The sequence below is a fragment of the Colias croceus genome, chromosome 19 (genome assembly GCF_905220415.1).
Source record: "Colias croceus chromosome 19, ilColCroc2.1".
NCBI lineage: Eukaryota > Metazoa > Arthropoda > Insecta > Lepidoptera > Pieridae > Colias > Colias croceus.
This window is the reverse complement of record NC_059555.1, coordinates 633,181-883,094: the sequence shown is the minus strand read 5'-3', so window position 1 is coordinate 883,094 and position 249,914 is coordinate 633,181. Positions and strand designations below refer to the sequence as shown.

The 249,914-nt window shown below is 34.2% G+C and overlaps 15 protein-coding genes and 2 long non-coding RNA genes across 21 annotated transcripts; 6 read left to right on the top strand and 11 right to left on the bottom strand.

The window, feature by feature from the left end:
• The first annotated feature begins 1,473 nt into the window (after nt 1–1,473).
• On the top strand, nt 1,474–18,394 carry LOC123700208. Its single transcript, XM_045647359.1, has 13 exons — nt 1,474–2,096; nt 2,399–2,533; nt 2,685–2,751; nt 3,121–3,293; nt 4,135–4,299; nt 7,301–7,443; nt 7,771–7,898; nt 8,211–8,571; nt 8,935–9,103; nt 9,699–9,834; nt 11,557–11,712; nt 14,002–14,147; nt 18,218–18,394. The coding sequence occupies exons 1-13, from the start codon at nt 1,979–1,981 to the stop codon at nt 18,355–18,357; spliced, it is 2,037 nt and encodes a 678-aa protein (XP_045503315.1). The 5' UTR covers nt 1,474–1,978; the 3' UTR covers nt 18,358–18,394.
• A 308-nt stretch (nt 18,395–18,702) lies between these two features.
• On the bottom strand, nt 18,703–25,416 carry LOC123700216. The gene is made up of 3 exons (XM_045647365.1): nt 25,311–25,416; nt 20,046–22,797; nt 18,703–19,409 (listed from the first exon to the last, which is right to left on the bottom strand). Exons 2-3 carry the CDS (start codon nt 22,234–22,236, stop codon nt 19,006–19,008), a joined length of 2,595 nt encoding a protein of 864 aa, XP_045503321.1. The 5' UTR covers nt 22,237–22,797; nt 25,311–25,416; the 3' UTR covers nt 18,703–19,005.
• A 2,898-nt stretch (nt 25,417–28,314) lies between these two features.
• LOC123700364 (coiled-coil domain-containing protein 63-like) lies at nt 28,315–39,673 on the bottom strand. Its single transcript, XM_045647559.1, has 10 exons — nt 39,597–39,673; nt 38,444–38,566; nt 35,267–35,455; nt 34,575–34,711; nt 32,339–32,513; nt 31,676–31,855; nt 30,472–30,622; nt 29,983–30,154; nt 29,427–29,565; nt 28,315–28,567 (listed from the first exon to the last, which is right to left on the bottom strand). Exons 1-10 carry the CDS (start codon nt 39,666–39,668, stop codon nt 28,439–28,441), a joined length of 1,467 nt encoding a protein of 488 aa, XP_045503515.1. The 5' UTR covers nt 39,669–39,673; the 3' UTR covers nt 28,315–28,438.
• Nucleotides 39,674–45,233: 5,560 nt separating this feature from the next.
• LOC123700363 (bicaudal D-related protein homolog) lies at nt 45,234–146,297 on the top strand. The gene is made up of 9 exons (XM_045647558.1): nt 45,234–45,885; nt 119,639–119,779; nt 128,912–129,067; nt 129,497–129,670; nt 130,374–130,605; nt 137,900–138,120; nt 141,647–141,799; nt 142,847–142,951; nt 144,389–146,297. The coding sequence occupies exons 1-9, from the start codon at nt 45,526–45,528 to the stop codon at nt 144,515–144,517; spliced, it is 1,671 nt and encodes a 556-aa protein (XP_045503514.1). The 5' UTR covers nt 45,234–45,525; the 3' UTR covers nt 144,518–146,297.
• LOC123700365 (putative nuclease HARBI1) lies at nt 53,334–55,477 on the bottom strand. The gene is made up of 5 exons (XM_045647560.1): nt 54,938–55,477; nt 54,567–54,835; nt 54,335–54,490; nt 54,064–54,220; nt 53,334–53,884 (listed from the first exon to the last, which is right to left on the bottom strand). The coding sequence occupies exons 1-5, from the start codon at nt 55,192–55,194 to the stop codon at nt 53,644–53,646; spliced, it is 1,080 nt and encodes a 359-aa protein (XP_045503516.1). The 5' UTR covers nt 55,195–55,477; the 3' UTR covers nt 53,334–53,643.
• On the bottom strand, nt 58,759–60,280 carry LOC123700367. Its single transcript, XR_006752612.1, has 3 exons — nt 60,218–60,280; nt 59,515–59,634; nt 58,759–58,940 (listed from the first exon to the last, which is right to left on the bottom strand). It is a non-coding gene; the product is annotated as an uncharacterized LOC123700367 (long non-coding RNA).
• On the bottom strand, nt 81,577–83,195 carry LOC123700366. The gene is made up of 2 exons (XM_045647561.1): nt 82,559–83,195; nt 81,577–82,134 (listed from the first exon to the last, which is right to left on the bottom strand). Exons 1-2 carry the CDS (start codon nt 83,010–83,012, stop codon nt 82,079–82,081), a joined length of 510 nt encoding a protein of 169 aa, XP_045503517.1. The 5' UTR covers nt 83,013–83,195; the 3' UTR covers nt 81,577–82,078.
• A 2,550-nt stretch (nt 146,298–148,847) lies between the features above and the next one.
• LOC123700599 (outer dynein arm-docking complex subunit 1-like) lies at nt 148,848–158,990 on the top strand. The gene is made up of 12 exons (XM_045647862.1): nt 148,848–149,036; nt 150,833–150,958; nt 151,506–151,700; nt 152,109–152,248; nt 152,870–153,044; nt 153,935–154,114; nt 154,753–154,903; nt 155,193–155,364; nt 155,803–155,944; nt 156,259–156,389; nt 158,489–158,623; nt 158,881–158,990. Exons 1-12 carry the CDS (start codon nt 148,971–148,973, stop codon nt 158,915–158,917), a joined length of 1,650 nt encoding a protein of 549 aa, XP_045503818.1. The 5' UTR covers nt 148,848–148,970; the 3' UTR covers nt 158,918–158,990.
• A 1,084-nt stretch (nt 158,991–160,074) lies between these two features.
• Nucleotides 160,075–160,876, bottom strand: LOC123700603. Of its 2 annotated transcripts, none has more exons than XR_006752629.1 (2): nt 160,491–160,876; nt 160,075–160,174 (listed from the first exon to the last, which is right to left on the bottom strand). It is a non-coding gene; the product is annotated as an uncharacterized LOC123700603 (long non-coding RNA). The 2 variants fall into 2 exon arrangements; XR_006752628.1 differs by having other exon boundaries at nt 160,560–160,876.
• Nucleotides 160,877–161,883: 1,007 nt separating this feature from the next.
• Nucleotides 161,884–182,903, top strand: LOC123700602 (serine/threonine-protein phosphatase alpha-2 isoform). The gene is made up of 8 exons (XM_045647865.1): nt 161,884–162,110; nt 162,253–162,384; nt 164,955–165,171; nt 170,116–170,204; nt 177,980–178,176; nt 179,765–179,912; nt 181,303–181,441; nt 182,784–182,903. The coding sequence occupies exons 1-8, from the start codon at nt 162,050–162,052 to the stop codon at nt 182,785–182,787; spliced, it is 987 nt and encodes a 328-aa protein (XP_045503821.1). The 5' UTR covers nt 161,884–162,049; the 3' UTR covers nt 182,788–182,903.
• Nucleotides 182,904–186,116: 3,213 nt separating this feature from the next.
• Nucleotides 186,117–193,168, bottom strand: LOC123700601 (putative odorant receptor 85e). The gene is made up of 8 exons (XM_045647864.1): nt 192,697–193,168; nt 191,598–191,723; nt 189,185–189,393; nt 188,879–188,912; nt 188,092–188,270; nt 187,662–187,751; nt 187,086–187,241; nt 186,117–186,221 (listed from the first exon to the last, which is right to left on the bottom strand). The coding sequence occupies exons 1-8, from the start codon at nt 193,166–193,168 to the stop codon at nt 186,165–186,167; spliced, it is 1,323 nt and encodes a 440-aa protein (XP_045503820.1). The 3' UTR covers nt 186,117–186,164.
• Nucleotides 193,169–197,190: 4,022 nt separating this feature from the next.
• Nucleotides 197,191–199,112, bottom strand: LOC123700600 (cytochrome P450 6B2-like). The gene is made up of 2 exons (XM_045647863.1): nt 197,725–199,112; nt 197,191–197,432 (listed from the first exon to the last, which is right to left on the bottom strand). Exons 1-2 carry the CDS (start codon nt 199,082–199,084, stop codon nt 197,260–197,262), a joined length of 1,533 nt encoding a protein of 510 aa, XP_045503819.1. The 5' UTR covers nt 199,085–199,112; the 3' UTR covers nt 197,191–197,259.
• Nucleotides 199,113–203,853: 4,741 nt separating this feature from the next.
• On the bottom strand, nt 203,854–205,849 carry LOC123700385 (cytochrome P450 6B6-like). Its single transcript, XM_045647586.1, has 2 exons — nt 204,489–205,849; nt 203,854–204,035 (listed from the first exon to the last, which is right to left on the bottom strand). Exons 1-2 carry the CDS (start codon nt 205,840–205,842, stop codon nt 203,854–203,856), a joined length of 1,536 nt encoding a protein of 511 aa, XP_045503542.1. The 5' UTR covers nt 205,843–205,849.
• Nucleotides 205,850–214,212: 8,363 nt separating this feature from the next.
• On the bottom strand, nt 214,213–221,389 carry LOC123700348 (coiled-coil domain-containing protein 42 homolog). Of its 2 annotated transcripts, XM_045647537.1 has the most exons (7): nt 221,211–221,389; nt 220,513–220,714; nt 219,884–220,057; nt 218,960–219,038; nt 217,912–218,051; nt 214,937–215,199; nt 214,213–214,256 (listed from the first exon to the last, which is right to left on the bottom strand). In XM_045647537.1, exons 1-7 carry the CDS (start codon nt 221,318–221,320, stop codon nt 214,229–214,231), a joined length of 996 nt encoding a protein of 331 aa, XP_045503493.1. In that variant the 5' UTR covers nt 221,321–221,389; the 3' UTR covers nt 214,213–214,228. The 2 variants fall into 2 exon arrangements, with proteins under 2 accessions (XP_045503493.1, XP_045503494.1); XM_045647538.1 differs by lacking the exon at nt 219,884–220,057.
• Nucleotides 221,390–224,263: 2,874 nt separating this feature from the next.
• Nucleotides 224,264–233,345, top strand: LOC123700122 (histone deacetylase 3). Its single transcript, XM_045647254.1, has 7 exons — nt 224,264–224,760; nt 225,278–225,466; nt 225,874–226,148; nt 226,799–226,986; nt 231,462–231,602; nt 231,865–231,977; nt 232,068–233,345. Exons 1-7 carry the CDS (start codon nt 224,520–224,522, stop codon nt 232,226–232,228), a joined length of 1,308 nt encoding a protein of 435 aa, XP_045503210.1. The 5' UTR covers nt 224,264–224,519; the 3' UTR covers nt 232,229–233,345.
• A 6,274-nt stretch (nt 233,346–239,619) lies between these two features.
• On the bottom strand, nt 239,620–242,325 carry LOC123700127. The gene is made up of 2 exons (XM_045647257.1): nt 241,951–242,325; nt 239,620–240,963 (listed from the first exon to the last, which is right to left on the bottom strand). The coding sequence occupies exons 1-2, from the start codon at nt 242,124–242,126 to the stop codon at nt 239,694–239,696; spliced, it is 1,446 nt and encodes a 481-aa protein (XP_045503213.1). The 5' UTR covers nt 242,127–242,325; the 3' UTR covers nt 239,620–239,693.
• A 376-nt stretch (nt 242,326–242,701) lies between these two features.
• LOC123700128 (protein D2-like) lies at nt 242,702–249,570 on the top strand. 3 transcript variants are annotated; one of them, XM_045647261.1, is made up of 5 exons: nt 242,702–242,775; nt 244,400–244,496; nt 247,740–247,863; nt 248,204–248,417; nt 249,341–249,570. In XM_045647261.1, exons 2-5 carry the CDS (start codon nt 244,416–244,418, stop codon nt 249,477–249,479), a joined length of 558 nt encoding a protein of 185 aa, XP_045503217.1. In that variant the 5' UTR covers nt 242,702–242,775; nt 244,400–244,415; the 3' UTR covers nt 249,480–249,570. The 3 variants fall into 3 exon arrangements, with proteins under 3 accessions (XP_045503217.1, XP_045503216.1, XP_045503215.1); XM_045647260.1 differs by having other exon boundaries at nt 242,708–242,775; nt 244,375–244,496; XM_045647259.1 differs by lacking the exon at nt 242,702–242,775 and having other exon boundaries at nt 244,288–244,496.
• Nucleotides 249,571–249,914: the final 344 nt, after the last annotated feature.

Genomic DNA, 249,914 nt, shown 5'->3' with positions numbered 1-249,914 from the left:
CAAAAAAAAGGAGGAGGTTATCAATTCGGCCGGTATTTTTTTTTTTTTTATGTAGGTATGTACACCGATTACTCCGAGGTTTCTAAACCGATTTACGTGATTCTTTTTTTGTTCGATGCGGGATGGTGTCGAATTGGTCCCATAAAAATTTTATTCGGATAGGCCGAGTAGTTTTTATTTTATGAGCATTTTTGTCTGTAGGTATTTGTAAATTTTGCAAGTGCAAGTTTGAAGTCTGTTGTTTTTAACGCAGTTATCACTTGTTTTGTTATAAAGGGATCCTTTGTTTTTAAAGTGAAGGTAAACAATTACGAAGTACCTAGGTACTTATTACCTACGTAATTCTTATTTGTATGCAGTATGCACTATGCAGTATGCGAACCAAAGGCTATTTGAGTTATTCTGTCGTTTATCTATTGATTTTGTTTATGGATCTTTCATCAACTTCTTTCAATAGTAAGAAAGCAGAATTTTAGTGATCATTTGTCCCAATCTACTCCTTTATAATAATCGTGATAGTGGTGCAACTTTGAATGTAGCTGTACTATGATAATATCTGTATTTACTAGTTAAAAGAAGTCTATTGTTATTTATAAGTTACTTTTATTTATGGTGGGGATGGTAAAATAAATTCCTTTTCCTTTTAAATAAAAGTATAAAGCATGATCCATATTTCCGTATCAGAACTATGAGATAATTTAAAGGCTTATTTGTACTGGAGCATGCTACACCCACAGATGCATTGAATTCCTAATGAAGTAGGTAATGGACAACCATTTGCATAGCATACACACACAAACAAGAACTACACACACTAGTCAGTACCTACCTAATTACCTATGGTACCTACAATCTCGCCTACAATCTGTGCCTACAATAGTGTATGTTGTTTGTTTTTTTTTTTATAAAGTTGCTATAACTAATAAAGTAATGTTTCCTATAAAATAAGGAATGGAAATAAATACCTAATAGTTGAGTCGATTTCATAGTACCTAATTAATCATTAAAGTATGACATTCATATCTAAAAATATTCAAATATTGAGATGACACACATAACTGCATATTTTAAACATATTTAAATTTGTTTGTAAACATTTGTTGACCTTGCTTTCTCCTATAATATGTAAAACCATATTCTAGTGCCTAGTTAAGTACCTAAGTATTAGAATAATTCACATATTGTTCTATCTATTGAAAGCTATGTGAAAGTTTTCTATAGTTATTAATGTGCCCTCTAATGCACGCGTCTTGCATAATAATACAAGTCACCTATTTAAATATAATTAACATAGGTATTTCTTTGTCATTAGCGGACGCTTTGATTGTAATATAATAAGCAAGAGGATTTTAATGAAGAACATAGAAGAAAATTGTTTCAAAATAATGTAAAGTAGGGAAGAAGAAGCTACGCATAAAAAATTTAAACTTCACTGAAGTTTAACAGATTTTGCTTATTTTAATTTAAAACTATTACATCTTAATGGGTTAATTGTCGGTAAATGATTAAATTCATTGATAATATTATATTTATTTAACTAGATTTTTTTTAAATATTGTAAGCTCTTTACAATTTACATCATTCACGTGTTCACAATGTTATTCACAAAAGAATAAATGATATTCATGATTCAAAGGGGATACAAATTAGATAAATGCTACATAAACTTAATATCAGTGATACTTTATTATAATCGTTGCTCGTTGCGAAAATACCTAAGGAAAATACCCAAATAGTGAAAACTATACGATATCTATGCTTTTGTTTCTACACGAAATCAAATACTTCCACATGCGGTTTCTGAACATTAAGTAAATATGTCAATTTTTTTGTGACACATGACACTTGCTCTAAGTTTAAAATTTAACGGAAAATAGTTTTAGTTCAGAAGTGGTTCAGAAAATACTTGCTCTGTGGTTCAGAACTTATCCCGTATTCCGTAAACAAAACAATTAAAGTGGATTAAAAGTGCATAAAAATGGAAGACTTCGATGTATTTACAAATGAAATAAACTTTACTCAACCAGTTTTCAAGAACGTCTTACACAAATATGCAAAAGATATCCCATCTACTCCGAGTAGTGCAAATTATCAAAGTAAGTGTTTATTTATTTATTATTGTTTTATACAATGAAATTCATGCAAGTGAGCACTTCCAACATTGCGTCTGATAGACAAACAAACACATTTAATATCTTGTATATTCTTTGTATTTTTTCTATTGAAATAACACTCTTGTGTTTTAAAACGTGAAATAAACATTGCTTCTATAAAAATATTTTTCTTTGATATATTTGCTATTTATATTCATCTTTACAGTCTATTCTATTCAAAAATAACATTCTAATATCTTATAATCAATAAATAATTATCTTACTATTATTTTTAAACATTACAGGTGCCCAAAAACTTTTAGCAGAGGAATGTTTTTTTGAGAACAAAGAAAAAGAATGTGCGTTCCACTTTAGTGAAGCTGTATCAGCGTCAGTGCGAACATTGGCCATTTATAGAGAGGAACAGGATTTAATATCAGGTAAAAATAAGTGGTTATAATTTTATTTATTATTACGAAAGTCCTATTTCTGTTGTCTAGTAAAAGTTAGTTAATTCTAAATATAATAAATATCAATTATAATTATACAGAACAATTCACCGAATATTCATACTATTTCTTTTTATTTCAGGGGATAAACTGCAAAAACTGACCAAGTATATTAAGCCAGTAAAAAATCTTATAGATTCTAAACCACTGTGAGTACTATTTCAAGTCAGTTCTTTTTTCCTCTGGGAATTGAAGCCTGGGAATTAACCACTCTAACAAAAAGATGAATACTACTACTACTTCAAATAATCAACTAGCTATTCTGTGCGGTTTCACCTGCGAGCATAATCAAGTCTTCTATAGTTCATGTGTTATTCTGTTGTATACTGAAAAGTTTCATCCAAATCCGTTCAGTACAATTAGGAAAATCACAAATTTTTTTTTTACCGAGACTTTTTTTTGTCTTAACCGGGAATCAAACCCAGGACCTCTAATTTCTATGTTCACATATCAACCACTGAACCAAGAAAGTGGTTGAGATAAGGATAATGAAATAAATTAAATCCTGTCATTTTCAGGTCTAAAGAAGAAGCAGAACTTGTCAGTTTTATAACAGATTTTGAAAATACAACAAAAGTGTTGGATGATATACAGTTACATGAAAATGAACCTTTTTATAAGCAATATCTTAAATTTGGACCACACAATAATGTTGATAATATGCTGAAGATATTATCTGAATTGCCTCAAGGTACTATTTTAACTTTTATGCTGTGTAGAATAATTTCAAGTGTTGTCTTGTCTTAATGTATGTTTCTGGATTATTTTGTGTATTATTGTTATTTTTTTGTTAGTCCAATGTTAGTCCAAAGGCTTTTGTTTAGTATGCAAATGGGAAAATAGCAAAATTTCATACTTTTCACTGTATCTCTCTGTCTTTCAACCTGTGTTTGTCCACTGTTGGATGTAGGTCTCACCCATGACATGCCACTTAGCCCTATTGTTGGTTTCTTGCTAGCAGTTTTTGCCTGCTATCTTACGTAAGTCATCGCTCCAACGTGTCATGGGGCGTCCTACACTATGTTTGCCGAGACGCGGTCTCCACTCTACAACACGGGTGCCCCAGCGGTTGTTTGTTTTGCGGAAAATGTGACCAGCTCGCTGCCACTTCAGCTTACTAATCCAGTGAGCTATGTCGATAACCTTAGTTCTCTGTCAAATGATTTCGTTCCGAATTTTAACACTTCCACTGCATATGCAGCACTGCATATGCACTGCATATGCCCATATGGGCATAATATTTTGTTCAATTGGCAATTTCTTTCAAAGTTTTAAGTTACCTTACGTTTTGTTGTGTTGAAAAGAGTTCAAAAGTGTAGTCTCATAAGCTTTTAAGTAATAAAGTTACATGCTTAGTGCTAAAAAGAACATTTAAACTAACCTTTGTCACTCTATCTAATTAAAAAAAAACGCATCAAAATCAATTTATTTTATGTATACATACATACATACAGACAGATGCGTGTATAATATACATTATGTAAGTTATTATGAAGTATAAAATAAAGAATATTTATTAACTTAATTTTCAGAATGGACAATAGTACAGTTAACAGCGCCATACAACCCAAACGAGAATATAAAACCGCACACAGAATACAGATGTGACATCAATTCTGTCTACTTGACTGTGTATAGCAATGATTATTTGAACGACGGACCGTTAACTGTGACCGTACCAGCTAATATCACTAAAGGTATGAAAAATGAAAATGAAAAATTTCTTTATTAATTACAAGAAATGTTACATAATATACTTTACATGTTCTGCATTGAACCCCACACTAGGATCCCCTGTGTTGTGGGGCTCAATCTCTTTCGCCGTATTAGGTACATAAAAATATTTCAAAGTTTAATTGCCATTTAAATATTAAGTGTGCATATGTGCGTGTGTGTATGCGTGCGTGTATATGAGTGTGTGTGTATGTGTATGTGTAGATGTTGTATGAGTGATTATTTTAATAGTCGGTAAATGTTTGAATTTATATTTTAATCAAGATATTATTGTAACGAGATTTTCAGTTTCTAAGTAGTCTAGATTTAATAGCCAATTTGTAACATATTTTTTACAGCGGAACTTGGTCATAGGAAAGATATTTAGTTTTTTGTTAATTATGGAGTATAAGTGAGGTCCCATGAATATAAACGCCTTGCTACCGAAAGACATATTACAGCTATGTTTCCTCCATGCAGGATTTCTTCGAGTGCGTTCGTTCGTTATAATTGTGTTTGGAGCTATTTTATGGAATTTTAGAATTACTGCTAGTATGTATAGCTGACGCACCGTTAGTATACCAGCCTCTTGATACAATTCTTTGGTTGGATATCTTAAATTCTTTTTAAATATGGTTTTAAGAATTGCTCTTTGCGCGCGCTCAACTTTTATAAGATGACATTTTTTTGCGGAACCCCAAGAGACGAGACAGTAGTTTAAAATAGATTGACAAAGTGCAAAATAAGTCATTTTGATCATTTTGATATCTGCAATTAGTCTTAGTTTTCTAAAAATGTAGGTTAATTTTCTCACACGTGTCTTTACTAAATCAGTTTGTAAATTCCAGGTAAGGTGTTTGTCAATAATCACACCTAGATACTTTATATAGGTGACATTTTCCAGAGCAGTACATTTGCAGTTGGAAGTGTCATTTTGACATTTATGTATTGTTAGGGATAATTCTTTCGGGGCATTGGTCCTATTGCTTATATTAAAATTCATAAGTTTGGTTTTACCTATATTGAGGCTAAGCAAGTTGTGGTGGAGCCAGTTGGCGACAGTTTGCATTCCGGTTTCTGCAGCGCTATACGCTTCCCTCCAAGATCTGCCGTGGAAAATCACAGCGGTATCGTCTGCGTAAGCAAAAATCTTAGCCTGGTTGAGTTTGAGTGAACAGAGTCCATTTACGTAGAGAAGAAAGAGCGTAGGACTTAAGACACTGCCCTGGGGAACTCCATATCTTATTGCAGCGGGAGAACTTAGGTATTCACCCAGGCAAACGCTTTGTTCTCGGTTGGATAGGTATGACGTGAACCAGTCGAGTGCAGTACCCCTAATGCCAAACAACTCCAACTTTCGCAGCAGGATGGGTCTGGACACCGTGTCAAAAGCTTTGGCAAGATCAAGGAAGACGCCCACACATTTCTCCCCGCCGTCGAGTCTCATAGTTATGAAATCCACCAGATTTGTGACGGCGTCCTCCGTTGACTTGCCATTACGAAATCCGTACTGATTTACTGAAAGCATTTTATTTTGTTCCAGGTATTTAAGCAATCTTTTGTTTATTAGCTTTTCCATTATTTTTGAAACTATTGTTAAAAGTGATATAGGTCGGAAATTCGCTAAACTAGAAGTATCTCCACCTTTGTGTATTGGGCAAACATTTGCTAATTTCATATGAGAGGGGACTATACCAGTGGAAATGCTAAGATTGCATATGTGTGTGATTGGTGCAGAAAGATCGGATTTAGCAAGTTTGATAACACGGCAATTAATTCCGTCCCATCCGGGAGCGGAGTCATTCTTCAAATTTGAAATTATGTCACTCACTTCTAACTCATTAGTAGGGTTTATAAAAAATGACTTATCAGGATTTGTGTGTGATTCATCTAAATTTGCAGCTAATTGAACTAATTCAGTCTCCGTTTTATTGATTTGCTTCATCGTTTCTTTAGCTAGTTGTTCACCAATATTTGCGAAATAATCATTAACTTTGTTCAGGGTCCGAGTAGAATTCTGGTCAGAGCTGAAAATGTCAAAATAAGACGATGTTTTATTGTTTAACTTACAGATATATTTAATTGCATCCCAAGTCTTTTTAATGCTACCTTCAGATTTTTCCAAAAGTCCCTTCTCATATGCGTTCTTTAGGTTTTGTATAGTATTATTGCAATAGTTTCGGTAGTCTTTATAGCGTTTTTGAATAATAGGATTTTCTCTGTTTTCTTTTTTCCTAGCTTCTATGTGCAGTCTATCTCTTTTGCGAATGCATTTTAAGAGGTTAGAGGACATCCAGGGTTTTTTAATGCTTTTAGAATTTTTAATAGGTACTTTAAGGGAGTGGTTTTGAATGATTTTACTTACTTTTCCTGTAAATTCTTCCAAGGCTTTTGAGGGGTCATTGCAATTAAAGAGTCTGGTCCAATCTATAGTTTTTACATCACTTGTTACACTGCTATAGTCTATTTTTAATTTGTATTTGGTTCCTTTGGCTTTTACCGCTGACTCGTTGGGAAATTTTTTACTAATACCAACTAAAACTGTATCGAAATTCGTATTATTCTATATTTTTTAAATGTGTACTTATTAATTATTATATACTAGCTTTCCGACCGTGGCTTCGCCCTGTTGTCGAAGGAAAACCCGTATAAATCCTGTGGGATTTCTGTGATAAAACCTATCAAAGAAAATTTTTACTAAATTTCGTATAAATCGGCCCAGTGGTTTAGGCGTGAAGAAGAGACAGGCAGACAGACAGAGTTACTACGTAAGGATTATTATAATTTTACTAACAGAACAGTTTTCACATTTTTAAATAAACAGACACAGGTTTTGGAATGTAATTTGTAATTGTTACATTTGTTTTTGTTAGCGACACTGACATGACACTATATGTCCTTTCTTAGCGAAATATGTTAGCATACCTATGTTATATGCTTCTTTGTTTAAAAATTAATAGTAATAAAAAAAAAATACTATTGCAGAAGGAGAAAAGCCCCTTTTCACAGAGTTATTCTCATTACTAGATGATAACTACAAAACAATTGACAATGCACAGTATTTAAACAACAAAAGGTTAATACGTAACTACTGGAGCCGCAGAGAAGATGTTGACTTAAGGATGAAGGTAATTTTATTTAGTTGTGGCTGCGGTTTTACATGTATCATTGAAATGAAATAAATTAATTTTTTTTTTGTAAATTGTCCGAACTTTGAACTCTGCCTATTCGTGTATTGGGCAGAGTTTTCTTGTGAGGCAAACATAAAACTTTGAACTTAACTGTCATGGAATAAGGATCTTTTTCAATTAATTTCTTTTTAGTTTTATACATTGCCAAGGCAAGTGTGAAATCGCGCTTAAAAATGAACGGAAATTTATTTCTGTAAGCATTTTATTTATTTCTGTAAGCAAAATGTAGATCCGTTATTTATGTGTATGTAAATTTATTTTCAGAGTGTAATAAACGTAATGGATAAAGATTGGCTCGGTGGTTGGTCCAGCTTGCTGACCGGGAAGATCGCAGATCCGAAGCTGCAGGATAAAATTGTTAATATGGTCGATTGTGCTATTGCTGATTGGGGGTAAGAGTTAAATATTATTTAACTAACTGTTTCTCCGCGACTTTGTCCGCGTTTTTCGAAACTTGGCAAATTTTATACTAAAATTTTTTGTAACAATTAAATCTATTAAATCAAAATCTGTTGCGTAGTTTTAAGATCTAAGATCACCCGCGGACGAACCAGCAGGATAAATGAAGTATTTCTATAGCTCATATGTTGTTCTATATATTAAGTTTCAACCAAATCGGTCCAGTAGTTTTTTCGTAAAAGAGTAACATACAAACATCCTCGCAAACTTTCGCATTTATAATATTTGTAGGAATATTCTTTCAGATTTTTAAAACTGAACACAAAGCAAAAGATACTCCTATACAACCTAATGGATTCCTGCCCATCGCTACAAATGCAGCAAATAAAATCGTGCATCAGGAAAATCCTAACGGAATATGGCAACATGGACGAGATAAAATCGATTCAAAATTCGAACGAATGCGAAAATTGTTCGAAAGAATTTCGATTTTCGAACGAATTGTGTTTGAAATGTTTATCGAAATGTTTCGAAGAGATGCACAAGTTTAGTTTAGTGGATGGAATAAGGGCGTTTTCACATGTTGCGACGCAAATTAAGGAAAATGACGAATGGGCGGTTTTGAGGAAGGCGAAACGGCATCCTGTTATATTGATTGTGGACGAAGTATGTATTATTTATATTGTTAGGTATTAACTATGTATTTGAAACGTTTTTTTTATGTTTCAATGTGAAATAAATACGTATTTTCATGAAATGATTAAGTTAGAGGCCACTTTTTGTATGTTATTCGAAAATTATTTTAAATTAATGTTTTTAATATTCATTGTTTCCCAGATTTAGAGAGATATTATGTTTTTCAACGTTTTTGACTGAACAAACCTAAATTCAAATCATACAGTAATCCCAAAATCCAATTCGAATAAAATACATTTTTTTTCCTTATGTATTCTAAATAAAAAAATTTTTATACACTATCTTTAATACATTATTACTTATATATAAATTATAAAATTAAACATATTTCAGATGCTAGACACATTTCCCTGGGAGAGTCTACCAGTATTGAACCTGCAGCCTGTCACAAGAATGGAAAATATTCACTTTTTGTACATGTTGTACAAAATACATCAAAACAGAATTGTGGAAGGGTATTTTGAGGCAAAATCAGAAGTTGGTCGATATATTATTAATCCAGGTTGGTTTTGAATGAGAATATTAAGGTCACAGATATACTGATAATCATTTTATTTTAATATGTACTGTTACTTACTTTTATTTTCCTTATATTTATTTAGTTTATCTTGTAGTTATTTTATGCAAGTGAATAATTATTATTAATTTTATAAGGACTGGTACAAGTTTATAATTATATTCAGGGACAAAGATAGGTAAAAAAAGGCAAAACTTTAACTGCGTCTCATTTAGACTCAGTTTAATCCATTTTTAACAGACAGCAATTCAAACGGACAAAACAATAATTTAATGAGTTGATAAGATCAACAGTAAAGTACGATTTTTAGATTTTTAATTATAATAAACTAGGTTTCCGCCCGCGGCTTCGCCCGCGCAGTCAAAAAAAACCCCGCATAATTCCCGTTCCCGTGGGATTTCCGGGATTGCGTCATTTTCCCGGAATAAAAAGTAGCCTATGTCCTTTCTCGGGTATCAAAATATCTCCATACCAAATTTCATGAAAATTGGTTCAGTAGTTTAGACGTGATTGAGTAACAGACAGACAGACAGACAGAGTTACTTTCGCATTTATAATATTAGTAGGGATTTGTCCTCAGACAAGGACCTGGCCCGCATGGAGCTGCGCATGAAGTCGTTCCTGTCGTACTGGTGCGCGGGCTGGCGCGGCCGCACGGGCGAGCCGCCAGCCTCGCACGAGCTGCTGCACTACTTGGCTGAGGCCGATGTGTTCCTGTATGTGTATTTGTCATTTATACAGGGTTACTTGTAAAACACCAGCAACCTCGCAGGACAAGATAGCTAACATCATAAGTAACAACATTTGTGCTACGACTTTTATTTATTTATTTATTTATTTATCAATTTAATATACCACACCAAGTAATATTTACAATTATACAAAGGTACATCAAAAGGTAGGTACATAAGGCCTTATCGCTTACTAGCGATCTCTTCCAGACTGCCCAAGGTAAGAGATAAAGAAGAAGAAAGAAAGATCGTTTATTTGACTCCACAAACACAATTAACACAGAATACAAATTACAATAAATAAAATTAAAATTAAAACTTTTGATAATTTGTTAGATTTTATTTTCATACAAAAATAAATATTCATTTAATTTTCCGTTTGAATATTATAAACTCTACGCGCATCCCAAAAATTACGTAAACAAGAAGCGAACGAGAGGGGGAAGGGGGCGTCGCGTCGTCCATCCGATAATGAATAGAACATAGACTTACAAATGTTAGGAGAATACAATAATAGCTTAAAAAATTATTTAAAAACTAGCTTCCGCCCGCGACTCCGTCCGCGCGGAAAAATTAAGAAAAATTACGATTTATTTTTTTTCTACGTACCTATTTTCCGGGATAAAAAGTATCCTATTTTATGCCCAGGATAATAAGGTATAATTATACCAAGTTTCATCGAAATCGAACCGTTAGTTTTCACGTGATGCCTGAACATACAGACAGACAGACAAAAATTTTTTTAATCACATATTTGGGCTTGGTATCGATCCAGTAACACCCCCTGGTATTTATTTTTTCAATATTTTCAATGTACAGAATTGACCCTTCTACAGATTTATTATATGTATAGATAATTTATTGCGTTATGCGAATAGTCGTAGAACAAATGTTGTTACTTAGTATGTTAGCTATCTTGTCCTGCGAAGTTGCTGGTGATTTACAAGTAGCCCTGTATAGTTTTAGAAATTACACGAGAGGCCGGGTTAACCATTTATACAATATTATTTCATAATAAAAAATATCTACGTATATAATTCCTTCACAGGTATTGCGAGAATGACGATCATAATTTATTATGTTTTAGTACTTTTGATTATATTATTTACTGTATTCAAGTATTATTTCTTCACGGCGAGCATTATTTATTTTTAGTGTTTTTAATAATTCTTACTTTATTCAGGTTCTTGGTTAATAACATATTATTCCAATAATGCATGTATGGGGCTGTCCATTAATCACGTGAGGCTCGAAAGGGGGGGGGGGGAGGGGTCCATCAAAACATCACGAAATATCACAAGGGGGAGGGGGGGTAAAGTAATATATCACGTGTATTTCTTTTTCGGCAAGCGCGCGATACTCAACCGCGTTACATGTATTTATTTTTAGTCAAACGCGTACAACTTTTTCGCATTTCTTTCATTATTTTTATGTCATTCAAAAACAAACTGCAATCTTTGTGTCTAACTCTGAACGTTTATTATAGTAGTCTTTAATTTACTATAATAAAATTAGATGATACTTATACCAGTATTTTTTTATAAATAAAAAATTGATTCTTTGCAGGTACGAAAAAATACACGTGATATAGGGGGGAGGGGGGAGTGGTAGTCTTAAACCTCACTACGTATCACCAAGGGGGAGGGGGGGGTCAAAAAATACCAAAAAAAAAATCACGTGATTAATGGATGGCCCCTATGTCGGCAGGTACTGCGGGCACGGCGACGGGCTGTCCCGCAGCTCGGGCGGGGCGGGCTCGGGCGCGGTGTGCGTGCTGGCGGGCTGCGGGTCGGCGCGGCTGGCGGGCGGGGCCGGCCGCGCGCCGCCCGCCGCCGCGCACCACGCGCTGCACGCGCAGGGCTGGTACGTGTAGCCAGTTCATTAACCGCCTGGGGCACGTCAGGCGGATGGTTGAATGGATGCTTGATTGAGTGCCTGGATGATAGATAAGCGTTTACACTATTAATATGGTAAGATGGATACGCGGAGCCCATAAATAATTATAATAAAGTTATACCTGCTCATTATTTAAATCTATCGTAAAAAACTCCAATACTAATATTAATAAAATAAGTACCTTTACACGTTACAAACAAAATACATCATTACATACACTCTTGTTCATTTCATAAGTAACGCGCGAAACGGAGCTTACGGAGCGCTCTCGATTGCGCTCCTATGAAACAAGATTCAGTACATTGCCTACATACGAAATCCAATAAGAGTGAAAAAGAAATTTTGCCACAGTCCTGCGCGTGAAACAAAAGATTTACTATGGAAAAATAACAATTTTTGGAGTGCCGCTCACACGCGACGTTGCACATCGCATGACAGCAGCAATTGCACGCGACGTTGCCACTCCTATATTATAAAATATAAACAAACACTGAATACACTCACGAATGCAAATGCGGGGATTTTCTATTTATTAATTGGCCGTAGATAACCAAAAAGGATCCAACCCACAAAATGTTACTTTTGAGTTATTGAAGTTTGAAGTTTAACCTGTGTTTGTTCATATAAAGACTTGCTTGTGTTAATTGCTTCTTAAGGAAAAGTGTGTGTGTCAATGTATATTTTATTCTTACAAACAAATTTTATTGAATTTAGTTTTATTTCTTGAAATATTCAGCTAAATGTGTGTTAGGATCCTTTTTGATAAAACCTATTTTCAATTATGATAAGTGAATTTTCATTTCGCAAAAACGATTCAAAGTAGCTAATTGCTACTAAGATCCTTATTTTTTTTTAATTTCATAAATAAAACAACTAACTTTCAATTTTTTTTTCATTATTTATATAAAACATATTAATTCTATCCGATTTACTATTCTTCTTCGTGTGCGAAGTCCGGTTCATCGCCATATCTACATCGTCATGAAGTCTTGGATTGCCCCCTTGGATTGATTTATAGAAATCCAGGCAGTATTTAGATAAATAGTCAAAGATTGACTCCAAATCGTCTAATTGGGCTTTTCTTTAACATTTGGCCATAGTCATTGAAAATCATTATCAGATACCTCCGAAGATTTACCTTTCGAGCCCGCCCATACATACAACTTTTGCATCGACTAAACTGATCAGTCGAGCTGTATTCTCCTCTTCAATTCAACATGACTAAACTGTTTAGTCGATGGAGGTGCGCATACAATCGATTTCAGTCTTAATAATTTATATCCCCAACAAACCTTACAGTCTTCTATAGGCAATTCTTGAATGAAGGTAATAAAGATCACATGAGCGCGTGATCGATAGTTGTGCGAGTAATTTTTTTTTGTTACTTCGACATATTCGTCAGCTTCGTAAATTTTTTCAGGTATTTTCAAAGTGCTTCTATTTTAGAAAAATCGGTATAAAAAAGGCAAAGATGTGTGACCCGATCAAGATACTTGGAGTGTGAACTTAATGCATGCCTAACGCCTCAAGCTTTAAATACATAATATTCAGTCTATCCAAATGTTCTGAATCGTTTTTGTTATTAAACCAGTATACATTTCTACAAAATTCAGTTTAACAAAAGAGATCCATGCTTTTTGAATCTTTTTAGTGATTTATCTATTGCATCATAATATCATAAAAATTAAATATCTAAAAGGATCCACATGCTTTGGATTTTTTTAAACATTTTAGTTTTGTGTTAGTTTCTTAGACTGAGCGTTTTACAATATGATCCAAGAAGAATGGATCGTTTTTACGAAACTAAAATATGGCTTCTCCATACATGTGGGTTGGTACCCAGTGTCAATTTAACGTCAAAATATTCATATTTTACTTGGATTGTTTTTGCTAATCGAAAATATAGACCTAGACGAGCAGTTTGGTATATTTAACTCATTTTCGGTCATGTTGTGGGTTGGATCCTTTTTGCTTATCTACGGCCAATTGCTAAATAATAATTGAATTCGTTTTGAAATACTCTACAATTTTTAGTGTTTAAATAGACATTTATTATCTGGTGCTCATTTTTATTGTAATAAATTATCCCGCTAACGCTATTGTATTTTCGTTGTTTTATTTCTAGTGAACACCCATACAATTTTGTCACGAGTCGCCTCTGTATTCAAGTTACCTATTTGACTAGATAATTTCGACCTTTAACTTTCTTAAAATATTTATCATGTATTTTTATCGATTAAAATGTTATATTTCCAGTCCGATGGTGGTGGGCATGCTGTGGGAAGTCACGGACCTGGAGGTGGACAAGCTGGTGACGAGCCTGCTGGCGCTGGCGCTGCCCAGCGACGCGAGGGCTGACTGGCGCACTGTGGGCAAGGCGGCCTGGAACCAGGGGCAGCTCGGTGAGCCAGCACTGACTGACTGACTGACTGACTGACTGACTGACTGACTGACTGACTGACTGACTGACTCTAACTCAAACATTTATTGAAGTTATACTTCTTTTGGCGCGATGGAGAAAAATGAAGAGAGTGAATTTTTACGATGCGCGCGCACACCGACACCTAAATTTAAGGACGCTATAACGTATTTTTACAAAAACACGCTGTTTTTCGGTACCATTTTAACTTAAAGCAATTACACGTGAGAACATAGTAATATCTTAATTTAAAGGTAATATATTCAGCTCTACGTTCATCTTATAAAAATTGTACGACGTCATACAAAATTGTCGCTGAAATACGTTTTTTCCATCACAATAAACGCATAAAATGCAAAAAAATGGGGTCTAAACCGGTACCATTTTAGGAAAATTAAGAGCCTAATCTATCTTCTTAACTATATCTTATTGAGGGATATATAGTCCTTTATATATGGTGTAATTTTTATGAATCTAAATCAAAATTTTATTTCAATAATGAGCTAAATTAAAAATACTTGGCGATTTCTTCATACATTTTGTTCTCGCGGTTCGTCAGACCGCGCTCAGAAGCGCTCTTGGAAGGACGGGTGTATCGCTCCTCGTGCCAAAAATAAAAACGAAATAAAAAAGATTATTGTGCGTGCACTGTCTTTTTCGTGATTTGAAATATTTGATACTTTTTATGAGTAAACTGTATAAGTTTCATATTCCAATTATTTGTAATTTAAAATTATGTTTTTAAAATTACCTTGCCTGAGATACTCTTTTTTATGGGTTGTTGAATAGATTGGTGGGGTAAAACAATTCAAGATGGCGTCGATGAAAATTTGGCTTTTTTTCGTGATGGGTGTCATTTTCATAGTTTTTGGGGTAGCTATTACCGAATATGAGGTCAAAACTGAAATCCAAGAAGGCGCCGACGAAAATTTTACATCTTTTCGTCATGGGTGTCATTTTCATGGTTTTTGGGGTAGCTATTAACGAATATGAGGTCAAAACTATAATCCAAGATGGCGCCGACAAAAATTTTACAACTTTTCGTCATGGGTGTCATTTTCATGGTTTTTGGGGTAGCTATTAACCAATATGAGGTCAAAACTGAAATCCAAGATGGCGCCGACGAAAATTTTACATCTTTTCGTCATGGGTGTCATTTTCATGGTTTTTGGGGTAGCTATTAACGAATATGAGGTCAAAACTATAATCCAAGATGGCGCCGACAAAAATTTTACATCTTTTCGTCATGGGTGTCATTTTCATGGTTTTTGGGGTAGCTATTAACCAATATGAGGTCAAAACTGAAATCCAAGATGGCGCCGACGAAAATTTTACATCTTTTCGTCATGGGTGTCATTTTCATGGTTTTTGGGGTAGCTATTATCGAATATGAGGTCAAAACTATAATCCAAGATGGCGCCGACGAAAAATTTGACATCTTTTCATCATGGGTGTCATTTTCATGGTTTTTGGGATAGCTATTAACGAATATGAGGTCAAAACTAAAATCCAAGATGGTCGTCGAATTTCAAGATCGCGTCATGGTAATACTGTCGCGTTATGGAGCAAGGCGGCGATTTTGGTATCTATGAATCTCGCCAAAGAAGTTTCACTCCTGACACGTTTTCTCGGCACACACGTTCTTTTTTATTTTATTCTCTTCGTTTAAATGTTTTAGATAAACTTTATTTTAAATAAAGTTTAGCGAATATATTTAAAGAATATATTTAAAGTTACTAACTAATATCTGTCAGAATATTATATTATATTAGAATATTATATTATACAGTTTTATATTAAATTTCTAAATATGCATTTCAATGTTCTTTAAAATTGTTTTTTTTAAGACTTTCTACAAAACTGTGGTTGTTAACGTTTTTGTTATTTTATTTAAGTTTACTTTAAAGGAGTAAGAAAAATATACCTAATTATCGACGGTTACATTGGGGATTTGGTAATAGCTGTCTCAAAAACCTTGAAAATGACACCCATGCCGAAAAGATGTAAAGTTTCGTCGACACCATCTTGGATTTTAGTTTTGACCTCATATTGGTTAATAGATACCCCAAAAACCATGAAAATGACACCCATGACGAAAATATGTAAAATTTTCGTCGGCGCCATCTTGGATTTTAGTTTTGACCTCATATTCGTTAATAGCTACCCCAATAACCATGAAAATGACACCCGTGACGAAATGATGTAAAATTTTCGTCGGCGCCATCTTCGATTATAGTTTTGACCTCATATTGGTTAATAGCTACCCCAAAAACCATGAAAATGACACCCATGTCGAAAAGATGTAAAATTTTCGTCGGCGCCATCTTGGATTTTAGTTTTGACCTCATATTCGTTAATAGCTACCCCAATAACCATGAAAATGACACCCATGAAGAAAATATATAAAATTTTTGTCGGCGCCATCTTGGATTTTAGTTTTGACCTCATATTGGTTAATAGCTACCCCAAAAACCATGAAAATGACACCCGTGACGAAATGATGTCAAATTGTCGTCGGTGCCATTTTGGATTTTAGATTTGACCTCATATTGATTAATACTTATTTAATAGCTACTCCAACTCCTTGAAAATGACACCCATGACGAAAAGATTTCAAATTTTCGTCGGTGCCATCTTGGATTTTAGTTTTGACCTCATATTGGTTAATAGCTACCCCAAAAACCACCCACATTTGCAAATGTGTTTGCTACTTAGGAAAAGTTCATATTTAAAGATATAGGTAATGTGAATGTGTGGTAACGAATTTAATTTATTTATTCCGACTGTTTCTCGGAATAACATACATTTACTAAGAATTGCTTACAATGCCGGGTTTAATATATTGCCGGTAACATATAATATTATGTATGATAATAATTCTTAAAAAAGTATTTTATACATTTCTTAAAAAGCTTCGATATTGTATACAATAATACAATTCATATTCAAATTGTTGTAAAATAGTCACACTTTTTTAAGTTGGTTGAATACACTAAAATACTTATAAGGATCGTACCTACTAATAATAGTAACAAAATGAATTTTTAAAGTTCCCAGTAATCTTCTGGAATCAATTTCAATAAAAATAATATCAAGTATGAAGATGGTCTATAAAATGGAATGCGCTATGTTTACGTGAGCGCGATGTTCCCGCGAACCACGTGGTGACGTTAGATACCTAAATTTGAGTAACGCAGATTTGTGACAGCGTCCTTAACAGCATGAAGTTAGTTCTAGGTGGTATGAAAATTGATAACTATATGTTCAAGTTGTATATTCGAGTATTTTTTTCCATACGCCAAAGAAGTATAACTTCTAACGCGTGTACATAAGTACACACACTCTTTTTTTTATTCAATTTAACTTCTAGGAGCACTTTTGAATCGCCATAACATATTTTTAACATTTACCACCGATTCGGAAGCTGCGACTAGATAATATACCTCATTAGATTTAACCTTTATATTGTAGTAACTAGAATTTATTATATTACTAGCATACCGCCCGCGGCTTCGCCCGCTTTCTCTTAAATGATTTGAGATTTAAACTATCCTATTTCTCAAGTTGGATCAAATTGCACATGGTATGCGAATTTTATTATAATCGGTTTAGTGGTTTAGGAGTCCATTGAGGACAAACATTGTGACATGAGATTTATATATATTAGATTTTTTAATTCTGAAGTTGACGATAAAAATGTGTGCTGAGCATTCGTATCAGAAGTGAAACTTCTTTGGCATGATTCAAAGATACCAAAATCGTCGCCTTACTCCATGACGTGACGGAATTGCCTTGACGCGACCTTGAAATTTTATTCCCAAAAATATTTTTCTTTGTAATTTTTTACAAGCAGCATACTTATTTTTTTTTAAATCACTAAATAAATAACAATTATATATAATATGCTGAAATTTCATGTAAAGTTCTAGAGTGGGATTCGCAGTAGTTGTGAAGCATCTTTGAATATTGCCAACACGTGTCAGGGGTGAAACTTCTTTGGCACACACACTCATTTTTATTTATACTCATATTAAAATAAAACATTTTTTCCAGACACGAACGTGGAACAGAAGACGCCAATAGCTTCAGAGAGAGACCTACTCAGAGCTATCTCTAAATCTAGGAATGCTACTAATTTCCTAATGATATCCACGAGTATTGTAGCCAGAGGTTTGCCAGTACGTATCAGTTGAGAGTTTTATCGAAATAAATACAGCTGTTATGAAGTTATATGGAATTTTTATTTGCTAAATTTTACCCCAGAAAACCATAGCTTTCCACCCGCGGCATCGCCCGCGCAGTCAAAGAAAAACCCGCATAGTTCCCGATCCCGTGGGATTTCCGGGATAAAACCTATCCTATATCCTTTCTCGGGTATCAAAATATCTCTAAACCAAATTTCATGCAAATTGGTTCAGTAGTTAAGGCGTGATTGAGTAACGGACAGACAGAGTTACACACAGACAGACAGAGTTACTATCGCATTTATGCAAATTATTTATCCTGAAATTTTTAAACCGCCAAATAAAAGAAAAGAATATGCAAAAGTAAAAATTTTATTAAGCTTTTGTTATACAATGCTTACTTAAATTTATGGTTATAGATTACGCTTATTTCTATGTTATGAAAATATATTATTTACTTACTTACACAAAAGTACATAATATAAAATATTAAAAATGATAACAAAATAAAGATTATGTAAGAAAAACACAGTAAAAGATAACAAAAAACTCACCACTGTGTAGTAAGTTTTTTATAGAATTCACAAAAAAATAAGACAAACTTTTCACCGTTTCGAGCGAAAAAAAAGATTACAATATGATGACATCACGTAATGTCTACCTCCAACCCTGTGCAAAGGAGCAAAGCAATACGCGGCCATCTTTCTCAAGAACGAAGCAAGTTCCAGAGTCGTCGGTAAATGTAATAAGTCTGGTATCACCCTCTTGTCCTAGCGTTATCTTATAACTACTAGAAGGAGACCTAATGGTATTATTAGCTTGATCTATATACGCAGATGGTGGATCCGTGGCGTGTTTAAAAATATGGTAAGCTGCAGATACTTTTCCACCGAATTTTATCCTATTGGAACGTATAGCTTCTATCAATCTGTCATTCGGTAGGTCTTTCTCAAGCGCAGTCACACCAACCATGTCGTTATTCTCGACGATCGAAATCAATTCGTTGAATTTTTGTTTCAGGGCTGTTGGATCACGGAATACTTCCTCCCGCGCTAGTTCTCCTGTGGAAAAATAGTAATAAAATTATAGTTTCAATGTTGTAATAGAAATAACTTATTGTATCTAATAACGAATAACATACCTAAGTACCTAGTTCACAGGGTTACTTGTAAAACACCGGCAACCTCGCAGGACAAGATAGCTAACATCATAAGCAACAACATTAATTGTTCTACGACTTTTGATAATTTGTTAGATTTTATTTTCATACAAAAATAAATATTCATTTAATTTTCCGTTTGAATATTATAAAATCTACGCCTCCCAGAAATTACGTAAACAAGAAGCGAACGAGAGGGGGAAGGGGGCGTCGCGTCGTCCATCCGATAATGAATAGAACACAGACTTACAAATGTTAGGAGAGTACAATAAAAGTTTAAAAATCATTTAAAAATAATTTATCGCGATACGCCAAAAGTCGTAGAACAAATGTTGTTACTTATGATGTTAGCTATCTTGTCCTGCGAGGTTGCTGGTGTTTTACAAGTAACCCTGTATAGGTAGATTTGATAATTACCTACAGAAGACAGTACTTACAAAAAAATAATTTAATTTTAGTTGAAGAATTTTGGACTTAATTACTCTTTACTAATATAGGCAATTTAAATCGGTTGATGATTTTGTACAATAATACGTACTTTTCCAGACACTTTTCTTTGCATTTCGAGGGAGCTGCTTCGCGCCACTTCGCAGATCACTCTCAATATTAGCCATAGCTTCATCGACGTATGTCATGACGAATTCACAGTACGCGACCAATTCACTAACATTCACGGGCTTCATGTCTGCAACAAATTTCACCATATCTCCCATGTATATATCCGCTTGGTTCGTCTTAACAGCCGTTTTGAATGTATACAATCTATCTTTTTCGTGTGGTAGAAGCTTTGACTTTGCTATATTAGTCAGCTCGTTGTACCCTTTTACAATTTCTGTCACCCATTCAATACTTTCCTTTCGGTGAATTTCAAAGCGCAGTCTGTGTTGCGCAACGCACAGTTTGACTACATCAGGAGGTAACTTGGAAGCCGATGTGCATTGATCAGGTTTTAGATTACCAACAAGTTTCATCATTGATTCGCAAACAGCAGCCGGATAAGTCAATAACGTCTTTATGCTGACCTGCAATTGACCATTTAAAGTGACGATGGAGTGGCCACCTTTGTAGACTCCAGTTACAGTACATAGAGTGAACAACCCGCGGCTCTGGAGCGTCAGTAACTCGGCCACCGACCACTGGCGCGTCGTGCTAGTTTCTATTTTACTTAAATGTTCCCCGAAGAATCTTATCAAAGAAGCTGATAACTCTGGCATTTGGGTTATTCTGATCGGTGGTGCACTTCCTAACACTAAGTTGCCACCGGCTAACTTGATATCACTGGTTCCTGAAAAGTTTAACTCTGTGTTCGATTGCCACATCCTTAGCACTAGTTCTAGAGTGTCTTGCCTGTTTAAGTTTGTCGCTGTTGACACTCTTCTGAGTCCGGAGAGGAGTCTTAAATCGTCTTTAATGAAATTGCGTAAACTCGCAAAAGCCTCAATTTGTTCTGGGCTCATATTGGCCAAAGTATCGTAATATTGCAAACCATCAATCAAAAATTGGGAATACTCTTGTATGGGTATATTCTTTTGCGACGCTGATATAAATTGCCGTAAAAGATTTCCATCATTCTGAACTCTATTTCTTACCTCTTGCAGTTCATTTCTTTGTTCGGGAGATAACTCTTTGCTTATCTGGTCAAAAGCTTGGTTGTGTGCGTCAGCAATTATTGTGCTGGCTGTCTTATATGAGTAGACACCTTTTGTCCAGAACGCAATTGAAGCTACATGAAAGAGAACGTCTGCTGGTGACAATTTGTCATAATTAACGGCCAAGTATATCGTATTGTTTATAATGGCTACTGTGCTGATAGTGAGATTTGTACCATTAGCTACGTTTGTTAATATTTTCAATGCACTTGATATTTCTCGGCCACGTGCCGCTAATGAAGTTAATCTCATGGTCGCACCCATGGCACCGAAGCTTGCGATGTTAGCAGCAACACCCAGCCACAGCATTCTAGATTCTGAGTCCGTAAATGGGTTAATAGATTCACCGTGCGTGGCTTTATCTATTAATTGATTTGAGGCTCGACCTGTGCCCCAGAGTGCGCTCGCAACTCCCACTACCACTAAGGGTGTCGCGAGACCTCCGCTCGCAAATAGCAAACCCACTCCTGATGATATTCCTGCAACAGCACTAACAGTATCAACGTGCCTTGCTGCCTTTGATCCCAGCCTTGCCGATGGTGTATCTCTAACAAAGCAATGGGAATATTTATAATTAGGTCTATACTCTAGACGAAGTTGATTGGGGTACAGCATTTTGCACGGTGGTAATTTACTGTTATCGTACCAGTCATTAAAACTCTTGTAATACCTCCCAGCATTATCTACGTAGTATTTTTGGGAATCCCTGTATCTATGCACTCTGAATATCGGTAGTTCGTACAGCTTTTTTTCGTAATACAATTCGATGGGTATTACAGTTACATGATTTTTATTATCTCCATCACAACAGTTGACAATTGTGTCAGCTATTGCGTTTATAGCTTTCAATGATTGTCCCTCGAAGAAAACTAATTCGCCGCGGAGAGCTTGCTCCATTTCCCGTTCGGACCAGGTGGTCGGGTCACGGATCGGCAACCCCATAGCCATCCCAATGGTATTCAACAACTCAGTTCCTCCAATGAATTGTGGTTCATCGCCCTTTCCTTCGCCACCTCTGTGTAAATATTTATCCACGTTGTCAATAGCTACACCAATCCATTTATCTTCGTCGACATCCATATTTACTATTCAATCAGTGATCTCTCTTTCAACACAAATTATCTAAAACCACCACCAGTGGTCTTGAGACAAACCTGAAGGTTTTTCTTTAAAATCAGGACGATGTCCCGTTTCAATCCACAGCTTCAGGCGCTGATCAAATTCGTCAACTTCACCCAACTCTTCAAGATCTTTTAGTACTTTGTCAAAATCACTGTTTATGTTGCAAAAGCCTTTCATCAAAACCTCGATTCCGGATCGTACTTTACAAATGTCGTCAGCGGAACCGACTAAATCTAAATTGATGCGAGAATTTGGATAGAGTGTAATAAAACTTTCCAACCAGCCCTTATTGTTTTTGATTTTCGCAATTACTTCGGTAGTCTTGTTATTGGTTCTAACTCCTGCGTATTTCCAGGCCTCGCTATGACCGAGGTTGAAGAGTTCTTCAAATATATCCTCTCCTCTTCGGAACCAGTTGGTGATACGGATTCCTTTTATCTCTTTGGGTTCACGTTCAAATTTAGCAAGAAGCTCAGTTAATTTTACCAGGTGTTTTGTACACATATCCGACCCCATAACCTGCAAATGACAAGATCTTTTTAAATTTAGGCAGGTAATATGTAAACTTATACGATTCCAAAACAATTAATCTAAATTATAATATGAGCTGAAGAGTTTGTTTGTTTTGTTGAACACACTAATCTCAGGAACTATCGGTTCAAATTGAAAGAATATTTTTGTGTTGGAGAAGAAGATTATTCACACGGCCCGGACCCAACACGGTGTAGCGTAAATGGTGTATAAATCATCTTTGTGAGTTGTGGTACCTAACAATAGGTTTTCTTCTCCAGAATAGTGCGTATGAAACCACGGATGGAGATTTCAGAAGCTGTGAAACCGGCAATTAAAATTATTTTCACTGCCAAGAATAAACTAAACTAGCATATAGCTAGCATATAGCAATAGCAAACAGCATTTACAGCCGTTGACTTAAGCTACAAGTGTAAATAAAGATAATGGTAACATCAAACGGATTACTAAATCCTAAAGGCCTTGAGTTGAAGAGGTAAATTAATATACATCTATGTTTATACGCAAATGCAACATTTAAACAGACTGACGATAAAAATAGATAAGACAATCTTGAGTGCCGGTTCGCTTGCAAATTGCAATTTGCGGCTTATCGATAAGTATTATTTAATAATAAGTAATAGATATTTCTATTGACGCATTGATTTGTGACCCTTATGAGGAAATGTGTTCTAAGAAGGCTTGAATAAGGTATTTGAAGAAAGTATGGCCGTCGCTCGCGCTTCGCGCATGATATATTAATAAAAACAGCTACCGCCTGAAATGTATATTTTGATTGTGCCTGGATTTCACCTATTTCCTCCTATTTGAAAAGTTTAGAAGATATTTTATGTTTCAGTGTAAGATAGCCCATTTATTGAGGCAGGCTATAGGTCTATATCATTAGATATGCTAAGACCAATAGCGGACGGAGCAATGCGCGTAAAACCGCGGGTCACCAATAAAATTATATACGTATATGGAACGGGTCTGTACAATAAATATTTTGTCCGTTACCTGATGAAAATTTGTCTAGATAGGTACTTATATTATAAAGCTGAAGAGTTTGTTTGTTTGAACGCGCTAATCTCAGAAACTACTGATCCGATTTGAAAAATTCTTTCGGTATTAGATAACCCATTTATTGAGGAAGGCTATATACTAATGCCTATAAGGATATCATCATGCTAAGAACAACAGGAGCGGAGCTACACGGGTGAAAACGGCAAAACGCTAAGCGCAGCTAGTAAGTAATATACCAATTTATAATGTTCTATTCGAACAAAACCGAGGCGATACACTAGTAAGGTAGTAGTCACGTAATAAAATAGGTGTTAGCCATAGGTTAGCGTTGCAGCTGTCTATATTAAATTTACTCATAACTGCATATACTTAGATAGATTAGGTACACCTGCTTTGCTAAATTCGGATGTTTATACACAAATCACGTGCGCAAGCTGTAAGGTGCTCTTGAGTTGCACTTGAAATATGTAGACGTATATATAACTAGTGTGGCGAATGGCTCCACAAATTTTGGTCTTGCGTGATGATATATAGCCTATAGCCTTCCTCGATAAATGGGCTATCTAACACCCAAAGATTTTTTTTAAATCAGACCAGTAGCTTGTGAGATTAGCGCGTGCAAACAAACAAACAAACTCTTCAGCTTTATAATATTAGTATAGATATAATAGAAGCAAGTAAAATTTTTTATTTATTACAGGTTTAAAATATATCACACTTTCTCGATATATCAATCAGGAAATATTATAAAAAGTACTCTCAAAATATTTTGCTATAGTTAACTATTCCAAAAAAATATTAATAACAATAATAATCACTAGAAAGTAGGTATACTACAACTAGCTTACCACCCGCGGCTTCGCCCGCTTTGTCTAAAACCTAATAAATTACATACTAAAACCTTCCCCTTGAATCACTCTATCTATTAAAAAAACCGCATCAAAATTCGTTGCGTAGTTTTAAAGATTTAAGTATACAAAGGGACATAGGGACAGAGAAAGCGACTTTGTTTTATACTACTTATGTAGTGAAGTCGCTTTCCGCCGCCTGTGTATCTAGGTATACTATGCTTAGATCTTTAAAATTACGCAACAGATTTTGATGGAGTTTGTTCAAGAGGAAGGTTTGATGTTTACAGTAAGGATAAAATTAGGTGTTAGACAAAGCGGGCGAAAAGCCAGATAGTAAGTAATTAAACCTGAAATAATTATTCTACATAAATTAAGTAAGTGTTTTGTTCTCAGGAAATATCTTCGTATGATAAATGCATGATAATTATTGTTAAGTCCCAAATGCACATGGTAACACTCATTTAATAGAAACGTAAAGTGTAAACATAAACAACAGTACCTAGGTATGAAAATTATCACCAAGTACCGGCCGCCGGGTATCAAAGTAAGCAAATAATCACTATTGTGCAAAAGCTTCAAAATTGAAATACTTTTTTAAAAATATATAATATTATTACTAAAATTATAAAATTAAGGTCTTCAACTTACCAAAACAAGACAAATCAATGCCTTATTTCACTTCAATAAGCATAATAATTGTATTAATTCTTATCAAGAGCTGTGTACTGAGTACACTGATACTGGGACCAATGGCGTCTGGCTTTAAATAATAGGTAAGCGACGCATGCGCATCGAATGTTTAAATTGCCAGTTTTTGCGCAAATTCAAACTTTGGGGAGTTTTAGTTATGAATCGAATAAGTACTTAATAATTTAGATGAATGTATGAGGAATGTTTGTGACTAAAATGTTGTGACTAATAAGTTTTAGTAATAATTCTATACCTAATAATTTTTCCTTGTTATTGTAATCACCAAGCAAATCCTACAGCTCTAACATTTGACATGTTGATAAACTTTTTATCAATAATTCAAATAAATAATAAATAAATATTATAGGACATTATTACACAAATCGACCTAGTCCCACAGTAAGCTCAATTAAGGCTTGTGTTGTGGGTACTAGGCAACGATAAATATAATATTTAATAAATACATATATACCTAGATAATAACACCCAGACCCAAGAACAAATAATTGAGTTCATCACACAAATATTTGCCCTGACCGGGGATCGAAACCGGGACCGTCGGCTCAGTAGGCAGTTACTTTACCACTGCGCCAACCGCGTCGTCATTTATTTATCTACAAGATAATTAGTTTGCAATTTAAAATACTCAGTAACGTGTAGGTACATTAATATAACAGTGATTAACGCGTAGAAGCAAGAGGTCCTTGGTTCGATTCCCGGTACTTTAAAAAAATTAAAAAATATACTCAGATTACTGTTTAATAAACATCCACTAGTTCATAAAATAATCGATCAGTAAATAGATACATCTATCCGATACCCCACGAAGAATAGATGAACATTCTCTACTGAATCAGTTTGGACGCGATTTATTTTTAATATTGTTTATAGGTATTGCGGAAAACATAAATACCTACCAAGCATCACGGTAAGTGAAGAAAAACCACAGCTGTATTTTTAATTTTTTTATGTAAGTATACTGAAAATTGCAGTAAATAAAAAAAAGGTCAAATCTTGAGTTTGTTATTGATTTTTCTACACTATAAAATGGTGGTTGACTTAATTTCATAAAAATGAAGAACGAAAATCAATTCATTTTTTTAATATTGCAAATTACAAATTTCGTATATTGGCAACACTCTATAGCAGTCTCGTCATAGGAAATATTATGCCTACTGAATTATGATCATACAATAGTTAAAGGAGGTTAAAGGTATAATAAAATCGTTGGAAAATCAAAACTATACATTGAATATTAAAAAAAATTGGTTGTCTGTAAAGTCGGTTTACTGACGATAGTTGAACGTGACAACGTCCGATTGTGCTTCTTTGTCGCTCGTTCCGCGCTCTCGCTCGCACTTCAAGCCTTACATGGAACGCCTCAGATGAGTCAGAGCGAGGTAACGCCGCATGAGTCATGTTTTTTCGTGCGTGCAGCCGGTGCCGCTTTATCGAATTATAAGACGTTGTCACGTCAAAAAAAAATACTTGGGGCGTGATCTCCTATTGATATCGAAGCCAAAAATAAGTTTTTAGAATTTTTGTTTGTTTGTCTGTATGTATGCCCCGTCAAAATCGGTCCAGCCTTTCCTGAGATTAGCCGGAATAAAACGACAGACTGACAGACAAAAATTGCATTTTGTAAAACACTCCAATTTTATTATTGTTATAGAGTACAGACGATTGATATCGCAAGGGGAATTCCCTATAAAAAGAAACCAACGAAGGGAACTTCGTTGGTTGGTTGGGTGCAAAGAATTATAGTTAATCGTATCATATTACTTATGCATAAATAGAAGAATCATTTAAAAAAATAATTTAATATACCTACTTATGTATATTTTAATTAATTTAAATACAACCTATAAGAAGGTTAAAATAATGAAAATTTGAAGATTCATTCTATTTCCACTGGATGGCGCTGTATTGGCGTAATCAGAAACGCACATTAGGCATTAGCTACTAAGAATTGGAACCTATGAGCGATGATATTATAATTGAACGTCTATACTCTTTAATAATTCAAAATCGTTATGGGAGAAACAGACACTATGAGACATAATATTTTTTAGGAATAATAATATTATTATTTATAACTGATGTAACGATACCTAACAATTTATTTCCTTCATAAAAATATACCTGCTTCTAATTCTGGAAGTGAACCGAGACTTTTTGAACACTAAAAGCATATTTTTATTCGTATTTTTAAACATCAATAATTGTGTGTGTGTGATTTTGAAATATTATTACGTCATAAATGAATGAAATATTAATATGAGTATTGATTATTATTCCTCAATGGGGCCGGTTAGTTTTTTTGTTAGTATTTACGTGGTAGGCGGGCTGTTTTACTAGTTTAGCTAGTAAATTAAATAAAGGAAAATAAAGGATAAATAACACAACAATATTGATTGAATAATTTATTTCAGTGCAACAACAAATTGCCCCACACAATACTGGTACAAAAAAATCAAATATGTATAATACAATTTATTTCTATATTTATTTTCACAATAATTAATAGTCGGAATACACTTAAGTTGAACACGTACCTAGGTGATGTGACTTGTGTTGGAGTTTGCGAAGGTGTAGTATAGGTTTGTGTGTAGTGTGCGATATGTTTTACAAAGGTGTAAAATTATTTTGTCTGTAGTGTGCGGGGTGTTTTGGAAAAATGTAATATAATATTGTATGTAGTGGGATGGGGTGTTTTACGAAGGTGTAAAATGACTTTTATGTAGGTGTAACATGACTACGCGACTGTAAGACGTGTTTATGTGGTCTGTGCGCGTAGAGGTGGGTGCGGTGTGCAAGTCAAGTTTATCAACACTAATATTAAAAAGAGGAAAACTTTGTTTGTTTGTTTGATTGTAATGAATAGGCTCATAAATTACAAGACCTATTTTAAAAATTCTTTCACCATTCGAAAGCCACATTATCCACGAGTAATATAGGATAGGTTCTATCCCGGAAATTCCACGAGAACGGGAACTATGCGAGTTTTTCTTTGAAACCGCGGGCGGAGCCGCCGGCGGAAAGCTAGTGTATAATATGTTAAGTGATTTTTTGAAGGTGTAACGTGACTACGTTGTAAGACGTGTTTGTGTGGGATGAGCACGTCGAGGTGTGTGTGCAGTGTGTAGCGGCCGCGGTGTGCGGGGCCCGCGGGACCGCTTGCCGGCTGGGGCCCGAGCACTGTTCTCAAGGAATTTCTGGAAATAATATAAATGTTTATTGACTTTTAGCAATGTATTAAAAGTAAAATAAAAAAATGTGTGCGTATACTAGTGTACACACGTAAGAAGTGAAACTTCTTCATGACCTTATTTAAAAAAAAAATAATTTACTATATGCAACTTTACAGAAATACGTCGAATCGCTCGTGGTAGGGATAAGAAAAAGATGGCGCGTAACGAAAAAATGTTGCACTAAATTTTTTTCCAACCCCGATAAAGAAGTTTCACTTCAAAAATAAGATTATGGATTAAATTTCTAATAGACAATTATATAAAAAAAATCGACAGAACTGATGCGATTTACTGATTTTATGTCTACACGTGATAATTTTATTACGAAAAGGGTTTTTTTTCGACAAATAATGTGCGAGAATGTGTAGCGAAGAATGTGTTTGTATAGAACCAATCATATCGCTTCATTTAGTTTGAAGTTTGAAGTGCTTAGCGTTTGAAACGATACTATTGGTTAATTACAAACACATCCTTGCACATTATTGGTGGAAACGCACCCTAACTCTAATTTTGACTGGGGTCCGTATTTTGTGTAAAAATAAATAAAAATAAAAAACATTTTAGTGCACACACAAAAAAAAAACAAAATCAAACAGAAATAATACACAAACAATGGAGCGGTACAAATAGGCGGCCTTATCGCTAAGAAGCGATATCTTCCAGGCAACCTTACTGTAATGTAATTTAGTTCAAATAATGGTTTAAACTTTTTTAGGTTAACGGCAAAAAAGCTTATCAATATTTAAAAAATTTTGCAAATAATTCGATCATGATTATTTAGATGATTTTTAAAATGTTTTTTTTTTTTCATATGCTTCGTTACCTCTTCAAACTTGATGACCTCGACGATTTCCGTGATCTTCTTCTCCAAGCTCTTAATGAACAGTCTCGCGTTGGTGACGTTGATGTTCAAGTTCTGGCCGAGGAGCTTGAGCAGCGGGAGTGATTCACATTCTGATGAACTGGGAACAAAGAAATAAATAAATAAGAGCGTGTCAGAAGTGAAACGTCTTTGGCAAGATTCAAAGATAACAAAATCGAACAGAATATTGCCATGACGCGACATTGAAATTTTACTCTAAACACATCTTATGAAGTTTCACTTCAAATACACCATCCATCATCTAAGCTGTATAGAAAAGAGTTAACTATCTAAAGAATTTACTCGATAAAAAAATCATTAAAAATTTTTTTTTATGATTTTTTTATCGAGAATTTAACAATTAAACTTTCAAATCAAGCTTTTTAATACTAACATAGTTCTGATGTCTTTTAGTTATCTTCTTCTCAGCGAGTGTGTTATTTATATTTTATTTGACTAAGTGTCTACAGGTAACTTGACTAAGTGTTACGTGTCTATTTGTTAGTGTAACACTAACCTGGCTAGTGAATGAACTTGCTGCAACAACGTATCGAGAACGGAACGAGTCTTTTCACACGAGTCCCGCATTTCCTGTCGAGTCTTTTGTTTCTCAGCGAGTGTGTTCCGAAGGGAATCGATACTGACTTGCTGTTTGTGCAATTTGGCTTGGTGTTTCGTGTGTTCCTCCTCTATTGAATAAGTGTGTTGTATTTATTAGATTTAACATACCTTTAGTAACATGAAAGTTGATATTTCGCGATTTGAATTCCAATAATGATCATTTTAGGAACTGAAAGCGTGCTTTATCAGTTTGAATGCCTGTTCCTCTAATTAACGAAATACTTTTATGTATAAAAAAACTATATGCGCCGGATATTTGAAATAAATTGCCTTATATTTATAATTGGGATCTACATTATAAAAAAAAACCTCATTATCAATGGTTCTAAGGTAAGAAATTCGTACCACATATGAATTTTTCAAGGTAAGTAAGTTTTAATCATACCAATATTCGCTCTAAGAGACTTGACATTGTCGCTCAAGTTCTTAAGTTCAGTGTTAACTTCGTTTATGTAGTTGAACAACGCGTAATTCTCCTCCTCGCGTCGCGTGAACTCTAATATCAGTTTGTCGACGTCATCTTCTTGCATGTACTCCTGAAATTTATTTTTTATATAAAGTATAAATTAAACAAGTTTAAAAGTGGAAAAAATGTCGACTGGTCAGAGGGAACGTGATAAAGTTCCAATTCCAAAGTGTGTTAGTGTGCGTGCGTAAGTGTGTGCATGAGTGCATGTATTAGTGTGCATACGTGATTATATTATGCGTGCGTAATTAGTTTTCATGCGTGTTTGTGAGCGTGTGTACTAACGCACACTAGTACGTGCATGAGTGCGTGTACGTATTTGAGTGGATATGTGAATGAGTGAGTGTGTGCGTGTATTTATTTGCATGCGTGTGTGCATATACTCCTGAAATACGTAAGTATGTGGGAGCGTGTGTTTATATGTGTATGTATACGTTCAAACCGTCCAGTATGCTGCAGTACCCTATCTCGGACATGCATAAGGCCGCGTGCCGCCATAATGTGCCCTTGTGTGATCTTATATGTGTTTTTTGTATGCTTGCATGAGTCTGTTTGCGTGTATGTGTGTATGTATACCTTCAGCCCGTCCAGTATGCTGCAGTACCCGCAGTACGCAGCCTTCCGCAGGTCCCTATCCCTGGCCCGCTTGGCAGCCGCTCGTCTGTAGCCCGCGGGACGACGAAATGCGCCCTTGTACTTGTATCTAAGTACATGTTTGTGCTTGTTTGTATGTGTCTGTGTTGTGTGTGTGTGTATATATACCTTCAAACCGTCCAGTATGCTACAGTACCCGCAGTAGGCAGCCCTCCTTAGGTCCCTATCCCTCGCCCGCTTGGCAGCTGCTCGTCTGTCGCCCGCGGGAAGACGAAATGCGCCCTTGTACTTGTAAGTACATGTTTGTGCTTGTTTGTATGTGTCTGTGTTGTGTGTGTGTGTGTGTGTATATATATATTATATACCTTCAGCCCGTCCAGTATGCTGCAGTACCCACAGTACGCAGCTCTCCGCAGGTCCCTATCCCTCGCGCGCTTGGCAGCCGCGCTCGTGTGTTCTTGTATCTAATATCTATGTCCATGTTTGTGTTTGTGTGTGTGTGTTTGTGTTTGCGTGTGTGTATGTATACCTTCAGCCCGTCCAGTATGCTACAGTACCCGCAGTAGGCAGCCCTCCTTAGGTCCCTATCCCTCGCCCGCTTGGCAGCTGCTCGTCTGTCGCCCGCGGGCCGACGCAAAGCACCCTTGCTGCGGAGGAATTGCTCTAGTTTCGCGCTGTATTCGAGCTGACGGTGGAGTTCACGGACTTCCTGGTAACCACAGATAATATACTAGTAAATTAAACTCAAAAATTATATCACTCGTTACACAGTACATATTAGACAGACTTTTTCATCGGACAATATGAGCGAGATGATCTAGTGGTTTATTTTTTTTAAGCTATACAATAGCGGGGCTTTATGCGCGGGGACCGAATCGAGAAATTCCGTAACGAAAAAACCTCACGCTCCCCACTCCGACGGGCGGAGGTGTGGCTTGAAAGCATAGCATGCAATAGCTTTACCGCGGCAGTCCCCGAGTGACACACGTTGGTTTTTTTTCTACAAAATGTATCTTGTCTGCGGAAGTTCCGGAAGAACATTATAGTGTCATGATTTAATGTTAGAGAAGAAACTGACATGCGAGACAGAGTTATTACAGTTCGGAAGTCAGAGCCGCTTTTGTCTAACTCAAAAATTTAAACTTTAAAAGAATACATTTTTATGTAATTTATCATGAAGTTTATTCTATACCAAACAGTGCCTCCGATAGTCCACAGCTGCCTTTTCCTTCAACGCTTCCAGTTTAGCACACCACTCTTCACGCTGCTCATATGTGGATATGGTGCCCTCCACCAGCTCGAGCACTAGGGCTTTGCCCTCTACAAGGCGACGGACTTGGCCCTTCCAGACTGTGTTGAAGAACTGCCTGGAATTTACTTTATATTTATTTATAATGGAATAGTTACATTTGAAATGTTCAAATTATGGCCATAGACAACAATTTTGCCAACTACGTCTTAGCATCGATTTTCAGTCTGTTTTCACCAATAGATGGCGAAGTTAAAGAAAACAAAAATAAGTTTTAGAGGTGGGCGCAGTAGTGAGCGAAAAGCTAGTATGTAACAACAAATAATTACATTTATTTCAAAACATAAACATAATAATGAATGAACGAAAGACCGAACGTATAAATGAACGAAACCAAGATTTTTGTTCTTTTTTACATAGGATAATACAGTAAAACCCGTTAAGAAGATTTTCCAGGGACCCAACCAAAAACGCGTCTTAAGCGGGAAAGCGTAATATGCGGGAAATAAAAAACGGACTTGCTACATACATATTATGTATTAATATTTATTGTGGTTTTTCGGATGTATGTATATAATTGTACATTTAAACATCATGTACGTTATACAAAATGTCGTGTATTACTATCACGTTATTATAATATACAGTGTGGAAATATTCGATGGGCCCTGGAGGGAAAGTACTTGAAATAAGGTAGAAGAGGTAATTAACGCCCGCCTAACAAAAATCTAATTTTTTATTTATTAAAACTACTTTAAAGCACATAAACAGACGACGAGAAGGTTTGATATTTCTTTCTAAACCGAAAAATACCAATTAAAACGTGAAACTATTTATGTTTCATGACATAAAGACATCTTTTTAAAAACCTTTTCTTGGGCGTTTATAGAAATACTGTGTTAAATAGCGCCCGTTTATGAAAGAAAATTGTGTATGCCTAAAATACGTTCTTATAGAATTTCTGCTAAGTAAAATATAAAAAGCACGTTATAAAATTTCTTTATTAAAAATAAAAGAAGTTCAAGAAAGAAAATTTAGTATTAAAACTATAAAATTCGTAACTCACATAAAGTGACTTGTTTCTTCAAGTTGTAACGATTTTATACTTTTTTATTTTAGTTTAACTAATCAACGTTAATATTAGTAATCTTCTACCATACTTTAAACAAAAAAAAAACTAATTTAACGCCCCAAGGTCCGTTTACTGGGCGTTATTACGCAACTGGGCGTTATTGACATTTTTTTTAAATTTTGAAGTAATTAAGTAAATCATTTTGAAAATATTTACAGAATATGAAGTGTGGTTATGTATATTACTGCCAAAGTATAAAATAATCCAAGAAATAAATCAAAAACAACTGAAAACTTATAGTTTCGTTAGAAGAAATTTTTATAACAGCCAGTGCACGTCTAACGCTCTTGAAACGAAAGCTGCTACTGGCAAAGATGGCGACTCCAGACTTACGCAACCGCGCTAGGCGCGTTCCTATTGGTGCAATTCATTTGTGCGTGAGGTACGATGCGGGTCTATTGAATATAAGTGGGTTTTTTGAAGTTCGGGCGTTATTTAACAGAGGGCGTTAATTGACACACCTACCTTACTAATGATAGCAAATTTTGCTGAAAGGAAACATTCCTTTATTTTTAAAAATAATTATAACTGCTTTCAAAGATTTTGAAAAATCATTTGCATCGACCGGGAATCGAACTAACCGAAACTAATTTTTGTCGTCGTCCCTTTGTTTTTAAAGAAAGGTTACACCGCGTCTTAAATCATTAACTGCTGATAATGCCTGGGCGTGTGCATTACCACTTTGAGCCTCTTCTTGTGTGTTATTCACACTCTCAATAAGATCTTCAATAGATTGAATTTCTTATGATGGTACATTATCATCAATGAATATCCAGGAAAGCACTGCAGTCATCGCGTCAGTTCAGTCAGTCGGGTTTGAGTCGGCCGCTGTCGCAGGAGTAATATGTGTTGGCCGTTAGAGCGTATTAAACGGGATGACGATCGTATTAAGCGTTAAATAATGTATGAAAACATGTCTCAAGTTGCAGGGACTGATGCAAAATGGCGTATTATACGAGAAATCGTATTAAGCGTGATCGTATTAAACGGGTTCTACTGTATATGTAACTAGGTAATATAAAAGGCAATTCAAAAGTCAAAACTCACCGATCGCACAATAACCGGTCAATGTGCAGGCGCATACTATAGTTTTCGCTGTTAACAGAATTGAACTTCGTCATGGCTGTATTGAGACGGTTTTCTAGTTGGCTCACTATGGTCTCATTGTTTACTGTGTCATATGCCTGAAGTATACAAAGATAAAGATTATGGCTAAAAAATCACCCCCTGTACTACGGAAAGAGAGGGGATTGCAACTCTCGATTTTTTCCCCTTGTCGCTTGATTTTTGTACGGCGTTGCAGAATAATGGATTAAAAGCAGTATTGAAATAGTATGACACAGATGCCGTACAAAATGAAATGACCAAAATTACCCCGGTAATTGTCAGAAAATAAAAAAAAAATCCGACTTTGTGGCGCACCATTTTTGTACGGCACTGTGCGTTTTCTTATTATTTTTAATGGATCTATCGGTGGTAAGAATGCCGTACAAAAATATGTGACCAAAATGTACTCTAGCTGTACTTTCGAATTCTCATCTGAACTCAGTTTACAAGTGACGGCATAGTGCTGAGTCTTATTATTTTATGCTCTTAAATCGTTCTAGATAGGTCACCTGGTGGTTCAAATCACCCATAACTTTTTCAACATGGGCCTGTAGTCTATGAACGAACCATTGTTCGTTATAAAGGCAAAAAAATAAATGGTTTTGCATACGTCTAATTTAGGAAAATATTACCTTCTCCGATCCTTTCGACCTCAACTTCTTAATTTCCTTCTGCACTTGCTTCAAAAGGAAGTCCAATTCATTGATATTGGCGCGATATTCCTTAACCTCCGAAAAGTGTATCTCGTGATCCTTCAAAAGTGACAGCAGCTTTTCCCGCGTTTTTGCATTCTCCAGAACGTTCGATGTGCTTTTCGTCAACTGTCATGAAGTTTTTTTTTTTCAATAAAGTGTATAATGAGTACTTAAATATAGTTTTATTTAAACTCTCTTATGAAATTTAAATTATTCATCTAACCTAGGTTATGTTATAAAATATAAATAGAAGTTTTGTATGAAAATATCGTAGATGTAGGTAGACTATTAAAGATAGGTATCGTAGATGTAGGTAGATAAATAAAAACTATTTTTTTTTCAATTCGGTCTAGAAAATTCAAAAAAATTTTAAGTAAGTACATAAACTGCTCAAGTAATATTTTTTGTAAGTTTCATACCTACCTATATACTTTTCAACAAAACTAAAAATCATTACAATCTTTTCAATCGTTTTTGAGGTATGAATGGTGTAACTAATTTGAATATCATATTAATATTATATTCAATTGATTACTCTAAGTTGGAATATACTACAATTACATAAAAATAAGATATTCTCTTACGCAAAGACAAACCTTATAGATTTTTTTATATAATAAATTAAAAATTAATGTGGGTAGGTTTATAAATAAGAAAGCCAATAGTAAATAAATAATTTATTATAAAATATAAAAAAAAATTAAATTCATATAAATGCAACAATTTCTCACCACTTACACTTTTCTTTGATTGACAATCTTTTAAAGATAATATTATAAGATTGTATCATATAATTTTTCAGGACATTAACCTACTCTGTGTACAAGTTTCCTCTGAAGAACTGAAAGATAAATAATGATTAGTCATTGTATAAAACTAACAGAATAGAACGGAATTAAAAAATTTAATATGTAGAATAATCCTTTAATTTAATATTCTCTTATATTTTAAAATATTGATTCATTAGTTCTACATCTAAGTCTTGTTGGTCTTAGTGTGATGATATGTATATATGCCTATAGCCTTCCTTGATAAATGGGCTATCTAACATTGAAAGAATTTTTGAAATCGGACAAGTAGTTCCTGAGATTAGCGCATTCAAACAAACAAACTCTTCAGCTTTATAATATTAGTATAGATTAGTTTTTATTATAAATTTTAAAAACATTGATGCAAGATAAAATATGCAAATGTATGACTTAATAATTAATTGAATAAATACATTATAGTTTACAAAAAAAATTTCCTTACCTGTGCAATTCTTTTACGATCGCGTTTCAAATTATACCGTGCCATTTCATGATCCTTCGGCAGAGCTTGAGAGAAATCTATTAACCAGCATTTATTATCCCACCATAATATATTATTTTCATTTAAATCTCCGTGCACCAAGTCCCCTTCAAAATACAACTTATCTATAGCTTCAAGCACACATGAATATATGTACTGCCATTTTTCTGTAGGTACTACTAACTCGGCTAGAGACGGGGCTCGTTTTTCATCGCCAATAAAGGACATGAATACACAATGTGATTTGTGACATATTGGTGATGGAGCGTTTATTCCTATCTCTTGCATTTTAACTAACATATCATATTCAGTCTTCGCCCATTTTCTAACAATTTGCCGAGTATTTTTATTAACAAAGATCTCCTCTAATTTACAATCTGGTTTCACATATGGTTCAGATGATATTGTATCTTGAAGCTTGGTTTTAAATACTTTTATTGCACAATGATTTAGTCCTTTGGTAGGAGAATTAAAATTTGCATGTAGAATTAAGGACTCGCTTCCATGATAAATTACTTGGTCTATATTTTTTAACATTCCACTGTTGATACATTTTCTTAATAACAGTCTTGTGTATTGCTCTTCAATTATTAGTTTTGCAATATGTCTTTCTTTATTACAATGAAACCACCAAAACGGTTTATCTTTGAATTTATCAGAATTTAGTACTTTTATATACGCACACTTGATTGTATCCAGATTTTCTGGAAATTGCACAATTTTGTTATCATTTTTGAAGTCTGTTTTTGTTGTATTTTTGCTTAGTTTAGGGCAAGCAAATTCTTTCAATTGTCCATCTATCACATCCCAGTGTTTGTCTGTTTGAATATCTTCATCATATGACAATAAGTTTTCTATATCTTGGCTCTCCTCAATATTAATTGTGCCTGTTTGTAAGTCAACTCTGTCGAATCCTTGATTAACTTCGTGATTCACATTAAGACGGTCCAACAAAGTATCTTGTGTGGCTTGCAATGATTTACCCTTTGTCATAACAATGTTAATGTTCTCGCGGTAAAATCGTAACACTAGAATTATTACTTCTGAATTACAACCGGCGATATCCACACTATTTATTATTGTCAACTTTATTACGAGAGTATATAAATAATTTGCAACTTTGAAGTGGTTTGTGCTAACTACTTACTAATACTGCGCGCTATCATTTGTATTACACATATTTATACGGGCGTCTATATTGCGTAATTGAAACGAAATTTTGGTGTATCGGCAGAATTATTGCACAATATTGCTGATTACGTAGGGTGAAAATTTATTAAAAAAATTAAGTTCGCCGCTTCTGGAAACTGAGTTTGAACCACAGTTTGAACCATTTTAGAATATCTTGGTATATTACTTCAATTTCATCGGTTGCACAATTAAGATATAATGATTAATCAATATAATAAAATCATTATTATTTTGTAGGTAAACAAATAGGTACATAATATTTTGAAAATAGACAAAGACACTGACGTATAGGATATAGACAGTGACGTTAACACAGATATCACAAGAATTTTGAATCATGGCGGGAATCTAAGTTCCCGAAGTGTATTCCTGTGTGATTCCTGTGGTATTCACATTTCGGGAACTTCGATTCCTGCCATAATTTTTTAGTTTTAATTTTTCAAAAATTCAAACAAAAAAATAGCAAAATATTAAATAAAATATAATACGTTCAAAAAAGTCGTGTTACACAACTTTTAACTCAAAAACGACTATGTAGTCAGGATTTTTAATGATTTTCGGTTTAATGCATTTGCAATACCGAATTATAAATGCGGTAGCCAGAGAGAACAGCTAGTTTAGACTGCAATATACCTTTAGCTGCATCATGATTTTATCTAGATCGGCGGTCAGCGACTGTATAATGTTCCTTTGCACTCTAAGGGTAGGCTTCACACTGCTCATTACATTAGCACGGTCGACCTCCATAACCCTAAACTAGAAATAAGTACATAAATAAATGTATATTGTAGGAAAAATAAAAAATACATACTTACTTACGAGAAAACAATGTATAGCAAAGTTCCCGATAAAGAATAAAGATAATTTAGCTATGTTCGAGATTCGAGAGTCCGTAGTTTTATCGTCAAATCGCAGCAAACGAACAAAAATCCATCAAATTATTACTTTTTAATTGATATTAGCTTAGAAAATGCTCTGGCAAAAGAACGATGAAATCATTTAAAAGTTTTCAACTTCATTTGTCATCACAATGTTATGAAAACATGCATATTAGTCCTTCAACACGCAGAAATTAGCATTATTGTTTTTTTAAGAAAACTAGTAACCGAGTTTTATGTGTAATTATCACGCATTCATGTAAGCACTCATGACATGATTTATTATTTTTTGATTTAGTGGTTTTAAATCTTTGTACTTAATCCTATTTGAACGTTGCATATTATAGTGTTTAGCAGCTTTACATAAAACTTCCCGCGTGGAATACAGGGCGCAAGATCTGAACCGTCGAGAAATAAAGCCATGCCGCTGGGCCTGGACCTTATCTTTTAAAGTATTTGTGAAGAATATAAAAAAATTGCAAAATATTATTCTATCTACTTAATGTTATTTGATAGCCTCTACTGCGCCGATCCGTGTTTAGTTGTATAGTGAAACAGAAATATTAAAATGTTTATTATAATTTATAATGCACGATGTAGGACTAAATAATGTATTACCGTGTACATACAATTTTTATACTTTATTTTATTTTTATTTTTAAGTTTTAGAATTTACAGAAAAAAAGAACAAGTTCTTTTGAGGAAGGTAATTACAATTAGGTACACGTACCTACAAATAATTAACAACGAACATTTAAAAATATCGAGAAGTTAGTTTAGCCCTCAGAGCAATAAACCTATTGCTCTTAGGTTTAGCCCCATTGCTTATCCAAGAACATAAATTTTTTCTAAGTTCTAACAGTCCCTAAAAATGCTAGAACATATTATTATTATTGTTAATTAAATACCTGTCTTTGTAGTTTAGATAATTCGTCTTCCGCCATTTTCTCCATCTCCATATCATCGCTTGGTCCGGACATTTTGATGTTCTATTCCAAATTTAAAATATTTCCTTATTTTTTTATTCTGAATTTAACTAAACCGGTTATTCTGCGAGGCATTAGTGAAGTTAGATCAATGATGCTAAGCAACAAACTTTGTTTGTTTATCCACACAGATAGATAGAACTAAGGCTTGATGATCGGAATGAATTTAATTACCTATTTCTTTATTAATCATAAAAAAACATATTTGATTTGAATAAATTGACTACTAGCCCGTCCCCGTAATGAATTATTTAAAAGTTTAATTATTATAAGATGATCTCCAGACGAGTTACGAGGCTTATATACAACTGTTAAACTAATATAGATATATAAATTATTAAATGTCTGCCATTGAGATATACATATGGAGACGACACCGCCTACATCACTTATGTTCCGCTCAACATACGCCATATGGCGTAACTGCACGCTCATTTTTTATTTGTTTTAAAGTGAAACGCATCAAATATGCCTTCGTGTGTGTTACGATATTGCACAAATAATACAAATATTTGGGGGGTATCGTTACTCGCGTCCGTAGGCTTTAACTCTAGAGACCCTACACGTGCTCCCCGGGTAGTGCCAAATGAGTAACCGAATTATACTGGTGGAAGACAATTTGTCCCGGCTAGTCACCACCCATCTGTCAAAGCCATGCCGCCAAACGCTCGCCGTGTTCCGGGATGATGGCAGATGAAGCCCATGTAATTGAGTAAAATAAGTATGAACAGTTGCTTTGCATTGGAGAACCGAATCTGCCGCCTTCGTGTTGCTGTCCTGAATATCCTAGTCTTGGAGACTAGCGGGATCCGAAGAAACGGTTCACCGCTGGCCGACCGCAGGTTGTAGGGGGCCCAAGTAACGAATTAGCCAGTCGTGAAAGGCTGCCCCGCCGCCTGTGCATAATCCTGGATTGGCTCCAACGTGCCGATTGGCGATCGGAAGAGAGGACCCGTTGGCGAAATTCAGGGGGTTTCGGGCGTCCCCGCAGTCTCCAGGCTAGGTTTATTTTTTGGGTATTAACATGTTGGTGATAGGTGGTTCCATATGCATAGCCTCGTTCAACTTCTATTTTTGCTCCCTGTCTAATCACTCTAAACTAATAAATAAGATGAAAAAGTTGCATAAAGGAAATCGGTATTCACAGCGGCTGCACTTCCTCTCTCTTAAGGTGCACCTCTCCAATATTCGAGGCTTGCACTCTAATCTCACACCGGTCCACCATCATCTTGAGACTGAAAAGCCGCACCTTTTATTCCTAACAGAGACGCAAATCCGATGTCCTGATGACACGTCATATCTCGGGTACCCTGGTTACTTGCTTGAACATAACTTTCATCCGAAAGCTGGTACCTGTGTATATGTTCGTGATGACATCTGCACTCTGCGACTCCGCGACCTTGAAGAGCCAAGTTTCTCTATGTTGTGGATCATGGCTGATACGGGTATGGACTTAATAGTTTATGCTTGTGTATACCGTTCGCACAAAGGTGATCAGGAGACTACGAGACTTTTTAATTATCTCAGTGAAGTAGCAGATGTGGTACAAACTAGATATCCGAGCGCTGAACTTGTCTTTCTGGGGGATTTTAATGCCTGCCATTCTGAATGGTTATTCCCGTTCCAAAAGACAGACCATGCTGGGAAAGAGGCTTTTAATTTTGCAACTTCTTTAAACCTTTCTCAACTGGTTGATGATGCAACTCGTGTTCCAGACATTGACGGCCATACTGCCAACTGTCTCGACCTTTTGCTAACCACTGAGCCAGACCGCCACGTGATCTCTATCTCCGCTCCACTGGGGACATCTGATCATTGTCTGGTGAAGTCTCTGTCATCATTCACTCCTCCAGATCCATCGTTGAAAGGAACCAGGAGAGTATGGCGCTATAAATCAGCGGACTGGGATGAGATGCGGCATTTTTTTGCATCTTATCCTTGGCTACAAGTGTGCTTTTCTACCGCAGACCCATCGAGCTGTGCGGATAATGTTGTTGATGTGATCCAACAGGCTATGGAATATTTTATACCTTTTACTGATATTCGCATCAACGACAAAGCTAGACCTTGGTTCAATGCCCAATGCAAAGCCGCATTGGCTAATAAGCAAGCTGCTTTCCAAGCCTGGGTCGACGCTCGAATTCGTAAAGCTCATGATATTTGCGATAAAAAGAAAGCCTTTAACAAAGCCTCTAAAGCCTGCAAGAAGATGCAAAAGAGAGCCCGTTTCGCTCATGTGCGGCATATTGGAAGCAAGCTTGCTTCTTATCCTGCAGGAAGCAAAGCTTTTTGGTCCTTAGCCAAAGCGGTTGAGTCGAACTTTTGTCGTCCCACTCTACCTCCGTTGCTGAGACCCGATGGTTCATTGGCCCACAATGCAAAAGACAAGGCGGATGTATTTGCTCAACTGTTTGCCAACAATTCTCGTCTTGATCCACCTAATAATATCGACCCACCGACTCTTCAACATTGTGGCGTTCATATGCCTGACATCCGCATCACAAACAAGGAAGTCCTTAAAACGTTGCTTAACCTTGACGAGAATAAAGCCAATGGACCCGATGGGATACCAGCCGTTGTCTTAAAAACTTGCGCCCCTGAACTTTCTCCTATTCTAACACGTTTGTTTCGCCTCTCGTTGAAGACTGGAATTGTTCCTAAGAGTTGGAAGCTTGCTAACGTTCAACCCGTTCCTAAGAAGGGCAGTCGGTCAGATCCTACTAACTATCGTCCGATTTCAATAACCTCCATACTCTGCAAGACTATGGAGCGTATATTGAACAATCGGCTCCTCATGCACCTTGAAACCAACGATCTGCTAGATGACCGCCAATACGGCTTTCGACGTAATAGATCAACTGGCGATCTTTTGGTGCATGTGACTCATCTTTTAGGAGAAGCCGTTGAGGAATTCGGGGAGGCCCTTGCGGTCTCTTTGGATATCTCAAAGGCTTTCGATAGGGTTTGGCACGATAGCCTCTTAAACAAGCTCCCCTCTTATGGAATTCCAAGAGTCCTTTGCACTTGGATCGCTGACTTTCTGCGAGACCGGTCTATACGAGTTGTTGTTGATGGATGCTCCTCCGAGCCAATGTCGATCAATGCCGGCGTTCCGCAGGGGTCCGTTCTCTCGGCAACACTGTTTCTTCTGCACATTAACGACATGATTGCTCCCAACATGTTTAGTTATGCAGATGACAGCACTATTGTCGAGAGATACAAATCCAGTGCCCGTGCTTCAAAGGTTGAAATTGAATGTCTTCGGGAGGAAATGATCGATCGCTTAAACCTTACACTTCAGGCTGTGTCCGATTGGGGCGATGCCAATCTTGTAGGGTTTAATGCAGCGAAAACTCAAGCGTGTTTGTTTTCCGCAAAACGGAGTTCTATATCAACTACTCCGACCTTCCGAAATGTGCCACTAGTAATAGCCGACTGTCTAGAGTTGCTAGGTGTCTCCCTTTCGTCTACACTCAACTTTGGGCAGTTTATTGAATCCAAGGCCCATCTGGCCGCAAAAAAGCTCGGAATTCTGAACAAGGTCAAGCAGTACTTCACACCGGGACAGCTTCTTAACCTTTACCATGCTCAAGTCCGTTCGTGTGTGGAGTACTGCAGTCACTTGTGGGCTGGCGCCGCTAAATGCCACCTAGGGGCTTTGGATTCAATTGAAAGACGTGCCAAACGTATCATCAACAACCCTTCCTTAGTCGAAGCTCGGCTCTTGAGTCTTGAGCATCGTCGTGAGGTGGCATGTCTTTCGGTGTTCTACAGATTACATTTCGGAGAATGTGCGTATGGATTACACAATTTAATTCCTCCATCCCCATTTCTTAATCGTACCTCGAGGCGCTCTGAAGGATATCATCCTTTTATTGTGGATATCCCCAATATTCGAACTCGCCGCTTCGAGTCTTCCTTCATCCTAAAAACAGCTAAGCAATGGAATTCACTCCCTGACACCATTTTTCCTAAACAATACAACTTGGACCTCTTCAAAGCTAGGGTGAATAGGCTCCTTCTAGGCAGACGTGCAACCAAGTAGGCCACATCGCCGCTTCCCATCAGGTGGGATTGTGGCCAAACCTCTGCCTATTGTTAATAAAAAAAAAAAAAAAAAAAAATAATAATACGGAAAAGTGCAAAGGAATAACTTTTCATCGGTATGTACCTAGATAACTAGATAATAATTTTTCAAACTTAGTTAGAGCAAAAAAATGGCGCACAGATTTTGTTCGTGGTGTCTCCTCCATACGTAGTAATATTATCTCAATGATGTCTGCATATATTTCATACAATACAATTTTAGATTTATTTAAAGTACATTCAGACCCTAGAAAAACAATCTTCATTAAACCATACAATATACCTATTAGGAATCTAGGAATGACATAGGGAATGACGGATGACCATCAGTGTTGAACCGAGTTTTTACAGTGACTAGCTGTTGTACTCGAGGTACTTTTACTTAGGGTTTTTCTAAAATATTACAACTAAGTATTTAAAACTGTTTTATATAATAAATGTACCCATTAGTGTCGTTAGTTTACGTATAATAGATAGTATGAGCAGTATGAGTAAGCTTAAAAGCTACAAAGGTCCTTTCAACCATGCAATACTGAGTTCTGACTTCGGACTCTATTATGCATACCTAGCTGACTTTATAAAAAACTAACGATAAAACTTGTTAGCAAATGATACATAATATCTCGTTTTTTCAGATATCTATACTCGCGAATGTGAGATATGATCTCAAATTCTCAATCATCACTTCCTACTCCAAAGAAATAATTTTGTTAGGTACGCCAATTCTTTCAAGTTTCAACTGCCCCGTGCCCGTAGTCTGCTGCCTGCTGGCCGCTCACTCTGAGTTCACCTTGATTGTATTGTATAGCTATCCTTATTACTCTTATTGCAGACGTACCGGTGCGATATCGCCTTCTCGTTTTCGCACACGTGTTCTTTTGTCAAAGATAAGATTACGCATATGTACCTGGGAATGGTAATAGGTTAATGCCTACGGGGTTGTTGCATTTAAGAGGTTTTAGATTTTGTCGAATATATAATATATATTTTTTTGTATAATTAATATTGAGTTGACTAGTGCGTAGTAGCACAGACTAATAATAATATACTACGTATACAAGGAGTAGTGCATTTTAATACACTAATAAATACTACTTTTCTATGAAAATATTATTGTAATTATTTTTTTTACAATGGTTTGTAATATTACAACTGTGAATTAATTACCTACACTACCGGTTATGTTACAGTATTAATAATATTATCTACCTACTAAATAATCATTAAGAGCATTGGTAGTAACGAATACCTATTCATTAATTCGTCATTCAAAATATTAGGAGTGCATTAGTATGAGTTTCTATTTCAAACAATATCAATTCATTAAAATGTTATTAACTAGTCATTAATAGATTTTGAAGGCAATGATTTGTCTTCATAGTAGTTTACAGTTTACACATTTTGAAAGGTCTACGCCACTTAATCTATGCCGTTCAGGCTTGTAACGCTTCGAAGGTTTTGCTTCGCTTTGTTGTGTCGCAGTCGTCGTCGCGGTAACTGCGTCGCCGACGCGTATAACGTTACTCGTTTCGTGATCATATCAAGTGCAGTGCTACACGGAAATGATACGCTAGTGAACGTAAAAACACATTATAATGGCATTAAAAAAGGATTTCGACATCCCTGTAAGTGTGTTCAAGCAAATAAAGTTACCAAAATCAGTGAAAATACAAAAGGCGTTCGAGAAACTGTTCAAAAAGAATAACTATACCAAAATAGTGCAGAGTTAAATCGCTATTTGTATCTATTTAGTGTAGTTAAATAAATGGCCGGTGAAGTTAGTGAATTTCGTAGAAGTAGTACACCGAAATTTATCGATACGGAGACAGAGTTTGTTGGTAGAGGGATAGTTAAACCGAGAAGTAGAAGCAAGAGTGGTAATAGATTGGTTAATACGTTGAGTGTGTCGGATGATAGTTTTTACAAGGATTTAGAGGACTACGTGCAAGAGATGTCCAGTTCAAGGGATACTACAATGGAAGGGGACGACGTCTGGACGCAGTTACAGCAAAAGGAGTCCGACCTGCTCCTAGCAGCGGAGTTGGGTAAAGCGCTCCTGGAAAAGAATGAAGAACTTAAAAAGGAACAAGAGAAAGCCGCCGAGGAGTTCTCCAAAAAACTTGAGGTATATTTTGCGTTCTTATTTGAATCGTATTGTACGATTTTATGATATCATACCTACGAACGTTGCAATTTGGACCATTTTCGTAACTCGTTTTTTACAAATGTGTGATTTATACGTTTGGCGAATTCGTTTTTCGTAAACTTGTTTTTTGTTACTCTTAATCGCGCAAACACAACTAGCCAATTGAGATTAAGTTTGCTAAAATAGGTACACTTTGTTTAACTATGTTTTTAACATTACCTACCTAGGTAGAGGTAGCCAGGTAGGTACCTTGTATTTGAAAACAATAACAATTAAACATCAATTATCAATTTGTAATTTAACTTTTAATACCGATTAAGATGTTTAAGCTGATTCAAGTTAGAATATAAAGGGGTGTTAAGCAAATATGGTAAAAATGGAAGTCCCACTTAAGAGTGGTCATCTCTCTGCCGCCGTCATCTGGGTTGAATCTGCTATTTGATAGAATGACTAGCGCCTTCATTGAATGACTTCGTCGATTAATAAGGCTATCTAACACTGAATTAACTTTCCAAGTGGGACCTGAAGTTCCTTCGATTAGCAAGTTCTCCCAAACAAACTGAACTTTATAGGTACCTACTACCTTGTACCTACCTACCTAATATTAGTATGGATTACTTGGTAGGTAGGTATATATACGTACCATTATTATTTTGTAGCATAAACTCAAATATAGGTACATACAATACATAATACCTGTTATATCGCATGTTTACGATAGCGATACCTTATCACGGAATCAATAAATGTGCAATACTTCATACCTACCTAGGTACTACAATTACAACGCAGTGTGCTTTCGTGTTTGTTTCATTCGTACTTGTAGGCTAGTATTATAATAGCTTACAAATAATATACCTAGTAGGTAGTTTACGAATAATAATACTTTTCCAACATAATATAGGGAGCCGACGTTCCTAGGGAGGACCACCTCTAAAATGGGCAAATGACAACATTTTCGTATCTTAGAAAAAAATAATCGATTGAATCTCGTCAATAAGTTAAAATTAGAGAAGTTGTAAAAAAATCTAAATGAGAATCTCCCTTTTTGAAACGTCGGTTAAAAAGCTGTGTGATTATCTAGACTTGTAGACCATAAATTATGTATTCACGAGGAATTCATGTTGTTTATTTTTATCACAGACTAGCGGTCCGCCCCGGCTTCGCCCGTGGTACATATTTACCTTTTCTCTACATAAGAACCATACTCGTACCTACTTCAAGGAATATAATAAAAAAAGAATTATCGACATCGGTCCACCCGTTCTCGAGTTATGCGCTTACCAACACATTTTGCGATTCATTTTTATATATAAGAAGATTAGGTACTAAATAGTTTTTTTTACTCCCACGCAAAAACTGCTAATTAGGTCTGCATATAATTCTTCATAAACAGAGATTATCGTCCGGATTAGAACCTACTGCCTACACAGGTTTTAAAACTAAACCGATTGTGTTGCTGTATTTACTTCGCTTGCATTAATAAAGGTTCTAAAAGGTTAAAAAAAACGTAAAAAACCCATGAAATTATTTTATTGTGAACGATCCTTGATAGTTACGTGTTAATTTGAATTAATTCTGTCTGTTTAAAGTGGGCCAAAATCGAGTCTAGATGACATACAAACATACAGGTGATGCTAATAAAAGAATGTATAAATGAAATAGGATGTAACTTCAAGTTGATATCCAATAAGACTGGACCGAAACTGGTGAAACGAGTGTGCCGTTATGATGATTCAGATACCAATCCGGCTTCCGCGCCTCATTGTCTCGTGGGTCTGGGTTACTGTCCTCGTATCGATTTTGGAATAAGAAATAAAGAGCATGAAAAAGAATTAAACATAAGTTTATGTACATAGAAACAAATTAGAACAAACATGTTTTTGAAAAAAACATACCTACTCGCTCTATTTTTGCAAAATAGCTTTTTAAAAGCTTTCGTTAGGAATATATTAACTAGGTATTTTCTCTTTATTATAAAGTAGAAAAGTAGAGATAAAACATCTATCTGTGAAGTTTGTTTTGGAATCTAAAAGATTACATGTAAAGAAAACGTATGATAAGTTGGAATGGGTTTACAAAACCCCTCAAGATAAGTTAGGTACATCGGTATCTTTGAAGCTGTTTCGTTTCGATATATTTCACATTATTGACGGTTAAAAATAAAATACTTTGCCATAATGCCACGGTAATACCACGCGTTCGGAGAAAAAAGACCTAGTTATTACAGACAAAAAGAAAAAAAAAGATCATCAATTCTGGAAAGTTCCAACAACTTCTCATTAAGAACTAATCTACACTAATATTATAAAGAGGAAAACTTTGTTTGTTTGTTTGATTGTAACGAATAGGCTCATAAACTACTGGACCGATTTTAAAAATTCTTTCACCATTCGAAAGCTACATTATCCACGAGTAACATAGGCTAGGTTTTATCCCGGAAATCCCACGGGAACGGGAGAACTATGCGGGTTTTTCTTTGAAAACGCGGGGGAAGCCGCAGGCGGAAAGCTAGTAAGATATAAATTAAGAAGACCAAGTATTTGTTTTTCACATAAATATATATTGAAGTATGTAAGAGCATGGAGCATGCGGCAGTGACCTAAAAATCTAGATTATGTATCCCGCGGCTAGACGACCTCCATCTTGTTTTTTGTACATAACGTATTGAAATTTTTTGATTATAGGTATTTTTTTTGTGTAACTAATGTGTAAAAACTATGGGCGGTGTAAATCTAGATTTATGAAAAAATCTTCTGTTGTCGTAATTCGTAAATAATCTGATTAGAGATTTATTCCACCCATTTACAAACAAAAAAAATTCTCTCCATAATATTATGTACAGTAAAATTAAAAAACTGCTGAATTTTAGTTAGTTGAACGAGAATACTCAGGAACTAGTGATCGAATTGAAAATGTATTTTATGTTGTATTCCCTTTATCGAGGAAGGCCATAAACTAAAGTCATCACGCTACGTCCAATAAGATCGGAGTAGCAATGAAAAACGTTCAAAAATATTGTTGAGATCGGACATAGTTAGTTAGCTAGTTTTCCACGTTTTATGAGATTTCTGATCATATTAAATTAGGTATCTAAGGCCTAAGCTATCATAGCTAGTCCAGCTAAATTAGTAGTCTCCTTGTATGCACTATAACTACACTTTCCTTACCTCCAATGGGATTCGAACCCACTTATTAAGCCAGCGTTGCGCCAGTGGCTGGAATATAAAATAGAAATGAATCACTCTTAAGTAAGCCGGTCACGCTTACGACACTTAGGCTGTTTGGGTACGAGCGGTTTGCAAGCGTTTTATCTATGAGATGGAGTGCTAAAACTATGACCTAAAATAACTAACTGACCTGTGCCCATTTTGTTGAACGTAATTTTACAAATATAAAATGAGTAGGTACGTTCGATAATATGACTTTTTTCAAAACTCTTTCAGATAAAAATCTTTACTATATCATATTATGGAAAAGACAACTTACTTATATACCTTTTCCTAACAAAATCATAGCAACAAGTGATGGGTATGAAATGTGTCTGTATGAAGAGCGGTACATAGAATAGAGATATGCTGTGAATTTATTTGTATATGAAATAATAATATAGCTTCGTTAGTAAAAAGCCTTACTGAGTCATACCGCTTAAGGTCTTTCCACCGTCTTGAATATTAGAAAATTTATTTATCCAATTTTAAAAACTTTACTGGTTTGCTCTAGTTTGGAAAATAAATTGTACATTCATATCGCTATTTATTCAATCATATTATATTTTTACGTGTCTTTAAAAATAAAAATATATCGATTAACAGTAAATAATAGTGATGCATAGTCTTAATTCATAAAAAAATCAAAGAAAAATAACACATTTTGTCAAAAATGGGTATAAATATTAAATACCAGCAAAAAACAAGTTTTACATATTAATAGTTAAGTTCTTGCTTAATTTTAAATAAACACTCGAATAAAAGCATTTATTCGCGTAATGATATTTTTAAAAGCACTATAGAAGCAAATTCGTGAGAGCGGCCCGAGGTCACGACCTCGTTTCGGTTTTAGCCAGTGTCGTGGTTCTTTTATTTTTGTTTTGTAAAACTTTGCTTAATTAAATAAATACCATCTGATAGTGAAGTTTACATTAATGTTATAAATCCATACTAATATTATAAATGCGAAAGTAACTCTGTCTGTCTGTCTGTTACTCAATCACGCCTTAACAACTGAACCAATTTGCATGAAATTTGGTATAAGTAGAGATATTTTGATACCCGAGAAAGGACATAGGCTACTTTTTACCCCGGGAAATAGGATAGGTTTTATCTTGGAAATCCCACGGGAACGGGGACTATGCGGGTTTTTCTTTGACTGCGCGGGCGGAGCTGCGGGTGGAAAGCTAGTGGTTAATAAAATAAAAACTATATGATATTAATACTTTTACAATATGTAAACACCTTATACCACGTAATATGCACAACAAAGTGGTTTTCTCTGTCCATAGCTATGTAGGTATGCTTAAATTTTAAAACTTTTTGCACGCAACGGATTTTGATGCGGTTTTTTTAATAGATAAAGTTCTCGGGGAAGGTTTTAGCATAGGTTTTAGTGTATAATTTTGAGTTTATACAAAGCGGGCGAAGCTGCGGGCGTACTAAGACGTAAATATAGTTCTTATTGGCTTTATTGGGGCCTATTAAATGACCCTAGAGGTAAATTATTGTACATTATTTAGGTACCTACATCAGAATTAAAAGATTTATTATTTATCGATTATCGATTTTATTTCAGTACATACCTATGCTATTAATTACGTGTTCTGTTAATTATATTTCATTTTATCGTGTTAATCTAAAAATAATACTGATTGTGGTGTTTGTAATGTTATGAATCATAGTGTAAATTATTTGTAGGTAGGTAGGTATGTAAATGGGACTAGTGCATGAAATAAATAATTATATATTGAAAGGTGTTTGCCTTTAAGGTTTAACTTGTTGTTATTTATTAATTGCATAGGCTTGGGCCGTAAAAATTAAACTGTAGGTGCTTAATTCTAAGATACGTGTAGTATTTTTGTGTTAAAAAACCGGATTGACCGAATGTTATGAGGCATTTGGATCATCAGTCGAGTTTCTTGCCGGCTCTCTGCAGAAACTTTCCGAATCGGTATAAATATTAAATTATGTATTTTATTTGTTAAATGGGAGCTCTTATTGTTGAGAACAAGACTCTCTTTGGGTCATTGCGCTACTCTAGTATAAGTAATTGTATGTATGCATATTGACCATTCTAAAACGCTTCTGAACTATCTTTGAATGGGTAAATGCAGTTCGATAGTATAAGGCGTCTAAAGTACAAGCGAACGAGCAGGCGAGGATTATATATATACACAAGTGATAACTGCGTTAAAAACAACCGACTTCAAACTTGCACTTGCAAAATTTACAAATACCTACAGACAAAAATGCTCATAAAATAAAAACTACTGGGCCTATCCGAATAAAATTTTTATGGGACCAATTCGACACCATCCCGCATCGAACAAAAAAAGAATCACGTAAATCGGTTCAGAAACCTCGGAGTAATCGGTGTACATACATAAAAAAAAAAAAAAAAAAATATACCGGCCGAATTGATAACCTCCTCCTTTTTTTTGAAGTCGGTTAAAAATACAATGAAATATTTAGAGTATTATTAAAGTATCGCACCTGTCATGATAACCTTGTGTGTGATAACGGTTATCAGATCAAGTGGCCATATCGGAGCATGAAGCTGGCACGCAACTATGCATTCCTTGTCAATTTTTTTGGGAATGATTGTTGTTAAAGAGGAAATGAAAATGTTTCTAGAGATATGGTGTTAAGGGAAAAGTTTCAGGAATATTCTATTTATTAACAAATATGTATGTCAATTAAACCTATTTTTCTTTAGATGTTTATTGAAACTCGGCATTATTTTATCATATTATCAATTAGGTAGACTTAGATAATACAAAATAAAAGGAAGGTAGGTATTCTTCAGATATTGATTGAGAAGACTGCATTTAGATATTAGGTAATTTCTTATCTTGTTTGTTTGATGCTCTAGCAGTCAGCTAATATATATGTATACAAAATATATAAAAATAGATACAAAATTGAAAATATATAGGTAGCTGTTATTGCTGCAATATTGTTATGTATCTATATTCTATAATAACATAAATCTTATTAAAAATCATAATACCACAGACTAATAATAATATACTACGTATACAATCCGACAATTTAGACAAAATACAAGATGCAAGTGAGTATCCAAATTTTAAATCATAATTCAGCAGGGCAATCCACCCTGCGCACGCGCAGGCCGGACATGTATAATTACATACCTATATTGCGTGCACGGGAAGTATTTGATACACGGATGGACGGACGATGTTTTGTTAGTATAGTAGGTTTAGTTGTAGTGGTTATAAATAATCTATTATAATTGTTGATAGAACAAAAACAGTAAAATTAGGATTAAAAATTCTTATCGGAATCGGTTAAATATTGATAGCCATCTCAGTGGATTATGATGACGCATGTGCTAAATTGTATCACATAATATATGGCTTAGTTTTTTATACATAACTAGCGGTCCGCCCCGGCTTCGCCCGTGGTACATATTCACGTTTTCTTTACATAAGAACCATCCTCGTACTTCAAGGAATATAATAAAAAAAGAATTAAAGAAATCGGTTCAGCTGTTCTTAAGTTATGCGCTTACCAACACATTTTGGGATTCATTTTTATATTACAGACTAGCGGTCCGCCCCGGCTTCGCCCGTGGTACATATTCACGTTTTCTCTACATAAGAACCATCCTCGTACTTCAAGGAATATAATAAAAAAAGAATTATCGAAATCGGTTCAGCCGTTCTCGAGTTATGCGCTTACCAACACATTTTGGGATTCATTTTTTTATTATAGATTGATACTTGATAAGTAACAAGTAATAACATACACTGTCTTCTCACGATTAAACCAACTCCACTTTTTTACACCCTGATAAGGGCAAAGTAACGTTTGCTTAAATTTCTATTTAGATAGATTCAAGATTTTTGTTTTACATGTGTTTTATTAAAGATACATTAATAGTATGTACTTCATAATACATTGATAATTAATCAATGGAAATACAGGAAATGTTTCCTCTTCATAATCTTTTTTCTGTCTTTGTATTTTTGCAGTAATATAACTATTATTTGTTGTATAATTTATTTAAAATTCTACATAAAGCTAGATACAATATCCTTACTTTGTTTTTCTTTATTGAGTCACCCTTTTGTGTGCCTGTACCTCTTCACAGTATATTTATAATAATATAGACTAAGACAAAATATTCATCTTTATATTTTAACAAAGATGATGCATAAATGATTAGAAATTACAAAGTCAGTTTTTACATTGTAATAAAGGTAAAGGTACATTGATATTGTGATTGAACCGGTGGTCAGTCTTGACATGTCATAAAAGCAACAGTTTGGCCTGTTTGAAATAAATAATTCTGAATTTGAATCAATTAGTTTTAGACATTGTTTACTGTTACATTAGGGGTAATTAAGGAGTAGCTAATAATTTTGATGAGATGGTTTTAATCTCCTCCTTCATCAACTAGTCAAAATAAATTAATTATAATTTAACTATAGTTAGGTATAACTTTTTAGGGCAGATTTGTCCTACCTGATAGTTTTAAAATAAGCTTACTAAAAATCTACTAAAAATAATTACTAATAAGGACTGCTCTTTGTTGGACATCTGTGACTTCACTATTTAGATCTATAAAATTAGTATCTTCTGGTGGTAAATCTACTTCAGAAGAAAGTTCTTGCAAATTATTGTTCCTGCAAATGTTGTGTAACACAGCAGTGGCAATAATTACTGCTTGCGCTTTTGGTAAGGATAAGCGCAATGTAAGCGCCACTACAGGAAATCGTCGCTTCCAAACACCGAATGTTCTGAAATAAAGAAATAATATATTATGGTGAACTGCTTCACTACACACAAAATTTTGTGTAGCTCCTAACCTTACTAGCCTAGGTAGGTCCTATTATACTAAGATTGTGTTGGAGTCCATCAAATTAAACTATTGAATTAACTTTAGAATCCTAGGGATTAAAGTTGTTTATGAAATTACCTCTCTATGGTATTTCTAGTTCTTATGTGTGCTTCATTGTATCGCTGTTCTGCTTCATTAACAGGATTTAAAACAGGTGTTAATAAATAAGATCTATTTGGATAAGCACTGTCACCAAGCATCCAGCGGTTACCAAACAGACCTGCATCACATTGAGCTGTAAACAAGTAGACAATATTATATGTTTATAGATATTTACTAAGGTTTCTTACAACTTTTAAAAAGATAAATGAGTATAGTAAAAGTTAATGCATAACTGCACATTACACACCTCTAAGAACAGAGTTGTTGAAAATTGTGGCGTCATGTGTTGAACCTGGCCATCGAGCAACTACATTCATGAATCTTAGATCAGCATCACAGATTGCTTGCACATTTAAGGAAAAGTAACCCTTGCGATTTCTAAATTCTTCTCCTATTATTTGACCTGCATGTAACCATAATTTAGGTCAGTAATTAAATAATAACAAACTCAAATGTGTAATAAGCTATCAAAAACTTACATGGTGACTGAATACGTATATGAGTGCAATCAATTGCAGCAAGAACACGAGGAAACCGAGCAATTCTGTAAAATTTTTCTGCACTTTGTTGGTGAACAGCAATGTATTCATCATACAAGCTGGCGATTGCTGATGATATATCGCGTACAATTCGGCCTGCTGTTGATGTAGAGACTCCAACAAAGTCAGCTACAGAAATTAACATTGTGCCCAATGCGTAAAACCTCAATGTTAATAACAGTTGATGTAGTGGTGAAACCCCGTGATTCCTATAAAATAAAAACATTAAAGATGGATAATTAAGATCTATGAAAAATGATAACTTAATTTTTCTGAAGATTACATAGGTTGTGGTTGTGTGGTGTACCTACCTGGTGGAAGTTACACGGACTAAAGGCATCAATTGTGTTAACAGAGTATTCACTACAGTTTTAGATAATCTGAACCTGAAGGTGAACTCAGCATCATCCAGACTCTGCATATAGTTGACCCTTTTGATCCTGCGAGCACTAGCGCGTTGTCTCTCCTCATCAGCTTCGCTATCGGTTTCGGTATCCGAGTCCGATAACAGAGCAAGTAGCTCCATATCGCTATCATCACTATCGTCGCTAAATAATATATTTGCCATTTTTTTATGTTTCTGTACAATATACTTCAACAAGCTTGCGACAAACCGTACAATTTTAAGGATTGGTATCTGCGATTATTAACACCGATCGAAGTAAATGTCAAAATGGACGGATTGGTTATTGGCAAGCACAAACTGTCACTTTCGAACAGAGGCCAACCTTTAATCTGTGATCCGCCCTCCCAAAGATTGACTGATTTTTGAGATAGCAAACTCAATCCGGGGATCGCTTATTGGCATGATTTATGCGAAAAATGGATTGATATATCAATCAGAGATGGGCAAAACGGGATCAAGATTGATTATTAATTTCGGGCGTTAGTCAACTAGTAAACAAATATCTATAGTTTACACTATACGTCAATATACACTTGAAGAACAGTCATTTTTCAAACGCAGTCGGTTAAAAAACTTAACGGTTTCAGAGCGAAAGACGCGCGTTATTCCTCATAACGTTTGCCTTTTTCCTATTTTTATTTCTTTTGCAACTGAGAGCTTATAGTATATTATTTTTTGTCTTATTTTTATTAATTTATGTTAGACGTGTTTAAAAAGCGTTTCCTCAATTAAAATAACTATTAGCAAAGTACCAGGGCACCATAAGCCACCGACAGATGTCCCGTTGCTGCCAGCTGTTTCCTGAGCGTTTTTGTCCTGCACTAGTGGTTTGGGGTAAACTTCGTTGAGTTTTGGGTTCGATTATTACAAAATATGTTTGTATGCAAATTTTTAATACATTACATTACATTACTGGATGATTCACTGAAAGATTAGATTGATCTTTCCTTAGTCTTATTTGTTTTTAGTGGTAAAAATGATTTTCTGTTTTTAATAAATTGATAATTCCTCTTCGAAAGACGTTAGATTATGTATTGAAGGTACTGTTTTCTACAATTAAGGTAATTCTCATTCATTTGTTTGGTATAAATTTCGCATAAGGTATAATATGCGTTCTTATTAGGCACAACTTTCACTTAATTTAAATAATAACTGTGGTTACCTTTTCAGTTTTATATACATTTCTATATAGATAAACTAGCTTTCCGCCAGCGGCTTCGCCCGCGTTTTCAAAGAAAAACCCGTTCCTGGTTTAGGATTTCCGGGATAAAACCTATTCTATATCCTTTCTCGGGTACCAAAATATCTCCATACCAAATTTCATGCAAATTGGTTCAGTAGTTAAGGCGTGATTGATTAACAGACAGACAGACAGAGTTACTTTCGCATTTATAATATTAGTATGGATATTGTATAAACAAGAGCATAAAAGTGTATCTAATCAGATTTGGTAAGTATTTCGGTATATAAATATAAAGTATGGATTAATGAACTATACAACGCTAAAATAATTAACCATTAGTTCGAATCTGCAGTTTAACTTAACCTTGTTCAAACAAATAAACTATTCAATTTTATAAGAATGCACGAAAATGTGATATCCTACAAAATTGTAAATGTAATAGAATTAACAAAATTGTTATAGCGAAATTGCATGCATGAAAAAAACGTATTATTGTGGTAATTTCTTATTTTGGCCGCTTTTTCTCTTTTCCGTCTTTTCAACAATCACTTGTTTTAGATACTTATCAAGACTTTGGTTTAAACGTTGGGTTAAATGCTCGTTAGTGATATACTGGGTTGTTGTACTAATCACACAACCGTTAACAGTTAATTAAGTCTTACTCATGTTTTAAGAAACGTGAGGTGATGTAATGTTTTGTAAACTTAAGTAACTTGAATATTGTTGTAAATGAATGCACTAATTTGAGTATCAAAATTGCTTGTTAGTCGATTTTTATAAACAAGATTTAAGTTTCTTTTTGTAATATCAAGCCAATATTTTATGAATAAATTTTTTTTTATATTGACTATCATTTGAAATTTGAAGTTTTTGTTAGTGTTTTGTTGTCTTTATCAAAATATACATACAAAAAACTATAAACTGTCATTTAAATATTACCAATTATGACGTATAAAATAGATATACAGATACGTGGATACCCCAACAATATTGTATTTTAAAATGCAACAGCCATTTATATGACCCGCTCTTTCTCTCTTGCATAAAACAGTATGTTACCTCTCGCTCGCATACACGAGTCGGGCAATTGACTTGCCATTCTGGAGCGTGTACACTGTACACAGTACAACGTAAATCTCAGATCACCACACAACAGTATTTACATTGAACTCACTTCAGCAAATACCCACATTACAAGCACTTCTGTAATCTAGTTTTTTTCGTCTACAGAAATAATACTAGGGCAACATAGGTTTCCTAGAGCATTGTGTGGTACAGGCAGTATCTACCCGCATTACAAGACAAATTCCCATTCTTTTGTTCTCATCTAGTTTTTTCATCTCCATCTGAACAAGACTAGGGCACCATAGGTTACCTAGAGCATTGTGTTGGCTAACTGTACCGTGTCCGTACTTCACACAATTATCGATAACGGTGTTGATTGTGTTTTTATGACGCGTCACCTGAGTGTGACGTCATGAATAACTGTATATGACGTTAGTTTCATTGTTAACTTAACTAGCTGATTATCCCGGTTCTCAAAGGGTTAAACCGGGATATAGAACTAAAAAAATACATTCTTCATTTATCTGTCTGTCCCTAGGTATAGGGATCTTTAAACTAAAGGTATTTTTATACATATTTTTTTAAAAGATAATGATCCAACAGAAAGGTTTATAGTATGTATAATGCACATCAAAATTAATACATAAATAGTACCTTAAGACGAAATACAATCGTGTTTGTGCACCTTTTGGGCTACGCCCCCTGGGTGGAGCATAAGAGCGCGCGGGACGCTTCACGAAAATCCCCTCGCCATGCCACACAACTGAATAGATGACGGAAACATACGGAACTAACGGAGGTTCAATGAACTTTACTTAAATTCTTATATTCGCGCGGTTAAAGCCGAGTAAAGCGATCCGGCAACGTCTTTTCGTTGCCGGACCCATCGGACTAGAAAAACGACCTTTGTTCCTTTGCACGAAGGTCGATTTTTAATTGGTACAAGTCTGGTTACAAAAAGTGAGCTTGCGACTAATTTATTTTATGATGAAATGATTTGTTATTGTTAGAATTGTCGCTACCTATATAAGTTATTTGAACATCTTTGTAAACAAAATATTTTATAGTTTTTCGTCATGGGGACTTTACGTACAATATGATAATAAAAATACATAATAGACTTATGCTATTTACGTTTGGTTTTTTTTTTACATAATATATATCATATTTATTGAAAAAATCAATAACAAAAAAATATTATTTACAATTTTGATTTTTTTTTTAATAAATATATCCGACATTTTGATATATTTAATATCAGATATATGATATACTAGCTGTTCCCCGCGGTTTCACCCGCATTGCTCCGTTCCTGTTGGTCTTAGCGTGATGATATATAGCCTATAGCCTTCCTCGATAAATGGGCTATCTAACACCGAAAGAATTTTTCAAATCGGACCAGTAGTTCCCGAGATTAGCGCGTTCAAACAAACAAACAAACTCTTTAGATTTATAATATTAGTATAGATAAAGATAGAATTTTGACATTTGATATATAATATAACATAACATAACAGATATTTTCGAATGCTGGTTTTGGTACTATTTTATTGTTCCAATGTTTATCTTCTTGATACGACTTTCATTTTTTCTTCTTCACCTTGTTCCGAAAATAAATATGTTTCTTGCTCGTCATTTTGAGCTGTCCTTGTACATTGTGCTGCTGAAACAACCACAATAAGTTATAATAGGAGAGAATGAATGAAACGAAAATTCTGTATAACAAAAAAAGATTTATAGAAAAATTCATTGATAAACCAATTATAATACCACGATTATTATAAAGATACTTTCATCACAAAACTAGAAAAAAATTGCGCAGCTGTGTACGTTCCTTTGTCGCTTTATTATCCTAGCCCGTAATAAACTCGATTGTCGGCGTCATACACAGCAAACTTTCTGAGAAAATCGTTCTTTTGTTTGCAAAATTTTACGGTTGACCGCAATTAGTATAACAAGTGCTTTTATAAAAATTAGTAAAATTTCGCAGCTGTGTCCGTTCATTTATCGCTCTATTGTCCGAGCTCGTAAAAAAAGTCGACTGTCGGCATCGTCATACAAATTTTTCAAATATTTTTTTATATAAAATTTACAAGTAATTATGCTTATGCATAATATGCATAAAAACAAATTTTGGTAAGTGGTAACCAGTCAGTGATAACTTACACTAGTCTGAAATATTTTACTATCTTCAATCTTATGACTTATAAATAAATAACATAAGATAAACTTACACAAAAAAGTACTATATGAAACTGTCTGAAGATCCACATCAGTTTCTGGTAATCATGGTTTGTCTTTTATTGCGTCCTGGCTTGCAGGCTGCTCATCGGATTTTTCGTGGTCGCGCTTCGCTGTTAGAAATAAACATACATACACAAATCAGTAGTATATTTATTGGAAGATGAAATCTCAAAAAAAAACTAAAACATTACTTATCTATTCTATACCAATAATAAAATCCATACTTCCATACTAATATTATAAATGCGAAAGTAACTCTGTCTGTCTGTCTGTCTGTTACTCAATCACGCCTAAACTACTGAACCAATTTGCATGAAATTTGGTATGGAGATATTTTGATACCCGAGAAAGGACATAGGCTACCTTTTATTGCGAAATATGTACCACGGGCGAAGCCGGGGCGGACCTCTAGTTATAAATAAAAATAAAGACGGAGTGCATAAAATTATAAAATCTTGATTTGTGCGTTGCTCAATTCAGACTTAGTAAACATATAATACTCCAAAAAATTAAAATAATATTTATTACTAATTATTACAAGTAAAAATAACTTTCAAATTTTGATTTATGCGTTTCTCAAATTAGACTTGTAAATATACCTAGTAATCAATATATTGGAAGTTGAAATCTTTAGACTTGTAGCGGCCGAAAGACATAATAAATATAAATAAGCATGATAAACATCAAACTTACCTATTTGGGTTCAATAACTGTAGTTTTTTTATCTGCTTTCGCAACATTTTCTTCCTAATGTTCTAATGTTTGCGCCCATGCGGAGTCGGGGCGCTAGTATAGCTATGTAAAAGACTTTCGTGTTTGTTATACCTACCACTACCACTTATAACTAAAAAAAATTGTATAAATTTATATAAAAAAATGTGTTCTTGTAGTTGATTTTACACGTATTTATTGTACGTATAAGATCTCTTAAATTTATGTGATAAATTACTTTTATATAAGTGCACATTTATGTTTATATAAATAAGTAACGTTATAAGGAATTAATTATAGAATGGGGTTATATCGTTAAGTGTAAATATCATAAGTCAGTTAATATGTATTTACCCTACTTTGTAAGTATTATGGTGCGTCTACACTGATCTTAAGTTGTTTCTTATAAAGTAAGTAGGTAAATATTGTTTTAAAGTATGGATAGACGTAAAAAAAATAAAAAAAAAAGAATATAATGACTATTATATTTTTTAATTTAGGTATGAGCTGGTTCATGCTTCTTTGTGAAATCTTCAAATATTTTTGTTGAATAGGATTTTTTTGTAACTAGGCCTATTGTTTTGCTTGCGTGAACTTTAAATGGAGGTATCTAATGCAACTGCCTAATTAATACATTTATAATTTAAACGAATAAAACAATAAATTCTTGAAAGTAGGTAGGTATATTCCAGATCAATATGACCTACCTACATCTGTTATCTCGAGAGCTTGTCAGATGCGAATATTTTGATAACAATCGTGACGTTAGGAATTTCTGAGATATCTTGATTTCAATTACGTGCAGAAAGAAATGAACATCTAATATATAAAAATATATAAAAATCAATGCCACTTTTCGTTGTAATTCCATAACTCGAGAACGGCTGAACCGATTTCGATAATTCTTTTTTTATTATATTCCTTGAAGTACGAGGATGGTTCTTATGTAGAGAAAACGTTAATATGTACCACGGGCGAAGCCGGGGCGGACCGCTAGTTGTTCTATAAAGCCGACTACTCACGTACCTACCTGCCGTAGGGGCAATCTTTATACTTTTTGTAATCAAACCGAATTTTTGTTTTGCTTTAAAAAAAGTTAAGACACATAGTTCCTCTAGTTTAAGAGTCAGCGTACATATTTTTGTAAAGTTAATGTTTTTGACAAAATAAAGAATGTTCCAAAATTATAAAATAATATTTTTTTATAATTTTGTTTGTAATGTGTGTTTGTTTGTTTTTCACGTTCGAACAGAGCGAGTTTATGATATGATTTGTACTGGAGATTCCTCCCATGGAGAAAAAGTCCCATGAGATTTTTTTTACTGATGTCGCTGTCGAAAAGCTAAACAATTTTGTGTTTTATTTTGTTATAATAAACGGCTCGACGTATTTTGATGTCTTTTGTTACACTTATCCTTACATGCAGACGCGGACAAGTTATCATTAATTAAACCAAGTTAATTGTTTTCACAATACATAAATTTATTATTTCATACGTAACTAAGGTACCCTACTTTCCAATTATGATATAATCCGAAATTATATGGCACTTTCTTTGTAAAACGGATCTTTATGATTTTGACATAGATTTGTATTCATGAACGATTTCTTTGTTTTTAACTTTTTAAGTATGAGTTTTAAAAAGTTTATTTCAATATAAAGAACGAACAACATATTCTAGTTTTCATAAATTGTTTCTCTTTTCCCCTAAGTGATAAGAGTAAGGCAGAACAACGTTATATATTAACTAGTATAGTATAGTAGATTTTTAAATACGGAGTTACTAGCTCTGATCTTCCTGATATGCACACAAATTTTTGTGAGAATCAGTGAAGCCTTCTCTAAGAAGTTTAACTTCCAACACCGCGACATAAGAATTTTATATTTTAGCTTTATTCTTTTTTGTATGTTTGTATTGCCAAACATAAATAATGACTATTAAGTCAACACGTGTATCCACTCGCTGTGCGTAACGATAAACATAGAATAAATCGTGGTTTTAATCCGTTATCTAATCGTAAATCCTATATTATGTGAAATTAAAACGTGCCTAATGATATAAAATCTGTATATATAGGTATGTATTTTCATATTACGTATACTTATGTGAAGAATTCACAAACTTTCAAAATTACCTTCGCAATTTACACAATGCACTAGGTATACATTATTTGTACAAACACACACACACACAAAAAGCTTAAATTAACAGAGGTAAGTATATTAATTCAAATTATATAGAAGTATATCAGACCAACATAATAGACTCTGCTGGTCTGATAATATAGGTACTTACGTCAAATAGGTGTAGGCACGTACTTAAAAAAATTCATCAATATATGTACGTCAAACTGTTTCAGCGGAGTGTAGTTACTAACACTGTGGCATGAGAAATTTTAAGCTAATGGGCGTTTTTCCATTACCCGGCCCTTCTCCGGCACGGCAACGGCATGGTCGGGGACCGGTACCGGCACCGGGACTTCGTTTTTCCATTGCGCCGGTGTCGATGCCGGTTTACGCCCGGTGAGTGGTACAGTAGTGATATGACAATTCATATAAATATGCAATACTTAAGCAATTTTACCGGCCGGCACAAGTGGGAAGCTTGCTACCCCGGCGACGGCGACGGCGCCGGCAGGACTCAATGCCGTGCCGGCGCCGGCGCCGGTAAGTGAAAAAGCGAGCCATACATCTTTCATACATTTTTGCTTCCCCGGCAATGGCACGGGGCCGGCGCCGGCGTCGGTGCCGGTGCCGGGCCGGGTAATGGAAAAACGCCCATTGCATAGCTTCTATCGCGGGCCTTGAGCGCGGGGACCGAATCGAGAAATTCCGTAACGAAAAAACCTCACGCTGCGACGGGCGGAGCTTGAAGGCATAGCATGCAATAGCTTTACCGCGGCAGTCCCCGAGTGCCACACGTCGTTTTTAGGGTTCCGTAGCCAAAATGGCAAAAACGGAACCCTTATAGTTTCGTCATGTCCGTCTGTCCGTCTGTCCGTCTGTCCGTCTGTCACAGCCGATTTACTCGGAAACTATAAGTACTACAGTGATGAAATTTGATGGGAATATGTGTTGTATGAACCGCTACAAAAATATGACACTAAATAGTAAAAAAAAGAATTGGGGGTGGGGCCCCCCATACATGTAACTGAGGGATGAAATTTTTTTTTTTCGATTCTTTCGATTTTAGAGATTTTAGAGATTTGAGATTTCGATTATTTTTTTTTTTGTGGGGTATCAATGGAAAGGTCTTTTAAAATGATATAAAGTTTTCTAAAAAACATTTTTCTTAAAGTGAACGGTTTTTGAGATATCAGCTCTCAAAGTCGTAAAAAGTATGTCCCCCCCCCTCTATTTTTATAACTACGGGGTATAAAATTCTAAAAAAAATAGAGGTGATGCATGCTAATTAACTCTTTCAACGATTTTTGGTTTGATCAAAGTATCTCTTATAGTTTTTCAGCTATAGCTAGCTAGCTAGCTATAGCTTCAGTTATCACAAGCCGATTTGGGCACGCCTATAGCACGGAATATTTATAAATACATATATAAAATTAATATTCATACATAAAAGTACAAGGCAAAATATCGGGAGAGTTTAGGCTCCATTCACCAGGTGTATAAATTGACATAATAAGTTTATTATATTTGCTGCTACGGAACCCTTTGTGCGCGAGCCCGACTCGCACTTGGCCGGTTTTTTTTTTTACATAGATTGATTCTCAGGTGTTAATTTCCAAGGTAAATAGTTATCACTATAATATTTTATTCACGCTAAAACACCTTCCATTATATTTACTTTATACGCGTAAAAATAAGTTATAACATAGCGGAAACCCCACAAGTGCGATAGATGCTAAGCCGGTATTGATCAAATTACATCTTTATATATTTTTTAGAGAAAAACATTATTATCACTTGCGTTCAACAATGTTTTTTTTAAAAGATATTTTTTGACTTAATTGTAGGTGTGTAATTTCATTACAATCTATTATATAAAACTCAAAGGTGACTGATATAGTGATCTATCAACGCACAGCCCAAACCACTGGACGTATCGGGCTGAAATTTGGCATGCAGGTAGATGTTAGGACGTAGGCATCCGCCAAGAAAGGATTTTCCGAAATTCTTGCGGGAACGGGGAAAAACGGGGATGCACGTACAAAGTCGTGGGCGGAAGCTAGTATTTAATAAAGGACTAAAATAATCCATACTAATATTATAAATGCGAAAGTAACTCTGTCTGTCTGTCTGTTACTCAATCACGCCTTAACTACTGAACCAATTTGCATGAAATTTGGTATAGAGATATTTTGATACCCAAGAAAGGACATAGGATAAGTTTTATCCCGGAAATCCCACGGGAACGGGAACTATGTGGGTTTTTCTTTGACTGCGCGGGCGATGCCGCGGGTGGCAAGCTAGTCTATACATCTATACAAATATTATAAAGAGGAAAGGTTTGATTTTTTGTTTGTTTGTTTGTTTGTATGAATTGAATAGGCTCCGAAACTACTTGGCAGATTTGAAAAATTCTTTCACCATTCGAAAGCTACATTATCCACGAGTAACATAGGCTAGGTTTTATCCCTGAAATCCCACGGGAACGGGAACTATGCGGGTTTTTCTTTGAAAACGCGGGCGAAGCCGCGGGCGGAAAGCTAGTTTTTAATAATTTTGCTTCATTTCGATATAAAATCACTATGTTATGTGAAAAAACAACATAACTAGGTAACTAATATTAGAAATGAATATTTAAATTCTTTCTTCCTATCATAACAATTGATTATTAAGGGCTGATTTTTCAATACTTGGTTAAAACTTAAAACTTATTCATCGAATAACGTACCTATTAAACTACCATTTCAAAAATGTATTCTAATTGTTTACAGGTGACATTTTAAAATGTTCGTGTAATACTTTATTGGACGGATAAATTTTAACCATAGGATTGAAAAATCTGCCCTTAATGAAAAATTCAATAAATTTTTCGTCTAAACACGAATAAAGTAACGTACAGGTAGGTACATATTATATTTTAACAAAAAAAATAAATAAATAGGTTTTTAAAATTTGCAGTTCGTTAAATTTGATACTTCCCCACTTGAAGATTAATCTTGAATTATACATATAATTAAACTTATAAAGTATAAGTCGCGTCAAGTAAAAAGAACGCTGACGGTTAAGCTGCGCATTGGCGATTTATCGGTCTATTTGGTGTTATGAGGTGGTATAAGAATAACAAATAGGTAGTTGAGAAGCCACGATTCGCGAGCCTAGTTCAAAAATAAAATAACCGGCACATAGCTTACGTGCAAAACTCGATCCATGCGCAAACACACCCCATCACTTTCATCCAGCGTTCTTTTTACGTGACGCGTACTGTACCTACTTCGTAATACCTATCGATATAATTTATTTTAAAACATGTCTCCAATGCAAACGGACACCACAAAATGTATTATAATAATACTCAATGACATTTTTTATTTGCTTTTCAAATGTATTGGGGCGTGTCGAATTTTGTTATTATATGAACTAACTGTATTTGAGAGGCTTCATGCGTAAACTTTATATACTAACTAGCTTTTTTCCCGCGGCTTCGCTTAGTTTTATGCAGTTCTTTGTGATCTCAGTGGATTTCATGTAAATTCTGAATCATTCAGAATTAAAAAAAGATAGGCTTATTGAAATTATAAATGTTATAGTATTTCTGTATGTTTACTGTTACAGACTTAACTAATACAGCTAAAGAATAAAGTTCTTTATGGCTAAACCACAGCACCGATTTAGATGTGATTTAGTGTGCAAATAGTTGGAGAGTAGAAAATGTTGAAGACGACAATAGTTGATTCAATTTGATTCGCTCGCGTATGAAACCGCAAGGCACAACTAGTCTATACTAAATGTTTGGCTCCAAATATCTCGGAAACTACTAGACTGATTACAATTATTATTTCGTTTCAAATTATCTAAGTTCAATCATGCAGTTTTGAAATACATTAGTTAGACAAACTAGGTTCATAATTATGTAACCTTTGATGTAAGTATGAAATATTATATATCATGTCATTGGTTAACCAGGATGTGGTTAATAAATAGAACTTATATAGTATTATGCGAATTGAGACGTTAAGTAACGTAAGTAGTGTCTTTTTAAATAAAAGGCAAGTAACAAGTAATACGTAATTTGTTTAGTGTCTTAATTTAGAATATGACAATATACACAAATAACACTATAATAGACGTTTTTTAGTATACTATATATTTTTGATAATTTTTCGGTTGGCTCTGTTTCAAATTACTCTGTGACTGGTGTTTGTAAACAGTAGACTACATAACTAGGCGAAATTCTAATCTTCAAAAATTTTATCTTCGACAGTAAAGAAGCCGGGGTGGAGTATAAAGCTAGTTTATAATATAAAATATTGAATTTTAATCTATACATATATGTATACATATACTATAATCTATACTATCCATATTAATATTATAAATGCGAAAGTAACTCTGTCTGTCTGTCTGTCTGTTACTCAATCACGCCTAAACTACTGAACCAATTTGCATGAAATTTGGTATGGAGATATTTTGATACCCGAGAAAGGACATAGGCTACCTTTTATTGCGAAATATGTACCACGGGCGAAGCCGGGGCGGACCGCTAGTAATCTATATATACATATATAATATTATGAAGCTGAAGAGTTTGTTTGAACTTGCTAATCTCAGGAACTACTGGGCCGATTTGAAAAAATCTTTCGGTGTTAGATAGGCATATAGCCCATTTATCGAGTAAGGCTATATCATCATGCTTCACGTAGCTTATAATGGTATTCGTGGGAACTTACTGAGATGGTTCTCTTCTTATGTTACCAACAGGTCACAAAGAGTTGTTGTCAATGGATACTTTTCGGACTATATTACCATTACATCGGGAGTACCGCAAGGCTCAATTCTTGGACCCCTTCTATTTATTTTATATATTAACGACATTAACACCTGTTTTCTCAATTCAAAATTCTTGCTCTATGCCGATGATCTAAAGGTATATAAAGCTATAAAAACTACAAATGACTGCATACAATTACAAGACGATTTAGACCGACTTAATACCTACTGTTCTAATAACAAATTAAATCTAAGTATTCCCAAATGTCACACTATTACTTTTACAAAGAATAAGAATCGTATTCTATTTGACTACAATCTTTGTAATGTAACATTAGATAAGGTTACGTATTTGCGAGATCTTGGAATCACTCTCGACGAAAATCTTCACATGAATTTACATATCGCTAACATCACCAGTAAAGCTTATAGAATGTACGGTTTTATAATGCGCGCATCGTTGGAATTCAAAAAGCCTTCTACGTTTATACACTTATTTACGTCGTTGGTCCGTCCACAATTAGAGTATGGCTCGTTCGTGTGGGACCCATTTTACAACAAGTACGCTGATATTATTGAAAAAGTTCAAAAAAGGTTTTTCAATACCATGAACTACAGATGTCATAAAAAATATATCCCATATTCAGACGTTTTGCATAAATACAAATTTTTGACTCTTAAAAATAGGCGTTTGCTCCTTCAGACCATGTTCTTGTACGGACTTTGTAATAACAAATTTGACTGTCAGTATCTTGTGAGTAAATTATTTTACACCGTGCCACGAACTGCATACCGGCGAAAGCTACGCACTTATCATCTATTCGCTACTGAGGCATGTCGTTCGAATGCTGGCTTGCGCTCCCCTTTACGTCATGTTGTTGACAATTTTAATAAAAATTTCTCTGACCTTGACATCTTTTCGAATTCAAAATTTAAGTTTCGAAGAAGTTTAGTTGATCTGCTCCTAAACATGCAATAACCTAGGTATCTTATTTTGCGTCCCTCTACCTTTATCTCTAATTTTTGATTTATTTTATTTTTATTGCCATGGCTAAGTGCACATTTATATTTATTTTTTTCTTATTCGCATTTGTTGCACGTATAAAAATGTATGTATCCAAACTGTGGATAATGTTGTTGGTTGGACAGTTATACCTGTATTTAGACTAAGTTTTATTGTACAATTAACCACTGTTCTGCTGTTTATTATCCCTAATAAAGAAAAATAAAAATAAAAATAAAATGCTAAGACCAACAGGAGCGGTGCCAACCAACAGGTGCTCCGCGGGTGAAACCGCAGAGCGCAGCTAGTATTTTATATTGTTCGTCGCTGGGTAACAAAGCCTAGCTTAAACCGTATCTAGATAGATCTACAGCCAAGGTTTAGATGTATCATGTAACAATTAGTATTCCTAAAACGCAACTATTTGCATACAATTCGTGACCTCGTCGTAGTTTATGTGCCATAAATTGGCCGCGATATATTGCCTCATAAATGATTAATTAATGACATTAATTTATGGCTGTTTTGTTAACGATTGTTTTCGGCTTTGCAATAGCAAATAGCAATACGAACAAGTTGTACGAAGCCTAATTAGTAGTAATTTACATAATATGTTCAATTATCATATTGTTCGATCATATGCCGATTGTATCGCTTAGTTTTTTTTATGTTAATAGTTGTTTTAACTAAACACTTGTATTATAAATAAAATTACGATAATATTTTTTTCATTATGTATATTAATAAGGTGTAAAATACCATACAATTATTTATTAATGTATATTTTTATTTACAGGTAAATGACTGTCCCTAGCCCATAATATATTATGTTTTGGGTGAGTAATTTACTAAGAATTGATAGACCTACCATACCTACTTATTTTATTACCTACAAAAAATGCATAACTACCGTTAAAAATAAAAATATAATACAGATAACTTGTTAATTGTTATGCTCTGTGTATTATTCTATTAACGATATTATCATTAAATATTTATAATTTACTTAATCCATATTGCATGTATGCATATAAATATTTCTGAATCAATCCATACTAATATTATAAATGCGAAAGTAACTTTGTCTGTCTGTCTGTTACTCAATCACGCCTTAACTACTGAAGCAATTTGCATGAAATTTGGTATAGAGATATTTTGATACCCGAGAAAGGACATAGGATAGGTTTTATCCCGGAAATCCCACGGGAACGTGAACTACGCGGGTTTTTCTTTGACTGCGCGGGCGATGCCGCGGGTGGAAAGCTAGTTCTATATATTTCATTGCAATAAAATACATAATTTCAATAATGCACATTCATTAACATTTAACTGTTGTTAAGTGTAAGTTAGGGTTGCCACCGTTTATAAATATCCTATAATATTGCTAAAGAATAAAATACTAATAATTAATTAATAAACGGCCTTACTAATAAAAAGTTAAACAATGGATACATTTCTAACATTTTCTACCATAGCTGTGTCCTGCTCTTGCTCACATGAAACGTCAATCATAAAAACAAGACAGGTTATTGCAATAACTAATCCATTGCATAGCGAATGGGTAACATTTTATTAGTAAGACCATAACTACATTGTCTTGAAACAAATTATTATACGTATACGTCTACAAAAACCTCTATGTTACTTCATGATAAAGCACTGAAGGCAACCCTCAAAAATATTAACTCTTTACCGAATAAAAACAACTACAAAAAATCTACTCAACACCCTCACAAAATAGAAATAACTACGAATTATTTGTTACAAATATGTACCAGATGTTAATATAATAATGCTAATAGTGTAAAAAGTGGCAGATGTAACAAAATGCCAAGTGTGCACCTTGACATGTGCAGTTATTCGGCGTCACCTGAGCTATTGTTAATAAACACCAATTCTACACGTCTTACTGCTAAGCTGCTATACCTATAGTATAGTCACTACATCCATACTAATATTATAAATGCGAAAGTAACTCTGTCTGTCTGTCTGTCTGTTACTCAATCACGCCTAAACTACTGAACCAATTTGCATGAAATTTGGTATGGAGATATTTTGATACCCGAGAAAGGACATAGGCTACTTTTTATTGCGAAATATGTACCACGGGCGAAGCCGGGGCGGATCGCTAGTATAGTATAAAACAAAGTCGCTTTCTCTGTCCCTATGTATGCTTAAATCTTTAAAACTACGCAACGGAATCTGATGCGGTTTTTTTAATAGATAGAGTGATTCAAGAGGAAGGTATATAATTTATTATGTTTTAGACAAAGCGGGCGAAGCCGCGGGCGGAAAGCTAGTCCATATCTACTATAAAAATGAATCGCAAAATGTGTTGGTAAGCGCATAACTCGAGAACGGTTGTTCTCGAACGGTAAATCCTTTTTTATTATATTCCATGAAGTACGAGGATGGTTCTTATGGAGAGAAAACGTCAACATGTACCACGGGCGAAGCCGGGGCGGACCACTAGTGACTTATAAAAATATAGCATTTAACAATTATCCAAAGAGTTTAGTAACTATTTACATAACTTACATAATATCATAACATCATTTTAAGGGACATACATGATACAGAACTTTATTAGTGTTGATTGTTACCTGCAATTGATACATTTGTAGCAACTATGGAGTTTCTTGCCGGTTGTTCTGCATAGATACTGCTTTCCGATTCGGTGGTAAATGTTAAAAATGTGTAATGACGTTTCAAAAGTGCTTCTAGAAGAAGTCTAATAAATGTTTGAGTTTGTTTGGGTTAGAAATGAGTATCTTTAAACATATTAAATACTAGCGGTCCGCCCCGGCTTCGCCCGTGGTACATATTAACGTTTTCTCTACTTCAAGGAATATAATAAAAAAAGAATTATCGAAATCGGTTCAGCCGTTCTCGAGTTATGGAATTACAACGAAAAGTGGCATTGATTTTTATATATTAGACTAGCGGTCCGCCCCGGCTTCGCCCGTGGTACATATTAACGTTTTCTCTACATAAGAACCATCCTCGTACTTCAAGGAATATAATAAAAAAAGAATTATCGAAATCGGTTCAGCCGTTCTCGAGTTATGGAATTACAACGAAAAGTGGCATTGATTTTTATATATTAGAAGAAGAAAGATTATTGCGATTCATTGATTGTATTATTTTCTCGATATTACACTTTACAGCGAGTATGGTCACGAGCAGTGTGGCGATTTGAATCCAATAAATAGTATTTAATTACTACACTTACTTACTTTAAAACTACATACCTACTAATTAACAGTTTGTTCATAAAAGAAGTAATTAGTAGTATCTTTATTTCAACTCAGATGAAACTAATTAAAAAATATTCCAATTCGTATTTAAAGGGACAAAAAATTCTTAAAAAATATGAGAGTTACCCTCTTATATTTAATTCCTCTAAAACAGGAAGTAGCTTCCATCGGAAGTCGTTAAGTATTTTTATGTGCTTTTAAATTCGCTTCTTTAACAAATTGCTAAGTTTGAATATTGACAAGGTGATTTTTTTCGTTTGCACTAGATAACGCAGATTTTACTTATCAAAATCAAACTCGAACCACAGACTAATAATAATATACTACGTATACAACTCAAACATTTATTTATTCAATTAGACTTCTTCTAGAAGCACTTTTGAATCATCATTACATATTTTTAACATTTATCAAATGAATAATGTAGGTATGAACTATTGATTAAAGTATAAAGTTCGATATTTTCGGGAATTATGTCCTACTAGCTTTCCGCCCGCGGCTTCACCCGCGTTTTCAAAGAAAAACCCGCATAGTTCCCGTTCCCGTGGCATTTCCAGGATAAAACCTATCCTATGTGTTAATCCAAGTCACCCTCTATATGTGTGCTAAATTTCATTGTAATCGGTTCAGTAGTATTTGCGTGAAAGACAAACACACACATCCTCACAAACTTTTGCATTTATAATATTAGTGAGAAAGATTCGGTTAATATAAACATATTTTGCTAGACTTTTGGCTTAAACATTGCTTTGCGACAGATTAAAAACGATTCGAGACAGTACAAGCATACATTAGATAACACTATCATTTACTATCTAGCCAGTATTGTGGTGTCAAATACATACTTGTCATATCGCAACGTCCAATTTGTACGTAACGAGAGATAAGTCTGCCAATCATGTGGTATAAGACAAAAGCGATAGCGATTATTTAGTAGAAAATCTTCGATCATTAAAAACAACTAAATACAGAATCCTATCCAAAGCAAAATTAAAACTTTCCTCAAATGGGTTAATGAAAATAATTTAAATTTATTCACATAATAGGTATGTAAAATCGCTATTGCTCTTATCAGCGCAGAGAAACGTTGTGATAAAACATAAAAATTGGCAAAATTTTAAAGCGGCTTTTTTGGAAATTGGCGGTTTTACCAGCGTGGCTCCGCTCCTGTTGGTCTTAGCGTAATGATATATGATGGCCTTTCTCGATAAATGCGCTATCTAACACCGAAAGAATTTTTCAAATCGGACCAGTATTTACTAAGATTAGCGCGTTCAAACAAACAAACTCTTCAGCTTTATAATATGTATTATAGTATAGATTTATTGCTATAAACATGCGCCTGCGTTAGATTTTACACCTTGTTTGTATTTGATGATGTAAGTACATTGCGTTGTTGCCCGCATAATGTAATTATCGACATTTGAATAATGTTGAACTAGTGGTGTGCTCTGACTTTGCTTGTAAAAATATGTCTTTCATATTCAATATCGATGTTTTAATTTATTACTATAAAATTAGTACTAACTATTGTAGGTACGATATTTATTGAAAGAGTTGTTTCACATTTAAAATAAACTGTAAAAGGAGTTGTTTTTTTAGAGTTAACTAAGATATAGTTATATTCTAAAAAAACTTTGTTTTCAATAAATATAGTCAAGAAAATAGCTGGTTATGTTTATTGGCTTTTTATTATTTCCCGGCATTCAAGACAATTAATAGAAACCGCATTCAAACCGGTCTTTCCGCTGGTGAGGTATAAACATGTGTCTAAACATTATAACATCAACAGGCTACATTTATAATAACCCTTCCTTCCTTTAGGGTGAGAAAGGTCACGGATAATACATAACAATATACATATATAAAATTATATTTTGTACATAAATATGCCCCGGGATAATCCATAGGGCAAACACTTTCTTCGCTAGTTATTAAAATATCAATTATTATCAAGTTTAATTTATATATTTTTATTTAATTTATTATACATGAAAAAATCAATCATCCGGTTTACGAAATAGTCCACTCTTACAAAAATAAATTAAAAAACATAATCAGACAAAATCCTAAAAAAAAAACGTTTATATATAATAATGATTATTTTTTTAATCCAATTGTTGTTTTTTCAAATAATTAACAATTGGATTTAAAAAATGGTCCTTTTTAATAAATCACACATACGCTACGAAAGGAAAACCTCCTTCAATTTGACAACTACGAACAAAAAATATTTTAAACCCATCCATTTTAAAATCTTAATCAAGAACACCCGACGAACAGCTTCCGTTATATCACTATGCTTGAGGACTTCCTTACAAACAAAACTTCATTGTTGGGTCACGTGCTGTGCGCAGATGTTGTTTATCTAACTTCCTTGCACCTTACTATCCTGTTCTGACAAACGAAATTTTATTGAATAAAATCAGCTGATCTAGTTACAACATGTACACTTGATCTACCATTTTATTGTATTTTTTGGTATTTTTATGAAAATAAATGATGGCGTACGGTGCATCTCGAATGAGATATGTGATTATACGCCAGTAGGTACCAATTGTAAAAAAAGAAATAAAAATACACAAGATATTAAAAAAAAGTTAGAGAGTCGATAACAAAAATGACGTCTTTTGAATATTATTATAAGTTTATATAAGTTATTATTATTTATTATCTACACTGGATGCAGTCATGCATAGCAATATGTCACTCTCCTATGCCGCTTACCGTATGATTCCTAGGACCACGCACGTGAAGTCACGGGTCACGTCTATTGTTAAGTTAAAAATATAAATACCTAATTAACAAATAATCAAACACTTTCATTAACAAGGGTGCAATGAAAGTGCTCCCAAGTGGTCGAGACTAGCGTTGCGTCACGGATCGACTTACTAACTTAAGTTTCAACTTAGGAAGTATTCGGTTACTGTGGTCGCTCACTTTTACTTAACCAAGGCTTTGTGTCTTAAGTTATTGAGATTAATTTGATATTGTTGAAGTATCCAATTAAGTTAGCTGATTACGTACATCGTTGTTTTAATATTATTTCGTTCGTAAGTCAAATACGAGTCGTCTAATGTAAGTGATGATAATTTTAAAGGGTTTAATTTCTCACAGCTGCTCCGCGCGGTTTCACCCCCGTGCTCCACTCCTGTTGGTCGTACCGTGATGATATATACCCTATAGCCTTCCTCGATAAATGAGCTATCTAACACAGAAATAATTTTTCAAATCGGACCGGTAGTTCCCGAGATTAGCGCGTTCAAACAAACAAACTCTTCAGCTTTATAATATTAGTAAAGATTTATTTATAGAGGGTTAATTAATATACATCAAAGTTTAATTAATGTTGAAGAGAGGAACAATACAAAAACTGTTTACTACATAGAATAAATAAAATAAAAAATATAAAAAATAAATATAGTTTGTACATTAATAATAATTGTAGAACATCAAATCATTGGAAAAATATATTCAGTAGTTTTAAACAAACAAAAAATAAAATCTTATCTAGTTATAATATTTGTTTATGTATTCAGATAACATAGGCTGTTGTTCTTTAATTATATTATTGCGTTCTTATTTTAGTTCTGGGAAAGGTTTTTATGTTACGGGTACGTATTGACGTAACATGTTGTAAATAGTTAAACAACAATAGTTAAATGAGATATTATGCTACTTTTTGGAGACCCACGGTATGGGTAAGATATTAAAAATCTTAATTATTTCTATACGATTATTGAATAATTAAAATTAGTTATATATTATGTAGAGCGTAGAGTACCTTTTGCGAAAAGAAATGTGAGATATTAATAATTATAATTTTGGTTTATAAATCCATACTAATATGTATTATAAATGCGAAAGTAACTCTGTCTGTCTGTTACTCAATCACGCCTTAACTACTGAACAAATTTGCATGAAATTTGGTATAGAGATATTTTGATACCCGAGAAAGGACATAGGATAGGTTTTATCCCGGAAATCCCACGGGAACGGGAACTATGCGGGTCTTTCTTTGACTGCGCGGGCGATGCCGCGGGTGGAAAGCTAGTCTGTTTATACACAAAACAGTGCTGAAAACGCCAAAAAATATAAAAAGTAGGTTTTTTACCTTTAAACGATTTATTACAGTATGAACTATATTTAGTAAAACTCTGCCACATAATTAGTTCGCTAATAATAGTTAATTATGGTAATAAATGACTAAATACATTGTGGATATACGAAGAATGTCCGTCCGGTTGTTGGCTCCATATTGGGGCTTCGGATTCCTAACATAGCGCTGCAAATTTAGGGTTGTCACTTGGCACTTTTTATTTTTTTATCGAGTTAAAATTAGTTATCTTTTTCGGTTCTATAGTGGCCGTCTATGAAATATTTCTCTTTAATTAAACACATGTTTTTAGGTCTTATTTTAACTTTAATATTGTTAATGCACGAAAAATAAAACTGGCTTTAAATTTAAGTAATACATATTAGTATGTAATTACCTTATTTAACTTCTATTTTATGGTGTCCTAAAATAAATTTTATACCTATTATATCTGAAGTTTACAATATAAATAATAGAAATACGCAAAATCCATTTCATCTCGCAAACATTTTCATTAAAAAAAACAATTGATGTTGAAAAAAACCTTGTTTTTTATTGCTGAAAAAATATTATACGTAGCAGCCCTAATCATATGATCTATCAGGCGACCTAAATCCGATCAAGGCTAGTACAGTGTTAAAATACTTTCAAACTGTAGGCTGAGAAATTAGTGACATCCATGTATATTATGTATGTATGTTATAATAAACATCCGCTACGAAAACATACAATATAACAAGTTATGTGTAAATGACGCATAAGTAAGTAATTCTTACATAAATGTTAATCCCTCTGTTGTAATTGTGTGATAAATTAAAATAGTACTGAGTTCTTGGTCATGAATGAGCAACATGTTTTGTAATCTAGATTCTAGACCATAACTTATATTTTAAAGCTGAAGAGTTTGTTTGCATGCTTGAATGCGCTAATCTCAGGAACCAAAGGCTCGATTTGAAATTGTTCACTGTGTGATAGTCCATTTGTCGAGGAAAGCTTTAGTCTGTAGCGCTATAGGTAAGACCAGGAGGAGCGGAGCAATGCGGGTAAAACCGCGGGGTGCAGCTAGTACTAGATAGATATTTTGCTACATATTCATCAATTGCCTTTTATTTTAACAGAAAAATAATAATAATATCAAGAATCTGAAAAACCTACCTACCTACCGTATCTAAACTTTATATAACTAAACACAAAACTCCAATCAAAACCTGCTCAGTATTTTGCGATATCTCGAATTATTGAGAAGCGTAATAAACTAGCAATTAGATCTAGATTTTGAAAAAACTAATCTGTAGACACTTTCGTTTGACCTGGATCAATCACGCACACACCTACAAGATAATTTCGTCTCTATTCCCTAGCAATAAGAGCTATTTTGTTCATTAAGATTAGTTTTAAGTAAGACAAGGACAGAGATACTCGCGATATCCCTTTTGCTTGAGAAATTTCAAATCCGAATTAATGTAATTGTAATAATAGTGAATTAAGTTTGTTTTTTGTGGTTTTTTTTTGTTTGATTACGAGAGTTTATATTAAGTAAGAAAATAAATCAAGGTAAAAAGCGTCAGGAAATGCTAAATGTATTCGCCAAAAGAGAAGATCAAGGCTTTTTAACAGGTTTAAATTTTAAATCTTGATTTTATCAGTATGCGCATTGCCCGTCGATTAAAATTTTTTTGCTCATAATATAGTCAGATGGATTACTGACTGACTTATAGACTAGTTCAAAGAAATTCTTAATTACATATGTCTACATAAGAAAGATCGTGGTTATTGCATATAATTTCTCAATTATTTGTCACAATGAAACAGCTGATCGGATTTTGGTGAATAGAAGTTTTGCGCATAGAAAAATTATAAGGATTAGCACATAGGTATCTGATTACCGAGCTCAAGCTGATATTTAAAGTTCTTTAATATTATTAACTACTAACTAGATATTAATAACAAGCGAAGCAAGATTCAGTAAATAGTATGCTATTATCACGCGATGCTTTCGACCAGTTTTAAATTATTGTAAGGACAGACAGGTAATTGTCTTCCATTTTGTCATTATAATAAATGTTGTTTTCTTGTAAATGTTTATACATGCGACAAATGTCAGGGCAATAAGTGGCATGTATTGGATAATGAACGAAGTTTAAAATGAGGGAACTAATGATTTAATTGCGGTAGAAGAATAGTTACGAAAAAATATTTTTTTTTTGCGGGTAGAAACAAAAATAAACAAAGAATGTTATTTATTTCAATTTTAAGTTTATAAACCCACCTATTATTTGCACAGAAAATAGATTCTATTTGTATTCCATTCACTATATAATTTGTATATAAACTGTATTTACTCAAAAAAACCCATTCAATACAATGAATGGTCTGTAATGTAACCTTCAAAATGACCTTTTATTACAAGAGCAATGAGTAATGCTCGCAAATTTTAGGAAAAGCTGCTGTATTATCTAGGTCATACGGTTTATTTTCTAACCTCAGCGGTTTCACACGTACCTGTGTAAAGAAATGTATACTAGTGATCTGATCTGGCTTTCTTTGGTTTGAACAATTGATAGAGAAGCAGTATTAATAACCAATAACCATACTTAACATTACATCATAAATGAAAAAGTTTAGAGAAGAAGATCGGTCCGACTCGCGTTTAATAAATGTTTGTCTGTTAGGCTTTTGTAGCTAAACGATAGTGGCCGATGTGGATGCAATTTTGAAAGAAAATGGTTAATAATCCATGGCTACTTTTTAACAAAAACCAACGCCTAAAAGAGTCGAAGTAGGCTTTCTTTTCTTGTTTAATTTACATTAACAGATTGCTTTAATGTTTCCTCTACAAATAACATCGTATAATTAACAACAAAAAATCTCAATGGATTATTAAACAATAATCCAGTGCACAATATGCACAATATGCAAATGGTGTTCAATGAATTGATAATGCAGTTTTCACCAGGCGCATTCCTGCTGTCTGCTTGTTGTTTGCTGCTTTGTTCATTAGTATGACTTTAATGTATTTAAGATACTATAGTATGTTTGTCCATCTGTTCATACGTCGCCAATTTTTGTGTAAACTTGTTAGTATATAACTACTAGCTTACCGCCCGCGGCTTCGCCCGCTTTGTCTAAAACTTAATAAATTATATACTAAAACCTTCCTCTTGAATCACTATCTATTAAAAAAAACGCATCAAAATCCGTTGCGTAGTTTTAAAGATTTAAGTATACAAAGGCAAAAGGGACAGAGAAAGCGATTTGTTGATTTGTTTTATATACTATGTAGTGATGATGAGTGCATTCTACGTATATGAATTTACATTTAAAACATTTTCTCCCCGGGCTTTTCATGAAATAACCATTTTTTATTTATAACAATACAATAAGTTGTAAATCGGGTTTGAATATTATCGTTATTTTTATAGAAACTATACGCCATCATACGTTTTTTACAAAATAAATTTAAATATGTTCCTATTGAAAATAAATAAAAATTTATTGACGTAGAAACGAAAGTAAATTTTAATCTAACTTTCTGACTCAAATTAAAAATGTGAAATTGTATATTTTGAACTTTCCTTTTATCTGTCTATTAAAATTCGTTTAGTAATTCAGATAACCAAATTATAAACGACATAACTAAATCCATACTAATATTATAAATGCGAAAGTAACTCTGTCTGTCTGTTATTCAATCACGCCTAAACTACTGAACCAATTTGTATGAAATTTGGTATGGAGATATTTCGATACCCGAGAAAGGACATAGGCTACCTTTTATTGCGAAATATGTAGGACAGGCGAAGCCGGGGGGGGACCACTAGTAAATAATAAACGCGAAAGTATGTATGTTTATCCTTCTTTCAAGTCGTAACGGAGCGGTTTTATATTATTTTTGAATTTGGATATAGTTAGGATGCTAGAGAGAAAAATAAGGAAGTCAATTTTGTTTGTCCAAGCGAACCCGCGGGCACAAACTAATCTATACTAATATATAAAGCATTCTTTGAAAGCGCTAATCTCAGAAACTACTGGTCTGATTTGAAAAATTCTTTTGGTGTTAGATAGGCTATATATCATCACGCTAAGACCAACAGGAGTGTGTGGAGCACTGCGGTTAAAACCGCAGGGCCATCTTATAGTCACTACATAGTATAAAACAAAGACGCTTTCTCTGTCCCTATGTCCCTTTGTATGCTTAAATCTTTAAAACTACGCAACGGATTTTGATGCGGATTATTTGGTTTTAGACAAAGCGGGCGAAGCCGCGGGCGGTAAGCTAGTATAATATATGAGTATTGATATAATGAAATAAGCACAACACTTTGAAAGTCCGGTTATGAGTCAGAAGTGAGATCAGAGACTTTACAATATCATATCCTTGTGGCATTGACATTACCTTATTCTATTTGCAATAAGGTTGAAATTATATAATCAATTCTGTAAGCGTGGGAGGCTTTGACTGACCGGTAGACATGTTAGGTGTTCCCGTCCGATTAGGGCCCTTCTGGCCTCCTCCACTCAAGCGACAGCTCAAGCCGAGGTTCGTGGTCCCCGTCAAGGGGGGACGCCCTTGTGCATGTCGCTACCAGGGTGAACCTTCAGTTCACCCCCGCGTCCGCGTTAAAATGTAGTAGCCCTTCTGGCTAACATTGAGAAACACCATACAAAAAAAAAAAAAAATGTTAGGTGTTACCTACATGAACATTATTTATTTTTATTTATTTACTAGCGGTCCGCCCCGGCTTCGCCCTTGGTACATATTTACGTTTTCTCTACATAAGAACCATCCTCGTACTTCAAGGAATATAATAAAAAAAGAATTAACGAAATCGGTTAAGCCGTTCTTAAGTTATGCGCTTACCAACACATTTTGGGATTCATGTTTATATTTGCAATAAGGTTGAAATTATATAAACAATTCTATTAGCGTGGGAGGCTTTGGTTGACCGGTAGACATGTTAGGTGTTACCTACATGAACATTATTTAATTTTATTATTTTTATTTATTTATTTATTTTTCGTCAAAACTTACTTATTGACTTAGATTCTAGAGAAATATTCACCTTAGAGAAATATCGTAAAAGTTATCATATTTGATCGATAAACTGTGTAATGCCGTAAGAGATGAATATCACAATGTGTTAACAATGTTAATTTATCCTTATTATAATGTACTAGCTTTCCGCCTGCGGCTTCGCCCGCGTTTTCAAAGAAAAACCCGCATAGTTCCCGTTCCCGTGGGAATTCCGGGATAAAACCTAGCCTATGTTACTCGTGGATAATGTAGCTTTCGAAAAGTGAAAGAATTTTTAAAATCGGTCCAGTAGTTTATGAGCCTATTGATTACAATCAAACAAACAAACAAACAAAGTTTTCCTCTTCATAATATTAGTGTAGATAGGCAAAGGTATTAATTATTAAAGTATCAAAACTTTGGAAACAACGTTTAATTCATGTAACGATATATAATATGAGGTACTAAAGGGGCATTGAATACATAGCGTATAATATATGTGGGGATGGTGTAAATGAAAAGCCAAATTCGCCCAATCGATTTATTTCCCAGACACCGGTTACATATCAAAAATACATTTCAACAACCTCCATTACATCGTACCCCAAAAACACACAGTCAAGTCATAGACAACATAGATCGTTTTACAGTCTACAGATAACATATCCACAGATTAAATAATAGAAAAGCACAGACTAAAAATAAAAGTAGTTATGAAATACAATCTTAATTATTTATCCTATTCCCACACGGTCATCCTGCAGAATCATCTGTCCCAGATGAGTCAACAGTCGTAGATGATCAATATGGTAAGGAGACAATGGTAAATCACCTTTATCTATTACATGTAGAAATCCTTCCTTCTTTCCTCTTTTATTTGAATTAAGTATACATTCCACGCAATTATCAATGTTTGTTTTAATCTTTTCTTTTAAATTCTCCATATAATAATTTCTATTTATTAATTCCTCAGTCTTAACACAACCAAAATGTCCGTTTTCATGATGTTTTCTTATAATTTCATTTTGCATTTTCTTAGGTACAACCATTAATTTATTTCCATCCTTAATCTTCCATAACATTCCATTCTTCTTTTTTGCAAGCACAATTGGACTAGCATAATCAGACTTACTTGTTTTTATTATTCCTTCATCAAGCCATTCTTTAATCTGTTTGTCAACAATGTTAAGCTCCAAAGGTGACAATCGTCGTGGATTCTGATAAACTGGTACATCATCGGTTAATAATATTTTAAGTTTTACATTTGATGCTTTAGTACATCTTTTGGGGTTATATTCTTTTATAATATTCTGTATTTTATTCTTATATTCTTTGTTTTCAATATTTGTGATATCTTCATTTTCATTCTCTAGCATTGTAAGGTGTAATATTCTTGTTGCAGTGATAGTTCCAGATTTAAAATTGATTTCTACTTCTTTCAGTACAGGATTTCCTAATATAATGTTGACAGGGATAGCGCCATCATCAACAACATAAAATAAAGTTTCAAAATAACAATCATCAATTTCAATTTTTGCTGTGAAAGATCCTTTTGTATAAATTTCCTTTTCAGCTATTCCAGTTAAAGTTTCTGTTGTTCCTGAACTATAAGATAACAATTTTTCACCTTGAATCTTCCTAAAATAAGACATAATTATTAAATTAGCATCGCTTCCGGTATCAATCAGGGCTTCTACATCAATATTATTTATTTTCAGCTTCTTGAAAGGTCTCACATCAATATTATTTTTAGTTGACATAATTTCCAAACTCTTTTTTATACTTTTAGAACATTCAGTTGATTTATGGCCAAACAAGTTGCATTTAAAACATTTAATGCCTTTAGTACAATTAGGCGACTCATGATCTAAATCTCCACAATTGAAACATCTCTTTACTCGTAGTGTTTTTTGAATTTTCATGCCAATGGACTTTGATACTGAATTACTTTGAATCTTATTAGGTGAATATGATTTTTTCTTAATTTCTGAATAAATGTCTAATTTCTTTCTGAATTCTTTAATGTTACAAGCGCCATATAAAATATTTTTGTTGGACTCACTGTCTTTAATACCGTCGATGACATATTCCATCAGGGCTTCATCTTCAACATTCCCAAGTACTGCAAGTTCCTTCATATGTAAAAAATATTGCTGATGAGTCTCATTCATCTTCATCCGGCGAGTTGAAAGTCTCTTGTGAACAGTTGCACTGTTCAACTTCTTACCAAATTCCTCACGGAGCTCAGACTTAAGTGTATCCCACGTGGTGGTCCCACTTAGTGAACGTAAAAATAGCTTGGCGGTTCCCGCGAGAAGCCGCTTCGAAAATATGAGTTTTTCTATTTCGCCCCATTGCATTAAAGAGGAAATATCTTCAAAATCTTTTACGAATGTTTCGATGCCATAGGCATCATCACCCGAAAATGGCGTCATTGATTTCTCTAAGTCATTGAAGGAAATACGCGGCGATGGTTCACCACAATCATCATCATCTTTTACTCGTTTCGGCGGCATGTTGAATAATGTAAATAAAAAGTTTTATAGTCTTCAAGTCGTAATCGTATAATCATAAGCTTCTTTAAATCTTAGTCTTCGTTCGTAATTCGTAAATTCTTAATCAGGTTAAATCACCGGCATCATAGTCTTCGTCTGTTTTTTCTTTATTCCACCATCCCTTATCCCGGACGAGCCCCCAAATTATGTGGGGATGGTGTAAATGAAAAGCCAAATTCGCCCAATCGATTTATTTCCCAGACACCGGTTACATATCAAAAATACATTTCAACAACCTCCATTACATCGTACCCCAAAAACACACAGTCAAGTCATAGACAACATAGATCGTTTTACAGTCTACAGATAACATATCCACAGATTAAATAATAGAAAAGCACAGACTAAAAATAAAAGTAGTTATGAAATACAATCTTAATTATTTATCCTATTCCCACATATATTTAATATTTATAACCAAAAAGTGACTAACCACTGCAGAAATGACGTAAGTGAGCACAAAAAAGGATTTAAAATTCATCGCATGATGTGTTGATATTTGTATCCGTGCAAAATCGTGCTAAATTATTATTTACAACCGGTATTTGTTTGTAGCATAAACTCAAAACTACCTATTTTATATAATTATAATACTCTCAATGTGGAGATAATTTAAGACCCTATAGATTTTCGCTTTAAGCGCGTTGATATCTCTTCTAAAGATCTCAGATTGAAATTCTTACGACCCAAATATTATTTGTCTCATAGCTCTCTTTTCAACACATCTATACAAATATTATAAAGCTGAAGAGTTTGTTTGCTTGTTTGAACGCGCTAATCTCAGGTCTGATTTGAAAATTTCTTTCGGTGTTAGATAGCCCATTTATCGAGGAAGGCTTAGAAAAAGGCTAGGCATAGGCTATAAATCATGAGCGGAGCAATGCGGGTGAAAACGCAGGGAACAGCTAGTTAGGTATATAGTATATTATACAACTTTAGAATATTATACGTGCATAACCTTATTTTTAATATAAAAACGGCATTTCTCGTTAATTACGGCTCATTAAATATAATGCAACGTACACGACGATTAACCTTATTCCCAGCAGTAATTGAGTTCATTATTCAAGTACATGACATGTACATACTCGTATAATTATTGTGTGACATTTCTTCATAATAAAGTACCTAGATAATATTACTGACCGATTACAATGAAATTGTAACTTGGATTAACACATAGGATAGGTTTTATCCCGGAAATCCTACGGGAACGGGAACTATTTGTGCTTTTCTTTGAAAACGCGGGCGAAGCCGCGGGCGGAAATCTAGTATAATTATAAATCGGACTAACCTGAATTACAAAAATGTAAGGCCAATCGTTTGACCTTAGCAATAGTTTTTATGCACAATCACAAGGCGAATCATCTTTGCTGCTGACATTTATTAATTCCTGACATAATAACAAATTTCATCTAAATAAATATATTAATTAATATATCGATGTAAAATATTAATGTAGTTACAAAGATAGTGTATGTATGGTTTTATTTGTATTTCGTGTTTAATATAGGACTGTGTACTGTGTAGGTAGGGACTAGGGACCCAGGTTTACAGACATATGCATTTCAAATGTCTATATAGGAAATGGTTGTTATTAAAATAATATGAAAGGAAATGAGATACTCAGCATAAGTGTGCAATTATTAAAAAAAAATATTAGATATACCTACATATATGTTTTCAATTTGTTGCTTAGTCTTTCTGGTTACTCTAAATGGCTCGACCAATTTTAGTTGCACTTACGATGTCATGTAACTTTGGAATAAGATAACTTATATCGGCTAGTTTATTACAAAATATATGGACTTTTGTCGTCACTGTTTATTTTTCTCTTATAATTCAGGTACCTTTAATAGAAACAATATATCAAATTAATTAAAAAGCCATATCCATTTCATAAATAACAAATTCGCATTAATTTGTAGTGATACTTAACGTGAATATATTACTTAGCTAAGTGAAACAGCACAACTTAGATTAGCATAGCTTAAGTCGTTGGCATTCGCGAGATCAAGTTCATTTTCCAGTTAATTTCAAGAAATCCAAGCGACGGATGTGGGCGTTTTGAGCTTTGCCGTTTTCTACATAATTGCTATTACGTTTTTTACTGGATTTTCATTTGGTGGTAGATATCGCACGCTGAGAACGAAAGTGACCTAATTCAAAATTTTGCAAAAATGAGTTATACTCATAAAATGACTCAAAATAAGGTATTCTATCATTTAATAAATCAAAAACTATCCTATGTCACCTAGAAAGAGAAAAACACGTATGTTGCGTCTCTTTATAATTTGCGTATTTTATACGTCCCTCCGCTAAAATAGTGACCGTTTTAGTATTATGTCGGCACAGTGATTACATTTCTTAGTTTTAAAGTGATTCAATCCTGATTGCGGCGTTTTTTTACCGAAAGGTAAGTAAATATTTTGTCAATGTTCTAATCTTAAAAAGACCGTTTTTCGTATTAGGTCACTTTCTTACTAAAATGCAGTTTTTGAATTGTGACATAAATCATATTATGTCATTTTTGTATTATCAACTATTCTAAAGGTAACGACTTATTTCACGTTATGCCTGTACTTTATTAAATGCTTTCTTTGTGTAAGTGTATTATGTATAATTAGGCCGTTTTAATAATATTTTGATAAGTTAATTTTATGGCGTATTAAAGTTTATGTCGTTGTTTCAATAATAATTTGTTTAAATATTTATGTTTAGGTCATTATATGAAGAGATTAAAGATGATTTTATAATATTACAAATGGTTCAAGAAAATGAAAAAGAAAACGCAAAATTCATACCCAAAAAGTTATCATGAAATACAAGAGTTTCCTCGCTGAGTGATCATCATCATCTGAGGCTCTACAGCTGCTAGTGGGCCTTGGCCTGGTCCAGTATTTTCTTCCAGATCTCTCGGTCCTTTGTCTGAGTTCTCCAGCTTTTCACACCAATCGTTCGATTCCATCCAACCATCGGAGTTTTGGCCCATCTGGTTTTCCATAGAGAAGACGCAGAGGTGCCTTGTTGTCGTCCATAGTTCCATACGTGCCTCGTGTCCGGCCCAGCGTAAACGGCTTAGTTTTATGGTCTTTATGACATTCGGCTCCTCGTACATTTCATAAAGCTCATGGTAATACCGCGTTCTCCAATGTCTATTTTCCAGCACAGCACCGAAAATCCGTCTAAGGATTTTTCGCTCGAACACCAGCAGGCAATCCTCATTTTTTTGCTCAGGACCCAACTTTCGGACCCGTATGTTCTTAGTAGGGTCTTTTATAGCAGTACCTTTATGTTTCGGGATAGCAGTTTCGAACGAAAATATCTTAGAAGGCCGAAGCAGCCATAATTCGTTTACATATTTCTGCAGATATTTCGTTCTGGTTTGTTATTAATGCCAGGTACACAAAGTCACGTACAGCCACGAATGCCTTGTCGCCGATGACAATATCCTACCAAGTTTCGTAAGTAGCTTTCAGGTATTCTGTTTTGGCAGTGTTGACTTGTAGACCGGGCTTTTGGGCAGTTCGTTCTATAGCAAGATATGCGTTAACAGCAGTAGAGGATCACTGCTGGTAGCATCCTCGCGATCCAGGTCTATGTCATCCGCGTATCCCAGTATTTGTATCTATTCGAAAAATAGTGCCCGATGTCTCAATTTCTGGAATCTCGGATGCATTTTTCTAAGGCTATGTTAATCAGAAGGCTGGAGAGCGCATCACCCTGCCTAAGGCCTTCCATTGCCCTAAAAGGTTCCAAGATACTGAATGGATCCGAACGACGCTTTGTTATTTTTTTTTAACATCATTGCTGTAAGTAACACCAATTGTGGTGGAATGCCGATCTCAGTCAACGCTTGGTACAGGAAATTTCGGTGAACATTGTTGTATGCAGCCTTGAAATCCACGAAAATAATATGACATTGAACACAAGTGTTTTTTTCAAGAATCTGTCGCAAGGCGAAAATCTGATCAGTAGTCGACCGGTTAGGGCCCCAAGCGCACTGGTAGTCGCCTAGTTTGTCTTCTGTGTATGGAGATATTCTATTGAAAAGGACATAAGCGAAGATTTTATATGCCGTGTTTAAAAGAGATAAACCGTGATAATTCTGCAATCAAATATGTCACCTTTCTTGTGCAGTACACGCTGCTGTATATACCCTATATTACAGCGGTGTTCCTCTCATCGGGCGTATTAGATTATATTAGAAAAATTTAACTTTAATTTTTCTTATGTCACTGTGGCAACCCTGTACTTAGTCTGTGATTCTTGTACCTATGCAATGTGTAAAGCAATGTCCTTTTAGAAAGAATAAAGAAAATTGTGCTAAATAATCGTTGTTATCATTAAAACCCATAACTTAACAGGGCGTCGTTTCAGACTTCCACACCTGGACTATCAGCTAGTAAAATTTCTCCTTAAAGCAAGTTTCAGCATATTTTAGCAATTCCACAGAGATGTTATCAGTTCCTGGTGGCTTATGATTTTTGAGTTTCCTAATGGCCAATTTAACTTGGTCTATTTGTAGGCAGAGAGATATCTGGGATGTTAGTATAATTTTGTATGGAAGATGATGTTTCAGCAGTTTCTGTGCTATTTAGCAGTTCTTGGAAGTACTAATTCCATCTTTTAATAATATCGTTCTTACTACATATTTAGTAGCTCGCCATCTTTACTTTTACAAGCTGAGGTTCTAGGTTTGAAATCTTTCCTACCTCTATTAGTTTGGATAGAGCTAAGTTTCTCGAGTCCTTCCTTGAGTAAGTTTTTGCAATCTCTTCAAGCTGGTTGACATCAAAACATTTCTTCTTCTTTCTCTTATGTAGTTATTTTTTTTCCTTCGTCGCGCTTTATGCTCTCTCTCGTCTGCAAGTGTAGGTCTGCTGTAACGATAGGTATGCTTCATTCTTTTCGTTAGTAATCTTTTGGCATTCGTCGTAAAACCACTTGTTGCTGCATCGTATCTCATTACCTAGATCTTCACTCGCAGCTGTTAGAAGAATTTGACTTAGTACTTCAATTAAATTAAACAAAAAAACAAAAAAACTAAACTAATAATACCAATATTAGAGTTTTTTGCCCCATACGTATTAAGTAAATAGTAAAAATAAGTCTTGAAACAAACAATAAATATAATTTCTTAGTTAACATTTGGTTTCATTAGACTACTTCTCATTAATATTTTAATACTAAGTTGACATAATTCAGGTTACGTCCAAATGCATGCATAGTAAAAAAATACTAAAGTGACTCATTCCCAAACTAGTCAAAGACGATTTACAAGTTTTCAGTACTAAAGTGACGCAATATCTAATGGTAATTTTTAAAAAAAGATAAAAAATATTTAAATTTAATTTTATTTATTTTTTATGGGTTGTATGTTTGGACAATATCCTCTAAAATGATATCAGACTTTAATATCCTATATGACTTAGCATGCGAACAAATTATGATATGATTTGTAAATAGTTCTGTAAATTACGAACACTTTATTGATGATTCCCAAAAAACAAGAATTTCGTTTTAGGTCACTTTCATTCTCAGCGTGCGATATCATGATTCATTCATTGCTTTGGATTAGGTATACATAGTTTTTAACCGACTTCAAAAAAAGGAGGAGGTTATCAATTCGGCCGGTATGTTTTTTTTTATGTATGTACACCGATTACTCCGAGGTTTCTGAACCGATTTACGTGATTCTTTTTTTGTTCGATGTGGGATGGTTTCGAATTGGTCCCATAAAAATTTTATTCGGATTTCGGATAGGCCCAGTAGTTTTTATTTTATGAGCATTTTTGTCTGTATTTGTAAATGTAGCAAGTGCAAGTTTGAAGTCGGTTGTTTTTAACGCAGTTATTGACCAAATGATTAACAATGTACTTGTTTACTAGTTTTGACGAAATATACCTACGTCATGTTCTACAAAAGCATAACTAATACAGTAGATTCAAAGTGGTTTTTATGTTTCATTTCTTGATTAATTTCTTATAAATAAATTTCAATATTAATTTAATCAACACATTAAATAGAAAGTAGGTAAGTAAATATGTACATATTTATTCCAAAATGCAAAATCATTTTAGAAAATAATTTTTTAAACCTTACAGAGACACGTATCATTGATCACTATTATTATGTGATATTATTTATAAAAAACTTAACTCAAAGCTCATCGGATATTCGTGGTCACGTATAAAATCGTATCGTGTAGGTAATCGTGTCGTCACGTCGTGAGATACTTTGTGACGTCATCGCACCGGAAACGGCTTTTTGTGAAATAGCCTTTTATCTACCATAAAACATGATGGACCTTTTATGACTTATTGTACTCTGTTACTCGGCTAAATTCTCAATAAACTATGTGTTCTATGTCTATACTATATAATTTATCTACGCTAGCTGTGTCCCACGGTTTTACCCCCATTGCTCGATCGAGTGATGTATCTAAGAATAATAAAAAATTCTCAATCGGAACAGCAGCTCTTGAGATTACCGCGCTCCAGCAAGCAAACAAACAAACAGATCCTTCAGTGTCATATATATTAGTATAGATGATATCTATATTATTATCTATAGATATTACTCGCTGCTCTTTGTATTCAGCTATGTTGAGTGTAACTAACACTCTATTTTTTTTTAAATATAAAGACATAATATCTAAAAAGCCATAACCATTAAATCAGTTGACGCGTATGTTTAGTTTTAAAATCTAGGAAGCTAAGTAAACATTAATAACAACACTTTTCTCACGAATAACCTAACTTTTAAGTCGGTTAAGTATTCGGTTTGGGAAACATTTCCTGTTTAAAACAATGACTCGAACAAAGACGATATTATCATAACATCAGTATGGTTATCTGATTATAGATATTTCCTGTTTCCAGTCAATTCTTTTGAGATGAATGTAATTGAAAGTTTACTCTGAATCTACGGGATATTAAAGTTTTTTTCGGTATACATACATAATATCTATACTTAAATTATAAAGCTGAAGAGTTTGTTTGATCGCGCTAATCTCAGAAACTACTGGTCCGATTTGAAAAATTCTTTCGGTGCTAGATAGATAGCCCATTTATCGAGGAAGGATATAGGTAGGAGGAAGGTATATTATCATCACTCTAAGATCAATATGAACGGATTACGGAGCACCGCGGGGCACAGCTAGTACATAACTGTAAATATGAGAAAAAGGCATTGCATGATTGCAAAGCGACGAAGTGATTCATTAAAATTTAAAGTAAAATAATAATAGTGTTTCATAAGACATAAGTAAATATAGCATTAAAACAGATTCCAATTTATTGTCGTGGAAAAACAGTTTATTCTTTCCCATGTCCAGCAATATTGCATATTTTTCCACTATCAATAATCACAACCAATTTTATTTACCCGGTTAAGAACAACTCATAATGTTTAATGCAATTAACGTCGATAAATCTTGTCCAATAAATAGGAAATTATGCAAATATTGTAGATTTATGTTAATTTGATTTCTAACGTTGGCATTTTGATTGCAGGGGCCTTAGACAAACGTACGTAACGCCATGGAATAGAAACTGCTAACGCTAATTATTGACATAAGCTCATGACATTTTGGTAATGGTTCGATCACACTACCAACGACGCAGACGACCACGACCAAAGTTCCAATCTTGCCGAAATTTGTTCAAAATCAATATTAAAATCTCCCGTCATTCTGGTACTCAGGAATAAAAAAATTCGAGGTCAATTAATAAAAAGAAATAGGGTTTTTTTGCGATTTTCGCCGAGACGGTAAGTTTATCATACAATCACCTGAACCAAAATTGTATATAATCTAATTATCTATAAAAAAGGTTAAATACATTTTTTTCTAGGAACCACCGTTTCTATGAAAAACCTGTTTGTTTATCATTTTTTTTTCCAAATTTTTTTTTCCAAACACCAATACGACAGGAAATTCTTAAATTTCATTTTTAATTGTGTTTTGCACAATTTTATTTAATTGCGACTGGATGAAAATTTTGTTGGTGGTCGTCGTTGTCGTTGGTAGGGTGACCGAATCCTTATGCAAAACATCATACGCTTATGTCAATTTCTATCGATAGCGTATTCTATTCCTTGGCGTTTTGCCGTTTGGCTAAGGCCCCAGGGGCCTTAGACAAACGTACGTAACGCCATGGAATAGAAACTGCTAACGCTAATTATTGACATAAGCTCATGACATTTTGGTAATGGTTCGATCACACTACCAACGACGCAGACGACCACGACCAAAGTTCCAATCTTGCCGAAATTTGTTCAAAATCAATATTAAAATCTCCCGTCATTCTGGTACTCGGAAATAAAAAATTTCGAGGTCAATTAATAAAAAAAATAGGGTTTTTTGCGATTTTCGCCGAGATGGTAAGTTTATCATACAATCACCTGAACCAAAATTGTAGATCATCTAATTATCTATAAAAAAGGTTAAATACATTTTTTTCTAGGAGCCACCGTTTCTATGAAAAACCTGTTTGTTTATCCATTGATCTCAAAAATTTTTTTTCCAAACACCAATACGATAGGAAATTCTTAAATTTCATTTTTAATTGTGATTTGCACAATTTTATTTAATTGCGACTGGATGAAAATTTTGTTCGTGGTCGTCGTTGTCGTTGGTAGGGTGACCGAATCCTTATGCAAAACATCATACGCTTATGTCAATTTCTATCGATAGCGTATTCTATTCCTTGGCGTTTTGCCGTTTGGCTAAGGCCCCTGGTAATGACCGTAATGCAAGAAGAGACTGGTGACGGTAGAGTATAGAGTTCTCTTCACAAATTTTGTAAATGGCGGCTACACGGAGATAATATAGTAAGAGAAAAATAATAGTTGCGTGCGTGTGCCGCGACATTAACGAGTGACGCAATCCGTCATTTTATGAATAGCCGTTTCGTAGTGAAAAGTATAACAGATAATAAATTTAGATCAAGTTTATTATTTGGTAATCTTTTGATGTCTTGCAAAATTAAATCTATATTTACCAGGAAACCTTAATATTAAGGTTATGTCTGACCACGAAATACTGGCCCCTGCCTCTATACATTGGATCTCATCAATCCTTATATATATTGGCATTCTCGGTATGCAGGCACTCTAAAGAAAGAGAGAAAGAAATAAAAATATAAATGTTTCTTTATGTGTCAGTCGATCTTTTAATTAAATCGAATTTGCAATGAAGTTTTCAATCTATATATTCCCCTATTTTTAATACAGCTTTTCCCAAACGTACATACTTAGAAGGTGACCGCCTCCTCGATAGAGTGGTTGACGCATGAGCGTAACACCGAGGGAACTTGGGTTCGATTCCCGGTGAAGACGAAGAAAAAAAAGTCTTGGTCTGGTAGGACACAGAAGGCTGATCACCTACTTGTCCCTAAAGAAAATCGATCAGTGAAACAGATGTATAATGCATCTGCCCCTTACCCCACTAGGGGCCATGGTACTTCACTTAGAAGGTACTTCCAAATTCATAAACTATAACATATAACCATGGGACCCCATTGCCCCACACACGCCTTTATATAAAACACGTAACAATACATATTGCATGTAAATGTAACTTCCTTGTGTAACTGTTACAGTGGCCTTATTTATCTTGCGTGTGCGAAAAGGGTTTGCTGGCTAATGAGACATTAGAATAGCCAACTTTTGTCGGATAGGATTATATTGAGTGTTGTACTTTTTGTTACATTTGCAAGGTACTATATGTACCTACAACGTTTTATATTGTGTCTCTGTTTTTATTTTGTTACATACATATTTTATTTAAAATTATAATATTTATGTATGTTTATCAGCCATCTGGTTTCCATAACACAAGCGAAAGCTTAGTATGGGATCAGATCGTGCCGTGTGTGTGTAAATTGTCCTGAAATATTTATTATTTTGGTATGTTTGATATTAAATTTTAGGTACATACCTACCTATACCTAGGTAGGACTAAAATTATTATTGAAGGTGATTCTTTTATTTGTTTAGACTTTTGTGCAATGTAATACCTTATTAAAAACTACTTTAACCATTTGTACAATTCTTTCAACTATAGAAAACTATTCTCTTGAATGATGACGAAGTTTCTATTTCAAGCAAACCTGGGTGAAGCTGGAGTGGGCGGCTAGTATATAGGTATATAAATTGCGTCATGTTACAACCATGGGTTTGGCATTCCCAGGGGTAACAAAGCCCTTTAAAAGTCAATTAGTGTTGTATTGTTATAAGCTTAGAATAATGTTAGTTTTAGATACTTATATAAAATGAAATCCTAAAAATAGAAATGAAAATAAATATCTTTAAATATAGACCATAATTAGGGCCATTAATTGCTGCTAATTAGACCATCAAACACAATAAATATAAATAATAAATGGTCCATTACCAGCCTTTACTATGCATTTAAAACTATTTAGGTATAATTTAATTTCATAATTAATATGAAACACATAATATGGCGTTAAAATAACTGCAGAAATTCATATTATAATTAATGTAACCAATAATTTTGTTGATTGTTAGAAGAAGAAGAAAGAAAGAAAGAAAAGACAGAAAAGTTAGAAAAGTTAATAAAATTAATAAATGAAAAATTTACCAAAATTTCATCATTTATACCTCACAAAATATCTGCGGGTATAAAATTAAATATTAATTACTTCTTAGGTAACAGAATACGCTTCCAACTGCGTTAAACCACCCAATTGCATTAACCCAGCATGTTACGTTAAAACCAGTGAATTAGACAAAAAACATATGGAGCCAATTACGTATAGGAAATTTCATAACACATCAATGAATTCCCACGAATAATAATTGAAGTTATATCGGGAAAATTGAGGAAATGCAATAAGCCATTGTCTTTTTGTGCAGCGTGAAACCCGGCTGTATCTGAACTTTCATCTGTAGAAACTCGTAACAGTTTCATTAATTAATGCTTTTAATATATAAACACTAGCTTTTGCAAGTGACTTCGTCCGCGTGGATATTCCCATTTCCCATCAATGACCTATTATACTAGTAGACGCGGCATACGCCAACATCATTGCACTAAAAAACAGCGTAATTAATACATACCTACTTACTAACGCATTATCACCAATACAGTTGTTCTCTCTTTCACTCTCACGCACGAGACATAATACATGTCTCACTCATGTACTTCGTAATAACAACTGCCGATTAAAATACAAAAAGAACGTCCAGCCACGACGCTGAATGGTGCGTGACTAAGTGAAACTCGGGCACTTACCTGAGTTTTTTCTTGCCAAAATAGAGAGCGGGTAACGTATCTAGCTCTTTTATATATCATAGTTTCCCATGGGATGTTTCACCGCAGTTACTAATTGGTAGACTATAATATCTCTATAGCATCCTAACTATATCAAGATGTAAAAATTATATCTTTATAATATAAAGAATTTACTAAAAATCCAGATGAAAAAATTGGTTGTCTGTAAAGTCGGTTTACTGACGATAGTTGAACGTGACAACGTCCGATTGTGCTTCTTTGTCGTTCGTTCCGCGCTCTCGCTCGCACTTCAAGCCTTACATGGAACGCCTCAGAGCGAGGTAACGCCGCATGAGTCATGTTTTTTCGTGCGTGCAGGCGGCTCTATCGAATTATAAGACGTTGTCACGTCAAAAATGATATGATATAGAAAGAAAGGTGAACTTAAATTAAAGATAGCGAACTGTCTTTTTATTCGTAAAAAACGCGAGTGAAGCCGCAAGGTGAAGCTAGTCGCATTCATATGCTATATAGAGCTTTGCAAATAAAGAAAAACTTTAAGAATCCCTAGGACTATTGTGTCTTCTTGACTCTTGAATTATTCAACAAAAGAAAGAGTGTGACAAATTAATAAAGAGGTACCCCGGCCCCCGATTTTCTCCGGTGTCGTCATCAATTATATTTCAATCGATTTACACTAAATGTATAATTTATATACTAAATCTGTAATGTAAATTATTATACCTATTCGTGAAAACTGTCTGAAAATCAGTTCAGTAGTGCCTTCAAACAAACATTTTTGTTCGGACTTTCTTTCCTGCCCCGTAGTCAGTCAGAAATAATTGCGTATTCTACAGATGAAAGAATTTAGAAACGATAAACTATTTTTATGCTTATTCATTCGTATACAAATAAAAAACAATTAAATTAATATAAAAAACGACGTGTGGCACTCGGGGACTGCCGCGGTAAAGCTATTGCATGCTATGCCTTCAAGCCACACCTCCGCCCGTTGGAGTGGGGAGCGTGAGGTTTTTTCGTTACAGAATTTCTCGATTCGGTCCCCGCGCTCAAGGCAAAATAATTTCTTTATAATATGTAGATACATATTATAAAGAATTATATCATATTATATATCAGATCGTGCCGTGTGTGAAAATTGTCCCGAAATATTTATTTATTTATATAACCTTAGATAGAACATATAGATGTGGAAATTAAATACATAGTAATATTTAATCCTTTTACGGTCTCATCCTTTTAACTTCGTCCTGGGTTCATGTCTCCTTTGACCAGGATTGAACCCAACGTCATTATAGACCTTAGCAAGGATTATTGAACAGGGTGTAAGTTAATAAGTTAAATACATGTAAGTGACTTATGAGTGTAAGTTACATGAGTTTATTTAGTTGAACACGCTAATCTCAGGAACTGCGGGTCCGATTGAAACAATCTTTCAGTGTAAGATAGCCCATTTATCGAGGAAGGCTGGTTATATAATATCATCACAAGATAAATAGGAGTAACTAGCTTACCGCCCACGGCTTCGCCCGCGTTGTCAAAAACCTAATATTAATTATATATACTAAAACCTTCCTCTTGAATCACTCTATCTATTAAAAAAACCGCATCAAAATCCGTTGCGTAGTTTTAAAGATTTAAGCATACAAAGGGACATAGGGACAGAGAAAGCGACTTTATTTTATACTAGGTATGTAGGAGTAATGCAGCCGAAGTCGCGGGCGGAAACTAGTACATAATATTTCCTATTTACCACAAAACATAATCGAATCAGTGAAACGTATGGGAACAGCTCCCACTGAACATATCGGATTGTGAAACGAGACAATGGACAGTTTTTACGGAAACGATTGCCCAATGACTGTGCGACCTTAGTTGAGTGTGGGATAAGGCACACGTGGTTAACTATGTTTAGATTTATTGAAATTAAATTAATTTTCGGATTAAAGTACCTACTAGATTCCCCAGCAGACATTGATTTGCCACCTTTTTTCTGTTTTATGTAATATTAATTATAATGTAAGTACTTTGATATACTTGATACAAATGTAATGTTACTTGATCATTATTATAAAGAGTTAAAACAACACTCTCCATAAGAATCTTCATTATGCCTTAGCATAAACGTTAAAATAAGTTAGCCGTATTGGTCAAGCCGTTCTCGAGTTTTGCGCTTCGCATCACATTTGGGGGTTTATAAACTAGCATAGGGTACACGGCTTTTTCGTAAATTAACATAGCCATGATATATCCATCCCGGTAAATAATCGATTCGTCGCGTACGTGACTGTCGCATTTATAATATTGGTAAGGATAGAAGTAAGAGAATATAATCGCGTACGGTGAAACTGTGGAACGATTTGCCACCTGCGGTGTTCCCGAACAACTACGACATTGGGGCCTTCAAGAAAAGAGCGTATTTGTCCATTAAAGGCCGGCAAAGCACCTGTAATGCCTCCTCCACATTACTCGCGAAGTTGAACGAGGTTAGACGAATAGAATAATGTAGAGAGGCACTTCGGCTTACTTCGTCCAACTTTACCTCGCCACGGCCGACTTCCGTTTGTTGTCGGTTTTTGCGCCCGAGTCAAAGGGCACGAAGTAACCTGAAGTTCGTTCTGAATATGAACGTATGGGCTCCTCGCGAAGTTGAACGAGTGTGTAGTGTAGCACCGCGGACTTCAGTCAACTTCGGCCGAGTACTTCGCCGAGGAACTTCGCGAGTAGTGTGGAGGAGGCATACCACTCCTTGTCTTACAAGTGTTTATGGGCGGTGGTGACCACTTAACATCAGGTGGCCCACCTGCTCCTTTGCTTGCTCTGACATAAAAAAAAATGATAATATGAGGTGGGTTTGGTTTCTTAAAGGATAGGTGAAATATTATAAAAAACTGTTACTATACAGGGTGTAATCGTTAAGTGTGCACAAGCGATTATTCCGTAACTATTGCAGATACTAAAAAACTTTAAACTGATATCGAAAGTACTTAACCTAATGAGTAAAATGGCCATAATAAATTTTTAAAAATAAAACGAGAAATATCCAAAAATGTTACATTAAACGCTCCCATACATTTTATTTCCCATACATTTTGTATTCATAGCAGATTTTCAAAGTGATGTCCTCATTGTGCAATACAATGAGGAGCTCTATTTACAGATTCTAAATGAACTTCCCTTCAAATTTGCGAAGTAATTAAAGCAGAAAACCGAAAAAAGAAAGAAAAAGCTAAAATCTTTCATATAAAATGTACTAGGTTGATCCAAAAGTAATGATAATTGGGTATTTCCTGTGCACATAAAAATATAAAATAAATGTTTTTTGCTTGCTCATGTATTCACTAAGTAATCACAAAAAAATCATAACAACAGGCCACGTTTCCAATTATTTACATTAATTTGAATGTGAACCGTGCGTGCCAGAATGTTTCCCGACGAAAAGAAGAAACACAAACATTCGACATGTAGAGGGTAAATTTCTAAATTTTTAATGATATCAGGATAATTTTTTGTCACGTTTTGTGATCATGGACGTTACCCGAGTTCACCATGTTTATGCTGAAACCAAAAAACAATTTGTTCTGGATGCGAGCTTACAAAGTGACGATGAAGAAATTCAAAGTGAAAATCAGTAGGTTAGATTAAAGCGGTAGTTTTTTGAGACGCTGAAGGAATAATTATGGTGGAATATTTTAAAAAAGAAAGAAAGAAAAGAAGAAAGAAAAAACATTTATTTCAAGGACATCAATAAAGAACATCAATACAAAAAAAATAAACATAACTAAACTAAACAAAAAAAAAATAAAGTTACATAAAATTTACACACGAGAAAAAGTAAAAAGGAACATGAGAAAAAATTTAAAATATAAATGAAAAAAAAAAAAAAAGTTTGTAAAACAGTGTCCTTGAAAAAGGGAAGCCAACTCAGCATAATCTATGCTGCAACATTATGCACACACAGAGCTGGTTTTCAGTGGCCCCTAGACATTGTTACGATTAGAGAAACAATATGTGAGTAATATTAAAATACGAAATAAAAATAGAATAATTACAAAATATAATCACGATACATATATAGAAGAGATGGTAGTTATATTAAAAAAAAAATAAAAAAATATATATATATATAAATAAAAAAAAAAAATAAAAATAAAATAATATTAATAATAAATAAATAATAATAAATAAAAATATTAGATATATTTACATACATACTATATTTAAGTGTACATATTGCCACTAAGGTTGGATTTGTTGCATTAGTAATACAATTTTGTATTTTTTCTTAAAATTCTCAACTGTTCTAAGGCTGGGAAGTGGTGGTGGTAAGTTGTTCCAACACTTAGTGGCACTGTATTTGAAACTTCCTCGAAAACTAGCAGAGTGGTGCTTGGGAATAGTGAGTTTAGTTGCAGCTTGTCTAGTTTTATATACTGGATTTTGGTCACCCATCCAGACAAGCTTTTCAAAGAGGTACTGAGGAGTTTCGGACTTAATAATTTGAAAAAGGAACGAGGCAAAGTGGAGCCGTCTACGGTTCTCCATATTCAAACAACAAGCTTTATTGATAAATGGTGTTATATGCTCCCGTGGAGGAATGTTCCAACAGAAACGGGCACATGCATTTTGTACCCGTTGTATTAGCTGCTTCGTACGAGCAAGTATCCGCCTCCCGTATACCACGTCCATGTAGTTAAATTTTGATAATACGAGACTGTCGCACAGCCTAACACGTAGTTCCGGATTTAGGTACTTTCTAATACGGTACAGGATTTTAATGCGATAGAAGCAGTTAGCTGCAGTAACACCGATATATTTTTCAAATCTGAGGTGTTCATCAAAGATTATTCCCAAATTTCGAGCTTCACTAACACGGTCCAGAACTTTACTACCTATACAAACTGGAATAAGATGACATTGAATTGAGTTTACTACTTTCGGTGTGCCTAGAACCATATACTTGGACTTAGTTGGATTAAGAACTAGTGAGTTACGGTTTGACCATTCGAGTATGGAAGCTAAATCTGAGTTTAACTTATTTATCGCAGAATGTGCTTCATTCGGGTGAAATGATATAAATAACTGAACATCGTCAGCATATATATGATATCGGCACGATTTTATTTCTTTTACAATATCAGCAGTATATAATATAAATAAAAGAGGCCCTAAAATAGAGCCTTGAGGAACTCCTTGTGTAACAGGTTTACGCTCTGACATCTTATTACTACCGTCTTCCATTGCTACTGACACCTTCTGTGTACGATTACTCAAATAACTGTTGAACCATTTTATAGTAGAATGACTGAGACCATAGTATGCGAGTTTAGATAATAGTAGTGATGTATTTAAGGTATCAAAAGCTCTCGAATAATCCAAAAGCACAAGGATTGTCCCTTTTCCTTCATCTTGCGCACAAAGAATGTCATCTAGCACATCGGCCACAGCTGTTGTTGTACTTTTGCGTTTTCTGAAGCCAGACTGACGATCCGGTAGGATGTTATTATTTTCAATAAAATTCATCAACTGCTTGTGCGCCAACTTCTCTATTACCTTTGAAAGACACGGTAGTATGCTAATCGGTCTAAGATCTTTGAAATTTTGTGGATTATTAACTTTGGGTATGGGACGCACAAGCGCGTTTCGCCACAAGCTGGGAAATGTATCAGTTGCAAATGATAGATTAATGATATACGTCAGAGTTGATAGCGTCGATGGGATTGTAAGCTTGAACATTTCCAACGAAATATCATCAATTCCAACTGCTTGCGACTTAAGTTCCTGGATAGCATGTAGTACATTGGACTCATTTACAGATGTAAAAGAAAATGTGGCATCTCCGTGTCGATGAAACTCATAATAGGTCAATGCGGACAATGGCAAACTATTCGCTGGAACATCAAGGAAATGATTATTTAAGGAATCAGGATCGCTAAGATGTCCGGGCAACGTAGGCTGTTTCTTACAGTTAATTGTAATGTGTTCCTTCAAATGCTTCCACATATCTTGAGGCTTATTTAGGTTTTTATTTATATATAAATCAAAGTATGATTGTTTTTCGCGTTCTAATGCCAAACTTACATATTTTTTTAATTCAATATAGTATTCTTTATGAGAATCTATTTTGGTTAATCGTGCTCTATTTCGCGCTTCATCACGTAGTTTAAACATCTTCTTGATATTGTAAGTTATCCATGGCGGCTGTTTATCCCTCACACGTATTCGCTTACAGGGAGCATGGAAATCAAACAGTGATGTAATATACGAGGTAAAGGTAATAACTAACTCATCTACATTATAGAGTGCAAGCAATGAAGACCAATTTATTGTTCCCAGAGATTTGATGAACTCATCTTTGTCAATATCTTTTATCGGTCTATATGAGATATATTTAACCAAAGCTTTTTCTTTCGATACGTTAAGCCCACAGGAAAGAAAGGCATGTTGACTAAGTTCCTTGATATGATCAATAACAACATTTTGAACAGACGCATTAGTACAAATTATATCCAGCAAAGTTTCACTAGAATCTGTAAAATGCGTGGGTTGAGTAATGTGTTGAGTTAAATTAAATGTGTGTAGGAAACTCGTTACTTTTTTGCTATTTACATGAGAGCTATTCAGTAGGTTTACGTTAAAATCCCCCATTATCACGATACTATCATACCACGAAAAAGAACTTATGGAATCTATTAAGGCATCTAGGAACTTATTAATGTCTAACCAGGGAGGACGATATGCTGTACCAACAATAGTCACCTGACCATTTAGGGATAATTTCAGCCACATCTGTTCTATACTCTCAGCGACGGGATGAGGCATAATACGCGCGGACATGCCATTCTTAATATAAAATCCAACGCCGCCGCCTCGCGTACGAATACTGGTCGGTCGCGGTATGTGACGCAGTCTGTACCCAGGTACAGCTGGCGCACGCCCATCTTCACCCTCTCGTAGCCAGGTTTCGTTAATGGCCATAATATCTACGTTATGTCGATCCATTGCTATAAGGAACTCATCGTGTTTTGTAGTAAGTGATCCGGGATTTAAAAATCCAACACGTAATTTATTTTTATTATGCATCACTATAATTAAGTTACTTTAAGATAGTTACGAAGTAAAAAATAAAATAATTAAATAGAATAAACATACATATAATAACTTACTATAAAATACGTATAAATAAGACGTTATACATTCAATATAGTAGAACAGGAAATATTTCATAGATACAATTATAAAATAATAAAAATACGATACTTTTAAAAATAAAATAATTATCATTAACATATACAACAACATTAACAAACTTGTCAAGTTAGCATAGGCGTGAACCAGTATACAATGAGACACAATAATTACGGTAAAAAAACAAAGAATGATAGCAAAGTAATAACTTACAACATTTATGCAAACATTAACAGTATTATAAATACTAAAGAAAACGTTAAATCCACTTCTTATTATGTAAGACCAAAACACAATTATAAAAAATAAGCGAATAAAAAACGAACATAATATTACTATGATAATGTATCGCACGCTATGTAGATTAGTTCGCTTATATAAGCTATGCAAATATTTCAAACAGATTTTCAAATTAAACACAATAGCAGAAATAGTAAGATAATAATCAATATAATATATATAAAATCCTGTTTCACAAAAATAGACAATTCCACAAAAAAGTGCACAAAAAAACAAAGAAACCTTAATTTTTGATAGAATTTTATGTAGATGGGTACATATTTTATAAACACTATAAAAAATGTTAAACCAAAATAATAAGTACAACGCAATAAAATAAAAAATACCAAAAACGTTCAGTGTAAAATATGAAATTGAGTGCCAATTAATTGAAAAATCTGATATATATAGACTAGTTTTTTTAATTAACATTTTTACACAAAGAACATTTATAATCACAATATTAAAATAGCATTTATTTTTCATGAACATACTGGAAAATACATCACAACACATTAATTTTAAATTAATTGAATAATACTGTGCCTTAAAATTAAAACATAATATATTTAGACAGAAAACGTTAATCCTTTTGAAAAATTTTAAACACGAACGAGATATCAGCCAAAAATTTTATGTATATCTTCTTCTGAAGAAATAACGAAATACTTAGAGTGTTGATCGCGTCTGACGTAAGTACGGCCACCGCGAGTCCACACATAGCTCCAATGTTTGGCGCGCTGTTGCTCGCGCGCCAGGTGGAACAGCCAGCGATTGGCACGCGTCAGGTGCTCGTTAACGTAGAAACGGCGAGGCTCGCCGGCGACCAGGCCGGCGGTGTCCGCCCCGCGCCGCACGCGCGCCGCGCGTAGCAACTCGTTTCGTAAGTGATGGCGGGCCAGCCGCACGACGATCGCCCGCGGACGCGCGGCCGCTATGCGATTATTGCCATTATTGTGTTCCTCTTGATTTTTACGAACACCTGCACGATAAGCAGTGACGATATCTCGATCCTCCAGTGGTAAACCAATTTTTTGGGCCAATGTTACGGTAAGGTGAAGGAGGTTTTCCCCTTTTATTTCGGGGACGCCCGTAATCTCTACGTCATTTAACAAATTGTATTGCTCGGAATCATTAAGACGTAATTTTAGCGAATCAATTTTTTTAGTTAGATCGCTAGACTCCTGTGTTTGTGACTGCGATTCGGACAGGGTACATTCCATACGGTCTAGCCGCTCCTCAAAACTGTCGAGCCTTTTATCGTACTCCGCCATAACAGTACTTATTCTAGACATCTCTTGCCGAAAACTGGACAGTTCAGAACGAAGTAGCCTGATCTCCTGCGCCAGGCATGACATATTATTGTCTGAGTGCTCCGGAGCATCCTCAAAACTATCGGCACTACCATCTTCCTGCGAGGGCAAGTTTTCAGCCGATTTTTGATTTTTATTTTTGCATATTTTGCACACCCATTTCCCATTTAGAAGGGACTTGGGGCTGATGTTATTACATTGTTTATGAAATAGGTTGCTACATTTGGTACACTTGGCGCCATCTGTTGTCGTCGAGTAGAATTTACCACAGTTTGTGCATTTATTGGCCATAATTACTGGATCTATAAATGTCTCTTAATGAGTTCGGGTAAAGTTCACAAGAGGGCGGTAATATTAATAATAGTTCGCAGTAGAATGTAATAATTTCGTACTTTTGAATTGGGATTTTAAGATAGTAATAATATTAACAGTTTTAACAGTTATTATATTATAATTACGGAAATGTTTATCAAATTAGAAATAAGTAACAAAAGACACCAAACCGCTAAATAGTTTTAAGCACAGATTTGTCGGTATTTGAAAAAACAGCTGATTCACAGCTGATGACTGTTTACACTGATAACACACAAAGTATATTCCCGATCGGTAGGATAACACTACACGTTATAAGTCACTTAAAAGTCTTTTTGAAAAACACACAATGAAGCATATCACTTATTGTTTACTATTTTTAAAACTTTTTTTTACTAAGACTAGAACTGTCACTCTAACCGTCACAACGCCACATCCCGTAGCCACTTTAAAAAAGTAGCCACAGTTTACAAAAGGTAGCCACTTTATTGGGCTCTTACTAAACAGACCAAATTAAAAGATTGCAATAGGTTAGTAAGGAAAAGAGACATGGCAAACTGCGGACCTGAACGCTGTTTCACCAAGACAACGTACCAGATCACAAAGCGTCAGTTGCGATGGCTGCCATTCAAAAATCGGCATTCGAAATGCTTGAACACCTACCCTATTTTTTAGATCTAGCTCCTATTTACTTTTATCTCTTTCCTCGGCACAAAAACACTTTCTTAGCAATAAATTATTTTAAGACGACAGCGAAGTGATGGCCGCGTGGAAGGGTTTTTGTGGATGAAGTCAAAGTTTTTTTTTTAAGTTTAGAAAAAAAAAATTGAAGTATATTTTCTAGTTAGAAGACTATCTAGAGAACTACATAATTATTATAACTCTAATGACCTTGTTTAATATTGATTATCATTACTTTTGGATCAACCCATGTACATGGGATATTCGTATCTCATACTAAATGTATGGGAGGGTTTCAAATTAATTTTTTAGATATTTCTCGTTTTATTTTTAAAAAATTATTATGGCCATTTTACTCATTAGGTTAAATACTTTCGATATCAGTTTAAAGTTTTTTGATATCTGTAATAGTTACGGAATAATCGCCTGTGCACACTTAACGATTACACCCTGTATATAAATGATTAAAACACAGAAATGCTCTGTTAACTTAATTTATTTTCTTAGTGATGAGAGACTTTCTCGGCTTATAGTTATAAATAAGTGTTCTATAATATTATATTATGAGTAGGTACTACCGTGCTAGATTGATATTAATTATAACATAACCTAATGATTATTAAAATTAGATTCAATTCGTTATGACATGCTTTTCATCAGATAGACCAACCGTCACTTCGATTATATGGGATCCTAACACTTTTTAATAACGTTTCCACATATTATCATTAATTTGAAGAAAACAAATTTTAACAAATAGTAATAAGTGTCAAAACGCTACAACTCAACACTTGACACCAACAAAACATAATTCCATTGTCCATACTGATTACAATCGAAGCTAACCTTAATTTTTAGACTTACTTCGCGAATCTAGGACGCGAATTGTTAATGAAAGTGTTTATAAGTTAATATTTTTGTTAATTACCCACTGTGCGGAATAAATTTGAAAAATGAGGTTAGAAATTTGACTATGTTCTTTGTGGTGTGTATTTTATGTGAATAATAAAAATTGTCTGTTTAAAAAACATGCATGTACATAGATGACCTATTGTTTGTCTTTTTTTTATGTACATAGGGAAGCGCTTGACCACAATCTGTATAAGATGTGGTCTAAGATGATACGCGCTTTCCTAGTAGGTACACGTTCACTCTATACTACGAGATTTAATTTTTAGTTTTAATTCGTACCTAGGGATCGATAGTTATATAATATGTACTTACCTACATAGTTTTTTATTCGGTCCTAGTCACTTCTTACACGTTCACTCTACACTACGAGATTTAAATTTTAGTTTTAATTCGTACCTAGGGATCGATATATGTACTTACCTACATAGTTTTTTATTCTGTCTAATAAACTACCTATCTTTTAACTAAATCACACAGGTATCATCTTTTGTACATAACATTCTAACAAATAGATTTTGTGACGATTTTCTTTACTGTTATATCCGCTGTTAACAAATCCTAAAATAAGTGAAATCTTTACAATATTACTTAATTAAGTAATAACGTATTTATTATTGTATAATGATTGCGTGTTATTATAAAGTTATAAGTAAATATTAAACTGTCGATACATCAATTTTCGATTAATAACATATTAGAGACATGATAGGAAGTGATTCCCGCACCCCCGTTTGTGGCGATATAACCTGAATAGCGATATTGGAATCCTACTAATATTATAAATGCGAAAGTTTGTGAGGATGTGTATATGTGTGTGTTTGTTACTCTTTCACGAAAATACTACTGAACCGATTACAATGAAATTTAGCGCACATAACTATAGAGGGTAACTTGGATTAACATATAGGATAGATTTTATCCCGGAAATCCCACGGGAACGGGAACTATGCGGGTTTTTCTTTGAAAACGCGGGCGAAGCCGCGGGTGGAAAGCTAGTATGTTGATAAATGTATAACATATAATTTGGTCGAAACCTCTTTTTATTATAAAATAAAACTGGTCAAGAGGAGACGTACTGACGGAACAAAGAGACAGTCTACAACATGCCTACGACGCGACGGTGAAAAGTGTTTTGAAAAACAACAAACGGTTACAAGTAAAATATTGTCTGAACTAAATAATGCGAACCAGAAAATGATTTTTATCATCTGAAATTACAAACGAAACTTCAGCATTATATCTGTAGACTGAAGATAGTGTACGCGGGTTCGAATCCCACCTCGTGATCGAATTTTTATTTTTTTCTGTTCTTTATAAAATTACTTAAAGTGTAGATTAGATTAACTATCCTTATTTCAATGTCCAAGTGCAAGTTGTCTATCGATTGTAATCTTAATATATATAAATCTCGTGTCACAATGTTTGTCCTCAATGGACTCCTAAACCACTTAACCGATTATAATAAAATTCGCACACCATGTGCAGTTCGATCCAACTTGAGAGATAGGATAGTTTAAACAAGTAGGTACCACGGGCGAAGCCGGGGCGGACCGCTAGTAACACTATAATTTATTAACATCGCCCTTGACATTTCTGAGTCAGACGTTTACAGAGAGATCGATAATCAACTTGTATCAAGTTTTTATCGATTCCAACGCTAATGGGCTTCGCTTGTTTATAAAAACTTGTTTTTAGATATAATTGCATTGTTATTTGTTACACCTGGGATTAGCAAGGTTTAGCGTTTAGCTAATTATGGCTAAGGGGTTAGTTATTCTCGTTTTATTTTTTGCTATGTTGTGTCAAATATTTGTTACACCTGGGATTAGCAAGGTTTAGTGTTTAGCTGTTATGGCTAAGGGGTTAGTTATTCTCGTCTTATTTTTTGCTATGTTGTGTCAAATATTTGTTACACCTGGGATTAGCAAGGTTTAGCGTTTAGCTAATTATGGCTAAGGGGTTAGTTATTCTCTTGTTATTTTTTGCAATGTTTGTCAAATATAATTAGCTGATCGTCCCGCCTTCGATCGTTGGAAAATGTAAAAACTGTTATGACGATTCAAAAGTGCTTCTAGAAGAAGTCTTAAATGTTTGAGTTTTAATAATTCCTGTATACTGGGTAAACATGTAGCTTTATAATTATGGTGGACTATATTTTATATGTATAAATCGATTATATTTTGCGTTAAATCATACAATCCTACAATTTATTGATAACAGTTGTCTTACTTACTAAATCTGAATCAATATTATTCATTTCAACTATGTAGTTACATAAAATACCTACAATTGCGTATTAGTATGTTGGAAAATGTATACTATCTCATAAAGATAATGTGACGTATCATTTATAATAAAGGTAATTATCGTTACATAAAATATTAATGCCCGGTTCCTATATTTGAAAAACGATCCGTTTTAGTTACGAATAGTAGTATAATTAACCAAGCGTAAGCGAAAATCGTTCCTATAAAAAACGTCTCGTCAAGCAACTTACCGACGGCTTCCTACTGACGGATGGGAGGGTTACTATTAACGAACGGTAAGCATATTGTATGGAGAAGACAGTTTATCGCGTTCCTATAAATATTTTTAACGTCATTATGCTGTCAAAGTTACTATTCGTATAGCATTTTGTTTACCCGTCGATTTCGGGCGGTTAAATTCTTACTATTTCATTGTTTCCGCTTCAATATCGAAATGTGGAGTTCAGATAGTGATAGAGAAGTGTTTAATATTATATCGAATTTCGGAAGAAGATAGTGGGCGTGAAAGAGTATATATTATAGAGAAGGAGTGGATTTTTTTGCGACCCTGGATTCTCACGAATTTCAATTGAGATTTCGACTTGATAAAGATAAAGAACCTGTTGAACAATTACTTCTTCAAATTTATCCAGACGTACGAATAAAAGGAGCCAGGTTAGTTTAATGGAGGCATTAATATTATACCAAACACGTCTAACCTTATTACATACCTAATTTATGTTGTCATTTCAGGAATCATGGGGTATCTCCATAACATCAATTACTGTTGACGCTGAGGTTCTATGCTTTAGGCACAAAATCGATATCAGTGGCAGACCTATTTCCCTTGGTCACGGCATCACGCGTGAACGGGTGGACCGATTTCGATCATTATTTTTTTATAATATTCCTTGAAGTACGAGGATGGTTATTATGGAAAGAAAACATAAACATGTACCAAGGGCGAAGCCGGGGCGGACCACTAAGGTAAAGGCTCCTAATACGGCGGTAGTCAAAATCGCTTCCTAATACGGTGGTATTTCTTTTTTCGAGTTTTATTCCTGTTTTATAAATTTTAAGTACACCAAAACGTAAGCTATTTATTCCAAATTTATTACTCCATGACTTAACTAACGTTTGCAAGTATAGCACATAGACAACACAACAAGATCAATCAATCTGTGTAACGGCATCGACATGAGAGGTGTTTCCATACAAACGCGAAACAACAAAAGTAAGTACACTAATATTTATAAACTAAGTTTTTCGTATTAAAAAGCCGTTCAAGTTTGTATATGTATTGTTTATTGCATTTTCCTACTATTACACTCACTATTTAAATAGCTTGTTTCATATTTGTAAGTCATTTTCTACCCAAAAAATAAGAAATAAAATACCGCCGTAATACGATACAAATTTTATAGATTAATCCTAATACGGTGGCATAACTCCGAAATAGGAAAAATACTGGGCATGTTTAATTGTTTATAACTTTAATTTTATTTACTTATTGAATTAATTCCAAGATTAGTTGGAATAATTATTAATCTGATAAATTAGAAACCATATTCTGCGGTATGTTTTCTTAATTAGAAATCCAGTTAACTATGAAAATGGTTGAGTACAAAATGTTTGTTTCTTAGAAGGGGTAAAAATAGGAAGGTGTATTTTAATGTATCACAAATCATTTATTTTGTATAACTGTTGATTTGAGTTTTACACATCTGAGCCAAAAAACTGTTATCATTTGATTAAGCATTTACATTCTCTTGTTTATCGAATTTTTGATGGGTCAGAATTAGGATTATTAAAAACACGAGTAGTTTTCCTATTACGGTGGTAGATATTTCCAGGTAACTCTGTATTAGGTTATATATGATCTCCTATTACGGCCCTATTTCATAGAACTTAAAATTACCAGATTTAGGGTTGCGTAAATAAATAAGAAGTTTTGTGTCTTTTTTTGTGGATTCTTATTTGATATGCGTGTTTTTTTTCCGATAAAACTAAAAGCATAAATGAAACACATTAAAAGTGAATCAACGTAATCAAACCAATGGTTAATGAATAAAAAACTTACAATTTACTTTACTAACACATTCCTATTATTTAACAAATATTATTTGTACGGAACTTCAATGTATATAATATCTGACCCTCCGTATTAGGAGCCGCCTACCGCAGTATTAGGCTCTGACCAAAATCATACCTCCGTATTAGGGAAAATCGACATGACTATTTAAATATTTTTTTAAAATAAGAAATATTATGAAAATAAACATAGACTCAACAGCAATACAAAATTTAAGTTCCACTTTTAACGATAAAGTGGTTTGGCACCTTTAGAAATACTTACAAATGCTTATTTTTGATACTTACTTTCAAATGTTGCGAAATACCTCCGTATTAGGTGCTTTTACCTTAGTATATATATATTATATGTCTATGTTTGCAATGTAGAAATCAATTTTTTAAACATTGTATTGTAAATAATAAAAAATAAATAAAAGTACATAATAAAATGGAATAAAAGTTTTATTTCTTTATTACAGTTTAATTTTACATAATAATATGTAACTACATAATATATGCCAAAGAACTGTCCTGTGATTCTTACGCGACAACCCTCCATCGATTATCATCTTCTATATTATATTCCTTAACGCTGTAATAGGCTCTCTGAATTAAATACATTTTTTACATAAGATTTACATTTAGCACTAACAAATTCTTTTTCTACCGTATGTCTAGATATATTGCTTAATAATATACAAAAATTAATTAGTTATTGTGTGTTCAGTATTTCAATTATTTCTTCATAATATTTGTCCATCATCCTTATTATGTTTGAATTTTTTGGCTGAAAATAAAAAGTTTTCCTGGTATTTGACCACTTTTTGCATTAAATGTGTTGGTCAACGAAGACCAACATTCATCCTTTAATTTATTCGTAGAAGCATTAGTCTCCTTACTGGTTATAATTGAGCAACCTCGTCTTTACTCATAGCCTTCTTCGATTTCTGTAACAGAAATAGCAATGTTTGACTTAAGAGTGTCCGAAGCAAAAAATAAGCGGCAGACGATTTTAAAGAAGAAATATAAAGGCGTACTTACCGGCGTAATATCCATTTTTAATAAATATATAAACAGTCGTCGTTGTATTGTTATTCTTTAATTATAAAACTTGACAATGAATCAACAATGAATGACAATAATTTGACAACTGACAAGCAATGCACGCGTGCGCGAGAAAAACGTTCCGTTTTTGCTTTCTGTGTAACGCATTAGGTTGTTTAGAAGGAAAATTATCACGCAGATGTCTACAAATATATAGTTCTTTAGTATTAGTTCTTTATTAATAAGAAACTTTATTCTTAAAGTTTATAATTCGGCTGTATATTTAACTTATTTTGTCCTGAATTTTGTGTAATTTTAATTTCAATTTGGCTTATAACGAAACGCACATCTGTGAGTGAAGAGGGCTCGGTATTTTTATTACCAACGGATGTCCGTCGACAGCACGTCAAGAAATAAAATTGTGGAACGGTAATAACGACTCGTAGTTAGTTCTAGAAAAACGGATAGTAGCTTTGATACTATGACGATCCGTTGAATATAGGAACCGGGCATAATAGGTGTTAGTTGTTACATAGTGTTCCATAAAATCATATTGATTTATGTATTTACCGCATAATCAATTTACTATTACGACGTTTGACACCATTAAACTCTGAATCTAAGTAGTTTTCCGATTTTGTTGAAAGTTTATAGAGAAATATTATTTGATGTGATTTTTGTTTAAAGAAGCTCAGCGTAATAAAGTGACAAATATGTACCGGGTAAATATTTTAAAAGGTAATTTTTTTTTAAAGATTTAAAAAAATTACCTTAATAAAAAATAACCTTAAATTTTTATTTAGGGAGTTTTGTCCTAAAGGACGATGACAATCCCATCGTACCTATACCTTATACAAATATTTAACACTTATCAAACTATATTTTTAACCGACTTCAAAAAAAAGGAGGAGGTTATCAATTCGGCCGGTATATTTTTTTTTTATGTATGTACACCGATTACTCCGAGGTTTCTGAACCGATTTACGTGATTCTTTTTTTGTTCGATGCGGGATGGTGTCGAATTGGTCCCATAAAAAATTTATTCGGATAGGCCCAGTAGTTTTTATTTTATGAGCATTTTTGTCTGTAGGTATTTGTAAATTTTGCAAGTGCAAGTTTGAAGTCGGTTGTTTTTAACGCAGTTATCACTTGTATATTTAAAGTTGAATAGCATTCTAGGCTCTAGCTGCATCAGAGTGAGGTGCAGCTAGAATGCTATGATATGCACCGACAATTTTAACAGGTATCTACCCACATAATCTATTTCAACATAAACTTCAATCTTTTCTTATTGAGAACATTTATCTATATTAGTGTATCTTGTTTTTTATTTTCAAAACACTAGGAAATATCTGTGAATCCTAAAACATGACAGACATATTAAATACCGATAAAGTTACATAAAATATCAATTTACAGAAACAAATATAATGGTGATGTCACCGTTGAATCATATTGTATTGCATTATTTATATATCGCTTACGTGTTTTACAAATATATAAAATTGTAGTGTCAGTGTCTGTCGATAAAAACAACAAATTAAAAAAATGTCGGTCTTTTTGTTCCAAAAAGGTGTGTCGTTTTATCATCTTAAGCTTAGTAATTTTCAACAATTTAAGTTATCAAGTTGTTTGGTTGACACTACAGTCTACACGTCGTTTTTAATTTTTAGTAAGTTCGATTCCCGGTCGAAGCAAGTGAATTTTCGAAAATCTTTGAATGCAGTTCTAATTCTGTTTAAAAATAAAGGAATGTTTCCTTTCAGCAATATTTGCTATCTAAAGTATTTCAAGTACATTCCCTCCAGGGCCCATCGAAAATTTCCACACTGTATACAACTTTCCGACATCATCCATCGGGGTCTTACCGGCCGGCCGAGAAGGCTGGTCGAGGATCCTCCCTTTTTCGAAGGAGGAATTCCACCTTCCTTCCTCCACAATACTAATATTATATTAATAAGTAATAACATTGCCATAAAACTCTGTCCTATCGTGTTAAAGTTTGAAATTGATTGAACATTTTTCGCAAACAAAAAATGTTTAATTGGGCATTTCTACTGATTTATTATTATAGGTTTAATGTTTTCGAATATTAAGTGACATAAATACTTACAAATTATGCATATCATTAATTCCATACACATGCAAATGATTGAATTATTTGCCTTTTAATTCGACTCGTTTTGCAACTTCCTACCGTATGTTTGTTTAATTACAATATTCGTATGGAGTTTTGGTGTCTAGGTCGTTACCCGACTGCAGGAAGAGAGGGTTAGGTTTTTTGTTTTCAGGCACGTTTTTGTGTCGATGGCTTCATAGATTTAGTTAGAGAGGAATTAGATTCGTTTAAATTGTAAATTACACTGGATAAACATCAAATTTATAATGCTAAGTTGTAAGTTTTATATATCGTATATTTTTTTATTATTCACGTACTTATAAGGGAATAACATAAATTATATTATATAGGAATAACATGAATAAAATAAATTATAATAAAAATCACATTAAAATGAGATTAAAACACGCCTAATGGTTATTCACATATGTAAATATAAATATACTAGCTTTTCGCCTGCGGCTTCGCCCGCGTTTTCAAAGAAAAACCCGCATAGTTTCCGTTCCCGTGGGATTTCCGGGATAAAACCTAGCCTATGTTACTCGTGGATAATGTAGCTTTCGAATGGTGAAAGAATTTTTAAAATCGGTCCAGTAGTTTATGAGCCTATTCATTACAATCAAACAAACAAACAAAGTTTTCCTCTTTATAATATTAGTGTAGATAAATTCAGGTGTACATCCACATTATTGTTTATCAAAAAGATCTCAAAACATAATTTAAAAAAATTGTCCTTTTAATTACGTAACAATAAAATTAAACTGCACGTTACGTTTATTAGAGACGGTGAAAGTGTATCGGCTTGTGTGCTCCGAATTAATTTCATTTGATATGCGTTTGGTATTCTAGCTGTTTAACAGTAGCAGATTTTGAATATTGGTATACTATGTACATTCGATTGTAATGTAGTAGCTCCCCACGTTTTAAACCGCGGATGGAATAAACGAAAATTTTCTGATCACAAATAAAAATGGATGCAAATTTTAAAGACTACTCAAATCTCGATCACGATTGTAACCGCGTCTTTTGCCGTACTGTGGCAAGGACTAAATAGGTTTTTAAAAATAACCTTGGATCTTCAACTTTTAAATGTTGATTTCAATTATTTAAATCATATACTTTGCTAAACTACCACAGCAGTTTGTGTATAAAAAAAAAACATAGTATGTTATCTACAATATGTAATCTATACTAATATTATAAAGCTGAAGAGTGTGTTTGTTTGTTTGGACGCGCTAATCTCAGAATCTACTGGTCCTATTTGAAAAATTGTTGTGAAAAATTCTTTCGGTGTTAGATAGGCTATGTATCATCACGCTAAGACCAACAGGAGCGGAGCAATGCGGGTGAAGCCGCGGGGAACAGCTAGTAGGATATAAAAGGCATAAATTACCATTAATTTTATTATCAATGAAAAAATATAAAACTCTACTCTCACATAACTGGGACTACCTGTCTCCCAATTGCAGTTGTTGTCATCATTTTCACAATCGACCAGTAGTTGATGTAATCAACTCTTGCGCATGTCTGCGCATCTGAATATAAAATAGATACGACGATATGTTTGATGGATGTTATTTTGTATAATTTATGGTTTCTTATGCCCCGTAAGGTAGGATAGGTACTTGTCTGTGTGATTTTTAAATTCTATTTTATATTATGGTTTACCTAGTGTTAATACCCACGGTCTGCGGCTTCGTCCGCGTTGTCTAACTTAACAAATTAATAAAAACTTACAATTTACAAACCTCAATCAAAAACCACGACATCGATTGGTTAAAACAGAATAAGAATTGGTCGAGTAGTTTTTGAGTTTATCATTAACCGACTTAGTCTAGTTCCGCGAGGCAGTTTAAGGGTTTTTCGACTGTTTCATATACCTACTGTAGAGTAGTTTTTGTTATAAAATATATAAATGTTTAATGTATACTAATATTATAAAGCTGTAGAGTTTGTTTGTTTGTTTGAACGCGCTAATCTCAAGAACTACTGGTCCGATTTGAAAAATTATTTCGGTGTTGGATAGCCCATTTATCAAGGAAGGCTATATTATGTCATCACGCTAAGACCAACAGAAGCGAAGCCACGCGGGTGAAACCGCGGAGCGCAGCTAGTTTTGGGACAAATTTACACTTCTAGGCTTTTGGTATAAAGCTGGTATTTAAGAATGTTTGTTCTTTGTACTTCGATTTGTTTCGATAAACTCAAAACTACATACCTAATTGACATTGAAAAATGTTCCTCTGGAAAGCTGCATTATTTTAAAGACAAAGGCTATGAGAATGGGAAATTCCGTAGATTATAAAGAAGAATACTTAATAGTTAATGTTTATTTTGTAGTGACTCATAGATGGGCATGGAAGCGTGCAAGTTTTTCTTGTTTTGAATGAACATGGTAAGTGTACAAGAAAGGTTACCTACATATTCAATGAATAATAATGTACTTTAGAAAAGTAAGAAACACTCTTAATTGTATTGTTACCGATCCTTGATAGGTGGACAAAGTTTGAATTGTATCTGTCCGTTTAAAGTAAGTCGATTCTAAAGAAGCTAATTTCATATGAATGTGAAACTGAAAAAGCTGCTATTTCAACATTTAAAATTAAAATACACACAATATTATTAAAAAAACTTCAATAACTGAACTATTTCACAACCTAGTAAATACCATTAACTATAATGACTAACTTTACAACAAAGACACATTTTGTAAGAGTCAAATATAGTCACAGAGCATTACCGTCGTTATGTCATTAGTCACATCACATTAGTTCGCACTTACCGCCGCCCGCTCCCCGCCTGTCCTTTAGTCACGGGTTGACCAATTTTGTATGGAGCACGACTTTATTTTAACCATCTTCAAAAAAGGAAGTACCTATTTTTCATTGTATATAATATAATGTGGTAAATGAAAAATTGCCTTTTTTGTATGTTTTTCTTTCACGTCGTACCTATTGGATCGATTTTAGGGTATGATTTTTGTGTTTGAACACAAATCGAGATAGTAAGGAGGCAGGGAGTGACATAGGCTACTTTTTACCTCGTTAAAACATCTCTTTTCTTGGGAATTTTCTTTGACTACGCGGATGAATCCACTGCATAACGTATATTTTGTTATTTTTTTTTAAATTACATAAAAATGCATGATCATGCTAACTTATTGGTCTTTCAAAACTTTCTGCGCGTTTACGTAATTTTATTAATAACCTTTCTAACAATATCTGTTATGTTTCTAATAGTCTTTTCTTTAATAATTTTATTATAAATTATAATACATAGGTACTATTTTAGTATGTCGTTTCTCATCCTCATTTTTTCAAAGATGCTCTAATTTATCTTAATTTGTCGAGCCGTTGCTACGACAAAACGATATGCATTCATTCATGTATATAATAAGTAATATGTACTACTAAATACAAATACTATTACAATTAAACAACAATATAGTATTATAGTATGTACTTACTATAATTGTAGGCTAAGGTAACTTAGGTTTAATTATATGTTATCACGATGTGTAGTACTCTAATTTGTTAATTGAAATAAATAAAAAGTGTATTTGTATTATAACTTATTAGCTGCTCAGCGCGGTTTCACCCCCGTGGCTCCGCTCCTGTTGGTCGTAGCGTGATGATATATAGCCTATACAGCCTCCCTCGATAAATGAGCTATCTAACACCGAAAGAATTTTTCAAATCGGACCAGTATTTCCAGAGATTACCGCGTTCAAACAAACAAACAAACTCTTCAGCTTTATAATAGTAGTATAGATAAGGTAATGATTACGAATTAATAGCTCTTTAAGAAATTTAGAAAATTATCAGTTACTTTGACGACTAATCGTGCGTTAGGAATTATTGAAGATGTGTTAATGTTGTGTTTTTTTTTTTATGTCAGAGCAAGCAAAGGAGCAGGTAGGCCACCTGATGTTAAGTGGTCACCACCGCCCATAAACACTTGTAACACTAGAAGTGTTACAGGTTCTTTGCCGGCCTTTTATGGACAAATTAGCTCTTTTCTTGAAGGCCCCTCATGTCGTAGTTGTTCGGGAACACCGCAGGTGGCAAATCGTTCCACAGTTTCACCTTACACGGAAGGAAGTAACCTTTTAACAATAACATGAGTAAATCCATAAAATACAAACACACACTCATCATCTAACCACATAAACATACGCAAATTCGTCGAAAACAACAAGCAGGCTCAGAAAAGCGTGTAATGCAGAACAGTATTATGATCTTATGGGAACGCCTGAACAACTGGGCCGGTTTCACAAATGTTCTAGAAGCTTTTGCGCGGGCAATTACGCTGACAGCGCGCGTGACATATATTTTTTTTTAATGGGCATAGAGCCATAGACTATGGTCTATTATTTGTTTAATTAACTTTTTTTATCGTGCGAAGGTTTAATGGAATTAAAGTTAAGGAACTGATAAATTAGTGTCAAATGTGCAATAATTCGGATATAATTATGTAAAAAAAAAATATGTATAACATTAAGCGGAATTTGAAGTATTTTCTTCGTACCAATATTGTATTTCATAGAATTTAGCAAAGCTTCACAGCCAATCACAGGCATATAGATATTTTATGTTTATATTTATTCAACCGTAGTTAGGTACCTACCTACATCAACCGAGACTTATAAATAAAAAAAAGACATGTGGCACTCGGGGACTGCCGCGGTAAAGCTATTGCATGCTATGCCTTCAAGTCACACCTCCATGCCCGTCGGAGTGGGGAGCGTGAGGTTTTTTCGTTACGGAATTTCTCGATTCGGTCCCCGCGCTCAAGGCCCGCGATAGAAGCTATGCAATAGCTTAATTAAACTGATTTTCGTATTATCTATGCAATTATTGTCTCTTTTATTTTCTTAGTATGATCTGTCTAGAGATTCAATGAAAACCAGCTATTATTTCCGCTTATAAATCTCATACAATCGTAACAATATCTAATCTATTACAATGACATGAAGGACAGACAGCCATTGTTTAAGCATAATCTTATTGTTATAAAACCCGAGTTTCTAATTCGATGTAATTATGAGTTTCGAAAGTTAGTAAGCAATGTATGGAAATTGTACTAGTTTGTACTTGTGATGTGTGAAATAATAATAAAACATTGTTAGTTACGTTTATGTTATTCTTCGTGTATCTTACAAGTTTCAGTCAACAGTTCTGAAGATATTTTACAACCGACCGAAAAAGAAGGTTATTCAAGTGTGTATTTCATTTTTGACTTTGGTAGGTACAACAGAAATTGGTGAACAGATTTTGATGATTCTCTTTTTTGACAGCTGGTGCCTGAAGTATGTAGGCTCTAGGTATAGTTTTTTGTAACAAACAATTATATTACCTATGTTCAATTCAATATTTTTAATTTAGTTAAATTTATCAAAACTAAATAAAATTAATAAGAACAAAGATATCATATTTACACAATTGCATCGTATTACAATGACGCAAAATTTTATTGTTTCTAAGTTATTTGCGCAGTCTGCTTTTATTAATTTACATTCAGCAAGTAATGAATAGAGCAGTGGTGGCTCAGTGGTGAGACCTCGGACTTCGAATCGATAAGTCCGTGGTTCGAGACCAGGCGAGCGCGCAGGAAATAAATTGATTTTTCAATTTATCTGCGCATGTTGTAACATCACCACTGCTCGAACGGTGAAGGAAAACATCGTGAGGAAACCGACATGTCGAAGAATTAAAAAGTTCGACAACATGTGTCATCCGCCAACCCGCACTTGGCCAGCGTGGTGGATTATGGCCTGTACCCTCATAGGAGGCCCGTGTCCCAGCAGTGGGAACGTATATGGGCTGATGATGATGATGATGATGATGAAGTAATGAATGTAAAAAAATATTTGTAAATGAATGCGTATATTTTTTAAGTAGGTATATACTTATACATAATTTTACAAATGTATATTACAAGCCTTTTATTGTAATTTACAATCTATGTATTTAACTATTTACTTAGTTACATGCATCGGACTATTGGTATATAATGAATCATTTTTAAATAAATATAGATGATTGTGATGTTCAAAAAGATAAGTAAAGGTAAACTTAAGTTTTCTGTTACATTGATCCAGCTTTAAAGTTTCAATGTCTCTATTGAAGCCTAACCTACAAGCACTAGGTAGTACCTACTAGGTACTTTGTAATTAAGTTTGTAAAGCATTCAATAAGTATAATTATGTATATATGTATTTGTAATTTCATAGATTTGATTTTCGATCATACATCATATTACTTTTTGCATGAATCGTAACCATTTTTTCTACACCCCTCAAATTGCTACTGTCAATACCTCGACCCGCAAACAATAAATTATTTCTATCAAGACGGTTCTGCTCGTTTGGCTTCTGACACGAAAACAACGCTATTGATGTTCACATTAATTAATTAATCAGTATGGCAATATTGTAATTAAAGTATAATTAGTTGATAAATCACGCAATCGACGCAAGACACGTACAGCATACCGGCTTCAGGTACATTGTATCGAGTTTCTTTTGCGAAATAATGTAGACTGGATGAAGATGAATAAATATTAATAGTTTGACTGAGGAGAAAATGAAACAATTTGATACATAAAATTCTCGTGTCGCGGTGTTCGAAGTTCCAATTTGTTTATAGTTTTTACTTTCATTACAAACTAATAGAATTACATATTAAAAGAGTATAAAACTGCATCAAACTGTATACAATATTATCAATTTTTTCCTATAACATTTTCAATGTTAGTTACCATACTCCTTCGAAACGACTTGAGTGATTCTCATGAAATTTTGTATGCATATCGGGTAGATCTAAGAATTTTTGATACCCCAAATTCATACGAGAAGGGCAGAACGACGTTTGCCGGGACAGTTAGTCTTTAAAACTGACGAAAAATCTACACTGCTATTTACATTTTGCACATACGTTTTTTTTATCATTGAATTTTGCGAAAGAAGTTTCACTTCTGACATGTGTGCTCATGCACAGAACCTATTTTATTTATTTTGTGTGGGCGGAGATGTAGCTTGAAGGCATAGCATGCAATAGCTTTACCGCGGCAGTCCCCGAGTGCCACACGTCGTTTTTTTAATTCTTCTCTTCTAGAAGTAGGACCTTACAGAATATTCATGTTCTCTTCTCTTCCAGGAGTTGGAGCAAGAGAAGCACCTGCTGCGTCGGCGGCTGGACACCAACCAGGGGGAGTACGAGGCCAGGATCCTGGAGCTGCAGAATGATATCAAGGAGCTCAGCGCCAAGATTGATAGCAGGGATAATTCTGTTAAACAGGTAAATGTTAACCTGATAATGTTGATTGTTGTTGTTGATAATGTTGATTAGGTACCTAGTAGGTAGTATAGATTGTTTAATTATATGCCTAGTCATTTAAATCATTAAGGAAATATAGGTATGATCTTGTTCCTCCACCATAAGTACGATTTTAGTGAAAATTCGAACAAATTCAATTAGGTACTAGGTTAGTTGAATGGTTTTCAACTTTGAAAAGTGTAACAGTATAAAGGTATGTGCTGCCGCGAATTAAAGTGAAATGCTAGTGACGGAAGCCGAAGTTAAAAAAAATCGAAATATCATCCAGTAGGTTTTACCGTTTACGTACCCCATCATCACTACATAGTACATATATAAAACAAAGTCGCTTTCTCTGTCCCTATGTCTGTATGTCCCTTGTATGCTTCTTTAAAACTAGGCAACGGATTTTGATGCGGTTTTTTTTAATAGATAGAGTGGTAGGAAGGTTTTGGTATATAATTTATTAGGTTATAGAAAAAGCGGGCGAAGCCGCGGGCGGTAAGCTAGTATTATCATAAACAAACAAAACACATTTTTACCTCTATTAGAAGATTAATCATTCGGGAATTAAATACAAAGTATACAGTAATGGCAGTTAATGTACTTATATGATTCATGTTTATTATATCAATGTTATCAAAGATAACATACAGTTACAGAGAAATTAGGCCGTTATCTCGATTTCATATAACAGAGTTAATGTTTTAATTGTTAACAACTTTGATAAATGTTTGTGTTTGGTTTTTGATAAGAAATGAATTGAAAACGAAATTTCTTTATAGTTGTTACTTTCAGTACAAACTAATCGATTATTAAAGGTGTATAAAATGCATCAAACAGTACCTACTAAGTAACAATTTTAGGGAATAACGTACCACTGTCCTTTTGAAAAGTAAAAGTGAAGTCCCATATCCCCTAGTGGGGTAAGGGGCAGATGCATTATGCATACGTCTGTTTCACTGATCGATTTTCTTTAGAGACAAGTAGATGCCTTCTGTGTCTTGCCAGACCGAGACATTTCTGTTTTCTTTTTTCTTCGTCTCCGGGTATCGAACCCAGGACCCCTCCGTTCTACGCTCTCGCGTCAACCAATGTACCAAAGAGGCGATCATGTACCAAAGAGGCGACCACTGTCCTTTTGAGATTAACTCTAATAATATCTATTATCTACAATGAATAAGTGTAATTTTAAATCCGTTTAAAAATCTTCAATTTCTCTAGTTTATGGTTTAAAATTTAAATAAACTAAGCTTTAGTATAACTTAACCGTCAAAAACATAACTTAAGTTCTCACTTATTCTACCGGTCACTTAACTCAATAGAATATCCGATAATAATCCACTCTTGTGACTAATACTATAATCGCTTATAAAGAAAAAAACTTTGAAAGCCAATCGCGTGTCTTGAGTTCCGTACAATATTCAAATTTATTGTAGTTTTTAGTATTAAAATATGTAAGTATTTAATACAAAAATACGGCATGTGTATTATTTTATATACATTAAACAGTTATGAATAAGCATATTTTTATGTATTTCATTTCATTGTGGTCTTTTAAATTAACAACATTTTTACAAAAAAAATGTATTAAAGTATCTTTATTCTTTGAATTAATTAAATTTTATTATCTATTATAAAAGTTTAACATGAATGTATCGCTTGATACACTGGAATTTTTGCCTTTTTGTGTTTAAACATAATAATAATAGCTATATTTTTTGTATTTATATTTAGTATTTTCTAGTGTTGGATTTTACGCGAGTATTATACATTTAGAAATTAAAGACTTTTCACGGATTTTAAACGCGATTTATTCGTTATATTATTTTCCCGACGTTTCGAACACTTTACAGCGAGCGTGGTCACGTGGTCACCATGACCACGCTCACTGTAAAGTGTACGAAACATGATATTTCTACTTATTCGTTAATTCACCCACACCATAAAAAACGTACATTTAACCTCATCACTTATTGGAAGTCGGTTAAGCATAAAATTACCAACACGGAACCCTATTAAAATAACACGCGTAGGTAAGGTAAGTCATAGCCAAAAATACGTTCATCCAATTATTTAATTGACCTTCAGCGGAGGCACTACCATCACGTTCAGTGCTGGGCGCTGGTCATTTGAACCAAGGTTAAGGAAAGACGTTATTTGTCTATTATATGGATTTATTGCGATTCTGAAATAACACTAAAAATGGCATGTTCAAAGATATGAGTAATTATTTGCATTGATTTTTGGTGGGTTTTACATAGCCTCAATTGTAGCGATATATAGGTATTATAGGAGATCATAAATATGTATTTTAACACGTTTAAAGTGCTCTTGGCCATGGCGACCAAACAAAGCCAGTTTTCGCTACCTAAATGCCATTTAAATTTGAAAAAAGTATCTTAATTTCTCCTACCATTAATAACTAGATCGAGACAAATTTCAAGTCTTCAAAATCTATTTGAATGTAGTAATATTGATTATACGTACGATTTATTATACTTTTTAGTAAATTACATTTAATACTCAACAACAGCTTAAGTAATGCAAGTAACAGCCGCTGGAGGCAGGCCCGAGGTCGTAATGTAAATATTCGATGTTGGCAATCGTCCAGCAATAGCCCTTAGAAACAACGAACATCTTAACTTAACTTTGAACAATTTATGACCTTTAAATCCATATCATACTAGAGCCTAGACTCTAGACCAGCAAGTTTTTGTTCAGACCATTCTATTAATAGTAATATAATCCAACGGAAGCGTGACCACAAAAATAATGCGCAACGAATCGTATTGAAAACGTGATCCCATCAAACGTGACACCTTCCGGATTTAGAGAAACCCTACACTTTAGATCATCTAGATTCTAGACGGTGTCTGGATACTATGCTAGTTCAGACCGGCGTTTTCCAGTAAGTGGACACATACCAAACGCAGTAAGATGTTTCTAAGTTACGTCAAATTTGGAGCAATGAAACCTATGACAAAAGCGCATTATATTAGGTATACGAGAAAATACATCTTTGTTTTTATCAAAGCCAGCTCTCAATCATAGAAAAATATGGAATTCGTCATGCATCATAAAGCATGACTTTATTTCCAATAAACCCTTGTAAGTCCCTTTTAATCGTAATACTGCAAAGACTCTTCCAGCTCTACAGTTCCACAAATAAGCACTACTGTAAAAAATCCTACTAATATTATAAATGCGAAAGTTTGTGAGGATGTGTGTGTGTGTTTGTTGCTCTTTCACGCAAATACTACAGAACCGATTACAATGAAATTTAGCACACATATACAGTAAAGGTATACAGGTAACTTGGATTAATGTATTAATATAAATATATATGTATATAGGATAGGTTTCATCCCGGAGATCCCGCGGGAACGGGAACCATGCGGGTTTTTCTTTAAAAACGCGGGCGAAGCCGCGGGCGGAAAGCTAGTCATAAATTAATAAGTCATAAAGTCAATAGATGGATCATTCAAAAATTTCCATGGAGATATGAAATCTAAATAAGGCTGAAGAGTTTGTTTGAACCCGCTAATCTCAGAAAGTATTGGTCAGAATTAAAAAAAGTATTTTTGTGTTGTTCATTAATTGAAGGTGAAACGGGGAACAGCTACACTATACTACCATAATAAAGCTGTATGTATATTCTAAATTTCCACGCCCTTGGAGTCACAAAATACCAAGACATGAGAAGCCAGCTAAATTACCTAATTCAACGTATTAAAGTAATTAATCCAAAGCCTCTTAAACGTCTTGGGTCTTACAAATACGTGATTAGTGTATTGGGAAATCCGTTTAAATACAAGTAATCACTTTATGCTATACTAGCTTACCGCCCGCGGCCTCGCCCGCTTTGTCTAAAACCTAATAAATTATATACTTAAACCTTCCTCTTGAATCACTCTATCTATTAAAATAAACCGCATCAAAATCGTAGTTTTAAAGATTTAAGCATACAAAGGAACATAGGGACAGAGACAGCGACTTTGTTTTATACTATGTAGTGACTAGCTATGCCCCGCGGTTTCCCGCATTGTTTTGCTCTTATTGGTTTTAGCGTGATGATATATCCTACAGCCTTCCTCGATAAATGAGCTGTCTAACACTGTAATAATTTTTCAAATTGATCCTGTAATTCCGGAGATTAGCTCCGTTTGATCGTATATTACTGTGTAAAAAAGGCTTTTTAATATAAAAATTGCATTCTAAATCGGTCGAGCTTTTATAGCGGTACATTTGTCGTAACCAAAAAAAAAAAAAAAAAACAAATTCTGACTGTTTAAGGGGATTCATAATTGCTGTAAAACAGGTAATATTATGAAGGTTGAATATAAAATACTTACTATAATTAATTTATTAGAATTCACTTTCATCACAGAATATGGGAACCTTATGCCTCCTCCACATTACTCGCGAAGTTGAACGAGGTTAGACGAATAGAATAATGTAGAGAGGCACTTCGGGTTACTTCGTCCAACTTTACCTCGCCTCGGCCGACTTCCGTTTGTTGTCGGTTTTTGCACCCGAGTCAAAGGGCACGAAGTTACCTGAAGTTCGTTCTGAATATGAACGTATGCGCTCCTCGCGAAGTTGAACGAGTGTGTAGTGTAGCACCGCGGACTTCAGTCAACTTCGGCAGAGTACTTCGCCGAGGAACTTCGCGAGTAGTGTGGAGGAGGCATTACGCTAGTCATGGCCATTAACCAATACGCCTACCGGCAATTGCTAATTGCATACATCTAAAGCATGCAATTATACAGTAAATAAATATTATTTGTGGTTTTATTACATAAACACATATCCTTGATTGCAGTATCGATATACAGTATTGAATATTGATTACTAATATCAGTAAATATGGTAGTACTTACCTTGATGTCATCATGGGCGTAGCTAGCCATGGGCTCAAGGTGGGGCAACAATAAAAAATAATATTATGTAACTAGCAACTGTATGTACCAAGTATGTACCCAAAGTTATATCCAGGTCTTCAAATGTCGGCGGCCGTACCGCCGGCATTTGCGAAGGCATTTGTGAAGGCACTCGCGAAGGCATTTGCGAAGGCATTTGCGAAGGCATTCGCGAAGGCATTCGCGAAGGCATTTGCGAAGGCATTCGCGAAGGCATTTGCGAAGGCATTGGCGAAGTCATTCGCGAAGGCATTCGCGAAGGCATTTGCGAAGGCATTCGCGAAGGCATTCGCGAAGGCATTTGCGATGGCATTCGCGAAGGCATTTGCGAAGGCATTGGCGAAGGCATTCGCGAAGGCATTTGCGAAGGCATTAGCGAAGGCATTTGCGAAGGCATTCGCGATGGCATTCGCGAAGGCATTTGCGAAGGCATTGGCGAAGTCATTCGCGAAGGCATTCGCGAAGGCATTTGCGAAGGCATTCGCGATGGCATTCGCGAAGGCATTTGCGAAGGCATTCGCGATCTCATTCGCTAAGGCATTTGCGAAGGCATTTGCGAAGGCATTCGCGAAGGCATTTGCGAAGGCATTCGCGATGGCATTCGCGAAGGCATTTGCGAAGGCATTCGCGATGGCATTCGCGAAGGCATTTGCGAAGGCATTTGCGAAGGCATTCGCGAAGGCATTCGCGATGGCATTCGCTAAGGCATTTGCGAAGGCATTTGCGAAGTCATTCGCGAAGGCATTTGCGAAGGCATTCACGATGGCATTCGCGAAGGCATTTGCGAAGGCATTCGCGATGGCATTCGCGAAGGCATTTGCGAAGGCATTTGCGAAGGCATTCGCGATGGCATTCGCGAAGGCATTTGCGAAGGCATTCGCGAAGGCATTTGCAAAGGCATTCGCGAATGCATTTTTTCTAGTGTAGGCACTAGAAAAAAAAAGTGTAAAGTAAAAAGTATCAGTGAGTTGTAGAACGTGTAACACAACAAAAGTGAAATTGGATAAGTTAGTGGGGTAACTAATTGGGGTACTATACTCATTTTTCTTACAGTTCATGTAACATAGAAGCCTCAGCTATTTTCTTTTTTCGTGTGTAATTCGTTATTCGAATTATTCTTATTCAAAACACCTACCACACCATGAAATAGATCCAAAAATCTTCAGCCGTTTGGTCGCTGGGCGTATGACACTTGTTAGTTGTTAGTCAGTCATTTTAGAGGTAAATAATACTAATTATAAAGGTCGCATTTTCTATGTCGCCTGTCGACTTTCGAGAATCGAGTGTGGAATTTCTTACGGATATTAAGCTTAGTAGTTACCTAGTAGGTACTTCAATTTTTATAATGGTTAGGTATCTACCTACCTTTCAGGTCAAAGCTAGAGTGGGGCAAGCGCCCCACCCTGCCCCACCGTGGCTACGCCCATGGATGTCATAACTTTAAACATTACACATGCAAGTTTGTCATGCCTGCATGACCAACCAAAATATTATATTGCAAAGGTTTTGGGACTACATTAGTCCCAAAACTAAGCAAAATTTTTTATTATGAATTATTATCCTGAAGGCCAAAGAATGATAAAGAAGGTATTTATTGCTAAAAAATTAATCATTCATCTACGCTATAATGAGATAAACTTGAAATTATTGTATTATTGTCACTCATTCTTGATAAGTGTACAAAGTTACATTTTAATTTTTTTTTTCAAAATCATTTATTTACAATTAAACATGGTAATAACTTACATTACATAATTACCATATGTGATACATTTTTTAATATTATGTACGTGGATTAAAATCGAGTAAGGAGTCGATTACAGACAAACATATAAACAAACAAGTGTAGCTAATAAATGCGTGTACTTAATCATAAGAAATTACCTCACTTTAAAATTCTTCCTAACCTATATTTTTGAAACATGAAAGATAGTTTCATGCTTTAGTCAAGCCTATAGTAAGTTTTTATGAAGGTTTTGCGTGACACCTATACAAGGTCGATTCAATTTGTGGGAAATTAATTCAATTTAGCCCGAGGAAAACCTTTTCAATGACGTCAAATCCCAAATACCGTGTACTCACACTTTGAATTAAATATGAAATCAATAAGTTTCGACGCACGTTCAAAATACAAAAAAAAAACGACGTGTGGCACTCGGGGACTGCCGCGGTAAAGCTATTGCATGCTACGCCTTCAAGCCACACCTCCGCTCTTCGGAGTGGGGAGCGTGAGGTTTTTTCGTTACGGAATTTCTCGATTCGGTCCCCGCGCTCAAGGCCCGCGATAGAAGCTATGCAATAGCTTAAAATATTAATTCAAGATTGATTGATAGATAACAAACGTCCCAGTCAAATGATTTTAAATACATTCATGCTGCTATTCACATATCGATTCAATGTAAAAACTATTACAAAATAACATCTAACACACCAATATATTCCACGCTAAGAACCTTCGACTGTACGCCCTTCACAGCATCCTCTTACCAAACATCCACATGTTGATATCCTGTCATTATTCTGTAGCCCTGGAGATTGCAATTACCTGTATTTTGTGACAAATTTATAGGTATGTCTGTGAGTTTGTGTGTGTAGCTTGTAATTAGATAGAAGTCAAATGTACTTTAAGGTATTATGTCTTCTGTGTGTGCAATTTTTAGATTTTCTTAATGTACCTTGGTTTTTGTTTTGTTTGCTTTTCTGGTACTTTGGTAAAAAAAAAATAGATCAGTAAAATTATCTAAATGTCTGTCTGTAATTAAATAAACACCTGTACACAAACAACTGTCTCTATCCTGTGCTCTATCTCAGATTAATTATTATTTTTGAATCCGCCAAATTTGATTTAATAATTGAATATTTATATCCCTTGATTACTTTTTTATCTGACCTGAAAAGGTACAAAACCACTTTTTTTTTAACTTTTTGCTCGTATATTTTGTTGACTCCATCGGTACACTAACAAGTACGAAATCTTTGATTTCTTTCTTAATTAAGTATTTTAAACATTTTTCGTATCTTCTGCTGTAAAACGTCAATCATTTGATAGACAAAGAGTATTTGCGCCATTCACTATTGCATCAATTTTTGTCACTTGTCCTTCTGATACTCTGAAATCTATCCCAATTTTAAACCTTTAACCCTCGTAATAGAGTTCAAATTGCATTTTTAATTGAAAAGTAATGGATTAAGACGATTAATCACGCTAAGGTTCAGTGAACAGCGTTTTGTTTTAAATGAGTAAACGTGACATTGGTTTGGCTGATTTTTTTGTAAAAAGTACCAATTTTGGTGCCCAGGAAAGGAAATAGGAACTTTTGTTTCTTTACTTATCGCACTGAAATTATGATGGAATGCTGTTATCACGAAGTATTGACAGTTTAACCTAATGGCAAATACATTTTTAACTTTAAATAAACAATGCTCAATCTATTCTTTTATTAAAAAGACGATTGTTAACAGATCTATCTGTCTGTTTAGAACAATGTTGATTAAATTAGAATTAATTATGATATCAATATAATTAATGAAACATTGAAGAAGACCTTTCTTTGTAGGGAAAGGCATTTATTTAAAAAAATATCTATGAGATGGCTTCTATTATATTCAATATCATCTATAGAGAAGTATAATTACACTGACCTTAGCATGTATCGATGCTAATGAAATATCACTAAAGTGTTATTTCGTCATTATAAAATGGAACCATTGTAGAACAGTAACTGTTAATTATCCCACTAGGTCAGACTAGACTCAAGTATTTTATGAAGTAGAATCCTAAGGGAAATATCTCACCTGACCTATATTTTCTCGTATATATGGTTGTTTAAATCGTACTAGTAAATTACCTTTTACATAAAGCACTACTAGCTTATCGCCCGCGGCTTCGCCCGCTTTCTCTAAAACCATTTGAGATTTAAACTATCCTATCTCTCAAGTTGGATCGAACTGCACATGGTGTGCGAATTTTATTATAATCGGTTAAGTGGTTTAGGAGTCCATTGAGGACAAACATTGTGACACGAGATTTATATATATTAAGATGTATCAAGCTATAATATGTAATTTTGTGGAACGGACAAACTTCAACTATTCCTACCAAACTATATCCTATAGTACAAACAGTTTTTATAAGAATGTTTTAGCTATTTTTTTGTCACCACAAATTTCTAAATCTATCCTTTCCTTACAGCGAGATGAGGAAAAAGCCAACCTGATAGCAGAGCTCACAGCGCAGAATTCGCGGCTCACAACGCAGCTCAAAGAGTCGTCAGCCACCGAGGCACAGCTGCTGGCCCAGCTCGACGGCTTGAAGGACCAGTGCTCCATACGGATGACCAGCTTGAAGGTGAGTTTATCAATAGATATTATAAAACGACGGCTTCCGCTGCGTCTGTTTGTGATAAATTGAAATACTACTGCACCTATCTTCATACTTTTTTCACCATTGGACAACGTGATTCGCGATGCTGCGGGCGAAAGCTAAAGCGAAAGGAAAATTGGCATTTATTAAGAATTTTATATATTTAATTTTTAATTTATAGGTTTACCTGCGAATCACAATGAATCTTGAAATTGATTTAAATTTTAAATTTACCTAAGTATAAGATTCATATTGCATTATAGAAGGAACTTTAAAAATATATAATAGTAGCAATGAAAGTTAGAAAAGAAAACAAAAATTGAATTTCCTATTGAATAAACGAAATATATCAGATTTAAATGGCAAAACATGTATCATTAAACCACCAATCTAGTATTACTTTATTATCAATAGGACCACGTCCAAAGTCTAGACTCCCTAAAGTCTGAGCTAGCGCTGGTAACCGATAAGAAGGTAGACCTGGAGAGACGCCTGACCAGCTCGCTCCGGGACAAGGACAACCTTGCGCAGCAGTTGGAGGAGGCCAATGATAGGATCGCAGCTTTGGAGAGGCAGTTGAAGGAACAGGTAAGATGGCTTATAATAATGTACTAAAAATGGAACGTTCGAAGTTTCTTGATATTTTTAAATACGTTTAATATATTCTTAGTAAATACCTAATTCCCAATCAAATAAATAACTCTATAATGAAGCAGTTGCATTAGGAAAAGAAATATGAATTATAGTTACGCAGAAAAACGATTAAATTCTAATTGAATATTACAGAACATCGTAAGCAAGGTTGGATGAAATGAAAACACATGCGTTGAGAGCAATGTGTATATTTATTTCAAGATACCATTAAAACTATTTCTAGATACGCCTATTTAATATATCTATTAGTAGGTACTCTTGTGGTTTGTAGATCAAATTATGAAATTTTTATTAGTTTGTATTTATGATTGGAGCATTACTATATGCTGCTAACAATAAAAATTAAACATGGTTAAATCATGTGTTAAAAAAAGAGAATTTCATTCCATAACTACCGATTCTCTTAAATTTAAGTTCCAAGAGATTTTTTTTTGTACTTCTAGAATAGCTATATAATCGAAACGAGCACTACTATAATCATTTCTCGAACCATTTCGTTTTTACTGATCATAACTCTGATTAGGTTACCAGATGATGTTCAATTTATTTTTACTATTCTTTACTATCCTTTATTTTACTTATTTACTATTCCTTTTATACTTTACCATTATTTATTTATTATTTTTATAATTAACAGGAACACCTCTACCAAAACACAATTAAAGAGCTGCACCGTCTCCAAAGATCACACGATACCCTCGCGGAACGTATTGGAGCTCCCGAACCGACCAAAACTGTACGCTCCTTACACTCGGAGATGGAAACAGAGCCAGAGGAAGAGGGCTGGTTGAGGAGTGAAGCGGTCCAGGTGTTCAAGCAGTTGAGAAGCCTCGCGTTACAGCTGAACACGGGACATGATGATGATTCTGGTAAGTTAATACATATAAATTTATAATGAATATATCTTTAAAAAAGAGAGCCTACATCCACCTTCGACAACCGGTAACAGTCTTACAAAGGTAACTTTGTGGGCGGTGGTAACCAAATAAAAAAAATCCGATCACGAGACGGGATTCGATCCCGCGTCTTTCACGCCAATCCGGAGAGGACGCCTGACCAATTCGGCCTCCCGTGATCCCGCCAATTTTATTTTTATTTATTATAAATTAATATATTTATAAAACATTTGAATGCCATATAACTAAAAATATCAAATTCAATACCTAACAATAAAACCATATGTACTCAGATATCAGGAACGAACGTTGTCTGGTCACTGATGTCAAAATTAAGGTGGACGGTAGTCCTGTTTGTATACTTCTGCTGTAACTAGATGATGATACATTTTGAGGAAAACGTAATTTGATTTCTAAATACCTAACTAAGTATATTAATAATGGTAAATTAAGAATTTTGCGATTGGGTAACCATTTTTAGGGTTAAGACCATTAAGAGTTCCAATTTCTCAAAAAGAAATAGCATTCATTTTTTTAACAATTACTTTCTGTGGGTTTTATTTTGATAGATCTCTGTTATGTTAAAATTGACGCTTCTTTTTGTAGTGAATATTTTGAAATAGTTTTCTGGTATTTTCCATCCATAATTATTACAACGGAATTTCAACAATTCTTCAACAATTTCTGTTGTTTGCTGCGATGCGATTTTGCCCAACATGTAATGCGCAGACTCAGCGAACCTCAACTAATTAAACACGATATGATAATTACAAATCTTATGTAATGTGCTCTGAATGAAATTTGTTATATAAAGTTTATATTATCACATAGCAGTAATGTAAAACAACTTTGCCATGCAGCAAGAGGTCATATACATAGTTCAAAAAACCAAGCAATGGACAAGCGGGTTTTGATTCCTGCATCTAGATCGAATATTTCCTATTCCTTATTTTTTCTTTTAAAATATTTAAAATGTATTTGAATCAACGATCGGCCTAGTCATTCAATTGAATGTTCAATGAACGCGCTAGTCGTTCCTTGTTGCTCTTGTTTTTAACCGACGCTCCTAAAAACGAGGAAGATTCTCAATTCTTATCGTTTTTTTGTTTGTTCTGTGTATTTTACGATACTGTAGAAAAACATTATTATTGTCTTATAAATTGAATCAAGTATATTATTCAAAGGTTAGCTGTATTACTGCATTTCTTCCTTATGAATTCAATGCCGTGACTGTCCGTGCCATCCGCAACATTGTGACGTCATCATATTTGATACGATGGATTTATATGCTATGTCTATATTATTGGAATATTTGTTAACATCTTATTCATTTGTATGTTAGATTTGTTCTTCACGAGGTAAAGTTGCTTGTATGCTTATCTAGACTTGTCTATTACTATTATTTTTTTCAAATTATGTACGAAGTTGATCAGCTTTTGATTTTTGGTGAGTCCTTCCATTGAACAAACTTTCACGAGTGTACAATTAGTAGGATAGAGTATTAACTACTATTATAAATTCGACAGTGTGTTTTTTTGTTTGTCTCTATGTTACGTCGCACTGAAGTAATTTTGTTATAATATGATTTTGTACCTAGAGATAGGTTATACATCATATGTCTTATAGGCTATTTATTACGGTGAAACCTCTCATTCCCAAAATTTATTAAATAAACGTAACATAAAATTATTTACAGCAGTAACTTAAAATGCAAACTCCGTTAAGCACCTGATACTTAAACAATACCCGTCAAGTAACTAAGTTAATCAAGTTGAGACGTTGTAACTCCACTTTTTTAGCCTGCACTTGATGTTTCAGTTAGGGTTGCTGATTCATATAATTAGTATTCATTTAAAGAAAATAATATTAATGACAATGCACAGGTACTTAATATAATATTCGGCATAATTTAGATCCTGCAAAATTTTTATTGCGAAGTATCTACATTAGGCATGCATTACATGCAATGTTACCTAATAATATAATGGAAAACATTGAAAACACGTCATGTCTTAGAAGTAATTTTGTTTTAGTACGTTGCGTTGCTTCAATATATTGAACACATTTTAAATTGTATTATAATACTGTAAATATGTCATTTTTCAATAACAAGCACTTAAAATTCTATTAAATCATTGGTAATTTTTCATCCATTTTTTTTCTCATTTCGCTAAAAACCATGAAGGTTGACAACCCTACTTACATGGGGTTATAAATAATCCAGTCGGTCTGTTATAAAACCGGGTCTATTACATTTAGCTGTACATCTGTCTGTACGTAATTTTATTGGCATTATCCAGCACTTAGATAAAGATATATTTCAACAAGAAACATTATCTAGATATATTATTGTTGCCATTTTTCTTACAGATTAGATAATAAATATCGTGAATATAATATAAAAAATGTTTTGCAAGAAGTAATGATAAATGATTCTAGAATCAGATAATAATAGAAATACATATGTTTCACATATTTATGTAACATCACAACCCCATCATAAACTAAACACTATACAGGGTGTAATCGTTAAGTGTGCACGGGCGATTATTTCGTAACTATTGCAGATATCAAAAAAACTTGAAACTTATATCGAAAGCTCTTTACCTAACGAGTAAAATGACAATATTTTTTTTTTAAGGGCCCTTAGTAGGTGAACACGGCAAAATGGACTGTTTTCTATGAGCTATAATTGAAAATATTGAAGTTTTTTCGCACTGGAATTTCTAATATGTATTACAGAACGTATGTGTGATGGGATGACTGTTTCCAAAACACGATTGGAAAAATTTTGCTCGATAAAAAAAATTCCTGAAGTTATCTCTAAAATATCATATAAATGCTCATTACAACCGTATTTTACGATAATAATTCGTATAAAATCACAAATATATAGGTATTTACCTTGTCGATTTCGTGACTGTTTTAGATTTTGAAAATACTAAATATTTTCATTCACTTTTTGATAAAAATGTGAATGGCGCTTACGATTTTTAGTTTCGAGCACGTTGATTCCATACTAAACGCGGACCCCCTCACCGCTTACCTCAGGCCCGAATAGCTGAATTTTCGCTGACCGCCTAACCCCCCTTAATAAAACGAGACATATCCAAAAATGTTACATTAAACACTCCTGATAATATATAGCCTATACTCAATATCCTTCCTCGATTAAAGCTATCAAAGGAAATGTTACATAAGGCGCTGTATGTGAAAAATGATTTTCCCGATTTTCCCGCGTTTCTGTTAAAAAGTTTTTTGAATTTTCTTTGCTACAAACCTTACGGAGCCAGAGACTTTTCCAACGAATGCAAAACCGTGGAAATCGGTTCGTGCGTTCTGGAGTTATAGCGTCAGGAAGGAAAACCCGACTTATTTCTATATAGAAAAAAGAAGATGACAAATGCAATCGTTACAAAACAAATCATTGCACACATTTCTATATAACGAGTACATTGCACACATATGCAAATAGCTATGTACTTGCTTAACCTTACATGTCACTAATTTAGATCGTGAAAGTTACGTATGTATGAAATATTACAAATCTAGCTAATTCGCTAAGTTTTGTCATAAACTAAATTAATTCAGCTTGCTCATTTACAAATAAAAGTGCGTAATCATAAAAATGTATGCGTTTTATAAGCGCAAGAGGTCTTGTCAAAATTATGTAACTAAAGAATCATGGTCTTACCACAAAACAATTTAAACACAGTTTAACTTTAAACGGGGGATCTGTCACTTTAATAGTCACACTTGTCTATGTGAAATATGACAAAATCAGATTAAAGAGAACCCGCGCTTAAAGTTAAACCCTGTCTAAATTTTTTTGTGGTAAGACAGTCGAAGTTTAAAATTTTAGTGACATGATTCTATCGCATGCTTTAAAATCCTATCTACTGATATTATAAATGTAAAATGTATAAATAAATAGTTCAGGACAATTTTCACACATGGCACGATCTGATCCCATACTAAGCTTTCGCTTGTGTTATGGAAACCAGATGGCTAAACATACACATATAATTTTAAATAAACACTTATATAGATAATTAACACCCAGACACAGAGCAAACATCTATGTTCATCACACAAATATTTGCCCCGGGTGGGAATAGAACGCACGACCTCTGGCTTGGAAGGCAGGGCCAACCAACCAAGCCAACCGGTCATGTATGTCATTTTTGTTGAAATATCACGCAATTATAGCTGATCAGATCTGTATGGAATTTGGTGTAGTAATAGATAATTGCCTGGATAAAAATATAGGCGGTCCGCGACATTGAAATGTAGATGTTATAAAATATTAAGCTTCCGTCCGATTTTCGGTCCTGAATTTAATCATCACTACATTGTATGAAACAAAGTCGCTTTCTCTGTCCCTATGTCTCTTTGTATGCTTAAATCTTTAAAACTACGCAACGGACTTTAATGTGGTTTTTTTAATAGATATAGTGATTCAAGAGGAATTGTTTAGTATATAATTTATTAGGTTTTATTCAAAGCGGGCGAAGCCGCGGGTGGAATAGATACTAGTATAGGATACGAGAACGATTTCAGTACTATATACATTTTATTTCAAATTTCGCAACAGCATTCATTTTCTTTACTGAATCTAACATAAATCAAGATAAAACAACATAAAATTCATCACTGTTCTATTTTAGAGTGTTGACAAACATCGTGACACGAGATATTTTTTATATACATGTTACATAATACTTATATTGTTCCAGTCTAGATTGCCTGAGCATGGCTTTCACAACTTTCAACGTGATTAAGCTGATATTGTCACTATACATTATGGAGACAATGATCGCGGGTTCCATTCCTGGTTCGGACAAAATGTAAAATAGATAGATTTTTTTATTATTCGTCTTATTAGAAATTGGTCAGTATAAGTTGAAACATGTGTTCATTACAAATCTTATCAGAATTATCTGATAAAGTGTAAAAATAATAAGAATTATGATACGAAGCAAATAAACATATTTGCACAACATCGACTTGCTACACAACTAAGTAAATAAGGTACACAAACGGATATCACCATCGAAATGATCCATACCCAAAAGGTTCATTACTTTTGACCATTTGGTACAGTCCACAGATTAGCGCCAGGTTCAACACCCGGGTTGTCAACCTCCAACAATAGGACTGACCTTTCGTCACGAATGCTAACTGCACTACACGTATCGCTTGTTTTATCTAGATTATTTTGTGCTGACAAAGCATTAGTAATAATTATACGAGATTAATGTTAGGATATTTTCATATATGTCCTAACTCCTAACTGTCCTTTGAGTCATTTTTCTTGGGCATTTTATTAAGGACATCATTAATGTGTCTGCTCTTCGGTTCTTAGATAATACTAGATTATTTTGGTGTAAACCGAAGATCCTTGGCTCTTAAGAGCACGAAAAAGCATAATTTTAATGTAAATTTAAGTTAGAAGATTTCGGGAAATAGGCTGGTCTTATTTGTTTTACTATTCTTGACGAGAAACTTAAAATTTATTAGACTAACAACTAGTTAATTCGGTTTTGGCACTCTAAAGTTCGAAACAATAGACTAATTGTCTTCTAACCTACATCTGTCATTAATAGAAACTGCTTCATATTATATTAAAAGTTAAAACAGGACTATCGAACAAATAAATTTCTTTGTTTCCACCCGGTTGCCTAGCAACGGATATCATTGATTTAACCTTAAATGAGGTTGTTAAACGCTGAAATTTATTACTTCTAAATTTGGAGCAAATTGGAACTTTCTACCTAACTGTAATAGGGTAGGAGCTATGACATGGATTGACCAAAAAATACCATAAGCCTATTGTGAATGTTTCAGGTTGTTCCAATTTTTCATTCTATACCATATTATTTCCTTCTGGGAGGGTATTGAAAGTTGATGCCTTAAGATGATCGAATGTGGAAAGGATGCAGTTAGGAATAGGCATTGGAATTTCCTTTGCTTGTACACAATACTTTAAATTAAATTAATATTAAAAGGTCCTGATTTACGTAGCTCCAAAATTATCAAGCCTAAAGTGGTTTCCGTTTCCGTTTAATTTTAAATTCAATAGGAAATTGTAAATCTAAGCTTATCGATCCATCGTTATATCCAAAGTCTACAGAATGCGGATTACTGTCAACTTAGCGATTTTACACGCTTCTCACTTATATTATGTGGAGAGAGTTGTGATGGTCCAATAAATGATAATGCAAGCGACACTCATCTTAATTGAATTTCCTGTCTTTTTCCTTCTACCCTAAAGAGATAAAAAAATCCATACTAATATTATAAATGCGAAAGTAACTCTGCCTGTCTGTCTGTTACTCAATCACGCCTAAACTACTGAACCAATTTGCATGAAATTTGGTATGGAGATATTTTGATTCCCGAGAAAGGACATGGGCTACCTGTTATTGCGAAATATGTACGTAAGTCGGGGCGGACCTCTAGTAGAAAATATTTACACTTCTTAAGTCATTTTATAGTTTTTGTACGACGGTGTCAATCAGCTTAAATTTGGTACAAATCTGATAGGTCCAATTTATTATAAGATCCCTTGCAAAAGACATGTTTTTAATTGGCAAATCCAACTTCTAAATACGTTTTACATCAAAACAGCTATACGTGGTTGCTAAATGCGGAATCTGAGATGACTCAGTGTCACGATCTCTTAAGAAATCGTTGACATCGTGTTGACATAGTATTTTATATTTAACTATGTGTGCCCCGCGGTTTTACCCACCGGTTCATTGCGAACCGTTACGCATGCATTGTTTTGCTTCTTTCTGGTTTTTTCAAGCGTCTTCAAAGAGGTATTGTCAATTATTTTTCAGGTTAGATAGAGTTTGAGAGATAATTTTTAATTACTGATCCGTTCCTATTGATCATAGCGTGATGTTACATAGCCTACCTCGATGTATGAACTTAGTAGATCCTGAACTTAGCGTACCTATATCACCAAATAAACAAATTGTTCAGCTTTATATATCAACTTTTCTAAATACATAAAATACTAAGTTACAATAAGTTGCCTACCTCAGAAATGGATTGACCGATCATTATGAAATACACACATCAACAAAATCTATGTGTAAATAAACATTCATGAACACTGCATGACACGTAACATAAGAAATGTGTCCTGGCTGAACTGAGTGAACTTGTTATAACGATTCTAAAGTTCTTCTTCTAAAGAAGGCTAACTGAATGTTTGTGTTTGTATATCAGCTATAAATATTCCTATCCTTCATTGCAGGTCTCCACTCAGACCTATCAATATCCTCGCTCGACGGAGACGAAGGTGAGACCCTCCGTCGTGGAGCCCTGCTAGCCGCGTGCGCGGACGCAGTCGCCGCATACGCGACGCTTGAAGGCTCACGAGTGCGGGACTCGATCGCCGCGCACGCACGACGGGCGATGGAGCGAGAGAGACAGATCGATGAAAAGAATGAGATGATTGCTGAACTGTCATCTAAGGTATGTTTTTTGTAGAAAAAAAAATTTTTTTTTTTCAATTTTTTTGTGGATTTTTTGTGTTTATGTTTAAGTTTAGGGGTATTGTAGTGTTGGCATTGTGGACAGTGGAGATGAATAAATAAAACAGAGTTGGGACAATACTATTTAGGCAATTAATTAATATGGTTATTGGTTATGAGTTATGACTATGTTAGAATTTAGGTCGTGGACAAACTGTTCTTTAAATTGGTTAAAAGTTTATTGTTGTTTTATTCTATAAAAATTATGTCTGTGCAGTTTAAATTATACCATATCAAACATCGAGACAAAATAATATGCTCTTTATAACTATTATTCTACATCAACCTTGTGCAATTTCTCCAACACAAACACTATAACTAGAAAAAGAATATGCCAACTGTTACCTCCTCGAATTTTCTTTCCACACACACGCAAAGTAATGTAATACACGCACACCAATACCAAAATTTGACCCGTTACTGATTTTAAGAGCTTATATCCAAATCTGTTAATAATACCATAGTATACCATTCTATCTTGTCTCATCAGTCTAATCAAAAAGAGTATAAGAAGATACATTGCACAAATACGATTGTGTGAATTTGTTTCAAATGTTTACGTAAGCCAAAATTACGGCTGATAATCTGAGTTACACTTACAACATGATTGCAGTCCGATCGAATCATCGAGTTTTATGTATTTGCGATAAGTAATCGATGTTTGGTTTATTTCCATTAAAATTTGCATCATTTTGGCAATGGTTTAATTCCAATTTGCAACATTTTTAAATTAAGTTTTGTAAAAAATGTTTGGGTTTTTATTATGTGTTGAATAAGAATATGGAAGAAAAGATCAGAAATGATAAGATTTTGTATTTTATGAGATTGGAATGGATGATCTGGATTAATGATTCACAAATTACAAAAAATACACTGCTTATTGCATTTATAATAAAAAATATTATGTAATAATATGTTGAAAATAATAAAAATATCTAATAAATAGAAATAATAAAATCGGTTTCCTCCTAAAAAATATCCTACAAAATACATTTTGATATAGCAGTTCCGAGGATAAACGTATTAAAACTTCTATATAACATTCTAACAAGTAACAATACAACAAAAAAACTGTTCAAAAAATGTTCCATAAATGGTCAATTACACCTACATGCTCGTGAAATCGCGAATCAATTTATTTCAATCGACACACCGTTGTTCACAGTTAGTTGTTAGGTGCCAATGACTGCTTTTTACGAGAATATGCTCGAAATATTTAAGGAACAGAAAAAAAACGATTTTACGCGAGATTCGAACAATTTTATTTGGTATATTATATTGATTCAGATGGTTGTTAATTATCTAAATAGATGGCCCCTTAGATATATAAAAAAGAGCGTGTTTGCCGAGCATACGTGTCAGAAGTGAAATTTCTTTGGCAAGGTTCAAAGATACCAAAAATCGTCGCTTTACTCCATGACTTGACGGTATTGTTATGATGCGAACTTGAAATTTTACTCTCAACACGTCTAAAGAAGTTTCACTTCAAAAAAGTAAGTTGAAAAAATTCGGTTGGTGAGGCGGGCGACTAAATATTTGTTTAAATTTTAAACAATGTTAAAAAACTAATAATAAAAATATTATAGGATATTCATTCATTCTAATTCTCCTAGCTACGTTTTTATTGTATTAGGACAGAAATATATTCTCCTTTTTTGTTAAAAACAAAAATAAAAGTCAACCATTGTGTCTCAGAATACCAATACATATTTGAACTATGTTTAGTTAAATCTTTGAATTAATTTATTTCGCATACATAATTATTGAATAAAAAACACAGGTCTGACCATAAAATCAATTTCTTATGTATATTTTAAAGTAATTTATACATAAATTCTCGCTAAATTGATAAAATAAAAGGAAAACACACATTTAAATAATAAATATTTAAAAATTTCGCCGGTTTTATATCGCATTAACTTAAATTCACTTTCACTTACATTTTCTAACTTTCCGGGTCACTTATTGTTTCCTTGAAAAAACTTTTGGACTATCAGTAAGAAGCATTCTCGGTTACGGTTTAGCCGTTCTCAATAGATACGTGGTAAAGAATTTATAATCGCTTTAAACGTATCACCAAACTTACATAAAATCATGCAATGCAAACCCCATTAAAATCTGTCTATCTATTTTCTAGATAAGTTCGTCTAAAACAATTTTTTTTAACTTTACATTTTGCTGTTAACTGTTAACTAATTTTTGTTTGAAAATTTGTATTTTCAGGCTTTCTATAAAAAAAAAGTAAACGAGTAAATACGCTGGCATACATTAGTCATATACATCCTTAATATGATATCATTTAATTTATAGAAAATATATCGCCTACGCATCTGCCCACGTTTTTCTTTTAAGGATACTTGACCATTTTGGCTATGGTCATTTCCATTTTTGTCGATGTGGTCAAAATCTACATTTGGTCTTAGATCATAAAATCTGCCATTTATATACTAGAATTAATAAGTTCTAAATAAAAGCAGTGTTAAAACGTGTTTTAAGGTTAAATTTTATATCCTGATGAAATATAGAATTCTAGGTGGTGAAAATGTGCGTTTATTTTTTATAGCTTTTAACTATTTACACGTAAAACAGCTGAACCGATCTAGATAAAATTTGATTTCTATTGTTTGGTACAAAGATAGATTAGAATAAATAAATTAGAGTAGTTAAAAATATGGTCCCAAAACTTTTGACAAATAAAAATCTGTTTTATATATAAAAATACAGCATGACCTAATGCTATTCACAAGGAAATAAAAAATAAAAAACATTTACATATTTACTTATATGGTCTTTAAATAAATACCATTTATTTTGAACGTCGGTTTGTGAATGTCAAAGAAATAAATGCAGTGAAAGTGTACAGCCTTCATTTTAATATTTTTCCAAGGCCGTAGTGTAGTGCTTATTTAGTTAAAAGTAAATACGGGTGTGAGATAATAGCTCGTAATTAGGTAATGGAGTCTAGAACCTAATTGAAAGTTGTATATATGTAAGTATGTATACGTTGGTGTGTTGGTATGAGTCATGGTGATCTATTTACAAATGTTATAGTTGAAATGTACAGATGGAGGTTTTTAATATCGATACAATTTTTTGCAATAACAAAATGGAATGAAAGCATACCTTGATAGATTTTTTTTTCTACTACATATTCATTCGCTGAATATACCATTTTAAAAGATGCTCTTTTAATTATTGTGTGTGGAGGTATTGTTTAGCCTTTTATGGAAATAGGATCAGATGTCTTAGAACTACATCCAATATGTAGTCCTTTTTTTTAATTTTTCACTTTTAAGCAATCGATGCTTTCCAATCTTATTCAATTTTCCATATCATTCTCTCCACCTATTTTTAGTCATATAATTTTTTTACGTCATTACTATCAACATATCCTTTGTGTAGAGGTACGTACATACTTGTTTTATTCAATAATTAAGAGTTTAAAAAAATAAAAATGTCCATTTCAGCTGTCAGTAGCCGAAGTAGAACTCCGCGCAGCAGCAGAAGAACGGGATAAACTCATGAACGACGTGAACGACACGAGCCTGCAAAACGATGAGGCGGTGTCCCGCGCGAGGCAGGAGAGAGACGAAGCTATCGAGAGGAAGAAGGCCGCTGAGGTGATCCTATCCTACTAATATTATAAATGCGAAAGTTTTTGAGGATGTGTGTGTGTGTGTGTGTTTGTTACTCTTTCACGCAAATACTACGGAACTGATTACAATGAAATTTAGCACACATATAGAGGGTAACTTGGATTAACACATAGGATAGGGATTATCCCGGAAATCTCACGGGAACGGGAACTATGCGTGTTTTTCTTTGAAAACGCGAGCGAAGCCGCGGGTGGAAAGCTAGTTATATATAAAATAAAGTCGTGTTAGTTCCGACCGGATTTGCCTAAAAAATTGGCGGGGAGCTTACCAGGAAAAGGACATAGGATACTTTTCATTCGTAAAAATTTGAAAAAAGTACTTCTATAGCTTATGTGTGTTATTTTTATACATAATCTACATCATTGTTAAGCATTTTTGGTAAGCAAATATTGTAAATAGTCATATTTAATCTTCAGCAAAGAGTTTATGAGCCCACGAAGGTTTCTGAGTTGGTACAACCAATCATCGACAGCTAGCCGACGCCAGGGTTAGAATTAGAAATTCCATTTCAACAATAAACTTACAACCTTTCAAATACAATAAGAAATAAAGTTATAAATTTATAAAGAATAGAAAAAATTCGATCACGAGGCGGGACTCGAACCCGCATTCTTCGCGCCATTCCGGGGCGGATGCCTAACCAACTCAGCCACTCGTGACCCGCCTGAGCAAAATCGAATTTATTCTATTCTTTCTGTTTTATGTGTCTTAAGGGACACACTGCGCGCCATCTATTGAGATGATTTTTTCTATTCTTCATCGTGATCGATTTTTTTCTATTCTTTATAAATTTATATTTATAAATCATTTGAATGCCATAAAAACCAAAAAAATATAAATTCAAAAAATAAAGTTATTCAAGAAATATTAGTATAAATTATCTTCGTATTATTACAATAACCATTATGAATATTAAATCTTGATTTTGAACTTATTGTATGTAAAATTATTTTATGTAACATATTCTCCATGTAAAGCGACTAACACTAAAATTCACTTGTCCTAATGCAGGTGTCTCTGGCGAAGACCCGAGTGGAGCTGATGCAGGCGAACAGCCAGCTGTACGAGGCGGTGCGACAGAAGATCGACCTCGGGCAGCAGCTCGAGCAGTGGCAGGTATGTGGTCATCATCATCATCATCATCATCATTATAATTGCCATAATCATGTTTATATCAAAATCGCTATTATCGTCAATATGAGCTATTATATCATTGTTATCTATATTTTTAACCGACTTCAAAAAAAAGGAGGAGGTTATCAATTCGGCCGGTATATTTTTTTTTTATGTATGTACACCGATTACTCCGAGGTTTCTGAACCGATTTACGTGATTCTTTTTTTGTTCGATGCGGGATGGTGTCGAATTGGTTCCATAAAAATTTTATTCGGATAGGCCCTGTAGTTTTTATTTTATGAGCATTTTTGTCTGTAGGTATTTGTAAATTTTGCAAGTGCAAGTTTGAAGTCGGTTGTTTTTAACGCAGTTATCACTTGTTTTCATAATTATCATACACAATATCATCTGCACGTAAATCTACATACAAACAACAACCATAAGTAGGTAACACTATCATCATCATCATAATTTTGTTCATCATCTTCTATATTATAATCATAATTATCATCATCATCTACACTATAAAAATTATTATTCAACATATTATATTAACAAGCGTCATTATCAATTTCATTCCTTATTATTGTTTATACATTATCATTATCATCTATTCTATTATTATCACCACCATTGTTATTATCAACAGTATCATCATTAATATTATCATCGTCACCGATATTATCATTGTCATCTACATCATCCCCAGCATCATTATAATCATAAACACTATCACGGTCTTCATCATTATTATTATCAATCTACTTCTTGTTTCTTTTAAATAGCAAAAATGTAAAATACATTGCAATAGGGAATATGCATAAAATTTTAAATGGCCTAAAATATTTTTTTCTCGAATACTTATTATCGTAATATTATAATGAAAAGGATTTTTTTTTATTTACTTATTATTTACACCCCTAAAATAATATTCAAAAAGTGCAAAATAAGGGAGCGAAATTCAAACTTCCAAAACGCGCCACCACAGCTCGAACGAAATGTGACGTCATCTGATACGACATTGTATTCATCACTCCATAGTAAACACTAAGGTAAACACCCACTGGACGTGTCATGTGACGTCACGCAAAGCGCGCGCACAATGGCGGCGTTTGAACTGCTTAAATTTTTTAAAAGTTTTGAATTTCATTTTTAAAAATATCTAGAGTATTCTGAAACCCATTTATATTTTTTTCTACGTTATAAAATAGTAAACTATTAATTTAAGACAAAAAAGAAAAACATGAATATTCCCCATTGACCAAATTAGACGTACTTTTTTCTCTTTTTCTAAAACTTTGAATATCTCGTAAACCAAGAGTAACAAAATATATTTTTCTGAATCGCAGTCAACCTATATCTGTTGTTATCACTATCCATTTATTCCTATACATCCTGTTTAAGAACACTATACTGATAATGAATCAATTCTTCCAGATGGACATGCAAGAGCTGATAGAAGAGCAGATGAAACACAAGCTAACATCGGAGAAACGTCGCAAGTTACCTGCGCCTGCGCCTACACCTAGCCGTGCTAGTAGACTGTTGGGATTGTTCCATCGGTGATGAGAACACCCTGTATATCAGATTCATAAATGTATATTGATATGAAATCTAATTTTCGATCATTGTCATTATAAATATACAGTGGTGGACGTTTAATTAGGAACACGTAACACGATGAAGTAGGCATCATATTTATTGAAGTGAATCTTCTTTATCGGGATTGGAAAAAATATAGTGTAACATTTTTTCGTTACGCGTGACATTTTTTATCATTTAACATGTTTTGTGTAACAAAGTATTGAAGATAAATCATTATTTCATATTATATATGATCATATATGTAGTAGATAAACATATGAAATAATGCTTAGTCTCTAATACTTTGTTACACAAATGTTAAATAAATATGATGCCTACTTCATCGTGTTACGTGTTTCTAATTAAATGTCCACCACTGTATAGAACTATCAAGTTAAATTTTCAATTGTCATCGGTTTTCCTTGAGACAAAACCCTGTCTGTGTATGTGCATACGATATATGTATTTTTAATTATATGTGTGCCTTATAATAATTTGAACATGCTGTATATTTTGTGCTCTTTCATTGGTGATCAAAAGAACACCCTGTGTATTGCATACTTGATAAATATCTATTCATATATTTCTGTTAAAAAACAAGACTTATATATGATTATACAGCATGTTCTAATTGTTAATTAATATTGAAGGTATATTATTATCCATCTGCATATCCCTTACAATTTACATGATTACAATTATTTTTAAGAACCTGTATATGTTATGTATTGAAAAAATAAGACATAGAAAAATAGACCAACATTTTAAAAACAGCATTGTAAGTTGTTAGAAAAGGAATAACTTTAAATGCCTATTTAAGTAAATAAACATTTTCAAAGTTTCCCCAACTTATCGAACTTCATTTTAAGTCATCACAAAAAGTCAAAACTTTTGACAGCTGTCAATGCTGCTTTTTTAAATTCCCGCCATAATAGTCAAATGTTTTATTTTTTATTTTCTACAATTTAACTTCATCGAAGTATGCGCATTCACAGTGATACTCGTATAAAAATATTATTATGTATAATTAATTTTTATCCTTTTATGCACGTAGGTAGTTAATTTTGTGCAATAGCACTTAATAATATCTTTTAATTTATAAAATATTTTATAGTTGACGGTACAACATATTCCGAATTCGAATGTACATACATAACGAACGATTTTTATACAATTTTAACCGACTTCAAAAAGGAGGTTCTATATTCAATTTTTTTTATGTCGGCCATTTTGTTAACAGTCTCTTACCGTCCATTTTATGTAAATAACACATAGGTATAAAATAATCATATATTGCAATGCACTTAGAATTTATAGAATAGATTAGATATTACAGGCATAGGGCGTGGTTTTTATTTAGTATTTATCTTTAATCTATTTTAAACATCAAATCGAAAGAGAATCGCAAAAATCGCAGTTTGGTCTGTGAGATTTCTTATTCGATTGCTTATTTTTTTATCTAAATTATATTTGCACGTTAAAAAATTACCGTTAAATATAATTTACCAGTCAAGCGAAATTCTTGTACAAATTTTTCAGTATTCACACAAAGACGAAATACTAAATAAAAACCAATGCCCAAAAAAGGCCATCACATTATAATCATTTAATAGCCATATTATGAATAGAAACGATCTGCTACAATACTAATAAAATACTTTATGAATTTTTAACATAAGTAAAAAAATTACAAGACGTGCCTTAACCGAGAGAAAATTGTTTAAAAAAAAAATCACGCCTTTCTGTGCCTTAAATTTTATTTTAACAACTAGCAGCTCCGCGCGGTTTCACCCGCGTGGCTCCACTCGTGTTGGTCGTAGCGTGATGATATATTATAGCCTTTCTCGATAAATGAGCTATCTAACACCAAAAGAATTTTTCAAATCGGACCAGTAGTTCCCGAGATTTGCGCGTTCAAACAAACAAACAAGCTCTTCAGCTTTATATTATTAGTATAGATTTGGCCTTATTGTAGCGTATAAGGAGCACTAATTTAAATTTGTCGTAGAGATTATTTTATCAAATGTACTTATTTCGTAGTTCAATTTTACAAAGGTACTATTTACAATAAGATGTTTTATTGTAACGCAACTGTGTGTTTTTGTTAATTAACTTTATTTAATTGCACTTATCCTTTTTTGAATTGAAACTTTAAATTGAGGATGGCAAACTTGTTCAATATTATGTCAAAAATATCTCAATATTTTTCTAGAAATATGTCGTAAGTATATTGGATAAACTCTTAAGAAATTGAGATCGATTCGATTGTGGAAATCAGATGTTTTCTGGTCCAGATTCTAAATATTTAACATACATACATACAGGTAAAGGTTAAGTGCCTCAAGATATTAATTACAAGTAAAATATACGTCATAATGTAAAATGAGATATAGTGCAACTAAATGAAGTTGATCATAGCACCAACATTGTGGTTTAAAGAAGACAAGTGTTTTAACTTTTAATATAAGCAACATTTAATGTGCCCTCTCTTGTCTATTGCTACTTAATAGTGATAGAGATAAAAAAAAAAAACATTTTTTTTTTCAAAATTTACAATACTCTTAATCTGTGTACGCTTTATATTTTTTTTTAATTTCCTCAGAGATTAATATCGTTTTTAATTGACATTTTTGTCATAGTGAATTTTAATCTTGATTTTAATAATAAACAATATTATACTTTATTTTAATCGTAACAGTATTTGTATATTTCTCTTTAATTTACAACATTTGAATATCGCTCTATTTTTGAAAGTACAAAAATGCATGTTGGCGATATTATAATTGTGCATTAATAATAATTACAATGAAAATAGTTGTAATATTTTATAAGGAAAGATAAATATTAAATATGCCTTTAAATCTTTTCCATTTGACAGCTACGATGTATATTTTATCTATATTATTTTCATCACAGATTATAATATTTCTAATTCCATTTTACATTCCACACTACTTAATATTTTATGTACTTAATTTTAATTCTTATTATTATAATGCTTATTATTTTTATAATTTATTTTTAAGACTGAATTGTAAACAGGTTCATAATATGTGAAATGCAATATAATTTATTATGTATATTAGTTTTATGTATAATTCTTTATTTTTGCACAAATGTGTGTTCTGTATTTAATAGTCATTTCTTTTAAGATTTTTTTTGCTGTCTACTAATAAATGTTCTTTTCTAACTATTTTAGTGCATCTGTTTTCTTAACTTCTTTCATTAAACTGGTTCTATATATTTTATAATCTGTATGTTTCATAAAATTGTTAAAAAAACCACGTATGTTAAAAAATAACGATTACATATTAAGATTTTTCACTTTCGCAAAATAAAAACGAAATGACTGAAATGAATTTTCTTGGTTGTTTTCATCTTAAATTTGTGAGAATGCTTTCAATATTCCATAGTACACATAAAATTTTAGTAAAATATTTTGTATTTGAAGTTAACAGGAAAATCGCGGGGAAGCATTAGTTTCTGACAAGAACAATTACTAATGTAATCATTATTTTTTACGTAGGTCAAGGGCATTCTTTACACTAATTCTTAATAATTTCTCAATTAATTTTCTAACAATCGTAACAACTTTTCTTGAATTGTTCTGTTTCTAAATTAAAATTTTTTATTTCTTTTTTTGCCGCGTTTTTGTAACATTTCTTTTTACGTATCTTGCAATATATTATAGAAAATTAGTTAATAAATCATGAAATTTTAATTTCTAACAGCGTACTTATAGATACTAAGTACTTAATATAGATCTTCTGTGACTAGTTTTATTACATCTATGTATTATGTGAAATGAATAATTAATGAATTGAAATCATGGTGTTTTATTTATATCGTCTTTTTTAATGGAATACAAAGAAATGTATAGAGCTATAGTGACTCATACCTAAATATTGTATCTATACATATTATACATTTTAATATTTTTAAAGCAATTAAATTTCCTCTAGCAAATTGCAATGATTACTACATATCAGTCATTATGTACCACATTTATGTACAGTATTATGAATATACATGTATTATGAAATAGATTAAACCTTTACACTTTAAAAAAATCTTGATATAAGTATATTACTTCTTACGATATAAAGAAATGAGTAAGCTCAATACTTTTTCTTAAATCTTTATTTTTTAAAGACAGGTTTTAAAAACCCATATACTTCCCATATACTATTGAACAAAATAGATACAGCAATTTAACAGTAACAAAAATTAAGTTCTATTAGTCCCAAAAATTTAACAGTTGAACCTGTGAGTTGAACAGTAAACAAAATGAGGTCAAAACTAGTTTTACCTTATTTAGATGTGTTTTGAATATATTGCATAGACAGCAAAAAATAAGAAGAATTAATACTGTCAACGTCTATGTTTTGCTACTTCTACTTTTTACTTGAGAATAAAATCGTAAAAATAATTAAAAATGCCCGCCCAAGTGGAACAGAAAACTTTGGACCCTGAGGCCGAATTGAGCAATGTTCAACGAACGGTAAACAATCAGTAAATTAAGTAGATATTTAAATCAACTGAAACTCGAAAAGTGTTTCAAAGAAGTAAGGAGAGTAACGGTGCATTTAGATCGAACGAGCAATTATACTCAATCTTACCCAACTATGTCAAATTCTTTTAGTGTAAACTGTAAACAGGCCTAGAACATTATTTCGTTGTTCATACAGAGTTCGAAAAGATTCTAGGCAATGTTCTAAAACTAAATACAAGTATTCGTTAACACTAAAGGATCACGAAAGAATGCTCTTGCTCTAGCTCTATGTTCTTTAGATGTAAATTGTAAATGCACCGTATGCTTCTTACTGACTGGTTTTAAATTGTCAACCGAAAACCGTCTAAATTGTTCCTAGAGTTATGTATTGTTCAACAGAAAAGAGATTAATAATTTTAAATAACATTCTAATATTTATATTATGTTTAACACGTTCACTGCGGCATGTCCAGTATCGGGCCATCAGCGACTACACCACAGTGCGGCGCCCAAAATCGCAGTTTTCACCGTGGTGCGGCGAGGTTTTTTATATGTTAATCAATGACTAGAAAAGAGACAAATATATTATGATCACAGTTTGAAGTAGGACTCAATTTCGTTTAAAAATCGTATGGCAAAATATTGGACACACGCATAGAAAAGAAACCGTTTCTTTTGTGTGCGGCATGTCAAATATTTTGCCATGGACAAGCACCTCATGCCGCACTGTACTGCGAGCGCGCCGCGTGTCAGTCTCGCATAGTGATGCACCAGGACCGCACGCGTCGTTATCAAATTTTTAAATGACAATGATACCTTAGAGGCTTTAGTTTTTTTTTACTTTTTTTTATTTCGTAGCATAAATGAAAAAATGTGATGACAGTTGTGAAAATAATAAAACAAAAGTTAAACATTAAAACAAAAGTTACTGAACAAATTAAAACAAAAGTTACTGAACAATTTCCTGATAGTACTCTATCAAGTACCTTGTTTTATATGTGTTTTTTTTTGTATCGACGATCTCGTTATCTGTTAACAAACAGACTGAAATATACAAAATTTATTTATATCGATATCGATGTTTTATTTTACAGTGTTTCCCATCGCTATTACTGTAAACATACCGTATCAACGCAGTGCGGGACGGCAAATAATTTTTCACAAAATCAGGGGTTTACATTTTCCCTCATATCTTTTAAACTATTGGGTCAAACTAAAAGCTATTTATGTTGTATATACAAGACTATATATACTATTATCTGAAAAAATTTTTTTTGAAATATCTTGAAATTTCATGAAATTATTAACCTTCAAAGTCAGAAGGTGCGATGTGATAAAAATGGCTCATGACGCACAGTGGTGAACTTGCCGATGTGAAGTATGGAAGACATGCCGCAACAACGGTAAGTTTGGCATTTTAGGTGCCGCAGTGAACGTGTTAAGAAAAAAACTTATCTAATTTAATAATTTTAGACTGTGAAAGGCCATTCCACACAACGCCATCTAGTGTAAACTTAGCAGAGCTTTCACTTTACATTATATTCTAGTATGAAAGTACCTCCTTATAAGTAAAAGAAAGTAGCCTAAATTCAGTGCCATAAACTGATAAACACCCGAAAGCACTCGGAGATATTATATTAGATACTCTGAATCTAACCCTACATTCACTATTAACAAAATATGAAACAAAGTTCTCATATAGAAAACCTTAATCATACATATTATTATGAAACCCTCCCCATCATTATTCATACCAACAAATAAACCTAACTCAAAATAGTTCTAAAGTACAACTACAATTTTAGTTCCAAAAATTGGCGCCAACATGTAGCGTTGAGAAGCGCGCTGGCGGCGTGCCGCAGCTAGCGCCGCAGGAGAAGCAGATCGGCATCCTTGCTAACGAGCTGAAAGAGACCTTGCTGTGTATTAACGTAAGGTTTATAATATTACGTAAGCTATTACTTATTAGGATAATATGTATAGATACAATACAAATGCAGCTCTACAAATTTTATATTTATTGGACGATTTTATTGCCATTTATTCATATTTATTGTTACTCAGCTTATCGGTAATTTATTAAGTGACTATGTATAAAGTAAGGATAAGATACTTAGTAAAAAATATATTTTTCATAAGATAATTATTAGAATTAATTAGGAACTTAATTTAGAATTAATTTTTGAAATCGATCTAAGTAGTAGTCCCTGAGATTAACGCGATCAAACAAACAAACTCTTCAGCATTATATTATTATCAGTATGAAGACTGAAAGTTCATACATGTTGTTATTCAAACAGTACATCGTTTTGCCTCGATTTTATACAGATAAATTTGGATATCGATGTTTTAATTAATCTAAGTAACTAATCACTTCTTTCTTAAAAAACTCATTACTATTTGGTGAACAAGACAGAGCACTATTTATAATATTGTTTTTAAAGTAGGTATTGTCTATCTAATACATAAATCATACAGCTAGCTAAAAAAGGCCAGCATGCACTTCGAGACAACCTAGTCAAAAGCGGCACAAAGAAATCCATCGTGGAATATGAGCATCTCGAAGGTGTGCTGAGAGACGAGCGCGCACAGCAGGCAGAGCTGGACTGCTTGAACTACCTCGCGCAGAAGCAGCTTGTGGAACTGCTGAAGAAGGTCCCTACTGAAGCTGATGTAAGTATGGAGTAGGTGTAGCGATCTTCACGTACCTACCTACATTATTATAAGGTACTTACGTGTTTATTTTTTGAACCTCCGACGGTTCGTTATTTTCTAGTTACTATGTATCTTGTACTTTTTTTGTTCTTATTGTGAACCAATTTTGATGATTCTTGTTATATCTGTGAGCTTTACATGTGATGTATTTGTTCAGATCTTTTTTTTTTTGTATTTGCGTACTTTGGTAATTTTCTGCATTTCTATTTAAATTAGTTTTAATAAATACCTAAAAATTAAAACTAATTTAAATACAAATGCAGAAATTCATAAAATGTTATATTATATTTAAATGTTTATTGTATAGTTACATTAATGTTATTTGTTTTAGTTACATTATTGTTTCGTTTTCCTGTAAATTCTCAGGAGCTTGCTATGATAGAAAACGCGAACAACCGTCTCCGGCGTATGGAAAATCGGCTGGATCTAGCAACTAAGCGCTTTTGTCTCGTCAACACGGACAACAAGAGAGTCCGGGAAGAAATTGATAGGCTGCTGGTCGAAAGGTTTTCATTATAGCCATAGTATAAAATCATTCGCTTATCGCTGTCTGTGTGTGATTCATAAAGTGTCAGAAGTGAAACTTCTCTGGCAAGATTTTATGATACCAAATTCGTCGCCTTACTCTATGACGTGACGGTATTGCCATGACGCGATCTTGAAATTTTACTCTCAACGCGCCTAAAGAAGATTCACTTCAAAAGACGCAACAGATTTTGCTCATATTTTGATGCATTTTTTTTAACATACCTATTAGATAAGTACCTAATAAAATCTTCCTCGAAACCACACTATCCATTTGTGAAAACATAATGAAAATTGGTGTAGCAGATTTTAAATACGCTACTTGATTTGCTCCTTACTCCCAGCACCGAACTTTCCGATTAAAACTTTTATATTTATTCGATTAACAACTTAATCGAATATGCACGCATTGTAGAATTTAAATAAAACTGCCCATTCAATATATTTAATTTTTATTTTTAGGATATCATTTGTTTTGATAACTGCTTCATAATAACATAGTAAAATAACTCCTCTATATGCCTAAATGAAAAAAAAAAAAAAAACGGACACAGTATTTATGTATTTTATTTATAACACAAAAAAATCAAATATTCCCTCAGAAACGACTTCAACATCCAATGGAACCGCACGATCGGCAAGCTGGTGAAAGGCAAGGAGTACCTGATGGACATCCTGGAGATAGCCACCAACGCGTTTGGGGATAGAGACGAGTGCTGCAGGAAGGTGGAGGCGTTGAAGTGGAAGGGCCTGTTCCAGCTTAATAGGGATATATCGGTATAATAAGAAAACAATATGAAATTGTGATGAAATTTATTTAAACACTAAATAAATTGTTTGAACAATGATTTACAGGTTTACATCCCGTTAGTGCGCCTGGGCGTGCAGCAAGTGCTGAAAAAAAAAAAAACCATAAGATGTGATACATAATAGAGGGTGTAATCGTTAAGTGTGCACAGGCGATTTTTCCGTAACTATTACAGATAACAAAAAACTTTAAACTGTTATCGAAAGTACTTAACCTAATGAGTAAAATGGCCGTAATAAATTTTTAAAAATAAAACGGGAAATATCAAAAAAATTATCTTAAAACCCTCCCATACATTTAGTATGAGATATGAATATCCCATGAACATTTAATATGAAAGATTATAGCTTTCTCTTTCTTTTTTTGGTTTTCTGCTCTAATTACTTCGCAAATTTGAAGGGAAGTTAATTTAGAAACTTTAAATAGAGCTCCTCATGGTATTGTACAATGAGGACGTCATTTCGAAAATCTGCTATGAATACAAAATGTATGGGAGCGTTTAATGTAACATTTTTGGATATATTTCTCGTTTTATTTTTAAAATTTTATTATGGTCATTTTACTCATTAGGTAAGGTACTTTCGATATCAGTTTAAAGTTTTTTTATATCTGCAATAGTTACGGAATAATCGCTTGTGCACACTTAACGATTACACCCTGTATACTACCTTTGTCTTTTTTGTTCTTTCTCTATCAAGTCTTTTTCTAATTAATCTGTGTTCCTACTTTATTTAATTGACTACCTAGATGATTTATCTTATCTTACCTTTTTCAAAGCTTATTTAAAAAAAATAGTAGATTTAGCCGACATTTTTTGTTTTATTTATTTTTTTCTATATTGTTTACAACCAATCCACAGGAGATGCAATCATACGAGGGCGAGCTGAACCACCTCGCCAAACTTGAAGAATTTTTACGCGTAAAGGGCTCTCGACGAGTCTGTGAAGCGGACGAAATTGAAGAACTGCAGCGGCAGGAGGAGGTGGCGCGGTGCGAGCGGGAGATCTCGGAGCATGATGCACTGCTTGATGAGATATTTGTTAGTGAATAGTGGCTAGTGGCTTATGGCTTGTGGCAAGTGGTTAAGTTACGTGTGTGAAGAAGATAAAATTAAGGAGTTGCAGCGGCAGGAGGAGATGCCGCGGTGCGAGTGGGAGATCGCGGAGCATGTGGCGCTGCTTGATGAGATATTTGTTAGTGGCTTGTGGTTGTTGGATAGTGTCTTGTGGCTAGTGGCGAGTGGTTTTTGGCTTATGGCTAGTGGTAAGTGGCTTGTGGCTAGTGGCTAGTGGCGAGTGGCTAGTGGCTTGTGGCTTGTGGCTTGTGGCTAGTGGCTTATGGCTATAAGGTGTGTTCGAGAAGCAGATGTAATTGAGGAGCCGCAGCGACAGGAGGAGGTGGCACGGTGTGAACGAGAGATCGCGGAACGGGACGCGCTGCTCGATGAGATATTTGTTAGTGGCTTGTGGCTAATGAGATGAATGTTAATGGTTAGTGTTAGTTGTTTGTTAGAGGATCGTGACTTACCTTGATTCGGGTCAATGAGATGTTTCAACAACGAGTGTTTCTCACAACGAGCTACAAACAGCTCGTTGTGTAGTACAAATTAGAAAATATTTAGTACTTAATTCAGGATTTTTCTAGTCTTGTAGTTAATATGCATACGTTATTTTCCAGCAATACGCCGGCTCGGATAGAATAACTACCGTTATTAATCACTTCCGAGCGAATGAAATTCAAAATTTCTCTATCTTTGTACTGCTCTGCGAAGTGTTGCAAGAATCCATTTTCATTAGAAAGGAGTTGGAGATAATGAGACAAACTATAAGTTAGTTTACGATATTCTAGCTGTTATCCGTTGTTTTGCTCAAGTGCAGTGAACTTCCCAAAATTGCATTAGATTTTCCAAAAATTGCATGAGTGCAGGTACAGATATAGGAAAACACTACATCTGTTGAAACAGCTTATTTTAATAAGACATACATGACAAAACATCTATATTGTTTACTACAAGCAGCCAACTGCACATAGCTAGCTCACATTTTTTTAAAGATAGAATACTGACTTCCGTTTTTGGGTTAAAATATCCACCCAACTACACAAACATATTGTTACAGTGGACCAACGCGACATTAACGAAGCAAGAGAGGAGAAACAAGACAAGCGATTAACCGAAATACGACTAGAATTGGAGAACAAAAAGGAACAAGTGCGCGGCATATTGGAAGCTAATAATAATGCTGAAGCCACCATCTTGAAAGTGTTGAGAGGAATCGATGATCTTGTTAGGTCTGTGCCATTTGTAATTACTGGAAGAGAGCATTTTTTAAAAAGTTTATATCACCTGTCGGCCGTAGGGTATAAATTTGTTCAGCATGCTCTGTAACTCAATCAGTTTTTGAATAAAATACAAAAAACTTGTGATTACTGCAAAGCAAAATTCATGGTAAACATTTGTTTCACAACAAAATTTAACTGAATTTTCCATCAACCCTACAAAACGCAGTGTTGCCACAACTGTGCAACATGTTCATTTAAATTTAGCTGAAATTTTGTTTCTCAACAAAAGTTTACCATTAACATATAAATGAGCCGATGTATGTTAAAGTGGTGATAATGATGATGATAGTGATGACTAATTTGCTGTTTGTTGAGATGATAAATAAGTCGATGACGATGATATTGTTTGTGACAATAATATGGGTGATGGTGATGATGATGCTCCAGGTTGGCGAGGTGTGACGTGACGCCGCTGCTGTCGTTGCTAGGCAACCACAAGGAGGTGACGAAGTGGAACGTGCGCAAGTTCCTCAGGATTCTGGAGTCGGAGGTGAAAAGCCTCATCGAAGTGGTGTATGGCGCTGTGAAGGTAATAGATATATTTTTTTGTTAATTTCATTTTAACGTATTGTTCAATTTTTGGCATGATGAAATTATAGAAAATAATTCATACCTACAAATAATTAAATCGAGATAAAAAATATTCATATGTCAAGTATTACGCACCTATCCCAATAAAATATATTCATATTCTATTTATAATTTATAATATCTTTGTTTCTGACAAAAAAAATTAATGTTCCGTCTTACCAACTTTTTTTGTAAATATGTACTTACATACCTACATAACTCTGTGTAACATGTTATCGGTACAATGTTCTTTACATGTTTGCGATCCTTTAGCCCCCGGCACCCACTCCCAAAGCGCGCAAAGGCCCCGCGCCCCCCACAACCAAGCTGGTAGCTGATCCATATGTGGAGACACTCCGACCTAACAAGATTGAGAAGCTAGTGCCGTACCAGCCTTGCGCTTAGTATGAACTGCTTAGCTTTTTCTTATTTATAAGCAATATGTGCCGAGCACACCATTATTTTTTTTTTAAATAAATAGCCAGAAATAAAATCCTTTTCAATAATTTATAAAAATTAAACCAAGTATAAGTCCTGACCTGACCTGACCTGTTAAAGGTGTAATAGTTTTAAAGAAGTGACAGTATAGCTCATTTGGAGTAAAACAAAGAAAACATTACAGTAATCCAAAATTAATAATGCGCATGGAGATCTTCGCTATCATATTTCCAGAAACACCCGAATCACCCCGAATCATTGAATCGTAAGTGCCCTAAACAATGCACTTGCATCTTGCACCTTGTTCGAAAGAAATAGACTACAAGCCCGCATAGGAAAAAAATATGGGTCAAATGAACCACCAGGGGACATATCTAGAACGATAGAAGAGCATAAAATAATAAGATTCATCACTATGCCGTCACTTGTAAGTAGGGCATGCAGAACCGAGTCCGGTTCCAAGTTTCTGAAACCCGGTTCCAAATCGAGCTCAGAACCGGGTAGAACCGAAGCCGTACTTAGTCAAATGACCCCCTGGAGTAGGGAAAGAGAGGGGATTACAACTCTCGATTTTTTCCCCTTGTCCCCATGATTTTTGTACGGCGTTGCGGAGTAATGGATTAAAAGCAGTATAGGCATAGTATGACACAGATGCCGTACATGGTCAAATGACCAAATTTACCCCCGGTAACTCTCGGAAATTAAATAAAAATTCCGACTTTGTGGACCACCATTTTTGTACGGCACTGAGCGGTTTCTTATTATTTTTAATGGATCTATCGATGGTTAAGAATGCCGTACAAAAATATATGACCAAAATTTACCGAGTCTACCTGTACTTTTCAATTCTCATCTGCACTCAGTTGGACAGCTTACAAGTGACGGCATAGTGATGAATCTTATTATTTTATGCTCTTCTATCGTTCTAGATATGTCCCCTGGTGGTTCATTTGACCCATATTTTTTCCTATGCGGGCTTGTAGTCTAAAATAGGATTCAATTCAGAGTCATACACAATCGAAAACAATTCGAGCGGTAGGTGACGGTAGCCTGTCAGTCAAAAAATTCAAAAATCCGTCAGTCGTCTTTATATATTGGTGGTGACCGCACGTATTATCTCTGTATGGAATTATATAGAGTTGCTGTTACAACATACCCTTCTTAGTTTAGTTTCAAAGTTGAATTTTCCGATAAAATGATTATTTACACAAGTAGCAGATAGCAGTGGGGAAAGTGAAAATTAATAAGAGCATAATGAAAGTTCTGATCATTCTACGATATCAGAAATGGAGATGATCCCTGATTTTGTAAATCCTTTGGACTGAGATTTTGAAATGATTAGATTTCTTCAATTTAAATGTAAACCAGTGTTAGAAAGTATTTTTTTTTAAATATAAACTTTGTTTTATTTTAACCTTCCATACATCCATCAGTATGCCGGCTTCAGTAAGACACTTTAATAGTTCTAAGTATAGAATTTTCCAAGTAAATCAATACAACAAATATGTATTCGCAAGCGTGTAACTTATCCTCGCTTTTAACTTACATTAAATTATCGAAACAAATTTCGTAACTTTTCTCTTTTACCATAAAATCGCAATAAAACTCAAATTCTAATAAACTATGCATGAAGAAAATAGGTTTAACCACTCTATATAACATATCGTCTTCGGAGGCTCGGGGAATATGACAGTTGCCGACCAGTGACGAATTTTTCTATGCGCATTATTAGTTTGGGAGTAGTGCACCTTGTTGAAACTTATTAGTTTCAGGAATATTTGTTTGATATTTTAACTATTTTTTATATTTTCATAATTCTTAGGGTAAACTATGAAAAGTACTTAAGTAATAAAAATGTTTTAAAAGCATTTTTTGTTAGTTTTTTTACTTCAAATGAGCCATACTTTCACCCATTTAAAATTATTACTCCTATAAAAAGTCACGCTGTATAAGTTACTTAATTCATTTTTATATTATTTTATTGTTAAAATTATTTAGAAAATCTTTACCTGTTTTACTGTAAAAGCCTTAACAAACTTTAATATTATTTAATTCTATATCACAGCTGTGTAGAGGACTACATAATGAACCTTGTATTTGAGACACCAGCAGTACCGGCTGATAAAGAATATATTCAAGGGATATTCAAGTTGGAAGATGTTAACACTAAGTTTGGAATTTATACACTCACTATTCCTGCGTTAGTATAATTATTACTTATCTGTTCATACTGCAGGGACTGCACATAGTTGATGCGGGTTACTTGGTACTTTATGAGGATTTCAAACGTTTTTTAAAGGGATGGAATATATAAATTGATTACTTTTATTGTTGTTAAAATATAACGAGGTTTGAATGTACATAATTAACTGCTAAATAATTGTATTACCTACATGAAAAACAGACTATTTACATAATTTCTATACCTACCTACTGGCTACTTTTATTTTTTTACAGAAAGCGTCATCCTTATCGTGGACCAAAGAAGGATTAATTACGATATCAAGTTTTTATGTACCTTTTTAAACTATTTGTTGTTTTTACGAAATATATAATAGTAAAACGATCCAAAGGTTTTTATTTCCCTATTACCCTCAAAAAATATAATATAAGTATAGGTATAATAATTTTAGTTAATTAGATTATGATAGGAACTTACTTAATTTATTATACCTATACAAGGAACGAAATATTGTTACATTGTAAATGAACTAATTAATATAACTTACTTTTATTCAATTCGAGTTTTCATGATGTAGTCATATCCAATTTTTGTACTTGTAAATTGGCATCAAACGATAATAATAATTACATTTATCTACTCATGTGGTTAGCGTGTGACATGTTTATATAAATCCAAAACACCTTACAACTGGCTCTGGGATTTACTGTTTAATAATACATTGTAATACATAATAATTACACTCAAATCTGCTAAGTGGCAAAGTGAGACCGCGTGTCCCGTGAGAAGTGAGAGTGACAATTAATGACAATTCAAAATTTCCCGCCATGTTTATCGCACAAGCACGCCACAGAGCAAGTAATATGAAGCATGCCGTCACCACGAAAAAAGTCCCGTAGACGCAGCGCTGACGGCGCCTAAAATAATGTTGCCAAAATTATAAAATTTACATGCCCCCAGAGTTGGGGAAATCAGTGTGAAAAAGTGTCAGAAAAAAAATTAAAAGTATAAAAACGATCGAACAAATGTAATAGAAAAAAATCTATTAAAATAAAAACATTTTCTATGATATTAAACTTATACAGTGCGATACAAAAGAGATGAAAAAAAATGAGGGCGCCACCGTCGCTCATATAGCAACACTGATACTGCGACGCAAGCGATCTTGATACTATAGAATAAAAATCAAAATATTAAAAGTAATAAATACCGCGATTTAAAGTTGTTTCATTGATCATCGTGTAAATTTAAGACAAAAATACATTAGTATTTTAAATAACCTACCTAGGTCAAATTTTACTTAAATGTATTTGGAATTAGTTTATAGAAATCGGTCAAGCCATTTAGACTGCAGAGGCGCACATAGAATCAAACATACGAACAAACAAACATACATACATACAGCTCAAACCTTAGGCTCAAACACATTACCCTCCTTCTGGGTCCGTCAGGTAAAAAAAAAAACAAGGTGATTTGAAAACTACATATTTTTATTTATTTTTTGTAGATATTCTCACTCATTTTTACTCCATTGCTCCACTATCCTGCGTACTGTGCTTTCAGAAACCCCTATAACAAACGAATTAAGATGAATAAAATCAAATACATAGTGCATTGAACATATTTATTTAGTAGCTTAAAAATATTTTTTTTATGTCGGAGGCCAAGAGTCACTTTGGGTCCCTGCGCCACTCTAGAGTAGTAAGTAAGGATTCATAGGTAGTTGTATGAAAATAGTTATCACTATACTATTTAAGGCTGGTTGGATTGGATATAACTTCTTGACTCAAATTGTGCTGGTCGCACTATAAAAACTAGTTTTTGTTTACATACAAATAACCTCAAATTAAATTTCAAAAACGTAATAATCGCCCTAGATACGTACATTAAACACTCGTCACTAATAGAATATTCTATTTTACGTAGTACTGAGCAAAAACAAATGGAATCTCACCGGTATAATCTGCTGTACGTTTTAAAACGTTTTCCAAATATTTTTCTCGTTTTTCAGCTTGAAATTATGAGAAACACCGAATTAAAACTTTATACATGGCATCACGGACACCGCTACGTTTAACCTTTTTCATGATTTCTCCTTTTTTGAGTAAATTTCTTGTTCAAAATTACAATTTTATCTTAAGAATTCTCAACTTCACCAAAAAAACAACAAATTTTTATTCAACTTGACAGCTGCATTGAAAATTTAGGGTTGCCAGATAATGAAAAAAAAAATTAGTTCCAAATTAATTAATTTCATCTCTTTTATGTCGCACTGTAACTATGATATTAAACTTCTTAACTTATTATTGTAATTTGTTAAACCTTGATTAGTGATTTTAGCACTTATTTATTAGAACCAGTCTTGAATATGCTAGATTAATTAATATTAAGCGCAATACACATTGAGCCCGCCGGGCCGCCGACAAAGCCCGGCGACACAACCCGGCGGCCTGTATGAAAAGAATCATGTCGGCAACATGCGCCCGCGCGTGTTACCCGCCGACATGTTGGCGGCTTGGGTACGCCTGCGCTCAGTTGCCCGGCGATTTTCCGACTTGTAATAAGTGAAGCCGCCAACTAGACCGCCGACAAAAAGTTGCCGACATATGTCGGCGGCCCGGCGGGCTCAATGTGTATTGCGCTTTATGCTGAAAAGTATGCGTAAAAAAAGAGCGCGTGTGCTAAGCACACGTGTCAACTGAAAATTGTTTTGAAGTAAAATTTCAAGGTCGCAATGCCACGTCACGCCATGGAGTAGGGCAACGATGTTTGGTATTTTTGAATCTTGCCAAAAAAGTTTCACTTCTGACACGTGATACATGACACGCTCTTTTTTATTTTTTTATTAATTAGCTAGACCCGCTGTGCAAGGATTGCACAGAAATACTAGCGTACTAGCTTAAAGAACTGAGTAAAGAACCATAAGCCAGTAGAACCCGTATTTTTTTCTCTGGTTCAAATCATAGATATAGGCGACTTTTTTTCTTCATTAAGGCCGCTAGATGGCCGCCTTGTAAAATTTAGTTCATATTTTCACCGCGAGACTTCTTTCAAGGCGATTTCTTTAAAGTTGCCATCATAAACATATTATACAGCAGAAAATATTTGTAAAAATACCTACTTATTTACATATATCTATCAAACGTTTTTGTACGGAACTCAGAAATCTTTTTTTTATTTTCGTTTAAAACTACTCATAATGTTAATTTTGATTAAATTACTAGCCTTAAAATATATAATTTGGAATTTTCTTGGTTTCATGCAGCAACTGGGCACACTGATGATGTGTTTCTGTTGTGTATGTGAGTGATGTCTCCGCCATTGAATTTCATTTTAACCGAGAATTGAAATAGGTTGTGCCTTTTAAATCGGAAAATATCCTAACGATCCTACTTCTTTAATTAAATATACTTAGACATATTCCGTGCACAAACATTATATCCGATGGCAGACAGAGACACAGATGAGTTAAACATTGATAACGTAATAAAAAAATTACTAAAAGGTAAATTATTGTAATGTAAACTAAAAAAATTTCGCGCTCGTTTATTATGTATTTTGTTTATTTGGTCGAAAAGTCGTTTGTTTTTAGTGAGTGAAGTGATTTTTATGGGTCATTGTGTTATGTTTATTTGTGTTGTTTTCAGTCCGGGGCGAAAAGCCTGGCATGAATGTACAGTTAACGGAAGTGGAGATAAAAGGGCTATGCTTGAAATCTCGGGAAATATTCCTCTCACAACCTATATTACTTGAACTAGAAGCACCATTGAAAATATGCGGTAAGTAGAAAAACTTGCGACAAATTTCTTTGTTCCCTTTACATCCGTGGTTTAACTTTCGAGACTGTTGCGAAATCAATTTCGTATTCCTTTGCGAGTAATGTAACTTGATTTTGCAACAATGCTCTTTCAACCTTTAGATGTTCATTGTATATTGACTACAATTAACGAGAGAAACAAAGTACAAAGGGTACGTTAATTTAAAAAACAAATACGAGCGTCCAAACATGAGTCACTCTGGGGCTTAAATTAATCAATTGCTTTGATAAACAAATAGTGACAGGTTTATGCTCATAATATTTATCATCGAGTCACAAATTTCGTGTAAATTACGATCATATTTTTAACTCAATGTCACTCCAGAAAGAGCCTGATTACATCATACATGATCACGGCCTAAGTATCCCTAATTAATAACTGTTAATTCAAGGGTGTGGCCATACAAAAGAGAATAATATTATTTAATTCACTTTTCATCATTCTCTATATCCATCATCTTTTTACTTTTTAAAGTCCCTCGTAAGAGTCGTAACTGTATCAATGAATTCTATTTTTGTTGATAAAAATCTTTGGCATCAACATCTTACAGAGGTGTTGAATTATTTTGGTTTTACAATAACAATGTTGCATTCAATCTCATTTATTAGATGGTTGAGCCTATGAATCTATTGTAATACTCTTCAAATTTGTCTGTATCCAATCACTTTCTAAGTCATAGGTCACACTTCTGGAAAATATAATTTTCATTAGTTAAAAGTTAAAACATCATCAATGCAGTTTTGAAAGAACTAGTCAGCATGTGCTAAAACTTCATGAGCAGTTAGCACTCGTTATTATTACCTAGATTTAATAAATACATACACATGAACACTGAACAGGTTAGAATAATATTAGTATTATATACTGTTTATTAAAAGTAAACTATAAAATCTCTTGGGACTTTTTGTATTGTACTCTAGAAGTGAAGGTCTGCTTCCCCTCATAAGATTTGGGGCAGATGTGTTTTACCTCTGCTCTTTATTAACTTCCTGTACAAGAAAATGAGATGTTTTTATTCTATAAGACGACCAGCTGGATTCTGAATTGAGAATTTGACATAAAGAATGTAATTCAAATATGTTTATTTGCTTGTATATGGTTCTAGTAAGGTGTTTATAATATTTCTTATCATAGGTACCTATAGGTATGTGTGTGGCATAAGCTTTCTCAAACTTTAATAAAATCAATTCTCAATTCAGAAAATTTACTTTTTTGATAAATGCTGGGTACTTGCCCTGCTTTGCTGATTGTTTTTTGATAAAAATTATAACCACTGTATTCACCAAGGGCATATTTTCATCTGCTCTCTCTGGGGTTTAAATCCAGGACAATTTGGTTGTACATTGTAAAAATTGTATCAAAATATATGTATTGGCCTTACTTATTCTCAACATGAATGTGGAACTTGAATTTAAATTAAAATTTGTTTACAAATAAATTAGCATATCCTTGTTCTGTATTTAATAATAAATATTTTAAGTAAACAAAGATAATACAACGCAAGGTTTATTTTGATTCAGTTCTACTTTTTATTTAATTTAGATGTACATACAAGTTCAAATTTAATATGTAATATTGTTAATGTAATGGTAAATAACATGTTTTTTTGACGTAATTGTCAACAGTTTATATTACTCATTCAGGATAAAACAACAGACAAATAAGTGTTAACGAAAATTGTTTTTATTCATTAAAGTTTTTTCAAATGTGTAGTATATTATATTAGGTTGATAAGATATGTATTACAAATAAGGATAAATACATTATTTACTTGCAATAAACATAATTTGGAGCCACATGTTATTGATTACAGATGTTGTGGTAGGTTTGATTAAACACAATGACTGTAAACACTTACAATTTTAGAACTATAGCACTATATAGTATAAAACAAAGTCACTTTCTCTGTCCCTATGTCCCTTTGTATGCTTAAATCTTTAAAACTATGCGACAGATTTTGATGCAGTTTTTTTTAATAGATAGAGTGATTCAAGAGGAAGGTTTTAGTATATAATTTATTAGGTTTTAGACAACGCGGGCGAGGCCACGGGCAGTAAACTAGTTTTTTTTATAATTTCATCACCATTGCATTTAATTCATCCAGAAGTATAAAAGTACAAAGAAATTTAAAACATTGTTGGACATTTATTTGACCAGCAAACTTGGATTCTCATACTTATATTAGTTAAACTTGTTACATATGCTATTTTGCCTTGAGCCTTTCCCGTTGTTCCTCCCCGAATAGTAAAGGAATTTCAAATGACAGAGATGTTTCACTGCCGTAAAAGTAGTTGATGTCCAATCTCTCACCTTCTTACTATCTACAAATTCAAAATTATGTTTTTGATGATGAGATTCACGCTCTTTTGTGATACATTTTTTAACTACACATACATATATGTAAGTCAGTAATCCCTGTCCCTGAGGTGATACAGATATAATATTATAACGTCTTCACATATTTTTATACCTTGTTTTTTATTCTATTCTATAAATATTGTGACACATATAAATCCATCCCTCTCTTACAGGTGACATCCACGGCCAGTACTACGACCTGCTGCGGCTGTTTGAATATGGTGGTTTCCCACCAGAGTCCAATTATCTCTTCCTCGGTGACTATGTGGACCGTGGCAAGCAGTCACTCGAGACGATATGCCTTTTGCTCGCTTATAAGATTAAGTATCCCGAGAACTTCTTTCTGCTGAGAGGGAACCATGAGTGTGCGAGCATTAATAGGATTTATGGGTGAGTTCAGTTCTTTAACATGTTATAATATGTCGTTACATATTACTTACTAGCTGTGCTCCGTGGTTTTACCCGCAATGCACTGCTCCTCTTGGTCTCAACGAGATGATATATAGCCTTCCTCGATAAATGGGCTATCTAATACCGAAAGAATTTTTCAAATCAGAACAGTAGTTCCCGAGATTAGCGTTCAAACAAACAAACTCTGCAGCTTTATCATATTAGTATAGATGGGTTTCTTGCCGGTTCTTCTCCGTAGATACTGCTTTCCGAATCGGTGGTAAATGTTAAAAATATGTAATGACGATTCAAAAGTGCTTCTAGAAGAAGTCTAATTGAATAAATAAAATGTTTGAGTTCGAGTATCTTTTTGTATTTTTAGTTGTATAATGGCTTTTAAACAATGTAGTTTTTATAAATTTTAGACGATAAAGACAGATTTTTCAATGTTGGTTTAAAACTGATGTTACACACGTCTGTGGATTTTCTTGATTTTTATTTGCATTGCATATCTTTAAAGTTTATACAAATTGTTTATTTTCTGACCAAATTATAATATTTTGCATTGGTGCCACGACCATGACCAAGACCATGCCTTTTTTATAAAATTGTAATTGTATAGTAAGGCCCGTCATTCTTTTTATAATATTAAAAAAAAATCTTGCTTATAATAGTGATAATTAAAAAATTTAAACCAAAGTTGACTCATACCATAAAAATGTCTTTCATTAAAAAGAAAGTACGAAAATGTTGCATATGCATTACTATTATATTCTCAACAAATGTAGGTTTTGCGTTAGGTCGAATGTCAATGTACCCAGTAATAAGCACTAACCTCGGTGTAACTACAGGAAAGGTATAATAACATTTTATAGGCCCATTTCCGAAGAAAACTACGATATTTTCATAACATTTTCATGTTCCTCCATTATGATTATTATGAAACATTGTAGTTCGTATATTTTTATGGAATTGCTGTAGTTGTTCGGTATTTTGAATGTCTAGAGCTAAATTAATAAATACAAAAGGAAAAATCGTGTTTAGGTTAAATACAGTGTACAATAATCAGTTTTATTTTATAGGAATCCCACTAACAAAAAAACAACATAATACGATGATAATTATTGCTCTTATTTCAGTAGATATAACAAAAATGTATTCACAGATTCTATCAATAACAAGCTATCAAAATATTGGCACGATAAATCTAATAGTTCAGGATACATCGCCCATTTTTGAAAGTGACTACTATCAAGCTAATTTTCCGTTTGTAGCTTTATTTTGATTTAATCTCAAATATTTATTACTAACTGAATTTTTTTTTTGTTCAATCTCAAGATAATTACCTAAATTATTCGAAAAAATATATGTCCTACAAAATCAATGGTTGGTTCAAAGAGTCCCCCTTTCCAAAGTGTATCGATAACGAGGTCCTCATAAATGATTACTAACAAGCTGATTTTTTTGTTTTCACTTAATTAATGTTTATATAATTCAACAGACATATTGCGTAATAAATATTTGAGAACCATCAAATCAAAAATTTTTATCCTTGTTATCTCTGTTAGCTACCACAATCGAGAGTTTCGTACACGAAATTATTCGGTGTCTCATCAAAATAAAGCTACAAACGGAAAATCAGCTTGATAGTAGTCACTTGCAAAAATGGGCGATGTATCCTGAACTATAAACATTTGATTTTAGTTCACTAATGATACAATTAATTTATTTTAACCATCGGCCTTCGAATAATCAGAATTCAGAGCAATGACTCATAATTTAAATATTAGAATATGATATTTATTGATGCTGGCTTCAAGCAACATTTTATTTTCGGACCCTTTAATGTTTGTAAACAAAATCCGATTTATCGATATTAGGGTACGTTCACACAGACCGCCTCGGAGAGCACCGGCGCGCATTTGTCTTTTCACACAGACCGGCTGGAAGCGGTCTGAAAGCGGATCGAACGCGATCAGAGCCTTCTCTTAATATTTCACACCAAGCGCGTTCAAACATTCTCAATGACAAAAACATGCAATATACCTTACTACAAATACTAAAAACTGTGTTTTCAACGTGATAAGAATCTGCTCTCCTCTCCGAGCCAGTCTATGTGAACGGATCCTTACGCTAACTTCCGCCCGCGTGTCCGCCCGCGAGCAATTGACGTCATCGCGTAGCAGCCATACGCAATACAAATATCAACACTGTGCAGATATGACGAAACGATTGTAGCGATATTGATGTTTTTTTATAATGTATATTTTGAGATACTTGTGAATGTACGAGGGAAAAAGTTTTCCATTGTTTTGAAACTTGAAGAGTGGAAATATGTTAAGTGCTCGTCAAGTAGTAGCCTATCAACTATTTCCAGGCCAAGTTTCATCAAAATTAGCTCGACAGTTTAGCCTGGTAAACTTTACAGATTATATACACAAATACAATTTTCAAGTTTTTCATAAAAATCAGCTAAACGGTCAATAATCGTAATCTCTATAGACACAAATACACATTTTAAACAGCACCATAAATAGGTGTGAACGATAGGGTATTTTTTCAATAATGAATTTTATATCTGACAAGCTTTTCCTCGCGGTTTCACCCGCATTGCTCCGCTCCTGTTGGATTTAGCGTGAAGATATATAGGAAGCTTGCCTTCCTCGATAAATGGGCTATCTAACACTGAAAGAATTATTCAAATTGGACCAGCAGTTCCCGAGATTAGCGCGTCAAACAAACAAACAAACACAATCAAACAAACAAACAAACTCTTCAGCTTTATAATATTATAGTATAGATTAGGATTAACGATACGTAGGACATTGCTAAATTTTTTATAATATAAAGGGGTTATTGTAAATTTGCCACAAAGTTAATTCGTCACGTTTTTAAAACTCCATACATTGAAAGTAAATTCGTCACATGCCTTAAAAAGTATGTGTAAGTTCGTCACAGGTATATTCGGGTTATTGTAAATTTGCCACAAGTAGTAAAGTACCGCCAGCAAGCAAGGCAAGTGAATTATACCTTTCAGCCTGCGATGAAACCAGCAATATAATGATTTACATTTTAATATTACAGTCATCATTCACATAAGGTAAATTCATCAATAACATAAGGTAAATTCATTATGGAGTCAAATTGATTTGCGCTTTTTAAAAGTTTGAAATGATTTTATATGTATTAGAATTTTTATTTTTATGGAAAACGAAAGTTGAATTATAAAAATAATTAATGTGATTTTAACTGTGATTTATTAAGTGTCATGATCATGAAACGCGCTAGTCTGTTTGAGTTTTTTGTTAAAAAAAAATTTCAACCTCCCATACAAAATTAGCATCTCACTCGAAAATTTTGTATGGGAAGCCGAATTTTTTTTTTCATTTCCGCAATATGGTTTCTTTGGGAAAGTTGCTCAGAATGATTCCATGGTTAAAGTTTTCGGGAGGCTGTCCCTTACACCCTGTATACAAAATAGGTGAAAAATATTTTATCCTTATTTTTATACGATTGTGATAAATATTATAGAGCCGCTCTCATTTAATTACATTTTAAAAATATTTATAGAGAGAACTGTGATTTTAACCATTACCTATGTAGAATAATGTAGATGTTAAGTAATACTCTTTATAACTGCTGTGAATTTTTAGAACATATACAAAATAGATGTTCCTTGGTTTTTAGCAAAATTTATCTTTGTTATGCTTTTCCTTATGTTTTTACAAAGTCCATCGTCATCCAATTTGACTGTGATTTTTTTACATGTAAGGTTGAAAATCTAAAACTGATTAAGAAATAAACATTTTAAATTAATTTATTGTTTAATTTTTTTGCTATCTGTACTTAAATTATCGATGTGACGAATTTACAATACTTGATATTAAATCGTGACGAATTAACTTTAAAAAAATAAAAGTGTGGCAAATTTACACATACTTTTTTAGGTGACGAATTAACTTTGTGGCAAATTTACAATAACCCATATAAAGTATGTGTTTACAATTAGTAGCGTGATGTCATGTTTACACATTGATAAAATAAATTCCTTCGCTATATTTTTTCGCTCAACGAACCGTTATCTTGACATTGATCGTGAACTATTCGTTTGAGATTATATTGTACTATGATAATGCTTTGCCCGTGACTTTGCGTGGGCGTGTATGAGTAACTGTTTTTTCCGTATAAATCTTAGATAGCTAAATTGTTTGTTTCATTAAATACATTGTACATAAATAAATAGATATTTCATTATTGTTTTTACAATTTTCACACACGGCACAATCTGATCCCATACTAAGCTTTCGCTTGTGTTATGGAAAACAGATGGCTGATAAACATACATATTATAATATGTATTATATATATCATTTTAAATAAATACTAATAGTATAGATAATTAACACTCATCTATGTGATAAATAATGTACCTATATGGTACAAAAATTTTTACCAACCCATATGGAAAAAAATGTTTATATTTTGCCTGAATGATTATGCGAATATCTTATCCAAAGATAAGCCAATATTGATAACGTGAACAAATGTTTATCTATCGAACAATTTCCGCGTGAATTACGTATTAGAGTTCGTGAAAAATAATATACATTGTGTAATTTGTAATGCTGATCTACCTGATGTATAAAATTTTATCCAAATTAGTATATGGATTTGATTGACAGAGTTATTTTTCCATTTATGCGTAAGGGTTTATTTCTTAAACAAAACTAATTGGAATAACTACAAGACCCGAATTCGAGTCTTGAATAAGGATAAAAACATCACAAATAATAAAATTATCTTTAAAATGATTTCAGTAGTTTTAGACTTTTGAGGAGAAATTAAAACATAACAAATGAAATGCGATTCTGAAGTCTTTAAAACAAATGTGTCAAAGAAAAGAGAAATAATTATAATAAATGTATGTTTTTCTTTTGTTGTAAGGTTCTACGATGAGTGCAAGAGGAGGTACAACATTAAGTTATGGAAGACATTCACAGACTGCTTTAACTGCTTACCCGTTGCGGCGATCGGTGAGTACATACAAAAAAAAAGAGCGTGTGTTCCGAGCACACGTGTCAGAAGTGAAACTTCTTTGGTAAGATTCAAAGATACCAAAATCGTCGCCTTACTCCATGACGTGAGGGTATTGCCATGATGCGACCTTGAAATTTTACCCTCAAGGCGCATAAAGAAGTTTCACTTCATAATACAGTATAGAATATGTATATCTATACTACAGTCAAGGCTCCATATTCGCGCTTGTATATCATATGTATTATGTAAATAAATATAATGGGATGTTATGCTGATTTGAGTGAAAAAACTATATTGAGACAGTTTAAATACGTTTAAAAAATCTAGTGGTTATCTTCATAATAATAAAAATAATATCAACTTATAATGATAACTAGCCACTTGGCTAAATGCGATTTATGTGTTTTGCGTTATTTATCTAAAAACGATATATTTTGTCTATCCATACCTACATAGTTATACAATTTGATGTTGGCCAATCCTACTAATATTATAAATGCGAAAGTTTGTATGGATGTATGGATGTTTGTTACTCTTTCACGTAAAAACTACTGAACCGATTACAATGAAATTTAGCACACATATAGAGGGTAACTTGGATTAACACATAGGATAGTTTTTATCCCGGAAATCCCACGGGAACGGGAACTATGCGGGTTTTCCTTTGCAAACGCGGGCGAAGCCGCGGGCGGAAATCTAGTAATCAAGTAATTTTCATTAAAGATGCGAACGTAACTATTTCCTAAATAAACTAAACATTAGCATTTTAAAAATCAATAAAACAAATAAGATAAAATACAATATCTCTGAGGCATTTATCCCCATAGCCTCTAATCGCTCGCTTAGGCGTGAAGTGTGTTCATTCGATTATACACTATACCATGTGAGAGGTTTACAAATAAAATTATAGGATCTATGAAAATTGGATTAGCCAGCAATTAGGTTAAATGTTGGTTGAGTTTTCGCGGCGTCTAATCGAGTTTGCGTTTTCCAAAAATTTTCATAATAGCTATATACCGATGGTTTTGGGTAGCGTTATTTCAAAAGATTTACAATATGTTGTAGATATATCTATACTAATATTATAAAGCTGAAGAGTTTGTTTGTTTGAACACACTAATCTCGGGAACTACTGGTCCGATTTGAAAAATTCTTTCGGTGTTAGATAGCCCATTTATCTCGGAAGGTTATAGGCTATATTTCATCACGCTACGGGCAACAGGAGTGGAGCCACGGGGGTGAAACCGCGCGGAGCAGCTAGTGTATTATATTATGTAGTGATGGTGAAGTTATCGTATATGTAATTTATTTACACTAATGTCTGTTTATACAGTTGTTTATATCTGTATACTGATGTTGATGTTAACAAATAGGAAAATCCATCGTAATACAACAAGATTGTGAGAGATCATCATCGAGAATGATCCACAACATTTACAGTTTAAACTATAAATCATGCCAAAAAACATACTTATGTACATTTTTATACTTATAAAAATAACCCTTTTTCTACCGCATTGGATAAAAACCATAAAATACGTATATACTTATCAATACCTACTTTAGATAACTAACCATGATATATTGATCGCGTGTAACACTAATGGAAAATGTTGGGAAAACCTTTTGTGAGTCAAAACCTTACTTGTATGGCGTTTCATTGCTAGATGTTAGAAGTTTGACGTTTCAAGGTACCCTCATTGGTGCAATTTAAAGTTTGCGGGTAGTTTGATGTATAGGCTAGATTTATAAATGAATGTGTGTTGAGATATTGACTTGAGAGTTTCTTGCTAGCTCATCTTTATAGAAAGTAGAAACTACTTCCTTAACCGGTGGTAAATAAGTGTTTTTAAATGAAGTAACGTTGGATAGGAAAAAAAATGATTGAGTTTTTCAGTTATGTGGTGTTTAAATACAGTTGAATCAATAAATGGTTGAGTTTAATTTCATGTCCTTAAACTGATCATTTATTTTATTGTTACAAGCGGTTTCCTTAATTTTCCTTAGTTCTTTTTTTGTATGATAAAGTGATCAAGAGATTTTTTGAAAAGCTAACCTTATATATATTTTTTTTATGTCAGAGCAAGCAAAGGAGCAGGTGGGCCACCTGATGTAAATCATTATATCATTTTACATAATATAATATATCTACATGACAGGACATTATTTCATGTATTTGTTAATGCGTAGAATAATAAAAATACTATACATTCGACCCACGTATCCGCCCAACCTAGGCGACACTAGATCCATACTAATATTATAAATGCGAAAGTAACTCTGTCTGTCTGTCTGTCTGTTACTCAATCACGCCTAAACTACTGAACCAATTTGCATGAAATTTGGTATGGAGATATTTTGATACCCGAGAAAGGACATAGGCTACCTTTTATCGCGAAATATGTACCACGGGCGAAGCCGGGGCGGACCACTAGTTAACTATAAACTAACCTCGGAAATTGGCAAAGTTATATATTACTTTAACGATTAATTCTTAAGTGTCACAGTCACGCTATAAAGGAAGTGTATGTGCTTCCTTCCTTGCGTCTGTGTGAACTGTGAATACATCTCGATGTAGATTTTAATTGATTTGATTTGAAAAAATTGACTTTTTTGTACTATAGTATGGTTTATATTGCCGGTATGTTGATAGCTAAAGAAATTAGTTGAGGCCATAGTTAGTATGTTATAGAAAGAACTTATTAAAACGCGAAGATTCTATTCTATTGTGTATTGTATGGAGCAGTGGTGGCTCAGTGGTGAGACCTCGGACTTCGAATCGATAAGTCCGTGGTTCGAGACCAGGCGAGCGCGCAGGAAATAAATTGATTTTTCAATTTATCTGCGCATGTTGTAACATCACCACTGCTCGAACGGTGAAGGAAAACATCGTGAGGAAACCGACATGTCGAAGAATTAAAAAAGTTCGACGACATGTGTCATCCGCCAACCCGCACTTGGCCAGCGTGGTGGATTATGGCCTGTACCCTCATAGGAGGCCCGTGTCCCAGCAGTGGGAACGTATATGGGCTGATGATGATGATGATGATGATGTGTATTGTATCTTGTCTACAGTCGTGTTGATAAGTAGGAAGTTAGATAATCAGATAGTTATTTCATTTCTTTAATCAGATAGTTATTCATATTGCAACTTAAATCTTAAAATAAGACGAGACGTTAACCCGACTTTCACACCACATAAGGTAACCAAACCGCAGACGAACCCAGCCCAGACTTGTCTCCAGAAATATCTAGTTCAATATCAAGTCGCCTCTTTGGTACAGTGGTTAACGTATGAGCGTAGAACCGAGGGGTCCTGTGTTCGATTCCCGGTGGAGACTAAAAAATGTCTCTGTGTGGCAGGATGCAGAAGACTAATCACCTATTTGTCCTTAAAATCGATCAGTGAAACAGATGTTATGAATAAAGCATATGTCCCATACCCCACTAGGGGACACGGGACTTTCAATATCAAGTGGCCACAGTATTGACTATCAGAACGATCTACACTTGCTATCAAGTGATCTACACTTCTAAGTGATCTCGACTCTTAAGTTATCAAGACTTGGTAGTGTGGCTATGGCAAGTCGCCAGCTTGCTAGACTGAGTCGACGTTTTCATGATGATTCATAGGTGTTTGGTAATTACAATTATTATTCAACAGATTTTTTCAACGGATTGACTCTTTTTATGTTTGAGAGTAAATTGATGCTGCCATTTTACTGATTGTTGCCGAAAATCTAGTGCTGATGAAAAGATTAATCGCGACCTATCCCAATTTGTGTTTCAACACGGATAAAAATCTTTTTGAAGTGAAACTTGTATCGGGGTTGAAAAATAATTTAGTGCAACATTTTTTCGTTTTTCTTATCCCTACCACGCGTGATTCGACGTATTTCTGTAAAGTTGCATATAGTAAATTATTTTTTGAAAAAAATAAGGTCATAAAGAAGTTCTACTTCTTACGTGTGTACACTAATACACGCACACATTTTTTTTATAAATTATAGTTTGCTTGCCTAATAGTTATTACGGGCATCTCCCCACTGGGAATGTAGTATTTTACATCTTTATTATTAGTCAGCAGGCGAACTTACGTAGGTCACCCAGCGAATGAAACCTACGACAAAGCCTCTCTTTATAAATTCAAATCAATTTTACACAACACCAGGCTAGATACAATCACTATTGCACAAATAGGAAGCGATCATTGTGCCGCACGCAAAACGCGGTACGCCATTCGGAATACAATACGTTCGCACGGTTAACAAATGAATGCATTTCATCGCAGTTCACACACGTTCCTTTTGAACCAGATTTGTAATAATGCTTATGTTTTATACTGTTGCGACTGTAAAGAAAAACGCATTGGTTTGATGTGTCGTTGACTGGATTGGAATTATTTGTTTGTTCTTTATTGTACAAAACAGACCCATTTTATTTTCAAATACATAGATGAATTCATGAAATAAAACTCTGCGTGTACAGTGTACACCCAAAACAAGCAACCCGCCCAACTTTGCCACCAGCACGTGAGCTATCGTTTAAAATTATGTTTTCATAGACAAAATGCTCACATTAGAGAAGCGGTATATATGCCGGCTGCGCGAAGCTAGAGAAAAAAACAAGGATTTTCAGGAAAATTTTTGACGTAATTTTGTTGTTTAAGTATTTTTTACGTGATCAGTGTATGCAAAACTACAAGTCCCTTCGCGCTTAGTATACCAAGAGTGGGACACCCTGTATATACAATTAACAAATAAAAATAAGAAGTGACAAAAACGTTATCAATAAAATTTCTACTGCAAACATCCCTTTGTATCCAGTCATAGTGTATCGTTAACACTAGAGTGAAAATTGTTTAACGAGCGAATGTGAACAAAGCCTGTGGAATCGACTGGACGCCCTGAAATAGGTCATCTAGCTCAGACTATAGGCGCTTAGTCAGAAGGGGAGAGATATATAAACGAGACTCAGACTATATCTATCTTTGTTGTAAAGTGGTTGCCTTGATGATCAATAGTGATTGAATAAATAAATGTTTCAGTTTTGAATTTGATCTTGTTCTTTCCAATTTATTGTCGTCAAATAATAGTTTGAGTTGTCTTCTCCTTGTAACACACGGTTTAATATGGTTAGCCGTTTCGTAGGACACCTGAAATAACGGGACATACAGACGAGGATTTTAGTAATTGTTTTGTTATAAGTATCGCATGCACATGATAAAAGGAAATACTTTGACATTGCAAAGATTACAAATATTAATTTGTATATAATAGATAAGAAATTCAAGAATTTGGAGTATTAACTTAGCGATACGCGAAGATACGTACGACAAATTTAAATATGTACGAGAAGACTAACTGCGTGTTGTAAAATTTTGGTCTACGATCCCAAATATGTTGTTATAAGTTTATTGGCGGAATCACAATGCCTGCGACGGAATACAATGGTGTTTGTGGACGTATGTGGTTGTATATTTCCAGTAAAAGTTCTTCCATTTGGCAAGCGAAGTTCAGGAACTTATTTGATGTAGTAGTAAAATAATATTCAGCTGGCCGGTTCCGCGGCTCCTTGATGTGTTCTGTTTAGCTTATCCGTCAAATAATGTCAAGAAGTGTCAAATACCCCATCAAGGGCACTATGTGCTGTAATCGGCCCTTAGGGCTGAAAGCACTCTTGACCTTCAGTACTCGGTAAAACAAAGGTCACTTACCACATGGCGTTTTGTGTTTGACGCATAACTATAGTTATTCGAATACGACCAGTAAGGTAACTACTTAAACCTTTTCGATAGAATTACCTACGCATCATCGACGCAATACTACATATTACTTTTTAAAACCTTGACGATACGGCGATACGCCGCGGCTGCTGGACGGAGAAAGTTTTGTGGACCCTTTTAAGAGGACATTAGCCGCAGCAGTAGTGACTTCACTGCAACGACTGCCTATGAGTCTGATCGATGCGCATGAATGTTTGTGTGAAAAGTTTCGAACATTTTTACTTAGTTTCTATACTGTTTATGTACCGTTTACTGTGGCATATAACCTTGATGTAATATTGAATTAAATAAACACGCGTGCACTGTGTTTACATTAAAATCTAGGACGGTCTCGCTTTACGGCGTGTAATGAGATAAAACACGTAATGGTCAATAGAGTTTAGAGCAGAATTACAGTGAAATTTTAGTGCGCTATAAAATATGGAATTTTCGTTAGTAAGCGCTTTTTAAAGCCTTTTTTTGCCTATATAGGGCTAAGTTTAGGCTGTCTAAGCTATGAGCTGTTATTAATATCAATTATAAGGTATAAGTTGTTATTGTTACAAAAAAAATAAATACATATCAATTTTTTTTTGTAATACTAGAATTAGTAGATACTAGATAGTATGGATAATACACATAAAATGCAATGCAACCTATATCGACAAACTAAAAAGACAATAATTGAGTTCAAAACTCAACCCTACCTCAGTCCAGTTGCAGTGTTCGCAAATATTTCTCGAATGTTCGTCTGCAAAGTGACCCGCGTTTATCGTGCGGGCAGGCGCCGGCCGTCGGCGTCGCGGCGCTATCTAAATTATTGTTGTGATGCCTTTGATATATAAAAAAGCTAGATACGTTACCTGCTCTCTATTTTGGCAAGAAAAAACTCAGCTAAGTGCCCGAGTTTCACTGAGTGAAAGAGAGAACAACTGTATTGGTGATAATGCGTTAGTAAGTAACTAAGTAGGTATGTATTAATTACGCTGTTTTTTAGTGCAATGATGTTGGCGTATGCCGCGTCTACTAGTATAATAGTTCATTGTGTGATGCATTGTGGTGTGCAAATATTATGTACTAGCTTACCCCCTGACGCCTTTATGTGAAACACGCATAGCCCTGATACGATAAAATTCAGATAAATGTGTAAATGTACATATTTATCTAAGAATAATGGTAGAGATTTATATGATACATTGTTTTTATTATCTACGTTTTTTTGCATATCTAATCTATCGGGTAAATTGAATGGTGACTGACCTTTTCTTTGTTGTGATGGTCCAAGACAAAGAAAAATATTTCTTTATTTCATTTAAAATACGGAATAATAAAAATGGTAGTAAAAACTTCTAAGTCCGAAAGATGATTATGTACTATGAATTGCAGAGAAATATAGAATTATTTCTGCTATCTCTGATTCAAATTCGTAGTAAAAATAGTATCTTGTATTATGTTAATATTTGTAAGTGTTCAAAATTAGTGCAATGACCTCGGTGCTGTTAAATGACCGGCTAAAGTAAATCTCTGTTATTATCTTTTAACCTCTACGTGGGTTCAGTTATAATGATAAGCTTTATAGTATATGCATTCTAGATTTTAATACGTTATTATGCGTGTATAAACTATTCCATAATATATTTACCATACTAAAATTCGTCGTATTCAAAATTTATAGAAAGCACAATTAAACATCTTAATATAATTTATTTTCTTGCAATTAGTTTTCGAAATATTTTCAAACTGCGCTATTATTGTCTGTTGTTGTTACTGGCTTTACACCCGCGGCTTCACCCGCTTTTTTCCGACCTTAACAAACTTCTCTCTTTTTAAGATCTAAGCATCCAAAGGGAGTTTGTTTTATATTGTATTATGATGACATTCTCAATGCGCTATGACGCATTATGAGTTGCAAATAGGATTAGAAGTGCGAATCGCATATGCTTTTAGGATTTTATCACATCCTCTATGTAATTCCAATCAATAACGTGTCCCTCTCCATTCTTGCAGTGGACGAAAAAATATTCTGTTGCCACGGAGGCCTGTCCCCCGACCTCCAAGCGATGGAGCAGATCCGTCGCATCATGCGGCCCACGGACGTGCCCGACCAGGGGCTGCTGTGCGACCTGCTCTGGTCCGACCCGGACAAGGACGTCACCGGGTGGGGGGAGAACGATCGTGGGGTCAGCTTCACGTTCGGCACTGAGGTGGGTGGTGGGCACACACACACACACACACACAAACAAAGAGACACATACATTGTATAAGCAAATACTCGTGTGCGCTCGTAATGTTGCGTGCTAATACACACACACGCACATATCTAAATGCATACAAACGTGCGGAGGGACACACACACGCAAACCCACACACATAATAAATGAATATACGCGGGTAAAATACATATACGTGCAGACCAATATTCACACAAAAGCACAGACGTTTGCGCGTAGATACGCATACACCTAAGCGCGCGCTACAATGTGCACAAACGCAGCACTACGTATGCACATTGCACATACTAAACATAGCTTTTGACGGTATTTTGAATGATAAACTGCAGACTTAACGTGGATTCAGCATAACATTTCGGACTAAAGGCATATAAATTAATTCGTTCTTGCTAAGGATAGACGAAGCACATTACGCTTAACCTATATCAAGCAATAAGATACGGTAAACACACAATATTATATTGAACCAGTATAAATTTATATGTATCATTGCTATAGTCACAATAATAATTTTATATTACAACAATACCCTTTTCAAGTATCAAACAGACCCTTGTCAAAACCTTTTAGCCCTGAAAGAAATCAATACACAACAAAACATCCCAATAATAAAAGTACATCATTATTTACAAAGCAACTATTTATACACACAATAACACGGGGCGTCTGTCAACACGCCGCTTCCGCGGGATTGTGGTGTCTGTGATAAGGGGATTACGTGTGACATTGGCGTGTTCCAAGGTAGTGAAAGTTGGAAAATGGTGTTTACTAAGAGAAATAAATGATATTATAGGAATTAGGAAGTACGTTTTTGCTAGTTTGGTTTTATTTTTGAGAAAAAAATACTAAAATAATGTTTATCTTCACTTAGATTGTATCTAAAATTCTAAACCATTGTTATGGGAGGAGAATTAAATTTTTATAAATTATATAATTTGTATTTGACATAAAACCGAAAGAGTAGGTGAAATTTTTATTTTCTTTATTTCTTCAAATTCGATTGCTGATGTGGGTTGCCATTGCCACGTTACTGCGAAAGACGCGGGTTCGATCCCGACTTAAATTGAATTTTTCTATACTTACCTTGGTCCGATTTGAAAATTCAATTTGAAAAATTCTTACGGTGTTAGATAGCCCATTTATCGAGGAAGGTAATAGGCTTTTATATCATCACGCTAAGACCAACAAGAGCGGAGCAATGCGGGTGAAACCGCATCCGTAAATACAAATCAATCCACTTCATGCGCTCTATAGCGAGTCGGCTCGACTGCTGGTATCTAAACCACTGCTGCAAACTGTCTGCTTCATTGATAGTACTGTAGAAGTGGAGTGCATTCCTAGTAGTCATAATAAATTGTATTATTTTTAAAATATACTAACATAATTTTTAAATTATTAATTGTAATTTGTAACAAACAAAATGAGTCCTAGTTGATTGAATAAATGTATAAATTATTACCTATATCATTATTATGTTGATGTTTATGCCTATGTTTATATTTATTTCCATCTATTTATATATGTTTATCTGTAACTACATTTGTACATTTCGCGTACACAGATAGTGGGCAAGTTCCTGTCGAAGCACGAGTTCGACCTGATCTGCCGCGCGCACCAGGTGGTGGAGGACGGCTACGAGTTCTTCGCCAAGCGGCAGCTGGTCACCTTGTTCAGCGCGCCCAACTATTGCGGCGAGTTTGACAATGCCGGTGAGTGGGGGGAATTGTGTTTAAGGGGAGTCCTTTCAGCGAAGCGGAGTTAAATTGGTTTGCAAGATCAAACTTTTCATGTATTTGCAATTATATGACGCTTTTAGAAAAAATAATCAATACACTTCAAGATATTGCCTAAAAAGTGTGCTAATTTGTTACACAATCACGTGTATTTTGCTCTATCATATAAAATCATAAAAATAGGCTAAAATAAAATCGAAAACGAATTATTTAATAATGAATTTTTTTGATTTTGCAAATAATTTGTATATAAAGATATGTATTTTGATGTACTGCAAAAAAAAGGTACTAAATTTTGGTTTTCAATTGAAGCCCTGTAATTATAAAATACATATTATGTCTCAGAACTTAACGTTGCCACGCGTTTTCTTGACAAGCCGACGCTAGGAGCGACTCGCGCAAACGGCTCGTTGAAATACCTCACCTTAAATGTGTTTTTTGGGGGATAAGGCGGCTGGGTGGCGAAAAAACTGTTAATAGGGTTTTTTTTTTTGGAAAAAAATATGTTGAAATATATTTTTTATAACTTTGGCCGTAACACGAGTCACGGGTGGGGGGATACGTGATAAAAACTGTTTAAATATGTTCTTTTAGGGAAAAACTATGTAGAAATGATATAGGTGGTACATGTTACGAACAGTATGGAAACTACGTACAAAACGCTCGAAAAAGCTCTAGCACATAAATATGCGCATCGCCGTGACTCGTAAGCGGTCGTCGCTGTGGTGTTAGTAACTAGTTCTTATGTAAATGTAGTTATGGTATAGTAGCTCTATATGGTTTTAATGTTGCATTCATAATAACTTTATCGATAAGCCTTGGTTGCTTAATAGGGAATATGCATAAAATTTTAAATGACCTAAAATATTTTTTTCTCGAATACTTATTATCGTAATATTATAAAGAAAAGGATTTTTTTTTATTTACTTATTATTTAAACCCCTAAAATAATATTCAAAAAGTGCAAAATAAGGGAGTGAAATTCAAACTTCCAAAACGCGCCACCACTGGTCGAATGAAATGTGACGTCATCTGACACGACGTTGTATTCATCACTCCATAGTAAACACTAAGGTAAACACCCACTGGACGTATCATGTGACGTCACGCAAAGCGCGCGCACAATGGCGGCGTTTGAATTGCTTAAATTTTTTAAAAGTTTTGAATTTCATTTTTAAAAATATCTAGAGTATTTTGAAGCCCATTAATATTTTTTTCTACGTTATAAAATAGTAAACTATTAATTTAAAACAAAAAAGAAAAACATGAATATTCCCCATTGTTCGTACTACCTTTACTGTGTAGGCTCGATTATGGTTTTTTTTCGTAATAAACTTAAAATAACACATCTTTTTCTCTCTTCCAGGCGCGCTGATGTCCGTGGACGAGACGCTGATGTGCTCGTTCCAGATCCTGAAGCCGGCCGACAAGCGCAAGCTGTACTCCGGCCTCAACATGGGCCGCCCCAACACTCCGCCCCGCGCACAGCCCAAGAGCAAGAAGAAGTGAGTATACACACATACATACAAACAGCACCTAGAGCAAGTGTGTACACGCAACATGTACACACACACACACACACACACACACACAAAACGTACGTATCAGCACTCACACACAATAACGCCGCCCAGGGCACAGCCCAAGAGCAAGAAAAATGAGTATATACGCACACACACACAGAAACAACAGCAAGTATGTACACATGCAAACATACATCGGTTCCACACACATGCGAATGTACGCATGTACGTATCCAACAAAAATGCATAACGATACATGCATCTAAATGTTAAATAATATGTTAAATACAACCAAACAAAAAACATTACATCGCTTTTACAATTATCTTGAAATTTTATTTTATTTTGGCTTATAGATAAATGTTTTTAATTTTGTTGATACCACTCTTTTTTTATAGTGTATTTTTTAATGTTTTTATGTTATTAGAATGACACTAAATTAAATAATATATTGTGCAGAGAAATATGAAGCGGCACTCCATGTAAGGTACACTGTGTGCGTTTCAACGACTAACCTCACTTGAAGTTTGATTTTCATATCTACCCACAATTTAATTATTAAATTCAATAGATTCTCTGTTCTTGTTTTTTTTCTGTCAGGATGCTCAAATCCATAAGAGAAAAATAGTAAACGATCTATCCTTACACTAAACAAATATACACACAAAATAATCACTTCATAAAAATCGGTCTAGCAGTTTCGGATGAATTTGGTTATCAACACTGTTTCAAAAATTCAATTAGTATAATAATTATGTATTGTTAAGACATGAGTCATGACACTTCTTGCTGTATCATTTTTGTTAATGTTTTTAGTTTTAATAAATGCAAATTAATTTCACAAGACTATATTTCCAAAAAATTAAAAATAAACAGTTTGTCCTTTTTCAGCTGGAATATGTCAAAATGTTGATATTATGCAAGTAACGATACAATTAACCCTTTTGTTAATTATGTGTACATATATAAAATTGTTGACTTGTCTGTATGTTTACATGATCGATGCATGTACATGTATTGTTATTATGTACTTAGATTTTTTTCTATAACTTCAATATTGAGACGGGATTTTTTCAAAGTTATTTTTCATATTTTCAGAATACAAATCCTTATAATATAGTGTAATGCTCTCAGAACTATAAAGTGTAATAAATTACTAAACTTGCATGATTAAAAACAAAAGAAATATTTATTTATTATTATAAAATACGAAAGAATGAAATCCCATATCAATATTAACAATTACATAAAAATTTTACAGCTTTCCTCATTCTAATCTCTATAAACGTATATTCATATCACATGTTTGTTTGTCCGTCCCCAGCTAGCCCCTGAACGCGAAGATCGACTACAACCCGCATGGATTCCCGCTACATTAGCTTACCTGCGACATATATTTACTGATAGCTCACAAATTAACCCTAAAATACTGCTTTACACAATATAAAACTAGACTCACAATAATGCTCGAAAATTGTGAGCAAAACTCTGCCTGCCAAATATACGTCATAATATTAGGCAGAGTTTGAGTACACTCGATTTTGAACCTTAACACAACGGAATAAGGTGTTAATTTCAATGTTTTTTTTGTACACAATAGATTTTGAACATCACTACCACGGAAATAAGTTGGTAATTTCAATAAATGTTCGCATGGACATTTTTGACGATCTAATAGGTATTTTGAGTCTAGTTCTTTATGGTATGAGAGATTTTAGGGTTCAGTGCGTGAAATAATAACTAATTTGTACTATTGATAGTCAAAATATTCCCAAACTATTTTGATTAACAATAGTACAGTTATAAAATGCAAATAATTTTAAAACAATTCGCGTTATGTCGGTTTTTAGAAACTCGCTTCTAGTGTAGGCTTTGCAGTTTTTGTTTGTAAGCTATCAATGAATACATCGATATTTGTACGGACTTGAATTTTTATATAATTTGTAATCATGGAGTCAATGTACGCGCTCTCTCATACGTTTAGTGCCCCGAGTTTAATGGTAAAATAATGTTTATTTTTGTAAATGGCAACTTTCTAATAATTGCCAGTTTTGAGGAAAAATCCTTTAAAAACAGTATTTTTTTTTGTGACATAGCTTTTCATGAGAAATTACTGTTTTTGCAAGGATTACGTCTACAAAGCATAAGGATGTCATATAAAAAATAAATAAACAGTATTTTATTGTTAAACTTGAGGGTAGTTAGATAACAATTGCCGGACGATTGTTCAGTGAGACCTAGTCTACAGCGTCTGCGGTGAAATGAGCATTTTATCAATTCGATTGTTCTAAATTTGAATTTTTTTTTTCGAAATAAACAAGCGGGCAAAGGACGAAGTCGATTTTTGTATCGATTCAATGCATCGGAATTAGCAGTATTAATTATTAACTTACGTTTTATAAGCGCACAGTGGATTTTATTAATTATGTATTGCGATTATTTTAAGGCGATTGACTGGTAAAATACTCATTTTGCCGTAAACGCGTCTACAGTCGTATTGTCTACGGTACGTTCATGTACGTCGAAGTCGATTTAAAAAAATCTGTACAAACAAACTTGCCATACATTCCGCGTTATCTCAGTATTAATGTGGCGATGGTACCATAGACAATGCGTCTATAGACCAGTGTCTATGGCAAGTGCTCTATGGTTCGATGAGATGCGGGTAGAAATTAAAAATAAAATAAAAGCATAGTCTCAAGCTGCCAGTGTTGCGTGTATAATGGATTTTATTTTTTTATTTTCTTTTCCGGGGAAAGTACGGTCCTCGCCGGGGCGAGTGGTGTGTATGTCTGTATGTTCGTATGTATGTCTATCTGTACATGTTTACCGTTTGTTCTGTGAGCGAGTGCGATTGTAAAGAAATACTTTTTTCTGAGAGGCCTGGTTGCATGCTAGAGTGTCGTGTTGTGTTGTGTTGTGTTGTGATGCGTCAGAGAACGTGTTGATTCTATGTGTTATGATATATTACTCAAAAGAAAGTTAACCGTGTTTATAGTTGACAAGTATTTGGGGGCTAGAAATTAACTAATGTATACGTTATAATCAATTTATTGTAATTAGTATGAAACTGAAAAATTATTATACTTATTGCATTTTTTGTGAAATTTTAATTTCACAAGTGCTCTTTCATTTGAGCAATATATACTTATGGCAACACAGTGCAATGCAACGGTCCAGTGTGTACCCAGCCTTAGTCGCACAGAATATGTAGTAAGTGAAAATGTGAGCGGTGGAATAAACACCGTCCGGTATATGGACGCAATGTAGTTATCATGTAGCGTACGGAATTGCTTAGGCTCGGTTCAGACGTCGAGTTTTTTTTTTCAGTTATGTTGTATCGGTTAAGGGTCCGTTCACACAGACCGGCTCTGAGAGGAGAGCAGATTCTTATCACGATGAAAACAGAGTTTTTAGTATTTGTAACTTAAGGTTTATTTTTGCGTGTGCACTGCTTTTGACATTAAGAATGCTTGAACGCGCTTGGTGTGAAATAATAAGAGGAGCTGACCGGCTCCGATCGCGTACTTTTTCTCGTTCGCGCAGCCGTTCAGCTCCGATTACATTCGCATCCGCTTTCAGATAGCTTCCAGCTGGTCTATGTGAAATAGTTGACGGCTCCGCTCCGACCAACTCCAAGCGTATACGATCCGGTCTGTGTGAAAAGAAAAATGCGCGCCGATGCTCTCCGAGCCTGTCTGTGTGAACGGACCCTAAAACGCGTTTTGCCTAGGTAGGACTAGTTGTGACATATTGTATTGTTATAACTAGTTTTAACTGGGTAAAACACGTTTTAATCTGTAACATTATGTAAAAGTTCGTAAAAGTATAAAAAAAAAATACTCGATAAAAAATGACTCAATTTTATATTCATAAAATTGTGACGGATCGATTACTTTTGGCGGGAAATTCGTCGTCTGTGCCGTTTCTAAATCGTAAATGAAATTTCATCACATTATATATTGTATCGTCAATCGTGTATTTCATTTTTAAATTGTTAACGTTATTTCCACCGTGTTTTGAATTTGAGATTAGATGCGTTGGTTTTAATTTATTTTTTATCAGACTGAGGCGTACAGTGGCCGCGGCCGACAACTTTAATCGATTATTGTATGAACAAGAATATTGTATATTAATTTCGTAAATAAAATAATTTCTGGATACAAATTTATTTATTTGTTTTATTTTTCTCTCGCCTTAAGATTAAATAAGATTTGTGAATAAAATACATATTATATTCAAACAGGAATAAGGCTTATAGTAAGAAATACTGCAATATCTGCAGCAATTTATTTCTTCACATAATTTTTTTGTACAAAAAAAAATTTTTTAGAACTTTTAACCTATGCCTATACTTGACGTAAAGTACATACATAATACTTTGATAGGCTTAATAAATTTATATTTTTTGGTTTTTATGGCATTCAAATGATTTATAAATATAAATTTATAAAGAATAGAAAAAAGTCGATCACGAGGCGGGACTCGAACCCGCATCCTTCGCGCGAAAGGATAGAATAAATTCGATTGCTCAGGCGGGTCACGATTGGCTGAGTTGGATAGGCATCCGCCCCGGAATGGCGCGAAGGATGCGGGTTCGAGTCCCGCCTCGTGATCGAATTTTTTCTATTCTTTATAAATTTATATAGGCTTAATAAATATCTGACTAGGATTTCTAGAAGCTACATCAATGAGTCTCCCGAGCTTACTTATCATTTACGTTGACCAACAGCGTGTAATATGAGAACGAAGTCTTGATTATCTGTAACAAAGCATTATTTATTAAGAGAAGAAAATAGTAAGGTATGGTAACAAAAGAAAACAAAATTGAATTAAAAAAAAATTACTCCTATTAATGCTCTTAAAAATTTAGTATGGTAGCGAAATATGAAGAATTTCGTACACTTTACAATACACGTTTTAACCTCGCGTCGTTTCTGCGTAAAAATCATACGTACCGTCATTGAGATATGTATATCTCCGTCATCTCCATAATATGTATATTATGGAGACGACACCGCCTATATCACTTATGTTCCGCTCAACATACGCCAATTATGGCGTAACTGCACGCTCATTTTTTATTTGTTTTAAAGTGAAACGCATCAAATATGCCTTCGTGTGTGTTACGATATTGCACAAATAATACGGAAAAGTGCAAAGGAATAACTTTCATCGGTAAGTACCTAACTAGATAATAATTTATAAAACTTAGAGCAAAAAATTGGCGCACAGATTTTGTTCGTGATGTCTCCTCCATACGTAGTAATATTATCTCAATGCGTACCGTAACGTTTTCGCATGGATGGATGCCATTGACCCAATGTTCGAAATTATGCGTAGTTTGCGATCGTATTCTACTAAGTATTTTCTTATGGTGCATTTACACCAAACGAACGAATGCTACCCCACCCCCATTATGTCAAATTCTATTAGTGTACATACAGGCGCAGAGCATTCTTTCGTTGTTATAAGTGCGTTCGAAAAGATTATATGCAAAGTTCTTATACTGATCAACACTGAATACGAGTTTTCGTTTACACTAAAAGATCACGAAAGAATGTTCTAGCTCTAGCTCTATGTTCGTTAGATGTAAATGCACCGTTATACAATACAATATACTCGCCACAACAAAAGTATGTAGATTCATAGGCAAGAAGTTCCCAGCTCTCACAACCACGGGACGAAGGTTTGACAGAAGCACGTTGAGTAGCAATCGACGAGGGGCCACTCCCATACTTGGCCACGCGCTTTGGTAAGCCGCGGTGGAGACGCGATCTGCCTGTAAATAGCAATGCTTTTACAAGAAATCTGAAGTAATATTGTAGAAATGCAGAAAAAACATCTTTCTTTGATACGATTAAAGTTTAAACTCAAAAACTATTCAATTGGTTTAAAATTTTGTTTTAGCATTAGTCATTACCGTAACAATAACGGAGGTATTTTGTTATCTATATTATTATATTATACACTAGCTGCTCCGCGCGGTTTCACCCCTGTGGCCCCATTCCTGTTGGTCGTAGCGTGATGATATAATATAGCCTTATACCATATACCTTCCTCGATAAATGGGCTATTTAACACCGAAATAATTTTTCAAATCGGACCAGTAGTTTCCGAGATTAGCGCGTTCAAACAAACAAACACACAAACTCTTCAGCTTTATAATATTAGTATAGATAATAACATTTTGTAGACTAACCTGTAAAATGATTTGGTTTCCAAAATGGCAGTATACATAAATATCCAACGCTACTGCACCAAGATACTCCACTGTGATCATGTCGAATTTCTAGGAAAATATAAATGACAATCAAACATTCATGTCTTTGCTAGAATTAAGTTTTATTCTTCAAATTTTTACTTTTATTAAATACCTAGACAACAATTAGGATCGACAAAAACTAGGTAATTATGAAAGTAAAAAGATATGAAAGTAAAGGTTAACTTAATGTTATTTATTAGACAAATCTGGAAGACGAAATATAAAATATCAGACAAAAAAACAATCCAGAAAATCATACATAAAAATATATGCCACGGGTACTTATAGGTACCTAGTATATTAGCATTACACTACTAATTATCATCATGATTTAATTCGCCGTGTATTTATTCGTATTTTTACGTACCAACGTAGCAGCATATAACAGGGTACAAAGATACATAGTAACTTGGACGACACGTAGCGCGAGGAGTGGCGACACAAATCGTTCGAATCGTTGCTTATACTCGTAGACGACTTGGCAGACCCGCGCGCAATCCTGGATGGCAAGCACTGTTGCGTCGTCATACTGTTTACTGTAGATATCTGGAAAAATTAAATCTCGAAAAATTAAAATTCGACGCGACAGATTCTTCTTTCTATCGAATTCTTTAGATTTAGAAATTAATACTACTTAACGGATTTTAAACGAAATTTATTCATTTTATAGATTATGAAAACATTCGTTGTAGGTACCGCAAATCAAACGCAAGAAAATCTATTTCTTGCGGGAGCTTTTCAAAATATAACGAGTTATTTTATGTCGATACCTACTTTTAGGGGAAAACCCCTAACACGATTTCGCACCCCCGGATGCGAAATCTCCCTACGCTCGTGTTTGGAATACATATTTAGAAAAGTTGTCTTTTATGAACAATGAGATGCTTATGCGCAGTGTTAGAGAGAGAGAGAGAGAGTCATTATATTGTAGGATAGAAATTGTCTTTAAAATCAAAACTGCATGCATTATATTTTTTTTTTGTCTGTGTGGAAGATAAAACAAATGACATGTTCATTCAATTCACGAGTCGTAAATAATTAATTTAAAAAATTCTAAGTTAATATTTATTTTTTGTTAAGTTAATGTAAAAACGTTGACATGCATTTGAATAAAAAGTTGATTATCCTTTATTGTAAGAAACTTGTTCATTTACCGAAACGTACTTCCTTGTGACTGGCTCGTACTATCTGGAAAAAGGAACGAACATAATATTACATTTAAATTAAGTCTACATCTTAATGTTCACAAACATGAAACATTATTTTTTACACAGTATTTTTAATTTTTTATGTTTTTTAATTATTTGTCTTTTTAAGCTAAAAATAATTTATTTTCCATAAATAAGCAGTTTTTCTTATGTGGGCCAGTTTTAGTTTTTTTAACATAGCATAAATCCCGTCAGACTCATAGCACAGGCATGTAGTTACATCAATTTAATTTACTAATTAAATTAAATCACCTCATCATAATGATACTCCAATTCCTTCACCTCAGACATATTATACATGTAACTATGCTGCTCATCCTCCACCGTACTATACTTTTGTGCTGATATTGCTGCATGCTCGACATGTTGCAGCAATGCCGTGTATCTGACGTTGCGCAGGGAACAACATAACAAGTCTAGCTGTCCACAGAGTAGGATCGAGTTTGAAGCGAAGAATACGCCTGTGTTATTGATATATATTATTAATTTTTGTACAAATTTAAGTAATTTAATTGTGATACAAAAAGAGCTCTATTTGCACATAAGGAATCCTTATTGTTGAACAGTAATCTCTACCAGGCAAGCTGGCAGAATATAGTTTGTGTAAAATATAACTTAACACTAGAGCGCTCGCGCCTAAAATTTTCCTTGAGTGCACGCGTGGGTTACATATGTCACCCATTACGACGCACGTTTTTTTCATAAAAATCGTAGTTTAAAAAGTAAACGAAGTATTTATTTACGAATCAACTTTATTTTTAAGTGATGAGACAAAAAATATATCAACATTTTCTCATTTCACTTAAATTATGAGCTAAACATAAACCTCTATGAAAAGTAACCAATTTTTGACTTATTGTGATCAATCAGTTGTTTTTACTTTGGAAACTACAAATTTGCTAAAAATAATCATCTAATTATAAAGTTTAAGAATAAGTTGTTCTTATCCAATAAAATTTTCTTCACACATATGACATAATACAAATTGGTGATCTGGTCAAATACGCCTATTTTACTTGCTACACTGTTTGCGAGTGCTGCGATCTCTCGCTTTGCTGCAAAAGTCACACCGCCCTTTTCCACCGCGTATAGGCAAATTTTGTACTGGAGGATATTCAGACATGCACCAGCAGTGTGGATTTTAATTTTATAGTTCTGGGTATGTTTCCTTTGGAAATTCGTCGCGTTATAAGGGCTTTCACAAGTTCAAACCCAGCCTCTTGCAAATATTTTCGGCGGATTGTCTTGACTTGGAGATTATTCAACTGGTAAATTACTAGACTACTAGATCCATAACCGACTAAGGGTCCGTTCACACAGACAGGCTCGGAGAGCATCGGCGCGCATTTTTCTTTTCACACAGACCGGATCGTATACGCTTGGAGTTGGTCGGAGCGGAGCCGTCAACTATTTCACATAGACCAGCTGGAAGCTATCTGAAAGCGGATGCGAATGTAATCGGAGCTGAACGGCTGCGCGAACGAGAAAAAGTACGCGATCGGAGCCGGTCAGCTCCTCTTATTATTTCACACCAAGCGCGTTCAAGCATTCTTAATGTCAAAAGCAGTGCACACGCAAAAATAAACCTTAAGTTACAAATACTAAAAACTCTGTTTTCATCGTGATAAGAATCTGCTCTCCTCTCAGAGCCGGTCTGTGTGAACGGACCCTTACTGTGACAATGGCATTTTATCTTTGTCTTCGTCAGACACACCGTCACTTTCCAGTTCCGTGCCAGATGCATGAGGTGAATTGATTGGAGTAGGTAGAGTTTCTTGTGGGCTATTATCTTCTTCTTCATCCTCTGATGACTCTGCTTTCCGTGAATGCCTCCTCCAGTCACCTACTTATAGTCAAATCTTTCGATGCAGATGCCATTTCAACCTAAAAAAATAAGTGTGTCCTAGCACTCTTATAAATTTGAGCATAAAAGAATATGAGTATTTTATTTCGATTTTAGTTACCTATCTATTAATAAATTCTTAAAATTATAAATTTACCACAAAAGCAGTAAAAAATAAAAGAAATAATTAACTTACTTGAGGGTATACTTGATTTTCTCTCGCAATTGTATGATTTCAAAAACTTCCTAGAACGCTCGCGCGGGAGACATGCGTCACCCATATACTTTAAAACATTCACAGAGTACACTTCGTTACACCAAGGAAGCTGGCGCGCTGCTAAAATGTCCGGTGATTTGTAGTCGAGGAATACCTGAGACAGCAACACTCAAGCACGATTCTTTAAAAAAATATTTAGAAATATAATACACTGGGTGACCTATGTCCCCCGCGCGTGCGCTCTAGTGTTAATATTATATACAGTGATTCTGATTCTCAGGTGATTTTGAAACAATACGATAACCCCACTGAAAGCAGCTCGACGAAACACAGTAGAGTCGGTAGTCCACTGCGCACTAGTCAGTGACTCAAAAGACCAAAGCAATAAAAAATAATAAACTATATCACCTATTTAAAAAAGGTGGGTCGTAGATTCACGATTCTTTTCGTTGCCATTAATGGGAGCATTTAAAAATTGCACGAAAATATATTGTATATTAAACTTGCCAGAGCTGAATCCCCGAACTAGACTAATAAGAAAGTTACAAGAAAAAAGGTCTTTCAACTCATAAAATTTAACGAATAAAAATTAATCAATTTAATACCTAATTGTCCCATAGCAAGAGCGACAAATCCCTGAGCCAAGCATTGTCTCACAAATATTAGTGCTATAAACGGACCCTGGACGACGTCTTTGTATATCCACGGATGTAGGGGGTGGTTGAACCATACTGTAAAAAAGCTTTTGAATTACAATCTTCATTATTATTATTATAGTACCTATGATTAAGTTAGCTGTTTTAGTATAAAATATTTTGATTTCTTGCTTGACTCATAGTTAGGTATATTAATTTCGACAGTTTGAACTCTACATCATTTTAAAGTAATTTTATTTCAAAAAAATTATTGGAAATTTGACGTTGCACATGAAAACAACTGAATTTCACACAATGAACTAAGCAGAGTTTCTTAGAATCTCATATCTCGATCCTTTTTAACCGACTTCAAAAAAAGGAGGAGGTTATCAATTCGGCCGGTATATGATATTATTAATGTATGAAAAACCACACATTTGCATGAAAAAGTTGTTGAATAAGGGATATTTAAGTAAATACTCGGAATTTATTGCAGTTTCTTTCTTATTAACTATGTAACTAGTATTTTTCATGATTATTGTAAAGGCTAATGCTATTTTTTCTTGTAAAATAATTGACGCAAACGAGGTCATACGTATCAGCTTCAGTTTTTTCCTCGTAATTTACTAGTTACGAGTAAAACGTACGACGTAGGTACTCGTCTAAGAAAAAATGTAATAAAATATAGGTAAGTTTTACATACATATAATATATAAAAATGTAAAAATTTATACTAATACTAGCGGTCCGCCCCGGCTTCGCACGAGGCTACTTTTTATTGCGAAATATATAGGTACCAATATTTCGCAATAAAAAGTAGCCTATGTCCTTTCTCGGGTAAGTATCAAAATATCTCAGGTTCAGTAGTTTAGGCGTGATTGAGTAGCAGACAGACAGACAGAGACTTTCGCATTTATAATATTATATTATAGAATGGATGTACCTAATTATTAGATATTATAGAGGTGAGTTTTTAACGTTGTAGATAATCTCTAGATCTACAGAACCGATTTTAAAAATATAACTAATAGACTATGCACATCATTTTTTACTTTTAGATGGAACTTACAATATCCAGCAACAGGCAATACCACGTACATGGCCACACTGAAAATCGTGCAAGCCGTGTAAAAGAACGCGAAATTCCTTGCCGTCTTATAGCTTGCCTGCATCGTCATATTTGTCAAACCTCTAGCTGAATGCCATTTAAAATTATTATTCATGTACTCGCACAAATCATACATTTCCTTTTTCCAAATCGAGAAGTACGCTACGATAGCTATTGAGACAATTAACGGTAATCCGTCGGCCATTTTGTCTAAATTTGACATTATATCCGTCCACTCCCCATATAGATGAACAACCAAGGACACCGTTAAATTAAGTAATATAAATAATACCATAGCCAAATAAACATTGTTTATGAAGATGTGCGAAGCTTTAGTGGGATTTCGGAACCAGTCCCAACAACCCACTATTTTTAGCGGCAAAACCATGAAATGGCAATAGTTTTTTACGCGATTGGAAATGGTTTCTTTCATCTTACAACACATATGTCACGACCTACGCATAGAAAAGTTATAAATCTAAGTCATATATAATATATATAGTATAAGTCTAAAGTCCAGTATTCTAAGAACTTTACTGCTTATAAATCGAAAAGTTAATAAATAGTACTCTACTTAATTAAAAGTTTAAATTTAACTGTAGGTCCAATCAGGTAAAGCCTTGTTCATAATCTACACTAATATTATAAAGAGGAAAACTTTGTTTGTTTGATTGTAATGAATAGGCTCATAAACTACTGGACCGATTTTAAAAATTCTTTCACCATTCGAAAGCTACATTATCCACGAGTAACATAGGCTAGGTTTTATCCCGGAAATCCCACGGGAACGGGAACTATGCGGGTTTTTCTTTGAAAACGCGGGCGAAGCCGCAGGCGGAAAGCTAGTGCATTATAAATTGAAATTACTCTATCCATCTTTAGTAGGTACCAAATATTATGATAAATTATTTACATATGTGAAAATAGACAAGGAATGAAAATAAAAAGTTTGCACTTAGGAATATATTTATTGTAATTGGATCGCTGAATGGGTAATAAGTAACTAAGTACCTAGTTACGACAACAGTTGCAGCGGCTCTGCTATTTTTTCTTTCTAGTAAAAAAACTAATAAATTCAGCGTAGTATGATCACAGCTCTGCACAATTAACCCTTTATTATAAAGTTCGGACATCACAAACTTTTAAGTTTTAATTGTTCTCTAATAGAATACAATTATCTGTCATTTCAATTCATTAATAATTATGCTTGCTAATTATTTTGTGTAGTTACATTGCATGCTTTTATATCGTTTAAAGTTTAAACGAAGAACGGTATAAAGGGAATTTTTGTAATAATGCTTATGATAAATCAATTTGCTTGATGTTGAAGATTTGTTAATGCCACCATGTTGTTCTTCCTCTGTTCTTCAGCGTTTTGTGATAAAAAAGCGTTTCCATTTTTTTTAAATAATTAATGTTTTGTATTGATAATGAAAAGGAAAGTTCTCAAATTTCTTCTCTTATTGATTTGGTCTTATTGTTTTGTTTTCGTATTGATTTGAAATGTTGTTTTTCAGTGTTTCATATTGAATATTAAACTTTGGGCATCTCGACTTGAATTTATGTCTTTGTTACTTTTGAAATATCCTGCCAACATATTTTAAGATATATATACATTATACTTATATCTTCTCTAATATATAAAAATCAATGCCACTTTTCGTTGTAATTCCATAACTCGAGAACGGCTGAACCGATTTCGATAATTCTTTTTTTATTATATTCCTTGAAGTACGAGGATGGTTCTTATGTAGAGAAAACGTTAATATGTACCACGGGCGAAGCCGGGGCGGACCGCTAGTAATGAATATATTATATATAATGAAATTCAATAAGGTTCTTAAAATATTATAAAAAAGGTTTTATTACTCTGTGGTATTACACAATGAAATAAATGTAAAAAAGCGAACCTGGTGTTGATGCATGGATGTAGTTAAGTAAAAACTAAAATAACAAAAAATATTAAGATCTTTGAAGACATTTTAGCTAAAATATTACTGCCACTTGAAGCTACACAAGGCAAGACAAGCAATAATTATGGTAGGTAAGTATAGTCGCGTTTTCTGTAAGTAATTGGTTACTAAGAGATAAGAAGGTGCAGAAGTGTGGCTTGTTAAAATTTCTCGATAAATATCTAGTGTCCAAAATGATAAAAACCGATATCTATACGAAAATAATAAAGCTGAAGAGTTTGTTTGTTTATTTGTTTGAACGCGCTAATCTCGGGAATTACTGGTCCGATTTGAAAAATTCTTTCGGTCATAAATTTTAATATTTCAATGGTAGGTACCTCATTATTTTTCTTTGTTGCATCGATATAACTTTACGAGCATATTCGTTGTTTTTTACATCATAAACAGGGAAAATATTTAAGTAATAATTCAAATTTTATGTTAAAAATTAGAGCGTTGCGTTGGTAAGTTTTTTTCCTTTTTTGTGAGTTCCATACAATACGTATTTATTAACGTGTTTTTATTAGGGTACCCTATGTAATAAAAGTGCGTGATGCTTAAAAATTGTATTTGTTGCTTTTAAATAATAAGTTACCATAATTTGAAGCCAATTTATAGGTATATACTAGCTTTCCGCCCGCGGCTTCGCCCGCTTTGTCTAAAACCTAATAAATTATACACTAAAACCTTCCTCTTGAATCACTCAATCTATTAAAAAAAACCGAATCAAAATCCGTTGCGTAGTTTTAAAGATTTAAGCATACAAGTGGATATAGGGACAGAGAAAGCGACTTTGTTTTATACTATGTAGTGATGCTGATGATAATAGTTTATTTATTATTTAACATTTGTCCCGCCAAATGTTGTTTTACCTGGACACCGAAACCGATCAAGTCAATTCGGAATAGTTTGGTCCAAACACCGTAGAGGAAAATTTTATAAAGACAGAAGAGAGGATCTTAGTTAGAGCCCTTTAGCGGGTCCTAACGCCTGTGCGCAGGGATCTAGTCAAGTACCTATGTTTCACGTGGTTCATTATCACGTTTTTAGCCAACAACAAGTAAATATAAATTAGTTACAGACATGTTTTATGCATTTTTTAGGTCCTTAAAATTAATTTATCTACAGTATAAAACAAAAACGTAGACATGATGACACATATGATTTTATTTCCTTACTAGTGATCCGCCCCGGCTTCGCCCGTGGTACATATTTCGCAATAAAAGGTAGCCTATGTCCTTTCTCGGGTATCAAAATATCTCCATACCAAATTTCATGCAAATTGGTTCAGTAGTTTAGGCGTGATTGAGTAACAGACAGACAGACAGAGTTACTTTCGCATTTATAATATTAAGTTTGGATTCAGTTACATGGGCAAAATTAACCATACTTAATTGAAATATATTTTTACAGTTTGGTGGCTGAATAGATAATTCGGTAATGAAATGTAGCTTATGCAAAAAAAATGACGTCTATGTGTTCACAAAGATACACGACTTTTAAGTTTTAGCCGAGTCACGACAGCTATTTGGCTGAATTTATTTACCATATAAAACGTCGTAAAATGGTCTTTAAAATAAAATAACAATTGTGGCAGTATCACATAATATACTGTTTTCAGGTTGTTTTATATTCCAATCTAAAGGTTGAGCGCTCTTAACGATAAACTGTACCTAGCTTTTAGCTGATGCTAATCGCTAATCAAAATCACTGATGATGAATTTAATTTTAAAGAATGCATTAAAAAAGTAAGAACAATCATCATTCAAAAATAAATTTAATTACTTAATTACTACTTACTAAATAAATTTACTTAATTTTGAAAATTACAAAAAAAAATATTATACTTACTCCTAAAAAAAACTTAGTGCCTAAATTTACAAAATAAACATAACTTAAAACTAGATACAAAGAAATAGAAAAAAAAAAAATTATAGCTATTATCCCTGGACCCTGACAAAGCGAGATAATACGTATATATGTGTACATTCATAGTATTTTGAATTTAATTCTAATGAATATAGGTACTGATATACTTATGCTAAATCATTACATTGCTTCTTTTATTTATTACACACTACCTTTCCGCCCTCGGCTTCGCCCGCGTTTTTAAAGCAAAACCCGCATAGTTCCCGTTCCGGTGGGATTTCCGGGATAAAATCCAAGTGTTAAATCCAAGTTACCCTCTATAAGTTTGCTTAATTTAATTGTAATCAGTTCAGTAGTATTTGCGTAAAAGAGTAACAAACATACACATTTACATACTTACGTCCTCACAGACATTCGCATTTATAATTAGTAGGATAAAACATTCCTACGTTTGGCTTTTCAATGGAAATATGTAATAGAATTATTGTAAATTGCGAAGTGACCTCCGCCAAGCCTGCGTTTTTAGAAGAAAAAACGAACACGTGTATTATATTATTTACGATATTTTTTCCTTGAGTAGGTATAACAATTTATTCTATTTTCAGGTCGTATGTTCATCAGTTCATCACTATCACAAAATATCACAGGAATCCTAATATAACGCCCTTGTTGAGATGAAGTTTTTAATTATATTGTCGTTCATTTACGTTGTCCTTCCCTTAAATCTCAATGGTAGCCCACCTACGAGACTCTGTACGATATTTGGTATGGGACTTATTAGAGGCTCTCTTCGTGAATTGGGAGCTGGTTCCACTGAACATTTGGACAGAATTGCTGCCAAACCAGCTATCGATTGAATTTGGCCAAAACGCTCACCTGAAACAAGACATTGACTTAAATAACTGCTTATGTAGGTACATGATAGTACTGTTCATCAGAATATTCACTGATCTTTTTTTTGAAAAAGGGGTTTCCAAGATTTGTCTCCAATGTTTAACTCGACAATTTTTGTTTGCATGTAGGTAGGTACATTAATAATTAATGATAGGTAATAACTTACCTATACCCGAAACACGGAACTTTTAATGCACACATTCACAATTTCCTCGTTATTTTCAACTCAACTCTTTTACTTATTTATTGAACTATTTTATGGTCCAAAACTTACCAATACACGTTCGAGGTCCCGCTCCAAACGGTATGTATGTATACCCCTCCTGGGAACTAACATCATTTGACAAGAAACGATCGGGTATGAACTCATCTGGCCTGTCGAAGTACCTTGGATCCCTTTGCAATGCTTGCACTGGGATTATGATCATCACACCCTTGTCTATAGTCACATTTAATTCTGGAATCGTGTATGGCTTAACACACTCACGCGTCAAAAATGCTGCGGGAGGCAATAATCGTAATGTCTCTTTGAGTGCATTATCTAAAAAGGTCATGTCTTTTATAGCTTCGAAAGAAATTTGATTGTTATATTTCATCAACACTTGGTCTATCTGCAATTGAACCTTTCTCTGATAATCTGGATGATGGGCAAGGTAATGCAAGGTGCAACTGATAGTGAAAGATGATGTATCGAACCCAGCGGCCAAGAATATAAACGCCTGAGCAGCCATAAGTTCGTCCGTTATTTCTATAGTAACTGTTGCAGCTTCTCCGTTAGAATCAGTCTTTTCCATTGATTGAAAAGTCAGGTCGCCTTCTTTTTTCCACTCTATCATGATATCCATAAAGTCATTCCTGCCAGACGGTTTGGATTTACGTTTTGCCTGGATTTCTTTCACCAGGCTTGTAATCTCCTCTTCAATGCCGGGAAGATATTTTAAGTGTCCGAAAATTCGCGGCAAATTATCTTTTAGCACCATAACAATACCTTCACGAATACCGTATTTAAATATTCGGTTACTCAGTGCCCTGAAAGGACAATTGTCGTCATTTAACGAGTCCACGTTGAGGCCGAACCCGCAGTTGCCAATGACGTCGGTCGTGTATCGAGCCATTAACTCGTCTGCATCAAAAATACTTTCCCCTGCAGATATTTCCACTGCTCTCTTTTGTAGACGCACAGCAACTTGTTCTATTAATGGATACATTGCACGCAGTTTGGCTCCGGAAAAAGCAAGCGTGAAACGTTTTCGAAGTGAACGCCACAAGTCACCATCCGCGAAGAATAGATTTCTCAGCATTGGCTCTTCGTTGTGTATCTTCATACCTCGCGCATAAAAATAGTTGAAATCCGAGGTGAAAATCCTCTTCAATATTTTGGGATCATTGACAAGGAGTATGGGTTGAGATGATCGATAGGCTCCAACGACTTTCTCATTTCGGTATTTGTTATAATAATAATCAGCTATTTGGGATGGACTTTTCTTCAATAAATATACTTCTTTAATGCTTCCAACAATAGGGTACGGTCTTACAAAAGGCAGTCCTTTGTTTTTCCAGTAGTTGAAGTTTCTCGTTAATATAAGATATGATAAGAATAAGAGTATCGATAACAGTAAAATTATATAAAACATATTGTTACGTATAATAATAGGTAACTTAGTCCAGCGCTGAGAACGAAAAGCAATGAAATGTTTCATTTTTAAAGTCTTCAAGTAATATGTAATTAGTTTAATAACTTTTTTGTGCGTTCGTGCTAATTATCGTTTCAAGTACATTAAATAATATGTGTAATGTATTGTAAATATTAATATAATATTATAATATGAATTGCTTCGTTTTATTTTTTGCATGAATTTCCATTATGGCCATACTTTTTTAAAGATAAGCTGTTTTAAGGCGTATTTGCAAATTGCAACTCACCACTCTCACGTAGTATGTATTTGTATTCTCTTTGCTCGCCACTGTATACGTCAGATGCTAATAGGATACTCCTCGTTATCCAAAAAGATAAATAATAAAAATAAAAATATCTTTATTTCATTCTTTCACACACAATAAACGTTATTTTAGGGTCATTTAGAAGGGGTGGATAACTGGATAATAAAATACGTACACAGTAGTTACTACACTACTAAATAATCTCAGAATATGAAACACAATTTGAAAGCTAGTTTAAAAGCTAAAATAAAAAAACACATTGTATGGGCAGTTCTCGGAGACAGCATTTTCGATGTCGATGATGTATTTATATTTCTCTAAATATATAAAAATGAAACCCGTTTCGCGTTGTCACGGCATCACGTGTGAACGGGTGGACCGATTTCGATAATTCTTTTTTTATATTCCTTGAAGTACGAGGATGTTTCTTAATTAATGATGGAATAATGTAAGTATATAGTATTCACTTTTTATTTTATTGTATTGATTTGAATGTTGTGTGGGTACAATTTATATTTATCCTTAACTAAGAGACATGATACATATTTTACACAATGTAAACTACATTCTTATGGGCCCTCCTCATTATCGAGAGCGTTGGCCTGCAAAATGATCGTCGATGATTGCCGCCAATACGGCGACTATGAATAAACATCTATAACAATAACCTTAGAGCATTAAACCAACAACGGCCGATCACAGACATTAAGGCCTTCTACACTATCGCGATTGCCTCTACTTGCCCAACGCTTCCCATTATGAAAAGGGCCCATTAGGTTTAAATTGTCTTAATCGTCGTCAGCTGCGAGTGGCTCATCTGTTTTCATTAAAATAAAAGTAGTTAGAATTTTCTTGCTTTCAATACTGTGTGGTATCTCGGAGTTCCCTTATAGTAGCACTTCTGCGAGTTCTTGAATCACGCCAATATCCCGATAAATAATATGGATCTAAAAATGTTTTCTCAATAATTTAATCAAAGAAAGCCTTATTCTTACCTTAACATAAAAGATGTCTTTAAGATAATATGCTACATTAGATTTAGGGCCGATTTTTCAATGCTTGGATAAAACTTATTCGTCGAATAATGTATAAAACTACCATAAAAACGTAGGTATTCTAATTGCCCGTTTGATAGTTTACGTGACATTTTAATATTATCGTCTAATACTTTATTGGACGGATAAGTTTTATCCAAGCATTGAAAAATCGGCCCTTAATGATATAAAATTGGACAGTTACGTATACATGCGTCGATTATTGAAATCGAAGCATGAAACACCTAATAAAATTAAATTTCTTGTCAACGGAAAAAAAAACTTACAAAAGTATTACCCAATTTATCAGAACATACCTCGACCATTATAATAATTATATATAATGTTAAGCACTACTAAAGACAAGAAAAATAAAAAGAATTTAGAAGACATTTTACTAGACTGCGCACTCGAGACTACAGAGCGATGCATTATTGCATTATAATGTATGAGTTTTCTTCCAATTCTAGATATAATTACCAATAGCTAAGAATGGCTTGTTACATATTTTACCGTTTCACGATAAGTTTTTGTACACATCAAATTATATTACAGGAGCACCTATTGTATCTACTGAATTTATATACTTAATATCTAATAAGAACAAAGTAAATTGAATTTATAAGGGAACTATATTTTCTATCACCAAAATTTATATTTGTCATCAAGTTGTATCACCTAATAAATAGATCTATCACCACGAAATATTTTCGTTCTCAGATAAACAAAAATTGTTCCCAGGTATGAATTATCAAATTAATGTTAATATGTGTGTAAAATAAGAGATCGATAACCAATAAAATTATATTGCATTACATGAATATAAACTTCGTTCTTATAATAACAGTTTTGTTACTTAAATAATAGCTCTGTGCTCAGAATGGTAGATCTGTCACCAAATAAATCGATTATCGATCCCTGACTGCGACTCCTTTTTATTTGATATTTTGTCACCAATACAGTAGTAACATTTTATTTCGTTCAGATATTAAATTAATAGTATTCGTTACCAATCTAATACATCAATTTATAATTTTAATGAAAAAATGATCAAAGGGGCGGAGACAAATTGGCGCGCTTTAAAAATTGACTCTAATGATTGAGAGAGATGCAAGTTTACTTCATTCGCGATTTCACGTTCATTGTTGTAGGTGCATTTTATTAGATATCATTGTGGATAATTTGTTGTTTTAGTTAATTTATTTGTTTGATTATTTTTACTTTAATTGTTTTACTTATATACTATTCTGTTAAAAATGTTATTTAAATATAATTTATACTACCAGTGGAAATTTAGAACCTTGGGAGTCTAGTTAAGTAGCAGAATCTTTTAGTTGAAACGATGATGACAACCCTAATTTTTTATTTGAACTTAATGCAATTTTCTAGTAACATAATATGATTTATTGGTGATCTCTTTAAATTAGTTTGCTTATACTTATTAGGACACAGCTATTATAATACATACAAAACATTTATTTGGTACTAGACCTTATATCTCAGGATTTTAGGTGATTTATTGTGGAACTGATTTTGCATTGTTTGGTGACTACATTTTGGTGACAGATCTACTATTTTGAGGACAAACCATATTATTTAAGAAACACAAAACTAATTAAATTGGTGATAGCTTAAATGATACCCAATTTATAATGCTACGTGTGCTACGTGGGTAGACATCACTCGAACTCAATCCAAATTGCTCAGATTTCCAATAATTTTAGTACCTATCAACTTTGCTATTTATCTTAATTTTATAGATTGACATTATAATATTCGCTTATAATATTTTGATTTGTCAGAAGCCTTCGACTACGTGAATCACAACATATTATTGAAAAGCTCAAAGTATATGTTTTGTAATATTGAAACACAAAAAGGTATGATTGTGAGATTTAAAAACAAATAAGTAACGTCTAACGAAGTCCTACAAATCGAATTATGCCAGCGACGAATGTGAAGTTCCACAAGGTATATAGGGTCCACTTCAATTTCTAAGCGTCTCATCGTGGATCATGCATACAATATTATTCTGAACTTACTGACAAAAAAATAACGGTAGCAAAACTTTACTTAAAGTGGTTTATTAATTAACTATCATATTATATAAGGAAGGATAAAGTAACATATGTTAGATACGTTGCGCGACAAATTTGCCTACAAAAATTATAGGCGTTTTGTTTAAAAATTCAAAATATCAATTCAAAATGCAATTCAAAATGCGCTGACATATTCAAGAGTCTAGTTTGATTCAGTATCAGAAACATCTACTTATTAAAAAAAGAAAACAACGGTTTGTGAAAAATGTTTTATTTTTAAACAACGCTCACAGATTAATAAACAATTTACAAATTAACACAGATAATACAATTAATACGTTACACACAGATACGTAACCACAGGTACGCACTATTATTACCAGACTGTAATATTTTAAGACATAAGTCTGAAAAATTACCCTTTGAATCCAGGACTGGGGCGTGGGAATCAGGGATTAAGTTATTATTACCTAAACTTTCAAGACGGAGGAAAATTAATTAATACTGCCATCTTATTTACCAAATTACATTTCTAATTTTAATTGATTAACATACCTAAAATAAATTTTTGTATGTATTTGAACTTTTAATTATGTATTAACCACTCGGCCCAAGGACATCCAGTTTCAGACTACTTTTTTCGAAATCTAAAATTTTTGATTTCATTGATTATGCAAACAGTTAATAATTACTTTTTTATTTGTATAGACGATGCTTGGTGTTAAATTACATGACAGTTATGTTAAAATATTATATAATTAAGAACAAATATTTAATGTAAATGGCTAAAGTCACACAGGAATCTAACTTTCTTGGAGTTGAACTTTTTTCAAAACGTTTCAGTAGTAATAGAGATCCCATGAAAAGCATTTTCATGTAATATGTTGCTATATAAGAAGTAATTATTAACAATTACAGGCGTACTAATATAGTATATCTACAATTTCCCCAGGTTGATTTAGATCCCATTCAAACATATAGGTACTAACAGAATACGAATGCAATCTTATACAGGTACATAATATAGTTTTACTTGTAAACGTAGTATATTATTATGAGTCTGTGGTTTTACTAAAACTATGATAACGATATTTTTATTTTTTACACATAATATTAGTTAATATTTTTTATTCTAATATTCAAAAGCACGTCGAACCAATTATACTAAACTCAAGAACGACCGGATTTTAATGATTTTAAGTTTTTTGAACCTGTCTCTGCTTGGATTAGGTACCTAACTGATTAATTTTGTAAAACTTAAAGATACGTCAAGCAGAGCCGGAGCGAGTAGCTAGTTACTAATACTTCTATTATAGGAATAGCTGTTTTCTTCGCACTAAATATCTTTATGAATTTTTTGACATTCCACTCCAATACAAAATTTAGAGACTAGGAGACTAGTGATGTCCTTTTTTTGAATACAAGTGGTAGACCTCCAGTAATACTTTGAACAATATTTGGTAAAGGGCTAATTTTGGGGTCTCTCCTTGTATTAGGAGCAGGCGTCACTGAGCATTTCGATAATATGGCTGCCAATCCGGCTATCGATTGAGTTTGGCCCAAACGCTCACCTGAAAACAAAGATACACTCTCAATTATTAAGCCTCTGGTAACATTTTAGTTTTTTAAACGAATAAATAACCCTGAAAATAACATTATATTTATGTATATTACTGATTAGCTGTGCTCCGCGATTTTACCCGCTTTACACGCAGTGCTCCGCTCCTTTTGGTCTTAGCGAGATGATATTTATTATATCCTATAGACTTCCTCGATAAATGGGCTATGTAACACAGAAAGAATTTTTCAAATCGGACCAGTAGTTCCCGAGATTAGCGCGTTGAAACAAACAAAAAAACTCTTAAGCTTTATATAATATTAGTATAGATTTAAAATGACATAGTGCTTTCTAGTAAATTGACGCTTTACTCTGACGAAGCAGTCACATAAAAAAATGAAATATCGTACAGATTATGATTTCATACATCATAAAGTGTACATTTATGTTATTAAATTTCACTTACCAATACACATTCGAGGACCTGCACCAAACGGGAAATAAGTGTATCCCTCCTGTGATCCAATGTCATTTGATAAAAAGCGATCTGGTAAATACTCATCAGGACTCGCATAATATTTAGGATCCCTGTGCACGCCCTGTATGGGAAGTATTATCAACACACCCTTGTCTATCGTCGCATTTATTTCAGGAATATAGTATGGCTTCACACATTCACGAGTTAGAAATCCTCCCGCAGGTAACAATCTTAACGTCTCCTTCATCGCACACTCTAAATATGTCATCTCTTTTACAGCTTCGAAACTCAGTTGGTTGTCATGTTTTTCTAGAACTTCGTCTAACTGTTGCTGAATCTTTCTCTGATAATCTGAATTGTGCGACAGGTAGTGCAGCGTACAACTCGTCACGAAAGACGATGTCTCGTATCCAGCGGCCAAGAATATAAACGCTTGAGCAGCAATTAGTTCATCAGTGATTTCTAATGTAGTTGTAGTTGGCTTGCCGTTGCTTTCAGTCCGTTCTATAGATTCACAAGTGATGGCACCTTCCTTTTTGCACTCAATCATAATGTCCATAAAGTCATTCCTGCCAGACGGTGTAAAGTTACGTTTTTTCTGGATTTCTTTCACTAATTTAATTATATCCTCTTCTACTTCGGGAAAATATTTCAAGTTTCCGAATATTTGCGGTAAATTATCTTTTAAAATCATAAAGAATATTTCTCGTACACCAAATTTAAACAAACGTTTACTGAGATTTCTGAAAGCACATTTGTGGTTGTTTATGGAGTCCACGTTGAGGCCGAAGCCGCAGCTGCCTATGACGTCAGTGGTGTAGCTAGCCATGAACTCTTCTGCATCGAATATCCCATTTTCTTCAGATATATCTACAGCTTTCTTTTGGAGCCGCACAGCAACTTGTTCGATTAGCGGATACATTGCACGAAGCTTCGCACTGGTAAAAGCGTGCGTCAAACGTTTTCGCAGCGAGCGCCATAGATCCCCATCCGCAAAAAATAGATTCCGGAGCATTGGCTCTTCATTGTGAATTTTCAGGCCTCGAGAATAAAAGTATTGAAAATCCGTGCTAAATATCCTCTTCATTATTGTGGGATCTCGGACTATGAGCATAGGCTGAGAAGATCGAAACAACCCAATGACTTTTTCCTTTGGGTATTTTTTATAAATATCTTCAGCCATTTGAGCTGGACTTTGCTTCAGCAAATAAATGTCTATAATGCTTCCAACAAAAGGATATGGTGTAATATATTTTATTCCTTTTTTTTTCCAATAATTGAAATTTTTGGTCAAATTTAGACAAAGTAGGAATAAAGTCAACGACAAAATTATCCATATCATCTTGAATGTTACCAGACCAGTGTTCAAAACTGTTTGCGATGAAGAAATTGTCGACGCGCCTTTAAATAAAGGTTTTTTGTCCATATGTATAATTTATAATGCTAATTAGTCCATTAAAATCACCCCACAAACTTGGTTTTAGCTTCACACTGACCCCCCCCCCTGGCCCCTACACATAAAAAATAAAATTGCGTCCACTAAAAAACGCAAGGTTAGGCCTAAAAAATGTAACATTTCAATGGACTAAATGTATTCTTGATATACTTATTTTATAATGTGCCCGGTAGGTATTCTAGATTAGTGGCGCAAAAACGTCGTGTAATTTTTTTCAAAACGAATTTAACATTGCATTATTAATATTTCGGCTCATTAATACATGCTTTGATTTGATTTTTTGCATAAAGTATCTCTAGACTCTATTGTATTTTTTTTTTCGGTAGAAAAAAATTAATGATTAAATTTTGGCCTTCAAAATGAAAGAAAAAAAAATAAGTAAATAAGTTTAGTCCTTATTTTTTGAAGGATCGCCTTTTTGTGTTATTCTATATACAGGATAAAATTATATACCGTTGGTACATTTTTACTTTTTGAAAATACTCGAATAAAGACATAATTTTAAAGAATGGTTAGATCACACGTCATATATGGAAATACCCTGGGAGTGGAATCATTAATTATCTTACATCGATCTATCGATATGGATGTTGTTCGAGAAATAGGTAAACATACATGATTATTTTTATAATGATGAATGAATCTTTAAAAAAAAACTAAACGGCCTTCAGTCTGCCAGAACTAAATGGGACCACATAGGAGACAACAGCCTACCAGTCAGAGTAAAGCCCAGAGTTCTGAGGTAACAAAAAATCCAGTTGAATTAAGATCCTCCCCCGATTGAAGTCAGATGATAAAATATGACAGTGGCACACAACACGTTCTCTTTTTTCAAGTGAGTTAAAACAGCTTGTCGGAACTTTTAATAAACAACCGTCGCACCCGACCGGATATTTCAGTCCTGTGAATTATTTTAATTACAATAACACCTTTTTAGGGTTCCGAATCTCAAAAGGAAAAAACTGAACCCATAGGAGGCATAGGATCACTTTGTTGTTCGTCTATCTGTATGTCAAGACCTGTGAAAAAATAAAAAATTTATAAACCTACCCAATTAAAAGATACAGCCATTTTTGATGAAAATTTTCTCAATTTTCGACATAAAAAGAGAATTAAAACCTAAGTGGTAGGTACTTTCCGTGAACACACAATTTTAAAATTTGGTACGAAGCAACTTTGTACAGCACAGACATAGGAAAAATTGTGAAAAGTATTTTACAGTTAAAAAACATGTTTAAACTGCTTCTCCGTCAAAGATTTGCGAGGATGTGTAGGGAGGAATGTGTTTGGAAATAACCAAAAACCAAACGCTTCCCTTCAAACTATGCAAGGAAAATGTGTCGTGCGAGGATGCGTTGCGAAACTGTGAAATATATTCTATTGCTCTAAAATTATGGAACTGATAAACATACCTCGCACGCATCCTCGCACACATCCCTCGCTACACATCTTGTTTGGTGGAAATGCAGCCTAATACGGAACCCTCAGTGTGCAAGTCCGAATCGCACTTGGCCGGATTTTTTTCTTAATTTCATTCGTTTAATTGGCCCAAAATTTTGCATATTTTTGCAAACATGATACCCACCCGTGTTATTCTAAATTTCCACAGCGCAATGCCCGAGGTTAAAAAAAACTAAAAACTTTCCATTAGCATATTTGTTTTTTGAAAACGAGTTTAATTGTTAAGGAAAATTTTTGTTAAAAAAATAAATTTGTTAAGTACGTTCAAAAAATATGTACAACTAAAAAAATATCACTCGATAATGACGTGATATCTAGGACTCGTTCGAATAGACAATCATCATTATTATTATCAACTAGCGGTCCGCCCCGGCTTCGCCCGTGGTACATGTTTACGTTTTCTCTAGATAAGAACCATCCTCGTACTTCAAGGAATATAATAAAAAAAGAATTATCGAAATCGGTTCAGCCGTTCTCGAGTTATGCGCTTACCAACACATTTTGCGATTCATTTTTATATATAAGACTAGCTGGTGCGTTGTGCGCGGGCTGCAAGCAGCCCGCGAGCCCCTTTTGCCCCTGAGTTGAAGCAATAGGGCAGTCATTTGAAAATGCATTCGAATTTCCTGTCCATTTGTTACATCTGCTAACAGCGATTCTACAGTCAGTCGGTAATGCTTATAAATTCCCCATTCAAGTATTCTCCACTCCGGGAGGCTGTCCACCTTCGAGGGTGCGTGGTGCGCGGGCTGCAAGCAGCCCGCGAAGCATCCCAGGGCAGAAATCTTCAGTCATTTGAAAATGCGTTAAAATTCCCCGTCAATTTGCTTTTATCTGCTAACAGCGATTCCACAGTCAATCGGAAGTGCTTATAAATTCCCATTCAAATATTTTCTATACCGGGGGGCTATCCACCATCGAGGGTGCGTGGTGCGCGAGCTGCAAGCAGCTCGCGGCTCATCCCAGGGCAGAAATCTTCAGTCATTTGAAAATGCATTCGAATTTTCTGTCCATTTGTTACATCTGCTAACAGCGATTCTACAGTCAGTCGGTAATGATTATAAATTCCCCATTCAAGTATTTTCCACTCCGGGAGGCTGTCCACTTTCGAAGGTGCAGGTGTGTCTCATCCCGGGGCAGAAATTTTCAGTCAATTGAAAATGCATTCGAATTTCCTGTCCATTTGTTACAATATGCTAACAGAGATTCTACAATCTACAGTCAATGATGAAAAATCATTGATTCCCGATGAAAAATACACTAAAAAGTATTAAATAAAAAATAACTACGTTAAAAAAACCGACTTCAAAAACGGAAAAGTAAAAAATAAAAACGATTTAATATACCTACTTAATTACTACATAATATTTAGTTGTGCTATTTACCTTACTTGCAACTCAAGAACTACATTATTCGCAATACAAAAATACGCTATTTTCAATACAAAAACAGAGAGTAGTGTGCTACTATTGGTGTAAGTCCTACGCTTATAAAGCGTGAACGATTGGCTTATTCACTCAATAAAATATTTATTTATTTATTTAAAAGACATCACATGCCATTACAGGACAATGCCCAATGCGACAGAGATACAATTTTATAAAACAAAAAAAAAAACTTAACTAAATTAAAATAACATACATAAATTAACAAAGAAATATAAGCTTTGAATAACTTCTTAACAAAAACAGATTAACTGTACTATCACCCTTGCGAATGCAGTTTAATATGTGTGAAGATGTATAAAACATATTGAAAACTTCAGTCTTTTTAGTAGCGTCGATTAAAATCAAATTCATTATGCATTAAAATTCCCCGTCAATTTGTTATTATCTGCTAACAGCGATTCCGCAGTCAATCGGAAGTGCTTATAAATTTCTCATTCAAATATTTTCTATTCCGGGGGGCTGTCCACCTTCGAGGGTGAGTGGTGCGCGAGCTGCAAGCAGCTCGCGGCTCATCCCAGGGCAAAAATCTTCAGTCATTTGAAAATGCATTCGAATTTCCTTTCCATTTGTAACATCTGCTAACAGCGATTCTACAGTCAGTCGAAACTGCTTATAAATTACTAATCAAATGTTGTTAAATTTTTGAAACGTCTTATCGATAGCGGGCAGTGACTTTTCATAATAAACTGTTCAAGAGTTAACCTAACACGCTCGTCGCTTCGCTCCTCGCTACCTATGTATTTGAATATTTAGGCCGGCCGCTGCCGCAACTCGCTCGCTTCGCTCGCTTGGCTCGTGCGATAGGTAGTTCAAAAGTTAACCAAACACGCTCGTCGCTTCGCTCCTCGCTACCTATTTGAATATTTAGGCCGGCCGCTGCCGTGACTCGCTCGCTTCGCTCGCATGGCTCGTGCGGTAGTTCAAAAGTTAACCTTACACGCTCGTCGCTTCGCTCCTCGCTACCTAAACTGCTTATAAATTACTTATTTAAATATTGGTAAAATTTTTGAAACGTCTTATCGATAGCGGGCAGTGACTTTTCATAATAAACTGTTCAAGAGTTAACCTAACACGCTCGTCGCTTCGCTCCTCGCTACCTATTTGAATATTTAGGCCGGCCGCTGCCGCAACTCGCTCGCTTCGCTCGCTTGGCTCGTGCGATAGGTAGTTCATAAGTTAACCTAACACGCTCGTCGCTTCGCTCCTCGCTACCTATTTGAATATTTAGGCCGGCCGCTGCCGCAACTCGCTCGCTTCGCTCGCTTGGCTTGTGCGGTAGTTCAAAAGTTAATAAATATTTTCTACTCCGGGAGGCTGTCAACCCTCGAAGTAGCGCGGTGCGCGGGCAGCAAGCAGCCCGCGGCGCCGTCTTTTGCCGTTGCTCTTCAATCACCCTTCCTACTATGGAAATTTCCATACAAAATTTTCGAAAAAAAAAATTCGCTTTTTTACCAAAAATTTTTACATGTCTGGAAGCGGACCAGGTTTTGAAGCATTTTTTACTTCGACGACCCCAACCTACCTGCCACCGGTTCAGAGAGCCGTTGAATTTCGTGATGTATGGAAAATGGAAACCAGGGGTCGGAGAGAGATTCTGAGTATGCAGTTTTGTGAATATGGCCGATAAGAGCACAAAAGTCAATTTTTAGACCCATCGTAAAGTAACCGGCGCCACCATCTTGCTTTGAAAAATTGGCCATTTTTTGAAAAAAAATTACGTCCAATTTGAAATTTCTCGATTGCCCTGGTAGCACCCCATCTTCCTGATCATTTTTTAGTTCTACACCCCCCACCTATCTTGCGCCGTTTCGGAGAGCCGTCGAATTTCGCGTTGTATGAAACTCGGAAACCAGCTATGGAAACTCGATTATGAGTATGCCAACTTAATATGCGGCTCGATTAAAGCCCCTGTGCCAAGTTTCAGCGCAATCGGACCAGCGATGGCCGTTTTAGAATTTGTATGGCGGCGGCCATTTTTTCCGCCATTTTTAATTTTTTTCACTATCTGTGGTAATTGCTCGAGGTCTACTCCAAGTTTAGTTTGAGCACCCCAGATGTAGCTGCTACCGTTTGCGCGGGCCGTTGACCGTCTTCGAGAGATGAGGAAAAGTTTAAGATTTCGGATTTTTCTGGATATCCTGGGAGCTGGGCGAGTACGAACATGGTGTGAGTGTATTTCCGCGACGCGCCACCTCGTCTAAATTTACGTTTTTATGTTTGCGCCAAAAATGGAAAAATTCCAAAATCGAGCGACCCACTATGGCTCTCTGGTAGCGTCCCAGGGTGGTGATCATTTTTAGTTCCGGCACCCCCCACCCAACTCGCACCGTTTCCGCGGGCCGTTGGATTTTACGTTGTATGAAAGTTGGAAACTGGGGCCCGGAGCCACTCGAACGGGGCACCGATCGATTCGCCGGCTCGAACAGAACACGTGTGCCAAATTTGAGACGTAAGGATTCATAAACGGCGATTTTGGCAAAGTACGGCGGCCATCTTGTTTTCGCGAAAATCCCCATTTTTCCACCTCCCCTGGTAATCGCCACCAGTTCTGAGCATTTTTTGTTCAGACACCCCCCCTCCAGGTACCACCGTTTTTGCGCACCTCCAGGGGTCCACTTGGTTTTCGAAGATGATCGAGATCGCTATATTTTTCCGGTGGTCACTGGGAGCACCTCTACACGATCACGTCGAAATCCCCCCAACTTTCCCCGTAGTTTCCGAGAAACCCGATGTCAGTCAGTCAGTGAGTGAGTGGTAGTGTAGCTTTATATATATATGATTATCATATTTACTAATAAAACCATGCATGCTTCCCTGGCAGATGTTGTTCTATCTATTGCCCATTTTTCGTTTTTTCTCCCAATAAGAACCTACCTGATTATGACCTGGGGCCGTATTATGACCTCTTTCCTATTTCCAGACAGTTTACGCCCCGAATTGAACTGACTGGCAAAGTCATATTATTATGATCGCAATAACAGGCAATAACCAGCTAATGATGAATATGAAGAACTTTCCTTGCACCTTAACTAAAACTATGCAAATATTTGCCCAAATGATCTACTCGAGCCGTTGTCGAGAATTACGCTTTGCATAAAATTTTATTTAGAAGAGTTTTAAACTGTAGTTAACTGTAAATTTATCTTTTTTATTAGAATAAATTATTATTTGATATATGATTAGTGCTCCATATTGTTATTACAAAAACAAAACCTCTTTCCCTGTTAGAATCACGTGTGCTCGGCACACACGCTCTTTTTATCTGAAATGCTAGGTATTTAATTTTCGTCTAGTTCCGACAATTTTAAAACGGTTTAGAATTTTTCAACCGTCTTCAAAAAAAAGGAGAAGGTTATCAATTCGGTCGGTATATTTTTGTTATTGTATGTACACCGATTACGCCGAGGTTTCTGAACCGATTTACGTGATTATTTTTTTGTTTGATGTTGAATGGTTTTGAGTTGGTCCCATAAAAATTTCATTCGGGTAGGCCCCTATGGCCTAGTAGTTTTTATTTTATGAGCATTTTTGTCTGATATCGATGACTTAATTGAAAATCTAGCAAGTAACTTTGATTCACTTCCTGGTAGTTATGTAAATTGGATAGTGATGAAAAATTATCATGACATAGAGCTGATTTGATGATGGAATCGGAAGGTGGCCATATGAACTCAGTAATTAATTGACTATAAAAAGTAGTAAATAAAAATAACTGCTTTTAAAAAAACTGACTTTAGAAACGGAAAAGTAATAAATAAAAAGATTATATAGGTCTACCAGAATCTGATGGCATATTTATATTTAAGAAATATAAGATTTTCATGTGGCAACTTATTTGACAACTATCAAAATGGTTGTCAAATTATTTGTCTTTTTTGCAGTTGATGAATAATTTTTAGGATTTTGCCTAAAAATTCTTCGAAAATGTCGAAAAAGCCGCTGCGATCACAAGCAAGAGGTGTTGTTTATAATGTGTATAAAAAAACATTCGATGAAGAAGGGTCAAACACATCACAATTTTCAATTTTGAAGATTTTATTGGTAAATTGGACTTACCCGTTTTGATACTTTAAATTAAAAAAGATTATAATATTTAGGTAACTATAATATTGTTTGTTGATTAGAATATAATTTTATGAAAACTTATTAAAGGAGTTTCCAATACGGCTATTCGTCAAATCCAAGCTGTCCAAGTCAATTTTATAATGTGTGTATAAGTTAATACTTACTTACGAAAATAAACATAGTTTTATTTTATTTTATAAAAAATTATAAGCAGTTATGATCTACATTAACATTATATCGATATTTTCACATGGCATACTGGTAATGAATATACAAATATAGGTATGTGTAAATAATAATATGTATTACCTGTATAAAAGTAATATGTATAATTGTATATTATACATGTAAGTACCTATGTACCTTTAAAATATTACGTGGATATCTCATTATTAAGTACAACCGGTTGTCTGGAAGAAATCGCTATTTAGCGATAAGGCCGCCGTTTGTTACAATGTATCCTAGTTTAAGTCTCAATTTGTAAATTGTAAGAACAATAAAGTATGAATAAATAAATAAGTACAGTATTGTCCACTTATGTAATGTGACTAATGATATTGAGGACAAAATAAAAAATAAGCAGTATCAAGATCGTTCAGTCCATTTTCCCCAGGGTTGCACACTCAAAATTTTGATTTCCCTAATTGCCATCAGATTCTGGTTTACCTATAGCTTATTTTTATACAATTTTAGACTACTTAGTAACTAGTTATACAAGTTAAGATAATGATGTTTTAATTTAAAAAATTTTAACATCAAAATCTTAACAAATGTTATTATTGTTATATTGGAACGAAGTTCCTTTTCGCACGTTGTGAAAGGATGTAGACGGAAAAAAAATCTTATGAAAAGTTGTCAGTTGTCACCATGTTGTCACGACACTTTTTGCTAGAGTTGTGCGGCGTGCGACGTGCGCGTGGTTCTCTGTCTGTCTCTCTCTTACTTACCACTTCCTTCCATCCGGATGTCCTTTGACATCGCTCAAGTTTTTTTTTTGTTATTTTATTAGCTCTGTAATTAACCTCAATTTTCAGTCATACAGGCAGACAAAAAAAATTCTTCGATATCCGAATCTAAATTTACTTGACGTAAATAATTTTTAACACCTAACTTTTTGTAACTAAATATTTATTGTCTAGAATTATTTTATTACACCTTATTCCCTTATTTTAAAGAAAAAGTCAGATAGATTATTCGTATAAAATATATTCATAATTTTTAACAACATCAATTTAAAAAAAAATGGAACACCCCAATCCATGCTGTAATTTTTTTTTGATCGTTTGTTGTAATGTTCCTTATGCGGTTTGCATCGATTCTGCGTCCCTGAAAATATTTTTTTTTTATTATCGTATTTTTTATTCCAATATAATACCTACTACTATTTTTACGGTGCCATATAATATATTATGCGTTAAGAGATTTTCATAATTCTTATCTTTAATCCTACAACCCTCACAACGAAAATGCTACTTTGTGAATACACGTTTTAGAAATAGTTAAAGTTGTGAAGGCAAAAACCACCAAAACCACTTGATGCTCAAATTTACCACGCTGGTGGGAAAACATCGCAAGCTGAAAATAATGAAGCACATAGTGCCTTTACCTCACTTACTTCTCTTTAGACTGTAGCTGCACGATCCTATGTAGGTATGTTTCGAGATACATAGGATCATAATATTATATATACATAGGATATACGTATATGATCCTATATACCTATATCTCGAAACAGGGAAATGTCCCTTACTACCTATTTCCTAGCATTCCACTTACTTTTCCTTCGACCGTCGCTGTGCGATCCTAAGAATCCTACGCAGCTTCAGTAAAGCCCTCATTATAAACACTAATTGAAGATCAAAATCCTATTTCGGAGTATCAAGTGGCAATTCTTTCTGTCGACTAATCTTCTCATATAAAGAATATACAGTAGCTCCGCGTGTCTTTTCACAATTAACCTAAAGCTGTAAAGAACACACACTCCCATCCTACCCATCAATACTTACTTTTCCTTCGACCGTCTCTGCGCGATCCTATGAATCCTGCGCAGTTCCAACAAAGCCCTCATTATAACCACTAGTTGCTGTTCAAAATCCTCCTTCGGAGCATCCAAAGGCAATCCCTTTTGTCGGCTAATCTTCTCATATAAAGAATATACAGCAGCTCGTACGTGGCACAGTTCCGCATGTCTACGAGCCGCTGTGTCCTTGAGCCGGTTGAGCGCTAACTCCCATTTTATGACGCGGTTACGCACTTGATCGTAGCGCCACTGCGTAAACAAATTGACGTACAGTAAACAATTATAACGTATAAATTTATAAATAACTAGCTTTCCAACCGCGGCATCGCCCGCACAGTCAAAGAAAAACCCGCATAGTTCCCGTTCCCGAGGGATTTCCGGGATAAAACCTATCCTATGTCCCGGGGTAAAAAGTAGCCTTTGTCCTTTCTAGGGTATCAAAATATCTCTATACCAAATTTCATGCAAATTGGTTCAGTAGTTAAGGCGTGATTGAGTAACAGACAGAGTTTCGCATTTATAATATTAGTATGGATAGAAATAATTCGATCACGAGGCGGGACTCGAACCCGGCACGCCACGTCCATTCACGCCAATCCGTGGCGGACGCTTAACCAACTCAGCCACCCATGACCCGCCTCGTAATTGATTTTTTTCTATTCTTTAAAAAGTTACCTATATAACAATTGATGTGAATCAAAGTGAGGGTACTTGAATCGTTACGTCGATGACACGTAAAAATTATGGTGAACTAGTGGTCCGCCCCGGCTTCGCCCGAGATACATATATCGCAATAAAAGGTAGCATAAATGTCCTTTCTCGGGTAGGTGATAGATGCTCGACACCGCAAGGCCAAGGACGTGTCAGACAAGAAGAAAGCCTTCAACCGGGCCGCCAAGTCCTGCAAAAAGGCTCTACGGAAAGCTCGATTTGACCACGTCAGCCGTATAGGGAACAAACTAGCTTCTTACCCCTCTGGTAGCAAAGCGTTTTGGTCCCTGGCTAAGACGGTTGAATCGAATTTCTGCCGCCCCTCACTTCCTCCACTGCTGAAACCGGATGGGTCGCTGGCTCACACCGCCGTAGAGAAAGCGAACCTTTTTGCTTCTCTTTTCGCGGAAAATTCTCGTCTTGATCCCGCAAATGCGAAACCTCCCAGTCTACCTGGATGCGAGGTGAATATGCCGGAAATTCGCATCCGTCAGACTGAGGTGCTTAAAACGCTGCGGAATCTTGACGTGAATAAAGCCAGTGGCCCTGATGGAATTCCAGCCATAGTACTTAAAACCTGTGCGCCTGAACTTGCTCCTGTTCTGACACGCCTCTTTCGCCTCTCGATGACGACTGGAATAGTACCGAAATCTTGGAAACTTGCCAACGTGCAGCCCGTGCCCAAAAAAGGCAGTCGTGCCGACCCCTCCAACTATAGGCCAATTTCAGTCACGTCCATACTCTGTAAGACTATGGAACGTGTACTGAACAGTAGGCTCCTGGCACACCTAGAAGCGAACGACCTTCTCAGTGACCGACAATACGGGTTCCGCCGAAACCGGTCCACTGGGGATCTTCTAGCGTACGCCACCTACGTCTGGAGCGAGGCCATAGAGAATCATGGTGAAGCACTTGCTGTCTCCCTTGATATCTCAAAGGCCTTCGATAGGGTCTGGCATGATAGCCTAATTGGCAAGCTTCCATCCTACGGTCTGCCTACCGGTTTCTGCGCCTGGATCTCAGATTTTCTGAGAGACCGGTCGTTACGAGTAGTCGTTGATGGCTGCTCGTCCGACCTAATGGCTATCAATGCCGGGGTCCCTCAGGGATCAGTTCTCTCCGCAACACTCTTCTTGCTACACATCAACGATCTGCTGAAACCCGGTATCTATGGGTACGCAGACGATAGCACTGTTGTGGAGAGATATGTATCCAGCGCGCGAGCCAGTATGGCACAAATCCAGTCTCTACGGGAGGCGATGGTCGATCGCATGAACTTGTCCTTACAGGCGGTCTCCGACTGGGGCGATGCCAATCTGGTCAAGTTCAATGCTACTAAGACCCAGGCGTGTCTATTCTCCGCTAAACGGAGTCCATTCCATCTGACTCCGACTTTCCAGGGTGTATCCGTGCCGATAACCAACCACCTCGAGCTTCTTGGCATCACCTTGACGCCTACTCTGAACTTTGGTTCCTATATAGAATCCAAAGCCCAAGTAGCCTCAAAAAAGCTTGGAATTCTGGCGAAGGTGAGACAGTATTTCAGCCCGGGACAGTTGCTCAACCTTTATCAAGCACAAGTCCGATCGTGCATGGAATACTGCTCTCACCTCTGGGACGGTTCCGCCAAGTACCAGCTGGAGGCGCTTGAGGCGATAGAGAGGCGTGCCAAGAGGCTCATAAACGACGATGAGCTAGTAGGCAAAAAACTCCAGAGCCTCGCTCATCGTCGCAGAGTGGCCAGCTTATCGGTTTTTTACCGGATACACTTTGGTGAGTGCGCTGCGGAACTTCACGAACTTGTTCCGCCATCCCCGTTCTTCCATCGATCGTCGAGGCGCACAGATTCTAGGCATCGCCACATGGTGGACGTTCCATGTACCCGGACTAAGCGGTTCGATTCTACATTCTTCATTCGAACCGCAAGGGACTGGAACGCGCTTCCTGAATCTGTGTTCCCCGACGAGTACAATATGGGGGTCTTCAAGCGAAGAGTGAACCGGTACCTACTAGGGAAGCGCGTACCATCTTAGACCGCATCTCAGCTTTCCATCAGGCGAGATTGTGGTCAAGCGCTTCCCTATCCTAAGTAAAAAAAAAAAAAAAAAAGGTACCTATCAAAATATCTCCATACCAAATTTCATGCAAATAGGTTCAGTAGTTAAGGCGTGATTGAGTAACAGACAGACAGAGTTACTTTCGAATTTACAATATTAGTATGAATAAAGGCTAATTAATATTACAATGTACCCTCAAATCCGCGAGCGTATTGTTCAGCCCCATGATGAATAGCTTCTTCTCTTCAGTAAGAGCTGCAATCTCCTGGCGGGCGCTTTCCAGCATCTCCAGGTCTCTCTCTTGACGATCGGCTAACGTGTTCTTTGCAGCCGCTTGATTATAAAGTTAGGAATTTTGTTACTTGGGTATCTTTTTATTATTCTTGACTAGCTGCTTCCCGCGGTTTCACCCCCGTGACTCCACTCTTGTTGGTCGTAGCGTGATGATATATAGTCTATAGCCTTCCTCGATAAATGGGCTATCTAACACCGAAATAATTTTTCAATTCGGATCAGTGGTTCCTGAGATTAGCGCGTTCAAACAAACAAACTCTTCAGCTTTCTAATATTAGTATAGATAGGGAAGTCCTTAACCACAATCTTGCTTGATGGAAAGCTAAGATGTGGCCTAAGATGGTCCGCGCTTCCCTAGTAGGTACCCGTTCACTCTACGCTTGAAGACCCCCATATTGTACTAGTCGGGGAACACAGAATCAGGAAGCAATCAGAATCTGGCAGAATTATCAGTATTGTGGAGTTTGCCTCTGCAATATTGTGCTGAGCCAGGGCCTTTTTTGCAGCCACAATGCAAGCCTGATATAATTATTGTGTGTCAAACAATCGAATCACATGCTATCATATGGTATTGTATTTTTGTAATTTTTTGTATTTTTTATTGCGTCTTGAGTGTAATGTGTGTAAACATCATTGTGTTGTTTGGTTGCAAAAAATCTTTTTTGTATTGTACCTATCGTATTGTATAAAACTGTTTAAATAAATAATATTAGTTTAAACTGATCACTTGGTTCCTTTTTGTTCAATACCACTTTGACCGCTCAATTTTTACCGCCCGGAATCGGTTCAGTAGAGAATAAAATGTCGGTCTGGCAGGACACAAAAGCCCGAAAAACTATTTTTTTTAATCAAAAAGACAGAAATCTCACGAAATACACTGAATTCAACTCTTTTCAAAACAGAATTAAACATAATAAAAGCATTTTAGATATTCCGAAAAGCATTACCTAAGGCTTCATATCTATTGAGAACGTCCAAAGGTTGCTTGAACTCCGGATAGTTGTGCACCACAGACATCAAATAATCCTGAAACAATATTCACCTTCATCAAAATCATCACATACATTCGAACATTATTATTGAATCCTGTACACTTTCGTCAAAGTATTAATATCGTCGTAAATCGTCAATAGATAAGCTAAAGCCTAGAAGCGAGTACACGCAAGGAAGATCTAATTTTGATTTATACATGCATAGGTTTTTACTTTATTCATGTTTTTCTTCACCGATTGCAGCAGTGTTTGCATGTGGATAATTTGCTAAATTTTAACTCGAGCGTTTTTAAGTAGTATCTCATTTTCAACTTTTTGCATGATTATAATTAATTATCTGCCAGATGATTTAGCTACTGACCTACTAAATGTGTTCTTGTGTTGTATAACTAATTACATAGTCGAATTGAGAACCTCCTCCTTTTTTGAAGTCGGTTAAAAATTCAAACAATATTCATTACCATTCACCATCACTATCACTAGGTATATAGTTTAAAAAAAGTCGCTTTCTCTGTCCCTATGTCTCTTTGTATGCTTAAATCTTTAAAACTACGCAACGGATTTTGATGCGGTTTTTTAATAGATAGAGTGATTCAAGAGGAAGGTTTTAGTATATAATTTAATTAGGTTTTAGACAGCGGGCTAAGCCGCGGGCGGTAAGCTAGTTTTTAATAATTCATTCACAAACCTGTGCAAGAGAAGTGCGGCAACGCCGCATAGTCATGTTATTACAGAATACAGCCTAGCCAGTTGAAATTAGAATCGGTAAATTCAGTACCTATTTACAGAATTTTTCTTAAATAATCATGACAAGTAAAAATGATAAGCACAATATATTAGATATGGACATATAAATTAATTTAATAAACAAGAACCAACCTCATAAACCGTATAATCCTCGACCTGTTTCTCCATGAGCCCCCTAACTTCCTCCATCTCTGCGACGCGTTGCCGCATCGCGTCCGTTTCGCGGGATTTCCTTTCAAGCATCTCTAGATCTGCCTCCATCTTGCGTTGGGCACGTTCGCGCTTTTCTTGGTTTTCTCTTATGAACTGTTGTACACCGCGTGAATTTACAACTTCAATTTGTACTTTTATGTGTTAGTTACTTTTGAATTGTCTTTTAAAACATCTTCGAATTCGCAACAAATTTAACTTTGGTTCTCTTTGAGGGAAAAAGGGCTAGATAATAATTATATTTTTTCATGTCGAGTACCTATAGATAGATTCATCATTTATAAATTTATAGATTCATTTAGATTTTAGATTCTTGATATTTTTCCTTTATATTAAGAAAAATTAAAAGAAAGGTACCTAATCGCTCGCTATCTTTTTTTTGCTATAATTGCTTGCTTTTTACATAAAAAAACGCCACTAAATATCCTATGAAGAATTAAAGTAATAAGGTTATTTTACGATATAAACTATTAAAAAACAGATGGCGCTAATTTAGATGGTTATCGAATTTGCCTGAAATACATAAATACGAGAATACGGGCGAACCTTACCTTGTTAAAGCTAATAAACGAATCCTTCAGCAGCATTTCCTTCTCACGCAGATCTTGCCACTTTGCGTTCATGGTCTGCCTATTAATCCGTTCCTCTTCCCGCTTATGTGCCAGCTTCTCGTCAGCCTCCATGAGATCCCTTCGCGCCTGTTCCATCAGCACTTGCGGGGTCGGACGGGCGACATCCCATACTGGGTACTTTCTGGATAATATGATGTGGGAAATGGGAATTATTTCTAATGGATACTTTTTTGAATACTGCATACACAGATTCGTGCGAATAGCTTGGCGAATAACGAACACGATTTGTGAAAAAGCGTAAAAATGTGGTAGGTACAAATTATAAAATGCGAATTCGTTATTCGCCTGGCCTTTTTTTCTCTCTTGCTTCTTTCAAACGCACGAATGTGTAAATACGGTTAATGCCTACTTGCCGTTACTGAAAATCAGTAAAATTATTATCTGTTTATTTTTTAATGGTAAGAAAGTTAAACTACTTACAAATCTTATTTTTATGTTTTTATTAATAGACTTTTATTCATAAAAATGTTGTATTTCATCTGTATAAAACGTTAAAGTAGGTACCAAATAGTGTTGGCATAGGATCTCGAATTATTTGTATGGTATATTATTTTTTATTATTATGGTGATATAATAATATTACAAGCTAACTTAGTCAATGCGTAAAAAAGACTTACTTGACCATACGAGCACTTTCCATTAGCGATTTATAATATTCCGACACGGATTCCACAGGAGGTCCATGAGGAAGCGCGATTGGCGCCAAATCTTTCGAAATTTTCTTCATGATTTTAATTAAGTATTTAAAGTCTTAAAATAATATAAATTATTAAAAGTTGATTTGCGTTGTGTTGGCTTGCAATTTTCAAAAATAATAAAGTCTAACAAGAGTCTAACAAACTGCGTTGCCTAGCAATAAATTTTTAACGGTTAAATATACTGTTTTCGTAATTTCTATATGGAGGTTATTATAAAATAAATCCCCCTGTAAAAGAAAAAAAAATGGACAGAATCTAGCAGAAAAAAAATTCATCAAGTTGTATTTTTCATTTTCATTGTTGTGAGGAATTTGTGCATTCCTATATATTATTATATTACAATAGGTGCATTCCAATTTCCACCCAACTACAAAATAACTACCTACAGTACAGTCTACGAAGGACTCCACAGACAATAAAAATTAAATGTTACGCAGAGAGAAATTGTTAAAACACCGTTTAATTTTGCACAGTGATTTGAAATGAAATGAAATAAATTTATTTGTCCATTTTATGTTTTACAATAATTAATGTACGACAGTGGGTCCCAAACTAAGTTTAAATGAAAGTATAGCATAATTTTTTTTTAAATAAGTAATAACTCCGAATAAATCTACCAGTGCAAACTTAGCACCCCATCTATGGAATTTTGGGTCGAAAATGACCTTGATCGTTAGGTCCCCGTTAGGTCCTTTAAGGTCCCACATTTTTTTCGTTAGGTCCCCTTTAGTTTTTTTTTAATAATATTTTAAATTTTAGGTATAAAAAAAATGCACTTTGGCACCCCATCCATAGAATTTTGGGTCAAAAATGACCTTAATCGATAGGTCTCCGTTAGGTCCTATAAGGCCCCATAATTTTTTCGTTAGGTCCCCTGTAGTTTTTTTTTAAATAATTTTTTTTTAATTTTAGGTATAAAAAAGTTACACTTTAGCACCCCATCCATAGCAAAATTGGCGAATTTTATCAAAATCGTATTCTTTACCGTTAGGTCCGTAGAGGCCCATCATTGAAATTGTTAAATTATTTATGTTATTAAAATCTATATATATATAAAAGAAAGTCGTGTTAGTTACTCCACTTATAACTCAAGAACGGCTGAACTGATTTAGCTGAAAATTGGCAGGGAGGTAGTTTAGAGCCAGGAGAAGGATATAGGATACTAAATATGTACCTACCACGGGCGAAGCCGGGGCGGACCACTAGTTATATTGAAACCTGCGCATGCGCCTTAGAGCATTAAGGCATGCGCACATCATTCATAAACAGTGCGAAATTTAAATTGGTATCGTTTCATTTATTAAATTAACTAATAAATAAATATATTATATAGGTCTACCGAATCTGATGGCATATTTATATTTAAGAAATAAAAGATTTTCATGTGGCAGCTTATTTGACAACTATCAAATTGGTTGTCAAATTATTTGTCTTTTTTGCAGTTGATGATTAATTGTTAGGATTTTGTCTAAAAATCTTCGAAAATGTCGAAAAAGCCGCTGCGATCACAACAATATGTGTAGTTTATAATGTGTATAGAAAAAAATTCGAAGAAGAAGGGTCAAACACATCACAATTTTCAATTTTGAAGATTTTATTGGTAAATTGGACTTACCCGTTTTGATACTTTAAATTAAAAAATATTATATGTAGGTAACTATAATATTGTTTGTTGATTAGAATATAATTTTATGAAAACTTATTACAGGAGTTTCCAATACGGCTATTCTTCAAGTCCAAGCTGTCCAAGTCAATTTTATAATGTGGTAATCTGTTAATACTTACGACAATAAACATAGTTTTATTTTATTTTTATTTTGTTATCATGGCATACTGGTAATGAATATACAAATAGAGGTATGTGTAAATTATACCTGTATACAAGTAATATGTCTAATTGTATATGTAAGTATATGTACCTACATAATATTAAATGGATATCTCATTATTAAGTACAGTATTGTCCACTTATGTAATGTGACTAATGATATTGAGGACAAAATAAAAAATAACCAGTATCAAGATCGTTCAGTCCATTTTCCCTAGGGTTGCACACTCAAAATTTTGATTTCCCTAATTGCCATCAGATTCTGATTTACCTATACTAGTCACGTCTGGTTCGAAAGATGAAACTGGGTTTTTATTTCGAAAATTTATTTGGCAACACTTGACAGTTAACTGTCATTAAAACCTGAGTTTTTGATGTGTCTAAGCTTGTCAAAGTGATTTTTTTTGTGTTTTTCTGCGATTTTAGCTTAGGATTTTAGTGATTTCTAAAAAAAAAATTGAAAAAAATTATTAAAAAAACACAAAAGGGGACCTAACGAAACAATTGTGGGACCTTATAGGACCTAACGGAGACCTATCGATTAAGGTCATTTTTGACCCAAAATTCTATGGATGGGGTGCTAAAGTTGCATTTTTTTATACCTAAAATTTAAAAAATTATTTAAAAAAAGACTAAAGGGGACCTAACGAAAAAATTGTGGGACCTTAAAGGACCTAACGGGGACCTAACGATCAAGGTCATTTTCGACCCAAAATTCCATAGATGGGGTGCTAAGTTTGCACTGGTAATAAATCTTATTCAAGATAAGCAAGAAAGGTAAAATAAGTAATGACAAAGATACAAAAGATTTCAGTGATAAAATTATTACTAAACGATAATTGATGCGTCCTAATCGAAAACTGTCTACTGTCAAAAATAAAGGATGTGACTTTGAAAAAAATAATCGATTAATTATACGAAATAATCGATATCCCAAAAACATCGTATTTTCGATTAATCGTCATATTTCTGTAAAAAATGTCTTAAGATAAAAAACGCCAATTTTCTCATGACTTGCAGCGGTTTAACGTAGCAAATGAAAAACGTAACGGTTTTAAAAAATCGATTATTTATAAATAATAATCGATTATTTGAATAATCGATTTTTTTGTAACATCCCTGTCAAAAATATTCTGTGATCTGTCATCTATGAACGCTCAAGTTCATGTTGTGCGCTTCTTTTGCGGTTCCGTAATAAATAAAAGTTTTATTATATAAATATCAATAGAATAATAATAAAAGAAATATAATTGCAGTAAATTGTGTCATCATTAAAAATGTATACGTAAAACGAACACAAGCATGCTAGGAGATATTCAACTTACTAAACGTTTGGTTGTTATTGCGATTGTCCTCGGCATTATTTTAATTTTAAAGGAGTACGTGTTTGTATTTCCATTATGACACAGCACAGGGTAGCGTATTTTTACAACCCGGACGTGGGTAACTTTCACTATGGCCCGGGGCATCCAATGAAACCCCATCGGCTGTCTGTAACACATAGTTTGGTGCTCAACTATGGCTTGCACAAGAAAATGCAAATATATAGGCCCTATAGAGCCAGCGCACATGATATGTGTCGGTTCCACAGTGAGGATTATATAGAATTTCTTCAAAATGTAACCCCACAAAATATTCAGAGTAAGTAGTTTTTGAGCTTCACAAAAATACAATCTATACTAATATTATAAAGCTGAAGCGTTTGTTTGTTTGTTTGAACGCGCTCGGGAACTACTGGTCCGATTTGAAAAATTATTTCGGTGTTTGATAGCCCATTTATAGAGGAAGGCTATATAATATCATCACGCTAAGACAAACAGGAGCGAAGCAATGCAGGTGAAACCGCAGGGAACAGCTAGTAACTGGATAAATATTGACAAAAAATCATTTTAAATTACTAAGGCTGGTTTTAGTGTCACACTGATTAAAGCATTATAGAATTATGCATAGGTATAAGCGCATGTGCTTCATACAGTTTCATGTTTTGGCTGTCAGCGCTAAACAGTAGTGTTGTACCAAAACAAGCCTTAACAATAACTTTCATTCCACCCTCACATTCTCAGATGCAATATCTTCTTTAACAGGGCAGATATAAATTTATGGCTAAAGTATATTCAGTTTAGTTAGTTTGTCTAACCAAATCTTCATTAATTTACAGGTTATTCCAAAGATCTCTTGCACTATAATGTGGGTGATGACTGTCCAGTATTTGAGGGCCTATTTGACTTCTGTTCAATGTATACGGGAGCCTCTTTGGAAGGAGCAATGAAACTAAATAACAATGCTTGCGATATTGCAATTAATTGGTCTGGTGGACTGCATCATGCAAAGAAATTTGAACCTTCAGGTATGTTAAATAAATAAATAAATATTTTCAGGACAATTTTTCACACACTGCATGATCTGATCCCATATGGCAGGGCCACTACCAACTTAAAAATTTAACTTACTACAGCATGTAAAGTTTTTCAGTTATGCTAAAATTATACCTATTAATAACTCAGCCCCCGGAATCACAGACACAATAGAAAATCTATTGTGTCGTGGACCGATCGGGCCGTTGGGGGCTGGGGGCTCAATGGGTTAAAAATGTTAATAAGTACAGATTCCGTACTTTAATGTAGCAAATTAAAATGGTACATGGCAAACAGCCTTTGTCAGTAATTTATTAGTAGCAGTCAAATGGTAACAAAAATATTTGACGACAGTCTTAGTCTTAAGGGTTGTAATGATGAATTTGTTTTCGCATTGCAGGATTCTGCTATGTAAATGACATAGTCATAGCCATACTAGAGCTACTCAAGTACCATCCTCGCGTGCTATACATCGATATAGACGTCCACCACGGTGACGGTGTGCAAGAGGCCTTCTATCTCACAGATAGAGTGATGACGGTCAGCTTCCACAAGTACGGGAACTACTTCTTCCCAGGAACGGGGGATATGTATGAAACGGGAGCAGAGAGTGGTAGATACTTTTCGGTTAATGTGCCATTGAAAGAGGGTATCGATGATCTGAGTTATGTACAGGTTAGTGAGAAAAGTGTTTAACACTTAACACTTAATTAGTTGTAAAAATAGGAAACCTTAGAATTACTTACAGCTAAAAACAGAGTACAACTAACTTGGCGGCCTTATCACTAAGTAGTGATCTCTTCCAGGCAACCACTGTAAAAGGTAAAGAGCAAAAAGATCACTATTGGCGTAAAAAGTTGTGTAATAAAAACCATACTAGGATATAATTTTAATGCTCTTTATTATGAGGAACGAATTGTATTTTTTAACAAAATGAAAAATTCAAGAATGATTTAACATTTTTTTGCTATAATAATTCTACAGTATTATTGAATCTAGGTTATTTATATTATAGGAATATACCAATATAAATCTACGTCATCTTACATCTTAAGACAGAAATAAAGAAATCATTTGTTCATGTGCCAACAGGCAAAAAAATATTTAAAACTACAAAGTACAATTAATTGATTATAATAAAATAAAATTAAGAGAGATATTATAAGTGACACAAAATGTATAATGTATTTAAGTAATTTGCATGTCGTTGAATGACGGCTAAATAGCTGTAATAATGTATTTTAACACCTTTATTACACCATGTTTACTTGCAAATAAACAATTTATTTATTTGTTTAAAAAACTAAAATTATTATCTATTACAGGTATTCAAACCCGTAATATCCAACGTGATGGAGTTCTACCGTCCCGCGGCCATCGTGCTACAGTGCGGGGCGGATTCCCTCGCCGGCGACAGGCTTGGTTGCTTCTCTTTATCCACTAGAGGCCACGGGGACTGTGTAAAGTTTGTGAAGAATCTTAATCTGCCTACGCTCGTGGTTGGCGGTGGGGGGTAAGTAATATTTTTTTTATTTAATTTCATAAATTATTTTTTATAGGTATATGATAATTAAGTTGTGTGTGTGTCTAGCTGGTCAGTGATTAGAATCTTCAATTAATTATTACTACAAATACGTAAAAAAAAAAAAAAAAAATTTTATAATAGTTCCTTCATAAGATGAGAATGTCTGCTTATCATCTACCCCGTCATATCTTCAAAATCACATATGCACATAAATTTTATCAATCAAGCAAATATTATTAATTTTTACATATTTTAATATCCTACTTGTTTCATTATTGAGTATATTTTGTTTTTGTTTTTTCCTATATTATGAGGTTTTTCCTTATACTTGTTCATTGCTCATATTAAGGTGGATGTTCCGACCGTCCCTCCATACATTTTTGATTACCTCTAAACACTTAACACAGTCACTATTTCTTTAAAACTAATCATTTTATCACTTCTCTATAATGAAATGTGTGCGCGTTCGACCTTTTTAATCAATAATTTACAATATTTACTTAGAAAAACAACAGTAAAATACCGGAAAAATTTGACACTTCTACAGTAGTGTGCGTGACTTTTGCCAAGCGAAACACGACATAAAGCACGACATCTAGCGCATAGACTATATACTTATTACAGATCTAGCGCGTCAATGTCTAAACGAAAGGCGATGTTTAGACATAAGACGCGCTAGATGTCGTGCATTCGCGTTCGTTATCTTATACGCTTATATACATAATGAGCATAATTCTAATAAATCAAAGTTCTGTGTAAAAATTGAGTAATTTCATTTCCAATCGTTCAAAGAAAATAACAATAAAATAAAACTAATGACCTTAGAAACTATGTTTTTTTTTGTAAACAATTTATTACTCATTATTGTTCGTCCGTCGTAGGTCTGTAAACTGTATTGTACACTGAAGGTAAATGGTACTGTAGGTACTTTAGTTCGGCGTCGTCGTCGGCTTGATATAAATTACATTCTTGATTTCATTGACACGCGCTATGATTTGCGCGCGGAATTTCTTGTGTTGTGAATTTATTTTTGTATGTTAAGCATTTTAATTGATTCAAATTGCAATGTTTCTCTAGTATGCATTTGAGACTATATTGTAAATTGTAATAATTGATCGTGGGTATAGTAATTAATTATTCTAATAACGCAATTAGTAATATATATGTATTTTCGGTGGGATTCAAAACAAAAAATTGGCCCGTGATTTTTATGAAATTTCACCACATTGCAAATCACATCAATCATAGTTCATACACATGTATGACGAAAGTGATTAGTATTGTGGCTAACATTGACTCATCAGTTCATCACTGAAACCAGTGATAAATCAGTACCTATATCATATTGTGTTTGAATATTTTTAAACAATGATATAAGTATACAATTATTATAAATCGGTAAACTATCAAAGTAATCACAAACTTGCAAACATTGGTAAAATGTCCAGTAGTTTATGAGCCTATTCATTACAATCAAACAAACAAACAAAGTTTTCCTCTTTATAATATTAGTGTAGACAAACACTATGAATACGATCACGAATGCAAATTCGGGGATTTTCTAATTATTGCTAAATAATAATTGAATTCGTTTTGAAATACTCTATAATTTTTAGTGTATAAATATTAAATATACATTTATAATGTGGTGCTCATTTTTTTTGTACTGCTAACGCTATTGTAGGTACCTATTTTCGTTGTTTTATTTCAAGTGAACACGGCCATACAATTTTGTCACGAGCCGCCTATGATTGTAGGTACTTTTGTTAGGCTCCTTCGTCGTCCGCGTCGCGTCGGCTCGAAAGTTCTTGATTTCATTGTCACGCGCTATGATTTGCGCGCGGATTTTCTTGTGTTGTGAATTTATTTTTGTATTATTATTATTTTTTATTTTTTTTTTATTTTATTGATTTAAATAAAATATTTCACTAGTATGCATTTGAGACTATATTGTATTATGTATAATTTATCGTAGGTATAGTTATTCTTATAACGCAGTTATATTTTCGGTGGGACAATTTGACCCGTGATTTTTCTGAAATATCACCACGTTGCAAATCACATCAATCATACACACGTATGACGAAAGTATAGTGGCTAACATTGACTCATCAGTTCATCACTGAAACCAGTGATAAATCAGTATATATCATATTTTATTGTGTTTGAATATTTTTTAAACAACGATATATACAATATTATTATAAATCGGTAAACTACCAAAGTACTTCCGAATTTTCAGACAGACAAACAAGTAGTTTGAACACGCAGTTTTCTTATACTAGTAGCAAAAATCAAAACCATAATATTATGTTTACCTACTATATTTTACTAAAAGTCGAGTGCGTCGAAATCGTAAATAATAATATAATGTTTTTCACCTTCCTGGTTATTTTCCCATAGTAAATAGTGTTTTAGGTTTGTTGTTGTAGGTAGGAATAATAATAATTATTCTTACTTGTTGGTTATGAAATGTATATTGAAATAATTTACTTTTACAAATCATTAGTGATATTAGTTTTGAGTGAAAATGCTTGGATCAGCATAATATTATATGGTACTTCAAATACATGTTTTGATAAAAAAACAATAGTGTAATAAAATAAAACTGCGTTTTATTGTAATCAATGTTGACAGTTTTAAATTCCAAAATTATTGATCAATAAAATAGTTTACACCAACAAATATAACTTTTATTTTTATAACCATCGTTCATAATATAAACCGTAGCAGGTGGCGTTTTGAAGTTCTGTCTACTCATACAGAAAAATGGAAAACTTGTTTTTTTTGTAAACAATTTATTACTCATTATTGTTGTTTGGCTGTGTGTTTGGCAACTCGAAGCGTGGTCGTCCGTCGTAGGTACTTTTGTTCGGCGTCGCGTCGTCGCTCGTCCGCGTCGGCTTGATATAAAACATTCTTGATTTCATTGACACGCGCTATGATTTGCGCGCGGAATTTCTTGTGTTGTGAATTTATTTTTGTATGCTATGCATTTTAATTGAATCAAATTGCAATATTTCTCTAGTATGCATTTGAGACTATATTGTAATAATTGATCGTGGGTAGGTATAGTAATTAATTATTCTAATAACGCAATTATATTTTCGGTGGGATTCAAAACAAAAAATTGGCCCGTGATTTTTATGAAATTTCACCACATTGCAAATTATATATTATACAATTACAATTACAATTATTATAAATCGGTAAACTATCAAAGTAATCACAAACTTGCAAAATATGCTTTTCCGAATTTTCAGACAGACACACAATTTTATTAGTTTGTTTTAGCAAAGTAGGTACCTATACCTATACGCTTACGTCGCGCGTCGCGTCGCGTCGTCGAAAACGGTGCGCCCAGAAACAAACATACCTACCTAATTCAGTTACAATCCTTTTTTTGTTCCGTAATATATTGTATTCTAATACGATTTTTTTTATTCGTCGGCCAGTTCTACTAGGTATAAAAAGATAAAATTGAAATATAATTATTGTAGCGACAGCCATATTATGTTACTATGTTTTCGTAAATATGTTTTTCACCTTCCTGGTTATTTTCACATAATCTTATATATATATAAATGAATCGCAAAATGTGTTGGTAAGCGCATAACTCGAGAACGGCTGAACCGATTTCGATAATTCTTTTTTTATTATATTCCTTGAAGTACGAGGATGGTTCTTATGTAGAGAAAACGTAAACATGTACCACGGGCGAAGCCGGGGCGGACCGCTAGTCTAATATAAAAATGAATCGCAAAATGTGTTGGTAAGCGCATAACTCGAGAACGGCTGAACCGATTTCGATAATTCTTTTTTTATTATATTCCTTGAAGTACGAGGATGGTTCTTACTTCTTATGGAGAGAAAACGTAAACATGTACCACGGGCGAAGCCGGGGCGGACCGCTAGTAAATAATAAAATAATAAATAGTGTATTAGATTTGTTATTGTAGGTATCTTGTATACCTACGAATAATTATTCTTACGTCTTGTTGGGAAATGTTCAAATACCTACCTATTGAAATAATTTACTGTTACAAATCATTAGTGTTATTAGGTAGTTTTGAGTGAATAGGCATGGATCAGAAATTCAGAATATAATATGCTACTAACTACTCAAATACATACACGCCAAACTTGTTTTACATTCACGCCATCTAGAGTTCAATCTTTATCATTTTTGTATACGTCTGTGTGTGTAAACGACCCTGTATGCAATGACAGATGTTAAAACGCATGGTTTTACCGAATTGGGTGGATTTTAAGGCAATGATATGACATATTTAAATAAAATATAATATTCAGTAATCGCCATGACTATTCCTACGACCTTAATCTTTTCCAATTACGCAAAAACTCAAATAAACTAGAAATGTAGAATTCAGCGCCATCTAGCGGGACATTGGCTGGGAACAGATCGTAGCAATCACCTTAAACTATTCCTATTAATTTCACAGCTACACATTACGTAACGTAGCGCGATGTTGGACATACGAAACGTCACTATTAACGGATGAGGATATCTCCAATGAGTTACCGTATACTGAATATTTGGAGTTCTTTGCTCCAGATTTTCAGTTGCATCCTGAAGTCACTGGGTAAGTTATATTTTTCACACAGTGAGTTAAGTAAGTGGCTAAGTGATTAAATGTTAGTTATTTAGTGAGTAAGTCGTACATTAATTTCTGTCGGATAGTTGAATTCAGTCTATTGCTAGATGATTCACAGTTAGTCGCTATATAAGTAATTTTTTCCTATTTCAAGTTTATGTCTGTTACTTTTGAAACAAGTCCAAATTGAATGTTAATCAAATTTTTATCCAATATTTACTTATTTTAATGTAAATGATTGTTTTTACAGAAATTCAACAAATGCAAACAGCAAGCAATATTTGGAAGCAATCACAAAGTATGTGTATGATAATCTCAAGATGTGTCAGCACTCGCCCGCCGTCCAAATGACGCATATTCCAGGTAAATTATTTTTAATTGGAACAATTTTTAAATATCATTTATAACTCATGAAACATAAAATTCTTTTGACATTTATTTTTCAAACTACAGGTGACTTCTTCCCTGAAGAAGAGCGAATGAAAGAAGAACCAGATCCCGACATCCGCATCAGCCAAGAGGAAGCGGACAAAATGGTGGAGCCCAAAAACGAGTTTTATGACGATGAAAAAGACAACGACAAGGAGATATTGCCCGAAGTTAAGGAGCCCTAGCATACGATCGACCTCACAGACCCGCTGGCCACCTGACACGGCAAGTTCAGGCGGTACCGCGAGCTTGTGGGCGAGGACAGTGTAGAGACAAGTGACAGCATAGTGCTCAGTGAATAGTGACTCGGCTATAGTGCGTGTGTAAAAAACTTGGCTAACACATTGCCAAGTGAAGGACTAGCATACAATCGACCTCACAGACCCGTTGGCCACCTGACACGGCAAGTTCAGGCGGTACCGCGAGCTTTTGGGCGAGGACAGTGTAGAGACAAGTGACAGCATAGTGCTTAGTCAATAATGTGTGTACAACACTTGGCTAACTCATTGCCAAGTAAAGGACCCCAGCATATCTATAGTGTGAATGTGCATTGTTTAGCACAACAGTAGTAGAAAGTGCTTACAACTACAGTTATTGAGGTGCGAATTGCTTATTACATTGAACTAAAGCTAATGTGATAATTGCTTATGAGAAAACTACAACCTGCAATTTCAAAATAATATTGAGCTCAGGAAATAGCGTGAGCTTGTGGGTGATGTTTGGAAAGAGAAGTGCTATGAAAACATTTGACTCAATTTTAGTGATGCTTTATTGAATTTTGTGAGACACATTTAAAAGATCTCGAGAGCTTGTGCGAAACACTAGCAAGAACAATGATAAATTAATGAAATATGATAAGTGATAGTGCAGAACAATTTCCTAATGGAACATAGTGAAAGACGTTGGCAAATACATAGTAACTTAGTGAATAAATTGAATACTAGACTACATCAGACACAGTGCTTGCAATATTTTAAAACTTATGCCATAGATTAGTTAACAGACTAGCAATTAATAAAAAAGTGCTTCTTATAGAATTTTTATATAATAGAACATAGCAAATATTGATAGATCGCTATGGAATAATTGCAAGTCTACATGCAAATGTTGTAAATTTTATCACTAATAATAACTTCCATTAATGGCAATTATTAATAAATAATAATTTTAACTGAATCCAGTATTGGGACTTGCATGATAGCCTCCTATATACCTACCACTTTTCTCAATTTTATTGTACATGGTCATAACGGATAAGTTAGAAAGCGCAAAGTAATCCTGTAGTGGTGAAACTGGCTGTTAAACTTATTTATTATTATTAGCCTTTGATCAGACTCATGTATGTATTATATATGGTAGGTTTGATCCATCTCTGCGTGTCCGTTTGCCAGTTGGCAAAGGCCTCCTCCAATCTCTTCCATTCGGGCCTTTCTATGGCCACTCTACCCCAAGTTGTGCCCGCTACCTGTTTGATGTCATCGTCCCATCTTTTTTGTGGTCTACCTCTCTTTCTCTTTCCTTCTCTTGGGTACCACTGTGTAGTTATTTTGCTCCATTTTTCTTTACCCCTGATCATGTGCCCCGCCCATTTCCACTTTTGCCTTCTTATCTTCAGTGTTATATCCTGGACCTTAGTCTTGTATCTGATGCTGCTTTGCTTTATTTTGTCTTTTCTTTTGATGCCAGTCATGCTTCTTTCCATGGAATTTTGACAGATGCGGAGTTTATTTGTTATGTTTTTTGGTAGAGCCCACGTTTCACTTCCATACGTCAGCACAGGTAGGATGCATGTGTTGAATAGTTTAGCTTTAGTTGAAATGTGTAGGTTATTGTCTTTCATTACTTCTTTAAGAGACCAATACTTTTTCCAGCCATTCACAACTCTTCGATCAACTTCCTTGCTTTCGTTGTCCTCTGGGGATATTAGTTGGCCGAGGTAGATGTAATCTTCAACGTATGATATTTGTTTTTGTTCCAGTGCTACCGGGTATTTTTTGCCATTGGTCATAATTTTGGTTTTGTCCGGATTTAGCTTTAATCCCGCCTTCGCACTTTCAGATGCTAGGTCATTTATCATCTTGCTTAAGTCCTCTGGTGTTTTTGCAAATAATACAATATCATCCGCGAATCTTAGGTGCGTCAGCGTGCGGCCATTTATAATTATGCCCATGTCTATCCATTTCATATTCCTGAAGATCATTTCCAGTACTGCCAGGAAGAGTGTTGGTGAGAGGGGATCGCCCTGTCTCACACCTTTTTGTATTTGAAACCTATTTCCTTCCTTTTCTAGTTGTATGCAAGCCGAACTGTCTTTGTATATGTTTCTGATAATTCTAATATAGTTGTGCTCTATTCCTAGCTCCTTTAATGCTTCCCAGATTTTTGAGTGTATCAGAGAATCAAATGCTTTGCTGTAGTCTATGAAAGCTATGTAGTATGTAAGCTGATATTCAGTGTATTTTCCTATGATTTGTCTTACAGTATGGATGTGGTCTAGTACCGAGAAGTCTTTGCGGAAACCTGCCTGTTCTATTGGTTGTTGCTCATCTAGTTTCCTACTTATTCTTCCCAAAATAACCTTTGCAAAGATCTTGTAAATGTTAGACATTAGGCTGATGGGACGGTAGTTTCTTATGTCGCAATGATTTCCTTTTTTGAATATAAGGATAATGGTGGATTCAGTCCATTGTTTTGGGATCATTTCAGTGTTTATTACATTGTTGAAAATATCGGTTAAAATTGGTGTCATGATTGCTTTGGTCAACTTTAGTATTTCATTTGTTATGCCATCTGGCCCTGGAGCTTTATCAAGTTTTTGTGTGTCAATAGCTTTTTCAGTCTCTTCCAACATGATGTAAGGTATCAATTCGTTATCTGGGAGTTCAATTTCTCTTTCATTTGTTTTATATTTGTACAGTTCTGTGTAATAATCAGTAGCAATCTTAAGGATTTCGTGTCTATCAAACTTTCTCGCTCCACTGTTTTCCTCCATCTTTACAATCCATTCCTTCTTATTAGTTAATTCTTTGTATGCCTTTTTTATTCCTCCTGTGCGTCTAATATGTCTCTCTATTGTTTCCATTCGACGTTGCCTCCTGTCTTTCCTTATATTCTCTTTTATTTCTTTACTAACTCGGGCAATTTCTTTCCTGTTTTTTTCTGTGCTTTTTGCATTTATTAGGTCTGCTCTTTGTCCAAGGAGGTTGACAGTTTTGTTGGACATCCACTTATCAGGGGAATCTTTCTTGTTTCTAAGTTCTATGGTACTAGTGGTTATTGCTCTTTCTAGCCAAGTGTATTTCTCTTGCATTTCAGCGCCTTTTGTTTCTATACTGTATTCCTTAAGTTTCGAGTTGAGTGAGTTGGCTATTTCTCCTATATTATTTTTATTGATTTTTAGAATCCCTGGGCTTGTTCTTGGTCTGGAATTCTTTGGTTGAGATGAATTCAGTTCAGCCCTGACCATACGGTGATTAGTGTTGAAGTTGAGGTTGTTGATGACATTTATGTCCAAGAAAAATTTTTGTTTATTAGTCATTATAAAGTCGATTTGGTTTTTTGATTTGCCATCGGGTGACAGCCAGGTCCACATTCTATTTTTCTTTTTCTTGAAGACAGTATTTAATATGGTAAGGTTATTTTCCATTGCAAAGTCCAAGAGAATTTTTCCGTTTCTGCTTCTAGGTTTTGAGTTGTATGTGTAGGGACCTATAATCTTGTCCTCTTCTTGCTGGCGTTCACCAATTTGTCCATTGAAGTCACCCATCACAATTATATTTTTGTGGGCATGTGTCTGTAAAGTTTTGTTCAAATCGTGATAAAACTGGTAAATTTTTTCAATATCTGCTTGTTCTGTGGGTGAGTATACTTGAATAATTGTCCATGGGTCCTTGTAGTCTGGCAGTTCTAGATTCAATAATGCTATGCGCTCTGATACACCATAAAAACCTTTTATGTGCTTTGTTAGATATTTCTTTACTAAAAATCCCACACCATATTGTCCTGGGGTCTCTCCTATATGATATAGCAAGAAATCTGGATGTGCGACAATGTGTTCTCCTATTCTTCTCACTTCACTCATCCCGAGAATATCCCAGTTTGTGTTTTTTAGTGCTAATGATAGTTCTGATAGGTTTTCTTCTGATCTTAGTGTCAACACATTGAGAGTAGCAATGCATATTCTTGTGCATTTAGTTGCTGGAATCTCCATTTTGTATTTTTGATTGGGTAGAGTGCTTTTGATGTTATTTGCTTCGTTTTGGTGTTGTTGATTTTGTATTGGAGGGTTTCGGTCTAATTCCCCACGGGGACCAACCGGGTTGGGGAATGCAAGTGTTTTTTGTTTCTGTTGATGTTGTATATATGTTGGTATGTTGTTCTGATTCCGGTTAGTATTTGAGGTAGGTATTCTTTTCAGACATAGAGTAGGCTCTCTCACGCATGCGTTGAAAAGCATCTGTCCGCTGGATTTTCTTGCTAGTGTTGTTGGTTGTTTCCTTGGGGCTTGGTGTCTCCGGCGTTCTTTTCCTTTTTTCATTGTCACGAAAAATATTGGCTTGTGCTTTGCGTTTCTCTATGGTTTCCTTAGAATAGTCATTTGTAATATAAGTGTGTTCTTTCATTTTCTTCTTATTTCTTAGGATCTGGATTTTTTTCTGCATAGTCGTTAGTGTTAGCAAGATCGGTCTTATTTTTCCATTTTCCTTTATTTTACCCAGGCGTTGCACTTTGTTAATTTCACTGTTTTCGAGAGGTACCTCCAAGTCCGTGATTGTTTTAATTACCAGAGCGTTTAAATCTTCGTATCTCTCTGTGCTAGGTTCGGCGATTCCATGTAGAATGATGTTATTTTTCCTAGCGTTTAAATCTAATGATTGTATCTTCTTGTTCAGTGTTTCAACTTCCCGCGAAAGTCTTACATTTTCCGCAATTATCGGCTGTATTTTTTCATCTACCATTTTAAGAACGTTTTCTGTTATTTGAATTGTTTGTTTGGTGAGCTCTTCCTTCATTTTTTCCAGAAGTAACAACATCTCGCCTGACATTTGAGAACTCATAATGGCGGCGGATAAAATTTTATTTCAATTATACAATGCTAGCCCACGGTTTGAAAACAACGAATTTTATGCTGTGTCAGTTGTTTCGTTGTTGGCCGTTTCTATTTTTTTTCAATATCTTGCGTTGGTACTCTAATTACGTTGAAAAGTTACTTCGATAAATTTCAAATGTCAATCGGTTTTTAGGTTAAGTTCATGCTATTTGTAGTACACTTTTTTTTATTAAAATACGCGTATTCCGCACTGAATTTATTTGCACTTAATGAAGTTCGACACTTGAATCAACTGATTTATGCTTGGAATACACTGAACAATGCCTTTTACACAGTTATTTTAATTATTTTCACGGAGCTCGTTATCTGACTTGTTTACGACGCCATTACCGGAACCGAAAGTGCTTCTTATAGAATTTTTATATAATAGAACATAGCAAATATTGATAGATCGCTATGGAATAATTGCAAGTCTACATGCAAATGTTGTAAATTTTATCACTAATAATAACTTCCATTAATGGCAATTATTAATAAATAATAATTTTAACTGAATCCAGTATTGGGACTTGCATGATAGCCTCCTATATACCTACCACTTTTCTCAATTTTATTGTACATGGTCATAACGGATAAGTTAGAAAGCGCAAAGTAATCCTGTAGTGGTGAAACTGGCTGTTAAACTTATATGTACATAATAAATATGGATTTATTCATTTTATTTAATTTAAAAAAGGTATATAAAAGGTACCTTACAGCTTAAAATAAAATAAAGAGTAATTAAAAATAAAGTACGCCATTAACAAGGTACACTATTATCCTAACAACGTAAGTGACAACAACAAAGAATTATAGAAACAGTGTTTAAAGTAGTTAAACTATACAAATGGGAATTGATTATTATTAAAGGACATGACAAAAGGATTGTAATGATGAAATTCTTTACCCATAGTGTGCAAGTTATTGTCTACATAATATAACCATAGACAATGTTCATATGTTACAAATAAATGTAAGGTAGTATTTAAAATCATATAATGAACATGTAATTATATATAATAAACGGTGAAAAATGTTTTTGTAGCAACTAAGTATGGTTTAGATATAAAACAAATACATACATACACCAGACAATTATAATAATAAATGTGTTTATAAAAATTGAAATGTGTGAAAATATTAAAATTGTAATGTAATTTTAATGCCCAAAGCATCCAGTAGATGTATATTAGTATATTACCTACAAGTAAGGCCTAAAATTTTATTATTACTTATATTTAATTAGCACTTTAAGCAGAATAGGGATCTTTTTTGTCAAAATGTACGTAAGGTCTTTTTATTTAAGATAATATTGCCACACTTAAAAATGGTCTTTATTTATTTGAGAATCATGATGAACAATATTATTATAGTGAAAATATTTAGTTAAATTATAATTAAGTTATAGCTTGACCGCAGTGGCTGTACCGCTGTATAGGTATGTGCGCGGCGAGGCGGGGGAGAGTACCGACCGTTCCGTTTCTTTCTAACTTCTAAGGCCGCGTTTCCATCTGCAAGAAAACATCCGCAAGAAATGTCCGACAGCAGCTTGCAAGTCTAAAGCATGTTGCAAGAGCTGGTTTAGACTTGCAAGCTGCTGTCGGACATTTCTTGCGGAAGTTTTCTTGCAGATGGAAACGCGGTTTAACTCATGCTCTTTCTTACCCGGTCCCCGCCGCGCACACATAGAGCTCGGTACAGCGGTTGCGGTCAAGCTATAGTTCTCTGAAGATAAACTATATTAATGAATACCTTTTAGAATTAAAGCTCCATAGATTGTTTTATAATATTTTATATGAATATTTTACTATTTGTAAATAAATTGGTTACATAAGTGATGATTTCCTGATTTGTTAATTCCAAAGTAAAAATATTTTGTTGTATTATATCTGAAAATGATATAATTGTGATAATAGTTTGTACCAAGTTTGTACTAACCCATGCATTTCTGACTGTCAGTCAAATTATCTTCACTGTTTCTGTTCCATACAGATTAAAAATATTGTCTATGACATTCCTAAAATGAACAATCCTGTTTAGAAGTATTTTCAGAAACAGATCCATATACTTCTTATTCTTCCATGCTTATAATATTTAACTTTAAATAATTATATAGATATGCTTTAGGTACTGTTAAGAATCTTATTTGTTTGACTATAAATGAAATTGTAATGAAAATGCAGTATTTATTTAACAATAATATGTTAACTTTTGTTATTTTTTAGTAAAAAGTATTGCACAATGTTTAATGACTTCAATAGACAAGAAAAACGAAAAATATGTTGATATATATGCCGTTTTGTACATTTCTCCATTTTAATTTTAAGCTTCTGATTGTTTTACTTAATATCTGAATTCATTGACTTTATTTTGTATAAATTCTGCTAGTTTCAGCCTAAGTTTTTAATGAAGTGCATAAAATAATTGCAATAAATATTTTTTTACCTAGCATATTAGTTTTCTTCCACACAAAATAAAAAGCCAGGATAAGAAAAGATCATAATTTTAAAAGTCTTTATTTCTAAACATAAAATACAACAATACATACATAACATAAAATATCAGTAGCCGCCTAGTTTGAGGTCCAAATTATTATCCGCAATGTATTTATGAACATCACTCATGTCTTCACTAAAATCCACTGTGAACATTTGCAACTGTTCACATGTCTGTATTATTTGTTTCACTACATCTTTGGAAACCTCCAAAGTACAGTCCAACCATAAACTATGCATATTTTTAAAATAACCCTTCTGTAAAATATATATTAATGTGTTATCTAAAATTAATTTCGTCTGATACTTCAACGTTAACTTCCGTAGACTCTGCGTGCACTCTGCGAAGAATACCAGTATCTCTTCGATACTAAAATTCTCGTTACCTAACGTCAACGTCTCGATCTCGCGGAATATGTTCGTCGGTCGCCGGAAAAAGCGGGGTATCGTGAAATAGTTCGATTGGGTCATGAGACAGAGAGATGTGAGGTTAGGGCAACACGTCCCAATGTTAATAACAGCGTCTAAAGTTAGTGAATGGTCAATCTCCCACAAGGAGAAATGAGTCAAGTAACACCCCTTCACCTCGAGCATACGATGCATAGAAGTGCTGTACGAGAAAAACGACATATCCAACTTATGTAACCTAATATCACTCAACGCTATCTCTTCTAAAATCGCGTCCTTGTTATGGGCTGACAAATGGGTGATGGACAGTTCTTTTAAATGTGGACAAATCTTTACCAGCTTCCGCATGCCTTCCGCCGATGCAAAGTGGCAGTTGATTTTCCGTAAACTGAGGGGACCGATGCTTAGATCCGTACCGATCAACGTTGACCCTATATCGCAGGATTCTATCCGCAACTCCTCGAGGTAGGGGAGCTCACTGATGAGCATGATGATGCCGGCCTGCGAGACGCACCGCCCTACGCGACTAGCTCGCTCGTTGCGAGGTGGATCCATCGCCAATATGCGCAAATTCTTTAAATTGGAAATACAACACAGACCCGCATCAGAGACGTTACGAATCCAGACGGAAGCATTGATGAGAGATTTGCAAATATCGACCCTAGAGACGATGTTCAGCTCTTCGAGGAGGTGGCATTGTGAGCCGATTATGTCGAGTATTTCGTCAGTGCAGATGAATTTTAAATCGAGGACGATCAAACGACTGAACCATGGGATGGTACGGATCCAGAAATGTTGGGGAATGCCATTGTCGACGTCGCATTTGCGGAAGATGGACATTTTGGGATGGATGAGAACATTTAGCTGAATGCGAGGATCACCGCGATACCGGCAGCAGGCTCTCTCTAGACAGAGGACATCAAATAACCTGAAACAAATGTAAAGTTTTAAAAATGCATACTTAATATTATAAAGTTTAGAAATTTGGAATGAAAATATTTACATTTGAATCCCATCTCATGTTCATTTTGTCCATTCTTTTAAAATTTTCAAATTGGTATTTATAGGCATTTTAAATGCCATAAAACCATTATCAAACTAAAAATTAAAATGAAAAGCAAGTAAACCCTGTGTATAATATAAGTAACTTTGTTAGATTTTGCCTGACATTTTGTTGGACAACTAGGAGACTGTGCCATATCCCAGATAGTTTTACACATTGACCAATTATTCCTAAGAAATTTGATAAATTAGATGCATGCTCAAGCCAATTTCAGCTATGCATTGCACAATGCTTTGTGTTGAATCACTACAAAGTATAAAACAAAGTCGCTTTGTCTGTCCCTATGTATGATTAAATCTTTCAAACTACGCAATGGATTTAGATGCTGTTTGTTTTAATAGATAGAGTTGTTCTCGAGGAAGATTTTAGTACATAATCTATTATGTTTTAGACACAGCGGGAGAAGCCGCGGGCGGAAAACTAGTGGAATATAATCCCTTTATGAAGGAAGACTATATTATTATGCTATAATATTGAGCAATAAGAGTAGAGCATTAATTAAAAGTTTTGCAAAATATTAAATGGGTCAGCTTGTTAACCCATTGACCACCGAGCGGCCCAATGAGACCACAACACAATAAATTTTCTATTGTCTGTGATTCCGGGGGCTGAGGCATTAATTATTCAGGAACTTACTACAACATCAAAAAGGTAAACTAAATTCTAAACTATGGTAGTAAATGCTTTTAATTTTTCTGTCAACTGTGAAACTTTCTAACTTTCAATATTAATTATTTGTTGTTTTTATTAATATATTCAACAATATTGAAAAATGAAATGAAAAAAGGGTTAATTCACAAGGAATAATGCTAAATGTAATTTATTATTTACAATATTAAAATATCTACAAACCTTGCTGGTAACAAAGCCATGAGATATCCTTTTAACGCGCACACCTGCCTTTCACATTCCCTACAGTCTATATCTGGATTATTTTTCTCAATAATATAACAACATTCATTTATCAAACTAAGAGAACTTTTAATACACAATCTTAATAAACTACTTGGTTGTTTACGAGGCGACATATTTGTTAGGTATAATAAAGAAAACAAATGGGAAATTACATTTCTTCAATTTTACTAATGGTACGCGAATATTACCCGAATCTCACTTGTTTCATAGATAAACGTGTTCAGTTTTGGATTCAATAATTTCGAAATAAATTAAACGCTTTAAAAATAAACCAAAATTATTGCTCTGATAGAACAGCTGACAAAAGTAGATTAGAAATTATGCTGTAGTTTTGACAGTTGACAATTTTATAAACATGGCATCATTGTCATAGCCATAGCCAATATAATGTTTTAAATAAATTATTTCATTAAAAATAGACTTAACTCTTGAATTATTTGCTTATTGATTCATCAGGCTTATTTGGTCTTTACCAAAGATGATACTAAGATGAATCAATAAAGAGCTAAAGAGCTCTTTATGTACTTTATGTATTCAATTTATAATTTCTCCATAAATTTCCTTTTTTTATATTTATTTTCTCTCATTCTATATTAATTATCTGTTATCAATCTGTCAAGTGTCAATGTCAATCAACTCGCCGCTCTTGGATTGGAAGTTGGAACCGGCATTCGGCAAGTTTTTTTTACAATCCAGCCACTGAATCCAGCTTGCACTTTTGCAAATTGCATGTATTTCTACGCCAGTGATAGCAGATTATAGGTAAATTGAATTATTTTTTATATACCTTTCATGCTTGTGTGTGTCTGATTCATTGTTATCATCTTTTACAAATATTTACTGAATACTTGCAGTTTGCGTAAAATCTTTTAATTCTTAACAAAAATAGCAACTACTATCGTTATCTATTTGTTCGATAGCATTCCAGAGTCGCATTTGAAATGATATTTAGGTGCCTAGCATATTCAGATAAGTGTTATTGCACCTTCAATAATGTACCAATTATTGTTACTTATGTATTATTCGTTTGATATTTTATACATACAGACTTCGTTCACTTTCAAATTAGATTTTTCTAGAAAAATATTCCTATTCCATGTGTAGGTAGATAGAATTTTTTTAACATTTATGAGCATAATCATAATGTCAATGTGGGTAATATTTGTTAGCTACACAAAATAACATTTAATTTTTATTTATATTAGACATATTATTATCTGCTTAAAAATCACATGACTATATTTTCACATAATGTTTTTTTTTTTACTGTTAGTCCACTGTTTTAATTAAATTATTGTAGGTATTTGAAAATGTGAAATTTTTATATTTTTCAATACTAACTTCTAAGAATACTGCAACACTTATAATTAAGTGGTGTTGCTTTGTTTCTAATAGCATGTCAGTTAATACCTCAGCCCCCGGAATCACAGACAATAGAAAATCTATTGTGTCATGGTCTCATTGGGCCGCTCGGTGGTCAATGGGTTAAAACATTAATTTTATATGAGACTTCTATTACCTTAATTTATATTGTTTATTTGTCTATTAGTGAAACTAGTGTTTTTATGATAATGTGAATAATGTCTTAACAATTAATTTATATGATAAAATGCTCATTTAATTCATTAACAATTATAAGTACCTATTTTATTTTAAATGTAAGTTATCATAATAATTTATAACGTTTATTTATTATTTAAAGTTAAAGCCAGTAAATCCAAGATAATATAATATCCAAAATTAGTCACATTTTTTGTTATAATAATAATAAGGTTTAAACAATCTATATTAATGTGGAATGATCCACCTTTTAAATATTTTGCCGCTAACTGCAGAATATCTTTAGAGGCAAAAATATTTATTTAACTCTTTTAAAAATAAACACTAAATTAATTTTGAAACTCAATTATTATGCAGTAGGTAAACGTAAAGTAGCCAATGTCTTATTTTGGTTTAAATTAATCAAAATAGGCCTTTTGTAAAATAAATTAGTCTTTCTTCTTCTTCTTTCAAAATCTGAGCTTTTTCAAATGAAGATAGGTACTATACCAACATGCATTTTCTGTTGGACCGTTTACACAACCCATACAGTTCCTATTATTCCAATTAGTTTTCAATGTCATCCTATTATTCTTTTATCTTTATTATGCAAAATATTGATATAATATCAAACAGAGTAAATTTCTTTCATATCAACTCCAATGACAAATACAATTTTGCATTGGCCACTCACCAAAAAAAAGTTAAGCTCGCATAAATAGCGCCATCTCGCTTCATTCCACTCATTCGTCCGCCGTCTGCCGTGCGTGCATGTTGTCAATATGGGACGAACATTGAGATTTGCGATTCTTTTGTTAATAGCAGACAGCACTATGGTCAATTTTAGGGTGTTTGCAAGAGCGATGTCGACTGTAGCGAAGAGCTTCGAGGCGAACGCCGTGGTGCCTGATGTGGTGCCGAAAGCGCCCAGTGCTTTGATCACGGTAAGTTTATCCTACTAATATTATAAATACGAAAGTTGTACTGAGGATGTATTGACCCTTTTTCGCAAAAACTACTGACCATATTTGGATGAAACTTTACAGTAATACAGGTAATATATATGAATAACACATCAGATATATAAATATGTACCATCAAGTTTTTGTATTAGCATATTTTGTTATTGACGAACTTGTTTTGTGTGCTACAAAAACAAATATGTAGTATACAATTTTTATCAGTGCTATTTTCACATATTTACCTACATTGATTTTGTTTGAGTTAATCGGTAATTCTTTATTTAATTTTGGTTAAGTTAATATTTTAGTAGGTATGTATTTAATTCAATGTTTTAACGGCGATAGTACTTACAGGTGCGCACGCGCAGGTGCTAAGTAAATTAAAGTTCTAAGATATCCTGTGACCTGCCTCTAACAAGTATTTACTTGGAAAGATTAAATTAATCCTATTTACTTGTACAGTGTAAAATTTTTTTGGTATTTATACAAGTGATAACTGCGTTAAAAACAACCGACTTCAAACTTGCACTTGCAACATTTACAAATACAGACAAAAATGCTCATAAAATAAAAACTACTGGGCCTATCCGAATAAAATTTTTATGGGACCAATTCGACACCATCCCGCATCGAACAAAAAAAGAATCACGTAAATCGGTTCAAAAACCTCTGAGTAATCGGTGAACATACATAAAAAAAAACATACCGGCCGAATTGATAACCTCCTCCTTTTTTTTGAAGTCGGTTAAAAAAGAATAATTTGATAAGTTATGTACAAAAATTTAAAATCGGACAGTTTTCCATAATTTTATCAATGAACATTTGCTGTCTATTGTTTTATAAGCCAACGATTGGCGAATTCAATATTTGCCAGCCCTGCATTTCGCGACCTGCCCGGCATAATAATGGGTACGAGAGGGTGGCAACATTGCCACCCCGTAATATCATGTGAGAAGAAAAGAGTGAGAAAGAATGTCATTTTCGTTTGAATTCAAACTTAACTGATATTTATTGAGTAATAAAGACAAAGCAAATAGATTGAAGTAATAACATAGAAAATTGGAAAATTACCTTCGTATATGTACAGCTGTGCAATCCCGTCCGACTAGGGCCCTTCCGGCCTCCTCCACTCAAGCGACAGCCCAAGCCGAGGTTCGAAATCCGCGTCAAGGGGGGACGCCCTTGCGCATGTCGCTACCACCCACGCGTCCGCGTTAAAATGTAGAAGCCCTTCTGACTTAGAGACACCACACAAAAAAAGCTGAGCAACTTGTCTCGGTTATAAACAATAAGGTACTTTTATGTCATTGCAAACATTTTGCAAAATGAACGATTGTGTTACAAAATATTGCATTTTTTATAAAGTTATAGATAACCGAGTATGTTCATTGGGGTATACCGTATATAAAGCTACTTACTTCGGCGATTTCCTACAAAACTACTTTTGTAGGAAATCGCCGAAGTAAGTACTTACGTAACAGATGAACTAACAAATACTTCTACAAGTATTTGTTAGTTCATCTGTTTATTTATGGAACGATTCGACAATAATAAAACATAACCAAAAGTGTAGAACTGTAGATTATTAGTTATTACTGGAGATCCAAACTAGGCTGTTGCCTGTGTCTTGGATCTCAGAAAATAATGTAAAATAATTACTAAAGCTGGTATAATCAAACAATGTAGATACCTAATCATAATTAAACAAAATATCCGGCTAATAGAAATATTTTTTCAACGTCCTTGAAAAGACGATAAAAGAGAGCAAAAAAATTGCTCGAACACATATTTCTCATGGTAGCTAATGATGTGCCATAATTATGTATCATTTCGTACTAAATGGTCAAGTGCGAGTCAGATTAGCAACAAAAAGTTCCGTACAAATAAGCTGAAGGGTAACAAAAAAATTGGTCATCCATCCAATTTATGACCGTGCCAACCTTCTTAACCTCGTTTTTTTGTTATTGTTAACTAGTTAATCGCCCGCGGCTTCGCCCGCTTTGTCTAAAACGTAATAAATTATACACACTAAAACCTTCATCTTGAATCACTCTGTCTATTAAAAAAACCGCGTCAAAATCCGTTGCGTAGTTTTAAAGATTTAAGCATACAAAGGGACATAGGGTCAGAAAAACGACTTGTAGTGATGAAGCAGCCGCAGAAATACATCATCTCTAAAAAATTAAACTGTCTAACAACAGACGTACAGGCAACGAAGTCTCGAACTTAAACATTTATTTATTCAGTTCGACTTCTTCTAGAAGCACTGAATCGTCATAACATAGTTTTACCATTTAACACCGATTCAGAAAGCAATAGGGTCCCGTTTTATAATACGGAAACCTAAAACGCAATTGCTCTTACACATATCTCACGGCTGCTAATGATATGCTATAACGATGTATCATACCGTACTATAGTACAAAATAACCTTCACAACGTAGGCATACATATAATAAAACATCAGATAAGCTTCCCTTTTATAAACGTTAATCAGATGATGCCATTAGAGGAATAATGGTGTGATATTTGTCGGCTATAATAGTTGTAATTTCTGGTTCACGTTTGACGAATGAGCTCTTTTTAGATGCAACTGTGAGCCAGTAATATATCGTTGAGATTTCATGGACATTTATGTGATTATCCAATAGACGCGAAGTTTCTAGATGCACTAATGAGGCGGATGTGTCTGTGTGTTTGAGGCACTTGTATCATGTTATGGCAATTAGGCAAGCCTTTGATTGTTCTGCATGATGATTAATTAATGTAGGAATCAAATGGGGATCTTAAAAAAGATAGCCTTTGTTGTGACTGTTTAAAATACTGGTTATAAAGTTTGCTAACTGCTACTGCTAAAGTTTGCTACTCTGATATATAAAAAGGTTTTAGGATTCTTGTAGTTATACTAGAATCCTAAAACCTTATTATATATTCGAAAAACGTAATATTCGTAGATAACTATATGCGTTTGGATTTAGTTTCGCCTATCGATAACTACCTATAACAGCATCAAGCCACATTCGAAAACTTACAAAATGAAATAATAAATGAGCATAATACATGATATATGAATAACATGATAGTGTGATGTACATAACTTATCAGGTCTATGAGACAGCATTTGTATGACGTATAAATAAAAACTGCATTATTGACTTTTACTTTTCCTAACATCCCAATGTTAATACTTTAGCATTTACACAAAATTATCCATTTTATCTCCAGGTAAAATACCCCAGCGGTGTGGAAGTCAAGGAGGGCAATGTGCTGACTCCGACCAACGTGAAGGATGTGCCCTCTGTCAGCTGGGAGGCCAGCGCTGATAGCTTCTACACTCTGGCTATGACTGGTGAGATAATATCTATATTGTAGAATATTATGCATTTGATGCAGCTTAAATTGGTTTAGGAGTTACTTGTTAGTTCTTAATTTTGAGGGTAGTTTGGAAATTTTAGAACTCAGTAAAAATCACGTAGATAAAAACGATTTGAATTTAAAGAGAACTTCCTGAATTGTTGATGTTCCCAAGAATACCTAAGTCATTTTATATTTCGTAACTATACATTGTACAATAACAAAAAAAAAATGAATGAGTTGTAAATGTTTCATTTAGTTTTATGTCTATTATTGTTCTCAGAAATCATAAGGTTTAACTAATATTTTCTATTTATCATCCTATTGACTTTCAGACCCGGACGCGCCATCGCGCAAAGAGCCCAAATTCCGGGAATGGCACCACTGGCTTGTAGGCAACATTCCCGGACAGAACGTAGCGAGTGGTGAGACTCTGTCCGCGTACATCGGTTCTGGACCTCCGGAGGGCACCGGGCTGCATAGATACGTGTTCCTCGTGTACAAGCAGCCGGGGAAACTGAGCTTCGATGAACCGAGGTTGCCTAATACGTGAGTATTGGATTGTATAGAATAGAAAAATGCATTTTTGGACTGTATTAAAAAGAAATTGGCTTCAAATTGTCTTCACTAAACAAAATTTAAATAGGATCCACCAGATTGAAACTCAAACTCAAACTTTAGTAGAATTGAGAAGATGAAGGATCTTCTCAAGTTTTTGAAGTCGGTAGAAAAATAAAGCTTCGCTTTGCTAATTACGTGCATTTGTATGAGTGTGTGTATTTAAACTTGATACAGTGCCACAAACTTATCTGACCCGGTGGCAAAAAGTGGAACTACGTGCCGCCTTTTTGAAATGCCACACTTTCATACTTTTCATACGGAATATTTTGTATAAATAAAAAGTTTCTTATTAATGTTAATTTACACCATTGACAATTACATTATTTTTATCCCTTGCATCCGGGGAAATACTATTTAGCGGCACTAAAATCGACATCAGTGACACCGTCACCGGGTCTGTTAAGTTTGTGGCACTGTAGGTGTCTTTAAATTAAATTGATTCTGACATTGACATCATAGTCATAGATCATCATAGAAATTGAAAAAGAAAAAACGTAATTAAATTAACATCAAATGTTTTGTTCACATAATATTCACATAATATTATAAAGTCTCAACTATTATTTCGTAATACGTACCTATAATTTTTCTGCGTATTTTTCATACCGTCGTGGTGTAATATAAATACTTACGGCCTTACAAATAAAAATTTAAACAATAGATAAATTTCTACCATTTTCTACCATAGCTGTGTCCTGCTCTTGCTCACATGAAACGTCAATCATAAAAACAAGACAGGTTATTGCAATAACTAATCCATTGCATAGCGAATTTGTAACATTTTATTAGTAAGACCAATAGTATTTATGTATTTTTAATTTGTGTATTTCAAAGACAATCTTTTATTTCAGTTCTGGCGACAAACGCGGAGGTTTCTCCATTGCAAAATTCGCGGAAAAGTACAAGCTCGGAGACCCGATTGCTGGAAACTTCTATCAAGCGGAATATGACGATTATGTTCCCATTCTATATAAACAACTTGGAGCTTGAGCATTTAAAATGCTATGTGCCTGTAATATCGTTGATGAAATTGGCGGTAGTTAGATGTTAAGATACCCTCTAAATATATAGTTTAAAAGTATGGTGTTTTTTTTCTTGTTATTTAAAATAGTATTTTTACCTAAATCAGGGGTTGTTTACTTACTAATAACAATTTGATGAATGATGAAATAAATAGTATAATATGATCGAAGAGAACTGAGCCACGGAAAATTCAATATGGTAGGTATACTATATACACTAGATAGCTAATTTCCTTACTAATTTTGAATCTAGACAAATTTTAGATCAGACAAGCCTGTCTATCTCCGCGTGTTATTAAAAACAAACCTACTGGCGAGGGCCATTGCGCAAGGGCCAATCTGGCCAGGGCTGCCGCAAGCGACATACACGCGCGCGCTACTTGTTCGACCACGTACAACTTTC

Bases quoted from the DNA above. Each gene is read 5' to 3' on its own strand.
- LOC123700208 (XM_045647359.1), top strand. From the start codon at position 1,979: ATGGAAGACTTCGATGTATTTACAAATGAAATAAACTTTACTCAACCA. The intron at 2,752-3,120 runs GTGAGTACTATT...TGTCATTTTCAG, and splicing joins CTTATAGATTCTAAACCACT to GTCTAAAGAAGAAGCAGAAC. The intron at 9,104-9,698 runs GTTGGTTTTGAA...ATTTGTCCTCAG, and splicing joins TCGATATATTATTAATCCAG to ACAAGGACCTGGCCCGCATG.
- LOC123700216 (XM_045647365.1), bottom strand. From the start codon at position 22,236: ATGGATGTCGACGAAGATAAATGGATTGGTGTAGCTATTGACAACGTG. The intron at 19,410-20,045 runs GTACGTATTATT...ATTTTTCCACAG, and splicing joins AAAGAAAAGTGTCTGGAAAA to GAGAACTAGCGCGGGAGGAA.
- LOC123700364 (XM_045647559.1), bottom strand. From the start codon at position 39,668: ATGTCCGGACCAAGCGATGATATGGAGATGGAGAAAATGGCGGAAGAC. The intron at 30,155-30,471 runs GTATGATTAAAA...CTTATTCAATAG, and splicing joins GTCTCTTAGAGCGAATATTG to AGGAGGAACACACGAAACAC. The intron at 28,568-29,426 runs GTAACGAAGCAT...TATTATTTCCAG, and splicing joins AGGTCATCAAGTTTGAAGAG to AAATTCCTTGAGAACAGTGC.
- LOC123700363 (XM_045647558.1), top strand. From the start codon at position 45,526: ATGGCCGGTGAAGTTAGTGAATTTCGTAGAAGTAGTACACCGAAATTT. The intron at 119,780-128,911 runs GTAAATGTTAAC...CTTTCCTTACAG, and splicing joins GGGATAATTCTGTTAAACAG to CGAGATGAGGAAAAAGCCAA. The intron at 129,068-129,496 runs GTGAGTTTATCA...TATTATCAATAG, and splicing joins TACGGATGACCAGCTTGAAG to GACCACGTCCAAAGTCTAGA.
- LOC123700365 (XM_045647560.1), bottom strand. From the start codon at position 55,194: ATGGCAAATATATTATTTAGCGACGATAGTGATGATAGCGATATGGAG. The intron at 54,491-54,566 runs GTAAGTTTTTGA...GGTTACATGCAG, and splicing joins TATACGTATTCAGTCACCAT to GTCAAATAATAGGAGAAGAA. The intron at 53,885-54,063 runs GTAATTTCATAA...TCTTTATTTCAG, and splicing joins ACTAGAAATACCATAGAGAG to AACATTCGGTGTTTGGAAGC.
- LOC123700366 (XM_045647561.1), bottom strand. From the start codon at position 83,012: ATGCCGCCGAAACGAGTAAAAGATGATGATGATTGTGGTGAACCATCG. The intron at 82,135-82,558 runs GTGAGTCCAACA...GTCTTATTTTAG, and splicing joins CATCGACGGTATTAAAGACA to GAAGATTCAAGGTGAAAAAT.
- LOC123700599 (XM_045647862.1), top strand. From the start codon at position 148,971: ATGCCCGCCCAAGTGGAACAGAAAACTTTGGACCCTGAGGCCGAATTG. The intron at 149,037-150,832 runs GTAAACAATCAG...CTACAATTTTAG, and splicing joins TGAGCAATGTTCAACGAACG to TTCCAAAAATTGGCGCCAAC. The intron at 155,945-156,258 runs GTAATAGATATA...GCGATCCTTTAG, and splicing joins TGGTGTATGGCGCTGTGAAG to CCCCCGGCACCCACTCCCAA.
- LOC123700602 (XM_045647865.1), top strand. From the start codon at position 162,050: ATGGCAGACAGAGACACAGATGAGTTAAACATTGATAACGTAATAAAA. The intron at 162,111-162,252 runs GTAAATTATTGT...TGTTGTTTTCAG, and splicing joins AATAAAAAAATTACTAAAAG to TCCGGGGCGAAAAGCCTGGC. The intron at 178,177-179,764 runs GTGGGTGGTGGG...TCGCGTACACAG, and splicing joins GCTTCACGTTCGGCACTGAG to ATAGTGGGCAAGTTCCTGTC.
- LOC123700601 (XM_045647864.1), bottom strand. From the start codon at position 193,168: ATGAAAGAAACCATTTCCAATCGCGTAAAAAACTATTGCCATTTCATG. The intron at 191,724-192,696 runs GTAAGTTCCATC...GCTTTTTTACAG, and splicing joins ATTGCCTGTTGCTGGATATT to TATGGTTCAACCACCCCCTA. The intron at 189,394-191,597 runs GTATTAAATTGA...TCAATAACACAG, and splicing joins TCTTGCTATGGGACAATTAG to GCGTATTCTTCGCTTCAAAC.
- LOC123700600 (XM_045647863.1), bottom strand. From the start codon at position 199,084: ATGTTTTATATAATTTTACTGTTATCGATACTCTTATTCTTATCATAT. The intron at 197,433-197,724 runs GTAAGTTTTGGA...GTCTTGTTTCAG, and splicing joins GGGACCTCGAACGTGTATTG to GTGAGCGTTTTGGCCAAATT.
- LOC123700385 (XM_045647586.1), bottom strand. From the start codon at position 205,842: ATGATATGGATAATTTTGTCGTTGACTTTATTCCTACTTTGTCTAAAT. The intron at 204,036-204,488 runs GTAAGTGAAATT...CTTTGTTTTCAG, and splicing joins AGGTCCTCGAATGTGTATTG to GTGAGCGTTTGGGCCAAACT.
- LOC123700348 (XM_045647537.1), bottom strand. From the start codon at position 221,320: ATGAAGAAAATTTCGAAAGATTTGGCGCCAATCGCGCTTCCTCATGGA. The intron at 220,058-220,512 runs GTAAGGTTCGCC...GGTGTACAACAG, and splicing joins CGTTTATTAGCTTTAACAAG to TTCATAAGAGAAAACCAAGA. The intron at 214,257-214,936 runs GTAAGTATTGAT...AAATATTTTCAG, and splicing joins CAGAGACGGTCGAAGGAAAA to GGACGCAGAATCGATGCAAA.
- LOC123700122 (XM_045647254.1), top strand. From the start codon at position 224,520: ATGACACAGCACAGGGTAGCGTATTTTTACAACCCGGACGTGGGTAAC. The intron at 226,149-226,798 runs GTTAGTGAGAAA...TATCTATTACAG, and splicing joins ATGATCTGAGTTATGTACAG to GTATTCAAACCCGTAATATC. The intron at 226,987-231,461 runs GTAAGTAATATT...TTAATTTCACAG, and splicing joins CTCGTGGTTGGCGGTGGGGG to CTACACATTACGTAACGTAG.
- LOC123700127 (XM_045647257.1), bottom strand. From the start codon at position 242,126: ATGTCGCCTCGTAAACAACCAAGTAGTTTATTAAGATTGTGTATTAAA. The intron at 240,964-241,950 runs GTTTGTAGATAT...CATTTGTTTCAG, and splicing joins ATGGCTTTGTTACCAGCAAG to GTTATTTGATGTCCTCTGTC.
- LOC123700128 (XM_045647259.1), top strand. From the start codon at position 244,335: ATGGGACGAACATTGAGATTTGCGATTCTTTTGTTAATAGCAGACAGC. The intron at 244,497-247,739 runs GTAAGTTTATCC...TTTTATCTCCAG, and splicing joins CGCCCAGTGCTTTGATCACG to GTAAAATACCCCAGCGGTGT. The intron at 247,864-248,203 runs GTGAGATAATAT...ATTGACTTTCAG, and splicing joins CTACACTCTGGCTATGACTG to ACCCGGACGCGCCATCGCGC.